This window comes from Salvelinus alpinus, chromosome 27 (assembly GCF_045679555.1).
Source record: "Salvelinus alpinus chromosome 27, SLU_Salpinus.1, whole genome shotgun sequence".
NCBI lineage: Eukaryota > Metazoa > Chordata > Actinopteri > Salmoniformes > Salmonidae > Salvelinus > Salvelinus alpinus.
In genome coordinates, this window is record NC_092112.1 from 27,013,173 (window position 1) to 27,301,530 (window position 288,358).

General features: G+C 44.1%; 2 protein-coding genes across 9 annotated transcripts in view; both read left to right on the plus strand.

Moving 5' to 3' along the window:
• The first annotated feature begins 32,176 nt into the window (after window positions 1–32,176).
• On the plus strand, window positions 32,177–212,310 carry LOC139556270 (mannosyl-oligosaccharide 1,2-alpha-mannosidase IA-like). The gene is made up of 12 exons (XM_071370004.1): window positions 32,177–33,118; window positions 71,158–71,254; window positions 98,723–98,838; window positions 113,062–113,142; window positions 162,935–163,029; window positions 187,088–187,211; window positions 187,521–187,614; window positions 195,014–195,129; window positions 197,652–197,871; window positions 199,412–199,584; window positions 203,770–203,885; window positions 209,237–212,310. The coding sequence occupies exons 1-12, from the start codon at window positions 32,615–32,617 to the stop codon at window positions 209,367–209,369; spliced, it is 1,869 nt and encodes a 622-aa protein (XP_071226105.1). The 5' UTR covers window positions 32,177–32,614; the 3' UTR covers window positions 209,370–212,310.
• A 20,088-nt stretch (window positions 212,311–232,398) lies between these two features.
• fam184ab (family with sequence similarity 184 member Ab) overlaps window positions 232,399–288,358 on the plus strand; it is a 204,527-nt gene continuing 148,567 nt past the window's right edge. For 7 of the 8 annotated variants that reach the window (XM_071370059.1, XM_071370066.1, XM_071370062.1 and 4 more), the window contains exons 1-4: window positions 232,828–233,108; window positions 280,111–280,965; window positions 284,549–284,684; window positions 288,010–288,191. In XM_071370059.1, coding sequence (XP_071226160.1) covers window positions 232,947–233,108; window positions 280,111–280,965; window positions 284,549–284,684; window positions 288,010–288,191 — 1,335 coding nt within the window. In that variant the 5' untranslated portion in view covers window positions 232,828–232,946. Of the gene's footprint in view, window positions 232,523–232,827; window positions 233,109–280,110; window positions 280,966–284,548; window positions 284,685–288,009; window positions 288,192–288,358 lie in introns of those variants that run through there. The other variant, XM_071370060.1, reaches the window with a different exon arrangement.

Sequence of the window (288,358 nt, forward strand, 5' to 3'; positions counted from 1 at the left end):
ATATCAGGCCAAACACATAGAAATAGACAAACTAGACATACAACATAGAATGCCCACTCAGATCACACCCTGACCAAACAAAACATATAAACATACAAAGCAAACTATGGTCAGGGCGTGACAACGATGACTGTTTGATTTACACCTGTGGAAACTGTAGCGCTGTTCAAAAAGTTTCAACACTTCCCTCTGATGGAATCCCGAGTGTTGTTGATGATGATGGATCTGACATTCTAGAAAGACTAAATCTGTCATGGTTCCATCTTATACAATATGTATCAGGTATCCCCATACAGCCAGCAGGCCTCCATTCCTCAACAACGCTATCCTCTACTTCGCCTCAGTTGGGTGAATAATAATCACCACATTTGTTCCATCATGCGCCAGAGATAAGGGCATGTGCTCCTTCAGACCTGATGTTCCTCCGGTGACAGTTCATGATGTTTGTGAATTATATATTTTTTATTTAGCAGACGCTCTTATCCAGAGCAACTTACAGTTAGTGCATTCATCTTAAGATAGCTTGGTGGGACAAAAACATATCACAGGCATAAAAAGTACATTTTTCCTCAATGTAGCTATCAGTAGAGTCAGAGCTAGAAGGGGGTTGGAGGGGGTCAACTGCAAGTGCTGGTTAAGTTACAAATAAAAAAAGTTGAAGTGAGGAGGAGGATTATTTAAGATACTGTTTCAGATATTTTTCAGAAGATGGGCAGGGACTCTGCTGTCCTAACTTCAGGGGGAAGCTAGTTCCACCATTGGAGTGCCAGGACAGAGAAGAACTTGGACTGGGCTGAGCAGGAGCTGCCATCCTGTAGGGGTGGGAGGGCCAAGAGAGTTGATGTGGCAGAACGGAGTGCCCGGGATGGGGTGTAGTGTTTTAGCATAGCCTGAAGGTAGGGAGGGGCAGTTCCTCTTGCTGCTCCGTAGGCAAGTACCATGATCTTGTAGTGGATGCAAGCTTCAACTGGAAGCAAGTGGAGTGTGTTGAGGAGCTGGGTGACATGAGAGAACTTGGGAAGGTCAAAACAAGACGGGCTGCAACGTTCTGGATAAGTTGCAGGGGTTTGATGTCACAAGCGGGGAGCCCAGCCAACAACAAGTTGCAATAGTCCAGACGGGAGAGGACAAGTGCCTGAATTGGGACCTGCACCACTTCCTGTGTGAGGTATTGTCGTACTCTATGGATGATGTAGAGCATGAACCTGCAGGAGCGGGTCACTGCTTTGATGTTTGCAGAGAACGACAGGGTGTTGTCCGGGGTCACACCAATGTTCTTTGCACTCTGGGGGGGAGACACTGGAGTTGTCAACCATGATGGAGAGGTATTTTAGCAGACAGGCCTTCCCCGGGAAGAAGAGCAGGTCCGTCTTGTCGAGGTTGAGCTTCAGGTGGTGGGCCGGCATCCAAGTTGAGATATCTGCCAGGCACGCAGAGATGCGTGTCACCACCTGGGTGTCAGAAGGGGGGTGGGGGGAAAGTAGTTAAATGTCATCCATGTAGCAATGATAGGAGAGACCATGTGAGGATATGACGGAGCCAAGTAACTTGGTGTATGGAGAGAAGAGGAGAGGGCCTAGAACCGAGCCCTGGGGGACAGCAGTAGTGCGAGTACATGGTGCAGACACAGATCCTCTCCACGTCACCTGGTAGGAGCGGCCTGCCAGGTAGGATACAATCCAAGTGTATGCAGTGCCTGAGACACCCAGCCATGAGAGGGTGGAGAGGAGGATCTGATGGTTCACAGTGTCGAAGGCAACGGATAGCTCTAGGAGGATGAGAACAGAGGAGAGAGGGTCAGCTTTGTCAGTGTGGAGAGCCTCCATGACACAGAAGAGCAGTCTCGGTTGAGTGACCCGTCTTGAAGCCTGACTGGTTATGGTCAAAAAGCTCGTTCTGAGAGAGATAACGAGAAAGTTGATCAAAGACAGCACGCTCAAGTGTTTTGGAGGGTTTGAGTGTTGGTTTCTTGAGGAGGTAGCAACTCGGGACATTAGGAAGTCAGAGGGGACGCAGCCAGTGGTCAGGGATGAGTTGATGAGGGAAGTGAGCAATGGAAGAAGGTCTCCAGAGATGGTCTGGAGAAGGGAGGAGGGGATGGGGTCGAGCGGGCAGGTTGTCGGGCAGCCAAGCCTCACAAATCAAAGGATGTCATCTGGAGAGAGAGGGGAGAAAGAGGTCAAGGTGTAGGGTAGTTCTGTGTTAGTGAGATCAGTGGACTCAATAAGCTGAGTGAATGAGTAGCGGATGTAGTCAACCTTTTTTCAAAGTGGTTGACAAAGTTGTCGCAGAGAGGGAGGAGGAGGGGGTGTAGGATTAAGGAGGCAGGAGAAGGTGGAAAAGAGTTTCCTACGGTTAGCTTGAAATTTAATGATAGAAAGTGGCTTTAGCAGCAGATAAAGAGGAAGAGAAGGTAGAGAGGAGGGAGTGAAAGGATGGTAGGTCCTCCGAAAGTTTAGTTTTCCTCCATTTTCACTGAGCTGCCCGCAGCCCTGTTCTGTAAGCTCGCAATGAGTCACTCAGCCACACACCATTAGGGGAGGGACGAGCCGGCTGGGAGGAACGGGGGCAGTGGGAGTCATAGGGAAGAGAGTAGGGTCGCAGAGGAAGAATCTGGAGACAGAAGGGAGAAGGATTTAGCAGAAGGGAGCGATGATAGGATAGAAGAGGAGAGAGTAGTAGGAGAAAGAAAGAGAAGATTACGACGGCGTATGACCATCTGGGTAGGGATTGAGTGGTTAGGGTTGGAGGAAAGGGAGACAGAAAAGGAAACAAAGTAGTGATCAGAGACCTGGAGGGGGGTTGCAGTGAGATTAGTAGGCATGGAATTCAAATGAGGACATGGACAGGTGAGAGAGGGAGAAAACCTCCACTTAGGAGAAATGAGTAGACCTGTGCCACCACCGCAACGACCAGTTGCTCTTAGACAATGAAAGAAAACAGTCAGAGGAAGAAAGAGTAGCAGTGTTCTCTGGGATGATCCATGTCTACGTCAGGGCCAAAAGGTCAAGGGACTGAAGGGCAGCATAGGCTGAGATGAACTCAGCGTTTTTGAGTCAGCAGTTCCAAACACTGCAGGGACCCGGAATTCCACATGGGTTGCGCACGCAGGGTACACTAAATTAGAAGGGTTGCAGCCAAGGAGTGGGGAGCAGATAGGTGTAGAAAACACACACATACAGTTGAAGTCAGAAGTTTACATACACTTAGGTGTAAACTCGTTTTTTCAACCACTCCACAAATTCCTTGTTAACAAACTATAGTTTTGGCAAGTCGGTTATGACATCTACTTTGTGCTTGACACAAGTAATTTTTCCAACAATTGTTTACAGACAGATTATTTCACTTAGAATTTACTGTATCACAAATCCAGTGGGTCAGAAGTTTACATACACAAAGTGGACTGTACTTTTAAACAGCTTGGAAATTTTCAGAAAATGATGTCATGGCTTCAGAAGCTTCTGATAGGATAATTGACATCATTTGAGTCAATTGGAGGTGTACCTGTGGATGTATTTCAAGGTCTACCTTCAAACTCAGTGCCTCTTTGCTTGACATCATGGGAAAATCAAAAGAAATCAGCCAAGACCTCAGAAAGAAAATTGTAGACCTCCACAAGTCTGGTTCATCCTTGGGAGCAATTTCCAAACGCCTGAAGGTACCACGTTCATCTGTACAAACAATAGTACGCAAGTATAAACACCATGGGACCACGCAGCCGTCATAACGCTCAGGAAGGAGACGCATTCTGTCTTCTAGAGATGAACGTACTTGACAATGCGAAAAGTGCAAATCAATCCCAGAACAACAGCAAAGGACCTTGCGAAGATGCTGGAGAAACCGGTACAAAAGTATCTATATCCACAGTAAAACGAATCCTATATCGACATAACCTGAAAGGCCACTCAGCAAGGAAGAAGCCACTGCTCCAAAACCCCCATAAAAAAGCCAGACTACGGTTTGCAACTGCACATGGGGACAAAGATCGTACTTTTTGGAGAAATGTCCTCTGGTCTGATGAAACAAAAATAGAACTGTTTGGCCATAATGACCATCGTTATGTTTGGAGGAAAAAGGGGGATGCTTGCAAGCCAAAGAACACCATCCCAACCGTGAAGCACGGGGGTGGTAGCATCATGTTGTGGGGCTGCTTTGCTGCCGGAGGGACTGGTCCACTTCACAAAATAGATGGCATCATCAGGTAGGAAAATTATGTGGATATATTGAAGCAACATCTCAAGACATCAGTCAGGAAGTTAAACCTTGGTCGCAAATGGGACTTCCAAATGGACAATGACCCCAAGCATACTTCCAAAGTTGTGGCAAAATGGCTTAAGGACAACAAAGTCAAGGTATTGGAGTGGCCATCACAAAGCCCTGACCTCAATCCTATAGAAAATTTGTGGGCAGAACTGAAAAAGCATGTGCAAGCAAGGATGCCTACAAACCTGATTCAGTTACACCAGCTCTGTCAGGAGGAATGGGCCAACATTCACCCAACTTATTGTGGGAAGCTTGTGGAAGGCTACCCAAAACATTTGACCCAAGTTAAGCAATTTAAAGGCAATGCTACCAAATACTAATTGAGTGTATGTAAACTTCAGAACCACTGGGAATATGATGAAAGAAATAAAAGCTGAAATAAATCACTCTACTATTATTCTGACATTTCACATTCTTAAAATAAAGTGGTGATCCTAACTGACCTAAGACAGGGCATTTGTACTAGATTAAATGTCAGGAATTGTGAAAAACTGAGTTTAAATGTATTTGGCTGAAGTATATGTAAACTTCAACTGTAGCTGACAAAGCTACAAAAGAGCAAAATGAGAATCTGTAAATAACTAGGTAAGATACTGTGAGAGAGGGGTGTGGAGCCTTCCTCTCTTTCCTTCCTCCAACAACTCGGCGGAACAGTCTTTTGTTTCGGCGACTGTCTTAGTTTTGTGACAAAACCGCCACTGACACGACCGCCGCGTACAGCTCCCGCTGATAACCCAGGGGACACTGAAGAACTAACACTAATTGGTAATTACCTAACAGAGGTGGAGAGCACACCTTCCGGTACTAATTGCTGATTGCCTAGGAGAGGTGAAACCACTCCCCATCCAACACAGCCACTGATAACCAAAACAAGTCACAAATTGACCTGCCCCTTGATCCTGGTTGATGTGTCAACAGCTATCTGCAAATTATGAGCAGTCACCAGTTCACACACCAAGAAGGCCACTGGGAAGACAGACGTCACTTAAAGTAGTACTAGACAGTACTAGACCACCAAAATTATACTTATCACTCCTGGAGATATCAGGAGTCCTCTAGCTATAGAACGAAGGCATGTGATTACCTGTGCTTGTCTGCGAGCTGTGTTTAACACAGCCTCATTAATAAAATATCAGGGCAGATGCATTACTGCACAGTGACAGCACCGTGTGTATCTATTGATCTATGTTTAGGTTGACTGACATTTCTCCAGGATTCCTGTCTCTACCTTCCTGCGACATGAAAAGCCTGGGCCACATTTGCTGCGTACCAGCTAACGCTCTCTCTCTCTGTCTCTATCCTCCTCTCTCTCACTATCTAGCGCTGCTCCGGCTCTCTCCTCCGCTTGATCAGCGCGCTGTAATTAGCCGCCAATGGAAGGGCAGGGGTGAACGGTGGAAAATAGATCCCTCTCTGAAGCACATGACTTTTTCTTGAGAAGAGAAAAACACTTTGAGTGGAGTTTTAATGAGGGCGTTGGTTTGCAGTGGAGGCTGCAGTATACTTATCATGGTGACTACACTGCCACGCTGCATCCTATAATACTGAATCCTGTCCCCTTGACAGAGTTACCCCTGGGAATTGACATGATATTCAGAAAATAAGTGTATGAAATCTGAATATTGTGAATATAATTAGAAATGTCACAAAATGTACAACAGTTTCAAGGTATCTCACTATATTGTTTCCTACGTTGTCTAACTATTGTGCGTGACCTATCATTTTTGTGTCACTTGTGTTTTATGACGAGCACAGGTGACCCGTGGGTGATAAAGTTATTTCCAGCAGAGGGCAATGTTGCCGGAGAACATGAGGATATCACTGTATGAAGAACTACTAGACACTAGAGGAGTGTCAAGGTGTATGATCTATCATGTCTATCTTGTCTATGTTCTCCCCAATGCTTTGCCTTTACACAAAACAAGTCAACTGAAAATGGTGAGAGAGAGATACAACTGCTTCTCGTCTGACTCAGTGTCTTCAGAAAATGTTACAAAATCAGCAGTATGTTACAGTCACAATAGGACAATGGAATTAAGCTTGCAGGTGGTTTTATTTGGCCCCTCAAGTTTAAAAAAAGCCTTTTGAGAAAATTATAAAACACAGAGGGAGGAAAGATAAATTATTTTGTGTTTTTTTTCTGGGGCAATGAAAGGAAGTTAGGCTAGTGAGCAAGCATTTTTAGCCAGGTAGCCTAGGACAACAAAAACTAAAATTGTGTACTCTATGACAGAGTCAAATACTGTTTAGGCAACATGAAAAAGGAGGATAGCATTGGCGTTTCCATCCAGGTTAGGGGAAGGTTTGGCCGGCTGGGATGTCCCATCACACTCTAGCGACTCCTTGTGGCGGCCTGGCGCATGCACACTGACTTCGGTAGCCAACTGTAAGGTGTTTCCTTCCAGGTTAAGCAGGCAGTGTGTCAACAAGCAGTGTGGGTTGGCTGTCGTGTTTCAGAGGACGCATGGCTCTCGACCTTTGCCTCTTCCGAGTCCGTTCGGGAGTTGCAGCGATTGGACAAGAATGTAACTACCAAATGAATATCACGAAAATGGGAAGAAAAGAATAGGGTGAGTCTACATGTTTTTTCTACTTGCACACACACCACACACACACAGGAATCAGTACCATGGACAGCCATATCATATTTAGTTAGTCCCTCTCCTTGTTCGGGCGGCGTTCGGCGGTCGACGTCACCGGCCTTCTAGCCATCGCCGCTCCACCTTTCATTTTTCCATTTGTTATGTCTTGTTTTTGTTATCTCCTACTAATTAACATGTGTATTTAGCCCTCTGTTCCCTCCATGTCTGTGTGGGGTATTGTTTATTGTCTAGGTTGGCACGCTTCCGGCTGGGTTGCGCCGGGTTTTATTTGTACCCGTGAGTTGTGGCAGCCGGTACTTTGTACTTGGTTGTTGTACTTTGTGCTGCCTCACTTGTTCTTTGGGCATTTATTTTTGTGACGCGGTTGCGCTCTTACAATTGCCTCAGTAAAGTGCCTCTTTGTTCACTCATCTTTGCTCTCCTGCGCCTGACTTCCATGCACGAGCTACACCCACCCTATGACAGAATACCCCACCTACGATGGAGTCAGCAGGAGCAGGTGCCCCTATTATAGGGGTAGAGGAGCGCGTCCAGGAGCACGCAGCGATGCTCCACCATCTCGGCGCCGCCATGGACGCGTCGTCCAAACAATGGACCGCTGGGAGAGACAGGGTGTCCCTCCAGCACCCCCACCAGCACAACAGGGGCCTCCACTACTGGCTCCCCCTGCACCCAGTTCCAGTGGGATACGCCTCGCCCTCCCCAGGGAGTACGATGGGACGGCTGCCCGCTGCCAGGGTTTCCTGCTGCAGTTGGAGTTATACCTGGCGACCGTCCACCCGGCTCCCTCGGGCCGTGAGAGGGTGTCCGCCCTCGTCTCGTGCCTCTCGGGGAAAGCCCTGGAGTGGGCCAACGCCGTGTGGGTGGAAGGAGATGCGGTGCTGGACCACTTCGAGGAGTTCACCTGTCGTTTCCGGGCAGTCTTCGACCACCCGCCCGAGGGTAGAGCGGCGGGTGAACGTCTCTTCCACCTGCGGCAGGGGACGAGGAGCGCCCAGGAGTTCGCTATGGACTTTCGGACCCTGACCCCCGGAGCGGGATGGAACGGCAGGGCCCTGATCGACCACTATTGCAGCTTGCGCGAGGATGTCCGTCGGGAGTTGGCCTGCAGGGACACCACCCTCACATTTGACCAGCTGGTGGACCTGTCCATCCGGCTGGATAACCTGCTGGCCACCTGCGGACGTCCAGATCGGGCTCTGTTGGTTCCATCCTCCAGCACCAACGCTCCGACACATATGGAGCTGGGAGGTGCTGCGCTTAGGGAGGCCGAAGGAGCGAACAGAGGGTGTGGAAAACAAGACAAAACAAATGGAAAAAGGAAAGGTGGAGCGGCGATGGCTAGAAGACCGGTGACGTCGACCGCCGAACGCCGCCCGAACAAGGAGAGGGACCAACTTCGGCGGAAGTCGTGACACTTTGTGAAGCTGTACCATCGTGATGATCAAAGTGAGCCGTCCATCGGTGGCTAAATGAATGCTCTCCATTTACAACCAACCAGAGAGAAAAAAAATGAAACAGTCTCTGAGTTATGATTCTCTGCTAAAAATTTGGTATGATGGCAGGCGGGTTAGACTTTGAGATGACATGCCGAGTCATTCTTCTCCTCCTGTTTGTTCTCTGTTTAATTCCTCTGTACTTTTCCTAATTATCCTGCTGAGAAAAATTCAAATGCCTTTCCCAGCTCAATTTAATAGCAGTCCACAATGTCCTAAATGAGAGTTTAATCAGAGCCATCGCGGGTTAAATCAGCATTGGTCATCACACATCCAATTTCTCCATTCCATTCCAATACATGGACAAATTGAATGTTTTTTTTTTGTTTGGAACTTGCCTGCCAACACAATCCGTCAGCTGCTGCCATCATCAAGGCAGTGAGCTGGCCAGAGATGGGCTACCTCAGTGCCCGGCTGGAGAGAGCAATCATGCTGAATAACGTGGCGTTTACCCAGGTCAGGACTGGACCACACACCCAGCTGGGGGAGAGGGGGAAGAGAGGGAGGAGAGAGGCCAGGAGGAGGAAGGTAGAGGAGGGTAGAGGAGAGTGGCTAGGAGGAGGAAGATAGAGGAGGAAGGTAAAGGAGGAAGGTAAAGGAGGAGGGTAGAGGACCAGATACTGAGTGACCAGACGGCCAACGTCAGTTCACCAGGCATGGAACAGACTGACTGCAGCCCTGACTGTGCAGCTGTGCAGATGGAATAGAACCCTCTGGACTGGACAGCAGTGTGATACAGCCAGCTCTCTGCTGGTCGCTAGTTGGCTACACCATCTGGTCCTGTGGTAATGTGGGACACCTTAACCCTGCTTCCAAACACATCAGCGACCTGGCTAGTTAGGGACAGGGGGTAGGGTAGGGTGGAGTGGGCAGTTGACTTGGTCCTCCCTGGCTCTGATCGCACCCATTTGGATCCCCCAGATCCAACCACAACCAAATAACCAACCCGGACAGAGGCTTCTGCCTCCTCCCTGGGCAGCCAAACCTTAGCTGTAGTGTTCTATCGAACCTGTCCTGCCAATTGATTTATGCTTCAATTCACTTAAGCCTTTCTCAGTTCATCAGCCAAGAACTCCTCCTGAGATCCAAACCACTGTCATTCAGCTGCCTCCCTCTCAGGATTGACGCCGTAATTTCAGTGAAAAGTACTCCCAAGTTTGGCCATGTTTCAGCACCTGTCTCAGTCCCAATACCCATTAGAGATATAAAAACCTCTCCACTCCTTGAAGTAACTAATGAATAAAGAAAAAAGCCCCCAAAAATCTATCAATCAATGAGGAGTTTTGCTGTAAAATGCCTATACTCTTCCTCACTGCATACTCCTTGTGTGTAACACAATACCATCAATCTACATGTTTGTTAACTCAAAGACAGTCTGTGACAAGGACAAACAACACAGTGAAGCCTGGTGTGTCTGGCTGGGTGACAGTGATGTATGACCTTGCTGTAGCCAGCTGTCCCCAGTCCAGCCTCATGATGAGGGGAGGACTGAGTTAATGATAACCTGGTTCTAGCCGGCTCTATGGGCCTTGAGACCTAGGGCTCATCTCCTGCTCCCCCAGGATGGGACAGATCACCCTGTGATGATCTGAGGAGGGGAGACCTCTCCATCAATCCCTGATAAATCAGCTGTGACTGACAGAGGGGGAGCAGACAGACTGCTCTTTCAGGCCCCAGTCTTCCCAGATACCAGCCAATCACCTGATTGCTGGGTGTGTATGTTCCCTCGGAGCTCTAGACTTCTGGGAGAGCTACACTTCCCTGTAAAATGTAGACCAAACACAGGGAATGGAGATTATGTGCACTGCATAAGAATACTGTTTATTCTTCGACTTCCTATTTCTCTGAATATTACTTTTTCATCAACCTTGAAAGTAAGAATAACCTGGGTCCTAATCTATGTCCACCAGCCATTTTAGACAGTGGTAACATTCACTATCCTGGAAATGGAGACTGCACGGTTTAGTATCAGACTTCATTTTCAAGCTATTATAAAGTTTTCCACATTGTTCTGTTTGTTACATGACGGAAATAAATATATCCAACTAGATAATGTATATGCAGTACATTGGGGGTCCAAATCCAGCATAGATGCTCCTACCTTTTTAATGAAAAAAAAACCCTGTTTGTACTGGAGAGAGGGATTGAGACTGTGATTACTCACCTTTTAAAACTCCATTACCAAAAACAGACGTGTGAAGCAATAATAAAATCAAATGAACGCTGGATAGAAGGGGCTTTTCTTCAGAGTAACCATAACCCTGTATGAAGAAAAACAGACTATGCTGGTCATCCAGAAAATCGAAACTGAAAGGTGTGTTAAAGAAGGACAAGATAAAAGGGGATCCTTTTATGAAACCCCCAGTGGCTCGCGGTGCTGAAATAGCAAGTTGAGTGGTGAGTTAGTAATATTAGAGCAACAGCACACAAAGCAGGCAATGTTGGACAAAGTCCACAGCAAAAAAATCCAATTTAATTCACTTTCAATGAAGCCTAACCGCTGTCTAAACTACCCATTCGGTCCCCTTTTTTCAGCGCTGCTGTCCGTGGTGCTGAATAAACTATTTGACATATCAGGGGGGAGTATTAACTATTCATCACTGCAGATGATCAGTATAAGAGGTAGTAGGTGCATGGTTCTCATTCATAAGCCCACAGATGTTTCCTCACCTCTCTAATTTGTATTACTGTATGATAGGACTCTGGGACATACAGAACACTGGCTCAGTCATTATACAAGGATTATATACCCTGTTGGTCACAGGAACCACTTTCTCCCCACTTCCAAAGGAGATCTTCAGTTAGATGCTGCATAATGTCATACTAAAATGTGATGTCTTACTAATGTGTAGGCTCTGCCCTAATTTATGCACCTGGAGCTGCATGGTAAATGGTCCAGGAACACAAGGAAAGCACAAAGGACAATGCCCAAGGACCACGTCAGCCCTTCCCCCTCTGGGTGGCCAAAATGTCTCTCTGTTACAGTATCCAGAGGACTGACTATAGAAGGTGTGATAGTATTAATACTATAGAATCCATGTTTGAAATCTATCTGAACCTTGTTCACTGAGGAGAACTCTGATGAAATACTCTGAATGATTAGCTATGAAAAGCCAACTGACATTTACTCCTGAGGTGCTGACCTGTTGCACGCTCGACATCCACTGTGATTATTATTATTTGACCCTGCTGGTCACCTATGAACATTTGAACATCTTGGCCATGTTCTGTTATAATTTCCACCTGGCACAGCCAGAAGAGGACTGGCCACCCCTCATAGCCTGGTTCCTCTCTAGATTTCTTCCTAGGGTCTGGCCTTTCTAGGGAGTTTTTCCTAGCCACCGTGCTTCTACACCTGCATTGCTTGCGGTTTGGGGGTTTTAGGCTGGGTTTCTGTACAGCACTTTGACATATCAGCTGATGTAAGAAGGGCTTTATAAATCAATTTGATTTGATTTGATGCTCTATACAGTTGAAGTCGGAAGTTTACATACACTTAGGTTGGAGTCATTAAAACTCGTTTTTGAACCACTCCACAAATTCCTTGTTAACAAGATATAGTTTTGGCAAGTCGGTTAGGACATCTACTTTGTGCATGACACAAGTAATTTTTCCAACAATTGTTGACAGACAGATTATTTCACTGTATCTCAATTCCAGTGGGTCAGAAGTTTACATACACTATGTTGACTGTGCCTTTAAACAGCTTGGAAAATTCCAGAAAATGATGTCATGGCTTCAGAAGCTTCTGATAGGCTAATTGACATAATTTGAGTCAATTGGAGGTGTACCTGTGGATGTATTTCAAGGCCTACCTTCAAACTCAGTGCCTCTTTGCTTGACATCATGGGAAAATCAAAAGAAGTCAGCCAAGACCTCAACAAAATTGTGGACCACCACAAGTCTGGTTCTTCCTTGGGAGCAATTTACAAACGCCTGAAGGTACCACGTTCATCTGTACAAACAATAGAACGCAAGTATAAACACCATGGGACCACGCAGCCGTCATACCGCTCAGGAAGGAGAAGCACTGGGGTGGCGGCATCATGTTGTGGGGTGCTTTGCTGCAGGAGGGACTGGTGCACTTCACAAAATAAATGGCATCATGAGGCAGGAAAATTATGTGGATATATTGAAGCAACATCTCAAGACATCAGTCAGCAAGTTAAAGCTTGGTCGCAAGTGGGTCTTCCAAATGGACAATGACCCCAAGCATACTTCCAAAGCTGTGGAAAAATGGCTTAAGGACACAAAAATGTGCATGTGTCAGCATATGGTCTCACAAGGGGTCTGAGGATCTCATCTCGGTACCTAATGGCAGTCAGGCTACCTCTGGCGAGCACATGGAGGGCTGTGCGGCCCCACAAAGAAATGCCACCCCACACCATGACTGACCCACCGCCAAACCGGTCATGCTGGAGGATGTTGCAGGCAGCAGAACGTTCTCCACGGCGTCTCCAGACTCTGTCACGTCTGTCACATGTGCTCATGTGCTCAGTGTGAACCTGCTTTCATCTGTGAAGAGCACAGGGCGCCAGTGGCGAATTTGCCCATCTTGGTGTTCTCTGGCAAATGCCAAACGTCCTGAACGGTGTTGGGCTGTAAGCACAACCCCGACCTGTGGACGTCGGGCCCTCATACCACCCTCATGGAGTCTGTTTCTGACCGTTTGAGCAGACACATGCACATTTGTGGCCTGCTGGAGGTCATTTTACAGGGCTCTGGCAGTGCTCCTCCTTGCACAAAGGCGGAGGTAGCGGTCCTGCTGCTGGGTTGTTGCCCTCCTACGGCCTCCTCCACGTCTCCTGATGTACTGGCCTGTCTCCTGGTAGCGCCTCCATGCTCTGGACACTACGCTGACAGACACAGCAAACCTTCTTGCCACAGCTCGCATTGATGTGCCATCCTGGATGAGCTGCACTACCTGAGCCACTTGTGTGGGTTGTAGACTCCGTCTCATGCTACCACTAGAGTGAAAGCACCGCCAGCATTCAAAACTGACCAAAACATCAGCCAGGAAGCATAGGAACTGAGAAGTGGTCTGTGGTCACCACCTGCAGAACCACTCCTTTATTGGGGGTGTCTTGCTAATTGCCTATAATTTCCACCTTTTGTCTATTCCATTTGCACAACAGCATGTGAAATTTATTGTCAATCAGTGTTGCTTCCTAAGTGGACAGTTTGATTTCACAGAAGTGTGATTGACTTGGAGTTACATTGTGTTGTTTAAGTGTTCCCTTTATTTTTTTGAGCAGTGTATATATATATATATATATATATAGTAATAATATACTGATATATAAAATATTACTCTCCTACAATGTCATACCACTATGTTCTCACTCGAGGTAACACAAAAGCAACACAGTACATTGGATAGGTGAGTGATTATGTGAAAACATTCTTTATATTATGTTCCTTTTGATTGTGATTGTGTTTGTTCTGTTCTGGTGGCATTAGATGGAGCTGACTGAGAAGATGTACATCAAGAGATTAAAAACAGACACCACACTGAGCAGATTGGAAAGTGATATAAACTATGGATTATAATATCTGTGATAACAAACCACAGGACCTTCAGAAGTACTTCCATCAAATCCTAATGATCTAGGTCATAAACATACAACCGTATAACACCCCTACAAAGTCAGGATTAGTCTACTAAGGATCCACACTATATAAGCAACACTATATAAGCAACACTATTCCTTTTGAGAAAAAACAAGTAAATCAGTTAGTTAAAATAACTTTTCATTCCAATCTGATTTGAATAAAACACGTCCAATTGTATTATTAAATAAGCCGGAACCTTTGGAAAGCAGCCACCGTGATTTGGGAAATTGAAAAGGAGCAAAAGTGTCTACAGAGGGATTGAAATAATAAAAGCATTATTTTGGTACTTGATGTCATTAAAATAAATGGATATCTGCTATGTTCGTGATGTAAGGGCATATTAGGTTGTGTTATTATGTGAATTCACATGGCTTACATTAGTGATTGCATATGGGTCTGTTGCAACTGTACAGAAGATATTTCATCAGAACAGAACGGCTATAAGCTCAGATTTAATGAATTATTAACAGAAATGTATATCCCTTGGAGATGAATAATCAACACAGGAACAGCTGTGGATTATAGCTGTAAGGATAAATGGATGCTTAATACTGTACAAATACACATTCACCTCTGAAGCACCCAGAGTTGCTATTCAAAAACATGTACAGTGCCTATATTATCCCCCTGGTGTGCTCATTTGACTACAAAGCACCGTAGAATGACAATGAGAAGGTTTCTAAACACCAGGGCTGCACATCTGCAAATGAATCCTGACGAAATCGAGATGTTCAGCAGCATTCATAATGATGGATCTTAAGCAGACTTCGCCTCATGTTTCCACACACCACTGGAGCTCATGTGGAAGCAATAACAGCTGGAAGATCACTTTCCTCTGATTGCAAACCAGAAAAGGTGTATTCACAGTCCCACCCCACTATACTACGGCTCACACACACAGAGTGTGTTTGAATAGGTGGATAAAGAGCACATAGAAGGGGCCAGAAAGAACAGATAGGCTCCACTGTAAACCCAGATACAAACACACTGCAATCTATTTAATGGACTTCCTATTATTCTAAACCCCAGTCAATCTAAGAGAGGGGGCTTTTACTTGGTCAATGGTAAACAAATACACAATGAGACAACATGAGGAAGGAGTCGATGCTGTACTTCATAACATGATGCTTCAGTATGACTTGTGAGGAGAGGGGATGATATGACAGTCTTATCTGTACAGCGTCAAGTGTCATCAGTTTCCAGTGTCTCCATGGCCACCCCCCACGCCTCCCCCTCTTCCACTGCACAGGAGAGCTGTTTTCAGCTGAAGACGTCCGGTTCTCCCCTTATCCTGATGTGACAGTCATGACAGAGAGTATTGCACCAGCCCAACACTGTAATCGAATTGAGCACAGGGAAGGGTGCTCTCTCCCGCCCTCTCATGTTAAATGCATTTGTATAAGATAGGCTATGTGTAGACTCAGCTGGATGTGTCTAGATCATGCAGAGCCCTATTTTTTTCTGGGATGACAACCACTGGCAGGGTACAAGACGAAGGGTTTATGGACTTGTCTGGTCACATACAGTACAGTAGATGGCTGCTGATCTGCCATGCTACAGAAGGCTATATGGTTGTGCATGTGTATAATACACCAAGAGACAAGTGCAGTATATCACCTGCCTTCCCTGCATAGCTTCACTGGGACCAAATGACACATTCACACAGCTTCACTAAAAGCCCAAACCATTCATCCATTTATTGTGCATCCTTCGTTAAAGGTTTATACACAGTATATATTGAGTTCTGTGATGAGCATGTACACCTTTGAAAATTCAAAAATGGTTTGTGATCGTGATGTAGCTCGTGATTTTTACAAGCAGACTGGTAATGAGTTGTAACCCACTGAGAGACAGGTTACAGGAGAGATGAGACAAATTATTATAATTATGATACAAATAGGTACAGGGAGTTCTCTCTCCTACATGGAAGTGTCAAGTTGGCTGAACATAACATTAGTGAGTACGGTTACATGCACACAATAATGCGGTTATTGTGGATAGGCAGATTAATATAAAAGTTCGATTAAAGCGTTTACATGCTTTGCAAGAATGATTTCCCTAATAATCCTGTTTACATGTACACATCAGAAATCAGACTACCTAATAGTAGCCAATCAGAATAAACGTTCTACCACAGCGACCATGTTAATTTTGGGAAGCATATTTGATTTTGAGTTCAGATATATAAAGTTTGTACCGGTATGTGAAAACTACTTATACATCCAGTTGTTCCGAACTCACTTCACATGCGCTAAAGAGGGAGGTCTGCTCCGCAGATCAAAATAACAGTGCTGGAAATGCAGATTAAGGTGTTTACATGTCCTAGTAATTCGAAAGATTACTCAGAAAACCAGTTGTTTTAAATCGGGGTATGCTTACTTAGATTTTGACCGTACGTCGATTAAGATAAGCATCGTACGGTGCTTACATGACTATTGCATAATCTGCCTACTGCCAAAATCTGTTTAATATCGAATTATTGGTGTGCATGTAAACGTACTCAGTGATTTAAGAGGGAAACGCAGGAATCATAACTCATAATCCCTATTTAATATCACACATGGTTGTTATGTAGGCCCTAAAACTAAGATTAAATTACCTCAGATGAGGCGCATCCAAAGCCCCATCTGCATGTTTCTTTCCAAATTAATCCTGAAAGCAGTGTCCTAACTGAATATGTCTGTTGGCATATCACTTCAGGCATTTATTAATCGAGGTGTCAAATTAGATTCATGATTTACTGAGATTCTGAAAGCAAGTAGATGCAGGGTATCAAACTGAAAATGCAGTCTATGCTAAAATACCCTCTTAAATTATTTAGTTTGATATCATATTTACTCAACATTCCTTTCAGGGGAGGCTGTGGCTTTCTAGAGTAAACACAGTTCTGAATACTCTAGATACCAAATGCAGCTCAGGAGTTTAGGCCTGCATCATGTTCCCTATCATTGAAATGGGATGTTCTGGTGCGGCTCGGGCCATTTAGGGTATTGATTGAAGACCTGGTAGCTGAGAGATGTAGATGTTATATTTGATTGTATTTTTGATTGTGTATTTTTGTGTATTTTAACTGTTGCTTGTATTCTATAAAGTATGTAAATTGTCAAATGCAGGGTCTCCCTGTTGAAATAAAGGTACAATCAAAATAGCAAGAATGGCATACAGAACCAATCCTACTATAGGGTTCCCAAAATAGTATATGAATTGACGTGGCCTAAAGACGTCTCACATCGAATCTTTCAAGAACACTTAATATCATATTCCATCAAAACCAAACGTTGGCAAGTCTCCAAGTCTTGGTGTAAATTATTCCTGGAGAATGAAAACAAAAATATAAATGTTTCTTAATCATATAACAAAAACTACTTCAAAAAGGGCAGTCACATTCCTTCTAAAGATGTACAACAGTGGAGGCTGGTGGGAGGAGGAATAGGAGGATGGGCTCATTGTAATGGCTAGAATGGAATGAATGGCATGGTAACAAACACAAAGTGGATGGAAACCACGTTTGACTCCGTTCCATTAATTCCATTCCAGCCCCTCCTCCAATAGCTCCTCCCACCAGCCTCCTCAGATGTACAACATATGGTCCTATAACCGATTCATGCTATTGAAATGGTCAGTGAGGGCTTGAAACTGATGTCCGTGAATAGGATCTCGGGCAATAAATCCAGATTGGTCTTGAGTCGAGGTTTCCTCTGCCAAGCCGTGGATGTGTGGCATATGTAAAAAGCCTGTCACTATGCTATCTATCAAGCTCTAGCTCACAGGTCAGAGGCTTGGTCACATGCCAAGTCCCCTCAGGCATCAGCTGGAGGAAGGGGAAAAGTCCCCTCAGGCATCAGCTGGAGGAAGGGGAACTAGGGGGATCTCAAGGGTACACTTAGTAGACACTACGCAAAATAAATATCTTGGTCCCAAGCCATCACATATCACTTTGTGTATAATTGAATGTTTTTTGTGTTCTGGGCAGTCCTTTCAACCCAAAGAATGCTTAGACAGAATGTTTTAACATAATTGACTCATTCATCAGTTATGGTAAGGCATGTCAGCAAATTGTGCTAAATAAAACCAAACTGAGTTCAATGTTGCAGTGTTTAAATTGATGTGTGGGTGGTATTCTATCATTATACACATGAGATAAATGTACCATTTATACTTCTGTTGTATTTTTTGGGCCTGGTTTAACCAGGAAACAACAAATGATTAACTCACGAATCCGTCTCACCGGCTGGCACATTCAGCAGTCTATGGCCATCAAAACACATTTTTGTCGTCTTTGTTTCCCCCGGACAACCATAACTGGTTTGGTCAAGTTCCATAGTCAACACAAACATACTCAGAAACAGTTTATCCCATGGCCTCTTCCTCATACTGTATACATATTTCACCCTCTGGTAGTATCTAAATTGTTGCTGTTGACAACCAATGTTAGCAGTCAAAACAGGCAAAACTCTTCCCGGAAACGACTCAGAGGCACAACACGTCACAGTTGCACTCGAGACATAATAAGAGCTGACTGTACATTTATGATCTTCCCAAGAATTGAATGCAGCAGTAAAATTATTGTGATTGCCACATTAACTTTGTTGAGCCGCAATGGAGGTCTTGTAATATTTCACTCAAAGAAAAACCAAAACGGCTGAACTTGACGTTAAGATGACAGGTAATTGATAGCTTAACACACATTGCCTTGTCTTACCTTGACGTCCTCTATAAACCCCCATTCATCACATTAATGCAGCCATCAAGATATGATGGTTTGATATGATGGGTGAGATATGGAGCAGGTTTTTACCGTTACAGTTTATTGGACACCCTCATAAAGAATGCATTGACATGTCATCTATCGCACAGCTAATGTAAATAGCTGCATACGCACATAGCTATACAACATTGCTGGTACAGGGAGAGCGGTACATTTGTGAGACAGAGCAGTGCAGAGTGTGTGTGATACAAACATATGGAGGATAAATGAACAATCCTTGATTAATACTGCACCAAAACACTGACCTGCTAATGAATGCTTAGAGACACTCCCACATAGGACTCTTTCAGTCACTTTCTAATCCAGTCCTGGGAAGGTACTGAGGCCCCATGTAATGAGCACTGCAGTTTTATTCACCAAGTATCCCAACACAGACAATTGTTAATCCCCCAAATTCATCAATGAGATTTGCTTTTCAGAGTACATCCGAGAGCTTAGAATGGGTCATTTCATAGCTAGATCCCAGCATGATGCAAAGGGCCTCAATTTGACCTTAAGAAAAGTGGGTTGAAAACCACCAAGTACACTGCTGGTCTGTATTGGCTGTTTAATTTGTCAGCATCTTGTCCATAGTCTGAAATATCAAACAGTCCTGTTGTCTTGTCCTTATCTGGGATCATGGTGTGGAATGTCAATGCACACTCTGCTAAACCCAACAAATGCTAATGAGCTGAATCTATTATGCTGGCTAATATGACTTAAAATGTCAGAGTCCATCTAAACCTGACTATACTATTTGGCTTTGGAAAGCACTGATAGGCCAATGTACTGTAAAGTGATTTGATTTGGATTAATATAGTCATCTAATAATCTCATTAGAATAATATAACAAAGGATGTCAGGATTGGTTAGAATTTCCAGTGGGAAAGTACACTGTTGTCATGTCTACTTTGATGCAATAGGAAATTGTTAAAAATGAACCCTCAATTCCTTTTTAAAGTTGTTTTATAAACTGGTATAATATTTGGTTCTATACAAAATACTACCAATGTCGCTCTGGCCAAAATTGGTGCACAATATGGGGAATGGGGTGTCATTTAAGAATTGTCCAGAAATCATAAATGTGAAAACATTAAACTTACATAGGCTGCCTGAAGGGTGTGATTTTGTCCTTGGAATTATAAATGAAACAATAATTTTCAGGGAAACTTTACCACAGCTGTTAAAAACATGCAAAGTTAACGTTCAAGGTGAAAGCCTGCCTAAGAAGAATCTCATTAAAGAAGGTAATGAAAATGTGATGGAAGCATTTTGTTTTCACCTGCAGCTTTTGGGTTGTGAACTGTCACAATATGGCCATATCATATTCATTAATTCTTCAGAAAAGTCCTATAAAACTGATGCACTGCATCAGCCTGACAATTACACCTCCTGGCTTTCTATTCATTCCCTCTCATATTGAATGTTTATTTTCTAGAAACTAGAGCGCAGTCGGAATAACGAAGTACCTATGACCTCAGATGAAGTGGAATCTCTCGCTCTGATTGAAGAGTATATTCATTTCAGATGTGACAGGGACTAAAAACTCCAGCTAAATCATTTGTATATTGACAGGTCACAGTTATCAGCCCACGTATGTGGTACAGCTGGTAGTGCAGCTTATTCATCATCACACAGTGCTGCTGAAAACATTTGACATGTCACATAAGTGAGAGAATCAAACGGTATGTGCAGCGGGAGAGAACATACTTATGGCAATCTTGTGCGAGCATAATTACACTTTCCTCTCTCAACTTCTGAACACTGGCTGCTGCTAAGTGCTGCTTGTGGTGATACTAATTACTATTAATTATCACTTCAGGCATGTTTCAATGCCAAAGTCCCTCAGGTGGCCTGACTCTGTCACCCCTCTGTCTGCACCATCCTAAGAGAGTTTCAGTGGAAGGGAGGGGAGAGGTCAGTGGTTTGTCCCACACCACGGAGCAGCGGAGTTGTGCATGGAATTCTCCAGGCTGCCTGGGTTGAGGGGCGTCCCGGTCATCTGTGGGGGAAGAGGGCAATGTAATCTCTGGGAGCCCCAGAGTGACTGCATCGGTTATTATTACATCATGTGACACAGTTTACTGACCCCGCTGTTCCAAGTAGAGATGTTTCTCTCATCCCCTTGACAACGCAGTAACTTCAAGAGAAGCAGCGTGCCTGAAAACCCCAGTGTTTCATTATGGATAATCAAAGTCTTTAAAAAATAAATATAGTGGTTTACTTGCAGTCAGTGAGACTGTTATAGTGGTACTAAGCAGGAATCCAGATGTAATAATAAAGCCAGACAGTTTCTTTGTGTTGTAGGCTGTCCTCTCCCCACAGAAATCGATGTTAAGGCCAATGGAGAAATAAGGAAGGGTTATGTTTTCATCTCCAAACTGCGCCAAATGGTGGTATTGATATTTTCCTCTTATCAGTTGCGAGGACAGAGATCTATTGAAGCCAAGCGTTTAGTTCAGGTTGTTTGGTTTTGTCTGCAACAGGGAGAGTAGAGGAGGAAGAGTGTGTTCAGTTTGTTTGGTTTTGTCTGCAACAGGGAGAGTAGAGGGGGAGGAAGAGTGTGTTCAGTTTGTTTGGTTTTGTCTGCAACAGGGAGAGTAGAGGGGGAGGAAGAGTGTGTTCAGTTTGTTTGGTTTTGTCTGCAACAGGGAGAGTAGAGGGGGAGGAAGAGTGTGGGATAAATGAATATTCAAGGGTGATGAGCAACACACTGGCAAAAAGGTGGAAAGGTACTTACAGCAAGGCAGTAGATGAGATCAATAACAAAATAAAACATAATACATTACTTTATAGGACATAGGCTTATTTTCAGAGGCAGCCTGAATATGTAGCCAGCCGTTAAGCATCGGCTTAGTTGATTGGTGATTACATAGTAGCATCCCTCACAGTGAGCAGAGGACCACGACCTCAAAATCTCATGGTGGCATAATCTCTGACTCCCTATTGTGCTGCAAAGTTATGTAATTCCTAAATTCATTCAAACTCCACATAAATACATTGTTACTGTCTCCAAACACTTCAAGGATTATGCTTACACTTTTTAGGGTTGTGGATGTGAACACTGGAATAGTAATCTTGGTTGCCCAAATAGCTTTTCACCGTTACATCCTTATATGAAACATTGTTTTTACTCCTGGATAGGCAGGATATACACTTTTATAGATTGTCATATTTGAGGTATTGCCTTTCTCTCTTGCTGGTTAAAAAAACGAAACAAATTCAATCTCCTCCCTGATCAATATTTTGCATATGGAAATACCTTCCCTTTGCGGAAACATCCGCACCAGTTCCAGTTCCCTTCTGACGAGAGCTTAAGAATGTTGGCTGTCTCACTATATGCATATGCCCTTCTGTTTACACCCGCCCTAATTTTTATTCATTCTGGCTCCCCTATCTATCGGAATAAAATGGCAGTGCGTTTAGTAACATTAAGTTATTTTTGTGGCATTATGATTAAAAAAAAATATATATATATTTTTTTAAATCATCCAATGTCTCAGGGTCCGCACAGAGACAAGGAGGGCTGGGGCTCCTGGATAAAACAGTGACACCTCCACAGAAGGGAGAGATGAAGACAAACACAAGCCACAACATCAGCCGCTGCACTGAGTCTCTCAGGAGGGTGGCAACATGCCACTATGGCGTCCCCGCTCCAACGAGTCTATAATGCAGTCCTCAAAGTCAAAGAGGGTGCAGGAAAGGACTTGGTTGTTTAGGTTGGCAAAGAATGACTGAGCAAAGTGTAGGGCTAGGATTCGGCTTAGTTTTAGGCAATGACTTGGGTTAACACCATGAACGTTGTGATACCTATGGCTATTTTCAATCATCAGGCAAACAAACAACCAGTGGTAAACCAAAAGCTCTTTGAGTGGCAACATTTCACTCCGCTCCCTGAAGGATTTCACTCTGTTCCCTGAAGGATTTCACTCTGCTCCCTGAGGTTTCTTGAAGGTTACAATAACAAACAAAACACTTCAGACCTGCGGAATTAGAACTCAAAACACTTGTCTGGGGCTTCATGACCTTTTGGTTACAAAGGCTGTTCCAGAGGGTCCCAACATGTTGCTCTACATGGGAATCAGCATACATTATGCTATTAATAGGGGACTGTCCTCTGAGGAGAAAATGCACTGATAGGATTTCAGATGATCTTCCCTGTAAAACCAGAATATGTTACATTGGAAATATCTGGTTCTCTCTAGCTAACATAAAAATAATAATTATTAAAAGAGCTTGCACAATTTCGGCTCCAGTCAACCTACATGGGTCAATGTAAGTCAATAGGTAGAAAGAAACAGAGACATTTGTGGTAAAGGTGCTGTCTAAGACGCTTTTGGGTATTTTTTACTGGGTGTATATTGAGTAAACCCCTGCACCTGAGTCTGCGTTATTGAGCAATATTGCAATGGAAGCACACACATGAAAATAGACCGCAATTCGAATAGCTTACATAAACCGATAGGATCAGCCAACAATCGTATCACCACAGCTTACACACAAACCGCGGTAGAGTAATGATTGATTCCATCACTGGAGCACATACACAGAGATGGAGAAATACTGCCATTGTGCGACTGGTTGCTATGGAAAAACACTTGCCTGCATGTTGATTTCTCAAACTTTGAAGTTCACACTTAAACACCAGAGTATAAAAGCAATGGGTAATTAATATTTAATGTACATCAGTTAGGAATTATACAGCGGCCTTCTCACAGAGCCTTTGATTCTGCCACATGAATGGTCAAGCCTGCAGCTAGAGGAGCTTGGATGCGTAATGCATGGGGCTAAAAGTGATGGAGCAAAAATCCACTTGAGTCAACATGGCCAATTCCTTGAGGCTGGTAGCTACGATAGCCTAATTCACAAAGGTAGTAAACATTTTATTTGGTAGGATTTGTTTTAGCTCACACAAAAATGGTCCTGTGTTCATATAATCAGGACAAAATAACAGTATGTACCATTTCTTTTGTATTCTAATTCATTCAGGTAACAACATTTGTCTTTCTTGGAACTTCCTGTCCAGTTATAGGAAGTCTAGATTACCGTAAAGGTTGTGTAAATTGATTGATCAGAGCCCTTTAATTTCATTGAGGGCCTGAGCCTGCCAGCCTTCTGAAATAATTATTACTGAATTATTCTTCCAATTACAGTAACATAGGAACAACTTACATTTAAATGTTTAAATTTTAGTCATTTAAAAGATGCTCTTCAACTCAACTGTGTTTTCTGGACTACACTCCCTACAAGCCCTCATAATGATGTGTGAAAGGAAAATGATCACAGTGTATTACCCATGATGAATTACCTGTAGCAGAGCTCTGAACTCGGCAGGTGGGTTGTTGCTGCAGGTGTTGAGTGGGTGGCATGCGGCGCATGTTTCCCTGCATGAAGCTCCCGACTGAAAGGCTGCCGCTGACAATCCAGCAGCGTGTGTAGAGAAGACACACGGATTCTTCTGGGACTGGTGCAGTACAGGATAGTAAACAAGGAAGAGATTGGAGACTGGGTCAACAAGTTCAGTCAAGTTGTGGAAAGTCTTTTGCTATGTCATTTCAAACACGTAGTCTAATCAAATATTGTTTTCAATAGTTTTTCACATCAAATCAAATTAATTTATCTAGCCCTTCGTACATCAGCTGATATCTCAAAGTGCTGTACAGAAACCCAGCCTAAAACCTCAAACAGCAAGCAATGCAGGTGTAGAAGCACGGTGGCTAGGAAAAACTCCCCAGAAAGGCCAAAACCTAGGAAGAAACCTAGAGAGGAACCAGGCTATGAGGGGTGGCCAGTCCTCTTCTGGCTGTGCCGGGTGGAGATTATAACAGAACATGGCCAAGATGTTCAAATGTTCATAAATGACCACATTTGAGGCATTGGTTAGGTATATACAGAGAATACTGAGTCAGAGTGTGCAACACAGCAATAAAGGGTATGCTGTATGAAAGATACCGTCATATTCAAACATTGCTTTATGATTGTGTAGATCTACAGTAGTCATAATTTATGGATGTAATCTTGTCAAACCTCATACATCATAGTCTGTACAATGTGTCCCATTCAACTCCATAGTATTCAGACCCCTTGACTTGTTCCACATTTTGTTAGGTTACAGCCTTATTGTAAAATTGATTAAATAATTTTTTTCCCCCTCATCAATTTACACACAATAGCCCATAATGACAAAGCAAAAATAGTTTTAGAAATTTTCGCAAATGTATTAAAAATAAAAACTGAAATATTAAATTAACACAAGTATTCAGACCCTTTACTCAGTACTTTCTGGAAGATCTCCCATCCCACAGAGGAACTAGAGCTCCGTCAGAGTGACCGTCGGGTTCTTGGTCACCTCCCTGACCAAGGCCCTTCTACCCTGATTGCTCAGTTTGGCCAGCTCTAAGACGAGTCTTGGTGGTTCCAAATTTCTTCCATTTAAGAATGATGAAGGCCACTGTGTTCTTGGGGATCTTCAATGCTGCAAAAATGTTTTGGTACCCTTCCCCAGGTCTGTGCCTTGACACAATCCTGTCTCGGCGCTGTAAGGACAATTCCTTCGACCTCATGGCTTGGTTTTTGCTCTGACATCCACTGTCAACTGTGGGACCTTATATAGACAGGTGTGTGCCTTTCCAACTCATGTCCAATCAATTTAATTTACCACAGGTGGACTTCAAACAAGTTGTAGAAACATCTCAAGGATGATCAAAGGAAACAGGATGCACCTGAGCTCAATTTCGAGTCTCATAGCAAAAGGTCTGTATACTTATGTAAATAAGGTATTTCTGTTTTTAATTTGTAAATAAAAAAAATAGCTAAAATGTTTAAATACCTGTTTTCACCTTGTCATTATGGGGTATTGTGTGTAGATTGATGAGGAATTGTATTTATTTAATCCATTTCAGAATAAGGCTGGAAAATGTGGAAAATGTCAAGCGGTCTGAATACTTTCCGAAGGCACTGTATAGACTTCACAGCCTCCATTTCTCCTCAACAGGAAGCCCCGTTAACTCCATTGAGGGGAAATAACAATGATAAGTTAATGCTTCCTAGTGCAGAGAAAAAGATGCATGGAAGCCTCTGATGTAGAATTAGATAATACAGACCTCACATGCCTTAGTGTGCTTTGATGTGATCATTTCTGCTCTGCTTTTTATTTTACGAATGCCCCCTTCCTTCAAAAACTAGGTTGGCACATTCTTTGTTTGAGCCTCACTGCATGCAAAGCAAACAGTCCAGTAGGCCTACAAATTAGAATATGTTCTAGTCTTATTAAAACATTTCAAAATAATTTGTTTGATTTCTGTCAGGGAGGAACAAAATGGAATGTGAGGGAGTTTAAACTCCCACTCCAATTAGTGACCCTTTTCACTGAATATATCCAGCCTCCTCTCTCTCTCTCTCTTCAGCTACACAAATGAGTCCATCTTGCCTGGGGGACAAGGTGGCGATGGTGGTTGAATCAGTGGTTATATTTGGACTATATAGCTAAAGAGGGAGCAAGGAGAAATTACACAGCTGGGTGACATGGCCTACTTAACATCTGATTGGATGCAAAGCTTAACTGGGTACACAACCAACACTAGTAACTGCTTCTGCCTCTCAGAACTCTCTGGAAGAGTCACGCAAACACAGGATCTTTCCTGAAAAGATTCAAATATTGACGTTAGATTGCATTGAAAGGAAATAGAAAATAATATCCAGGATGATTGGTTGTCAGCAGATTGCTGCAACAAGCATCTAACGTCAAAGCAACCATGTTTTGTCATTTCAATTTTCTTTTGAATTGCTCCATAGACAAATAGTATTGTGAATGTGTCAATGTCATCATAAGGCAGCAGTACTGTAAAGATGTAATGACTTGTAAGCAACCAATCTGGACAAAAGTACAAGTTAGGGCAGCGTTTCCCAAACTCTGTCCTTGGTATCCAAGGGGTGGATGTTTTGTTTTTTGCTTGATGATTAGGCGATTATATGAATCAGCTGTGTAAAACCAAAATGTGCACCACTTGGGGTCCCGAGAACTGAGTTGAGTAAATCCTGGCTTAGGGAAATCCCCTGAATGTGAGTGAAAAACATGTCAAAGCAGAGCTACTCTTTTCTAGGGAATGTTGCTTGTTCCAAAACAAATCATCACATAACAGAATCATGAGATGAAGGACTACTGTAAGTGATTGGCATGTGGTGGGATAAGGCGGGCCTCATTTTACATAAGGGTCGTTCTTGAGTTGCCGTGCCATTTGGGCATGGCATTTTTGGGGGGGGGGATTACTTCCTTTTTTCTAGATTATTTATTTTAATTATTTGGGTATTTTACCATTCTAAATCAAATAATATGACAGCTTAATTACTTAATGTACCATTGTGATAACATTGTGCCACCAGTAAGAGTAGTAACACCAATGACAGTAACAAAAATGACACATTTTAACCTCTCTAGGCTAGGTGGGACACTACCGTCCCACCTGACCAACATCCAGTGAAAGTGCAGGGCGCCAAATTCAAACAACAGAAATCTCTAACAAGATAAACTTCTTGTTAATCCAACCACAGTGTCCGATTTCAAAAAAGGCTTTACGGCTAAAGCATACATTGCGATTATCTGAGGACAGTGCCTAGTCACAGAAAACATACAGCCATTTTCCAGCCAAAGAGAGGAGTCACAAAAAGCAGAAATAGAGATAAAATGAATCACTAACCTTTGATGATCTTCATCAGATGGCACTCATAGGACTTCATGTTACACAATACATGTATGTTTTGTTCGATAAAGTTCATATTTATATCCAAAAATCTCAGTTTACATCGGCACGTTATGTTCAGTAATGTTTTGCCTCCAGAATATCCGGTGATTTTGCAGAGAGCCACATCAATTTACAGAAATACTCATCATAAACGTTGATGACCGATACAAGTGTTTTATATAGAATTAAAGATAAACTTCTCCTTAATGCAACCGCTGTGTCAGATTTCAAAAAAGCTTTACGGCAAAAGCACACCATGCGATTATCTGAGTACAGCGCTCAGCCACCAAAACAAGCCATACAGATACCCGCCATGTTGTGGAGTCAATAAAAGTCAGAAATAACGTTATTGTCACGCCCTGACCTTAGTTATCTATGTTTTCTTTATTATTTTGGTTAGGTCAGGGTGTGACGAGGGTGGGTATGCTTGTTTTGAATTGTCTAGGGTTTTTTGTATGTCTAGGGGTGTTGGTAAGTCTGGGCATATGTATGTCTATGGTGGCCTGAATTGGTTCCCAATCAGAGGCAGCTGTTTATCGTTGTCTCTGATTGGGGATCATATTTAGGTTGCCATTTTCCCTTTTGGTCTTGTGGGTTCTTATTCTATGTTTAGTTGCCTGTCTGCACTAGCCATATTAGCTTCACGGTTCATTTTGTTATTTTGTTCGTTTTGTTCAGTGTTCATTCTTTAAATAAAGAAGAATGTACGCTTATCACGCTGCGCCTTGGTCTCCTCCCTACGACGGCCGTGACAGTTATAAATATTCACTTACCTTTGATGATCTTCATCGGAATGCACTCCCAGGAATCCCAGTTCCACAATAAATGTTTGTTTTGTTCAATGAAGTCCATCTTTATGTCCAAATACCTCCTTTTTGTTCACTAATCCAAATGCACAAGGCGCGGGCACTAAATCCAGACGAAAAGTCAAAAGAGTTCCATTACAGTTCGTAGTAACATGTCAAACGATGTATATAATCAATCTTTAGGATGTTTTTATCATAAATCTTCAATAATGTTTCAACCGGACAATTCCTTTGTCATTAGAAAGGAAAGGGAACGGAGCTCGTGCTCACGGCTGTGCGCGATAAACAACTCATAGCTTTCAGCTGAGCCATCTACTGTGACTGGTCTTATTCTCTCCCCTTTCACAATAGAAGCCTGAAACAACTTTCTAAAGACTGTTGACATCTAGTGGAAGCCTTAGGAAGTGCAATCTGATCCCATTTACACTGTATATTGGATAGGCAATCACTTGAAAAACTACAAACCTCAGATTTTCCACTTCCTGGTTGAATTTTTCTTAGGTTTTCGCCTGCCATATGAGTTCTGTTATACTCACAGACATCATTCAAACAGTTTTAGAAACTTCAGAGTGTTTTCTATCCAAATCTACTTATGATATGCATATCCTAGCTTCTGGGCCTGAGTAGCAGGCAGTTTACTCTGGGCACGCTTTTCATCCGGACGTGATAAATACTGCCCCCTATCCCAAAGATTAAGTAATTGGGGAGTTTTCCTTTCAAAAAAGTGATATGATTAATCGTTTTGCACACAATGTAATTTCCCTTAATTGAAATTGAGTAACACCAATGACACTTTGAATTTATACACACCAAATGATCAACTGAATTCTAAAATGTATGACATACTTAAAGAGTCTGATTAGCTAATTATTACATTTTATAAACTGGGTGGTTTGACCCCTGAATGCTGATTGGCTGACAGCCGTGGTATCAGACCGTATACCACAGGTATGACAAAACATGTATTTTTACTGCTCTAATTACGTTAGTAATCAGTTTCTAACAGCAATAAGGCGTGTCGAGGGTTAGTGATATATGGTCAATATACCACGACTAAGGGTTGTTCCTAAGAACAGTCCTTAGCCGTGGTATATTGGCCATATATCACATCTCCTCGTGCCTTATTGCTTATGTAACGGATGTGAAATGGCTAGCTAGTTAGCGGTGGTGCGCTAGCAGCCTTTCAGTCGGTTACGTCACTTGCTCTGAAACCTAGAAGTAGTGGTTCCCCTTGCTCTGCAAGGGCCGCGGCCTTTGTGGAGCGATGGGTAACGATGCTTTGTGGGCGACCGTTGTTGATGTGTGCAGAGGGTCCCTGGTTCGCGCCCGAGTCGGGGCGAGGGGACGCCATAAAGTTATACTGTTACACTTAATTATATAGACCCTTCCCCCAATAACAGTTTGCCACTAGAGGGAATGTTTAAAGAGATTGCTAAACGCTAAATGGGATTTGTGCCACAAATGCATTTGGAAACAGTGCCAGGGGAATAAAACCAAAACATGGATTGCTGTCATACCTTGTCCATAGACTGCTTATAGGGTAAGGAACCAAATGTGTCATTTTGTAATTTGAATTATCCCTTTAAGGTCCTAGTATCTCTTCCAACATAACTAAGGGAAAACTATTATATTTGTAAAACAATATATATATATTTAAGAGCATTCTTTGGGTTTTATCTAGTGGTTAGAGCATTGGACTTGTAACCGAAAGGTTGCTAGATCGAATCCCTGGCTGACAAGGTAAAAAACTGTCGATCTGCCCATGAACAAGGCAGTTAACCCACTGTTCCTAGGCCGTCATTGAAAATAAGAATTTGTTCTTAACTGACTTGCCTAGTTAAATAAAGATCAAATTAAAATATATTAAATACCTTTGTTTACTTTCTAGCACTCAACATAATGAATAGATATAGCTAAATCCCCCAAATCTCACTACAACTCCATTGTATTGATTATTTTAATTTCATTATGCTGTATATACAGTGCATTCGGAAAGTATTCAGACCCCCCCCCCCCACATTTCGTTACATTACAGCCTAATTCTAAAATGGATGAAATCGTTTTTTCCCCCTCAATCTACACAAAAATAAAGGTAAAACAAATAAAAATACCCCATAATGACAAAGCAAAAACTTTTTTTGAAATATTTGCAAATGTATTCAATTACAAAAAAATGAAATATCACATTTACATAAGCATTCAGACCCTTTACTCAGTACTTTGTTGACGCACCTTTGGCAGCGATTACAGCCTCGAGTCTTCTTGGGTATGACGCTACAAGCTTGGCACATCTGTATTTGGGGAGTTACTCCCATTCTTCTCTGCAGACCCTCTCAAGCTCTGTCAGGTTGGATGGGGAGTGTCGCTGCACAGCTATTTTCAGGTCTCTCCAGAGATATTCGATCAGGTTCAAGTATGGGCTCTGGCTGGACCACTCAAGGATATTCAGAGACTTGTCCCTAAGCCAATCCTGCATTGTCTTGGCTGTGTGCTTAGTGTTGTTGTCCTGTTGGTCCTGAGCACTCTGGAGCAGGTTTTCATCAAGGATCTCTCTGTACTTTCGCTCCGTTCATCTTTCCCTCGATCCTGACTAGACTCCCAGTCCCTGCCTCTGAAAAACATCCCCACAGTTTCCTCCAGACGTGACGCTTGGCATCCAGGCCAAAGAGCTCGATCTTGGTTTCATCAGACCAGATAATTTTGTTTCTCATGGCCTGAGTCATTTAGGTGCCTTTTGGCAAACTCCAAGCGGGCTGTCATGTGCCTTTTACTGAGGAGTGGCTTCCGTCTGGCCACTCTACCAGAAAGGTCTGATTGATAGAGTGCTGCAGAGATGGTTGTCCTTCTGGAAGGTTCTCCCATCTCCACAGAGGAAGTCTAGAGCTCTGTCAGAGTAAACATCGGGTTCTTTGTCACCTCCCTGACCAAGGCCCTTCTCCCCGATTGCTCAGTTTGGTCGGGCGGCCAGCTCTAGGAAGGGTGTTGGTGGTTCCAAACTTCTTCCATTTAACAATGATGGAGGCCACTGTGTTCTTGGGGACCTTCAAACCTGCAGACATTTGTTGGTACCCTTCCCCAGATCTGTGCCTCGACACAATCCTGTCTGGGTGCTCTACGGACAATTCCTTTGACCTCATGGCTTGGTTTTTGCTCTGACATGCAATGTCAACTGCGGGACCTTATATCGACAGGTGTGTGCCTTTCCAAATCATATCCAATCATTTTAATTTACCACAAGTGGACTCCAATCAAGTTGTAGAAACATCTCAAGGATGATCAATGGAAACAGGATGTACCTGAGCTCAATTTCGAGTCTCATAGCAAAGGGTCTCTATACTTATGTAAATAAGGTATCTGTTTTTTATTTTTAATACATTTAAAATTTCTAAAAACCTGTTCTCGTTTTGTCATTATGGGGTATTGTGTGTAGAATGATGAGGAAAAACATTTATTTAATCAATTTTAGAATAAGGTTGTAACGTAACAAAATGTGGAAAAAGTCAAGGGGTTTGAATACTTTCTGAATGCACTGTAAGTCCAACCAATGCAAAACCTTGGCTTACTAAAGTAGGCTCGGGAGTGGACACAAGGTTTTTGCTTCGAATCAGACCCCCCCTTTCACAAATCACCCAGAATATGTCCTCTGACAATCCTCAGTCATTCGCAGCCACAAAATTGGCTATATTAAAAAAAAAAGATTTTTGGTCTTAATTTAAGGTTAGGCATAAGGTTAACACTGTGGTTAAGGTTAGGGTTAAGGTTAGGTTTAAAATCTGAATTTAGAGAAATTGTAGAAATAGGCGGGGTTTATTACTTTGTGGCTGTGGTATCTAGTGACGATTCCCGCAAAGGCACATAATACATGCAAGAGACAATGTGGAATGTCAAAGCTCTACTGACTGACGGAAGACATACATCTAGAACCGTTTTATATTACCACTTTCTTTTATCGTTCTGATCACTACATGTGTCTTTATTTGTGAGTGAACAATTCCGTTTGTACAAAACATTAAAACAAGTGTGTCACCTTTGGATCCGGAAAACACGCCCACGATTGCTAACTGTACGCGCAGAGCAAAGCCATTGGACAATAAGGGCTGTCAATAGCGCATAGCTGCCATTCTTTCCGTTCTGTTCTGAGCTTGGCGAAGAGTTTGCAGATGTGTTTCAGCATGGGCAGTTGAAACAGCAGGACACTGCTCAATAGTGTAACTTTTACAGAATACTAAAATATTAATTTCTGATATACATATGGGAAATTGATAACTAATATTGTTGTACGGAAGCTAAGACTGTGCCGATTTTAGAATTTCATTCATTTGTTTTGTCTTGAACGACAAGGAAAATGCCAGTAGCAACTCTATTGCCTTTTACAGCTACCCCGAGTAGGAAGTCTGCCAGCCCGACCTCCTTTAGATTGACAGAGAAATTCATTTTGCTATTAGTTTTTAGCGCTTTTATTACGCTTTGTTTCGGGGCAATTTTTTTCCTGCCGGATTCATCGAAGCTACTGAGCGGAGTTTTCTTCCACTCGTCTGCGGTAGAAACCAACACGCGAACAGGTACGGATAGTGATTCAAACGTTGCAGTTGGGACCGACGAAAAGATATTAACCAAGATTAGAAAGGACCACGAAAAGGCTTTGGTTGAAGCAAAAGACACTCTCCAGAAACGACCAGACGAGATAAAGCAAGATATACAAAACGAGAAGGACAAAGTTTTGAAGGAAGGTAAAGGTGGGCAAGATTACATAAACCTACCAGTCATTGAATATGTTCGGCCACCCGGAGCAACAGGGCACGAGCCCTCCGATCCGGAAACCAAAGAGAGACGAGCAAAAATTAAAGAGGTGAGTGATAAAAAAAATAATACTAATAAATAAAGACAACCAGAATGGCAACATTTGGTGTGTGTGGTTAGCTAGTTTCGCTTCCATTACTGCCTGCGTTTGCTATACTATGTAGCCTAATCGGCAAGTTCCTTGTACAGAACACACATTAATACAGTTATACGACTCTAGTCTGAACACAGCACAGGCATAATGTTGTCAGCTGAAACTTTGAACTAATGAATTTACTTTATCCAGATACACTGTAGAAATCCATCCTGTATTGATATGTTCTCAATATCATGATTTTCATTCTCACCAGATTGACCAGAGTACATCCTGTGTACTCCTTGTCCTGTAGACAAATACAACATAGTCCATTTTATATATTTTGGGTCAACACTTTTACAGTGTATTGTGTAGCTCAGGGCAATGTATTGTTTCAAAATATATGCTTAGCCATTTGATTATTTCTAAGTGGTGTACCCTAATTAAGTGGTACACTATTAGACTATACTCACAGCAGTGTCCCTAACCCTAAGGACAGTGTAACAATAAGCAGGATTTGCGCATTGCTTATTACACTTACGGTAATACACAATACCAGCACTATGAAGTAAAATGTTACCTAGCTCGGTGAGTCTAACAACTGAGATTTGTGGAAACGAACAGTCTATTGTATTGTACATAAGTTAGGCCTAATTTTTTGCCAATGGTTGTGCAATGTCAGGATACAGGCACTACAACTGTAGGCTATAGGGGACATAAATCACAATACCTTTATATCTGGTTAGATGGGGCAAGCAGGTCTAAGGGCTCAGACACACCAGTAATGTTTGCTGGCCGAGACTACTTAGCACCTCTGAATTTGCGAACAGTGTGCACTGATTTTTCTTGAAAAATCTACAGCGTGTGGTCCCTGAAACACAATCAGCAGACGAACGCTAGATCCACATTCAGTACAATGTGTGTGAACCTTTATCCTCCTGACAGACCTGTTTTTAAACAATGAATGAGCCAACCATTTCAGAGACACTCCCATTCGGACTGTGTTTTGCCAGGGACCTCACAATACGATATTATCATGATACTTAGGTGCCGATACGATATCTATTGCAATTCAATATGTACCACAGTTTATCATGTCTCTACAGTGCCTTCGGAAATTATTCATATCCCTTGACCTTTTCCACATTTTGTTACGTTACAGCCGTATTCTAAAATGTATTAAATTGTTATTTTTCCTCATCAATCTACACACAATACCCCATAATGACAAAGCAAAAAGAGGTTTTTAGAAATGTTAGCAAATTTATTACAAATAAAAAAACTTTAATATAAAATCTACATAAGTATTCAGACCCTTTACTCAGTACTTTCTGGAAGTTCTCCCATCTCCACAGAGGAACTCTAGAGCTCTGTCAGAGTGACCATTGGGCTCTTGGTCACCTCCCTGACCAAGGCCCTTCTCCTCCGATTGCTCAGTTTGTCCGGGCGACCAGCTCTAGGAAGAGTCTTGGTGGTTTCAAACTTCTTCCATTTAAGAATTATGGAGGCCACTGTGTTCTTGGGGACCTTCAATACTGCACACATTTGTTGGTACCCTTCTCAGAATCTGTGCCTCGACACAATCCTGTCTCGGGGCGCTATGGACAATTCTTTCGACCTCATGGCTTGGTTTTTGCTCTGTGGGACCTTTATATAGACAGGTGTGTGCCTTTTTCAAATCATGTCCAATCAATTGGATTTACCACAGGTGGAATCCAATAAAGTTGTAAAAACAGCTCAAAGAGGATCAATGGAAACAGGATGCACCTGAGCTCAATTTCGAGTCTCATAGCAAAGGGTCTGAATACTTTATGTAAATAAGATATTTCTGTTTATTTTTAATACATTTGCTAAAATAAAAAACAGTTTTCGCTTTGTCATTATGGAGTATTGTGTGTAGATTGCTGAGGATTTAAATAAAAAATTTGCCAATTTTAGAATAAGACTAACGTAAAAAATATATTGCTGTTTGTTGTTTCAAATATATTGCTCACTATATTATATGTCTGCAGTAGAGGGACAAGAGAGCCATAAGAATGCAAGTTTTAATCAGTTATGAAAGTGCTGAAAACATGTTGGCTCACCATTTAAGAGAAGATTGATGTCAAGCTATAGGAGGCGAAATACAAAAGTTTTGATGCAGGTACAGCCAACTAGTGCTAGCTAACGCAGAACAACTCACCACTTGTAAGAAACTTGGCTGATTTGTCACTCACACACATATACGTATACACACACACTCACACACACACAAACACACACACCCATATATATATATATATATATATATATATATATATATTACTGTTGAAGTCGAAAGTTTACATACACTTAGGTTGGAGTCATTAACTCGTTTTTCAACCACTCCACAAATTTCTTGTTAACAAACTATAGATTTGGCAAGTCGGTTAGGACATATACTTTGTGCATGACACAAGTAATTTTTCCAACAACTGTTTACAGACAGATATTATTTCACTTATAATTCACCGTATCACAATTCCAGTGGGTCAGAAGTTTACGTACACTAAGTTGACTGTGCCTGACTAAAAATTCCAGAAAATGATGTCATGGCTTTAGAAGCTTCTGATATGCTAATTGACATTTGCGTCAATTGGAGGTGTACATGTGGATGTATTTCAAGGCCTACCTTCAAATTCAGTGCTTCTTTGCTTGACATAATGGGAAAATCAAAAGAAATCAGCCAAGACCTCAGAAAAAAAATTGTAGACCTCCACAAGTCTGCTCATCCTTGGGAGCAATTTCCAAACGCCTGAAGGTACCACATTCATCTGTACAAACAATAGTACGCAAGTATAAACACCATGGGACCACGCAGCCGTCATAACGCTTAGGAAGGAGACGTGTTCTGTTTCCTAGAGATGAATGTACTTTTGGTGCGAAAAGTGCAAATCAATCCAAGAACAACAGCAAAGGACCTTGTGAAGATGCTGGAGGAAACGGGTACAAAAGTATCTATATCCATAGTAAAACGAGTCCTATATCGAAATAATCTGAAAGGCTGCTCAGCAAGGAAGAAGCCACTGCTCCAAAACCCCCATTAAAAAAGCCAGACTACGGTTTGCAACTGCACATGAGGACAAAGATTGTACTTTTTGGAGAAATGTCCTCTGGTCTGATGAAACAAAAAAAGAACTGTTTGGCCATAATGACCATCGTTATGTTTGGAGGAAAAAGGGGGAGGCTTGCAAGCCGAAGAACACCATCCCAACCGTGAAGCACGGGGGTGGCAGCATCATGTTGTGGGGGTGCTTTGCTGCAGGAGGGACTGGTGCATTTCACAAAATAAATGGCATCATGAGGGAGGAAAAGTATGTGGATATATTGAAGAAACGTCCTGACTGATGTCTTGATGTTAAAGCTTTGGTCTTCCAAATGGACAATGACCTCAAGCATACTTCCAAAGTTGTGGCAAAATGTCTTAAGGACAACAAAGTCAAGGTATTGGAGTGGCCATCACAAAGCCCTGACGTCAATCCTATAGAACATTTGTGGGCAGAACTGAAAAGGTGTGTGCGAGCAAGGAGGCCTACAAACCTGATTCAGTTACACCAGCTCTGTGAGGAGGAATGAGCCAAAATTCACCCAAAGCTACACGGAGAGATGACTCAAGTGGCGAAGTAAACTATAAAAATGAATGCTACACACGGCCGATCACATTTAACAAATCAAACATTTAAATACCGTTATAGAAGGTACAGATCAGGGCCTCCCGAGTGGCGCAGCGGTCTAAGATACTGCATGTTAGAGGCATCACTACAGACCCGGGTTCGATCCCGGGCTGTGTCACATTTTGCCCAGCGTCTTCCAGATTAGGGGAGGGTTTGGCCGGGGGGGCTTTACTTAGCTCATCGCTCTCTAGCGACTCCTTGTGGTGTGCCGGGTGCCTGCAGGCTGACATCAGTTGACAGTTGAATGGTGTTACCTCTGACACATTGGTGCGGCTGGCTTCCGGGTTTAAGCGGGCTGGTGTTAAGAAGCGCGGTTTGGTGGGTCATGTTTCGGAGGACGCATGACTCGACCTTCGCCTCCCGAGCCCATTGGGGAGTTAGAATTTAATTTGGGGAGGAAAAAGGTGGGTAAACCCCACTCCGCAAAAAAGAGAAGGTAAAGATAAACCCCAAAATGGTCCATGCATCACCACCGGTATATCGTAAAATACGGTACACCATCCAGCCCTACTTCAGCATGGCATTTTTCTGGCTTCTGTGCATTTGGTTTTGGCTTCTCCTCATGTCGACTATCAGCTTACTTTGATAGTTGATACAGCCCCTCTGCTGAGAAAATACACATCTCGAAGAGATCAAATTTATTCAGGAGGCATAAGGTGATTTAGAGGAAACTGCAGTGGTGGCAAATTCTTCAGCAGTCAATCAACATTTGCCATGTTTATGGGTGCAAAGCTGCCTGTGAGACTGCGTCCTCGGCTCAGGACCCAGCATCGGGCTTAGAATCGCATCATTTATCTCCTCGTTTGTTAGGGGTAGGGATATGCTGGTTTAGGCCTGCTATGGAAACATTGCTCAACCAAATAACCAGCAGTAATGTTTTGTGTGGTTTGTTTTAGACAAGCTGGGTTATTTGTAATTGTACAGAAATATTCCTATTCTTTTGAAAGTAGTTTTGTATTTGAGATGGGCCTAGTTCCCTTCTTGCACAACCACCTGCCTGTCCTGCTTTCAAGGTTCCACTGTAAATTATTGTACAAATTAGAAAAAGGAACCGCGTTGGCCATCTTTCTCTGTATGGGTATATCAGAGATGGTAGGTGAACCATAAAATGTAATGATTAGAACAGGCATCCCAATAGATGTGTTAAAGAGGTCAATGGAACTCGACCCAAACAATGGAAATGCATCGAAACGTGTGCGAGAAAGATGTCATGGGGTTAAGGTCCCGAATCTTCTCGTTGCCCCCCCAGTAAAATGTGCCTATATTTAGGCTATTGTTTATGTGTATTTCACACTATGTTGAGGCAAAAATCTGAGCATAATACTTGTATGGATGTCAACCCCAATATAAACTCAGCAAAAAAAGATACGTCCTCTCACTGTCAACTGCGTTTATTTTCAGCAAACTTAACGTGTAAATATTTGTATGAACATAAGATTCAACAACTGAGACAAACTGACCAAGTTCCACAGACATGTGACTAACAGAAATGGAATAATGTGTCCCTGAACAAAGGGGGGGTCAAAATCAAAATTAACAGTCAGTATCTGGTGTGGCCACCAGCTGCATTAAGTACAGCAGTGCATTTCCTCATGGACTGCACCAGATTTGCCAGTTCTTGCTGTGAGATGTTACCCCACTCTTCCACCAAGGCACCTGCCATTTCCCAGACATTTCTGGGGGGAATGGCTCTAGCCCTCATCCGCCGATCCAACAGGTCCCAGACGTGCTCAACGGGATTGAGATCCGGGCTCTTCGCTGGCCTTGGCAGAACACTGACATTCCTGTCTTGCAGAAAATCACGCACAGAACGAGCAGTATGGCTGGTGGCATTGTCATGCTGGAGGGTCATGTCAGGATGAGCCTGAAGGAAGGGTCCCACATGAGGGAGGAGGATGTCTTCCCTGTAACACAGCGTTGAGATTGCCTGCAATGACAACAAGCTCAGTCCGCTGTGACACACCGCCCCAGACCATGACAGACGATCAGCTGTCCGTCCTGTCTCCCTGTAGCGCTGTCTTAGGCGTCTCACAGTATCCAAATCGCTCCCGCTCCAGAGTACAGGCCTCGGTGTAACGCTCATTCCTTCGACGATTAACACGAATCCGATCATCACCCCTGGTGAGACAAAACCGCAACTCATCAGTGAAGAGCACTTTTTTCCAGTCCTGTCTGGTCCAGCGATGGTGGGTTTGTGCCCATAGGGGACACTGTTTCTGCCTTACAACAGGCCTACAAGCCCTCAGTCCAGCCTCTCTCCGCCTATTGCGGACAGTCTGAGCACTGATGGAGGGATTGTGCGTTCCTGGTGTAACTCGGGCAGTTGTTGTTGCCATCCTGTACCTGTCCCGAAGGTGTGATGTTTGGATGTACCGATCCTGTGCAGGTGTTGTTACACGTGGTCTGCCACTGCGAGGACGATCAGCTGTCCGTCCTGTCTCCCTGTAGCGCTGTCTTAGGCATCTCGCAGTATGGACACTGCAATTTATTGCCCTGGCCACATCTGCAGTCCTGCCTCCTTGCACCATGCCTAAGGCACGTTCACGCAGATGAGCAGGGGCCCTGGGCATCTTTCTTTTGGTGTTTTTCAGAGTCAGTAGAAAGGCCTCATTTTAGTGTCCTAAGTTTTCATTACTGTGACCTTAATTGCCTACCGTCTATAAGCTGTTAGTGTCTTAATGACTGTTCCTCAGGTTCATGTTCATTAATTGTTTATGGTTCATTGAACAAGAATGGGTAACAGTGTTTAAACCCTTTACAATGAAGATCTGTGAAGTTATTTTGATTTTTACGAATTATCATTGAAAGAGAGTCCTGAAAAAGGGACGTTTCTTTTTTTTGCTGAGTTTCTGTTCATGTCATCGTCATTTTAACTGCAGTTAAACTACATTGACTACCACCCCCAATAACTCTATGCTAGCTATGCTACCAGTTCATATGAACAGGAGTTAGCATTTAGCGGTCACTCCTAAACGTGAAAGGAAGAACTTATAAATGTTATGCAGTGAAAACTTCCAAATATATACTTTAGTAACCACATTGTGGGCCTTTTACAATACATCAATCATGACGGATTTGACGAATATCCAGATTTTTAGATCAGCTTTGAATGTGCACCAATCTGGCGTCCTTCTTCTATCCCCCATCATCTGTGTTCCATTGACCTCTTTACCGCATCTATTCAAGTCAATGATGGCATAATGGGTTCACTGGCGGCCATTGCGAGGAGCAAAGCAGGAAGTGTACCCATCAATATGTGCTCTGATTTGTTGATTGAACTCAACTGACATTACAAAAATTACATTCCATTGCATGAGCCACAACAGTTAAGATCATTTGAATGAACATTCTACATTACCATGGAAATTATTGCATCACAATACCAGGCAGCCATTGCAAGGTACCCATGATTTTACCAGTCAATTTGACAGGGTTAGAGGTTAACATTCTCTGTTTATATCCCCGGTCTTTACTGTAGTTCAGTAGAAGCCTACACACATCCCATCTAACAAACCTCCACAGGTACAGGGTAGAAACAAAACATTGCCATAGGAAAAAGCCTGTTTGACAAAGACCCTTACTGGGTAAATCGTTTAGGCTTATCTTTGCCGTTGCAACCATTGGCTAATTACAACACAGTACATAGGCACCACACGCAGCATACTGTTGTTGATGATTCATGTCCTCCTCGTTCTGTTTGTGCTGCCTGATGTTTCCGCAGGCTACCGGGCAGGTTTTAAATGTCACGTGCACAAGTACAGTGAAATGCCTTTCTTGCGAACTCAAAACCCAACATTGCAATAATCAATAGTATTACTAGAAAAAAAACGTCAGCTCTCTGGAAAAATAAGAATAGGAAATATCCAAGTAAGTAAGCATACTATATACAGGAAATATTTAAAAAGTCAGTAATACCATATTTACATATGCAGGGATCCTGGAGTGATGGAGGTAGATATGTATAGGGGTAAGGTGACTAGGCATCAGGATATAAGATAAACAGAGTAGCAGCTTGTATGCATGTGAGTGGGTGTGCGGGTGTGTAGAGTCAGTATAAATGTATGTGCATATTATGTGTTAGTGAGCAAATGAGTGTGTTTGTGTGTGTTGGAGTGACTGTGAGTGTGTAGGGCCCAGTGATGTAAAGCTAAATAAAGATAGTCCGTGTAGCTATTTTGTTAGATATTTATCAGTCGTATTTCTTGGGGATAGAAGCTGTTCAAGAGCCTGTTGGTGTCAGACTTGATGCACTGGTACCGCTTGCTGTGCGGCAGCAGAGAAAATAGTCTATGGCTTGGGTGGTTGGAGTCTGGCGATTTTCGGGCCTTCTTTTTATTCCGCCTGATATAAGAGGTCCTGGATGGCAGGGAGATCGGCCCCAGTGATGTAAAAGGCTGTCCGCACAACCCTCTGTAGCGCCATGCGATCGAGGGTGGTGCTCTTGCCATACCAAGCAGTGATGCAACCAGTTTATACGCTCTCAATGGTACAGCTGTAGAACCTTTTGAGGATTTGAGTGCCCATGACACTTTTTCAACCTCCTGAGGGGGACGAGGTGCTGTCGCGCATTTTACACAACTGTGCTTGTGTGTTTAGACCATTTTAAGTCTAGTGAGTTGGAAACCGAGGAACCCCCCCCCCGTTTCCTGTAGTACACGATTAGCTCCTTGGTCTTGCTGACTTTGGTGGGGACAATGGTGTTGATAGCTGAGCTGTAGTCAATGAACAGCATTCTCAACATGGGCTGGGGCTAGTCAGCGTTTGGAAATAAGATGCAAATGATTGCCTGGGCTGCAGCTCTGTAGGGTTGACCTGTTTTATCAGTATGCATTCTGTATCTTAAAGGACAAACGGTTAATACCCTGTCAGGCTTTCCGCCACTCTGCAGGCGGAGAGGACAGGGCCAGCCGGCTAAGCAGTCAAGGATTAGAAGCTGTGGGTTTGTTAAAGGTCTAGAGTCACCTTGGCTGTCTAGAAAGGAAGGAAGATGCGGTCCTCTCTCTCTTTCCACTTCACTGTCCCTTAAGATCCAGGTGAGTTATTTTTGCTCACTCAGACAATGGATTGTTTTTTGTAACAATGGACAACAGCCAAATGGCATTCCCCTTCCTGACCTACACATGGAACATTCTGATAAACCCACTAGTAGCCTCAATTCCTCACTTTTACTTTGATAACTTCCTCACTACGTTGTCTACTGCCTCAATAGCTTTTCAATCAGATAACTGCCTGGCCTACAGTACATTATGTCATTAACTAATTGTAAGTTATTGTTCGATACTGTGCTACTAGCCTGTCTTTTGTTAATTTACCTCTTTAAATGGATTCCAGGTGCTCAGTCTAAATATCTAATGGCATTAATAGCGGTCCCTTTCAGCCTGCCAAACCTGCTGCATCTCACAGAGGGGCACGGTGGTGTTTATGTCGGTGGATAAAGTCTATTGTACACTGATGAAGCCTGATGCCTCTTCACAGGAGCATACTATGTTAGTGGCCGTTACCCTTGAGTATCGCAGTTGTATGCTAGTGCTATGTTATGTAGTGTTGCCTTACTGAGGAAGAATGTAGGCTTGTCCTCTAACTAGTCAATAGTAATTGTAGTTAGGCCTCCCGAGTGGCGCAGTGGTCTAAGGCACTGCATCCAGTGCTTGAGGCGTCACTACAGACCCAGTTGCAGCTGGCCGCGACCGGGAGACCCATGAGGCAGTGCACAATTGGCCCAGTGTCGTCTGGGTTAGGGGATGGTTTGGCCGGCCGGGATGTCCTTGTCCCATTGCGCCCTAGCAACTCCTTGTGGCTGGCTGAGCACATGCATGCTGACTTCGGTCGCCAGCTGTACGGTGTTTCCTCCGACACATTGGTGCTGCTGGCTTCCGTTTTAAGCGAGCAGTGTGTTAAGAAGCATTGCGGCTTGGCAGGGTCGTGTTTCGGAGGACGCTTTGCTCTCGACCTTCGCCTCTCCCGAGTCTGTAGGACAAGACTGTAACTACAATTGGAGATCACAAAATTGGGGCAAAGGGGTAAAAAGTACAGAAAAAAAGTAGCTGTATTTATTTAGTTTCATAATAAGTGAGAGTTAGGCTACCTGATCATCATCTTGTCATCTTATATCTTAGCCCCAGGAACAGCCTTCCTAGAGCTAGGATGTAGGCCTATTTTTCTCTAAGAGGATATAGTTAAAGCGATCGAAAAGGTAGTATTGGCAGCCATTATGCTTTTTTAAATTTTTTATGGGGCCCTCATGCACTGCCTGTACTCTAGAACTATGTGCAGAGGACTGTGTCACTCAGGGTAATCATATACTGTGAACCCATCGCCCTCCGTCTGTGTGTGTGTGTACAATATGTTCCTATACTTCAGTGACCACGGGCCTTAGGAGCCCCGGGCGCTCCGTCCTCTCGCTGACCACCAGTCCAGTAGCCCAGTGATCCCATGCCTCTGAGTGATTGAAGGACTGATTGATAATGAGGCCAGGACTGGTGGGCCACTGTGGCACCACTACACACTACTACGCCTCAGAGTTCCAGGCAAACTCCAAGCCACCAGCCCCCTCCACCTGACTGACAAACATTAATAATCACTCGGACTCTGGTACGTAAAGCAGAACAGGCCTAATCCAATTGATCAGCGCCAAGGGAGAGACAAACAGTCCCAGTGGGGAAGTATTGGGAGCCACTTTCTGCGGGGCCCTTCCTTTTGAATGGGCTCTGTGTGAGGCATCCTGACCTTCAGTCTTAATTGCTTGTTAAAAGGGAAATTGATGTCTCCTAGCTGGCATACGTCTGGAGGTAAAGGTTTCTTTGTACAGTAGCTTTTATTTATTGAATGCCAATAAACACCTACTGCGACACTGACTCAGTGCCCTCTTGAAAATAATCTTGATTCACAGTATACAGGTGCAGTCTTGATATCAGACACAGGTTTTTCTTCTTCCCTGCTGTAGGTCTTATTGAGTGATACCATTGGATCCACTTGAGTGCTGTGATGTTTTTTTGTTTTTTTAAAAGCCAATATAGGCCTACACCTTCAATTCTAGGTAAGCTAATTTGTAGTCCGAAGTTCATAATGTTTGCTTTCTTGCCATTCCCTTTGTATACCCTGTGGCCAGGAGATAGATTTCCTCATATTGCTTCAGGTGAACCATAATTTATGGGTCCAATGACCAGTTAGTATGAATTACTTTTCTAATTTCCCCCTGTTCGGAGGGCCTCACTCTGTTTCCCTCACACCTAGAGAGGCAGGGCTAAGGATCAGTGATGAGATTCAGCTCCAATTAATCTTCTAGTGTCCTGTCTCCTTTCTTCAACATACAGCTGCCTGCCTTCCTGTGTGATTAGGATTCTGTGCGATTGTCTTTGCTTCACTGCAATTCATCAGCAGAATCACGGCTGTTTGTCTGCTTTAGATGACTCTAGACTAGACTACAATAAATTGCTTTATATTTCATTATTACGAGCTAGATATAATAGTGTGTTATAGGACAACAACCCTCTGAATTCAGCCCCTCTAGGGTTCAGTATCATAGCTGGCAGCCTGGTACTCAGATTCTCAATCACACAGATCATTTATTTTCTATCTGCACAAAGGTTTGGGATTTCACAAAAAGTTATTTAATTTTGCATTACTTCTGAAAAGATAGATGGAGTACTGACCCGCAGGTCATTCCAGGAGCATATCCTCTCATGCACTGCCTGTCAGTGGGATTAAAAATGGAATCGTTTTTGAGGCGGAGGATTGTTCACAGTCAGGATGGTCAACACTGTCAAGCCAGGGCAGAGATGGAAGATAGAGGAGAAAGTCATTTTCACAGTACAAATGTCACCTGATTGAATAGATCTCTCCAGCAGCCTTCATATATCTCACTTCCCATGCATGAGGGCAGACCAGTCTGACTGACTGCTGTATGTCTGCATGAAGAGGGGTGATTGCATTGGGCTGCCAGACAGACAAACTGGCTGAAAAAGTGCACCCCTCTGACTGTACCACTCATTCATTATAGATGGCTGAAGTTTTATTTTCAGACACCATCCCACTCACCATTCATTTTGCAGCACTAAATGAGGAAATGCATTTCAATAAGGACCTGTGGTTAACGGATTAGTCCTTCCAGCCCCAGCCTGGCAGTGTGGTAGACTCTCCACTACCCCATCCGCTGCTGCCCTGAATCCTATTATGATGACAAACTTTGCCCAATGTGAATGCGATCAATCGGCCCTGCTGGAGCAGGAGCCATCAATCCTCTGCTTTTGGCTATACTTCTGAATACAGACTAGAGCAGAGGCAGAGTACAAGGGGCTGGAGTACCCGGGCAGCTCTAACCCCTCTATCTGCCAGACTGCCACCATGTGATTACTACCATTAAACCCTGTTTATTGTTAGGCCTGTCCTTTTTTAACACCGTTATGGTAAAGGACAAGCTCACTGCGTTTTTCCTCTTCCAGACTGTTTATCTTTGGGGATTTAAGTAACCAGGCATATCTGAATTATGGCTGTTTCATTTTGAGAGGTCCCGTTTTGTGAAATTATGTCTTAAATCCAATGTGCCAAGCAACGTGCAGTTCTACCTCTGGGCCATTTCGTGTTGCTTTGGACGACACCGCTTACAGCTGAGAATGTTGTTAGGGGTTTGGATTGATGCTCTTTGTAAAGTCAAGTGGACAACAAATGTGTTATTGACAGAGCGGGCCCATGCTGTCCAACTGTTGGCTCTTTACAGAGTTGCTTTTATTTCGCAGTATCCACTCTTTTGTGTCTCAGATTTAATAGTGTTTTTTTGGTGTTTTTAAGGACCTTTGTGGACCCTGCCCAGGTTGGTTTTGGCAGTGTACGTGGCACACAACACCACATTTAATTTACTGGAAAAGGAAAGCAGAGGCTACACACTAAATAATTCAGCCAGCATCCTCTTATTTTTCTACTTGTAAATAAGGGAGGTAGGTAGCACAGAGGAGGAGAGAAGAGATAGAAGCGAGGGCAGGGCTGCGGTGAGGTTCTCTCTCTGCCAGGCCCTAACCCTCTAGGTGCCTGCTTTATCTATAAAAGCTCTTCCTTCGTTCCTGTCCCCCTGACCCCATACAATCTCACCTTTTCATGTCAGACCACAGCCCGGCCCAGAGTCAAGCCCTGGCCTCATTCAAACTCAGCTGGACTGGGCTGACCTGAGCCAGGCCTGTGCCAAAGGCCCCCTGTTGACCCGCAGCACCATAAAGGCAGTAATTGAAGCCCTCGAGCATCTGCAGGTACCTGCCTACTTTTATTTTTCATCACTGCCCTGCTACCTTTTTATGCTCAGAATGAACATTTAATTTTTATTCTTGCTATAAAAGAGCGGAGAGAGGTATACAGCAGGAGGCTGGCAGCACTCTCACGTGGACAGAGGAGAACCAAAGCCCTCGTGGATGGAATCTCAAAGACTGGCTGAGGAAACAAGCAGCCAAAAGGAGAGGAGAGCACTGTGTTCTGAAGTCTAGTAAAAAGGACTGAGCTACTGCACACTAATGGTTACAAATGGAAACTTTTAACTATTTAGGTGGTTAAGGAAGATCCATGGCACTGTGTCTCTTCTGTTAGACCAGGATGTTGGCTCGCTCTCTAATGTTCATAGATACCGCCAGTGCTAAGGTACAGTCCTAGATCCTCAACATCCATGCATTAACCCCTCTGTTTGGGAGTCATAATGTCGGCCTAGTGAGGTCATCAAGCAGGCAAATCAATGCTGACACCTACAGTATGTGCTGTAGAGCATGGACCCTATTGATTACTTGCCCCTTCCCTGTGTGAGGCACTGATTGGACACATCAATATTAAACAAACCCTAGCATCATATGATTAATGGTCCCTAGGAGCTGTTCCAGGTTGACCTCTGCACCTAATCCGTTACACTGGAGGGCTAAAGGTGGAATGGCAGAGCGGCCAGTCATAGTGTCCGAGAAATGTTATATCGCGCATGGAAGGAGTTGCCCATGTGAGCAAGACCTAGGCCAAATAGCTTATTCGAGGGTTCGCTGAAGCAAAACTCAAACACCACATTTGTGTTCTTTGAGGACCTTGCAGTAAGACTTTTGGATCGATCCCATCCGATCTGACAGTGCAGAATGGATCACCTTCGCAGACAGTGCTGTGCTGTGACTATTCCTTCAGCAAACCTCTCTTACGTGCCAACAGATTTGAATAGTTGGGCCTCTGCTCTTTAATTGTGATCTCCAGCCTGTTAAACAAATGATTGATGGCTTGGCTTAACTGCTTCCATATGGAGGGAAGAAAATCAATTTGCCTATCACAAGGTCTTCATTAGTTTGCCTTGAGCCTTTTTCCAATAATGAATAAAAAGGTCAAGCCAACAAATAAATGTGTCCGCTGAGTTTGAACAGAACACTCCCTCTTCAATTATAGTCCTTTCCGGGCCTCGTTTTAAAGATGCGTGTAAGTAACACCTTTCAATTCAAATTTCTCTGCCACATTACTAATGGTTTTTGCCAGCACACTCAGATAATAATTTTAGTTCAATAGCATGTTTATGTTGCCAATATCTATACTCCAGCGGCTGTTTTACCCAATTAAGAACAGGAGCTTACTGAAGTGCGAGTTTATGGATTTTCCTTTTCAATTTCATCTTTCCCTGTACACAATTAGTTTCTATTGATTGGTTTAATATGGTGTTCCTCTGTAGGGTTGTTTAACACAGTTAACTAGGCTATCTACCTATCACACTGTTGGTGGTCTAATGGATTTACCCCTGTGATTCTTTACCCTCGATTTTGTAGTGATCACAGGATGCGTGAGATAAGCAAGATAGATTTTCATCTTCATAGCAAATGCTTTAAGCCTACACACGACATTGTTGCTGCTCTGCTTTGAGGGTGACAAGACAACATATTGCAGTGATATCCACACCCTCAGGTAACTGGCTACAACTGCATGAGGTAATGAGTCAAACTATTAAGAGAAAGGAATTATTCGCTACAACAATGCAGTCTACTATGCTCTGCAGATGAGGAAAATGTCCATGACCTTCTGAAAGCTGTGTCCACAGTGGCTTTAATAGCTACTGAGGGCAGACAATCATCAGTGTGGTTTACCTGTTGTGGAATAATGGTCGGAGAAGGTGAATACTTGATCTGTCAGTCAATCATAGTGGCCCAATGATTCCTCTTCGCCTACCCGGTCTCAAGCAACTCTCAGGCCACACTTCACAGAGATAGATCACACTTAAAGGAACAATGGCTCATTGATTTCCTGACCAATTCGTCTCATGTAAAGCAGGTTGGGAGAAGCCTGAGATTTACTGAAAAGCCATTGAGATGCCAGGGAGGAGAAGCTCACCGATTTGCACCACGTTTGGTCACGCCAGCAAAGGTGTCACTTTACGGAAGTGGGACTTAATGGTGCATAAACAGAAGCAACAATAAATGCACATTGATGCCTTAAAAATAAGTTATTGTAATATCCTAGTTGCCTGAATATCGAAAGCTGTTTGGGTCTTTGCATGTCAAAAAAGATACATGTCTGCCTCCCGAGTGGCGCCACGGTCTAAGGCAGTGCTAGAGGCGTCACTACAGACACAGGGCTGTATCATAACCGGCCGTCATCGGGAGTCGCATAGGGCGTCACACAATTGGCCCAGTGTCGTCCGGATTAGGGGAGGGTTTGGCTGGGGTGTCTTTACTTGGCTTACTGCGCTCTAGCGACTCCTTGTGGCGGGCTGGGCGCCTGCAGGCTGGTCGTCAGGTGAACGGTGTTTCCTCCGACCCATTGGTGCGGCTGGCTTCCGGTTTAATAGGGTGGTTGCCACCACTATGCACTGTCAAAGCTGTAAAATAAAAGGTCTGCAAACAAGCGCACACACACCAGCCACAATGTGTTTACAATACCACATTGTTAATAAGCCATTATTTGTTAGACCGACTGGAAAAACGTCTGTGGGAGCATTTGAAATAAGATCAGGATCAAACAAGCAGGATCAAAAATGTTAGCTAGGTAGTCCAACATTCTCCTCGATATGCAACCATCCCAGAGGCAGGGAAGAAAGGATGGTGATCCTGCTGCTTCTGCCTGCCAGCAAGCCAGCCACATCCAAGAAGTTGCTCCTGATTCATCGTAGCTAGTCAAAATGATCAAGCATTTTGTCTACATTGATGGCAGTTTGGAAACTGGAAGAAGGCTGTCTCCCTACCACGTTGACTTCGGTTTGCGTCTTCGATACACATGTTATTAGAAACTTCTGGGGTAGCTAGCTTTAGCTTGGTACCTAGCTAGCACCATTGTAAACAGCCTGAAAAAAATAACAAGAAATTATTTTCAGTATTCTTTGCAATGATTTAGGAATCCATGTGACTATATTAGCTAGGCAGCCACTTGTTTTCCTCCTATTGAAATCGAACTTCAGTTCATGGAAATAACTAGCTAGATAGATAACAAGCTAGCCAGCTACCTAGCCCTGTTGCCCAAAGCTAACATTTATTAGCAGCTAGCTAGCTTCATCTGGGGCGGCAGGTAGCCTAATTGGTTAGAGCGTTGGGCTAGTAACCGAAAGGTTGATACATCGAATCCCTGAGCTGACAAGGTAAAAATCTGTCGTTCTGCCGCTGATCAAGGCCCCTGAACAACAATACTGTTCCCCTGTAGGCCGTCATTGTAAATAAGAATTTGACCTAGTTAAATAAAGGTTAAATTAAAGAAAATAAAAAATGTAATCTGGCTAGTGAGCTTGACCGGACTGGGTCCGACCAAATATGAAAACTGTTTTTATAAATTAGGGGTATTTTAGATGATGACACCTAGCTAGATAGTTAGCTAGCTAACTATAGCTAATGAAACAGATGATGTCGTTTTGCTTTGTTTTTGGGGGAGAACATTGTTTGCGTCCATCAGCTAGTCCCTGAGCTTGGGAAAGTGTGTGTCTGCCTCATGTGGCAGCGGCAGGTGCGTGAGACAACTCTACCAGCATCATTGCATACGTATCGGCGTTACATGCCTGGAGGCATCGCAGGTTTCAAACACCATTCATTTTTCATTATGTTACCTGGGTTAATGTGCACACTGTTTTGCTAATCTTCTTAGACTTTGGAGTAAAAACATATTTCCTCATAACAGGAAACCAGTGTTTTTGAAGTGTCTTGTTTTGCAGGGTCGATCATCGTATATGTTAACTGTATTATTTTTCTGTGATACTTTTGAGATACGAGAGCTACTGTAATTTGGAGTAGGGGAATCAGAGATATTAGTTGGCCCTTACATTTATGCAGATGCAGTTTTGTATCTTATTTGGGTGATTGCTCAATATCACAACATTGAAAATAATTGTTTGAGGAGTAAAGATACAATCCAAAATATTGGGTATTAGAATAAAGGCTTAGACAGGAGATGTATTACCACTGTTAAGTGCATTATGCAAATGGTGATATACGTTTATTTATGATGGTGAGAGAAAACAAAGTTATGGTGTTAGTGTGCAGATGGCATCTGACTAGGTGTGCACCTGAGTAACTCAATACAGCCCGTCCAGGACTTTTCCATGTGTGAAAGATGCCATCATCGACCACAGCCAATTTACCCCACTGGCATACAGCCACCCCTCTGCTTTCTTTCAGACCGCACGGCAAACATCCGTAACCCAACTCTGCCTCCCACTTTCAGCTGTGTGCCCATGATGTCCCAAGGGAGGTCACATTGGCAGCAGATGTGCAGTGTGTGTGTGTGTACGTGGATGCGTGTGCCGGTTGGCCGTCTTGTGCCAAAGACCCACTTTATCTCCAGTACCAAGTGTTCCACCCACCCTTCACCCATCAATACCCCCGCTGAGCTGCACCTGTTAGTTTCCCTGGAGACCCACCAGGGAGGATTTCATTTCAGCTTCTGTTTCACTACTGGATTTGTTGTCCTGTAATTTGCCAGTTCTCCCTGGGGACTTCAGCACTACATGCCTCCAGTTACAGATTACTCAATAGGACGCAAACAGGGTAATTAACTCACAGATCTTTGCACAGCAGTCAATGATTTGCCATCATCTGTATGTGGAAGGAAGGGGGACTCATTGCTTGCCTCTGCAGTGTCCACGTTGGCGTAATGACAAGCCGCCGTAACAGTGGCTACGTCCGTGGGGAATGCTGAAATGGATACAGTGGCTCATTGTGCTGCGTTGGGTCTACTCCACTGCCATTGATGTCAGCCATTGATAAGCTTGTATGCCACCATTTCACAATCTATTGAAGTGAAACCCTAGACAACTTTTCTTTAGCTTTGTGTCCATGTCTACCTTCGATTATGGCAAACAATAAAAATGTTTCACCCAGAAATCTAACTAAAACACAGACTCTGAGTACCAGAGTCTGGTTCCCCATTTCTTTGTCAGTCAGATGAGAGAGCCTATTTGATCAGTGCTGGGGATAATCTAGGACAGGTATTTGATCTGTGCTGGAAGATGATGTAGGTTACTGCCCCCCTCTGTTCTCATTGTAATGTAATGGAACATTTTATGGGTGGTAAAGGTAGTAATCATGTTAGATAAATGATATCATCCTCCCCCTGTCCTCTGCATTGATTTCTGATAGTGGGTTAGTGAGAGAGCTGTAATAATGACAAGACTGAGCTTGCTGTGATGTCACACCTCATTGTAAGGAGGAGGAAATCCAATAGGCCCTTACTGTACATATTGTGGAGGTTTTCTCAGTTTCTCAGTATTATGTATGACACACAGACAGACACCTGCGTAGACAAAGAGTGATGCATTTCTTCGTGTAGTGTGCAAAATGGGTGGACTAGCCTACATTCTTGTAAATACCTGGCTATGAATAGCCTCTGACTTCTTTGAACGGAGCTGCTACAGTAGCATTCCTCTGCAGACCTGGGATGGACTGTGTGTATGAGACAGTCTGTGCTCAGAGCTCAATGAGCGAGCTGAGCAGCACAACCACGGAGGAAGGCTGAGAGAGGGAGCTAATTAGAGCTCCTTACAGAGCCTCCTGCCAGCCAGTCCCTTTGGAAATCCCTCCGGTTTTCATTTGCACAAAATGAGGAGCTGATTAAGGAAAATATTTGTGTTCTAATTAGCTCTCTACCACTGTACAAACCTCTCATTTCGTCCCACATCGAAGATAAAAAAATAAAAAGTGGGATGAAACAATACGGAGCTTTTTAGTCTCTTTGTGTTGGACACTGAATTGTCCTGATGGGCTGATGCCAGATTGTGTCATTGGTTGGAGCTTATTTACAATGGTAATCTGGTTGACAGTGGAAAGCAGATCAAAGAGAGGTCTCTCCAGTGACTGCTGTTACCCTCGCATAATATTTTCTAATTGATTTGCTTAATGGTTAGGCCTCTAGCCCTTTTATGGACTTGATGCATAGTCTCTTATTTAAGATACTCTTTGAAGAGGTAGGGTTTCGGATGTTTTCGGAAGATGGGCAGGTCCTAGCTTCAGGGAGAAGCTGGTTCCACCATTGGGGTGCTAGGACAGAGAAGAGCTTTGACTGGACAGAGAAGAGCTTTGACTGGGCTGAGCGGGAGTTGCCCTCCCGTCGGGGTGGGAGGGCCAAGAGACCAGAGGTGGAAGAACGGAGTACTTGGGTTGGGGTATAGGGTTTGAGCCATAGCTTAATGGTAGGGAGGGGCACTTCCTGTTGCTGTACTCTGTAGGCAAGTACCATGGTCTTGTAGTGGATGCAAGCTTCGACTGGAAGCCAGAGGGAAGAGAAGTAGTTGAGGGTCATCTGCATAGCAATGATAGGAGAGGATGTAAGGGTATGACAGAGCCATGTGACTTGGTGTATAGAGAGATGAGGAGAGGGCCTAGAACCGAACCCTGGGGGACACCAGTAGTGATGTGGTGCAGACACAGATCCTCTCCACATCTTCTGGTATGAGCGACCTGTCAGGTAGGAGGCAACCCAAGAGTGTGTAGAGCCTGTGACGCCCAGCCCTGAGAGGGTGGAGAGGAGGATCTGATGGTGTCGAAGGCAGCGGATAGATCTAAGATGATGAGTGCACACACACAGTCACTGAAAACACACAGATATGCATACTCAACACTGAGCTGATGTACAGGTGGGTGAGGTGTGTTGGTTTTCTGCAGGTCAGGTGTGTCGATGTCCTACACCTGTATGGCTTTGTTCACTACCTCCTTAAATTAGAGTAGGCGTTACTGTTAGTTATAGTGGACAGGTTGTTTACCCATCTTTCAGTGTTCCACTCTCTCTGAACGTTCTTGAATTTACTGTAAACACAGCGGCGACTCTTTCAGCACAATGGGTCTTCCTCTAGTTTCTAGGTCACATCAAAAGCAGCAAGGCTCAATCTGTTACATAGAACACTGTAATTACCACCCCTGTTAGCATGTAGTCTAAAGAGGTTCCCTCCCTCCTCCTCTCCCCCTCACACCACAAATAATTATAGCCAGACCGATACGGGATATTTGGGTCCGATACCGATTTTAGAGAGGCAAAAGTCAGAGTACCTATATATCTTCCGATATATAGTTTTTTTTAGAGGTGGAATGAAAAACAGACCTTTTTCTACACACATTGTGCTCCAAAGGATTAACAAAACTTTCAATTGATTTCTTAACAAAATATTAACATTTACATTATTTAAGAAAAAATTATTTGTGGTTTTACAGGATATCCACCAAAAAGCAACCATATCCTCTATAAATACAAAACTTTACTTTACTTTCTTAGGTACAACTTAACGATGTATCTAAGTGTTTGTGCTAAACCATCAAATCAAACTTTATTTGTCACATGTGCCGAATACACCAAGTGTAGACCTTACCGTGAAATGCTTACTTACAAGCCCTTAACCAACAGTGCAAGAAGAAGTTAAGAAACTACTTACCAAATACACTAAAGTAAAAGATAAGAAAAAGTTACACAATAACATAACAATAATGAGGCAATATACAGGGGCTTACCGGTACCGAGTCAGTGTGCGGGGGTACATGTTAGAGGTAATTTGTACATGCAGGTAGGGGTGAAGTGACAATGCATAGATAATAAACAGCAAGTAGCATCAGTGTACAAAACAAATGCAAGGGGACTGACTGAATTAAACTTTGTCTCAAAGTAAATCTGAAACTGCACTGTTCACAATTTAGCATTGAAATGCAGTAACATGCCATTCGTAATGTCACCACTAGGTGTCAGCGTTAGCATTTGTCTTGAGTGGATTTACTAGTGTTTACAACAGTCAAAGGTCATGTATACAAATGCTTTATGGCAACCTATGACAAACACAATTTAGCTGTTCATTACGACAATGTTGTCTTACAGAAACCACATGTACATTACACTGTTATTCAATACAACATGTATTTGCTATACATTTCAACTGCAAACGGCATGCGCTGATCACTGAAAACCTTTTTGCAGGCAAATGCTTGCCGCAGTGGTTTTAGTCACGCGTTCTAATTTAGCTAGCTAACGTTAGCTACTTATCTCATGAATGCAAGCACATGGCCTGAATGATAGATCTGGGCCAACTGTCTTGCTCTTTGCAGATTTCGGAAAACTAACGGAATAAACCCACTAGATAACATTATAGGTCCTGACAGTAACAATTTTATTTTTGTATCAAGGAGTGTTCACTTTGGCGCCAGTCCAGTGTTAGCACATAAGTAACACAACTTCCTAGCTAACTACCTTACCGGCTAGAAAGCTAACTACCTTACTGTCTAGAAAGCTAAGCTAACTACCTTGCTGGCTGGCTAGCTAGCCAGCTAACGTTAACTAAGTGAGAATGTGATGAAGACCGGTCTGCTTGCTTGGCGAAGTCTACTTTAGATTATTTACTTATTCAAATACACTGGCTGTGGCACGCTACTCACCCTCAAACCACCATGCCTACTTCTCACATTGTGATTTAGGGCTAAATGATGTTCAATGAGCAGCTCGTAGAGTGCCCTCTTCAGGCAACCATTGAAAATGTAAAACAATGACTGCAAATGAGCGGACGTATTTGCTTACTCTATGTATATAATATCGGTGCTTTATCCGTGGAATAAAGACAGATACCAATATTTCTGTGAAAGGCTAATATCAGCTGATAATATCGGTCAACTGGCTCTATGAATAATTATGCATTCTGTTCAAGGAACACCCTATGTACAACACTACAAATGAGAGACTGGTACACGGCACTGTATAAACACAAATTAGATCCCAAATCTGTAATGCTTCCGGTTCTTATGTGTTATTAGTAGAGGTCAACCGATTATGATTTTTCAACGCCGATACCGATTATTGGAGGACCCAAAAAAAAGCCCCGATACCGATTGATCGGCCGATTAAAAATAATATTAAAAAATATATATATATATATATACTGCTCAAAAAAATAAAGGGAACACTTAAACAACACAATGTAACTCCAAGTCAATCACACTTCTGTGAAATCAAACTGTCCACTTAGGAAGCAACACTGATTGACAATAAATTTCACATGCTGTTGTGCAAATGGAATAGACAACAGGTGGAAATTATAGGCAATTAGCAAGACACCCCCAATAAAGGAGTGGTTCTGTAGGTGGTGACCACAGACCACTTCTCAGTTCCTATGCTTCCTGGCTGATGTTTTGGTCACTTTTGAATGCTGGTGGTGCTTTCACTCTAGTGGTAGCATGAGACGGAGTCTACAACCAGCGTAGTGTCCAGAGCATGGAGGCGCTACCAGGAGACAGGCCAGTACATCAGGAGATGTGGAGGAGGCCATAGGAGGGCAACAACACAGCAGCAGGACCGCTACCTCCGCCTTTGTGCAAGGAGGAGCAGGAGGAGCACTGCCAGAGCCCTGCAAAATGACCTCCAGCAGGCCACAAATGTGCATGTGTCTGCTCAAACGGTCAGAAACAGACTCCATGAGGGTGGTATGAGGGCCCGACATCCACAGGTGGGGGTTGTGCTTACAGCCCAACACCGTGCAGGACGTTTGGCATTTGCCAGAGAACACCAAGATTGGCAAATTTGCCACTGGCGCCCTGTGCTCTTCACAGGTTCACACTGAGCACATGTGACAGACGTGACAGAGTCTGGAGACGTCGTGGAGAACGTTCTGCTGCCTGCAACATCCTCCAGCATGACCGGTTTGGTGGTGGGTCAGTCATGGTGTGGGGTGGCATTTCTTTGTGGGGCCGCACAGCGGAGGTAGCCTGACTGCTCGCCAGAGGTATCCTGACTGCCATTAGGTACCGAGATGAGATCCTCAGACCCCTTGTGAGACCATATGCTGGTGCGGTTGGCCCTGGGTTCCTCCTAATGCAAGACAATGCTAGACCTCATGTGGCTGGAGTGTGTCAGCAGTTCCTGCAAGAGGAAGGCATTGATGCTATGGACCGCCCGTTCCCCAGACCTGAATTCAATTGAGCACATCTGGGACATCATGTCTCGCTCCATCCACCAACGCCACGTTGCACCACAGACTGTCCAGGAGTTGGCGGATGCTTTAGTCCAGGTCTGGGAGGAGATCCCTCAGGAGATCATCCGCCACCTCATCAGGAGCATGCCCAGGCATTGTAGGGAGGTCATACAGGCACGTGGAGGCCACACACACTACTGAGCCTCATTTTGACTTGTTTTAAGGACATTATATCAAAGTTGGATCAGCCTGTAGTGTGGTTTTCCACTTTAATTTTGAGTGTGACTCCAAATCCAGACCTCCATGGGTTGATAAATTTGATTTCCATTGATCATTTTTGTGTGATTTTGTTGTCAGCACATTCAACTATGTAAAGAAAAAAGTATTTAATAAGAATATTTCATTCATTCAGATCTAGGATGTGTTATTTTAGTGTTCCCTTTTTATTTTTTTGAGCAGTGTGTATATATACAGTGGGGAGAACAAGTATTTGATACACTGCCGATTTTGCAGGTTTTCCTACTTACAAAGCATGTAGAGGTCTGTAATTTTTATCATAGGTACACTTCAACTGTGAGAGACGGAATCTAAAACAAAAATCCAGAAAATCATATTGTATGATTTTTAAGTAATTCATTTCCATTTTATTGCATGACATAAGTATTTGATCACCTACCAACCAGTAAGAATTCCGGCTCTCACAGACCTGTTAGTTTTTCTTTAAGAAGCCCTCCTGTTCTCCACTCATTACCTGTATTAACTGCACCTGTTTGAACTCGTTACCTGTATAAAAGACACCTGTCCACACACTCAATCAAACATTTTACATTTACATTTACATTTAAGTCATTTAGCAGACGCTCTTATCCAGAGCGACTTACAAATTGGTGCATTCACCTTATGATATCCAGTGGAACAACCACTTTACAATAGTGCATCTAACTCTTTTAAGGGGGGGGGGTTAGAAGGATTACTTTATCCTATCCTAGGTATTCCTTAAAGAGGTGGGGTTTCAGGTGTCTCCGGAAGGTGGTGATTGACTCCGCTGACCTGGCGTCGTGAGGGAGTTTGTTCCACCATTGGGGTGCCAGAGCAGCGAACAGTTTTGACTGGGCTGAGCGGGAACTGTACTTCCTCAGAGGTAGGGAGGCGAGCAGGCCAGAGGTGGATGAACGCAGTGCCCTTGTTTGGGTGTAGGGCCTGATCAGAGCCTGAAGGTACGGAGGTGCCGTTCCCCTCACAGCTCCGTAGGCAAGCACCATGGTCTTGTAGCGGATGCGAGCTTCAACTGGAAGCCAGTGGAGAGAGCGGAGGAGCGGGGTGACGTGAGAGAACTTGGGAAAGTTGAACACCAGACGGGCTGCGGCGTTCTGGATGAGTTGTAGGGGTTTAATGGCACAGGCAGGGAGCCCAGCCAACAGCGAGTTGCAGTAATCCAGACGGGAGATGACAAGTGCCTGGATTAGGACCTGCGCCGCTTCCTGCGTGAGGCAGGGTCGTACTCTGCGAATGTTGTAGAGCATGAACCTACAGGAACGGGTCACCGCCTTGATGTTAGTTGAGAACGACAGGGTGTTGTCCAGGATCACGCCAAGGTTCTTAGCACTCTGGGAGGAGGACACAATGGAGTTGTCAACCGTGATGGCGAGATCATGGAACGGGCAGTCCTTCCCCGGGAGGAAGAGCAGCTCCGTCTTGCCGAGGTTCAGCTTGAGGTGGTGATCCGTCATCCACACTGATATGTCTGCCAGACATGCAGAGATGCGATTCACCACCTGGTTATCAGAGGGGGGAAAGGAGAAGATTAATTGTGTGTCGTCTGCATAGCAATGATAGGAGAGACCATGTCTCAGACTCCAAACAGACTCCAACCTCTCCACAATGGCCAAGACCAGAGAGCTGTGTAAGGACATCAGGGATAAAATTGTAGACCTGCACAAGGCTGGGATGGGCTACAGGACAATAGGCAAGCAGCTTGGTGAGAAGGCAACAACTGTTGGCGCAATTATTAGAAAATAGAAGAAAATAGAAGAAGTTCAAGATGATGGTCAATCACCCTCGGTCTGGGGCTCCATGCAAGATCTCACCTCGTGGGGCATCAATGATCATGAGAAAGGTGAGGGATCAGCCCAGAACTACACGGCAGGACCTGGTCAATGACCTGAAGAGAGCTGGGACCACAGTCTCAAAGAAAACCATTAGTAACACACTATGCCGTCATGGATTAAAATCCTGCAGCGCACACAAGGTCCCCCTGCTCAAGCAGGCGCATGTCCAGGCCCGTCTGAAGTTTGCCAATGACCATCTGGATGATCCAGAGGAGGAATGGGAGAAGGTCATGTGGTCTGATGATTCAAAAATAGAGCTTTTTGGTCTAAACTCCACTCGCCGTGTTTGGAGGAAGAAGAAGGATGAGTACAACCCCAAGAACACCATCCCAACCGTGAAGCATGGAGGTGGAAACATCATTCTTTGGGGATGCTTTTCTGCAAAGGGGACAGGACGACTGCACCGTATTGAGGGGAGGATGGATGGGGCCATGTATTGCGAGATCTTAGCCAACAACCTCCTTCCCTCAGTAAGAGCATTGATGATGGGTCGTGGCTGGGTCTTCCAGCATGACAACGACCCGAAACACACAGCCAGGGCAACTAAGGAGTGGCTCCGTAAGAAGTATCTCAAGGTCCTGGAGTGGCCTAGCCAGTCTCCAGACCTGAACCCAATAGAAAATCTTTGGAGGGAGCTGAAAGTCCGTATTGCCCAGCGACAGCCCCGAAACCTGAAGGATCTGGAGAAGGTCTGTATGGAGGAGTGGGCCAAAATCCCTGCTGCAGTGTGTGCAAACCTGGTCAAGAACTACAGGAAACGTATGATCTCTGTAATTGCAAACAAAGGATTCTGTACCAAATATTAAGTTCTGCTTTTCTGATGTATCAAATACTTATGTCATGCAATAAAATGCTAATTAATTACTTAAAAATCCTACAATGTGATTTTCGGGATTTTTGTTTTAGATTCCGTCTCTCACAGTTGAAGTGTACCTATGATAAAAATTACAGACCTCTACATGCTTTTTAAGTAGGAAAATCTGCAAAATCGGCAGTGTATCAAATACTTGTTCTCCCCACTGTATATACTCTGCGTATTACTTCAAGCCTATCAACTCCCGAGATTAGGCTGGTGTAACCGATGTAAAATGGCTAGCTAGTCTTTTCTATTTTTACCAATGACCTGTCACTGGCATTAAACAAAGCATGTGTGTCCATGTATGCTGATGATTCAACCATATACGCATCAGCAAACACAGCTAATGAAGTCACTAAAACCCTAACAAAGAGTTGCAGTCAGTTTTTGAATGGGTGGCCAGTAATAAACTGGTCCTGAACATATGTAAAACTAAGAGCATTGTATTTGGTACAAATCATTCCTTAAGTGCTAGACCTCAGCTGAATCTGGTAATGAATGGTGTGGCTGTTGAACAAGTTGAGGTGACTAAATGACTTGGCGTTACCTTAGATTGTAAACTGTCATGGTCAAAACATATAGATTCAATGGTTGTAAAGATGGGTAGAGGTCTGGCCGTAATGAAGAGATGCTCTTCTTTTTTTGGCACCACACTCCAAAAAGCAAGTTCTGCAGGCTCTAGTTTAGTCTAATCTTGATTATTGTAAAGTGGTTGTTCCACTGGATATCATAAGGTGAATGCACCAATTTGTAAGTCGCTCTGGATAAGAGCGTCTGCTAAATGACTTAAATGTAAATGTAAATGTCCAGTTGTGTGGTCCAGTGCTGCAAGGAAAGACCTAGTTAAGCTGCAGGTGTCCCAGAACAGAGCGGCACGTTTTGCGTGCGTATAGTATTATATAGAGCCCTTATTGCATGGAACTTCCTTCCATCTCATATGGCTCAAATAAACAGCAAACCTGGTTTCAAAAAACAGATAAAGCAACACCTCGCGGCACAACACCTCTCCCCTATTTGACCTAGATAGTTTGTGTGTATGCATTGATATGTAGGCTACGTGTGCCTTTTTAAAAATGTATATAGTTCTGTCCTTGAGCTGTTCTTGTCTAATGATGTTCTGTATTATGTCATTCTGTATTATGTTTCGTGTGGACCCCAGGAAGAATAGCTGCTGCTTTTGCAACAGCTAATGGGGATCATAATAAAATACCAAATTACGTTTTCCGAGCTGTGCTTTTCTTTCCCACCAACACTAGGCCTCAGTGTCTTATTTGCTTGTTGATGTGGGTGCATCAGGGAGTCGCCACCCAGACCAGTGTGACAGGCGATGCATGAGGGATAACTGTAATATGTTGTGTACACATCCCTCCACCTCTCTCTCTCTCTCGCATTTTGTTTTTCTCCAGTGGCCAGTAGAGAGAGAGTGTGCTACTCTGCAGAATAATAAACGGACGTGTGGAATATTTTTGTGCTGTATCTGTATTTATCATTTGTCATGTTCTACAAAGGGATTTTTTGTTGTTTTTCCAGTTTATTCCTTCAGTGCGTTCTGCTGTCTTGCTGTGGGTCAGTAGTGTTGGCGGGCTATAAAGAGATCATGGCAGAGAGATGATGGATGTAAAACAGAGAGAGAACAGGTCATTTCCGTGTAAAAGGACCAATGGGCACCAACGTGAAGTTCATAGGAGCATATCAAATTGGGTGTCAAATTTATATATTTGTTTAATTAAGGCATGTATACATTTTAACAATTTCCACTCAAAAAAATTTGAATAAACAAAGGCTTTGATTTCTAGTCAAACAGATGGAAAATGGGTCTTAGAAAACATCTACCAGAAAGTCTTAAGTTATTAAAAATACATCAAAACACAATGATGTTGAAGTAAAGCCCCCTGACAACTAATATCAATACTTCTATTTATAGTAGTTTTGGAGAGAGAAATTCTGCCTTTCGTAAGTTTAAGAAACATTGCCTTGTGCCTTAATTTCTCTCCCTCGTGAGGAGGGAGGATAATGAAAGTTCACAGAAGTAAAGGTAGACCTATCAATTAGTTATAAGGTTTTTACTGATATCAATTTTGTTTATGAATTATTTAGTGATTAAAATTCAATTCCGTTACCAAATCGTCTACAAAGAGAAATCATAGTAGTCTCCCACCACTGTTGGGTTCACAAGTTTGGACATCACTGCACAGTAAAGAAAGTAGAGTGTCGTTCAGTACTGACAGCAGCGTACAGTGACATTTTTGCCAAACAAGCTCTAGTTTGGTGGAATCTGGTAGATTCTAATGCTAGATTGTATTTTCAACAAGCAACTATCAGGAAATATCACTGATCAAATTTGTTCACACTTTCATCAGCTGTTGTACAATAGGATATAAAACACAGACAAAACTTAATTTGGATTGGACTGAGCCTTTAAAGAATACTGTGAGAGTCTTCTGACTTCCACGTGTTTCAAACGTCCTTTTAAGAGGCATTTTGTCAGCTATCTGCAATACACGTATGATTGAAGAATGAAGCAGGTGTTAAACATGGGCTTTGCTACACAAAAAGCAACAGTTAATTACTCCATTGTCTACACTTTGATTAAATCAGTAGACCTATAGGAAAATATTTGAAAATACCATATACTTATCATTAGCTTTTAAAACAATTCAATCTGTTTTCTTTTATCTTATTTTGGACAAGAGTGAGGCTCTCTCTCCACTAGTCAACCCGTTCCTTCAGTGAGGGGGATTCACCATCTTCGTTGAATGTTTATATCATTTATCTGCTGACACTCACTGAAAAGCCTACCATTGTGCAAGTAGGGAAGCCAAATGAACAACTCTCTTAATGATGCAATTCAGTAGGCTACTGACAAATCACTCACTTTTATCATCACTGTCTGGCAAGTCCTTATGGACTTCATATCGAGATTTTGTCCCGATGCGATACCATGGACATATAACTACATTGTATGATTTATGAATGGCAAGGATATATGAGATACTTTATTCAGTCAGTTGGACACCTTTTTTAAATAAGCTCAGCGAGTAGATTGATGGGTGATGCCAGCTTGCGTGTGCTGTGTGACGGCATCAGCTCATGTAATGCTCGAGAAGTGAGCGGTCAATCATATTGCTCAAATACAAATAGCATGAAATGTGCACGTTTAGTCTTCAATGGTTTTCAATGGTAGACTGCGACAGAGCAGGTACATCTTGAACTGGAATGCAAAAATGCGGTGAAAAGTACGAGATCCACAGGCCCGACTGACACGTTTTTACTGGCCCTTTAATGTCAGACCCTGCATGCCAAAGAAAACAAATGAATGTGCTAGACACAATAGGTGGATTTCAACTCATCATTACCAGATTATATGGGACATGCACATTCATTCTCTCTCCCTCAGCGCAAGTACATTTGACACAACACACCACACCCAGGCACCAAGAGACGGGACAGACAGCAGACTGTCAAACCAGCAGTGTTTCCCTGTCATCGCTCACTTTGTGACTGACAGGCAACTGTCCTATCAATAGATGCTAGAAAATGCATATCATTCATTCTAGCGGAAGAGGGCTCAGCAGACTCTTTTCTGACTGGCAAATTGAAAAGTAGCCTAGTTAATTTAAGTGGAAAACATACCCAGCTGAAAATTAGTTGTATAGCCGACAACCGGCGCTAGTGGAAAACACTGAAACAGTAAAGGATAGTAGAGTACAGTACACAGTAGAGCACACTAAAGTTGAGTACTCTATAATGTACTCTACTGTACCTAAATATACTGTATTGAACTCCATTGTACTGTACTGAGCTCTACTGTGCTGTACTTTGAGGTTCAAACTTGTGAAACATAGATGTCTATGATTGGTTCAGATTTGGTGCGGACCAACCAAATGTGGTCTTGTTTGAAGGCAGCGCTCATTTAAAATAATAGCCAGTGTGTAGAATAATACTCAAATATGCAAATGTATACCTTTTTGTGTACCTATTTAGGATACATCACCATGAAGAGAATGACATTCATATCCTTAATTATACATTTCTGTGTAGTACAGATCAGGGACCCATGATGAAATTCGGTTACCGCAATTCCTTTACAGGGTGTAAATCCACTTCACGTACTGTAGTTCAATAGCCAAAATAGATTCAAAGTCAGTGTGTGATGTCATAGCTGACACCCTATTCTTTCTGCAGACGTAGTTGAATCTTCATTGGGAGCAGATATTTTAGAGTTTTGTGAAAATGTGGACGCATAAAAACTGAGGGAAATTTTACCAAAATGGTGTTGCCAAACTTTGCATCTGCACAGTTCTTCCAGTGTTTTTGTAACATTTTCAGTGTAAATTGTTAAAAGTAGTCCTTGTGCATAGAGTTGTATGGTTTGTTAAACTTTGAAATCAATGTTTTTTGTTTGGCATACATTTTAAGTGAAAAATCTGAGTCTCAGCGCCATTCCTTTATCGTGGAATTGCCCAACACACACAGCAATGAAACATGGAATGCAATAAAATAGAGGGGAATAGCAGGTATAATTACATCAAAAGGATACCTGTACCATTCTGATCCACCACACTGGTGTGAATCCATCTCCATTGAGACACCATGCTTCTCTGAGACTCTCCAACAGTACCTACCTAGACTGTCCTGTGGGACACTTTCTGTTCTGTGTTTGATGAATTCTTCCACAATTAGATTATGTTTCCTTCAATTAGCCCGCATCTGTTGTTCCGTAACAGCCTTGAATCAGTGTGTGCTTGAATGTGTGTCAAGGGAAAAACATGTTCATGCAGGAACTCTCTCACATTACAGCTTGCATAATGTAGCATATACAACACACACACACACACACACACACAGAGAAAGTGCCTACTCTTCATGATGTAAACCGATTGTGTGGTCTGTGTGTGGAGCAGGTGGGAGGCAGCAGAAGCAGTGCCATGCTGGGAATTGATTGAGGAATGGGATGAAGAGCTTACTGCCTTCTAATCTGGTGAAGACTCTGGAAGGCTGTACAACCTGGCTAACTGGGATACATGATGATCCTAACAAGAGGCTGCAGTCTTGTTTACTAGACCCCAGAGTGAAAACAATGACACAGATATTATTATTGTCTGTTGCTGAAGACTTGTGCTCCTGCAGACTGGCTTTAACTGCACTAAGAGCATAGCTGACTATCAGGAGCTGTTGCTTCTTGTGCTTGTCTCTCTCACTCACTAGCCCAATGTTGCGGCCAAGATGGCTGTCTTTGTGACTGCTATTTGTTCACTTAGTCTTATTACGGATGATAAGGACATTGATGGAAATGTGGCATTTTGTTTTAAAGGTGTTTATCTACCTGTGCAAGGTGCACAAACAAAGAATGGATTTAATGGGGAGTGGTGCTAGGCTATGCTAATGCTATTCTCTACAACAATTCTGTTCCCAGCAGCTCCTAACATCATACACTGTGTAGTTGGGACTCCTTGTAGTTGTGGGCCACATACTGCATGGCTCCCTGTGGCTGTGGGCCACGTACGGCATGGCTCCCTGTGGTTGTGGGCCACGTACGGCATGGCTCCCTGTGGTTGTGGGCCACGTACGGCATGGCTCCCTGTGGTTGTGGGCCACGTACGGCATGGCTCCCTGTGGTTGTGGGCCACGTACGGCATGGCTCCCTGTGGTTGTGGGCCACATACTGCATGGCTCCCTGTGGTTGTGGGCCACGTACGGCATGGCTCCCTGTTGTTGTGGGCCACATACTGCATGGCTCCCTGTGGTTGTGGGCCACGTACGGCATGGCTCCCTGTGGTTGTGGGCCACGTACGGCATGGCTCCCTGTGGTTGTGGGCCACGTACGGCATGGCTCCCTGTGGTTGTGGGCCACGTACTGCATGGCTCCCTGTGGTTGTGGGCCACGTACGGCATGGCTCCCTGTTGTTGTGGGCCACATACTGCATGGCTCCCTGTGGTTGTGGGCCACGTACGGCATGGCTCCCTGTGGTTGTGGGCCACATACTGCATGGCTCCCTGTGGTTGTGGGCCACGTACGGCATGGCTCCCTGTGGTTGTGGGCCACATACTGCATGGCTCCCTGTGGTTGTGGGCCACGTACGGCATGGCTCCCTGTGGTTGTGGGCCACATACTGCATGACTCCCTGTGAAGTTGTCAGGGGCTGGTGGGAATATTATGAATTAGTGATGGTGAGCGTAGTTGGTCCTGTGAGGCTCCTTGTGGGAATAGGCGATTCGTGTCGGGCAGAGAGGATAAGGTACTGAATGTGCATGAGACGCTTGAGATGAGGAAAATAGATTTTAGGGTGTGCTGCAGAAGTGCAGATCCATCATGAAACAGCGGAGAGACTTTCCTCCCTTTTTAAAGTTTCACTAACCTGATCCTCCAGAGAAAATAGCCAGGTACAGTCATGGTGCCGATGATTTGGATTTTTATGCTTGGCTGCATTTACATAATGATGGCAGTGATTTCATCATATTCACTTTTAATGATCAAAGAATAGGCTACACGTCCAGTGCTCTCAAGCAAGCAGTTCTTTGTGCCGTACTCCCATTAGCTATATCGCCTATCAGCAGCACTCTCTGGACTGACTATATTGGCTTCCATGTTGTATTCAAGTAGTCAAAGAAACAAAGGTCTACATTTGTCACCTCCAATAGTTCATATTAGCTTCAGCCAGGCAAAAAGCTCTGCTAAGAGGATCTTCTCCAACTCGCCTGTCCTACAGCTGCTTGTCCTGAGCCCTGTGTTCTGTGCCTGCTGCAGAAGAGCACTGTCTGTCTCGGTCTATCTGGCTCTCGTCTCCTTCAGTCTCCTTCTCGTCTCCTCCAAGGCACAGAGCTCCTACACTATAGAAATAGAATGAATAGAGTGGCTGTAGATTATTTTCAAACCGTCTAAATGAATAGAATGACAGTAAAGCAGTTATGTTATGTGTTCGCTGAATAGTTATCTGAAATTCACTACAATTGTGTTTGATTTTTCACTTTGATGGCAAACTTTCTGTGCTGCTACCATTCACTCCCAGTCATTTCAAATGCGGAAGCTGGTCACTTGTTGAATATTAGATATTAGAATCCTCCTGTATATTTTTTACCTGAACTAATGCCAGGAAGTAAAAGCAGGACATGTACCCTTCAATTTGTGCTGTGATTTGTTGATTGAACTCAACTAACATTACAAAAAATACATTCCATTGCATGAGCCACATCATTTGAATGAAAGTTCTACATTACCATGGCAGTCCAGCATACCCCGAGTCGATATTCACGTAATAATAAGAAATTCCCCTCGACCACGCCCAGAAACTGGTGAAAAAACTCTTTCCTATTGACCCCCATTGTAAAAGCTAGCTAGCACTCGCTTACTCACATGGCTGCTTGCACCATCATGAAAAGGGGAATGAGGGGAAGCCCGACAATGTTAAGTTTTTCTAAGTAGTGAGATCACTCAGGAGCAGGCAATGTTGAAAAGTAATGTTTAGATGTTGTACCTTTAAAAATGTAGTTTTGTAATTTACTAAAGCAAGCAGACAACAAGAAAATTGTATTTGAAAAAGGCCAAGTATTTGCTGTGAGCCAATGGGGTAACCACAGGTTGTTTTCCCCACAGGCCTTGGCCACGACGTTCTATCTAATACCGACTGGGACTATCAGTTGATAGAACACTCCAGAATACAATGGAAATTATTGCATCACAATACCAGGCAGCCATTGCGAGTGTACCTGTGAGTTTACCAGTCAAATTGCCAGAGTTAGAGCTTCCAAGCCTGTTCTATTCATTCTATTTGTTCGTTCTCCACATCATAGTTCTGCTTTCCTTCACACACTGCTCTGAGAGGCCTCAATATGGGATGAGGGGGGGGGGGGTGGTCTGACAGCAGGGAATAAGGGAAATGGAAATTTGGCAAACAGATGATTATTTCCCAGGTTCCCCAAACTAGCTGAATGTTCCAGGCTGGTCAGCAGAGAGAATAGAGCAGGGAAACGATGAGAGGAGCATGGAGGACAGGCTGGTCAGCAGAGAGAATAGAGCTGGGAAACGATGAGAGGAGCATGGAGGACAGGCTGGTCAGCAGAGAGAATAGAGCAGGGAAACGATGAGAGGAGCATGGAGGACAGGCTGCTAGGGGATGGAAACGGACATGAGGGCAGGAATAGTTTTTAATGATTAGGCCTAGTCCTTTGATTCCTTTGCCTTTTGAATAGCCAGTTATGAGTCATGTGATTCACAGACTTTGTGGTACTGTTGGTAGTTTCACTCTGCCCCCATCCCTGTTTTGTCCTCACATGACCCCCTTGACTCTCCAACCAACCCTACAGTATGTAGGCCTATAGAAAATAAAGCACTCCCTTGGGGCTGTTTATGAATCAATAGGCATCTGCCCTTGATCTGCTCTGCCCCCTCCCTACCGTCTTAGAAGGACAACACACTGAGGGAGGTTAATCCTCTTAACAAACAGAAAAGCACACTATTCCCAGCTCCACTTTCAGGTCCCTTCTGACTGACTCTCCTGCATAGATCTAGCCTGGCTCAGCAGGTCAAAGAGTTGTCTCCGCTGCGTAAACACCCTCTGATCTGTGAGATCTAACACAGCCATCCAGGAGTCTCTCTGTCTCCTATCTCCTCAGAGCCCTGTCTTTGAGCACAAGTGTGTGTTACCTGACAACAAAGCTCTGCAATAGGGGTGGGCATTTGAAATTATTTCACTATTCATATAATGTCATGACATTTTTTGGGATATCCGGTTAGTCGAAATTCAAAAGAATCTAATGAATTGCTCTCGACTCTCTTGACCAATCAGATTGACGCAAATGCCGAGGGCAGTACAACACGGGCAGGCTGCTTTTCTCCGGTAGTTTTTGGCTAACGGCAACAGTGAAGCAGAATTTTGATTTTAAGTTACAAAAACTTTTTCTGGTCAGAGTTTGGCATTAATCTGTGTCAGGTCCTCCTCTTGGTATGTGCCTGTAATAGCTATTTGAAGGGGGGGAAATGGCATACTGTTTGTTGGCAGGGCTGACTGGAGCGCTAAATGCTCAGCAGTAGCTCAACACACCTTTCATGTAACTATGTCACAAGGATCATTTAATTGAATTAAGACAAATGCTTTTTCATTGATAAAATAGGTCTAAAGAAAATACACTCACACAAGTGTTTGAATACTAACGTCCGTTTGGATATTCAAATATTTTAATAACCGTGCCCATCCCCTACTCTGCACCCCCAGGGCACCTGTAGATGCCATATAGGAGAGCCCTAGTGATATCCCAGCATGATCTCTGCTGCACTGAGTTTGTTTGTTTCTCACAGCAGAAGATACATGTTCTCCCTCAACTCCAACACCCCCCCCCCCCCCCCCCTCTGAGCACCCGCTGTCGCTGCGGTAATCACATCTGGGCTGTCACCTCATTCCAGTGTTGCCGTGACGTCTTTGGACTAGACAATGCCGGCGGTAAACAATGGGAGGGCTTCTGCCACTGATCCGCCCGCCAACAAACAGCATGTAGAGAGCACGAGAGAGCCACGAATGACGAGATTACATTTTGACTCAAACGCTTGCATTAAACCCTGACTGGAAAAGCAATTACAGCCTTGTAAATCAGGGAGGCTGGCGCTCCTTCTGAGCAGGAGCAGAACTCTCTTGGCTGTGCTGGTTCCTGTGCCTCCAGTCATACCACGCTGCGGGAAGACGAGGCTTTGTGTAGGAGGCTGAATATAGAGCTGTCTGGATGGAGACAGGTAACCCACAGTGAACAAAACCTTTCCCATTAGGGAATAGTCCACCAGAACAGCCTGCTGCTTTCTATTGCAAACAAATCCTAGCACTACTGAATGAGAATCAATACAGCCCTGTGTTCAATGCCTCCCATCTCTCCACAGCTTCTAATTCAGTGGCTCTGACAAATGGCTCCGGCTCCCAGTCGCCTAGCTACTAGCTACACCAACCAACAGAACTGCTGGCTTGTAGCTGGCGTCCCCTCAGCAGGACCACTGTTGTCTAAGAGTAAGGTGTGAGCGCCGAGAGGCTACGAGGGAGTGGAGCCCAGAGTTTCGGGGTAAATTAAACCCCGGACTCATTGAGCCAAGATCTCTCTCTCTTCCTCTCTATGTGGGAGTCGATAAACTAATCTAATTTCCGAAGGAGACTGCTGGCTGGTATGGGGAGTCCACGCTGTGCTGTAAATGACTTCCTACCAGCGTTCTCTACAGGCGGGCCCAGGCATAGTGGAGCTGGGTACATTTTATCAAGGGGAAAAAGGGTGAGAGGTGCCTTTCCATAAACAACACTATGAGCCCCTCTGGAAGTTTCTCCCACAATCTTAAGCCTATACAGTGGACTTTCCATGATGGACTGAGCCAAACACAGACTCACACTTAGGCTGAACTATTGTGACTGTGAAGGGTAGGTCCTCCTAATCCATGTCTTCTATCTGGCACAAACAATTTACTTTTTAACACTCAATTTCATTCCAACCTTTCCATCTTGGAGACTATAGCTTGTGCATTATCATCTCATCATTAGAAATGCCGGAGGTAACCGAGAGAGAACGCAGTGGTTGCTATGGTGTTTACATTGCAGGAAGAGCAGACATCATTAATAAACACTTTTGCCGTTGTGTTTGGTGTTCTTGTTTTTCTTCGCTTGATTAAGTATCGCAGAAAGAAGTGTCGATCTCACAAAACTCTCCAGAAAATACTCATCTGTAAACCAATGAGTAATATCTCACGGCCCACTGCTCCGCTTAAGAGGGACTGTATTGTTTCTGTCCCTTGATTCTCTAAAGATTTGTCTCGTAGGATGTGGGGATAACAGGGATATAGTGGCTACCCTCATCCACTTAGATGGTTTTGCTAGTGATTTTCAATAGACAGCGTGAAGTTGATCCCATCTCCCTATGTGGATCTGAGCGGCTGAGATTCCTGGAGAAAACATTATTTTAATCTCTGTCTGGTCTCATCTTTTGCTCGAGGGGGATTTCAGCTTCAATCTGTCTCTCTGTATCAACTGGAGAGAATGGCAGCATATTTCTCTTTTTCTCCCTTACAGCCTAATCCTCCCAACAACAAATACTAGAGGACACACTGGTAGTCGCTACCCTGCAGAGGAGAACTGAGATATGACTTTGCAGAGAGAGAATTAGGCACTAGCACTGTGTTGGGATGCATTGTTAGTGCAGACGGAAAGCCCATTCCCTTCCAATTTATCACTTCAATAGCCCTAATTATTTCTGGCCTGTTATTTTCCCATATGCTATGTTAACTTCAAAAACTTAGTTGGACTGTGCTATAGCCAAATGCAGTAGTGTTGCGATTTAAAATGGTAAGCATAATCTCAGACACTCAACAGTCAACTTTTATAGATTACAGTTTTAAGTGAGTAATATACCTTTTCATTCAGATTTGAAAACTTTGAAAAGCTGTCCTTGTTTTTAACAGTTTATCTGACTCCATCTGGGTTGAGTCACCAGGGAGAGGGAAGAAAGGGATTTGTCCTGTAATCTCCATTTAGGGTTTCTCGGCTATGATTCCATTGATATTTAAGGAGGATTCGGCTTCTGTTATAGTGTCTGGGACCAAAATAGAAACTGTCAGAAGTCACTGATTTGAAGAACAACCTTGTGACGCATAAAGCTTGGCATCATTATTCTTTTTGGAAATGTCAGAATTAATGTCGGATGCACTGTATGTTTCACAAACCAGGGTCACTGAAGACATCAAACTGAGACGTCTTATAGATTTTTCCTGTTTAATGTCAAGGTCTATTAAATGATTGACAGACTTCCCTGCACAGTTAATATCTGTAGGCTAATCAACATGTTGTCCAACATAAAATAGCCTAAAGTCTCTTTAATGTCCTAAAATTGCCTACATTCTTTATTTAACAAAACTGTCAAATACTTTGCTGGAAACCTGCCCATAATGACCAAAACACCCATAGGAATTGAATCACCCTTCACAGATCTGCTTAGACCTAAACCTATTTCTCCCCCTTGTCCCCCTCCCCTTCCTCTCCCTCTGCCCACAGATGATGACATTTGCCTGGGACAGTTACAAGCGCTACGCCTGGGGATCTAATGAGCTGAGGCCTGTTTCCAAGCAAGGCCACTCCAGCAATCTGTTTGGTGAGTATCTGTCCCCAGGTCCCCTTCAATCCCCCAGAAGGCTGATTCATGCCCGCCCCCACTGCCATTGACCTTGCCCCACAGATTAGGACCAAATTGGCAATCAGTCAAAGCTTTCAATCAATAATCCTGTGGTGCCAGCCAGGCCGGGGAGAGGAGAGGGTACCTGGAGCTTCGCTGAGTCTGTCTGGAGTCTTTACCAGTAGGGCTGGGAGGCTCCGATAAATAGATGCTTTGTATTGTCTTCTCAAATTGTAATCTTGTTTTGTTAGTGGACGGTATCGCTGCTGCTGTAGACTTCTATTGAAGATGTATCGTTGATGGAAGAATTTCTCTATACTTTTTCTGGCTGGTACAGAGGATTTCATCCTAAACACTGAGTAATAAACCCTTTGCTTTTACACATGATAAACTTTTTGTAAACACCCCCCTCTGTACTGGAGAAAGCTCTTAATAATCCCTATGCTATGATATGTTTGCTAGAAGTATCTCTTGACTGATAGATCCAGATAGATGCACATTGTTCAGTAGTCTCTCTGTAGTCTCTGAGATTTGGTGTAGACAAGGTGTGTGTGTGTTAATAAGTGTTGCTGCTTCCTATCTCTCTGTCCCATGTGGGACATACTAGACTGTATCCCTCTGCATGACTCCTGGGGAAATGGAAGGACTGCAGTGTTCTTGTTTCTACACAAACATAAATAAACAACCCCCTCCTGTGTGGTTGGTATTACACTACTTGGCTTGGACTAGATAACGACCCCCCCATATTGGGTTTTGTTAAGATGCTATACTTGCTGAATGGAAGTTGAACAATGACAGGTATTTTTCCAAACCACTCAGCACAGCTGGTTCCTCTTACAGGTATTACAACCCCTTTGTTATAGCCATCACTATCGTTGACTTTCATTTGTGGAGTTAAATGAATACTCCATGTTCAAATGACCTCGCTTCCATTTTCAGATGAAGGATAAATGATGCTTATCGTTCCGCCACCCTGGTCTGTATGCAGTTGGTTGAGGTGGCCCATTCTGGATGGTATTTAACACAATTTCTGTTTAATTCACAAAGGTTAAACATAGTTAAACGTCGGCTTTAATATTTGACTTGAATTAAACGTGATCCATATCTAGTGTGTACATTATGACAATTTATTTTTCCAGAAGAATTCAAAATGTCAATAGGAAGGGAAAATGTACTTTAAGACCTCCACTATCGTTGCACTTTCTCTCCCCTCCCTCTCTTTGTGTGGTCTAATTCAACTTCAACAATGAGGATATTTGGTTGGGCTGTTGATAATATGTCTTTATGGCTGTAAATGAGCTCTGGTGTGTGATAGGCTGTATGTGGGTGAGCTGTGCTGTGACAGTTAGGAGTAGTGTGATGACAGGATTTCAGATGGGCCTGAAAACCAGACTGTCTCACAGAGGTGCTAAATAAGGTGTGGAGTCTGGTGTGGTGGAGAAGGAGAGCTCTCTGTCTCTCTCTTTCTGTCTCTGTGTTTGTGATGAACAGCTCTCCTCTTCCCCACCGATAACACCAGTCATTTCAGACACAGGCTACAATCTCACACAGAGTTTGCATTCTAATTAAAATGTCTCCCTAATATGCCATGAATGTTCTCCTTCCTCACTCATAACTTTCCATTAGGTACAGGAGTGTCATATAACCTTTTGCAAGCGCTCACTTCTGGAGGTATGGTACCTCATTTAAAGGCCTAATACAAATTCCTCCTACTTAATCTTTTACTCTCTTGAAATATCTTTCAAACACTTTCATATTTAACTTAGAATTTATACAAGGGTGATTGAAATTCTATTTCATTATCAGGGATTTAAGATATGCAAATGCCTGTACGAGCGAAAGGCCTCTGAATCCGTAATGGCAGATTACTTTCTCTGTTCTGGAGTATTTTTCAGGCCTTTCTCTTGCTAATCTGAAGCAAATATGTTAGACATAAACTGTCACGTTCTACAGGAATACTGTACATTGCTTGCCCTCAAGAACCTGTCATTGGTATATTTTGATGCTAATGTATGATTTACGCACATTCAACATAGCATACCACATGGAATTAAAAATGGAGTATGTCAGTAGGCTGTGTCACACACTGAGATTTGAAGGCGATGAAAAGTCATTGCAATGTCATAAGGCTTTTTCTGTACTGTATCATTGTATTTTGGGGCATCAGATCCGTTGCTCTCTGCTTTTCAGAAAAGTAAACTTATTTGCAAGATTTCAGCTGAGAATGCTAATTTGTTTAGAAGGAAGCCCCATTAGCTTACTTCCACAGAACTGGAGTAGACGAAGGCAATTAGGTTGTGTTTTCAACCTCGCTTGCCAAGCCTATTGGTTTTTTCTTGGATATAAAGGAGAAGGCTACAACCCCTTTAAGGTGCCATTGATTGCAGCACCTTGAGCCCCAAAGCTTGACAACAGTACTCTTCTTCAAGCTGTTTATCACTAGGAAGAAAAAAGGTTCCCAACTATGGTCAAAGGTGACTGGAGAACTAGTGCCTGATGAAACATTCATGGCTTTGCATCAATATACTCTTTAATAAAAGTTACAGCTTTCCCGCCATCACTTCTCTCCTTCCTGCTGCCAATACAAGGCTTCAGGACAGGCAGAGAATGTATGTACCACATTTGATTAACGCCCTTAATTTAGCCAGTGAAGCTGGAGTAATATATACTGACACTGGCATTTATTTCTGTCACCCGCTCTCATAACGGTACACAGACGCTAGCGAAGGGGCGTCCCATGGTTCATAGCACAACACAGCCCAGCGGTGTTCCTTCTCTCCCCTGTCTGCTGCACTGCAGTCCTCTCGGCATCTGCAGCAGTGTGAGAGATCACACACGACAATCGTCGACCCTGACAACCACCCAGCGCAAAGGCTATTATATCCAGGGGCCACGGTGAGAGGGAGCCATTTGTGACCCACCACCTTGGATTCGGTCCTATGTAGCAAAATGTGAAATGGTGTTTTTCACATTTGGATAAAAGTAGAGACTCGCTGGAAAATGGTATATCATACACTGCAGTTGAGGGACAATGGAAAGTAATTCTGCTTTGAAAGTTGATAAACTAACCCCACTTTTGAGAAAATGACCTGTGAATATTTAAAATGTGAAATGGTGTTTTTCACATTTGGATAAAAGTAGAGACTCGCTGGAAAATGGTATATCATACACTGCAGTTGAGGGACAATGGAAAGTAATTCTGCTTTGAAAGTTGATAAACTAACCCCACTTTTGAGAAAATGACCTGTGAATATTTTGGTACACCTACTGGTGAGCTCTTCTTTGTCCACACCCATTCAGTATCGTTCACACCCTCTTAAGCCTTAGCCTCAAATATAATATAATTTTTCACAAAAGCCAAATACAACAGGTGAATGTTGAACCTTACAGTGAAATGCTTACTTAAAAGCCCTAACCAACAATGCAGTTTAAAAAATAAAAAATAAAAAAAATACCACAAAATAAGAATAGGAAATAAAAGTAGCAAATAATTAAAGAGCAGCAGTAAAATAACAATAGCGACGCTATATACAGGGGGTACCGGTACAGAGTCAATGTGTGAGGGCACCGGTTAGTCGAGGTAATTGAGGTAATATGTACATGTAGGTAGAGTTATTAAAGTCACGATGCATAGATAATAACCGAGAGTAGCAGCAGTGTAAAAAGGGGGGGGGGGGGGGGCAATGCAAATAGTCTGGGTAGCCATTCGATTAGATGTTCAGGAGTCTTATGGCTTGGGGGTAGAAGTTGTTTCAAAGCCTCTTGGAGTTAGACTTGGCACTCCCGTACCACTTTCCATGCGGTAGCAGAGAGAACATGGCTAGGGTGGCTGGAGTCTTCGACAATGTTTAGGGCCTTCCTCTGACACCACCTGGTATAGAGGTCCTGGACGGCAGGAAGCTTGGCCCCAGTGATGTACTGAGCCGTACGCACTACCCTTTGTAGTGCCATGCGGTCGGAGGCCGAGCAGTTGCCATACCAGGCAGTGATGCAACCAGTCAGGATGTAATCGATGGTGCAGCCGTGGAACCTTTTGAAGATCTGAGGACCCATGCCAAATCTTTTTAGTCTCTTGAGGGGGAATAGGTTTTGTTGTGGCCGCTTCACAATTGTCTTGGTGTGCTCAAGAAGCAGTGCGACTTGGCAGGGTCGTGTTTCGGAGGATGCATGGCTCTCGACCTTTGCCTCTCCCGAGTCCGTAGGGGAGTTGCAGCGATGGGACAAGACTGTAACTACCAGTTTGGATATCACGAAAAAGTACAAAAAATATATCATATCGGAAAATATAGCTAGGCTCTTACCCATATACATGGATGAACGCTTCTCCCTCTGTCATGGGTGCCATGTTTCCTGAGTTTGAAGAGACAGGTGTTTTATACAACAGCCTTCTGTGTTCTCTTTTCAACTCTCCGCATTTGGCGATCATCTCTTTCCACCGGGCATTCCACTGATTTCAGAACTCGGTCAACTTCTTTCGTGACAACAACACTGTTGATCGCCGTTTCTTACCATCTCTGTCATCAGAAGACACTACAATGTCTGGTTCAATGAAAATATTTTTACCTAAATCAGGGATTTCTGCATCGTCTGATTCTTACCATTGCCTATATGCACTTGAATGGTGAATGGGAAGCACGCTTCAATTTTCCAGGCCATCAACACCTTTTAACACACAATTGCATTTAGAATTGTTATGCGATGATTGGGTTTCTAAAAGCACGTTTCACTCACAGGAGGTTAGTGGCACCTTAATTGGGATAACAGGCTCCTGGTAACGGTCTGAGTGGAATGGGTGGAATGCTATCAAATACATCAAACACATGGTTTGCATCTGTTTGATGCCATTCCATTTCCTCGGTTCCAGCCATTATTGTGAGCCGTCTTCCCCTCAGCAGCCTCCACTGATTTCACTCCAGCAGAAACGAAGGAGCAGTTTGAGAAGCTGTAGCAGCAGCTCTCGTGCTGCCTGACAGATTTCCTCTTATATTCTTTGTATCTGTATGCTGTGCACGTGTGATAAACATAACGACTAACGAAAATACACACGCGTCAATTTAATTCCACTAAATTACACAAATGGACCTATTGACCGATTAATCATCAGCAGTCAAATGTATGTCCATCAATGAATATTCTAAAAACCATTATTTTGCAATGGGATTTATTTTCTTCTCCCGGACAATTGGCCGCGGCAGTTTTATTTATCGGTTTAAAAAAAAATATCGGGCAAAAGTCAGTTATTTCCGGTTAACAGAAGCCCTGACACACAAAAATACATAAACACAGATACTACAAACGCCATCCCGAGCCAAGGATAAATTCAGTCGGCCTCTAATTAATCAAGAAATGACAGAGCTTTGCATTATTAATCTATGGGAGTGCTTGGTTAATGGAACCTGAGGATGTATAAGACATGGCCAGACATCTGCTCTGCGTCGTGCTCTGTTACTGGGGAAGATGGAGACAAGGCCGAGGCATGGCTTATGGCTGCTCCGCCAGCTGCAGACGCGGACAGAAACCAGGTGAGCAGACACACCCCCTGCTCCGCCCTGCAGGATGGTCACAGAGGAAGCCAACCCACTCTAGCTCAGCAAGTAGGCCTAGACTCTGGGCTGTGGGATGCCACTTATCTATTGAAGTATGTTTTGATATGAGATGCTGCTTGGAAAGCAACGCTTTTTAGAGACCCTTCCTAGCAATTAGAAGCTTCAGAATGTTCCAGACATTTGGCACACTTAGCTAATGTATTTCACTTGATTTTTTTTCTTCAGTTGAGTTTTCTGTCCAACCTTATAGTTCATCCTCGACTGTAATCATACCTGAGTCTGTGTTTTGACGTGTTTTTAGTCTAGGTCTCCTGTCTCCAGAGTTGGGAAATGAATATTAGAGTCAGGGAATGTTCTCCTAATATGATTGCCGTTATTCGGTCTGATCAATGAAGTCCGCATAGTCCTGCTGATGTCTCTGTTCCCTCATGGCTAGACTTATTAATACCTACCCTTCGCATGTCTGTTGATGAGCAATGTCAATCAAATGCGTTATTTATCTTGTGGAGTGAATAAAAGGATTCATCTACAGTTTAGAATTGATTTTATAAGTAATTTCTCCCTCACAACATCAGCATCAAGCCTCTACCTGCAGCCAGAAAAAAAGAGCTAAGGTTGATTGTTTAAACAAAATCTAATTATATCTAGAATTGACATGGATGAGAGAACCAATCATGGTTTTGTATCTCAGTTTTGTGTGGAAATGGGACTCCTGTTGATGTTCTATTGTAAACATTAGGAACACCATGACAGACTGTCCAGGTGAACCTAGGCGAAAGCCATGATCCCTTAGATCCCTTTTTAAGACAATTGAGACATGGATTGTGTATTTGTGCCATTCAGAGGGTGAATGGGCAAGACAAAATATTTAAGTGCATTTGAACGGGTTATGGTAGTAGGTGTCAGGTGCACCAGTTTGAGTGTGTTACGAACTGCAACGCTGCTGGATTTTTCACGCTCAACAGTTTCCTGTGTGTATCAAGAATGGTCTACCACCCAAAGGACACTTGACACAACTGTGCGACGCATTAGAGTCAACATGGGCCAGCATCCCTGTGGAACGCATTCGACATCTTGTAGAGTCCATGCCCCGGATGAATTGAGGCTGTTCTGAGGGCAAACGGGGGTGCAACTCAATATTAGGAAGGTGTGTCAGTGTATATGCACGTCTATGAAGTAGTTCAGTTATACATGTCAATGAGTGTTTTCATTAGTTGTTAGCTAAAATGTGATCCATAATATTGAGTAATTTGACTTGTCTGTGAGTAGTTTCAGTGCATGTAGTTTTGCAGGAAAATAAAAGGAGATTTAGCTATATTTCCTCAGGCTAGTCATAAACTATATTCGGTAGTCCCTTCTCTCCTACCCCTTCTATGTGAATGTCCAGATGTAATAAGGGACCTCCCTGTGTTTTTATGTTTTCCCATCACTCCCCCTACAGGGGTCGGTAGGTCCGTCAGTAGGCAAGTCGGTATGAGGCTGGCTCTGATAGTGTGTGATATCAATGCTGTGATGTCACAATGCAATTGGTATCTCAGTCATGAGGATGATAAGTCCGGGGCTTCAGCAGTGACAGACACACGTTTAGGATTAAAAGGTCTCATTGCCCTGAACCAGATACCAGATCCAATACACCTGTAGTCATAGGGGCTAAAAGCATCGCTGCCTCTGTGGTTTGATCAATAATTCATTATATGACTACTCACACGTGTGCTTGCCAAAGAAGGTGTAGCACTGGGGGTACTAGTTACTTTCTATGTGTGAGGTTTTTTTAAAAAGCATAGTGGTGGCACGCCCAGGAGGGACCAGAGAAGCCTCAAAAGTACCATGGCTAATACACCCACAGGGACACAGCATGTGTGGACAATGCTCCATCCATTAACATCAAGTGCAGTAGAAATACAATGGGGAAAACCAAATATTCTCATTATCTCTGTCTAGCAGTTTGATGGGGGAGTTCAAAGTTGTCAAACCCCTCTGGCTGATTATGATGTTACGCTTTCGTCCAGGTTCTGAGTTGCTGAAAGTTACAAATTCACCAGGCCTCTGAAGGAGAAGAACAGTGGAGCTGTGCAAGCCTTAGGAGAGTGCATTTCAGCTCTGTACCCCTGTGAGCTAATTTACCGCGATGACTACCGAAACGTGACGCGCCGTCCGGATCTGGGGCTGCGCTCGCATTAATTACCCAACAAAACAAGTGGAGCGCTGTGCTGTGAGTGTGTGAGCATTATCGTTTTGCAGGGCCTCCCGTGTGTGGCTTGGCTTGGTGGTGATTAAGTGTCTGCTCCCCACAGAGCTCTGGAAATTTCTATTCAAGAAATAGGCCTAAGTCTTTGCCAATGAGGGAAGAGGCAGCGATAGCAGCTCGATGCCAGTTTGTTTTCTTTCTGTTTGTCTTTGAGACTGTTTGTCTTTTGAGTTTCTGCAGAACAAGCCAGAGGCGTGTTTGATGAAGCGAGCCTGACCATTTGAAGTGATTGTTCATGAATGAGAGCTAACACCATCTCAATGTTTGTCAGTTTGATTTGTTTTCTCTGATCTGCTCATTTTTCTCTGAGCTGATGGATGAGTTGTTACAGCTTACAAACAGATCCATTAGGCGCTGCACAGAATAAGAAGCCATTGCTTCTCAGCCAGAATTGCTCATCAAGCTTGTTTTGACATGGCTATTGGTTAGCTTCGTGTTCTGCTTTTGGGGATGGCATGGTGAAAACACACACTCACAGTCCCTGGAGGATTGCCAGGTTGCCAGTGTGTCTGATGGGACTGGAGTGCTCTCTTGTCTCCCAGCAGAGGACCCTCGTCATCTCAGATCAGCCAGGCGGAGGGACGTCTTTACCAGCAGCTTCTCGCTGAGCAAGACAACGGTATCTGCTTCAGCTGTAATCAACAGTGTAATCTCCTCTGATGGAAGCTGCACTCGTGCCCTGAAGAAAAGGCCGCAGTGAGAGGACACCGCTAGTAGGAAGAAGGGAGAACAAGGTGAGGAAAAGAGGAACAAGTCTCTGCATTAATCGGGATGATAAGAGCTCCAGTGTGATTTATGACATGGAGCTACATTAAGAGGATGACATATCTTCTCCAATTCCTCTGGACAATGCTTGATTGTACTGCCAGGATTTATCCTTCCCCATTTACTGTCAGATGTAGATGTACAGTTAATGATGAAGACGATGATGAGTAGAATTTACAAGATAATGCCTTTCACCCAATTGCTCAAAGCACATCACTTTGCTTTGCATCGCTAGTGACAAACACTCCTGAGAGTATGTCAAGACTCCTGAGTGGCCAGGGTTTTCCTTTCAGATGACTGGTCCCGGATGGAAGCAGCCAGACGGACCCATAGCTCTGTGGTGTGAGCTGTAGTACGCTCCACCTTCTGGTTACACTACCTTTCTCTCTCTCTCTCTCTCTCTCTCTCTCTCTCTCTGTCTCTCTGTCTCTCTGTCTCTCTGTCTCTCTGTCTCTCTGTCTCTCTGTCTCTCTGTCTCTCTGTCTCTCTGTCTCTGTGTCTCTCTCTGTCTCTGTGTCTCTGTGTCTCTGTGTCTCTGTCTCTGTCTCTCTCTCTCTCTCTATCACATCCATCAACGCATCATTCCCAGTGGCTGGAGAAGAAGCTCTCCAGCTGCCATCACAAAGGAAGTGATAAGGCACTCTGTCTGTCAGTGGCTGTGAAGAGAACATAGCCGTGGGAAGTAAGGGTGCTGAAAAGAATATATATACATTTTTTCTTCACAAAAGTAGTGTGCTGGGGCCTTTATTAGCTGTTCGATATAGCCTTCTGTAGCGCGACCCCCCCCCCCCCCCGCCCCCAAAAAAATACAGCTCCACGTCCGTCCCCCCAGCAGGGGCATCATATGGGTAGGTAACAACAACAAAAAAGTAGACTAAAATCATTCCAATCCCAATTCAAATGCGATGGCTGTTTACCTCATGGCTGGCTTTAGGACCATGCAGCGCATTGCTCGGAGAGCAGCTGCCAGCCTGTTTGCCTTTTATGTCACTTCTAGAAAGCAGAGGGCAGAGACAGGGCCATTTGCTTTGCCGGGTCAGCTGTTTAGGCAGTGCGCCGATAGCTTTAATTTGATGTCGGCATTTGAACTTTGCATTGTAAGCCTTGTTGTAATCTAATAGCCAGGGGTTAATTTAATTGGGAGGTGGGGGGCCCTCCTTTTTGGTGATCATTCAAAACCAAAAGCTGTTTTATTGCTATTAAAATATAGGTTGTCATAGCTGTAAGACTAATTGTTATTTTCATTTATTCGCCCGCTAGTTTCAATTTTGGTTTCATGTACAGTGGTTCCTCCTTTAAAAGTTGCAGCGTACTGCGGCGCAGCTTGCCTGGTGCCGCAGAATTCTTTGGCACATTATTTAAGTGTGAACCATTTAATGCTAGTTAGTGCTAGTTTGACCACCAGAGGGCATCTTTGAGAAGCATTTGATAGCCTTCAATAGTGGCTGTACTAGAGAATTTAAAACCTATTTTTGTAAGAACATAGTATATGGGACTGATTTATTTAAAAAAATAAAAAAATTGCTTAATTAATTTGATATTATGGTGTTTCTATTCCAAGAAACTAAAAACCCTTTGTGGAAAATATGGCGCTGTACAACGTGACGGTCGGGAGTAGGCTATAGTACTGGGAGACCGGGGTTCAATTCTCCGACGGGGAGGAAGGAGTAGGCTGTCCTTGTAAATAAGAATTTGTTCTTAACTGACTTGCCTAGTTAAATAAAGGTTACACTAAGAGCATAACATTTCTACACCCTAATTGTAGTCTAACCAATACAAAAACGGAGATTCAGTGACAATAAAAAATCTCATTGATTTGTCAAGACCAGTCCCTATGCTTGTCTCAGCGCAGTGCAAAACAGTGCTAAAATAGTTGTAGGCTATTGCTTCAAGTCCTATTGTTTCTAACTTCAATATACTCTTTAAATAAATAAGACCTACACCACTTCTAACAGGATTCTAAATTAAAACCAAAAGCCGCCTCATGGGTCTCCCGGTGGTGGCCGGCACCGGTATCAAACCGGCATCTGTAGCAACGCATTTTGCACTGCGCCACTCAGGAGGCCCCATCCACAAAGTATCAAAATACAGAGACGTGTTGGTAAAGGTACATTGTCCTGCTAAAATAGTTATAGATAGATAGATATTATAGATATTGCTTCAAATCCTATTGCTTCTAACTTCAATATGCTTTTTAAATAAATAAGACCTACACCACTTTTAACAGCACATTACTCAACACTAGTGACTTCTTAACCTTTATTTAATTATCGATTTTATTACACAGTATGCCTACACATTGATGGGCTATATAAAATAAAAAAATGAAAGAAAATGCACAGAAACCAAAATACCTTTTTAGTTTTGGTGATCCTCTCAGCTCCTGCTCATTTTCAAGTCCTCTCGTGGTTACGGTCCTAACCCTGGAACGGGTAGCACCATAGAAAGAAGCTGGCTTGATGAAAACGATGTCCATTTCGTCTGTTCTCTTGTCATTTTTTGCAGGTAAGGGGGATGTTCACACCTACAGTAGCCAGACTATAAAGAGTCTATTGTCCTGCTAATCGGGCTACTAGTGTTTGAAAACAGGTTTTCAAAATGCCACCAGCTGTCTATCACAACTGTAAATAAAAACACAGCATCTTGTTTGCATCTTATTTACATCTTGTTTACATTCTTTATTGAAACCACAATGTCACAAATAATTTGTATCTACCTTTACAATTACTTTTAGAGTATGGGATTTACAAATGTGTGCTTTTCATGTCATTTTTCGTTAAATCCAGTTCGGATTTAAGTATAACTTTTGAGTAACGCCTTTAGTGAGAGGTCTAATGCTTTAATATTTAATAATATCTGCCCTCCAAATTCATAGCTAAGGGGCATTTTTCACGCCATCATTAATTACATTTGTTTAGGTTTGAACGTGCAGACTGGCACTAAGAACAGCAGGAACGTTTCCCTAGTCAGCGCCATTATTAGTGCAATGCCCCTTAAAGTGTTGCTCTGTGCTACCCAGTGTGGCGGGGTCCACCGCTGTTTCAGTGGATACAGCTGGAGAACTGCAAGGCAATCCCATTGTGCGCCACTCGGGAGCCATGAGCGATATATATTGTCCTGCTAATAACAGGCTTAATAATATATCTGTCAGAATATCCAAGGGGCTTTTATATAATTCTAAATTAATAATAATTATAATCCCTTTGTTTAAAAAATAACAATATTGTGGAGATTTCAGTTTCAAATAACGTAGAATGAGCGAGAAAAAGGCCATTCTTGAACATGGGGTGAGACATTGTTACTCATTTGTAAATAAAGTCAGTTTGTTATTTAGTGTATTTAGTGAGAAACCAAAAACCTACTGTCATCTCATGGGTCTCCCAGTCGAGGTCGGCACGGGTATTGAACCAGCATCTATAGCAACACAGCTTGCACTGCTATGCAGTGTCTTAGACCGTTGAGCCACTCAGGCACTGTACAACGAGATCCGTCGGGAGTGGCCTACAGTAAGAGCAAAATAATCCTAATAAAAAAATAATAACCTTAGTGTAACAACAGTTTTAGTAAGTAATACTGAAGTCGTGCACAATTATCAGTTTCTATTTAGGTTTATGTCGCCCATTCATTGTCAGTTAGAGACACAGTAGGACCCAAAAGCATAATCAGTGCTCTAACTCCCTCTTGTGCTGGTCTGGAGCAATGAAGTGGTGACGCAGGGTACCGTACTAAACCACAAGTTACCTCTAAGTCCCGTAGCATAATCGCAAAGCTTTTAGTGGAGCAACCACTGTAGGCCTATTGGTATGAAAAGAAACACCTGAACAACTTAGAGCATTTCCCAAAAATACATGTCTTGTTTTTAGCTTCAAAGACAATAACAAATGTCCATTGTTGTGCAGTGACAGATCATTTGAGATAATGCAAATAATGAATGATTACCTAGTTGGGCTAACGTTTTAAACTTCTTGCTTTAGGCCTACATCATCATCCTCTGCCTGCATCCCCAATCCCTACCTGTAGCCTACCTGTCTCCTGGTATAATGCCTATCCACCTTTCACTCTATCAGTCTTGCTTGTCCATCTTCATGAATTCAAATATTCTAACAGATTAATCTTGCTGGCAAAACGTCATTAAATATTGCTAGGTCATTTAGTTATAGTATGGATGTAGGGATGTTTCTTTTTAATATATATAATGAGCACCCAGATGCTGCTTTGGCAACAGAATAATATCAGACTGATATTTTCCCGGCGGGCCGCCTCAGCATTGGCTACTGTGTTGCAATATTAATATTCCCGGAGCAGTCTTGTTGATTAAAAAAAATGTTTTAATATTCTTCTGCCTCGTTCGTTGATACAATGCTTCAATATTCTCAGAAACACCTTGTTGATACAATGCTTCAATATTCACAGAATGTTTCCCTTCCCTGGCGAATAATGCAGACAGGCAAATACAAACAATTAGTTGGGCGCACACATTATAAGGAAGATCTCCTGAATTCAGAGCAACAATTTTGGTGGGAAGCGCATGAGACAATGACAGTGTCATAGTACACTGTATGCGCCATTCCACAAGGGTGACTTCATGTAGCCTATAGCAGGTGGTCTGCAACCTTTTTCATATGAGTGACAATTTACAATCTCTAAAGATCTGCCTGCCAGTTATGATTTTCATATAAGCATTGAAGGCTACTAAACTGCCCACAAACTGAATATCCTCATTCTAGCTGGCTACTAGACAGAGACATTATACAGCCACACCCCACGGTGCTCCACTATGTATACCGAGGCGCTGTCCACTCAGCAGTGCTGAATTACGGGTGTGGCCTTAATGTGTAGATGTTTCTTCATTCCTTCCTTGAGTTTTTGTCTTTATGCATCCTTGTCTTTGTAGGCCTAAGTAATTCCTTTTGATGTATTTATTTATTTTTATTGAACCTTTATTTAACTAGGCAAGTCAGTTAAGAACAAGTTCTTATTTACAATGACGGCCTACCAAAAGGCAAAAGGCCTCCTGCGGGGACTGGGGCCTGGGATTTAAAAAATTATTAAATACAATATAAATATAGGACAAAACACACATCACAACAAGAGAGACACAACACTGCATAAAGAGAGACCTAAGACAACAACATAACAAGGCAGCAACACATGATAACACAGAGTGGTAGCAACACAACATGACAACAACATGGTAGCAGCACAAAAACATGGTACAAACATTATTGGGCAAAGTCAACAGCACAAATGTCAAGAAGGTAGAGACAACAATACATCACACAAAGCAGCCACAACCGTCAGTAGGAGTGTCCATGATTGAGTCTTTGAATGATGAGATTGCGATAAAACTGTCCAGTTTGAGTGTTTGTTGCAGCTCGTTCCAGTCGCTAGCTGTAGCGAACTGAAAAGAGGAGCGACCCAGGAATGTGTGTGCTTTGGGGACCTTTAACAGAATGTGACTGGCAGAGCGGGTGTTGTATTTGGAGGATGAGGGCTGCAGTAGATATCTCAGATAGGGGTGAGTGAGGCCTAAGAGGGTTTTATAAATAAGCTTCAACCAGTGGGTCTTACGACGGGTATACAGAGATGACCAGTTTACAGAGGAGTATAGAGTGCAGTGATGTGTCCTATAAGGAGCATTGGTAGCAAATCTGATGGCCGAATGGTAAAGAACATCTAGCTGCTCGAGAGCACCCTTACCTGACGATCTAAATTATGTTTCTGTAATCTAGCATGGTTAAGATGGTCATCTGAATCAGGGTTAGTTTGGCAGCTGGGGTGAAAGAGGTGCGATTACGATAGAGGAAACCAAGTCTAGATTTAACTTTAGCCTGCAGCTTTGATATGTGCTGAGAGAAGGACAGTGCACTGTCTAGCCATACTCCCAAGTACTTGTATGCGGTGACTACCTCAAGCTCTAAACCCTCAGAGGTAGTAATCACACCTGTGGGAAGAGGGGCATTCTTCTTACCAAACCACATGACCTTTGTTTTGGAGTGTTCAGAACAAGGTTAAGGGTAGAGAAAGCTTGTTGGACACTAAGAAATCTTTGTAGTAGAGCATTTAACACAAAATCCGGGGAGGGACCAGCTGAGTATAAGACTGTATCATCTGCATATAAATGGTTGAGAGAGCTTCCTACTGCCTGAGCTATGTTGATGTAATTTGAGAAGAGCCTGGCTTTTGTGTGCCATTTTATTTTTGTAGGACTTATCTGGCATAGTCTGCATTCGCAGTCAACTGTTTTATGCTCCGGTTACTTTCACATTGATGTCGGTATTTGAAGTCGGCCTTGATAGAGTGTATTATGCATCTATACAACATTGTCAAAAGTATCTGGACACCTGCTCGTCAAACATCTCATTCCAAAATCATGGGCATTAATATAGAGTTGGTCCCCCCTTTTCTGCTATAACAGCCTCCACTCTTCTGAAAAGGCTTTCCACTAGATATTGTAACATTGCTGCTGGGACTTGCTTCCACTCAGCCATAAGAGCATTAATGAGGTTGGGCACTGGCGTTCCAATTCGTCCCAAAGGTGTTCGATGGGGTTGAGGCCAGGGCTCTGTGCACGGGGGCATTGTTCCTCCTCCACCAAACTTCACATTTGGCACTATGCATTCAGGCAGGTAGCGTTCTTCTGGCATCCGCCAAACTCGTCCGTTTGACTGCCAGATGGTGAAATGTGATTCATCACTCCAGAGAACATGTTTCCACTGCTCCAGAGTCCAATGGTGGTGAGCTTTACACCACTCCAGCCGACGCTTGGCATTGCGCATGGTGATCTTAGGCTTGTGTGCGACTGCTCGGCCATGGAAACCCATTTCATGAAGCTCTTGAACGAACAGCTTGTACTGATGTTGCTTCCAGAGGCAGTTTGGAACTCAGTAGTGAGTGTTGCAACCAAGGACAGACGATTTTTATGCGCTACACGCTACAGCACACGGCGGTCCCGTTCTGTGAGTTTGTGTGGCCTACCACTTCGCAGCTCAGCAGTTGTTGGTCCTAGATGTTTCCACTTCACAATAACAGCACTTACAGTTGACCGGGGCAGCTCTAGCAGGGCAGAAATTTGACAAACTGACTTGTTGGAAAGCTGGCATCCTGTGACGGTGCTGCATTTAAAGTCACTGAGCTCTTAAGTACTGGCCATTCTACTGCAATGTTTGTGTATGGAGATTGCATGGCTGTGTGCTCGATTTTTATACAACTGTCAGCAAGGGGTGTGGCTGAAATAGCCGAATTCACTAATTTGAAGGGGTGTCCACATACTTTTTGTGTATTTCATGTTGCACTGTTCCACATGTAGGCTAAATGAGTCAATGTTGCCTATGTATGATGATGTTGAGTAGTACATTGTACACACCATTCCACAGACCAGATGATAATGTCTGGGGGACATCATTATCATCATTATTATTATTATTATGTTATTTATTATTTAAAACATTTTTTAACCCTTTTTCTCCCAAATTTTGTGATATCCAAACCCTCCCCTAACCCGAACGACGTTGGGCCAATTGTGCGCCGCCTCATGGGTGTCCCGGTCATGGCCGAATGTGACACAGCCTTACTGCAGCACATCGCTATGTGAATTATGGATAAGGCCACTCTTGTATTGCCAGCCATAACCTCATGGGTATCTATAATTCCTCACCTTTCTCTCTCTGAAGGCCCACTTCAACACAATCACAGAATGTGACATGGTGTTAAAATGAAAATGACACAAGAGCTTGACAGGACGACATTGCTTTCACTGGGGGGTGAATGTGAGGACTTGTAGGCACATTGACCCGGAAAATCCTTGCAGGCGTAAGCCAGCCTGCATCTGACGAAAAATAAACACACTGAACTGGGCCACTACGGTGACATTGCCAATGACATTTTCTTGCCAAATGGGTTTGAAGGTTGACTTGCTTATTGAGTGTTGTGAATTCCAGAAGGTTCTCTGTTCGTGGCAGCTAGCCCTCCGAGCTGAAATCGTCTACCATCTGTCACATTGGCCTAGCTGTCCCCGTGGAGAAGGGCTCCATATTACACAGAGGCCACCTTCAAACACCACCTTGTCCATTCAGACAACTTTTTCTTAACCAAGATTTTTTTAAAGAGAAAATGCACCAGTGTTAAGCATTAAAGTTTCATCCAAGCTCAACCTGACCTGTGGCTGTCTGGCTGGCCCAGGCATCACCGCACGCGAAGACCTGGCTCAAAGACTTACCACCTTTTTATCTGTTTTTCTGGGATCAAATTTAAAACGTTAAGGTCGACCCTTTTCATTCTGTTGATCAATAATCTTGAACATCCTCTCCCAGGGCACTTCAATTTGATCCACTACTTTATTGCTGCATCTTTACAAGAACAGCACATTCTCCTCATTTGATCAACTCAATGTTCCTTCAGTGTTACCAATGTAAGGTTTGTCACCTCTCACGGAACGAGGTTGTCCTTTTTGTATTCCTTTTGTTGTGACATACTCATAGGATTACAAGCATATTACTGATGTACACGGGTTTGCACACTATTTGTCCAAGGTACACTATGTTGGGGAGACTCCATTATGCCTTAATTCCAAAGCCATTCCTTGTGCGCATCAGGTATTCCATCTCCGTAATTGGAATGGATGGTGTAATTCAGCCTGGGCCTTCCCTGGGCTTCACCTGGGCCTTCCCTGGGCTTCACCGTGTGTGTGTGTGTGTGTGTGTGTGTGTGTGTGTGTGTGTGTGTGTGTGTGTGTGTGTGTGTGTGTGTGTGTGTGTGTGTGTGTGTGTGTGTGTGTGTGTGTGTGTGTGTGTGTGTGTGTGTGTGTGTGTGTGTGTGTGTGTGTGTGTGTGTGTGTGTGTGTGTGTGTGTGTGTGTGTGTGTGCGCGCCGATGCAGATTATGCTGGGACTGGGAGGGGTGAACGGGCTGCAACAGAGCGGGGGAATTCATCACCCACAGAGGTGGGATCTGGGGACCTGCATGTCCCTGCGTCAGACCCCCTGTCACAACCAGGCCTTCGTAAGAGCACTATGGAGGACTGTGTATCCTAACATGCTGATTTATGATCTGCTCTGTCCTCACCTGGGCTTTCAGCCACAGACCCAGGAAAAAACACTTTAATAATAGGTAGGTTACGTAGCCTCAGTTTGCCATTAGTTTTCTCAGACACACCCACCCACAGTCTGATTTCTTGCAATTCCACCCTCCCATGCCCAAGTTAACAAAACAATCAAATATGTGTTATATCTTGCCTCTTGTTTTCGCTGCTTGTATTTTTGGACATAGTATTGTCTTAATATGGAAACACAATAACACTAGAGCTTACATTAACATAAAACACTGGTTGCAGTGCTGGTCTCATTGGAACAGCACCATTTGTTTTCTAAAATGGGCCTCAATGAAGTGATAAGATAATGTCCTCCCTCAGTACACTGAGTAGTGTCACTGTCTGTATGGGTTTGATATTCTGTGCACACCTTTGTTTTGAGAGGCGATGTGCTGCGCTTCTCTGTTTCTCAGAGAAATTACAGCGTGACTTTGTCACCTTTTACGTGAAGGTTGTTTTCGTCCAAACGATGCATAATTCTCTGTCAAGCCTCAAAGGCTCTCAGCCCAGTGAAATTCAGTTTCCCACCATTTTCCACCGGTAACGATGTGAGAACTCTATTGGCAAGTGTCATCTGTCAATAAAATGCGCAGGAGTCTCTGCTCCTCTAAAGTATGAGATATGAAGGGAGAGAGCAGGTGATGAATGAAGGCTCTGACACACAAGAGCTGCCGTCCCGTGAATGCTGCTCGCACATCCATCACCAGGCTCTTTTGAACTGGGGAAATATATTTTGCCTGTTCATGGGACGGCCATCGGACTTAATTGATTTCCCCCAGAGAAATTAAAAGTGATGTCCTCCTTCAGAAGTCAATTCAAGATGTCTTAATGGGAACTTGATAAAGTTCTGCTCCATTGTTCTTATCATTAAGACTGGGATTCTATATAAGAACTAATCCAGGTCATATTCTTAATTTTAAACATCCTTCATGTTTTTAATTTCCTCAAATCTGTCATCTTACATTCACAATTGACCAAGCTCTCAAGATCTCTTTGTCATAACAATAAAGGCTGGTACACGCCGTGCCATAGAAATGCATTTTAATTGGAATCTTAGAGATCAGAGAAATGTGGCTTTGTATTCAAGTCACTCCATGGCTTGTGTACATTTATACACAGGCAATCGCATGCAAATACAAACGCACACATGAGCACTCACGCAAACATACACCTTTTCACACAGCGTGCTCTCTGCTGTGCGGTTCAGGAGGCTTGTCCCAGTAATGGGATGAGGATGACCCCACTCCACTCACTGCAGGAGCAAAGCCTGCCGGGCTGGTAGACAATAGGTGGAAGGCACGAAATGTCCCCCCTCATCTCTCACAGAGCACAGGCTGCCTATTGTTAAGCATCGGGGGTGTTCAATCTACTGTAAATAAAATAAATAATAAATCAAAACAACTTCAGTACCACAGTATTGTATTTTATCTATTGAAGAAAGCTGTATAGGTGTAAGTGAATGGGAAAGTGCCATAGACACATTATTGAGTTTATTTTAGATAACTCTGTGGACTATAAGCTTTGCTGAGCATTAGTCTCTTCGTCTGCCTGCCTGACTGGTGCCTGTCCTTTCATCCTCCTCTCCGTGTGGCGTAAAAGAGAAGAAATATCAGCCAGCCAAACGAGTGTAGAGAGTTGGCAGTAGGGCTGGGCGATATGGCCAAAATATCATATCATATGGTGTTTAAAAAATAAAATTTGTCGGTATGACTGTATTTGACAGTATTTTGTTTTTGAATAATAAAAGTTCAAAATTTGCTTTTTGAGTAGTGCATGACCCTAGGGTGGCAACACATACAGTTGAAGTCGGAAGTTTACATACACCTTAGCCAAATACATTTAAACTCAGTTTTTCACAAAAAATTCCCTGTTTTAGGTCAGTTAGGATCACCACTTTATTTTAATAATGTGAAATGTCAGAATAATAGTAGAGAGAATGATTTATTTCAGCTTTTATTTATTTCATCACATTCCCAGTGGGTCAGAAGTTTACATACATTCAATTAGTATTTGGTAGCATTGCCTTTACATTGTTTTACTTGGGTCAAACGTTTCAGGTAGCCTTCCACAAGCTTCCCACAATAAATTGGGTGAATTTTGGGCCATTCCTCCTGACAGAGCTGGTGTAACTGAGTCAGGTTTGTAGGCCTCCTTGCTCGCACACGCCTTTTCAGTTCTGCCCACACATTTTCTATAGGATTGAGGTCAGGGCTTTGTGATGGCCACTCCAATACCTTGACTTTGTTGTCCTTAAGCCATTTTGCCACAGCTTTGGAAGTATGCTTGGGGTCATTGTCCATTTGGAAGACTCATTAGCGACCAAGCTTTAACTTGCTGACTGATGTCTTGAGATGTTGCTTCAATATATCCACATAATTTTCCTGCCTCATGATGCCATCTATTTTGTGAAGTGCACCAGTCCCTCCTGCAGCAAAGCACCCCCACAACATGATGCTGCCACCCCCGTACTTCACGGTTGGGATGGTGTTCTTCGGCTTGCAAGCATCCCCCTTTTTCCTCCAAACATAACGATGGTCATTATGGCCAAACGGTTCTATTTTTGTTTCATCAGACCAGAGGACATTTCTCCAAAAAGTACGATCTTTGTACTCATGTGCAGTTGCAAACCGTAGTCTGGCTTTTTTATGGAAGTTTTTGAGCAGTGGCTTCTTCCTTGCTGAGCGGCCTTTCAGATTATGTCGATATAGGACTCGTTTTACTGTGGATATACATACTTTTGTACCTGTTTCCTCCAGCATCTTCACAAGGTCCTGCTGTTGTTCTGGGATTGATTTCCACTTTTCGCACCAAAGTACGTTCATCTCTAAGAGACAGATTGCATATCCTTCCTGATCAGTATGACGGCTGCATGGTCCTGTGGTGTTTATACTTTCGTACTATTGTTTTGTACAGATGAACTTGGTACCTTCAGGCGTTTGGAAATTGCTCCCAAGGATGAACCGGACCTGTGGAGGTCTACAATTTTTTTTCTAAGGTCTTGGATGATTTCTTTAGATTTTTCACATGATGTCAAGCAAAGAGGCACTGAGTTTGAAGATAGTCCTTGAAATACATCCACAGGTACACCTCCGATTGACTCAAATGATGTCAATTAGTCTATCAGTTTCTATCAGTTTCTGGAATTTTACAAGCTGTTTAAAGGCACAGTCAACTTAGTGTATGTAATCTTCTGACCCACTGGAATTGTGATACAGTGAATTATATGTGAAATAATCTTTCTGTAAACAATTGTTGGAAAAATTACTTGTGTCATGCACAAAGTAGATGTCCTAAATGACTTGCCAAATCTATAGTTTGTTAAAAAGAAATTTGTGGAGTGGTTGAAAAATGAGTTTTAATGACTCCAACCTAAGTGTATATTAACTTCCAACTTCAACTGAATGTGATTTCAATGGGTCTTTCTCCATTGTGATTGTTTTATACTGTTCAATTCAACTTCAACCAAAAATTATTTTCTGCAATTTCATTATTTTCTGCACTACCTGCACTCATTTGAGATCATTTCCACACTGTCACGTAGGGCTGCACGATATGGACAAACAATCTAGGCCTTATTTCTACCCACATTTTGCAATTGTGATTTGACTTGCAATTTAGAGCAAAACACTTGGGTGAACTGTTGGAATCATGGAAATAGAACGAGTATTCTAATTCTATAGTAAGAATATAATAGTGGGCACTTTTATAGTGTTTGACATGAAATTTCCAGGGAGGAGTTATTGTGACACGGTAGGAACCAAGGTGTTGATAAGTGTTTCCTAGGGGAACTTATTATCTTTGGCTATATTTATTGTATCTACCAACTTCATGTAGCTAACATAGTCTTACTTCGCATATTCCTTTTTGATTTAAAAGATATTGTTGCACAAAAAATTAGTCTGTATAGCTAATTAAGTTTGCTCTGACTCGGTACATTTATTAACTAGCTAGTGATTAGCATTAGCGACTAACCAGATTTAGGCCCAACTTGCTAAGGAAAGACTAACCTGCTGTTTGCAGATGTAAGAAGCACAAACTAATAGTGTAATTATAAAACGCTAGTGGATTTATATTAAGCAAAGTAAAAACAGCATTGTTGCCATCAACATTGTTGCATGTGCTGTATTTACCATGCAGAGACTGAACGCAGTCCTTGAGTGACGGGGCGGGGCTAGGTCTGTGTGGAAAGCAGCATTGAGAGAGAGAGCGGAGAGAGATGACTCAAGTAGCGAAGTAATCTATAAAAATGGACATTACAAACGGCATATCACATTTAACAAAACCCAAACCAGTCTGTGTATCAGTACTGGAACATCGTAAAATACGGTATACCGCCCAGCCCTAGATGGCAGGGGCTGGGTTCTATGCTAAGCGCTTGGCAAGCCGAGCAGTGTTTGATAATTAAAGCCAATCAGGATTTGATCATTAAAGCATAAAAAGGACCCAAGCCCTCCTGCTGTCAGTCCTCACTGTACTCCTCTCTTTTTAATGTGGCTAATAAATGTTTCCTCTGTCACCATCTGTTGAATGAAAGGTTTACCCCCGAACACAGCACACAACATCTGCACTTCCATTAGCTGCTCTTGTGTTACTAGAAGTGATTCTGACACCTGTTATTGTGCGTATTGGATCTTGTTTAGCTGAGATCCAACAGTGGGAGGTTGTATGGGTCTGATTAGCCAAGTAAAACTTAACTCCAAGATGTACTACTTCACATCAACGGAGTTGAGCGGAGATGAGAGTGGGCGGACTGGAGCCCTGACGTCACATATACAGTGGGGAGAACAAGTATTTGATACACTGCCGATTTTGCAGGTTTTCCTACTTACAAAGCATGTAGAGGTCTGTAATTTTTATCATAGGTACACTTCAACTGTGAGAGGCGGAATCTAAAACAAAAATCCAGAAAATCACATTGTATGATTTTTAAGTAATTAATTTGCATTTTATTGCATGACATAAGTATTTGATCACCTACCAACCAGTAAGAATTCCGGCTCTCACAGACCTGTTAGTTTTACTTTAAGAAGCCCTCCTGTTCTCCACTCATTACCTGTATTAACTGCACCTGTTTGAACTCATTACCTGTATAAAAGACACCTGTCCACACACTCAATCAAACAGACTCCAACCTCTCCACAATGGCCAAGACCAGAAAGCTGTGTAAGGACATCAGGGATAAAATTGTAGACCTGCACAAGGCTGGGATGGGCTACAGGACAATAGGCAAGCAGCTTGGTGAGAAGGTAACAACTGTTGGCGCAATTATTAGAAAATGGAAGAAGTTCAAGATGACGGTCAATCACCCTCGGTCTGGGGCTCCATGCAAGATCTCACCTCGTGGGGCATCAATGATCATGAGGAAGGTGAGGGATCAGCCCAGAACTACACGGCAGGACCTGGTCAATGACCTGAAGAGAGCTGGGACCACAGTCTCAAAGAAAACCATTAGTAACACATTACGCCGTCATGGATTAAAATACTGCAGCGCACGCAAGGTCCCCCTGCTCAAGCCAGCGCATGTCCAGGCCCGTCTGAAGTTTGCCAATGACCATCTGGATGATCCAGAGGAGGAATGGGTGAAGGTCATGTGGTCTGATGAGACAAAAATAGAGCTTTTTGGTCTAAACTCCACTCGCCGTGTTTGGAGGAAGAAGAAGGATGAGTACAGCCCCAAGAACACCATCCCAATCGTGAAGCATGGAGGTGGAAACATCATTCTTTGGGGATGCTTTTCTGCAAAGGGGACAGGACGACTGCACCGTATTGAGGGGAGGATGGATGGGGCCATGTATCGCGAGATCTTGGCCAACAACCTCCTTCCCTCAGTAAGAGCATTGAAGATGGGTCGTGGCTGGGTCTTCCAGCATGACAACGACCCGCAACACACAGCCAGGGCAACTAAGGAGTGGCTCCGTAAGAAGCATCTCAAGGTCCCGGAGTGGCCTAGCCAGTCTCCAGACCTGAACCCAATAGAAAATCTTTGGAGGGAGCTGAAAGTCCGTATTGCCCAGCGACAGCCCCGAAACCTGAAGGATCTGGAGAAGGTCTGTATGGAGGAGTGGGCCAAAATCCCTGCTGCAGTGTGTGCAAACCTGGTCAAGAACTACAGGAAACGTATGATCTCTGTAATTGCAAACAAAGGTTTCTGTACTAAATATTAAGTTCTGCTTTTCTGATGTATCAAATACTTATGTCATGCAATAAAATGCTAATTAATTACTTAAAAATCATACAATGTGATTTTCTGGATTTTTGTTTTAGATTCCGTCTCTCACAGTTGAAGTGTACCTATGATAAAAATGACAGACCTCTACATGCTTTGTAAGTAGGAAAACCTGCAAAATCGGCAGTGTATCAAATACTTGTTCTCCCCACTGTATTGTGGAGTTGAGTTTTAGTTGGCTAGGGTCAGACTTAACCAGACAGCGTCAGTATAGGCTTAGTGTCTTAGGTCACTGCCATAAAGCTGAATACAAGGCTTTAACCCTCCAGAGATTTGTTTTGATGTATGAATTGGTTTATGGATCTAACAAACACAGCAACAATATAACTTGTCATGCAATACGTGATCATCGTCACATGTTTGGGTGGAATAACCATCTGTACCCTACCACCACTTAGCCCAATAAAGTGAGGTGGAAAACAGAACCTTCACTGGAGAATAAATTGCATACAGGCTACATGTATTTACAGCACAGTCATTTCATTTAGCTTGTTGCTCTTATCTTAATGAAGCAGAAGCAGTTTTTAGCTGCACAATACCAGATGAATGACCACGGTGCTCTGTCAGGATGGTATAATGTCATCTCCTAGGTAGTGAAGTAAGGTCTGGTGGCCAAGAGCCTTCCCAAAGCATCAGCCCACTGTGAAAAGACTTAGAAACCCTCGCTAATGTTCTCTCTCGCTCTGTTTCCACTCTCTTTGCCACAGACATCCTCCTCGACCAGGTAAAAACCTGACAGAATAGCCAAAGGTGCTCTGTGAGACTTGCATTTGTTCATATGCCTGACATCTTGCACAGAGATAAATAGAGGTTGCCTGAAGCAATATTCCAGCACAGCAGGAGATATGCTCTGCTCTTTGAATAAAACAGCACACTTCCAGTTCCAACACCCGGCTGCCCTGGACCTTTCAAATAACATTTTATTTGTCACATGTTTCGTAAACAACAGATGAAATGCTTACTTACGGCCCTTTCCATCTATACAGAGCGAAAGAAAAAAAGAAATAATAGAAAAGTAAAACGCGTAATAAGATACACGATGAGTAACGATAACTTGGCTATACACAAGGGTTACCAGTACCGACTCCATGTGCAGGGGAACGAGGTAATTGAGGTACAGTGGGGAGAACAAGTATTTGATACATTGCCGATTTTGCAGGGTTTCCTACTTACAAAGCATGTAGAGGTCTGTAATTTTTATCATAGCTACACTTCAACTGTGAGAGACGGAATCTAAAAAAAATCCAGAAAATCACATTGTATGATTTTTAAGTAATTAATTTGCATTTTATTGCATGACATAAGTATTTGATCACCTACCAACCAGTAAGAATTCCAGCTCTCACAGACCTGTTAGTTTTTCTTTAAGAAGCCCTCCTGTTCTCCACTCATTACCTGTATTAACTGCACCTGTTTGAACTCGTTACTTGTATAAAAGACACCTGTCCACACACTCAATCAAACAGACTCCAACCTCTCCACAATGGCCAAGACCAGAGAGCTGTGTAAGGACATCAGGGATAAAATTGTAGACCTGCACAAGGCTGGGATGGGCTACAGGACAATAGGCAAGCAGCTTGGTGAGAAGGCAACAACTGCTGGCGCAATTATTAGAAAATGGAAGAAGTTCAAGAAGACGGTCAATCACCCTCGGTCTGGGGCTCCATGCAAGATCTCACCTCGTGGGGCATCAATGATCATGAGAAAGGTGAGGGACCAGCCCAGAACTACACGGCAGGACCTGGTCAATGACCTGAAGAGAGCTGGGACCACAGTCTCAAAGAAAACCATTAGTAACACACTACGCCGTCATCGATTAAAATCCTGCAGCGCACGCAAGGTCCCCCTGCTCAAGCCAGCGCATGTCCAGGCCCGTCTGAAGTTTGCCAATGACCATCTGGATGATCCAGAGGAGGAATGGGAGAAGGTCATGTGGTCTGATGAGACAAAAATAGAGCTTTTTGCTCTAAACTCCACTCGCCATGTTTGGAGGAAGAAGAAGGATGAGTACAACCCCAAGAACACCATCCCAACCGTGACGCATGGAGGTGGAAACATCATTCTTTGGGGATGCTTTTCTGCAAAGGGGACAGGACGACTGCACCGTATTGAGGTGAGGATGGATGGGGCCATGTATCGCAAAATCTTGGCCAACAACCTCCTTCCCTCAGTAAGAGCATTGAAGATGGGTCGTGGCTGGGTCTTCCAGCATAACAATGACCCGAAACACACAGCCAGGGCAACTAAGGAGTGGCTCCGTAAGAAGCATCTCAAGGTCCTGGAGTGGCCTAGCCAGTCTCCAGACCTGAACCCAATAGAACATCTTTGGAGGGAGCTGAAAGTCCGTATTGCCCAGCGACAGCCCCGAAACCTGAAGATCTGGAGAAGGTCTGTATGGAGGAGTGGGCCAAAATCCCTGCTGCAGTGTGTGCAAACCTAGTCAAGAACTACAGGAAACGTATGATCTCTGTAATTGCAAACAAAGGTTTCTGTACCAAATATTAAGTTCTGCTTTTCTGATGTATCAAATACTTATGTCATGCAATAAAATGCAAATTAATTACTTAAAAATCATACAATGTGATTTTCTGGATTTTTGTTTTAGATTCCATCTCTCACAGTTGAAGTGTACCTATGATAAAAAATTACAGACCTCTACATGCTTTGTAAGTAGGAAAACCTGCAAAATCGGCAGTGTATCAAATACTTGTTCTCCCCACTGTAGATGTGTACATTTAACTAGGAATAAGGTGACGGATAGTAAACAGTAGCAGCAGCATATGTGATGAGTCAAAAAAGTTAGTGCAAAAAGGGTCAATGCAGATAGTCGGGAAGCTATTTGGTTAACTATTTAACTAACTATTGATCAGTCTTATGGCTTGGGGATAGAAGCTGTTCAGGGTCCTGTTGGTTCCAGACTTGATGCATCGGTACCGCTTGCCTTGTGGTTAGCAGAGAGAACAGTCTATGACTAGGGTGGCTGGGGTCTTGGATATTTTTTGGGCCTTCCTCTGACACCGCCTGGTATAGAGGTCCTGGATGACAGGGAGCTCGGCCCCGGTAATGTACTCGGCCGTACGCGCCACCCTCTGTAGCGCCTTGTGGTCGGATGCCAAGCAGTTGCCATACCAAGAGGTGATGCAGCAAGTCAAGATGCTCTCAATGGTGCAGCTGTAGAACTTTTTGAGGATCAGAGGACCCGTGCCAAATCTGTTCAGCCTCCTGAGGGGGAAGAGGCGTTCTAGTGCCCTCTTCACAAATGTGTTTGGACCATGATAGATCCTTAGTGATGTGGACACCGAGGAACTTGAATCTCTCGACCCATTCCACTTCAGTGAATGGGGGCGCCTAGACCCTCTGTTTCCTGTAATCCACGACCAGCTCCTTTGTCTTGCTGACGTTGAGGGAGAGGTTGTTGTCCTGGCACCACACTGCCAGATCTGACCTCCTCCCTATAGGCTTTTCCTCTGGTCTTAATCACAGAACCATGACTCTGACTGTGCTGTTGTTCTACCACTACAATATGTTGCTATGAGAGGAAAGTCCTAAAGGCTTTGTTTTGTTTGCCTTCTCAGGGAGCATAAAAGGAGCCACCATCGTGGATGCTCTGGATACCCTGTACATCATGGAGATGTTTGAGGACTTTGACATGGCCACAGAGTGGGTGGAGAAGAACCTGGACTTCAACGTGGTGAGTAGAACCATTATACATAAAACACCCATTGTCTGCTAGCTAGTAGGACCATAGAACACCCATTGTCTGCTAGCTAGTAGGACCATAGAACACCCTTGTCTGCTAGCTAGTAGGACCATAGAACACCCTTGTCTGCTAGCTAGTAGGACCATAGAACACCCTTGTCTGCTAGCTAGTAGGACCATAGAACACCCTTGTCTGCTAGCTAGTATGACCATAGAACACTCATTGTCTGCTAGCTAGTATGACCATAGAACACCCTTGTCTGCTAGCTAGTAGGACCATAGAACACCCTTGTCTGCTAGCTAGTAGGACCATAGAACACCCTTGTCTGCTAGCTAGTATGACCATAGAACACCCATTGTCTGCTAGCTAGTAGGACCATAGAACACCCTTGTCTGCTAGCTAGTAGGACCATAGAACACCCATTGTCTGCTAGCTAGTAGGACCATAGAACACCCATTGTCTGCTAGCTAGTAGGACCATAGAACACCCTTGTCTGCTAGCTAGTAGGACCATAGAACACCCATTGTCTGCTAGCTAGTAGGACCATAGAACACCATTGTCTGCTAGCTAGTAGGACCATAGAACACTCATTGTCTGCTAGCTAGTAGGACCATAGAACACCCATTGTCTGCTAGCTAGTAGGACCATAGAACACCCATTGTCTGCTAGCTAGTAGGACCATAGAACACCCATTGTCTGCTAGCTAGTAGGACCATAGAACACCCATTGTCTGCTAGCTAGTAGGACCATAGAACACCCTTGTCTGCTAGCTAGTAGGACCATAGAACACCCTTGTCTGCTAGCTAGTAGGACCATAGAACACCCTTGTCTTTTTACTTTGATTTATTTATCCTTTATTTAACCAAGTGAGTCCTGGCCAAGCAGCATTCATACAGTTCCATATGAGACAGAACACAACATAAAACACAACAATGAATGGTAGTTAAAATAAAGAGCTTAAAAGAGCAGGATTATAAACGTGCAATTTGTGATCAGCAGCCCTCCGATCTGTAATTTAAAATGTATCAATCGGAATAAAATAATAAAGTTCCAGGTCCTTCTGCAAAATGTCCAAGATGATGGGCCAGCAAAACTGAAAGCACTCTTACCAAACTCTGCTAGTAAGTCACCCACTGACATTCACAAGGACAGGAGATCTACAATCTGATTGGTTAGGCGGACCCCACTGTAATCAGCATGGAGAGAATACAGGGACACTCAAGGTGACTCCAGATAATTGGGCCTTGATGAAGTGCTCTGTTTCAGACAGAACAGTTAAAGTACTCACCTGGAAGAAACCACTGTTTAGAGTGGCATTGTCTGTAGAAGTGGACTGAATGAAGTAACCTTGATTCCACTGTGTGGGGTAGGGAGAAGGAGAGAGCACTTAACTCTGATACCTTCTAATCAGTCAATATAGACCTGACTCATCAGTTTGAAGGTAATGTGCTTTAGGAGCTAAGACTTTGTGGGTCTGTCAGGTAGAACACATTGCCTTTCTCAAGCCATTCGCTGTCTCTTACTGTCTCTAATATTCAATAATACTGTTTTCCCTTCAGACAACTCCCACACACGGAAATGAAAGAGATGTCTAAAACTATTTGAAAAGTCTGTCTCTGACATTGTCACACTATTTAGAAAAACTTTGCAATCCACCATTATTTATATACCTATGAAATGATGATATTGACAATGGTGCTCACTTGTGCTTCTGGACCAAAAGTTATCAATAATGCCCAAATAACCCTGTAAATCAACTCCCCAGTCTATTGGAATGCAATCATTTGCATTATGTCTTGCACCACTCTCAATTGCATTTGATCAACTCTAATGCAACTCTAATCTAGTGTAAACTCAGCATGTTCCAACCCATTGGTCATGCCTCAACAATTTGTGATTTCTTAGCAAGTTATTTTCTTTCTTAAATGTTTTTTTCAAGCTATGGTTTATTTTATGGCAATAAAAGGAATGCCCCACTTGAGAAATGTCAAACTGCAATTTGTGCAATTTTAGTATGTGAACAACTGAACATTCCCATATCCCTATAATGCAATTTTGTGATAAATTGAATACCAGAGGTTATAGGGAAGGTTATAGCACAGGGAAATGTGATGACTCATCAAATTAAAAGTTGTTGACAAACTTTTCCACTTTTACCATTATTAAGCCTAGTCGCTGTGTGAAATGAATGTTCAATACTAGCATGGATTAAGGAGGGGTGGTGATGGCGCTGCAGAATTTGAGGTAAAAAAACCCACCTTCAGTCCTTTTACTTTGATGTCTCCTCTGCCTTCTTAGATCTTGCCCATGTTGGGGAACCAGATTCATTATTTATTCCCCTTGGAGAACCCTCTCGTTAAGAAGCACTAAATTCTTGTCCACCCTTATGGTTTTCTAACGGAGGGAGAGAGAGAAAATAGCATAAGTGATCAGAAGCTTTCATAAAGAGTGTTAACAAACTTTTAATTGAAAGGCTTTGGCTTCACTGCCCTCCAGCAATTCCAACAATAAAGGAGCCTACAAAAGCCCTGGTGGACCGGGCATTAATATTCACTTTGTCTCCTGAATACAGAATAATCTAAATCAAAGATTGATACAACCCCTCCTCTCCAGCTCCTCCCCTTGCAATATTGTCTTAACATGGATGGAGTGGTCTGGTTTTCCATTTGGCCTCCATCCCGCCTGACTGTGGTATTAGTGAGGAGCCATGACTGGAATACTGAAAGACAGGAGCTAACCACTGCATCTCCTGATGCCTCTGTTCAATACAGATTCACTGGAACAGGGGAGATGTCTCAGAGTTTAATGTTCAGGTTTCAAGACAAGGTCGTGGGGATCCCTGAATGACACTTGTCTTGATTATCTAGCCAATTGACATTGACAAGCAAGGCATTGGTAATTCAATTATTGCTGAGCTCCCCCAGTCTTTGATTCATGTCATGCCCTGTAAATTGATTTTTAAAAGTATTTTATTAAACGAAAAGCCCATCCGTTGTAGGCTAGCCACTGCCTTGCCCTCTGAACCAGAGTCCCTCCCCTGCCATCACTCCTCTTTGTGTGTTACACTTTAATAGGCTCTGCCCCAGCGCACCCACTCACTCTGACAGACAAGCACGACGGATAGACAGACACACAAGGTCAGAATATAAAGCGGGTCTGGTCAAACACAACACGCTAACCAGCTCGGACTATAATGGCCAGGGACGACTTTTCTTTTACTCTCCCATTAGTCCTGCTGGGAAGAGATGAAGAGCGAGAAAGCAAGCAAGCCCCTGGTTTCCATCTTTATTTGCCTCTGCCTTGTGCCTAGATGCTTTGTGTTATGGGCTGCTGTGAAAGGCAAGGCCAGTGCAGGAACAAAGGCAGAGGTTATGTATTATGGAAGGGCCCTGGCTCGACTTTCAGCCTGAAGGCAGGAGCTGTGTAAGGACTGCACAGCCTTGCTGGACATCGGCCTGCATGTTAACAAAAGGGAGACATTTTCTAGCCAGAGGTTTGAGGTAGATGCAGCGCAGGTAGATACTGTCGCTCTCACACACACGCACACAGGCACAGCATCAGAGGATGAGTATTACTAAGAGTCTTCTGACAGCTGATCCACAGACATGGCAGCATGTTATTTGTGTAGCAGTGTAGGCCAGGCTTAGTAAGTGCATTTGTGCATCATCTCCAGTAGTCGGTTTTCACTGCTGCTCTTTGTGACCTCGCATGGGCTTCCTTGAGGGTATTTTACTGTCAGAGTATTACTGTTGTTGTCATTCACTGCCGTTGCTCTCAGCATTGTGATGAGATGGAGCTCAGCTATACAGTACCTCAGTTCTAGAACCTCTACACTAGGTTCTATCAGAGAGTAAGATGTTGCCTACAGACATGTCAGCTCTGCTTCTAGCTCCTAAGCAACTTTGCAGTATTTTGATTTTGTGTGTTATTTCTTACATTATTAGTCCAGAATTGTTTATGTGTTATTACATACTGTAATACAGCAGGATATCAGAGTGGTGGTAACTCACCAGCATTACAACTAGGAATACGACTTTCCAGAATTGGATCCTCGTTCGTACCCCCCAGGGCAATTTTACTTAATCCAGAAGCTGCTCCAAAACACTACCGGCGGAGAAGAAGTATTCAGAGTGAACTTCTAGTCCGACTCAGGAGAAGTGCACACCATCCACAGCTTCTGAGCATATTTCTCGCTAATGTTCATTCTCTGGATAATAAAGTAGACGAGCTCAGGCTGAGGATCTCCTTCCCGAGAGACATCAGGGATTGTAACATACTCTTGTTTCACAGAAACATGGCTCTCTCTGGATATACTGTCCCCGTCCATACAGCCAGCTGGGTTCTCAGTACATCGCGCAGACAGGAATAAAGAACTCTCCTGGAAGAGGAAAGGCGGGGGTGTATGTTTCATGATTAACTACTCATGGTGTGATTGTGATAACATACAGAAACTCAAGTCCTTTTGTTCACCCAACCTAGAATACCTCACAATCAAATGCTGACCGTATTACCTCCCAAGAGAATTCTCTTTGGTTATTGTCACAGCCGTGTATACCATGACAGCCCTCAAAGAACTACACTGGACTTTATGCGAACTGGAAACCACATATCCTGAGGCCGCATTTATTGTAGCTGGAGATTTTAACAAAGCAAATTTGAGGAAAACGCTACCGAAGTTCTACCAACACATTGACTGTAGTACTCGCGCTGGTAAAACATTGGACCACTGCTACTCAACTTTTCAAAATAACTACAAGGCCCTCCCCCGCCCACCCTTTGGCAAATCTGATCACGACTCCATTTTGCTCCTCCCTTCCTATAGTCAAAAACTCAAACAGGAAATACATGCGCTAAGGTCTATTCAACGCTGGTCTGACCTATCGGAATCCATGCTTCAAGATTGTTTTGATCACGCAGACTGGGATATGTTCCAGGTAGCTTCTGAGAATAACACTGACAAATACACGGATACAGTGACTGAGTTCATCAGGAAGTGTATAGGAGATGTTGTACCCACTGTGACTATTAAAACCTACCAAAACCAGAAACCGTAGATAGAGGGCAGCATTCGCGCAAAACTGAAAGCACGAACCACTACATTTAACCATGGCAAAGTGACTGGGAATATGGCTGAATACAAACAGTGTAGTTATTCCTTCCGTAAGGCAATCAAACAGGCAAACGTCTGTACAGAGACAAAGTGGAGTCGCAATTCTACGGCTCAGACACGATACGTACACTACCGTTCAAAAGTTTGGGGTCACTTAGAAACGTCCATGTTTTTGAAAGAAAAGCAAAAATGTTTGTCCATTTTAAAATAACATCAAATTGATCAGAAATACAGTGTAGACATTGTTAGTGTTGTAAATGGCTATTGTAGCTGGAAACTGATGATTTTTATCAGTTTATTATCAGCAACAATCACTCCTGTGTTCCAATGGCATGTTGTGTTAGCTGATCCAAGTTTATTATTGATCATTAGAAAACCCTTTTGCATTTATGTTAGCACAGCTGAAAACTGTTCTGATTAAGGAAGCAATAAAACTGGCCTGCTTTAGACTAGTTGAGTATCTGGAGCATCAGCATTTGTGGGTTCGATTAAAGGCTCAAAATGGCCAGAAACAAAGGACTTTCTTCTGAAACTCGTCAGTCTATTCTTGTTCTGAGAAATGAAGGCTATAACATGCGAGAAATTGCCAAGAAACTGAAGATCTGGTACAACGCTGTGTATTACTCCCTTCACAGAACAGCTCAAACTGGCTCTAACCAGAATAGCAAGAGGAGTGGGAGGCCCCGGTGCACACCGGCGGTCATGAGTCATGAAGGCAGTCAAATTCCACATGGTCGTACCACATGACCGCTCTGATGCTGTTGTTGGTCATTACTAGCCTACCAAACTTAATCAAACACTTCATGAGAGCCCATGAGCTCATGTTGCGCAACATGTCTTTAGGCTCATTTTGTAACGCCGTGCCATACCCTGTGAACAGCGCTTAATTGGAGCCAATTTCCTCCTACAACAGAACAATGACTCAAAGCACAGCTCAAAACTACGCAATAACTATTTAGGGAAGAAGCAGTCAGCTGGTATTCTGTCTATAATGAAGTTGACAGCACAGTCACCGGATCTCAACCCTATTGAGCTGTTGTGGGAGCAGCTTGACCGTATGGTACGTACAAAGTGCCCATCAAGCCAATCCAACTTGTGGGAGGGGATTCAGGAAGCATGGGGTGAAATCTCTTCAGATCACCTCAACAAATTGACAACTAGAATGCCAAAGGTCTGCAAGGCTGTAATTGTTGCAAATTGAGGATTCTTTTACGAAAGCAAAGTTTGAAGGACACAATTATTATTTCAATTAAAAACCATTATTTATAACCTTGTCAATGTCTTGACTATATTTCCTATTCATTTTGCAACTAATTTCATGTATGCTTTCATGAAAAACAAGGACATTTCTAAGTGACCCCAAACTTTTGAACGGTAGTGTATGTGGCAAGGTCTACCGACAATCACGGACTACGAAGGGAAAACCATCCACGTCACGGACACTGATGTCTTGCTTCCGGACAAGCTAAATGCCTTCTATGCTCGCTTTGAGGATACGCAGCCCGCTACCAAGGACTGTGGGCTCTCCTTCTCCGTCGCCGGAGAAGACGTGAGTAAGATATTTAAGTGTGTTTACGGACATATTCAATCTCTCCCTATCCCAGTCTGCTGTCCCCACTTGCTTCAAGGTGTTCACCATTGTTCCTGTACCCAAGAAAGCAAAGGTAACTGAACTAAATGACTTAATGCACCATAGCACTCACTTCTGTCATCATGAAATGCTTTTAGAGGCTAGTTAATATCACCTCTAGCTTACACCCTAGACCCACTTCAATTTGCTTTACGCCACTGCCCTATCCCATCTGGACAAGAGGAATACCTATGTAAGAATGCTGTTCATTGACTATAGCTCAGCATTCAACAGCATAGTACCCTCCAAGCTCATCATTAAGCTCAGGGCCCTGGGTCTGAACCCCGCCCTGTGCAACTGGGTCCTGGACTTCCTGACCACAGGGACCCCACAAGGGTGCGTGTTCAGTCCCCTCCTGTACTCCCTCTTCACCCATGACTGCGTGGCCACGCACGCCTCCAACTCAATCATCAAGTTTGCAGACAACGCGACAGTAGTAGGCCTGATTACCAACAATGACGAGACAGCCTACAGGGAGGAGATGAGGGCCCTGGGAGAGTGGTGCCAGGAAAATAACCTCTCACTCAACGTCAACAAAACACAGGAGCTGATCGTGGACTTCAGGAAACAGCAGGGGGAGCATGCCCCTGTCCACATCGACGGGACCGCAGTGGAGAAAGTGGAAAGCTTCAAGTTCCTCAGCGTACTGACGGTCCACCCACACAGACAGTGTAGTGAAGACACCTAAAACCCTCACAAACTTTTACAGATGCACAATTGAGAGCATCCTGTCAGGCTGTATCACCGTCTGGTACGGCAACTGCACCACCCGCAATAGCAGGGCTCTCCAGAGGGTGGTGCGGTCAGCCCAACGCATCACCTGGGGCAAACTACCTGCCCTCCAGGACACCTACAGCCCCCAATGTCATCAAGGACATCAACCACCCGAGCCATGGCCTGTTCACCCCACTACCATCCAGAAGGCGAGGTCAGTACAGGTGCATCAAAGCTGGGACCGAGAGACTGAAAAACAGCTTCTATCTCAAGGCCATTAGACTGTACAGGCTGCTGCCCTATATACATAAACTTGGAATCCCTGGCCACAATAATAATGGAACACTAGTCAGTTTAAGAATGTTTAAATAATGTTTACATACTGCTTTAATCATCTCATATGTATATACTGTATTCTATTCTAATGTATTTTAGTCAATGCCACTCAACATTGCTCAATCTAATATTTATCTATTTCTTAATTCCATTATTTTACATTTACATTACATTTAAGTCATTTAGCAGACGCTCTTATCCAGAGCGACTTACAAATTGGTGCATTCACCTTATGATATCCAGTGGAACAACCACTTTACAATAGTGCATCTAACTCTTTTAAGGGGGGGGGGGTTAGAAGGATTACTTTATCCTATCCTAGGTATTCCTTAAAGAGGTGGGGTTTCAGGTGTCTCCGGAAGGTGGTGATTGACTCCGCTGACCTGGCGTCGTGAGGGAGTTTGTTCCACCATTGGGGTGCCAGAGCAGCGAACAGTTTTGACTGGGCTGAGCGGGAACTGTACTTCCTCAGAGGTAGGGAGGCAAGCAGGCCAGAGGTGGATGAACGCAGTGCCCTTGTTTGGGTGTAGGGCCTGATCAGAGCCTGAAGGTACGGAGGTGCCGTTCCCCTCACAGCTCCGTAGGCAAGCACCATGGTCTTGTAGCGGATGCGAGCTTCAACTGGAAGCCAGTGGAGAGAGCGGAGGAGCGGGGTGACGTGAGAGAACTTGGGAAAGTTGAACACCAGACGGGCTGCGGCGTTCTGGATGAGTTGTAGGGGTTTAATGGCACAGGCAGGGAGCCCAGCCAACAGCGAGTTGCAGTAATCCAGACGGGAGATGACAAGTGCCTGGATTAGGACCTGCGCCGCTTCCTGCGTGAGGCAGGGTCGTACTCTGCGAATGTTGTAGAGCATGAACCTACAGGAACGGGTCACCGCCTTGATGTTAGTTGAGAATGACAGGGTGTTGTCCAGGATCACGCCAAGGTTCTTAGCACTCTGGGAGGAGGACACAATGGAGTTGTCAACCGTGATGGCGAGATCATGGAACGGGCAGTCCTTCCCCGGGAGGAAGAGCAGCTCCGTCTTGCCGAGGTTCAGCTTGAGGTGGTGATCCGTCATCCACACTGATATGTCTGCCAGACATGCAGAGATGCGATTCACCACCTGGTTATCAGAGGGGGGAAAGGAGAAGATTAATTGTGTGTCGTCTGCATAGCAATGATAGGAGAGACCATGTGAGGATATGACAGAGCCAAGTGACTTGGTGTATAGCGAGAATAGGAGAGGGCCTAGAACAGAGCCCTGGGGGACACCAGTGGTGAGAGCACGTGGTGCGGAGACAGATTCTCGCCACGCCACCTGGTAGGAGCGACCTGTCAGGTAGGACGCAATCCAAGCGTGGGCCGCGCCGGAGATGCCCAGCTCGGAGAGGGTGGAGAGGAGGATCTGATGGTTCACAGTATCAAAGGCAGCCGATAGGTCTAGAAGGATGAGAGCAGAGGAGAGAGAGTTAGCTTTAGCAGTGCGGAGCGCCTCCGTGACACAGAGAAGAGCAGTCTCAGTTGAATGACTAGTCTTGAAACCTGACTGATTTGGATCAAGAAGGTCATTCTGAGAGAGATAGCAGGAGAGCTGGCCAAGGACGGCACGTTCAAGAGTTTTGGAGAGAAAAGAAAGAAGGGATACTGGTCTGTAGTTGTTGACATCGGAGGGATCGAGTGTAGGTTTTTTCAGAAGGGGTGCAACTCTCGCTCTCTTGAAGACGGAAGGGACGTAGCCAGCGGTCAAGGATGAGTTGATGAGCGAGGTGAGGTAAGGGAGAAGGTCTCCGGAAATGGTCTGGAGAAGAGAGGAGGGGATAGGGTCAAGCGGGCAGGTTGTTGGGCGGCCGGCCGTCACAAGACGCGAGATTTCATCTGGAGAGAGAGGGGAGAAAGAGGTCAAAGCACAGGGTAGGGCAGTGTGAGCAGAACCAGCGGTGTCGTTTGACTTAGCAAACGAGGATCGGATGTCGTCGACCTTCTTTTCAAAATGGTTGACGAAGTCATCAGCAGAGAGGGAGGAGGGGGGAGGAGGGGGAGGAGGATTCAGGAGGGAGGAGAAGGTGGCAAAGAGCTTCCTAGGGTTAGAGGCAGATGCTTGGAATTTAGAGTGGTAGAAATTGGCTTTAGCAGCAGAGACAGAAGAGGAGAATGTAGAGAGGAGGGAGTGAAAGGATGCCAGGTCCGCAGGGAGGCGAGTTTTCCTCCATTTCCGCTCGGCTGCCCGGAGCCCTGTTCTGTGAGCTCGCAATGAGTCGTCGAGCCACGGAGCAGGAGGGGAGGACCGAGCCGGCCTGGAGGATAGGGGACATAGAGAGTCAAAGGATGCAGAAAGGGAGGAGAGGAGGGTTGAGGAGGCAGAATCAGGAGATAGGTTGGAGAAGGTTTGAGCAGAGGGAAGAGATGATAGGATGGAAGAGGAGAGAGTAGCGGGGGAGAGAGAGCGAAGGTTGGGACGGCGCGATACCATCCGAGTAGGGGCAGTGTGGGAAGTGTTGGATGAGAGCGAGAGGGAAAAGGATACAAGGTAGTGGTCGGAGACTTGGAGGGGAGTTGCAATGAGATTAGTGGAAGAACAGCATCTAGTAAAGATGAGGTCAAGCGTATTGCCTGCCTTGTGAGTAGGGGGGGAAGGTGAGAGGGTGAGGTCAAAAGAGGAGAGGAGTGGAAAGAAGGAGGCAGAGAGGAATGAGTCAAAGGTAGACGTGGGGAGGTTAAAGTCACCCAGAACTGTGAGAGGTGAGCCATCCTCAGGAAAGGAACTTATCAGGGCGTCAAGCTCATTGATGAACTCTCCAAGGGAACCTGGAGGGCGATAAATGATAAGGATGTTAAGCTTGAAAGGGCTGGTAACTGTGACAGCATGGAATTCAAAGGAGGCGATAGACAGATGGGTCAGGGGAGAAAGAGAGAATGTCCACTTGGGAGAGATGAGGATCCCAGTGCCACCACCCCGCTGACCAGAAGCTCTCGGGGTGTGCGAGAACACGTGGGCAGACGAGGAGAGAGCAGTAGGAGTAGCAGTGTTATCAGTGGTAATCCATGTTTCCGTCAGTGCCAAGAAGTCGAGGGACTGGAGGGAAGCATAGGCTGAGATGAACTCTGCCTTGTTGGCCGCAGATCGGCAGTTCCAGAGGCTGCCTGAGACCTGGAACTCCACGTGGGTCGTGCGCGCTGGGACCACCAGGTTAGAGTAGCAGCGGCCACGCGGTGTGAAGCGTTTGTATGGTCTGTGCAGAGAGGAGAGAACAGGGATAGACAGACACATAGTTGACAGGCTACAGAAGAGGCTACGCTAATGCAAAGGAGATTGGAATGACAAGTGGACTACACGTCTCGAATGTTCAGAAAGTTAAGCTTACGTTGCAAAAAATCTTATTGACTAAAATGATATAGTACTGCTGGCTGGTGAAATAGGCTAGCTAGCAGTGGCTGCGTTGTTGACTTTGTTTGAAAGTGTAGCTGGCTAGGTAACCTCTAACTGGCTAGGTAACCTCGACAATTACTCTAGACTACACAATTATCTTGGATACAAAGTGTATCCAATTATCTTTGTATCCAAGATAATTGTGTAGTCTAGAGTAATTGTCGAGGTTACCTAGCTATGTAGCCAGCTAAGATCAAACAAATCAAACTGTTGTACTGTAATGAAATGAAATGTAATACTACCTGTGGAGCAAAGCGGAATGCAACTACTCGCTCCAACCCGGAAGTGCGTATTGTAGAGGGAGAGGCAATAGAAGTATTTTACTTTTAGATTTGTTGTGAATTGTTTTTAGATACTTCTGCACTGTTAGATACTACTGCACTGTTGGAGCAAGGAACACAAGCATTTCGCTACACCTGCGATAACATCTGCTAAATATGTGTATGTGACCAATACAATTGAATTGATTTCATCATTCCTTCCTGCCATTCCCTCAGCCCATCTCAGTTATTTTCCCTAGTGTCTTTTGTAATTTTTCAGTGGAAGAGGAGCTCATTCATTTAACATAGACAGGGAGTATAATTGATACGATTATAACATCACATCTGATTCAGGTTGAAGTTAGGCCTGACTAGAGTTTTCAGTGGATGGTCATGATACGGAGGGCTGTGGGTTGTCACATGGCTGAAGAATGAATGGTGTTCAGTCAGACACTCACCCTACTTTACCACCCTATTAACAGTGAGGTTTTAATGAACCACGGTTCAGTACAGCCAAGTTTGGCCCCAGTGTTTATGAAGTCTTCCATGAAGACATTGCATATTTACACAAACAGCAGCAGGACCTCTTCAGACATTGGAGAATTCAACAATGACTCGTGCCAAGATACCGTGTGTGAGACTGCTTTGGTTTCACTGTAATATTGATGTAAATTCAAATTGTGCAACCCGTAACATCTGGTCTGAATACGTTGAGGTTGTCAGTTTAAGTTATTTTGGTGGTGTAGATTTGATCCCTTTTTACAGAGTTCACACCTTTGTACAATACAGTACAATCACATTTTGATGTTCTTCATGTTTTTTTTTTTCTACCTCATCAGTATCCTTAACTTTCCATTTTGTGGAATTTAACCCTGGGTGCAGTGCAGCAGACTGTCATGAAATCCTTTTGATTCTTTGGCCTCACTGCAGTCCTTGACTGAGGGCCAGAATAGCTCTCTAAGGTCTCTTAGAGTGAAAAGCACCCTAGCTACACAGAGCAGTGTCCTCAGGAGAGTTCAACCCCTCAACAGTTATTATTTCCACTGAGGTGTGCCAAGTCATTCGGTCCATAGTCAGGGGAAAAACACTTAATTCCAGCAATGAAAAATGGCTTCCCCATTTAAACAACTGCCATCTGTCAAAATTTTAAGTCATTAACACACCATTGATAATGAGAACAGAAATATGACGAATTTGGGTTTCACAGTCCACAGGTTTGGACTAAATACATTAGATTTAATTATAAGGTTGTCTGCTGGCCTGCTGTTAAATGAAATTGCCTGCCTGTCACACGTTCTCTACTATTAAAGAATATAAGTTCCAGAATCTCTCCGGACCAGATTAGTTTACTCATGTAAAAACTGTCATTGAAATACAGAGTCATGCTACGCAGAAGCCTTTGTATGGGAAAATCTAAGAGATAAAGCTTTACAATTCAACATTTAAAAAAAATAAAACATGTTAACAAATGTTCTGTTGTTTGTCCCAAAACAAATAGTCTGCAGGAAACAAATAACCCATGGTAAAATGAGGACAAAGTCTTAGCTACTGATATTTAGTTGTTATTTGGTATAATTACCATGCATGGTCACTGAGCCTCTCTCCCCCCATTAGGAATGCAAGTTTCTCATATTGTGGAAAGATAAAGTTTAGTCCAATGTAAAAAGCACAATTTTTATTTAAAAATGTTTTATGTGGTACACTCAAAGTAGAGACAATAACATGAACATTTCCTCTCAGTAAAACCTCAAGGAATAAGCACATAATAATATGATTAACTTAAATATTTGAAGGCCACTCTACATGATCTATCATATAAAGCAAAGGGCTGGAAGTTAGAATGAGGTTATGAAAGCCATCATTTCTCAGTATTAAAAGAATAGCAATTTATCCTGGATAGACAGGCTCCACATGCTTCTTTTCAGAGTAATGACAATCTACATGAGGAATGGGTAATAAGCCTGCCTATTCCAATGGAGAAAACCAAGCCTGGGGCCCTTCGGAGGGAAATGGGCTGAGTGCAGGTCTGTGTTTGGGCATGATGGGGTTCCATACCAGGAAGGCATCTCATCACCTCTTCATATTGCTTAAATTTGTTGGTGGCAACTCATGCTTCCCAGCTTGACCTTAAGATGAAATAACACATGTAAATTGAACCCAGTGTGGGTAGTTTCTGAATTCTAGATAACTTTTCCCAGTGTTGTTTGGCCCCAGCGCTGTGTGAGCTCTGTGGAAGTCGGTTCTCTGACAGACCCTCCTCTTTGTGTTCTATTTTAACTATGGGGATAGTGGACCACACTATTGTATCGATACAGTTGGTCAAATGTTTGTTGTTGTAACATTAGGTAGTTTACTCTAAAATGACACTATTTGATCACTTCTCTGATGTATTGTACAGAGTCCTCTGTAAAGGCATGGGATAAGGATGTTGATACCTCAGTGTCCTCAGCTATAGCCCACATCTATATACATTTTTTTATTTAATTTTTCTTTGGTGGGACCCAATCATTCTGCTGGTGCCACCAACTGAAAGAGTTAGTGTAGAACCCTGTGCATGTCTGCAGTGTTTACATTCAGTGTGTGATGCGAGGATATTCCTACCCGGTACGCCTGCCAGCTGCTGCCTGGTGACTCAGCAGGTTGAATACTCCTAATCATGTAACCTTTGTCTCTCTCCTCCCCCTCTGTCTCTCTCTCCATTCCTCCGTATCTCTATCTCTCCATGTCTCTCCTTTGTTTGTTCTCTCTGCAGAATGCTGAGGTCTCTGTCTTTGAAGTGAACATCCGGTTTGTCGGAGGCCTGCTCTCCGCCTATTACCTTTCTGGCAAAGAGGTATGTACCTAACTGAAAACTCTGCTGGTGCTGCCCACAACTACTGCTATAACTCAATGACATCTGATACATGTCATAAGGAAAAGAGGACATCATTTATTCCATCTGCCACAGTTTGATAGACACCATGTTAGTGGAGACAATTACATAGAGATACTCGCCAATAGTTGAACAACCATTGACCCTAGATAGGAGTGACGTGAGGCTTCAGAGAATTGTATTGCAGCAATGTTGGAACAGTGTTATTCCAAAGTTTCTGGACGTTGTACCGTCAAAGAGAGGTGAGAGCTTTGCTGCCTGCCAATCTCTTGAGTGCAGGGCAGTCCTTCAAGGAGATGTAAAGCTGTGAAATATATCAGGGGTTTAGCCAATCTCGTCTGAGAGGAGGGCTTCTAGTGTCTGCGAACTCTGGGATTTGTGTGGGACTGCAGTTCTCTCACATGGTCAGGAAACAATCTCTTAGGAACCAAACCCCTTTTCCCGTTCAGCTGTTGTGACTCATGACTCATATCAGATCTCTATTTGTCTTCATGCAGTCAGAGTTTTTAAATTACCTGCTCTAATGCATGGTTGGAAAATAAGGTCAAGTCATAGATCCCACCAAATAGATTCCTCCAGTTGAATTTCAGCAGACATGAGGACTTTTCCAACCAGAAAATCTATGCTTTTTCTCTTCCCATTTCAAAAGGTTTTTAGGGAGCTACTGAACCTTGGTTCCAAGCTAAGTGGCTCTCATAAACAGAATAGCAGTAGCAACACCAACGTGGGAGAAAGACACTTAGAAGTTCAGTGAGCTCAGCAAATAAAGTATACGAAGAGGCCCAATCTAAAGAGAAGCATAAAAAGAAGCTGATCTTTGTATCCCTGTGGATGCTCACTGTGGATGCTCACTGTGGATGCTCACTGTGGATGCTCACTGTGGATGCTCACTGTGGATGACTTATCAAATATTTATAGAATTACCAAGTCTGGAAACTCTGTTGGAGTTCTGAACGGAAATCATTTCTGCCTCTTACACATTTTTGTCTGCAAGAGGTTTTTAATAAAATGGAGAGCATTCTGCAATTATTTTCCCTCCCACACGTCGCAGAACTGCGTTTTAGGTTATGAAGCCATGCATCATTCTGAAGGATGCTATTTATCAAATATTGCCAATTATTTCAGAGCAATTATCTAATTTAATATAATTTCCCTCCAATTAAGGTAAAATGGTATGAAATAGGTCCCTCTTGAGGGTTTATGCAAGTCATACTACTGGTAAGTAGTAATTCTTTACCTTTTAACACCAGGCTTCTCCAAATAGCCCTCTGTTGACAGACACCAGAAGCAGCCAGGGTTTTGAGTGTATGATTTCCCTACAGGAATTCTCAAGAGTTCATTGTGCTTCCCATCATTTTGTTCTGACTGAGAGACACTGGGGGAATGTTTAATCAGCTTACAGCATGCACTGTAAAAAAGCTTGCATATTGGCTTGCTATTGAAATTCCCTGTACTAATGAATATACAAAGAACATGGCAATGTGTTATGTCCAGGACTTGCACACAAAGCTGGAAAGGCATTGCACTGCATGTTTTGTGTGGAAACCTCATTGTAATTCATTGTAATGAGACCTCGTATTTTCGCTTCCATTCATATTAATGTGATTTCTGAACTGTAAAATCTAGATGAGAGGAGCTTGAGGAGAGGCAAGTCACACCGTTAAGCACAAGCAGCAAATGCAGTAACAAGGGAGCGTGCTTCACAGAAGCAGCTACAATGAACCACCTTTGCTGGTTATTTTTTTACAGTTTGGAGAGTGTGTCATTCTGCACCTGGTGTATTTATTATGTTAAAGTCCTCTCTGTAAGAGCGACTATATCCTGAGACATAAATCCACAGGACTAAAAGGGCTTACACATTAGGTAGATGTACTGTAAGTCGCTCTGGATAAGAGCGTCTGCTAAATGTCTAAAATGTAAATGTAAATGTACCAGCTAGTTCATTGCATATTGTTTTCAGATGAGTGAGCGCCAGGGGAATGCTAGTACGGTAGTGACGCATCATGCGGTAAGACTATAGGTTCTAGAGGTGTGTTGTTAAAAGCAACCCTTTTTTTGTTCTTCTTGGATTGGCAAGCCTGTCCCATGCAGTTTTTCATCACAACAACGTGATACGTGTGTCATAATGCTGCTTTCTAGTGCTCTGCAGCTTAACCTGGGCAGAACCTAGTCCTGATTTACACAGGGAATAGGGTGTTTGACTTACCACCATAGAAAATATTGTCCTGGTATGCAGAGCTTGGAAATAGTGTTATTGACAGACATAACAAGTGTACCAGGTGTGTTTATAGTATTCTCCTTTGTTGTATTCCAACACCTGTACAGTGAGGCTGTGCCACCTCCCAGCAGATTGGATCCATTTCCTCCTCTCTGAAACTGAGTGTACTGAGCTCTGCTCACCCTTTCATCCTCTGAGAGAGGCGGACCCATTGATGTGAGACTTAGAACCTGAGTCCAGGGAGCTCCTCCGTGTCCTACAGGAGAAAGTAGAGGGAGTCGGTTCTGTACGCCCAACCTGCTTTAAGCTGCTTTGAGCAAGACAATGGAGGCCGAGACACGTGCAGGGAGCCGGGGGGCGGGTGGTAGGGGAGATGGGGCCTGGTAGGCAGCCTCTGAGATCTCTCCCTGGCTTCAGTGACGGCCCCTGCCCCTTTCGCTTGGGTGGAAGTCAAAGTGGGCCGGACCCTTTGATAAAGAATGTATCAGTGAAACTAAACAGATGCATGGCAGTACAGCCACAGCCCTGCATACTGGTCAGGCCCGTCCCTGTCGGTCAGCCAGCCCTGAGACAACGGATTGGAGAGCTGAACAGACACGTGTTCATCATCATGACGAAGGAATGAGGGAGGAGCCATAAAGAGCCTCTCCTCCTGATGTGCTCATTGCGGCCGTTGTCCGCACCGCATACCGCTTAATGTACTGCGAGATCAATTATACCAGGACCTTCTGAAAAAAAGCTATTGATGCAGTGGAGTTGTTAACCATTCATAAGTTGTACTGAAGTGAAGGCCACCTGGCCCCCAGTCACCTCTGATTTAGACCATGGCTGTTTTTCTTCCTATGAGTAATGGATGGGGATTAATACAGGGCTGACTTAGACCTGCTGTTATTTACGGCTGGACAGTTTTCCATCACCTGATGCGTTCCTAAATGGGATAGGCCGACCTGTCAGAACAAAGCACTTAACTCCTCAATGGATCAGATATTGATTTCCGGAGCCATAGGTAATTTTACATAACCGACCGAAGCTATTTGGGAATCAGAAATGAATGGGCTAGTTGGACCCCAGAGGTTTTAAAATCCATTCAGAGATTAGGGACAGCACAAACACTCATACACGCTCATACCTGATTACTGTGACAATCTTACGCTGGGGAGATTTTTATTATCTGGGATCTTACGTCAATCAGAGTCAGGAGAAGGTTATTGGGGTATAATCCTCTTCTCTCCCTCCCTCTTACTAGTGAAGCTTACATATACCTCTATACACCATGGGTATTCAGGCTCTACTGGCTGAAGTGAGCACTGAGTACCCCACAATGTGAACATTTTACCATGTCAGTGGGAGGAAGACATATCATGTAAGACTAAATAATTCAGAGATCTGGGGGAACCAAGTTAAATACCTCTGCGAAACCCGCCTACATTTTTGGGCCTGTCATTAATGGCGGGCGGTGCGTTTGGCTGTGCTCTGAGGCGTTAGAATGATCTTGTTTGGAGATGTGTTGTAGCGCCAGCAGTGCTATTTAAACAGTGTGGTTCTCAGTGGGGTGAGAGAGTGGAGGAGCTGCTGTTGAAATAGGCTCATGTCTGTCTGTCTGCCGGTCACTGATACGATCAGAGCCTGGTCTGCAGGGAGTCTGGCTGGGCTTGGCTGGAACACTGACAGCCTTGGCCGTGGAGTCTCTCCCAGACACATGGAAGCTGCTTGTTGGATCTCTCCCTCTCCATTATCGATGCATTTTAGCCTGGATCTAATATGCTGCCTACCTTTACGATTAATAAACCTGGAACCAGTTAACAAACCTGCCTCTTTTCTCGCCTTAGCCAAGGATTTAGCTAGTAAGCCGGGCTTCTGCAGTCTTTTTGATCTGTTCTCTGTTCAGTCACGTCAAGGTTTGAGCAATGTCAATGTATTTATCTTCTCCTTTTCTCATGTTTTGTTATTAGTTTATTATAGAGTTTAGGGTATGGTCCAGCTGAAGATAACAGCCTCAGGTTTTGGTTCTACATGTTGCTGTGTGTGGAGATGATTCATATACAGTGAGGGAAAAAAGTATTTGATCCCCTGCTGATTTTGTACGTTTGCCCACTGACAAAGAAATGATCAGTCTATAATTTTAATGGTAGGTTTATTTGAACAGTGAGAGACAGAATAACAACAAAAATATCCAGAAAAACGCATGTCAAAAATGTTATAAATTGATTTGCATTTTAATGAGGGAAATAAGTATTTGACCCCCTCTCAATCAGAAAGATTTCTGGCTCCCAGGTGTCTTTCATACAGGTAACGAGCTGAGATTAGGAGCACACTCTTAAAGGGAGTGCTCCTAATCTCAGTTTCTTACCTGTATAAAAGACACCTGTCCACAGAAGCAATCAATCAATCAGATTCCAAACTCTCCACCATGGCCAAGACCAAAGAGCTCTCCAAGGATGTCAGGGACAAGATTGTAGATCTACACAAGGCTGGAATGGGCTACAAGACCATTGCCAAGCAGCTTGGTGAGAAGGTGACAACAGTTGGTGCGATTATTCGCAAATGGAAGAAACACAAAACAACTGTCAAACTCCCTTGGCCTAGGGCTCCATGCAAGATCTCACCTCGTGGAGTTGCAATGATCATGAGAATGGTGAGGAATCTGCCCAGAACTAAACAGGAGGATCTTGTCAATGATCTCAAGGCAGCTGGGACCATAGTCACCAAGAAAACAATTGGTAACACACTACGCCGTGAAGGACTGAAATCCTGCAGCGCCCGCAAGGTCCCCCTGCTCAAGAAAGCTCATATACATACCCGTCTGAAGTTTGCCAATGAACATCTGAATGATTCAGAGGACAACTGGGTGAACGTGTTGTGGTCAGATGAGACCAAAATGGAGTTCTTTGGCATCAACTCAACTTGCCGTGTTTGGAGGAGGAGGAATGCTGCCTATGACCCCAAGAAACCATCCCCACCGTCAAACATGGAGGTGGAAACATTATGCTTTGGGGGTGTTTTTCTGCTAAGGGGACAGGACAACTTCACCGCATCAAAGGGACGATGGACGGGGCCATGTACCGTCAAATCTTGGGTGAAAACCTCCTTCCCTCAGCCAGGGCATTGAAAATGGGTCGTGGATGGGTATTCCAGCATGACAATGACCCAAAACACACGGCCAAGGCAACAAAGGAGTGGCTCAAGAAAAAGCACATTAAGGTCCTGGAGTGGCCTAGCCAGTCTCCAGACCTTAATCCTATAGAAAATCTGTGGAGGGAGCTGAAGGTTCGAGTTGCCAAACGTCAGCCTCGAAATCTTAATGACTTGAAGAAGATCTGCAAAGAGGAGTGGGACAAAATCCCTCCTGAGATGTGTGCAAACCTGGTGGCCAACTACAAGAAACATCTGACCTCTGTGATTGCCAACAAGGGTTTTGCCACCAAGTACTAAGTCATGTTTTGAAGAGGGGTCAAATACTTATTTCCCTCATTAAAATGCAAATCAATTTATAACATTTTTGACATGTGTTTTTCTGGATTTTTTTGTTGATATTCTGTTTCTCACTGTTCAAATAAACATACCATTAAAATTACAGACTGATCATTTCATTGTCAGTGGGCAAACAAACAAAATCAGCAGGGGATCAAATACTTTTTTCCCTCACTGTAAATGGTGGAGGGGGGGGGTACTTCAAAGTGTATAGCCTAGTCTTCAGAGAGTGTTCCATTGTCAAAGGGATAAGCACACACAAACTGACTCGGTTAGTCACTCCAACTCAGCCACTGAGTTTTAAAATGTACTCAGCATAGAATTCTGCCGCTGCTGCCCACTCTCATTCCAGACAGACAGGCTTTTATTTTTGAAATAAGAGGGAAAATATAATCCATTGATTTAATTTCTTTCCAGCTCTTGGTTATACTCTTGTCTGTGTGTCTTCTTGGTTAGTTTGAGTGACATCAGTCCGGAGGAACAAAGCTTCCCAGCAGCTCGAACCCAAGGTCACCTTTGGAGTTTGCCTTTTCCCTCCGTCTGAACACAAGGTCTTAGGTTTTCCGCGGGTGACGAGGCCCGCTCCTATTTTTAGCCTCCTCCAATGGGCTGTAGGCAAACGCAAGCAAGCGTGGCCAGGAACACAGCTAGCTACCATATAGGGCTGGCATGAAACCGCACCGCACGCCTGTAGGCTCCACAGCCGCTCTCTTCTTAAGCCTGTTTCCTCTGTCATCAAGTAGCTAATCCTGTTTATGGTTGTGAGACAAGAAACATGTTTTCACTGCACCTGCCACATCCTGTATTCTCTCTTCTCTCTCAGTGTTGGGGTTAGTCAAGCTGAAAACACAGTCAGTCATTGTGATTTTGTTATACAACTGTGATACAACTGTGATCTTTACTTCATTTGGACACACTGTACATAGATTTTTCTATTGTGTTATTGACTGTACGTTTGTTTGTGTAACTCTGTGTTGTTGTTTTTGTCGCACTGCTTTGCTTTATCTTGGCCAGGTCGCAGTTGTAAATGAGAACTTGTTCTCAACTGGACTACCTGGTGAAATAAAGGTGAAATTTAAAAAACGATAGGATCGAAACATTGTTTCCAACTCTTTGAGCACAGTCAGGGAAACTAGTTGAGTAGTCAAAGGCCATCTTTTGGCTAGGACGGACAAAGTCATGAGAACATTTCAGTCGAGGCAATATCTTTCCCTCTGTATGTTGTTATGCCTACTTCTCTCCCCACTGAAATGCTAATGCAGTCTGAATGCAATCTCTGTTTCTCAGAATGCTCTGAAAGTTTTAGTAACAGACAGACAGTTTGTGCGTCTACATTTTTTTTCTGGAGCCTATCTGACGAGATGAGAGAAGCCCTCTTATTACGAGCGAACAAATCAGTGAATCATTTCACACTAGCAATTTTCAAGTGACTGACTATCACAAGACCACAAGATCACAAGAATTGTTTGCTCTGTCTACATTCCTGTATTTACAGGTAAATCACGACTCATTAGCAAACAGTGGGCTGAAGGTTTGTTACCACTGTTTATTGCTGTTTTGGCTGGTATGATTATAAAGTGCATCTTCCCTGTTTACGGCAGGCGGAGGGTCACGACACGGCGGATATTAATCATAGCCCAGGGTCCACAGCCATTTGTATCTGTTACAAGACACCCGCTTTTACAGTAAACAACCTGAGAGAGCGTGTTAATAATGACCTGGTTAGTGATGGATGGGCCAGGATGGGCCAGGGTTTTAGAGTGCCATCTTTGATAGGATATGTTTAGCCTTTTGGCGTTGGTGACTGACTAAAAGTTTTGGACAGAAGTAAAGTCGTAGCTTGGAGGGTAAGCACTGCGCTGTCACTCAGTCCTCTCCTCTGGCTTCTTGCCTCAGAGAAGTGTGTCTGTTTGCCTTTGTTTTCCACTGCTTTACTTTCTGTTCTCTTATCCGGAGCTCCTCTTTACTCTGAAGTGAGAGTTGATTTCTAGTATTGTATATAGATCTTCTCTCTGACCTGAAGGACTTTGTTACTGTAGAACACGCTGCACACTACTCTTTGGAGATACAACACAAGCCTACATGGGGAATATGTTGTGTAATATGCTTTTAATATGCCAAGCTGAACATGAACAGCTGTATATAAAATAGTATGATTAAACAGTATTAAAAGACATGAGTAATGGATCATGTGTTTTTTGATACTTGTTTGCACTAATGAAAATAGCTCTGTTGCAGCTTGTCCTGTGGGGTGCAATGCCCCTTTCTACCCCTACGAACATGACATTCAAACTTACATTTGCCATATGTGACTATGCATCTCAGTGAACGTACATCCCCTGCTGGGATGCCTGGAGGTTCCTTGCAATCTGTTGGAACGGCACTCACGGTGGCACTAATGAATATCTTCATTGGAACCACAAAAGTTACTGTGTTTCCACTGGGAAGGTTTTTACCGTGAGGCATCACACAACAGAACAACCGCCATATGGATATGACATCATTTAGAACCCACCACATTATGAAGGTGGGATTCGCGTTATGTTCTGTGCTTACCAGACAATAACTCCCGGAGTGGTGTGTCCCATTTGTGTAGTAATCTCACACCTGGTAGATCTCGGCAGACTTAGTTGAACACTCAGGGATTGTAAGTTGTGCTGTATCGGAGTGAGAGAGTAGAAATACAAAGCACTACATTTGTGTACCGTTGATAACCATAACCCCCCGTATGTTCCTGTCCATTGGAGTGTGAGCATACCTGTCATGCTTAACATGACATAAAATATGCTATGGGGTATGATGACCCAGCAAGAAATGGCTGCATCATTGCCGTTTGAATAGGACAGTTTTGCCCTCGGCGTGTGGAGTCATTTGGCCTTGCTGCCTGCTGTGCTGGCAGTGACACTGCCTGGCCTTAAATCTGGCCTTAAGCTCTGGCCTTTCTCTCCTCTGCTCTATTCCTCCTGTCTGCCTGCTCTGGCTCCCTCTTCTCTCCCTAGGAGATGTGCTGCCTGCCTGGTGCCCACCTGCGTGGTCTGCCAGTCAGGGAGATTGGATTGGAGATGGGATGTAGGCTGCGGTCGCAGTATTCATCTTTCCACTAGAAAGAGTTTTACACGAGCCTCATAGATGAGATCTTTTTAGTTTACAGTCTCTCTGGGTCCTGTGGTTCAACGCCCATCCCCTACACCTACGTGTCTCTCAAACTGACCTCTCTACACACACACACACACACACACACACACACACACACACACACACACACACACACACACACACACACACACACACACACACACACACATGGAATGCCCAACTGCTCTCCTCCTGAATGTCAAAAACAATCTAAGTGAATCTTGCTGTAACCAAATTCCTTCAGCGTGACACGGAGGGTGTGCAGTGAGCTCGCTGTAGCCAAACATTGTGTTCCTGCCTACACCACCTCAGTTGTATGAAATGGTACAATGACATCCCCCCCCTGTTTACACATTCTGTTATGCATTCAGAGCCATAGACTGTCCCTGGCCCCTGAGACTTCCCTGTGTCTTACTGGGTTTTATGAAATATGCCATCAGGATAACAGTCGAGAGGCTGAGACAGATAAGGGAGGGCCTCTCTAGAAGCCAGTCTCTCCCTCTCATGTTCTCTAAAGAGACTCATCCATCTAAGCACGTACCTTGCACCCCCCTTTCTTTAAGTACTGTCAGTTCTGTCCTGTCTGGACAGGGCACAGAGCCCAGGAGAACAGCAGAGCAGTGAGGCTGTGTCTGAACTGTGAAGTGATGGACTTAACCAGTAACCTTGTCCAGGACAGGGGATGTAGGAGCTCTGAGTTTCAACCAGAACTCGATAGCAGGTCCATGTGTTAACTCGGCCTGTCAGCTGTGGCAGTCTCTAATGAGGCGATTTGGAGCATCGTGGCTTCCTCCTGGAGAAAGTCGAAATAGAGAGGCTTAGAGTGTCAGAGCCTTTACTCAAATCCATAGACTAGTCAAACGTATTATCTCATTGTTAGAAGTGAGAGGGAACCCAATGGAGTGGAGTTTTTCATCCAAAATGTTCTTGACATTACTTTTATCTGCCTTTATAGCCCCGGCCGTTTCACAAGTTCAATTCACCACAAGTCCCATAAACACTCTAAATTTGGATGAGTCCTGTATGCTGATGTGCTGTGTTCAAGCACATAGCGTTAAGTCGCCTTGCTGTGCATTTAATCACAGATAACTTTTACTGCCTGCAGTTCACTGAGCTCAGATCATATCCGGTTTCCACTGAACATTTTACAAAAACACATTTCCTTGAAGAACTTTGCATCTGCACTGGTCTTGAAGTAAATGTGTTTTTGTAAAATGTTCAGTGGAAACTGGTTATGGTCTGAGCTGAGAGACTACAGGTTGTCCTTGTGGATAGAGTTGTATGGTTTGCTTAACTTTGCGATCATTGGTTTTTGTTTGGCATACATTTTAAATTGAACATGTTTCAGCATCATTCTGTTCACGTGGAATTGCCCTTAACAGTTTGACCTCGTGAAAGCAATTGTCGTACTGACAGTTTCTCTTTAATACCTCAGATACAGGAAGATTTCTCTATAATTAAAGACTTGGTTCCAGATCATATGATGGGATGAATTAATAGGAATGGCCCATATTCAAAGTGGCTTCCTGCGAGCTGTTGTTGAAGGTTAAGTGACAGTGAAGAGGTTCGACGTGGAGAGCACAGGGCAGATGAAGAGGTTTGACGTGGAGAGCACAGGGCAGATGAAGGGGTTTGACGTGGAGAGCACAGGGCAGATGAAGAGGTTTGACGTGGAGAGCACAGGGCAGATGAAGAGGTTTGACGTGGAGAGCACAGGGCAGATGAAGAGGTTTGACGTGGAGAGCACAGGGCAGATGAAGAGGTTTGACGTGGAGAGCACAGGGCAGATGAAGGGGTTTGACGTGGAGAGCACAGGGCAGATGAAGAGGTTTGACGTGGAGAGCACAGGGCAGATGAAGAGGTTTGACGTGGAGAGCACAGGGCATATGGGCAGATTGTAGATCATGTTTGATGAGACGAGCTCGCCACAGCCTCTTGTTACAGCCAGGGAGAGGATGAAAAAACAGACTGTCAGGACGGAGTTTAGCGCTCGATAATGGCTTTCCATTGAAGTCGAGCAGGTAATAATGAACACGGTTGCGACATGTGGAAGGCAGCTTGACTCCAACCCCAAATATTGATCTCACCATCGCCTCTCCTGAGCTGATTAGGCTGTGTCTGTCTGAGTGGCTCCAACTGAAACCTCCCTCTTTAGGAGATGAAACAGGTGCTTATGAAGTGTTCATTACTCCACACTACCAAGTAATTAGAGAAATGGAAAGAGATGGCTCCGCTTCACTGAGCATCGGATATTATTACATGAGCTGCTGTTAGTCAGGAGACGTCATCTGTTATTATGACCAATGATATGCCAAAGTTCTCTGAGGATAAATTATAATGGCTATAATCATTATTGTGGGATAACACTTTCTATGAGCCGCTGGTGATTAAAGCATTATTCATTTATTTCCTCTTATCACCACATGATGCATGGGATGATATGATAACTATTCATAACAGCTCATGGCTCCTTAAACCAGCCTTTCTTAATGTATCAAGGCTAGAAATCCTTCATCAAGCTTTGCACACAGGTCATATTGACTAAAGGATTACTACTTGCCATAAGCATTCATAACAGCTCAAAGTTCCTTGGAATAGGCCTAGCCTATACCTAGATGCATGCATTAATCAAGGATTATGCCCAAGTGGTAGATATTAAGGAAGTATTGTCGCTGGTTCTCATTCCAAGTTGTTTTATTAAACACCTCTAAGAGGTCTCTCCCCTTCTCTCCCTGGAGGACCGTCCATCAAGCCCATTGACCTCTGTAGAGCATTAATGAGTTCTCATCATGATAAGGGCAACATTTACATTAGCAGATTATACTGTACATTTACATGTGGCTTCTATTTGACTGTAATGAGACATTTTGGGACACAGCCAAATTCTACAAGCCATACGAATGACCCAGTTACTGTATGTGGGTCTGCTACCATGGACCCCTCATATTCTAGAGTGTAATATGTTTTCTGACACCGGTGCTGTATTCCGTCTTCATTGTGCTGTGCCACACTGTATTGTTATGGTGCTCCAGCAGTGTCAACGGTAATGCCAGGCAACAGGATCAGGTCCTGGAGCCAGGGAGGAGATGAGGGAGGACAGAAACTCATTTCAGGCTGTCGCCTCACGCCTCGATGGGGTTCAGGACACCCAGGCTCCACTTCACATATCACAGGCACCAGCAACACTTTCCACTGAGCCGATTAGTTTGGGGAAAGGGGATTAAGAAGGATATCTTCAAGTTTAGCAGTTTGTTTAGTAATATGCTTTATTGGTAGGAAAAAAGAGAGGGATAAAAGTTAGTTTTCTTGCTCCCCCTGCAAACCCAATTTTCTCCCTTAACAAAATGTTATTTACCTCACATGCTGGAATAAGCCTCTCCAGAGTGTTATTCCCTAGCTATAACCTGTAAGCCAGTGACATCGTTTCTCCTCACCCGTGTATGTACATATGTCTGCCACAGCTGTTTCTGGTCAGTGTAAATGTTATGATGACCTTTGCTTTGAGGAGTCACGGTGGGATTACTCTGCTGTTTGTTCAGATGTTATTGTAGGTTTCTCCAGTGCATTCGTCAATTCCCATGGAGGCTTTGCACCATGTTATCTCCTAAGTGTCAGAAATACTATTATTATTACATTTACCGCAGATGGGTTAAGGGTTTAAACATGTTCCACGGTCGGGGTGCATCCTCCACCCTCCTGTCTCTGGTTTTGTTTGCTGTGGTTGGATGGGTGAAGTCTACAGCCTACACACACTCAGAACACAAGCCCTCCATGGTGTTGATGGCTAAAGGAACATTTGAGTGAGGCTGAGCTCCCTGACCAGAGGCTGCACACTGAAGTGGAAGTGGAGTTAAACAAGGATGGGGGTGTGAGGCCCGACACGCTCAGCGGGTGTCTGATTAGATATCTGCGTCGGCGGATGCAGCCAGCCACAGATTCACATCACTCCCAGCTGGGGGCATTTCATCCAGACTGCAGGCGACCATTTTCAATTCACACAGGTGATCCCGGGTCGCTATTTGTTTATCCCCCTTCTGAGTAAATTCGTCTAGCATTGGGCATTTTTTAAGATTGTCTCGCCACACTTCACATCGCTGTGTCAGGAATGGAATTAAAGTGTTTGTTTTGTTGTGAAGTGTTTTGCTCGGGCCCATTTCCATAGCAACTTGTTCAGCTTCAGAGGTAAGTGCGCACTAGACCACCCATTCTAAACCAGTGTGGGAGGGTAAGTGCGCACTAGACCACCCGTTCTAAACCAGTGTGGGAGGGTAAGTGCATGCCTCGTGAAAATACCTTTCATTAGGTATATTAATGTGAAACTCCACACTGGTCTCTGTATTCTGCTTTTCCGGACTGTTTCAGAGCAATTTGTCTCCTCTATTTCGCTCTCCTCTACAGTATGGTATATAGTTATAACAATATTGTCGATGTTGCTTCCAGAGGTCAGCCGACCTCTTCAGAGGGACCTTGGTGTTTGAGGGGATGTTGAATCTGTCTAATGTGATGTGGTGGTGACTGGCTGGTGGAAGATTTCTAGTGGCTCAGACTAGGCCTGTGGCGGTCACGAAATCTTGTCAGCCGGTGATTGTCAAGCAAATAACTGTCAGACTCACGGTAATTGACCGTTAATGAACATAAACACATTTAGCATCTCCTGGCTTCCACACATAGCCTACAAGCCATTTTAAAAAGTATAATAAATCCATGTAATATAGCCTACACCTTCACAATAAATCTATTAATGATTTTAGACAGGTCTAAAGAAGCATGATATGAAGAAAATGTAGTCTATTTCAGAAGAAAAGAATAGCATACCCTGAGTTGTCCTTATGTTAGGCCCTGATCTGGCTATACCAAATGGCTGTGGTCTACACTAGTTCATTTAACAGACAAGATTTGTTTATAATTCCGTGGCATTATTTTATATTATTTTATAGTATGAAAAATACAATTGAAAAAAGCTGAATAAAATATAAATATTTTCTCCAAACGATTTAAGGGAGTGCACATACGCAGCTATTCTGTGTTGAACGGTTAACCAAGAAATGGGTACTCCTAAATGCTTAATTTAGAGTTATTTATGTAACTTTAGTTGTTTGACAAACATGGGCTATATGTTTAGATTTTTAATACATTGTAAGGCTGCATGATGAGACTAATGATGATTTGGAAAAAGTCTCTTGAAAGGCATGAGGTCTGCTTTTTTTTTTGTGCAGGCTGTACACACTCCAATAGTCTCTCATTCACAATTTGACAAGCACTTGGTAATGCCTCAAATTTCAAGGCGGGATCCCCTTTGTGGCCGTAATGCACCCTAAAAAAATACATGCTTTTTGTTGCCTGGAGTGCAGAGTTGTACCCTTCTCCTTGAGTGTGCTGCAAAATCCGAAGTGTCTCTCACTCACACGGCTCTCCGTCACGTGATCGGATCTTTCTCACAGGCTACAAGTGAGGACAGACACATCAGGGACACAACTGCGTGCGTCATCCAATTCCAAGGTGCGTATTGAAGATACTGGAAGAACATTCCACATTTACTTTTCGTCAGCCAACAAGATGAGTAAGCTTAACGAACAGCAAAAGCACTAGCCTATGTCAATCTACTATCCCCCATAGTACAAAAGTTTAATTATTCTATGCAAGAAATAAATACTCCAAACAGTCTGAAGTGATAGATCCAAAATGAATACAATCACTAGCATGAAAAAAACTTTTTTATGCAATGTGGCTGACGCAACAGGTCTGAACGTTTAGATTAAAATGTTGATAAACTATTAGGCTATTTCTTCATATTATAAGTGCAGAAATGCACTAATTTAAGTAGGCTATAATCGCACATATTCCATTAGCAGAAAACACCATTATCAAAAGTGACCGCAAATGCAATTATGATTGTAATGCTTTTATTATAAATTATAATTATAAACTCAGCAAAAAAAAAGAAACGTCCTTTCACTGTCAACTGCATTTATTTTCAGCAAACTTAACATGTGTAAATATTTGTATGAACATAGCAAGATTCAACAACTGAGACATAAACTGAACAAGTTCCACAGACATGTGACTAACAGAAATTGAATAATGTGTCCCTGAAAAAGTGGGGGTCAAAATCAAAAGTAACAGTCAATATCTGGTGTGGCCACCAGCTGCATTAAGTACTGCAGTGCATCTCCTCCTCATGGACTGCACCACATTTGCCAGTTCTTGCTGTGAGATGTTACCCCACTCTTCCACCAAGGCACCTGCAAGTTCCCGGACATTTCTGGGGGGAATGGCCCTAACCCTCACCCTCCGATCCAACAGGTCCCAGATGTGCTCAATTTGATTGAGATCCGGGTTCTTCGCTGGCCATGGCAGAACACTGACATTCCTGTCTTGCAGGAAATCACGCACAGAACGAGCAGTATGGCTGGTGGCATTGTCATGCTGGAGGGTCATGTCAGGATGAGACTGCAGGAAGGGTACCACATGAGAGAGGAGGATGTCTTCCCTGTAACGCACAGCGTTGAGATTGTCTGCAATGACAACAAGCTCAGTCCGATGATTCTGTGGCACACCGCCCCAGACCATGATGGGCCCTCCACCTCCAAATCGATCCCGCTCCAGAGTACAGGCCTCGGTGTAACGCTCATTCCTTCGACGATAAACGCGAATCCGACCATCACCCCTGGTGAGACAAAACCGTGACTCATCAGTGAAGAGCACTTTTTGCCAGTCCTGTCTGGTCCAGCGACAGTGAGTTTGTCCCCATAGGCAATGTTGTTTCCGGTGATGTCTGGTGAGGACCTGCCTTACAACAGGCCTACAAGCCCTCAGTCCAGCCTCTCTCCGCCTATTGCGGACAGTCTGAGCACTGATGGAGGGATTGTGCGTTCCTGGTGTAACTTGGGCAGTTGTTGTTGCTATCCTGTACCTGTCCCGCAGGTGTGATGTTCGGATGTACCGATCCTGTGCAGGTGTTGTTACACGTGGTCTGCCACTGCGAGGACGATCAACTGTCCGTCCTGTCTCCCTATAGCGCTGTCTTAGGCGTCTCACAGTACGGACATTGCAATTTATTGCCTTGGCCACATCTGCAGTCTTCATGCCTCCTTGCAGCATGCCTAAGGCACGTTCACGCAGATGAGCAGGGACCCTGGGCATCTTTCTTTTGGTGTTTTTCAGAGTCAGTAGAAAGGCCTCTTTAGTGTCCTAAGTTTTCATAACTGTGACCTTAATTGCCTACCGTCTGTAAGCTGTTAGTGTCTTAATGACCGTTCCACAGGTGCATGCTCATTAATTGTTTATGGTTCATTGAACAAGCATGGGAAACAGTGTTTAAACCCTTTACAATGAAGATCTGTGAAGTTATTTGGATTTTTATTAATTATCATTGAAAGACACGGTCCTAAAAAAGGGACTTTTTTTGTTGTTGCTGAGTTTATATGCCAGTTAGGCTCAAACCCCTTGTAAAGCAGATTAATGTGCTTCATTTTAAAAAGTAATTTGGCCACTTTAGTTGTGATACAAACCTTATTAAAACAATATTATTATTAATGTTCTAAATGACTATTGTATTTTATGGAATATCTACAGTTGAAGTCGGAAGTTTACATACACTTAGGTTGGAGTCATTAAACTCTATTTTCAACCACTCCACAAATTTCTTGTTAACAAACTATAGTTTTGGCAAGTTGGTTAGGACATCTACTTTATGCATGACACAAGTACTTTTTCCAACAATTGTTTACAGACAGATTATTTCACTTATAATTCACTGTATCTATAATTCCAGTGGGTCAGAAGTTTACATACGCTAAGTTGGCTGTGCCTTTAACCTCTCTGGGATATGTGGGACGGTAGCGTCCCACCTGGCCAACAGCCAGTGAAAATGCAGAGTGCCAAATTCAAATAAATGACTATAAAAATGTAACTTTCATGAAATCCCACATTCAAAATACCAAATTAAAGCTACACTTGTTGTGAATCCAGCCAATGTGTCAGATTTAAAAAATGCTTTATGTAGAAAGCAAACAATGCTATTATCTGAGGATAGCACCCCAGCTAACAATCACAGACCATCATATTTCAACCCTCCTGGCGCGACACAAAACGCAGAAATAAAGATATAATTCATGCCTTACCTTTGACGAGCTTCTTCTGTTGGCACTCCAATATGTCCCATAAACATCACAAATGGTCCTTTTGTTCGATTAATTCCGTCGATATACAGTGGGGAGAACAAGTATTTGATACACTGACAATTTTGCAGGTTTTCCTACTTACAAAGCATGTAGAGGTCTGTAATTTGTATCATAGGTACACTTCAACTGTGAGAGAAGGAATCTAAAACAAAAATCCAGAAAATCACATTGTATGATTTTTAAGTAATTAATTTGCATTTTATTGCATGACATAAGTATTTGATACATCAGAAAAGCAGAACTGAATATTTGGTACAGAAACCTTAGTTTGCAATTACAGAGATCATACGTTTCCTGTAGTTCTTGACCAGGTTTGCACACACTGCAGCAGGGATTTTGGCCCACTCCTCCATACAGACCTTCTCCAGATCCTTCAGGTTTCGGGGCTGTCGCTGGGCAATACGGACTTTCAGCTCCCTCCAAAGATTTTCTATTGGGTTCAGGTCTGGAGACTGGCTAGGCCACTCCAGGACCTTGAGATGCTTCTTACGGAGCCACTCCTTAGTTGCCCTGGCTGTGTGTTTCGGGTCGTTGTCATGCTGGAAGACCCAGCCACGACCCATCTTCAATGCTCTTACTGAGGGAAGGAGGTTGTTGGTCAAGATCTCGCGATACATGGCCCCATCCATCCTCCCCTCAATACGGTGCAGTCGTCCTGTCCCCTTTGCAGAAAAGCATCCCCAAAGAATGATGTTTCCACCTCCATGCTTCACGGTTGGGATGGTGTTCTTGGGGTTGTACTCATCCTTCTATTCCTCCAAACACGGCGAGTGGAGTTTAGAGCAAAAAGCTCTTTTTTTGTCTCATCAGACCACATGACCTTCTCCCATTCCTCCTCTGGATCATCCAGATGGTCATTGGCAAACTTCAGACGGGCCTGGACATGCGCTGGCTTGAGCAGGGGGACCTTGCGTGCGCTGCAGGATTTTAATCCATGACGGCGTAGTGTGTTACTAATGGTTTTCTTTGAGACTGTGGTCCCAGCTCTCTTCAGGTCATTGACCAGGTCCTTCCGTGTAGTTCTGGGCTGATCCCTCACATTCCTCATGATCATTGATGCCCCACGAGGTGAGATCTTGCATGGAGCCCCAGACCGAGGGTGATTGACCATCATCTTGAACTTCTTCCATTTTCTAATAATTGTGCCAACAGTTGTTGCCTTCTCACCAAGCTGCTTGGCTATTGTCCTGTAGCCCATCCCAGCCTTGTACAGGTCTACAATTTATCCCTGATGTCCTTACACAGCTCTCTGGTCTTGGCCATTGTGGAGAGGTTGGAGTCTGTTTGATTGAGTGTGTGGACAGGTGTCTTTTATACAGGTAACGAGTTCAAACAGGTGCAGTTAATACAGGTAATGAGTGGAGAACAGGAGGGCTTCTTAAAGAAAAACTAACAGGTCTGTGAGAGCCGGAATTCTTACTGGTTGGTAGGTGATCAAATACTTATGTCATGCAATAAAATGCAAATTAATTACTTAAAAATCATACAATGTGATTTTCTGGATTTTTGTTTTAGATTCCGTCTCTCACAGTTGAAGTGTACCTATGATAAAAATTACAGACCTCTACATGCTTTGTAAGTAGGAAAACCTGCAAAATCGGCAGTGTATCAAATACTTGTTCTCCCCACTGTATATCCAAAATGTCAATTTATTTGGCGCGTTTGATCCAGAAAAACACCGGTTCCAACTTGCACAACGTGACTACAAAATATCTCAAAAGTTACCTGTAAGCTTTGTCCAAACATTTCAAACTACTTTTGTAATACAACTTTAGGTATTTTTTAACGTAAATAATCAATAAAATTGAAGACGGGATGATCTGTGTTCAATACCGGAGGAAAACGATGTGTAGCATGCTTTCTGGTCACATGCCTCTAACAAACAGTACACTTCACTGGAGTCTCATTCTGAACATGGCTACTTCTTCATTTCTCAAAGGAAAAACCTCAACCAATTTCTAAAGACTGTTGACATCCAGTGGAAGCGATAGGAACTGCAGCAAGGTCCCTTAGAAATCTGGATTCCCAATGAAACCCATTGAAAAGATAGTGACCTCAAAAAAAAAAAAATCTGAATGGTTTGTCCTCGGGGTTTTGCCTGACAAATAAGTTCTGTTATAGTCACAGACATGATTCAAACAGTTTTAGAAACTTCAGAGTGTTTTCTATCTAATAATAATATGCATATATTCGCATCCGGGACTGAGTAGGAGGCAGTTTACTCTGGGCACGCTTTTCATCCAAACGTGAAAATGCTGCCCCCTATCCTAGAGAAGTTAAACAGCTTGAAAAATTCCACAAAATGATGTCATGGCTTTAGAAGCTTCTGATTGACTAATTTACATCATTTGAGTCAATTGGAGGTGTACCTGTGGATGTATTTCAAGGCCTCCCTTCAAACTCAGTGCCTCTTTGCTTGACATCATGGGAAAATCAAAAGAAATCAGCCAAGACCTCAGAAAAAAAATTGTAGACCTCCACAGGTCCGGTTCATCCTTGGGAGCAATTTCCAAATACCTGAAGGTACCAGGTTCATCTGTACAAACAATAGCACGCAAGTATAAACACCATGGGACCACACAGCCGTCATACCGCTCAGGAAGGAGACACGTTCTGTCTCCTAGAGGTGAACATACTTTGGTGCGAAAAGTGCAAATCAATCCCAGATCAACAGCAAAAGACCTTGTGAAGATGCTGGAGGAAACAGGTACAAAAGTATCTAGAATCCTATAGAGTCCTATATCGACATAACCTGAAAGGCCGCTCAGCAAGGAAGAAGCCACTTCTCCATAAAAAAGCCAGACTACAGTTTGCAACTGCACATGGGGGCAAAGATCGTACTTTTTGGAGAACTATCCTCTGGTCTGATGAAACAAAAATAGAACTGTTTGGCCATAATGACCATTGTTACAGTGGGGGGAAAAAGTATTTGATCCCCTGCTGATTTTGTATGTTTGCCCACTGACAAAGAAATGATCAGTCTATAATTTTAATGGTAGGTTTATTTGAACAGTGAGAGACAGAATAACAACAAAAATATCCAGAAAAACGCATGTCAAAAATGTTATAAATTGATTTGCATTTTAATGAGGGAAATAAGTATTTGACCCCTTCTCAATCAAAAAGATTTCTGGCTCCCAGGTGTCTTTCATACAGGTAACGAACGGAGATTAGGAGCACACTCTTAAAGGGAGTGCTCCTAATCTCAGTTTCTTACCTGTATAAAAGATACCTGTCCACAGAAGCAATCAATCAATCAGATTCCAAACTCTCCACCACGGCCAAGACCAAAGAGCTCTCCAAGGATGTCAGGGACAAGATTGTAGACCTACACAAGGCTGGAATGGGCTACAAGACCATCGCCAAGCAGCTTGGTGAGAAGGTGACAACAGTTTCTGTGATTATTCGCAAATGGAAGAAACACAAAAGAACTGTCAATCTCCCTCAGCCTGGGGCTCCATGCAAGATCTCACCTCGTGGAGTTGCAATGATCATGAGAACGGTGAGGAATCAGCCCAGAACTACACAGGAGGATCTTGTCAATGATCTCAAGGCAGCTGGGACCATAGTCATCAAGAAAACAATTGGTAACACACTACGCCGTGAAGGACTGAAATCCTGCAGCGCCCGCAAGGTCCCCCTGCTCAAGAAAGCACATATACATGCCCGTCTGAAGTTTGCCAATGAACATCTGAATGATTCAGAGGACAACTGGGTGAATGTGTTGTGGTCAGATGAGACCAAAATGGAGTTCTTTGGCATCAACTCAACTTGCCGTGTTTGGAGGAGGAGGAATGCTGCCTATGACCCCAAGAAACCATCCCCACCGTCAAACATGGAGGTGGAAACATTATGCTTTGGGAGTGTTTTTCTGCTAAGGGGACAGGACAACTTCACCGCGTCAAAGGGACGATGGACGGGGCCATGTACCGTCAAATCTTGGGTGAAAACCTCCTTCCCTCAGCCAGGGTATTGAAAATGGGTCGTGGATGGGTATTCCAGCATGACAATGACCCAAAACACACGGCCAAGGCAACAAAGGAGTGGCTCAAGAAGAAGCACATTAAGGTCCTGGAGTGGCCTAGCCAGTCTCCAGACCTTAATCCCATAGAAAATCTGTGGAGGGAGCTGAAGGTTCGAGTTGCCAAACGTCAGCCTCGAAACCTTAATGACTTGAAGAAGATCTGCAAAGAGGAGTGGGACAAAATCCCTCCTGAGATGTGTGCAAACCTGGTGGCCAACTACAAGAAACGTCTGACCTCTGTGATTGCCAACAAGGGTTTTGCCACCAAGTACTAAGTCATGTTTTGCAGAGGGGTCAAATACTTATTTCCCTCATTAAAATGCAAATCAATTCATAACATTTTTGACATGCGTTTTTCTGGATTTTGTTGTTGTTATTCTGTCTCTCACTGTTCAAATAAACCTACCATTAAAATTATAGACTGATCATTTCTTTGTCAGTGGGCAAACGTACAAAATCAGCAGGGGATCAAATACTTTTTTCCCTCACTGTATGTTTGGAGGAAGAAGGGGGAGGCTTGCAAGCCAATGTACACCATCCCAACCGTGAAGCACGGGGGTGGCAGCATCATGTTGTGGGGTGCTTTGCTGCAGGAGGGACTGGTGCACTTCACAAAATAGATGGGATCATGAGGGAGGAAAATTATGTGGATATATCGAAGCAACATCTCAAGACATCAGTCAGCAAGTTAAAACTTGGTCGCAAATGGCTCTTCCAAATGGACAATGACCCCAAGCATACTTCCAAAGTTGTGGCAAAATGGCTTAAGGACAACAAAGTCAAGGTATTGGAGTGGCCATCACAAAGCCCTGACCTCAATCCTATAGAAAATTTGTGGGCAGAACTGAAAAAGCATGTGCGAGCAAGGAAGCCTACAAACCTGACTCAGTTACACCAGCTCTGTCAGGAGAAATGGGCCAATATTCACCCAACTTATTATGGGAAGCTTGGGGAAGGCTACCCGAAACGTTTGACCCAAGTTAAACAATTTAAAGGCAATGCTACCAAATACTAATTATGTAAACTTCTGACCCACTGGAAATGTGATGAAAGAAATAAAAGCTGAAATAAGTCATTCTCTCTACTATTATTCTTACTTTTCACGTTCTTAAAATGAGGTGGTGATCCTAACTGACCTAAGACAGGGAATTCTTCCCTCGGATTAAATGTCAGGAATTGTGAAAAACTGAGTTTAAATGTATTTGGATAAGGTGTATGTAAACTTCCGGCATACAGAGGCCCATTATCAGCAAACATCACTTCTGTGTTCCAATGGCAGGTTGTTACCTAATGCAAATGTATCATTTGACAAGGCTAATTGATCATTAGAAAACCTTTTGCAAGTATGGTAGCACAGCTGAAAACTGTTGTGCTGATTTAAAGAAGCAACAAAACTGGCCTATTTGAGTATCTGGAGCATCAGAATTTGTGGGTTCGATTACAGGCTCAAAATGGCCAGAAACAACGGACTTTCTTCTGAAACTCGTCAGTCTTTTGTTGTTCTGAGAAATGAAGGCTATTCCATGCGAGAAATTGCAAAGAAACTGAAGATCTTGTATAACGATGTGTACTTCTCCCTTCACAGAACAGCACAAACTGGCTCTAACCAGAATAGAAAGAAGAGTGGGAGGCCCCGGTGCACAACTGAGCAATATAACAAGTACATTAGTGTCTAGTTTGAGAAACGGACGCCTCACAAGTCCTCAACTGGCAGCTTCATTAAATAGTACCCGCAAAACACCAGTCTCAATGTCAACAGTGAAGAGGCGACTCCGGGATGCTGGCCTTAAGTCTCCCACTTTATCACCACCAAAGCACCCCCAGACCATCACATTGCCTTCACCGTGCTTGACAGATGGCATCAAGCTATCCTCCAGCAGCTTACATTTTTTTCTGTGTCTCACGAATGTTCTTCTTTGTGATTCGAACACCTCAGATTTGTCTGTCCATAACACTTTTTTCCAATCTTCCTCTGTCGAGTGTCTATTTTCTTTTGCCCATATTAATATTTAATTTTTATTGGCCGGTCTGAGATATGGCTTTTTCTTTGCAACTCTGCCTAGAAGGCCAGCATCCCGGAGTCGCCTCTTCACTGTTGAGGTTGAGACTGGTGTTTTGCGGGTACTATTTATTTTCATTCACAATTGATAATATATCATTCACAAGTGAGAGGCTAATGTTGTCACCCATCAGACTATTCTTGATTTAGTCTTGTCTTTACATATACTAAATAATATGTGTGACATTTGTTTCGATTTAGAATGGACCATTTTCATGCAACTGTATCGAAACAGGGGCAGCGGGAAGAAATTACATCTATGCTCTTAAATAGCGAATAGAGGAGGCTTTTCCCCGTGGTTTATTTTCATGCCAGCTAGGTAGGCTATACTCTTGTTGTAAATATAACTAATGTGCTTAATATTAGGGAATTTAATAAATATAGTAGGCTTAGCCTATGGGATCCTCCTCTTTTTATTAGCAGCCATCACTCCGTTTTCTCCCGCATAGCCTAAAGACATGTTGCGCAGCATGAGCTCATGGGCTCTCATGAAGTATTTGATTAGATTTTTGATCACTTTTGCATTGATGTCAGTGTGATTAGATGGACAATGGAGTGCTGAGTACCAGGCAGTTAGCAAGTTTGGTAGGCTAGTAATGACCAACAGCAGCATCAGAGCGGTCATGTGGAACGATCATGTGGAATTTGACTGCCTTCATGACTCATGACCGCCGATGTGGTCACTGCAACAGCCCAAGCTGAGACTGACTCAGGCATTTTCTCCCTAAAAAAACTCTCTAAATGCAGTCCCCAGAAACAGGAGCCTTGATCTCCTCCAGCTCAGGGATTTGTGCTGAGTTTTGTCTAGCGCAGAATCCCTCCATTTTTAAAGAATAATAATTTCTGTGAGAGACTATCTCACACTCTTTCTTTGAGAAACTACTCTCTCTGTTCCCCCACAATAACATCATCAAGTCTATGAGGCCTTCTACAGTATATTAAGTGTGAACTGTTCAGCCTCCTTCCGTCTGGATCATCTCTGTCTCTGAACAAACTGTCCTAATTGGATTACTATGGCAGAGCAATGACAAGCCACACCCATAAACGCCAGGGCTATCAGGCTCTCTCTCTAGTCCTGAGCAGCAGTGGCACTCCCCCTCCCTCTACAGTATTTAGGTTAAGCACAATTAGCAATCTGTTTAATCCAAACCCCAGAGAGCCAGTGACGGAAAGAAAGCGTCTCTTATCTACTAGCTGTCGGCTGTATTCTCATCGTTCTCATCATTCTACTTCTCCCAAACTTGATATAATGACCCCCACTGCCATAAGAAGAGGATGAACCAACCACCTGCGTTCTAGCCTACATTTCAGCATATGTTACTGAACACACACACACCACCACAGTGGTTTGACAAGGTGGAAATTGGTTTTGGCGACGAGGTCACACATTGGATTACGACGGCTTAATTAACTAAGAAACTGAGATGCTTTTTAGTGTGTTGACAAGCCCTTGGCTACTGTCACGGCTGTGTGGAGAGACGGACCAAGGCGCAGCGTGCTCTGAGTTCCACATCTTTATTTGTGTGAAACTTACAAAACAAAAGGAAACAAACAACAAACCGTCCTTGTCTCAGTATGTAAAAATGTAATAAAATGTATGCACTCTACTGTAAGTCGCTCTGGATAAGAGCGTCTGCTAAATGACTAAAATGTAAATGTCAATGTAACATCAGAGGTGCTACATGCACTAACTCAAAACAAGATCCCACAAAACACAGTGGGGAAATGGCTGCCTAAATATGATCCCCAATCAGAGACAACGATAAACAGCTGCCTCTGATTGATAACCATACCATGCCCCCCCTAGTCACACCCCGACCTAACCAAAATAGAGAATAAAAAGGGTCTCTATGGTCAGGGCGTGACAGCTACACTGGTTTTGTTTACTACCCCTCCACCCAGTGTAAAAGGAAAACAAGCGTTACTTCTTGCCCATAGTGTTCCTGACAGAGGATATAATTGCTACACACTCGCTGCGGTTTATTTTTCTCCACCCCATCTCCTCTGTGCTCTATACTGTATATACCTACTATATTCCTCTACAGCTCATTCATGCTGTGCAACAAATCAATCGCGTCTCGTACAAAACTGTGCACAGCATTTATTTGAAGACGTGCTGACCCCCCGCCTATCATTTCTAACCCTCGGTCTCTCCCGTTTGTCTTCTCAGTTTGAAGAGCCTATTCCCATTCTCCTCCCTCTCAGCCATCCATAGCACATGGATATAAGCTATCTGGCAGACAGCCAAAGGGCCTGCCGGTTTCAGGACCCCCTACAGTGCTCCTCCAGTCAGTACTGTAGCCTAACTGGTCTGTACAGTTCATTGTAAGTTAAACATCACTCCACTGCCAGACAGTTTCAGTGGGGTCTCTGACACACAGATGCTGCTGTGCCTTTCGGAAGGTTAGGCGTGTTGTCAATGTCTCTTATCTCTCCATTTGGGGAGGCTGATAAGGCTAATAAGCCATCTGCAATGTTAATATGTATCGCTCCACACAGGAAGCTACAGCGGGAGGAATTTAACAATTAAGGGTTCCCTCGATGTCGTCACCATATTGTGAGAGATGCTATCTTATCTGGCCTGAAAGGGATCCTATTACACTGCTCCGTTGTTCTCCACTCTATTATACGCTCAAGTGTATGAGTGTTGCCTTGTATTAAACTGTATCAACTGATGACAGCAGGCAAATTAGCCCAGGGGAGTTTACACAGTTAGAGCCAGGATCCCTAGGGAAGTTGAAAGTCTCACTGTTTCACCACTCCCTGCGTGCTTAGTAGAGCCCTACCGATATGTGATTTTTGGATACAATTCCGATTTTAGAGTGGAAATATTCACCCATAACCGATATATGTATATGCTAATAATTGTATTATTATAGCTGGAATAAAATAAAATAAATTGTGTGGATTGTGCTGAAAACAGCCCTACATAGATACTCAGAAAGCTGAGTCCCCCTGTTTAGCAGGAGAAAAAAACAATATATATAAAATAAAATAAAATGTGTATGTTATTTTGGCATTAATATGTGTCACATATCAGTTTCCAATTTATTTTTATTTTTATTTAAATCCTTGAGTTAATTAATCCACATACAAACATGGTCTCTTTTTTGTTTTCTTGAGTAAGGTAGCTCCAAAATGCAGGTGACACTATGTCACCGCAAAATGTAAGGGTATAGCTCAGAAATTCAAGCCCCCTGTGTGCTGCCATAGAGTTACATTAGAAGTGCCCATCCAAGAATGCTCAAGGTCATTGGCCACAGATAAAATTATGTTAAATCACGGTATATCTACCTTAGCTTTGATTGGACTGATGTCAACATCATACTTTCAAAATCTTAGCTAGCAAGCTAGACAAGCAGTCATCATCATGCATCAAGTCGGCAATATACTTGCAAATCCTTTTCAATCCTTGTCATATGAAGAGAAAGTATAGATAAAAACGTATCGGTGCTCATCGGCCATTGGACATAAACATTACACAACAAGTGGGAAATCGCAAATTCAACCATGAGTGCTAAGGTGCCACTGCAGCCCCGGGTTCGATCCCAGGCTGTTTCACAGCCGGCTGTGACCGGGAGACCCATGGCACAGCGCACAATTGTTCCAGCATCGTCCGGGTTAGGGGACAGTTTGGCCAGCTGGGATGTCCTTATTTCATCGTGCTCTAGCGACTCCTTGTGGCGTGCCGGTCGGTCAACCAGTGTTTCCTCCGACACATTGGTGAGGCTGGCTTCCAGGTTAAGCAAGCAGTGTTTCAAGAAGCAGTGCAACTTGGCTCTCGACCTTCGCCAAGTCCGTAGGGGATTTGCAGCGATGAGACAAGATCGTAACTACCAATTGGATATGTTGTGTAGTAAGCTGTTTATTAGCCCATGTGCCTCACCCTAATAATTTGGTCTATTTCCCCCTCATAACTTAGCCTACTCCTCTGACTTGGTGGTGGACATGTAGCCTGTTTTAGAGAAATATCATTATTGAATATTGTAAGAGCTTTCATTGTCTGCTTATATGCCCCCTGTATTTATCCTACGATTCTGAGTTGGTGTACAGGAAGAATACTGTAAGAATGGCCCATGTTCTGATTTCTGTAGCCGTACATTTCAAAAGTGATGAACAAATAGTTATTGACTACGTCCATCCTAGCTCGCTCATTAATGTTTTAATCTAAATTACGGATTGCCTCTTATCCGCTCGCTGTCCCCTTATGCCATAGTTTGTACATTTCAGTTGTCAGTAGAAACCACATTTGTTTAAGCAAGTCAGCCATATCAGCTATGTTTTTTTTAAAGGCAGTAAATGAGGCTGAATGAACTGTTTCACTGCCAGACAAGGCTCCACTGATAGCCAGGTGTAGTAGTGGTAAAGTGTCGGGACAGCTGTTGGGACAGCTTTATGTAGGCCCTAACAGTTTGTCGGCGCCGCTTGTCACCATTATAGTGCAATTAATGTATTGTTTAGTGCTGTGTAGTGGCTTTTCTGAGTTTGCCCCACCAAGATTTACATGCTAAAATCGCCACTGCAACCCATACATCAAAACGTAGCTACGAAGCGCTGTTTTGTAACCTACTATGTTGTTTTGTTTGTGTGCATCTGAAAACATTTGAATGAAAGAGCTTGAGGAATAATACCCTTCGCAAAGAGCAAATATAACACACCAGATTTCAAAGGCTTCACTAAAGGGCTGTAAAGTTAACGTTACCACAGAGTTGAACATTCTTAGCAGGGCACTTGCTTTACATTTTGGCATAGCATCCATTGTTTTTCACGACACCCAACACTATACCATGACACTCTTTGCAACAGTATATGGCCAGTGCGCGTAATTGAGCTGGGCAAACTTCTATCTACTCTGCACTCACCATAGAACCATAAGCAGTTAGTTCAAAGTAGTTCACTCTCCTCTCCGACTGATGTAGGTGATAGTGTCCAGTCTTGCTGTAGCGCGCCAAGGCAAGATAGGCTTATAGCTATGTAAAGAGCGCCCTCTTTTCGCACTATAAAACACTGATACAAATACATCCATAAAAGGCTAATATCGGATTATTAATATTGTTCAACCAATAAATTGGTCAGGCTCTAGTGCTTAGAGTGCACATGGACAGGTCTGTGGGGCTGCGAAGCTTAGCTCTCTCCTCACTGCAGCAGGCATGCAAGCACCTTACAGGAGAGCGAGAAACCACGTCCAAACCACACAGCCCATTCCCCTGAGGGGCCAGGCTGCTCAACAATTTGGCCTGCCTCCAAACTATTTTCAAACACTATTCAAAAGAAAGGACTTACGTTCCAATTACATCAGCTTTTTCTTCTATATTTAACTATGCCTGGTTGAGTACCACCAGTACAGTGCATTCGGAAAGTATTCAGACCCCTTGACTTGATCCACATTTTGTTATGGATGAAACATTTTAAAAATCATCAATCTACACACAATACCCCATAATGACAAAGCGAAACCAGGTTTTTAGACATTTTTGCAAATGGCAGGATTGCGTCGAGGCACAGATCTGCGGAAGGGTACCAAAGAAATGTCGGCAGCGTTGAAGGTCCCCGAGAACACAGTGGCCTCCATCATTCTTAAATGGAAGAAGTTTTGAACCACCAAGACTCCCCCTAGAGCTGGCCGCCCGGCCAAACTGAGCAATCGGGGGAAAAGGGCCTTGGTCAGGGAGGTGACCAAGAACCTGATGGTCACTCTGACAGAGTTCCACTGTGGAGATGGGAGAACCTTCTATAAGTTTAACCATTTCTGCAGCACTCCACCAATCAAGCCACTCCTCAGTAAAAGGCACATGACAGCCTGCTTGGAGTTTGCCAAAAGGCACCTAAAGGACTCTCAGACCATGAGAAACAAGATTCTCTGGCCTGATGAAACCAAGATTGAACACTTTGGCCTGAATTCCAAGCGCCACATCTGGAGGAAACCTGGCACCATCCCTATGGTGAAGCATGGTGGTGGCAGCATCATAATGTGGGGGATGTTTTTCAGTGGCAGGAACTGGGATACTAGTCAGGATCGAGGGAAAGATGAACGGAGCAGGGTACAGAGAGATCTTTTGAAACCTGTTCCAGAGCGTTCAGGACCTCAGACTGGGGCGAAGGTTCACCTTCCAACAGGACAACGACCCTAACCACACAGCCAAGACAACGCGGGAGTGGCCAGCCAGATTCCACGCTTGAACCCAATCAAACATCTTTGGAGAAACCTGAAAATAGCTGTGCAGCGACGCTCCCCATTCAACCTGATAGAGCTTGAGAGAATCTGCAGAGAAGAATGGGAGAAACTCCCCAAATACAAGTGTGCCAAGCTTGTAGCGTCATACCCAAGAAGACTCGAGACTGTAAGCGCTGCCGAAGGTGCTTCAACAAAGTACTGAGTAAAGGGTCTGAATACTTTTGTAAATGGGATATTTCAGCAAACATTTATAAACCCGATTTTGCTTTGCCATTATGGGGTATTGTGTGTAGATTGATGAGGGGGGAAAACAACTTAAACCATTTTAGAATAAGGCTGTAACATAACAAAATGTGGATTTAGTCAAGGGGTCTGAATATTTTCCGAATGCATTGTATCAAAACATCAGCTCAAATCCCCAGTTGTCCTTTGGATGTGATGAGATTTTTATTTTGAAAGGTTATACCATCTCTTTGAGGATCTTGAAAAGAAAAGTTTGGGCCATGGAGATCTGAGGGCTGGCGGGCTGGCTGCGTTGTTTTGCACTGTGCTCGTTTATGGGCCCTGCCTGAAGAAGAAATCCATCAGCCTTTGTTCTGTGTCAGCCTGTTGCAAAGATCACACTGGATAATCATCAAAGCTAAAAACAGCTAAAAACACTACTCACCGCTCTATTGTCTCTGGTCTGACCCATCATTGCATGCTAATGTCGGCTAAGGGGCAAGCACACAACGAAACCATGTAACCAGCCTTGTTTTTCTGCATGCCGCAAAGGGATTTAGTCACTCCCTGAAGCTGGTGTGGTGACTGGTCTTTGTTTGCAAACAACTTTAAAAACACTAGCATTTTTTTGTAATGAACCCACCTTGTTGCTATGGATACCTCTGATTATGGGGATGCCCAGAGGGAACTTTTAGAATGAATGTCCTTAGGCTATTCATCACATGTAATTCACTTGACTTGTGCCTTCAGTTGTGTTGTTCTAGTATGCAACGTGTTTGCCTCTGGTGGATAGTTTAGGTATTTCTACATTGTGTGTTTGAATGGACCTCTGCTACTGACTGAGCATGTGAAAAGTCATACTTGTGTTACTATTGTAATGAAGAATATGAATTATCTACCTCGCTATATTGTTTAAAATTGGCTTGTGTGTGTTTCAACTATGCAAATTATATATGCCATTTTTGTCTACGCAAATGATCCTCCTTTCATTTTCCCAGTCAAAAGAGCTGACTGTAACATGTACTGCTCTGTCAGCCCCACCAGAGCCATGAGAAGGGAAATATTATGTTCAGTCTGACGAGGTGAGAATTTTCTATTCAGATGGGACCATGCCATTTCCACATCATTAAGGTGGTGGTGTTTGTTTCTTAATTTCCTGACCAGTATTTCAGTATTAATTTACAATCTCCCTACATACTACGTAACCTACATTCCAAACAGTGATGATGCACGAGGAAGGGTTCTCTCTTGAGGGGTTGAGAGGAGTACTATTGAGTCCAGGAACCACATACTACATCAGACTTCTATTGTGGTCGTCCACTCTAATGCGCTGAATTTATGAACATGGTAATCAATCTCAACCGACATTTCCCTCAATTGAGTTTATTTCATTGGAAATACATGGACTATAAAACTATTTCAAGGGCATGTACTGTACAGTATGATCCTAGTGTTGACTTTAAATTATGGTACATCTGTGCTTGTGTTGAGCCTGACTAGCCAATATTGTGCTCTACTATGCTGTGCATGTGTGCTCCCCTCTCCCCACTGACAGCAGGTAATGAATGTGTGCACTCTCAGAGCAGGGAGCTGTGCTGTGTTCATTAGATGTTTCATCTGTTTGAGGGTGGGTGAGGCAGGGGAAGTGAGTGCCCTGTAAATTAAGTGTAAGAGCTGACAGTTGTCCACCCACTGCCATGTCTCTCTGGGGGTGTTTCTCTAAATGCATACTACTGTGCTCCGAGCACGGGAGGGTTGGAGTAGGAGTCCAAATCAAAATATGCGAAACGGAGGAAGGAGGGCCTTTCTCGAATGCGTACTCCGTTTGTACATATTTTGAAGCATGCATCGATGCAAGCTTCAACAGCAAATATGCAAAGAAATATGATGCAACCACAAAAAATACGACGCAACATTTCTTGAAATCAATGGCGGCCATTATTTGAGCGAAAGCGAAAGAAAATACACTCCGACTTCGGAATGAAATGTTGCCTATTCATATGTAATATGTTGCCTGACTACAAAATTTGATCTTGATACATTAATAAATACATGCTGTGTTAATTTTGGCATGTTTACCTGATCACAAGCCCATAATAAGTCAATAGGGCTAACTGGATAGCCACGAATAATTGCTATCTACCTTGCATAATATTCGTTTTAGGTCATTTTTGACTGTTTAAACTATCTGGTTAGCTACATTATTATCATTCACATATAGCTAGCTGATAGCTATGAAGTAAAATGTTTGCTTTGTATATCTTGTTTGGCATATTGTTGCCATTGTCCTGGCGGAAAGACAGTTCAGTGAATGGGTAGCTAAGTCCATAGTAAGTCAATAAGGCTAGCTTGCTAGCTAGCCAAGAAAAATGTGTAGCTACCCAAGAATAATTGACATCTACCTTGCATAACATTAGTTTTAGGTCATTTTTGCCTGTTAAACTAGCTGGCTAACTAGATTATTAAGATTCACATCTATCTGATAATTCTAAAGTAAAATGTTTGCTTTGTTTGTCTTGTTTTGTCTATTGTTGTCATTGTCCTGGCTGGAAGAAGGTTCAGTGAATGGGGAGGTGCAGTGTGAGGTAATAGAGTAGGGGGAGTGCTTCTCAAATGTAATGTTTTATGCGTTCTCTACACTATTGTCCCCACAAGAACATACTCAGGAGAACATCGTTGGAGAATGTGGAGCACGGTAGTATGCATATTGAGAAACACCCTGGGTGTCTGAGCGCCAGCGAGCGGCGGTGTGGTGACCTCCCAGACTAGCGTCTCTGCTGTAACCTAGCACAGTTTGCAGCAACGCAATCCCCCAGCCTGCCATTTGTGCTCGCTCCGTAAGCTGCTGCGTTAACACCCATCTTCTCTTCTCCACTAAGGGTATTGGAGGAAGGTTTTATCCCGCCCGTTTTGTCGTGGTGGTGGTGTTGTAAGTCTCTTTGTATGAGGTCCTGTATGTTGTGAGGATGGTGCAAGTGGAGTCTTACAGGAGGAAAGGATTGAAGGCTATTTGTTCTGTTTTCTCTCCTAGAGCCTATCTGGCTGAGAGAGAGGCTGGCTGGCTGGCTGACATATCCTCTGGGAGTGTAGTGATCAGCGAGGGAGAGTACCAGGGCCAGAGCCCTCGTGTCCATGTGGTAGAGAGGGCTTTCAGCAGCACATGTGCGTCTGTTCCCCAACACAATGCCATAATCAAGGTTCCAGTGAGAGGGGTGGTAGTGAGAGGGGCCAACAGGGCCTGGCAGACAGGAGATGTCCCACTGGCTCCTCTGCCTGCCTGCCTGACGCCCACATGCTGGTTTGGTGGAGCCCCGCCAAGACGGCCAAACAACAGCCAGCCATGATGCTGCCCCTCCCCCTCTTCTCTTCATCTTTCTCCCCCATCTAGCTCTCTTACTCTTTCTTGCTATCTCTCTCCCCTCTTCCTCTCCTCCTCCTCCTCTCCCTCTCCTCTCCTCCCATCTGCAGGAACTGTCTGTCTGTCTGTCTGCCCAGTTCCCCTGATCCAACCTGCTTTATCGCTCCTGACAGGAGGTCCCTGGTGGGACACAGAACATTCACTCCACAAGAGCTTAGAGGTCTATCTCTTGCTCTCTATCTGGCTCTCTAGCTCCCTCTCTCTCTCGCTCTCTTTCTGTCTCTGTATCTCCCTCCATCAGGCAGTGTGCCCTCTCTCAGCCACTCATTTCCATCTGAATAGCAGCACACCCAGACATGACCCGGCTCATGTTGAGCTACTCCCTACATACAGACACGCACAATATACTCATTTTCATTTGGGCTGGGAATTGCCAGGGACCTCGCGATATGATATTATCACGAAACTTAGGTGCCGATACAATGTTTTGCGATTCTCGTGATTCTATATGTTGCGATTTGATACTGTGATTTTATTGTGATTCGGTGTTCCAAACATATTGCTCACAATATGTCGACTGCAGAGGGACAAGAGAGAGCCATGAGAAAAGTTTTTAGTGTTTAGATCAGTCAAGGAAATAAAGGTTCTGAAAACAAATTGTCTCCCTAGTTAAAAATAAGATGGAGAACAAGCTATGTTCTTATATATTGTCAAAATGATAGGATACTATATATTGTCAAAAATAATATTGATCCCCCCCCCCATCACTTATTTTCATTTCATTTTCAATAACGTTTAGTGTGGTCAATGGTGCAGTGAAAGCCATGACGGACAACTAGATCAGTTTTTATAGCTTACCCTACAATCTCTTCCTCTCATTTTCTATTTCTCCCCTCGGTTTATCATGTGTGTGCCTTTGTACTGTATCTGTCAGGTGTGTGTGTGGATGCCTGAGTTAATGCCTGAGTTACTTCCGGCGCCGAAAAGAGATGGCCGCCTCGCTTCGCGTTCCTTGGAAAATATGCAGTTTTTTGTTTTTTTATGTGTTATTTCTTACATCGGTACCCCAGGTAATCTTAGGTTTCATTACATACAGTCGGGAGGAACTACTGAATATACGATTAACGTCAACTCATCATCGTTCCTACCAGGAATATGACTTTCCCGAAACGGATCCAGTGTTTTGCCTTCCACCCAATACAATGGATCTGATCCCAGCCGGCGACCCTGTGCGACGCCGAAAAAGGGGCAAACGAGGCGGTCTCGTGGTCAGGCTTCGGAGACGGGCACATCGCGCTCCACTCCCTAGCATACTACTCGCCAATGTCCAGTCTCTTGACAATAAGGTTGATGAAATCCGAGCACGGGTAGCATTCCAGAGAGACATCAGGGATTGCAACGTGCTCTGCTTCACGGAAACATGGCTAACTCAAGGGACGCTAACGGAGTCGGTGCAGCCAGCTGGTTTCTTCATGCATCGCGCCGACAGAAACAAACATCTTTCCGGTAAGAAGAGGGGCGGGGGGGTATGCCTTATGATTAACGAGAAGTGGTGTGATCATCATAACAACACACAGGAACTCAAGTCATTCTGTTCACCTGATCTAGAACTCCTCACAATCAAATGTCGACCGCATTATCTACCAAGGGAATTCTCTTCAATCATAATCACAGCCGTATATATTCCCCCCCAAGCAGACACATCGATGGCCCTGAACGAACTTTATCTGACTCTTTGTAAACTGGAAACCACACACCCTGAGGCTGCATTCATCGTAGCTGGGGATTTTAACAAGGCTAATCTAAAAACAAAACTCCCTAAATTCTATCAGCATATCGATTGTGCTACCAGGGCTGGAAAAACCCTAGATCATTGTTATACTAATTTCCGCGACGCATATAAGGCCCTCCCCCGCCCCCCTTTCGGAAAAGCTGACCACGACTCCATTTTGTTGATTCCAGCCTACAAACAGAAACTCAAACAACAAGCTCCCGCGCTCAGGTCTGTTCAACGCTGGTCCGACCAATCTGAATCCACGCTTCAAGACTGCTTCGATCACGCGGATTGGAATATGTTCCGCATCGCGTCCAACAACAATATTGACGAATATGCTGATTCGGTGAGCGAGTTCATTAGGAAGTGCATTGACGATGTCGTACCCACAGCAACGATAAAAACATTCCCAAACCAGAAACCGTGGATTGACGGCAGCATTCGCGTGAAACTGAAAGCGCGAACCACTGCTTTTAACCAGGGCAAGGTGACCGGAAGCATGACCGAATACAAACAGTGTAGCTATTCTCTCCGCAAGGCAATCAAACAGGCTAAGTCCCAGTACAGAGACAAAATCGAGTCGCAATTCAACAGCTCAGACACAAGAGGTATGTGGCAGGGTCTACAGTCAATCACAGATTACAAAAAGAAAACCAGCCCCGTCGCGGACCAGGATGTCTTGCTCCCAGACAGGCTAAACAACTTTTTTGCCCGCTTTGAGGACAATACAGTGCCACTGACACGGCCCCCTACCAAAACCTGCGGGCTCTCCTTCACTGCAGCCGAGGTGAGTAAAACATTTAAACGTGTTAACCCTCGCAAGGCTGCAGGCCCAGACGGCATTCCCAGCCGCGTCCTCAGAGCATGCGCAGACCAGCTGGCTGGTGTGTTTACGGACATATTCAATCAATCCTTATCCCAGTCTGCTGTTCCCACATGCTTCAAGAGGGCCACCATTGTTCCTGTTCCCAAGAAAGCTAAGGTAACTGAGCTAAACGACTACCGCCCCGTAGCACTCACTTCCGTCATCATGAAGTGCTTTGAGAGACTAGTCAAGGACCATATCACCTCCACCCTACCGGACACCCTAGACCCACTCCAATTTGCTTACCGACCCAATAGGTCCACAGACGACGCAATCGCAACCACACTGCACACTGCCCTAACCCATCTGGACAAGAGGAATACCCATGTGAGGATGCTGTTCATCGATTACAGCTCAGCATTTAACACCATAGTACCCTCCAAACTCGTCATCAAGCTCGAGACCCTGGGTCTCGACCCCGCCCTGTGCAACTGGGTCCTGGACTTCCTGACGGGCCGCCCCCAGGTGGTGAGGGTAGGTAACAACATCTCCACCCCGCTGATCCTCAACACTGGGGCCCCACAAGGGTGCGTTCTGAGCCCTCTCCTGTACTCCCTGTTCACCCACGACTGCGTGGCCATGCACGCCTCCAACTCAATCATCAAGTTTGCGGATGACACTACAGTGGTAGGCTTGATTACCAACAACGACGAGACGGCCTACAGGGAGGAGGTGAGGGCCCTCGGAGTGTGGTGTCAGGAAAATAACCTCACACTCAACGTCAACAAAACAAAGGAGATGATTGTGGACTTCAGGAAACAGCAGAGGGAGCACCCCCCTATCCACATCGACGGGTCAGTAGTGGAGAAGGTGGAAAGTTTTAAGTTCCTCGGTGTACACATCACGGACAAACTGAATTGGTCCACCCACACAGACAGCGTTGTGAAGAAGGCGCAGCAGCGCCTCTTCAACCTCAGGAGGCTGAAGAAATTCGGCTTGTCACCAAAAGCACTCACAAACTTCTACAGATGCACAATCGAGAGCATCCTGTCGGGCTGTATCACCGCCTGGTACGGCAACTGCTCCGCCCACAACCGTAAGGCTCTCCAGAGGGTAGTGAGGTCTGCAGAACGCATCACCAGGGGCAAACTACCTGCCCTCCAGGACACCTACACCACCCGATGTCACAGGAAGGCCATAAAGATCATCAAGGACAACAACCACCCAAGCCACTGCCTGTTCACCCCGCTATCATCCAGAAGGCGAGGTCAGTACAGGTGCATCAAAGCAGGGACCGAGAGACTGAAAAACAGCTTCTATCTCAAGGCCATCAGACTGTTAAACAGCCACCACTAACATTTAGCGGCCGCTGCCAACATACTGACTCAACTCCAGCCACTTTAAAAATGGGAATTGATGGAAATTATGTAAAAATGTACCACTAGCCACTTTAAACAATGCCACTTAATATAATGTTTACATACCCTACATTACCCATCTCATATGTATATACTGTACTCTATATCATCTACTGCATCTTGCCATCTTTATGTAATACATGTACCACTAGCCACTTTAAACTATGCCACTTTATGTTTACATACCCTACAGTACTCATCTCATATGTATATACCGTACTCTATACCATCTACTGCATCTGCCATGCCGTTCTGTACCACCACTCATTCATATATCTTTATGTACATATTCTTTATCCCTTTACACTTGTGTGTGTGTGTAAGGTAGTAGTTGTGGAATTGTTAGGTTAGATTACTTGTTGGTTATTACTGCATTGTCGGAACTAGAAGCACAAGCATTTCGCTACACTCGCATTAACATCTGCTAACCATGTGTATGTGACTAATAAAATTTGATTTGATTTGAGTTAATGCAGCAGATCTCGTGCCCCAGCAAGAGTTGTTCAATGGGATCATGCACAGATAAAACCCCTCTATCACCTAGCATCTGCTCATTCATCTCACATCACCACCGCCGCCGTAGCCAACACAATGGAGCCAGCCTATCTGGGACATAACAAAGACATCCGCTAGCTCGGCTCCTGAATAAATCTCTTATTTCCGGGCTGCATGCCATGTTACATTGCGTGCCTCTCAGAGTCACCCCGCCATTAACAGAGATAATTAATGAATTAAAGAAAACACACTGACGACTGAAACATAATTATCTTGGAAAGTCACGGCAGCACTTTGCCAGGCACAAACTCCAATCAATACAAGCTAGCAATTCACGGACGGTAATGAGCTTGGTGTTTTCTCCCCCGTTCTATTGCCTATTTTGTGACTGAGGTGTAATTGATAAGGAACACACAGGGAAGTGATATGTGTCGTGACTGGTGTAACAGACCCTGTGTCGGACTCTCTCCAGGGCAGATCTCCCCAGCACATGCCTTTCATTAGCTAGAGAGCCAGGGCCGGGGAATATCAGTGTACTCTCCTCCATGGATCGGTTTCAATCCAGGCTTTTAGAGGATCTCTCCTCACTGCTGTCTTCAATTTATGGACTATGTTCTTGTGTGCGAGTGGTGCCTCGCATTGAGCAGATTTGAGCCAGTTCCACCCCTGAAGGATTAGGCTCCAGAAAACACCAGAGCTTTTTTCTCCTCTTCTGTTTGGTTGTTTACCATCATCTACCCCCTCAGGGAGAACCTTCTGTTTGATTTTTACAAGAGAGAAGATCTTAGTACTGTGGCTAGTTTGTTCAGGCATATGGCCAGGTCGCAGTTGCAAATGAGAACTTGTTCTCAACTAGCCTACCTGGTTAAATAAAGGTGAAATAAAAAAATAAAAAAATAAAAATATAGACACAACTATTCCTCTCCTCCCTCTCAGACATGAGGAAGATCCCAGCTCATCCCTGCCTTACGTAGGCCTAAATTACTTTGGGAATGGGGCTGCTGGGAGCAGCTTATCACTCTGTAGTCGGCCACAGCCCTCCTCCTCCTCTTCCACCACCTCCTCCTCCCAGCTCAGTGGGTTCAGCTCTGAGGCTCTCAGGCACATTAAGCCGTATTGAAGAGGACTGCTGAGGAGCTGCTGAGAAACCGTTGTTTAAAGCAGTCCAGGGTCCTCAAGTGTGAGCTGAAATGTGAGCTGAAAGAGGCAGCCAGGCAGGGCCCGTCAGCTCAGCCTTTCCCTCCTGTCTGTCCGGTCCTGATTGCTCTCAGCACTAAGCCCTCCTGCTCCTGTGTGAATGGACGTCCTTGTCTGCCTCTACGCGCCTTTCGTCCATTCTCAGCGGAGGTCCCTCTTCATCTAAGGACTCTTTCAACACATACCACATCCCTCCCTCCTTCCCTCCATCTCTCTCGCTCTCTCTCTCAAACTGCTTGAAGTGTGCTTATAGACCAGAGTGTGAAAACCTAGTCGGGTGGCACTGAGCTTAAGCCACACATCTGGGCCCTGGTCAGTTGACAGGCTGTGTCAGAGCTTGATGTGCCCTTTTGGTCTTTAGAGTAGATTGGGAAAATGGTTGCTCCTCGGCTAAGTAGGCCATGGCTATCCGCTCCAGTACCAGATAGTCCCATTCCACTGCCTATATGTTAGCGCTGCCAAAGGATCTTGCTTGTGGCAGAGAAGTAAGTTTTCCTGCACCTGGTCTGGCCTCTGAGGCTATTCTCATTGACAAACGTTTGAGAGGCAGCACGAAGAGGTTTTGAATTAGCTTAATATGTACATAAACATTTCAATTTACATGCCATCCTTGCCTTACCTTTCTTTGTGGCTGGCAACGTGGCATTCTTGCTCTGCAGCTAAAAATGTACCTTAAATATCAGTATTAAAGTAGCCACTGACTAGCCAGTAGGATTGCAAGCTATTCAACAATGTAAGCAACTTTTCCTCTAAAACATATTAGCTAGCTACACTCTTGAATAATGCAACAATTCACAAGCATGTGCAGACAATTAAAGGGTTTATTTTGTTGTTCGTACACACATTAGCTAAATGTAGCTTGCAAGACAATATTGATAGCTGGTAACGTTAGCATATCAAACATACTGTAACGTTTACCCATCTCATTTGAATATAAAAGTACAGTTTCAGCATATTAAAGCTACCTTTGAACAAACCAGGCTTCATTTTATCAATGTCATGGAAGTCATTATTTGAGTTAAATGCAAAAAATGTTGACTGAAAAGAATAAGTTGAATGTGACCAGTCTCTCCTGGTTTTGAGTAGACTGACAGAAGGACACAATATCTGGGTCACCTCATTTGGGTTTACTGATGCCCCTCAGATTCTCTCTCTACTTTTCTAATGTCGTCTCTCCCTCTCACTCACTCCCTCTCCCTAGGGCATTTTCTCTTTCTCAAACTTTCCCTCCCACAAAATACCCTTCTCTCACTAACCCACTCTCCCTCTTTCCCTCAGCCTCTCTCTCTGCTGTGGATTCTTAGTTGTAATGAGTAGCTAGGGGGGAGGTAAAGGAGGGGCCTTACAGCCGCTCATATAGCAGGCACACAGTGCTAACTTAAGATAAATCCCTACAAATGAGTGTGGTAATTGCCTTGAAGTGTCCTTTCAAAAATGTCTCCCCCTGCACCCGGGGCGGGATCTGCTGTGTTTAGCCTCATTAATGGTGGCATAACAGAGAGGCACAAACTACAAATGGCACCTAGTAATCTTAAAGCATAGGAACGCCATTCCTCAAAAAAATACTTCTTGGGGTGAAATAGGGAATGGGGTTCTATCGAGCTACTTAATCGTTCACTGAGTAGAGGAGAAAGGACTGAGTCGTCATTTAAGATGTGAGGTGAGTGATGCCCAGCGGGCAGTTTGAAGCCCCTGCCGAGAGGCCAGAGGAGCCCCTCAACTCACACCTCAGGCTCTTTGCTGAATTAAAAAGCTGCACCTCAGCAGTACAGTAAAGCAGGGAGGCCCAACCCCTGATCTTAAAGACTTCAGTGTTGTTACTTTTCAATCAGGTGAGTGATTCATGTCAGGGGACACCAGGTGAGTTCTTTCACTGACACTGCCCAATCGATAGCTTAATCAATCTTTTCAGTGCTTAGGCACAGCAAAAAGTGCCAGAGGACCCCTTTTTGACTTTCTGAATTTGACAATTTCTGAAAGTCCCAGTTCTGTCCAGAGGCCTGTTTTGAATGTTGTTCCCCTCAGTCCTTAGGGAGGACAGCACTGCTATGAGTCACTTCGTCAGGGGGAAGTTAACTGGCAGTGCACTCTGGTTAACAGCCTGCTGGGTTTAATTTCGTAATGCAATTTGACCTCCTCTTTCCTGTGTGTGCAGCTTACCACAATTAGATCGGACAAATCTGCTCTTTCCCAGCAATTTGTTTTTCAGGCCCTGTTTGAGGCTTTAGCCTGCTGAGCACAGGATGGCATCTTAAGAGGGACAGACCACTCTGTCTGATAAAAGATCCAGGCTGGAAACATTGCTATTGTCTAGGCATCGTCATCCTTAGATCTGATATCATGGGCAGAAAACTCATTCCTCTCCATCGTTCATTGAAGTTGATGGGTCATTTATAACAAAACCTTTCGATATTGGTAATCATTTCAATATTTCACAAGTAAAGTGGAAAAACTCAAGTGAAATGACAGCATTGAACCATCATATTTTTGTATAAAATATCTAATAATGAAAGAGAAGTATTGCTGTTTTGAATTTGGTCAAATTATTGTGGAATAGGTGGAAAAACTCTCGAGTGTCTGGTCTGGTTTCCCTGTCCTGATAATGTTGAGGGAGCGTGTGTGCCTGACATGTACCTGGCCTGCTGCGTGAACATTTAGGAAAGTGTTTTTTAACATCCTTTGCGAATTATAAAATATTGAAGCTATAGTTGCTTACAGTAAGCTATTTAAAAAATCTTTCCAACAATGTCGATAATACCTAATCCTCGATGTGAAAGAGCAGGGCCTTCTGCTGCATTGGCCTTCTGCTGCATTGGCCTATAGGCTATGAGCTTCCCCAAACTGGAAACTCACGCGCCACTTATGAAGTCTTTATAAAATAATTGCCTCTACGTTTCCATAGTCGGATTTTTCCTATTAAGTATGTTTTCAAAATGCATTCTATGTCCAGCTCACATTGTAATGTGGTGGATGACACGCTGATAACCTGTTGTCTGCACTTGAATGGTGAATGGGAGGCGCGCTTTCAATTACCAGTTGAGAAATACAAATCTTATCTCTTTTTAATCGTGCACCAAAACTGTTTTACACACGACTGCATTTAGAATTGTTGCACAATGAATGGGATAATAAAGGCACGTGTTTTATTCCAGCAGCAACCAGCTGAGGAGCTGCAGAAAAAAGTCCTTCTCAAAATAGGAAAGTATGCTGGGCGTGTGATAGTTGTGTTGGATAAATATGATACATGACTAACGACACACAAAAGGCCAATTTAATTTCACTAAATCATGCAAATTAACCAATAGACAAATAAGCATCGACTGATATTATATCGACTGATATTACATCGACTGATATTACATCGACTGATATTACATCGACTGATATTACATCGACTGATATTACATCGACTGATATTACATCGACTGATATTACATCGACTGATATTACATCGACTGATATTACATCGACTGATATTACATCGACTGATATTATATCGACTGATATTTCCATCAATGAATGAAAACCATTATTTTGCAATGGGATTTTTTTCACCCGGTCATTTTTCTGCAACAATTTTATTTATCTGCTTTTTAAAATTATTTTGTGGCCAAAAGCCAGCAGTTACCAGCTAACGGAAACCTTGAGCCGGATGATTCCACACTCTACTTGTCAGAACCCAAAGCCAGTGAGCTTCCAGTCTGTATCAGAATGAATGCTTAATAATAAACTGGTCTTAAATACATATTTTTATTTATTTGATTCACCTTTATTTAACCAGGTAGGCAAGTTGAGAACAAGTTCTCATTTACAATTGCGACCTGGCCAAGATAAAGCAAAGCAGTTCGACACATACAACAACACAGTAGTATGTACATGTAGTAAAACAAACAAACAATCAATAATACAGTAGAAAAATAAGTCTATATACAATGTGAGCAAATGAGGTGAGATAAGGGAGGTAAAGGCAAAAAAAAGGCCATGGTGGCGAAGTAAATACAATATAGCAAGTAAAACACTGGAATGGTAGATTTGCAGTGGAAGAATGTGCGAAGTAGAAATATAAATAATGGGGTGCAAAGGAGCAAAATAAATAAAATCTAAATCTAAAACTGAAAGCATTGTGTTTGGTTCAAAACATTCTCTAAGACCTAAACCTTGACTTGAGTTGTACATAAAGGTTGTAAGCAAGTTGAGGAAGCTAAACTCTTAGATATAACATTGATGATCAATTATCATGGTCATGTCATGTTGTAAAAGTTATGAAGATGGGGAGGGGTATGTCTATTATAAAAAATATTTTCTGCATTTTTGACACATCAACTTTACTAGTTTTTCAGGTTGTGGTCTTGTCCCATCTTGATTACTGTCCAGTAATATAGTCAAGTGCAGCAAAAAAGACAGCAGCTGGCTCAAAACAGAGCAGCACACCTTGCCCTTAACTGCACATACAGAACTAACATCAACAACATGCCAGTCCTTCCTGGTTGAGGGTTGACGAGAGATCAACTGTTCTCTTCTAGTTTTTATGAGAAGTATTGCTGTGAAAATTCCAGATTGTCTGTATAATCAAATACCATTCAGCTCAGACACCCATGCATACCCCACAAGACATGGCACCAGCGGTCTCTTCAGTCCCTAAGTCCAAAACTAATTCACTGCAACGCAGAATTTTATAGCTCGCCATGAACGCATGGAACTGCCTTCCATCTTCAATTACACAGAGGGTGTTCTTTAATGGAAGCCCCTCCAACAAAATCTTTACTAAGGACATGCCACTGGCTTTCAGTAACCTGGACTACTGTTCAGTTGTGTGGTCAGGTGGCACAAAGAGGGACTTAGAAACATTGCAATCGGCTCAGAACAGGGCAGCACGGCTGGCCCATGGATGTCCACAGAGAGCTAAAATTAATCATATGCATGTCAATCTCTCATGGCTCAAAGTGGAGGAGAGATTGACTTCATCACTACTTGTATTTGTGAGTTATTGACATGCTGAAAGCACCGAGCTGCCTGTTTAAACTATTAGCACACAGCTCAGACACCCATGCATACCCCACAAGACATGCCACCAGAGGTCTCTTCATAGTCCCCAAGTCCAGAACAGACTATGGGAGGCACACAGTACTACATACAGTAAGGCCATGTCTACATGGAACTATATTCCACATCAGGCAACTAATGCAAGCAGTAGAATTATTTTTTTATTTTTTTTAAACAGATATAAAAAAATACACCTTATGGAGCAGTGGGGACTGTGAAAAAACACAAACATAGACACAGACACACACATGATAACATACTCACTATACACACACGTACACATGGATTTTGTGTTGTAGATATGTGGTAGTGGAGTAGGGGACTGAGGGCACACACTTAGTGTGTTGTGAAATCTGTTATGAATGTATTGTAACGTTAGAAAAATGTCATAACTGCCTTAATTTTGCCAGACCCCAGGAAGAGTAGCAAGAGCCTTGGCAGCAGCTAATGGAGATCCATAATAAATACAAATACTCAAACAGCCTAAATGATCTTTAAAAAGGGATTAAACAACAACTCATGGAACGGTGGGGACTGTGAGGGGACGCGTGCGCACACACCTTTTTGTTGTTGTATTGTTTGTATATATTTTCATTTTTGTTTGTAAATCGTTGCTTCCTGCCATCCAGTACCACTACACCAGGCGGTGTCAGATGAAGGCCCTAAAATTTGTCAAAGACTCCAGCCACCCTAGTCATAGACTGTTCTCTCTGCTACCGCACGGCAAGCGGTACCGGAGCGCCAAGTCTAAGTCCAAAAGGCTTCTTTTAACAGCTTCTACCATGAAGCCATATGACTCCTGAACAGCTAATTAAATGGCTACCAGGACTATTTGCATTGTCGTAGACGTCGCCCCCCCCCTCTTTTACGCTGCTGCTACTCTCTGTTTATTATCTATGCATAGTCACTACCTCTACCTACATGTACATATTACCTCAATTATCTCAACTAACCTGTGCCCCCGCACATTGACTCTGTACCGGTACCCCCTGTATATAGCCTCGTTACTGTTATTGTACTGCTTCTTTTTTTACTTATCTATTTTTTTAGTTAACACTTATTTTTCTTAACTGCATTGTTGGTTAAGGGCTTGTAAGTAAGCATTTCACTAAAGTCTACACCTGTTGTATTCAGTGCATGTGACAAATAACATTTGATTTGTATTTAACATTTGTGTGACTGTACTCTATCAGTGTTTTGTTACTTGTCATGTTTTTGGTGGACCCCAGAAAAAGTACCTACTTCTTCTGCAGAAGCTAATGGGTTCCACATAAACAAACAGCTAAATCCTTTGCTTACATCATCAGGACTGAGCTCATACCAATGGAGATTGGAGATCTCATGGGGGTTTAAAAGCCATCATAATATCACCACATCCCCCTGAATATCTATCTGTATTCCATATTGTATTATACTGTGCATTCGGAAGGTATTCAGACCCCTTGACTTTTTCCACATTTTGTTACGTTGCAGCCTTAGCCTAAAATTGATTACATATATATTTTTATCAATCTACACACAATACCCCATAATGACAAAGCGTAAACAGTTTTTTTTTTTTACATAAGTATTGAGACCCTTTCCTATGAGACTCGAAATTGAGCTCCGGTGCATCCTGTTTCCATTGATCATCCTTGATGTTTCTACAACTTGAATGGAGTCCACCTGTGGTAAATTCAATTGATTGGACATGATTTGGAAAGGTACACACCTGTCTATATAAGGTGCCACAGTTGCCAATGCATGATAGAGCAAAAACCAAGCCATGAGGTCAAAGGAATTGTCCGTAGAGCTCCGAGACAGGATTGTGTCGAGGCACAGATCTGAGGAAGAGTACCAAAAAATGTGTGCAGCATTGAAGGTCCCCAAGAACACAGTGGCCTCCATCATTCTTAAATGGAAGCAGTTTGGAACCACCAAGACCCTAGAGCTGGCAGCCCGGCCAAACTGAGCATTCGGGGGAGAAAGGCCTTGGTCAGAGAGGTGACCAAGATCCCAATGGTCACTCTGACAGAGCTCTAGAATTCCTCTGTGGAGATGGAATTACCTTCCAGAAGGACAACCATCTCTTTAGCACTCCACCATTCAGGCCTTTCTGGAAGAGTGGCCAGACAGAAAGTTAAAGGTACATGACAGCCTGCTTGGAGTTTGCCAAAAGGCACCTAAAGGACTCAAAGACCATGAGAAACAAGATTCTCTGGTCTGATGAAACCAAGATTGAGCTCTTTGGCCTGAATGCCAAGCGTCACGTCTGGAGGGCACCTGGCCAATACCATCCCTACGGTGAAGCATGGTGGTGGCAGCATCATGCTGTGGGGATGTTTTTCAGAGGCAGGGACTGAGAGACTAGTCAGGATCATGGGAAAGATGAAAGGAGATCTCGGGACCTCAGACTGGGGCGAAGGTTCACCTTCCAACAGGACAACGACCCTAAGCACACATCCAAGACAATGACAGTGGCTTCTGGACAAGTCTCTGAATGTCCTTGATTGGCCGAGCCAATCAAGCTACTGAAAATAGCTGTGCAGCGACACTCCCCATCCAACATGACAGAGCTTGAAAGGATTTTCAGAGAAGAATGGGATTAACTCCCCAAGTACAGGTGTGCCAAGCTTGTAGCGTCATACCCAAGAAGACTCGAGACTGTAATCGCTGCCAAAGGTGCTTCAACAAAGTACTGAGGAAATGGTCTGAATACTTATGTGATATTTCAGTTTTCTATATACATTTGGAGAGAAAAAAATCTAAAAAACTGTTTTTTGTCAGTCATTATGGGATATTGTGTGTATATTGATGGGGGGTGACAATTTAATCAATTTTAGAATAAGGCTGTAACGTGGAAAAAGTGAAGGGGTCTGAATATTTTCCAAATACAATGTATATGAATCCACAATGGCTACAGTAGAAAGCAAGTACAGTCAGTTCTCAGATTTAACCTAAATATTATGGTATGGTAGCCATGGTGAAGTGAATTTTCATAGTGCCATTTTCAGTCCTGTTGGTGACCTGTGATGTGTGTTCCCTGGAGCTTCATGTCAAGGGATTAGAGTTCCAACTACTGGGCCTATATCCCCCCAGTCCCTCCCTGCCAGGCTTCATCCAGGGACAGCTAGGCCATGGGGGAAAGCTGGGTGTGGGTTGATCTATTGGAGGAGCCAGAGCCCTGTCTGGTTCTTCCCCACAGACGCATGGAGTAATTTGGGCTGTGTCCCGCAAGGCGGCCCAGTCACCCCCGGCCCAGCCCGGTAATTCATCTTCTTTAGTGGCATGTCCAGCCCTCTTCCCCACAGCCCCAAAGCACAGGAGCCGTTAGCCTGGCTCCCAGTGACGGGCACGTAGTCCTGTTGTACAAACTACACCCTCTCTGTCTTTGTGTCACTGTCTCTGTCTTGCTTTGTCCTTATGGCCTAAATTACTTTGTAGAGTACAAATATGGCCCCTATTGCACTAATAGGGTGAGTGCAAGTTGTATTTTTACTACTTTCATCTCCTCATCTTCAGAACTGCATCCTTCTTTGTTTCCTTTGACCTGAATCATCCAAATGAGTGTTTACCTTATTCCTATTCAGTGTCAGGAAACCTGCAAAAAAACTGTTGCTGTATTTGTATTCTGTATAACATCTGTTCTACTTCAAAGCTGATTCTCTCATATCAGTGATAAGTCATTCTTCAAACTCACTGGAGTGAGGAATATCATTATCAATATTTACTAATATTATCTGCCATCCAGCCTGGCCCGGTTGTTTGGGGTTGCAGATCATTTGATTGCTTATTAAACCTTGTTGACAGTTTGCTTGATGACTCTAGGTGGGGCTCTGGTTTATTTATTCTCCAGCGTCCTGGCATCATTAAAAGCATTAATCACACAAATTGGATGAGATGTAGGTACACAGGATATCTCCAGTCTCGACCTGTCTGTATGTGCTAACCCTGGTGGGATGGGATGATTTGTGGATGTCCTCTACTTACGGTACGGGAGCTCCAGATTACTTTCATAACCTCCTCAGAATTGAGCCATAAAAGTCCAATGTAATAAATGACAGAGTGGCGAGAGAGAGGTAGACAGACAACCCACACCTCATCACAGAGCAGAGGGGGGAGTGGCGGGCAGAAGGAACAGCGCTGTGGATTTAGTAGAACAGGTTAACAGGTGACCTTGTCCAGAGACTCCAAGGACACAGCGGGAGACATAGTGATTATTAGTAGAACAGGTTACCAGGTGACCTTGTCCAGAGACTCCAAGGACACAGCGGGAGACATAGTGATTATTAGTAGAACAGGTTACCAGGTGACCTTGTCCAGAGACTCCAAGGACACAGCGGGAGACATAGTGATTATTAGTAGAACAGGTTACCAGGTGACCTTGTCCAGAGACTCCAAGGACACAGCGGGAGACATAGTGATTATTAGTAGAACAGGTTACCAGGTGACCTTGTCCAGAGACTCCAAGGACACAGCGGGAGACATAGTGATTATTAGTAGAACAGGTTACCAGGTGACCTTGTCCAGAGACTCCAAGGACACAGCGGGAGACATAGTGATTATTAGTAGAACAGGTTACCAGGTGACCTTGTCCAGAGACTCCAAGGACACAGCGGGAGACATAGTGATTATTAGTAGAACAGGTTACCAGGTGACCTTGTCCAGAGACTCCAAGGACACAGCAGGAGATTATTTGGTGGCTGACGCACACTGCCCTAGCCGGGTTTTTTTTAGTAGGGCACTAGTATCAGCGGGTGTCCAGTGAATGAAACGATCGGTGATGGCACCGCCCTGTACCGACGCAGCTCCTGAATGCCTCTTTTGAAAGGCCACCAGCTCCTGCCTTTGAGATTGTACTCTTTATACATCATCTACATCTGCTTTTTGAAAAGACCCAATTTAATGACTTTCAACAGACCGACTCTGTTGCTGTTTTACCTTATTCATTCGTGCCCTCTCGTCTTTGTGCAGGCGTTTGGTACTTGTGAGACATTCCCCACTATTGAGTGGCTGGACATATGCCATTTTAATACTTCATAGAGGAGAGAATATCTTTTCACAACAATTGGATTAGCATGAAGCCATGTGGCACAGGTCCCTCGGCAGGCAGTGACACACCGGATTGTTGCTGCTTAGAGACGTCTCCGCGCATATCCAAGACCAACACTCCCTGTTCTTCACAGCGTCTTACGACCTCCTCTGACAGCTCCATGTCACTTCAGAACTAGTACAGGAACATGTGATGATGGAACACACAGATATGATCATGTGTACAGCTTTGTTATCTCGGTTAGTTACAGTAGATCCCAATAATCAGAATTTCATTCAGACACTCATACGCTACATTTAGCTTCACACAGAGCACTTTTCCTGAGAGCCAAAATGTCTGAATGAAATTCCGATTATTGACTGGGGCATCTCCCAGAGAGTGAGTGCATTCACAGAAACTTCTGGAGACTTCATAGGGAATGTATTTATTCTACATTAGTATTCCTATTTCCTACAGTACAGAATCCTCTCAGGACTCAACATAGACGGGAAGATGCACATGTGCCTTTGATGCCTGTCATTGTATATTGGTGTCATTGTATATGATTTAATGTAAAGCGCTCGTGACATGGTGACATTTTCCTGTCCCTGATCTGAAGGGGTTGATAGATAGATATCCAGGGCTGTGATGGTGGGAAGAAGGGAGGCATAGAGAGGGAGGTGGTGTGAGGCAGCGTTGAAGAGCAGAGTGCAGTGCAGGATGGGAAGGAAGGCCTCAGAGCCTCCACGCTCTGCTCTTATCTGATTAGTTCTTATCAGCCTGGTGCAGGAAGCGGGCCTAAACACTCTCTCTGTTTCCCTCTTCCGGTTTCTCTGTCTCTTTCCCTGTCTTTCTTTTCCTCTCGCTCTCTCTGTTCCTCTCTCCTTCTCTGCCTTGCGCTCTCGCTCTCTCCGTCTCTCTCTCTCACCCACTCACATACACACACACACACACACACACATACATACACACACCAGGAAACAGCCTTTATTTTCCCTACTCTCTAACAGGAAACAGGACCACGCTGCATGTGACATAAAAGGCCCATGTGACAGGAAGAGCTTGATGGCCATTGTCTATGGATCCCTGTCACCACCTCTTAGACATTGACGGAATGACATGAAGAGATTGTTTTTGCTGATGAGTCTTTCTGTTTTTTTGGTAGGTGTTCAGGAGGAAGGCCATAGAACTGGGAGAGAAGCTGTTGCCTGCATTCAAAACCCCCACAGGCATCCCCTGGGCCCTCCTAAACCTGAAGAGGTGAGTCCTGCACTCATACAGCACCTGTCTGTCTGTTTATATACACACTGTACAGTCTGCCCACTCTACTACAAGTAGATCACTATTCCCAATAGTGGAACATCACTCATTATACATTTAGAAGAGGACAATACCTAGACCCTGCACCTCTACAGACATGACACACACCCACTGAGCAGCTTGAAACAGCTCACTCTTCCCTTGCGTGACTCGTGCTTGTAGTCCATTCACAGGAGTAAAGACCAAAAGCCTTCAATTAGGGCTGGGCGATCATATCTAGTTCATTTTTTTCAAAATTATGGCCACTTTCACAACATATCTCTAAATAAGCATTGTTGCACAATTAAAGGTCAATACACTGCATTTCAAACAGTCAGGATTCAGGGATTTGTGAAGTTATACCTAGGCTAAATATAAGCCTTCCACAACCATAAGACGCACTAATAATTTCAATATTTGATCAAAATAGTTTAACCTGCTTTTTTTGTTGTTGCAATAATCAATGATCTGGCTTTCAAGTCTGTCTATGAAAATGCCCTTTTTGTTACAAATTTAACTAGAACCATGCAAATCCACTAATAATGAACAACTTCTTCTTGTAGCAGGCATTATAGATAATGAACACAGGTCTCATAAACAATCTCTCAAGCACAAACCCACGTGCTAGTGAGTAGCAAGCTAAAGTCTAGTCAACTTGGATCTATTTGCTTGCTAACAAGGTAGAACAGTTGAACTGTTATGAATACACCCTCCTGTCCGTCTCTAACTGTTATGAATACACCCTCCAGTCTGTCTCTAACTGTTATGAACACACCCTCCTGTCTGTCTCCAACTGTTATGAATACACCCTCCTGTCTGTCTCTAACTGTTATGAATACACCCTCCTGTCTGTCTCTAACTGTTATGAACACACCCTCCTGTCTGTCTCCAACTGTTATGAATACACCCTCCTGTCTGTCTCTAACTGTTATGAATACACCCTCCAGTCTGTCTCTAACTGTTATGAATACACCCTCCTGTCTGTCTCCAACTGTTATGAATACACCCTCCTGTCTGTCTCTAACTGTTATGAATACACCCTCCTGTCTGTCTCTAACTGTTATGAATACACCCTCCAGTCTGTCTCTAACTGTTATGAACACACCCTCCTATCTGTCTCCAACTGTTATGAATACACCCTCCTGTCTGTCTCTAACTGTTATGAATACACCCTCCTGTCTGTCTCCAACTGTTATGAATACACCCTCCTGTCTGTCTCTAACTGTTATGAATACACCCTCCTGTCTGTCTCCAACTGTTATGAATACACCCTCCTGTCTGTCTCCAACTGTTATGAATACACCCTCCTGTCTGTCTCCAACTGTTATGAATACACCCTCCAGTCTGTCTCTAACTGTTATGAATACACCCTCCAGTCTGTCTCTAACTGTTATGAATACACCCTCCTGTCTGTCTCTAACTGTTATGAACACACCCTCCTGTCTGTCTCTAACTGTTATGAATACACCCTCCTGTCTGTCTCTAACTGTTATGAATACACCCTCCTGTCTGTCTCCAACTGTTATGAATACACCCTCCTGTCTGTCTCTAACTGTTATGAATACACCCTCCTGTCTGTCTCTAACTGTTATGAACACACCCTCCTGTCTGTCTCTAACTGTTATGAACACACTCTCCTGTCTGTCTCTAACTGTTATGAACACTCCCTCCTGTCTGTCTCTAACTGTTATGAATACACCCTCCTGTCTGTTTCTAACTGTTATGAACACACCATCCTGTCTGTCTCTAACTGTTATGAATACACCCTCCTGTCTGTCTCTAACTGTTATGAATACTCCCTCCTGTCTGTCTCTAACTGTTATGAATACACCCTCCTGTCTGTCTCTAACTGTTATGAATACACCCTCCTGTCTGTCTCTAACTGTTATGAATACACCCTCCTGTCTGTCTCTAACTGTTATGAACACACCATCCTGTCTGTCTCTAACTGTTATGAACACACCCTCCTGTCTGTCTCTAACTGTTATGAACACACCCTCCTGTCTGTCTCTAACTGTTATGAATACACCATCCTGTCTGTCTCTAACTGTTATGAATACACCCTCCAGTCTGTCTCTAACTGTTATGAATACACCCTCCTGTCTGTCTCTAACTGTTATGAATACACCCTCCTGTCTGTCTCTAACTGTTATGAATACACCCTCCTGTCTGTCTCCAACTGTTATGAATACACCCTCCTGTCTGTCTCTAACTGTTATGAATACACCCTCCTGTCTGTCTCTAACTGTTATGAACACACCCTCCTGTCTGTCTCTAACTGTTATGAACACACCCTCCTGTCTGTCTCTAACTGTTATGAACACTCCCTCCTGTCTGTCTCTAACTGTTATGAATACACCCTCCTGTCTGTTTCTAACTGTTATGAACACACCATCCTGTCTGTCTCTAACTGTTATGAATACACCCTCCTGTCTGTCTCTAACTGTTATGAATACACCCTCCTGTCTGTCTCTAACTGTTATGAATACACCCTCCTGTCTGTCTCTAACTGTTATGAATACACCCTCCTGTCTGTCTCTAACTGTTATGAATACACCCTCCTGTCTGTCTCTAACTGTTATGAACACACCATCCTGTCTGTCTCTAACTGTTATGAACACACCATCCTGTCTGTCTCTAACTGTTATGAACACACCCTCCTGTCTGTCTCTAACTGTTATGAACACACCCTCCTGTCTGTCTCTAACTGTTATGAATACACCATCCTGTCTGTCTCTAACTGTTATGAACACACCCTCCTGTCTGTCTCTAACTGTTATGAATACACCATCCTGTCTGTCTCTAACTGTTATGAACACACCATCCTGTCTGTCTCTAACTGTTATGAACACACCATCCTGTCTGTCTCTAACTGTTATGAACACACCATCCTGTCTGTCTCTAACTGTTATGAACACACCCTCCTGTCTGTCTCTAACTGTTATGAACACACCCTCCTGTCTGTCTCTAACTGTTATGAATACACCCTCCTGTCTGTCTCTAACTGTTATGAACACACCATCCTGTCTGTCTCTAACTGTTATGAACACACCATCCTGTCTGTCTCCAACTGTTTGAACAACACAGCCTGTTCACTTTGTTTAGATAATAAAATCTACTGGCCTATCTGGATAAGAAGATGCTTATTTCTCAGAATGAGAACGAGTTGCCAGTTCTTTATTTAAATGCGTCTTTTTATGCTCATTGCACATTTATAAAACTCAGACTAGACAGCTAGCACAAAACAGTCTGTGGCTAAAATGCTTCTAGCAGTGCGTGGTACTGCAATGCCGCGCATTACAGTAACTGAGCATGAATTTTCCACAATCATTAATACTCTCGTTTTAGTAGGGTCTGCTCTGTTTATATTTTGGTAGTTGAGACATAAAGGGTATGGTTGGAAAGGTTAAGTTGTCGTCTGTTACAGTAAAATAATGTCTCTCAGCGTTTTGGTGTCCATATGACCCATTCTGTAGCGTGTTTAAACTGCTTGTTGTCAGAGAGGAAGAAGTTATCTTTCTCCTTCTGTTGTTGTGAGTGGCAGTGGGAGGGGCTTGGTGTCTGTGTGCAGGTGGGAAGGTGCACACTCTACACAGCACAGAAGCAGCGAAGAAGACTAGACCAAAAAGACAGAAGGTTAATTCATTCCACAGGCATGTGAAACATTCATTTGATATATCACCCTACCTTCAATAGTTTCACTCTTCCTCTCTTACATTAACTGCACAGATTATTGCAAATACTTGTCTTTCTCCCCAGCTTTAAAGTATTCTCCGCTCTGGTTTGATAGCATAGTGGTTGGCACATAAAAGCACAGTTGTTTTGCGAAGTGCGGTCTCTGCTTCCTTTATTCCATCCTCCAAACCATAGAAGTGAGGAATGTTGTCTGTGTATCGATGTTCTGGGCTCTGCCATTAATAAGTCAGTGTTTTGACTACACCTTGTCTGGACCAAGTTTTTTGTTATGATGCTCTCTCGCAAATCAAGCCTGCCTCTAGATTGTTATCCTGCCTGCACCTTACTCTGAATGGCCCCTGCTCAGCGTCTCGACTACAGCGTCCATAGCTGCCATGGCTCCCTTTCTCCTGCTCTACACAGAAACCGCTTCAAAACAATACAGCACTGTCAAGGTCATGTGTTGTCCCGGCTAACAAATCCAAAGTGACAGTTTTTCTTGGACTGCCCTCCCTGGACCTCCTTGTTCCCCTCCCTCCATCTCTACCCTCGCGCTTACCGTATCCCCCCTGAAGGGATGAACCTAGCCGCCCACGTCCCTCAGAAAAGAGAGAGGGAGACGGGATGGAGTCTGGAGGATAGAGGGTCAGCTGCTACTCTCCAGGGGCAAACCTGTTGGAGGATTTTTATTGGGTTTAGAAATTGTTTTTCCAGAGACGCTAAACAAGTTGCTGCCTGGTGGGTAAAAGGGTGAAGGAAAAGGGGGATGAAGCAGGGAGGGAAAGGAAGAACAGGGGGGCGTGTGACGCCAGCGGCTAGTCTCAGCCATGAGAATAAACATCCTCTCTGTTATGTCCCATCTGTCCTGTCTGCTCCAGTCCTGCAGCTAGTGTAGCGTGCTCAACCCCGGCAGTCCAATGGCTGAGAAAGGCCTTATTTGCATACCATACTCACTCTTAACAATTCCTGCTTACTACACAACCCTCAGCACAGCAAAGAATAGGGAGAGGGATTTTATCAATATCACAGAAACTGAACATGTGTGTGGCTTGTCACTGCTACTGCACTGAATGAAATAAATGTCTTTAGCTTCATATGTTGTATGTTATATTTTCTCAGATACCTACACACTGTATAATGGCTGTTTTTATTAGCCAGGAGGGAGAAAAAAATCTGTCTCAAAGCTCAAATTGTGCACTCTCCCCCTCTAATCGCAGGATTCATGTGAAGGCATTCTTTTCCTTTTTCTCGCCAGTGAGCGCGCGGCCCAGTTCGTCAGATATGAATTAAAACCCAGGTTGTCTTGGAGATGGCCGTGCGGGTCGGTGTAACAAATTAATTTCCCCCGCTTATGGCGAATGAAGGGCTTTCTTCACGCATCATCACATGGTGGTTGAAGCTACTAATCTCCTGGAGTTAGATCTGAGGCCCCAGAGGACTGCCGCCCGCCCAGGCATGGTCCTCACCCCACCACAGGCCCCCAGGGGCCCCAACAGATAGGTGGAAATTATGAATTTACCCACGTCACTGAACCATAACTGGGTTAGCTTATATAGAGCCCACCAGACCTCAACCACAGATGTAATTTCTGATATGGAGATGCTAAGGCATATGAGCGGATAAACTGGTTATGGGAAAAGGGAATAGGTTTCACAAAGTATACACACGTTAATGCAGAGCTGGCATATGTCTATTTGCTGTCTAGAAACAGATGTGTATCAGTAGGCAGCACCTCCATTCACTTATAGTGAGCTGTGTTATGTTCGTTAGGAAACACAGCAGCCCTCATACTCATTCTCTCTCGTTAACTTGAGGACTAATGAGACAAACTCTGTGGCTGTCAAAAGCCTCTTTGTATGCAACTAAATGTCTTGTTGGAGGTTATGTCTGGCCAGCCCTCTTACCTGTGTTTTTCATTTTGTGGATGCTTGTTGCTAAAAAAATCTCAGTGGTCCCTTTGGGGAATTCTGAATCTAAACTCACTGTTGTATCGCTGCAGATAGAGAGGATTGAAATGTATCAACAACTTTTTTTGTTGCATCTTTGTGTGTGTGTGTGTGTGTGTGTGTGTGTGTGTGTGTGTGTGTGTGTGTGTGTGTGTGTGTGTGTGTGTGTGTGTGTGTGTGTGTGTGTGTGTGTGTGTGTGTGTGTGTGTGTGTGTGTGTGTGGATGGTTCTGTATATTAGGGGTTGTGTTTTTACAGATGATGGTTCTTCACATTTTTAAAGTACAAGGGCTCCTAACCTGGCTACTGACGTAACCTGGTAAATAATGTATTTGACCCGCTAAATGTTGACAGCAACAACGTAACCCAATTTAATAGATGACACTTACCCTGTAATAGAAGAAGGAACGTTTGGGCTATTTTGGCGTCTGTACTTTGTCCCACTTTAAATGGAGGGACACGTTCTCAGATGTGTTAGAACCAGTAACCCAATTGCAGACAGCCTCGGGCAGTTTTCCCTCTCCTTTTCCACACTCCTCAGAAAACAGTTAAGTGAAGCCAAGTGATTTTTAATGTTGTAGAAGACCATTCCCAACATTTTCAACACTGAAATTAGAGTTATAGCAGATAATATGTAATCAACATGTAGACAGTTTTGTAGAGTATCTGTAGAGGGATATTCCTACACCTACAGTATAAACCTGTCCAGCTCTCCAGACCTTTCTAACGAGGATGCCAGCTACAGTACCTTCAGAAAGTATTCTTACCCCTTGACTTATTCCCCATTTTTTGTTGTGTTACAGCCTGAATTCAACATTTATTAAATGTTTTTTTCTCACCCATCTACCCACAATGCCCCATAATGACAAAGTAAACACGTTTTTAGATATTTTTGCAAATGTATTGAAAATGAATTATCTAATTTACACATGTATTCACACCCCTACGTCAAACCTTTCTAGAAGCACCTTTGGCGCTGATTACAGTTGTGAGTCTTTTGGGTAAGCTTTGCACACCTGGATTGTACAATATTTGCCCATTATTCTTTTTAAAATTCTTCAACCATCATCAGTTTTCTCATATCAAAACCATGAAACTCTGTAACTGTTTTAAAATCACCATTGGCCTCATGGTGAAATCCCTTAGCGATTTTCTTCCTCTCCGGCAACTGAGTTAGGAAGGACACCTGTATCTTTGTAGTGACTGGATGTATTGATACACCATCCAAAGCCTAATTAATAACTTCACCAAAGGGATAATTGTTTTTTTTACACATCTACCAATCGGTGACCTTTGCGAGTCATTGAAAAACCTCCCTGGTCTTTGTGCTTAAATCTGTGCTTGAAATTCACTGCTCAGCTGAGGGACCTTACAGATAATTGTATGTGTGGGGTACAGAGATGAGGTAGTCATTCAAAATCACGTTAACCACTATTATTGAACAAGGAATGAGTCCATGCAACTTATTATGTGATTTGTTAAGCACATTTTTACTCCATAACTCCATAACAAAGGGATTGAATACTTATTGACTCGAGACATTTCAGCTTAATTTTTATTTTATTTTTTACTTCCTACAAACAACACTCCACTTTGACATTATGGGGTAGTGTAGTTCAGTCACACATCTCAATTGAATGCGTTTTAAATTCAGGTTGTAACACAACAAAATGTGTAAAAAATAAAGGGGTGTGAATACTTTCTGAAGGCGCTGTGTACACTGAGTGTACAAGACATTAAGGAGTTGCACCCCCCACTTTTGCCCTCAAAACAGCCTCAATTCATCGGGGCATGGACTCTACAAGGTGTCAAGTGCTGGACCAGGTTGACTCCAATGCCACCCACAGTTGTGTAAAATTGTCTGGATGTCCTCAAAGGCACTTAAATCTTTTGTCTTGCCCATTCACCCTCTGAATGGCACACAATCACAATCCATGTCTCAATTGTCTCAAGGCTTAAAAATACTTCTTTAACCTGTCTTTTTAACAAGTGAAATCAATAAGGGATCATAGCTTTCACCTGGATTCACCTGGTCAGTCTGTCATGGAAAGAGCAGGTGTCCTTAATGTTTTGTACACTCTACACTATCAGCCCTTAGTTATTAAAGTTGGTGCCTCTAGGGTAGATTTACCCAATTGGCGGCCCGCACGCCGAATTTGGCCCGTGGGTGAGTTTATTTGGGCACCCACGTTTTCTGAGCAATAACATGATTTTATATATCTATTTATTTATTTTATTTTATTGTTGGACATAAAGACTGTAAAAACACCAGCAAATCAGTTAAGAGTGATTTTAATTTTGGAAATCTGTTCCAAGGTATTCACACGCATAATAAAGAGATACTGTATACACTACATGGAACTATGGGAGCTAGCCCGAACCATGAAAAACAGCCCCAGACCATTATTCCTCCTCCACCAAACTTTACAGTTGACACTATGCATTTGGGCAGGTAGTGTTCTCCTGGCATCTGCCTGATTCATCACTCCAGAGAACGCGTTTCCACTGCTCCGGAGTCCAATGGTGGCAAGCTTTACACCACTCCAGCCGACACTTGGCATTGCGCATGGTGATATTAGGCAGTTTGGAAGTCGGTAGTGAGTGTTGCAACCGAGGACAGACTTGTTGGATAGGTGGCATCCCGAGACGGTGCCACGTTGAAAGTCACTGAGTTCTTCAGTACGTGCCATTCTACTGCTAGTGTTTGTCAATGGACATTGCATGGCTATGTGCTCAATTTTATACACCTGTCAGCAATGGCTGTGTCTGAAATAGCCAAATCCACTAATTTGAAGTAAAGGGGTCTCCACATACTTTTGGCCATGTACTGTATATGATTGTGTACACATTTTTTGAAAGGATTGTTTTAGTTAAATGTTGTATCTGTTTGGGCTTCTTGCAGTCAATTTGCAGTCTACAAATTATTTGTATACTGAACAAAAATAGAAACACAACAATCCCGCATGTGAAGAAGCCGGATATGGAGGTCCTGGGCTGGCATAGTTACACGTGGTCTGCGGTTGTGAGGCCGGTTGGACATACTGCCAAATTCTCTAAAATGACGTTAGAGGTGGCTTATAGTAGAGACATTTTAGAGCGTCCTTTTATTGTCCCCAGCACAAGGTGCAACTGTATAATGATATTGCTGTTTAATCAGCTTCTTGATGTGTCTGGATTATCATGGTGAAGGAGAAATGCTCACTAACAAGGATGTAAACAAATTTGTGCACAGAATTTGAGAGAAATACGTTTTTTTGTGCACATGGAACATTCAGGGATCTTTTATTTCAACTCATTAAACATGGGACCAACATGTTGCGTTTATATTTTTGTTCAGTATAATTATGTTCCGGCCTCCTGACAAACCGTTCAAGAAAAAATTGGCCCGGGGCTGAATCCCTACTCTAGGGAAATTCAGGCAGATGTTAGAGGGCATTTTTACTGACGAATGGGTTTGTTTCATATGATGGTGTTTTGCTTTTGGTGTTTTGTGTTTGCTTTTCATGTGTTGTGTAATTGATGTGTGTGTATAGATATGTACAGGGCATTCAGACCCCTTCCCTTTTTCCACATTTTGTTATGTTACAGCCTTATTCTATAATCGATTAATAAAAAAATCCTCGTAATGACAAAGCAAAAACTGTTTTTTATAAATGTATTAAAAATAAAAAACAGAAATACCTTATTTACATAAGTATCCGACCCTTTGCTATGAGAATCAAAATTGAGCTCAGGTGCATCCTGTTTCCATTGATCATCCTTGAGATGTTTCTACAACTTGATTGGAGTCCACCTGTGGTAAAATCAATTGATTGGACATGATTTGGAAAGGCACACACCTGTCCTATATAAGGTCCTACAGTTGATAGTGCATGTCAGAGCAAAAACCAAGCCATGAGGTCGAAGGAATTGTCCATTGAGCTTTGAGACAGAATTGTGTCGAGGCACAGATCTGAGGAAGAGTACCAAAAAATGTGTGCAGCATTGAAGGTCCCCAAGAACACAGTGGCCTTCATCATTCTTAAATGGAAGAAGTTTCAAACCACCAGAACTCGTCCTCGAGCTGGCGCCAAACTGAGCAATCGGGGGAAAAGGGCCTTGGTCAGGGAGGTGACCAAGAACCCAATGGACACTCTGACAGAGCTCCAGAGTTCCACTGTGGAGATGGGAGAACCTTCTAGAAGGTTAACCATTTCTGCAGCACTCCATATCCTTGATGAAAACCTGCTCCAGAGCCCTCAGGATCTCAGACTGGGATGGTTCACCTTCCAACAGGACAACGACACTAAGCACACAGCCAAGAGAACACAGGAGTGGCTTCGGGACAAGTCTCTGAATGTCCTTGAGTGGTCCAGCCAGAGCCCGGACTTTAACCCGATCAAACATCTCTGGAGAGACCTGAAAATAGCTGTGCAGTGACACTCCCTGTCAAACCTGATAGAGCTTGAGAGGATCTGCAGAGAATGGGAGAAACTCACCAAATACAAGTGTGCCAAGCATGTAGCGTCATACCCAAGAAGACTCACTGTTGTAATCGCTGCAAAAGGTGCTTAAACAAAGTACTGAGTAAAGGGCCTGAATAATTATGTAAATGTCATATTTCCAGTTTTTTTTTGTACATTTGAAAAGATGACAACCTGTTTTTGCTTTGTCATTATGGAGTATTGTGTGTAGCTTGATGAGGGGGGGGGACTATTTAATACATTTTAGAATAAGGCTGTTATGTACCAAAATGTTGAAAAAGTCAAGGGATCTGAGTGTTTTCCGAATGCACTGTATATAGTGTAATGGTTGTTTATTGATGTGTTCATGCAGGGCTCATCTGGGAAATAGACCTGGGTCTCAGCATGACTCCCTGCTTAAATAAAGGTGAAATAAATCAAAAATAAACATAAGAGAGAGAACTTCACCTCCACTAACAGTCATTAACTGCTGGAGGCTGCTAGCAGAGTGACACATGAGGAGGTGGGTTGCATACAGAGGCTTTTAAAGGCTACTTCTTCCAATCCATGCACATCCAGCATATGAAGGAAGGATGGAAAGAACCAGGGCTGATGGGTGAACAAGAAAACTATTGATTTTACTCTTAGCGCCGTGCCACAACCTTGACCCAGATTGAGCTAGAATGGGCCTGTGGCACTGGGTGTACCCGAAGGGAGCGTGGTCAAATCACGCCCCCTCTTTCGCTCTTACTCTCTCTCTGGGTCCATAGCCCCTTACCTATATCCTTTCCTCCTCATCCTCCCTTCTATGGACTTCCAGAAGATCCTAGCCATGCAAATCACTGTGAGCATAGACTGGGCCAGAGCGCATTCATTGAGGCCATTGGTGGTTGGTAATTGAGCAGAAAATGCAGTGGGATTCTGCTTCATCCTAGTGTGTCTTCATCGCTATCCCAGTGAGAGAGGTCCTCTCAGGTCACAGATGGATGGTTCTCCTATGAACACCGAGGTAGAGAGTTCCTGGCATACAGGCTTGCTACCTCATTCGCAGCTAATTGTTGTTCCTGGGTCACGTAATCAATCTGACTGGCTTCATCTCTTCTGTTCTCTGCTTGTTTGTTTGTCCCCCTTTTCATCCTCCCATGGAGTGGAGGTGATGTCTTTGTTCTTGAACAAAATATTTTTGTCTCGTGGTTTACATTAAACGACAAGAATCATACCGCTAGAATAATCAAACAAATCTACACCAGAGGGATTGGATTATTTAATTAGCTGTTTGAGGGATTGTGTTTTTACGTAAATATTAATTCAATCTTTCATCAAAGAGGCAATGGTAAAATATTTGTGCTAGCTACATGACTAGATTCCTTTATGTGAAATCAAACACTATCAAAATTCTTCCCTTAACTTTTGCGTCTGCTATTTTCTCCTTTCTGAAAGTCAAATGGAACAGACATTACTTTCATGATACAGTTTCAAAACCACTGAAATTACAAAGCAATTATAAATGTACTCAAGCCGCAGTAATAATTACCTATATTTAGGTGTGTGGGTTTGTTCTAGGGGAAAAAATACTGTACTCTGTGACAGCCAGCTAATGTTTAGGGAGATGAGGATGAGTAATGGAGCGAAAGGACATTTCCAGTCTTATTGAGGAGTTGACAGTTATGTGAGTGTCTGCTGCAGGTGTACCAGACAGACAGACAGACACCCTCTCAGCTTGTCTGAAGAGGATCAGAAGAAGTCTTTCGATGTACTGGGACAGTAGCAGCCCCTCACAGTAGCCCCCTCTCACCCTCAGCAGCTCTCCAATAGACTCTAAGCTTCATCCCTCCAAATTCCGAAACCCATTGGACTGTCCATTTCTTTAATCTCACATAAAAGTGTCATAGTGTGACTTACAGTTTTCCCTATCAAGAGTCTCTGAAGTGAGCCACAAGTTCAAAAGCGTTCTACGGACGACTTTCTTCAGAGGTTATAGAAAGTATCTTTAGTCAAAAGTTCTACAGAAGAGATGCTGTTCATTAACAAACATCCAACTATTTCATTGTTAATGCTAGCCCTCAGGTGGGACGGAAGTGTGTGCTCTTAAAGGGATAGTTTGGGATTTTGGCAATGAGGCCCTTTATCTACTTTCCCAGAGTCAGATGAACTTGTGGATATCATTTTTATGTCTCTGTCTAGTAGGAAGGAAGTTAGAGGTAACATTGGGTCACGAAACTAACTACCATTGCATGCTAGCTGGTCCTATAGACGTCCAGTCATTACGCTAATGCTAGTTAGAAATTGTGGAAACGGTAGTTGGAAACTTCCTCCTGGACTGTCAAAGTGTGCTGGCCAATGAACCCTGGCACTGAAGCAGTGCCTCCCCCTCTGTTCAACACACAGAAATATATTCTTTGACCCCATTTCCTTGGGCTTATCTATGTTCCACACCCCCTCCCATTTACCTTTATTAGGACCATAAGCAAGATAAAGGATTCTCAAATCAAATTTCCCTGCCGCCAAAGCCTGACATCAGTTTAACTTGACTTAACCTGCCTAAATTCCATTAAATGGGAAATTGTTAGAGGAGGGTGCTTGGTCAGGGGCACACGGCGATGCGCGTGCGTGTGTGTATGTGTGTGAGTGCGTGCGTGGGTCCAGCATTCTCACACATGGCACAGTGTAAATTATATGATTTTCTTGTTTTTTTATCTTTAATAATATATGTAATTTAAACACCCACAAAAAACAAGGACACTGTACAGCAAATAATATAAAAAAAATAAGAGTTATATTTTAGCGCCTGGCTATGCAGACGCTCGCGAGCAGTGTGGTCAGCATGTAAGAGTGAGCTAAGCTGAGAGGAATGCCAGACTGAACAGGTGTTTTTAATTGTATTGTTTTTGAAGGTGGTGAGTCAGTTGCGGGTGGCTGGGGAGAGAGAGTTCCAGAGTTGCGGGTGGCTGGGGAGAGAGAGTTCCAGAGTTGCGGGTGGCTGGGGAGAGAGAGTTCCAGAGTTGCGGGTGGCTGGGGAGAGAGAGTTCCAGAGTTGCGGGTGGCTGGGGAGAGAGAGTTCCAGAGTTGCGGGTGGCTGGGGAGAGAGAGTTCCAGAGTTGCGGGTGGCTGGGGAGAGAGAGTTCCAGAGTTGCGGGTGGCTGGGGAGAGAGAGTTCCAGAGTTGCGGGTGGCTGGGGAGAGAGAGTTCCAGAGTTGCGGGTGGCTGGGGAGAGAGAGTTGCGGGTGGCTGGGGAGAGAGAGTTCCAGAGTTACGGGTGGCTGGGGAGAGAGAGTTCCAGAGTTGCGGGTGGCTGGGGAGAGAGAGTTCCAGAGTTGCGGGTGGCTGGGGAGAGAGAGAGTTCCAGAGTTGCGGGTGGCTGGGGAGAGAGAGTTCCAGAGTTGCGGGTGGCTGGGGAGAGAGAGTTCCAGAGTTGCGGGTGGCTGGGGAGAGAGAGTTCCAGAGTTGCGGGTGGCTGGGGAGAGAGAGTTGCGGGTGGCTGGGGAGAGAGAGTTCCAGAGTTACGGGTGGCTGGGGAGAGAGAGTTCCAGAGTTTTGGGGGCAGCTGTGCTGATCTTTCCTTTGGCCAGAGTCAAACTAGGCTTATATTGTATTCTAGATAAGCCATTGCAAAATCACATGTATATATAGCATGTATAAGAAGCTAGTGGAACAATACCAAGAAAACCATAGCAATGTCACACAAAAATGTAGTAATTATTATTTTGATTGACAAATTATAGTATGGTGACATAACAACAAGCACTAAGACTCCAGTGACAGATCTCCACGTTATTCTTTCCCCGGTTAGGAATATAGTCAAACATCATTTAAGGCCACTGCTGTGAGTAATCTTTTTATCCATTCAAGCCAGTGGGGGTGGTGAAAACCAGCACAGCAAGGGTAATAGTCTACCACCTCCTTACCCCACTGCTTATGAAGCAAATTGCTGCAATGTTCTTTTTGTATATTGACTGTACCTTGCTGTGCAGTGTGGAATTTAAGCATACACTAACATACAGAACAGGTTGCTTTTGTTTTACTAAAAGGCTAATCATGATTGAATATCTGGCTTTAAATTGCAGTCATTATTTAATGTGGTCAAATAACCTCATGGGTAATATTTCTGTCTTTGGCAATGGTGTAAAATACTTAAGTAAAAAATACATTAAAGTATTACTTAAATCGTTTTTTGGGTTATCTGTATTTTACTTTACTATTTATATTTTGGACAACTTTGACTTTTACGCCACTACATTCCTAAAGAAAATTATGTACCTTTTACTCCCATACATGTTCCCTGACACCCAAAAGTACTCATTACATTTTGAATGCTGAACAGGACAGGAAAATGGTTGAGTTCACACACTTACCAAGAGAACATCCCTGGTCATCCCTACTGCCTCTGATCTGGCGGACTCACTAAACACACATGCTTCATCTGTCTGAGTGTTGGAGTGTGCCCCTGGCTATAAATAAATTAAAATATGAAAATCATGCCGTCTGCTTTGCATAATATAAGGAATTTGAGATTATTTATACTTTTACTTTTGATACTTAGGTATATTTTTGCAATTACATTTACTTTTGATACTTAAGTATATTTAAAACCAAATACTTTTTGACTTCTACTTAACTAGTATTTCACTGGGTGACTGACTTTTACTTGAGTCATTTTTTATCAGGTATCTTTACGTTTACTCAAGTATGACAATTAGGTACTTTTTCCACCACTGGTCTTTGGAGCCTAGGTAATTGTTCATTATAAACTGTGTCATGCCTAAGAACAGCCCTTAGCCGTTGTATATTGGCCATATACCACACCTCCGTGGGCCTTATTGCTTAAATACGCTCCAGGAGCATAGCGATCTGATCTGGTGGTGTTCACATTTGAAATTAATATAAGCTGATTTTACATGTCCAAGAAAAATGTTGTTGTTTTAAACAGAAGTACTCTTTGTACCATATCCTATTTATTTTTTTAACTGGCTCATCACTAGTTCCATTTACCCCATCAAGCCCTCCCATTCCACAGGGCCTGAGCAGAGAGCAGCGGAGGGCGTGGTAAAATCACCCAGCAATGAAGGGCTTTGCCCCTGGTACTTACTGATGCTAGCAACAACCCGACAAATGGCACTCTTAGAAAGAGGGGGGAAAAAAAGAATAATAATAGAGAGCAACAAAAAACATTCACCGACGCCATAACAACAGTGCTGTCAGCAGCATTCATGCTTATGCTTGGCAAATTGTATATTTATTTCACCAAATGACGTGTTGGACAGGCGAAGATAAGTTATCATGCAAAGTATGAAATCAAGTATCAGTAATTGCAAGTGGAGAAAATAAAATCCATGAGTAGGTTTAACGTATTGAAGGCTTCTTGAATTCTAACAAATGCGAGGAGACGTTGATTTCTGTTGAACCGGTTCAACTCAAGTGTCTGCCTCCCGTAAATGTAATTTACTGTCAACAGTTCACAATGCCTTGGTGTAGATTTGCTCTCCTCAGTAGGTGGTGATTCAATAAGACAGGTTCTATATTGGTACCTCGGTGTAGACGCAATGTCGTTAGCCACACTGCGCCGTTTTTCAATGGAGCGTTTGTTCTGGGGACAGAGAGCAGGTCCAGGAAGGCCAGACTCCAGGCCTGATGTATTAGCGCTCATAATTAAACATTAGTCTCCCTCCTCCGGGAATAATGGCTCCATTTGATGTATGTCTTTTTGAATTCCCCTTTTTCCCCCTGATAAAATGTCAAGCAGGAAATTACTCTCCAATCTAATTGACTTTAAAGTGGATGTCATCACACACAAAGTTAAAGCTAACTCTCTTTTTTTTCTCCTCCGTATTGGCATGAAATACGCCAGCATCACACAAAGTTAACGCTAACTGTCATTTTTCCCCTCCGTATTGGCATGAAATACGCCAGCATCACACAAAGTTAACGCTAACTGTCATTTTTCCCCTCCGTATTGGCATGAAATACGCCAGCATCACACAAAGTTAACGCTAACTGTCATTTTTCTCCTCCGTATTGGCATGAAATACGCCAGCATCACACAAAGTTAACGCTAACTGTCATTTTTCTCCTCCGTATTGGCATGAAATACGCCAGCATCACACAAAGTTAACGCTAACTGTCATTTTTCTCCTCCGTATTGGCATGAAATACGCCAGCATCACACAAAGTTAACGCTAACTGTCATTTTTCCCCTCCGTATTGGCATGAAATACACCAGCTTTAGCAGATTTCCTCATTGCGGTTCACTCTCAGGCTGTGCAATCAATCCCGGGAATCTGGGGAAAGTGGTTTGATTAATAAGCCTGGATTCCGAGTGGCTCAATTAGAAAAGCCCTTGAGGTTTTCCACACGGTGACACAGGGGCACCGCTTCATCTGCTGTAATTTCAAATATGAATTACATCAGCCGTTTTTAGCTCTGGCCTGATAAAACCAGGTTAGCCTGAAGTTGATAGTTGATGGTGAGAGGATTGGTGCCACTGGGCCAAAGGGAAGAGTTGATAATTACTGGAATCTTCTGTAATTTTGGTAATTAAGAGGTCGTCAATGGCAATCTATGTTAACTTTCGTAATTTATAATTGAATAACTTTAAAAAAAAATGATTCATATAAATAGTATAAATGTTTTAATATCTGTGTCATGTTGTCTGTGTTTCTAGTAGATAGACCTTATTGTTCAAGAGAAAATAGCCTAATTGATGAAAAAAAACATTAATCAACAATGGCATTATTTTCAATTAACTCTGCAACTCTTCCAACTATTGACTTTTCACAACTGATACCAGTTTGGCGACTAAACATTTACAACAAAGACATATTGACATATTAAATAAATTAAAGTGTGTAAAAAAACAAGTTTTTGATACACTGCCGATTTTGCAGGTTTTCCTACTTACAAAGCATGTAGAGGTCTGTAATTTTTATCATAGGTACACTTCAACTGTGAGAGACGGAATCTAAAAATCCAGAAAATCACATTGTATGATTTTTAAGTAATTAATTTGCATTTTATTGCATGTAAGTAGGAAAACCTGCAAATCGGCAGTGTATCAAATACTTGTTCACCCCACTGTATATAAAGGATATTTCATGCTGAAACCCTCATATTAAACACCAATGGTATTCACTAAGTTGATGGTTTATATTTAGGATAATGTTTTACAGCAATGTCATATTTTATTTATATTTTTAAATATTATTTGATATTTTAAATGAGATAAGGCCACACAGAGGGCCAGAGATGATTACAGACACCTGTGATTTTCTGACGTATACAAAAAGGCCAATACGGTTACAGCTGCTGGAGGTAGTCTCCCACAAGGATCCCCAAATACCCCACCCAGCCTCCTTAGCACCCCTGGACAAGCAAGGCTGGCGTGGTTTAAAGAATGAAGCCCTTAATTAAGCCCTTAACTCTGGATCTATAGCTCCCCTTTCGCCCGGAGGGAGGAAGAGATATGGAGGAGAGATCCAGTTTGGAACTAAGAGCTAACAACAGGAAGCAGTGAGCCAAAGCTTCGGTATCCATTCTGTATGGACGCTACCCAGACATAAAAACATTGGCACCTGACTGGAGTGAAGTGGACTTTATCACAGTGCCACTGTTAGTTCATTGTCCAGCAGGCTGTTTGTGTTCTCTCACAGTCCTGTCAGCCACTGCATTATGTCCTCAGAGCTGCAGATTTGTCAGTGCCAGCCTGCATCTCTTTTTCTTTCCCTTAAGAGGAACGGCTAAATACCACCGAACTTGGACTGTAGCCTACCCAGTGCCCACACACTTCAGACCTTAGGCAATCATTAGCATTCTGTATTAAACAGAGAGAGGAAGGAGAGGAAGAGAGATAGTTTCAAGTTGATTCAAGTTTCAACTTGGAGAGTGAGCAGTAAGGTGAGGTAGAGGGAGAGAGGACATCCAGCTGGAACGGTATGTTTCAGTAGGGGTCCCTCCCTGTACTACACTGTACTGTAAATGTGCCATTTCAACCCCACTCCTCCCCCTCCCTCAGCCTGTCCCTTTAGGTTTAGCCCTCTGCTTGTTTTAGGCTCCCTCTTGATATTCTTCCTGGGGATTTAGCTCTCATCAGAGGGCTTAAGAAGGGATTTGACACAGACCACAGATGGATGGATGGTGATATGTCCAGGTGTCTTCCGCGAGGGGAAGGAGGGAGACAGTCGGAGAGATAGTGAGGGAGGGAGACCTGCAGAGTGAGGGAGGGAAACAGACAGAGATACAGCGATATAGAGGGAGGGAGAAAGACTCCGAGAAGGAGATATAGAGAGGGAGAGAGCGAAAGGGAGGGAGGCTCCATTTCAGGGACTCTGGGAGAGGACAGAGCAGTCCACATGATTGTTCAGGTTTAATGCAGCTCTTCGAGTCTGGAGAGAGAGGACATGGCAGTGCTGTGCCACAATACAGGCAAGAGCCCCACTGTATTGTAATGGAGCATTATGGAGATGAAGGAGAGATGGCAGGTTTACCTGCATCCAGCTCCCTCAACCTCTTGGCCGGCTGCTACACCAGGTGCACTGCTGACACTATTGTCGTCTGATCCTCCTCGGAGCACATACACTCTTGACAAATAAACACACATGCACGACTCACCGTCATTAACATGCGTATCAACTCCATCCCAGGCTGTGGCAATCTGATTAAGTCTCAATCATGGTCCCGTGTGGTCCCGTGTGGCTCAGTTGGTAGAGCATGGCGCTTGCAACGCCAGGGTTGTGGGTTCATTCCCCACGGGGGGACCAGGATGAATATGTATGAACTTTCCAATTTGTAAGTCGCTCTGGATAAGAGCGTCAGCTAAATGACTTAAATGTAAATGTAAATGTAATCATAAACACCAATTAGGTTTTCTGACCCAAGAACAGGCGCTTTCTCACCGTTTTCTTTCCTCTCCGATACAGTATTTGTGTGATTTTCCAGAATTTGTGTAACATTATTTAATCAGCTGTGTAATGAAAAACAAATAGTTTTGGCACAGCATGTGGGTGAGGGAGTAATTCCTATGCACAGCCACGCTCCCGTCCTTAACACTAGAACTGCTGGGCCTCGACGGGCCCCCTTCAAGCTAATGAGCAGTCATTCTGACTGCAGCATTCTAACTGTGGAATTAATACATTTCATATATGCTATCATGATTTGGTTGTGTTTATGAAGGCCTTGGGTAACATTAGAATATATATACAGTGGGGAGAACAAGTATTTGATACACTGCCGATTTTGCAGGTTTTCCTACTTACAAAGCATGTAGAGGTCTGTAATTTCTATCATGGGTACACTTCAACTATGAGAGACGGAATCTAAAACAAAAATCCAGAAAATCACATTGTATGATTTTTAAGTAATTAATTTGCATTTTATTGCATGACATAAGTATTTGATACATCAGAAAAGCAGATCTTAATATTTGGTACAGAAACCTTTGTTTGCAATTACAGAGATCATACGTTTCCTGTAGTTCTTGACCAGGTTTGCACACACTGCAGCAGGGATTTTGGCCCACTCCTCCATACAGATCTTCTCCAGATCCTTCAGGTTTCGGGGCTGTCGCTGGGCAATACGGACTTTCAGCTCCCTCCAAAGATTTTCTATTGGGTTCAGGTCTGGAGACTGGCTAGGCCACTCCAGGACCTTGAGATGCTTCTTACGGCGCCACTCCTTAGTTGCCCTGGCTGTGTGTTTCGGGTCGTTGTCATGCTGGAAGACCCAGCCACGACCCATCTTCAATGCTCTTACTGAGGGAAGGAGGTTGTTGGCCAAGATCTCGCGATACATGGCCCCATCCATCCTCCCCTCAATACGGTGCAGTCATCCTGTACCCTTTGCAGAAAAGCATCCCCAAAGAATGATGTTTCCACCTCCATGCTTCACGGTTGGGATGGTGTTCTTGGGGTTGTACTCATCCTTCTTCTTCCTCCAAACACGGCGAGTGGAGTTTAGACCAAAAAGCTCAATTTTTGTCTCATCAGATCACATGACCTTCTCCCATTCCTCCTCTGGATCATCCAGATGGTCATTGGCAAACTTCAGACGGGCCTGGACATGCGCTGGCTTGAGCAGGTGGACCTTGCGTGCGCTGCAGGATTTTAATCCATGACGGTGTAGTGTGTTACTAATGGTTTTCTTTGAGACTGTGGTCCCAGCTCTCTTCAGGTCATTGACCAGGTCCTGCCGTGTAGTTCTGGGCTGATCCCTCACATTCCTCATGATCATTGATGCCCCACGAGGTGAGATCTTGCATGGAGCCCCAGACCGAGGGTGATTGACCGTCATCTTGAACTTCTTCCATTTTCTAATAATTGTGCCAACAGTTGTTTCCTTCTCACCAAGCTGCTTGGCTATTGTCCTGTAGCCCATCCCAGCCTTGTACAGGTCTACAATTTATCCCTGATGTCCTTACACAGCTCTCTGGTCTTGGCCATTGTGGAGATGTTGGAGTCTGTTTGATTGAGTGTGTGGACAGGTGTCTTTTATACAGGTAACGAGTTCAAACAGGTGCAGTTAATACAGGTAATGAGTGGAGAACAGGAGGGCTTCTTAAAGAAAAACTAACAGGTCTGTGAGAGCCGGAATTCTTACTGGTTGGTAGGTGATCAAATACTTATGTCATGCAATAAAATGCAAATTAATTACTTAAAAATCATACAATGTGATTTTCTGGATTTTTGTTTTAGATTCCGTCTCTCACAGTTGAAGTGTACCTATGATAAAAATGACAGACCTCTACATGCTTTGTAAGTAGGATAACCTGCAAAATCGGCAGTGTATCAAATACTTGTTCTCCCCACTGTATATAGAGATAGATTGATCATATATAAAAAAAAATATATATAAAAAAAATATATATATAACACAATAGCATTTTCATTAGTTTATGTGTAGGCCTTTGTTAAAACCTATGAAACAGAATGCATATGTGTTAGAACATGGTAACAGATTGTACACAGCCTAAACACCATTAGAAGCGCCAAGTGGCCTTATGCGTTATGGAGTAAACAGCTGTGCAGGTGCGTTATTTTGTGCAGAGGGAGGGAGCTCCCGTCTCACTTTGTTCATGGTGCTGGCCAGACTTGTTTTCTTTGCAAACAACTTGACAGTGAAGTGAAGAAATTGTCTTTGGCTCCACAAGCCTCATCACCACATTCGCTCACCTGCTGGCCGATGTGGATATTTATTTTACTGAAAGTTGTTCAGCATACATTTTGTACTGGTACTCCGTGGGAATCAAACCTACAACCCTGGCGTTGCAAGCACCATGCTGTACCAACTGAGCTACACGGGACTCATACAGTTACGCACGCGCTCACTGTGTAGGCTACTCCAAGTAGGTCAGAGTGGACTGAAGACTGCTTTGATTCAGTGGACTGATATAGGGTACATACCATTTTAAGATTAGAATTAGAATAGATCAATACAATAGGATGGCCTGCCCTGTTCTTCATTCACAATTGGTGATGACATAATTCTGCATTGTTTGCTTCTCCTTGCTCATCAACTCACCCATTCTCCCCCTTTCTCTCCATCATACGTTACTTCATTTTTAAAACCTTTTATATGTGTGAAATGAGTTTCGATATAGGTTCGGTTTCGAGACAGTTACCAGCTGGGCACTGCACTTTCAACTGTTGTAAGAAGGAGCGAGCAGGTTGTCCTGTCGGGAGGAGGAGGGGCAACGGGGGAAACTCAATTTCTGTTTGGGATATTAAGATTCTAAGACCAGTGTGTGTTTTATATTTATATATACATATATACTTATTTATATTTATATTTATATATATATATATATATATACATATTTATATATATATACTTATTTAGGAAAAGTCAAGGACAGAGGGGGATGACAAAAAAAAAATGGCAGAGTACATTTAAAAAATAAAAATAAACATCGGCAGTCTAAATGACTGCTTTAAGGGTTGTAGTGTTAGAGGCTGAGCAGCATGCTCCTGGCTGCTTTAAGGGTTGTAGTGTTAGAGGCTGAGCAGCATGCTCCTGGCTGCTTTAAGGGTTGTAGTGTTAGAGGCTGAGCAGCATGCTCCTGGCTGCTTTAAGGGTTGTAGTGTTAGAGGCTGAGCAGCATGCTCCTGGCTGCTTTAAGGGTTGTAGTGTTAGAGGCTGAGCAGCATGCTCCTGGCTGCTTTAAGGTTTGTAGTGTTAGAGCGTGAGCAGCATGCTCCTGGCTGCTTTAAGGGTTGTAGTGTTAGAGGCTGAGCAGCATACTCCTGGCTGCTTTAAGGGTTGTAGTGTTAGAGGCTGAGCAGCATGCTCCTGGCTGCTTTAAGGGTTGTAGTGTTAGAGGCTGAGCAGCATGCTCCTGGCTGCTTTAAGGGTTGTAGTGTTAGAGGCTGAGCAGCATGCTCCTGGCTGCTTTAAGGGTTGTAGTGTTAGAGGCTGAGCAGCATGCTCCTGGCTGCTTTAAGGGTTGTAGTGTTAGAGGCTGAGCAGCATGCTCCTGGCTGCTTTAAGGGTTGTAGTGTTAGAGGCTGAGCAGCATGCTCCTGGCTGCTTTAAGGGTTGTAGTGTTAGAGGCTGAGCAGCATGCTCCTGGCTGCTTCTCCTTCTCTCCCCCTCTCCCCTTCCCTATGGCCCATACCATGATGAAAGCTCACGTTCCAAAGCCCTGTGTGTGTGTGTGTGTGTGTGTGTGTGTGTGTGTGTGTGTGTGTGTGTGTGTGTGTGTGTGTGTGTGTGTGTGTGTGTGTGTGTGTGTGTGTGTGTGTGTGTGTGTGTGTGTGTGTGTGTGTGTGTGTGCTTGAGGGTACCTGTGTGTGTGTGTGAGCCAAGCGCAAGATCATTAGCAATAGTGGCAGATCATTTCAGCGTTAGGAATGATGACATTGTGGCAATACTAAGACCTTATTAATACACATTGCCAATGACTGGAGGCTTCTACATTGCCTGCCTGTCTGTTTCTCAAATTAATTCAGAGCTGTAAGCTGTTGGGATTTATCAGCCCTTTTATAAAATACAGAAAACAGCTTCAGCTCAATTCTTGGCACGGAGGAAGGTCAAATTAGTTATACTAATGTTTACAAACAAGTTTGCTTTCGTAATGAAGTCATTGGGATGCCAGTTCAATTTGGGTGTTTGAGTAAAGTACATTTCCGTAGCACACACACACACACACACACACACACACACACACACACACTCAGGGGATGTGTTTTTGGCTCTTACCCTCTGATCCCTCCAGCCCCCTGTAATAGCCAGACTGACTCATGTGGTGTTAATGACAGAAATCTGCCTGTGCTCTAATAACAATAGTGACACTAGCCATTATTTGTGGAGTCAATGATTATGCACCATTAGCAAGCTGACACGTAGCTATTAGTCCTGTTAGTGGGCACTGACACGCAGGTCCGATCAGGGCGACTCAGGAGAGTTATAGAAATAAGTCAGAGCAGCTCTGACCAGGACCTGCTGTTTAGAAAGTCATCAGACACCTACAGACACACACTGTGGACAGATAGTACAGGACACTGTAAAGACACACACACACACACACACACACTGTCAATTTGGTATGATGTTAAACAGATGTATTGTATGTGACATTCATAAGAGGAGAGGAAGGTTTAACCCCATGAATCAGTGGTTGACTTGTGGAGGAGGGAGCTCTCTAGGGAATGTTTGTGTGGGGGGGGGTTGACTGAGTAAATTTGCGATGTTCTGTTCCTCTGCAGTGATGTTTGGAGTACCTGGGATATTGTTTTGTTTTCTATATTTTACATTTAAGTAATTTATCAGATGCTCTTATCCAGAGCGACTTACAGAAGAAATTAGAGTTGGGTGCCTTGCTCAAGGGCACATCATTCTTCACCTGTCGATGTCGGCTCTGGGATTCGACCCAGCAACCGTTTTGCTCTAAACCGCTAGGCTACCTGCCTCCCCTATGCTGCATTGGGGTTGTTTGGAGTACCTGAGTTAACTGTGTTGTCTTCTGTGTCTACAGTGGCATCGGGAGGAACTGGCCATGGGCGTCTGGAGGCAGCAGCATCCTGGCGGAGTACGGCACCCTGCACCTGGAGTTCATGCAGCTCTCCAAGCTGTCAGGGAACCCAGCCTTCGCAGAGAAGGTGAAAGCTAGGGAGCCACAGCACCGCCGTTTCCATTCCAGTGCATTAACACCAGTCTAAACTGAGCACTCAGCCAGCCTGACAATGTTATTCATAGCCGCAACCTTCATTACTATTCTTGTTAACTCCTGTTCCACAGATAAATCTTTCCGCCTTCTTTCCGCTATGATTCAGAGGCGTCTCTCTTATACCTCCCTTAACTGCCGTCCCTGCAGCAAGGCCATGTAAAGTGCACTACTGTGCCATGCTGCTGGAAGATGAGGTTGCAGGAAGAAAGTCGAAACTCATTTCTCTGGTTCCGCCTCCTAGGTCATGAACATCCGGAAGGTTCTGAATCGCCTTGATAAGCCCCAGGGACTGTACCCCAACTACCTGAACCCTAACAGCGGACAGTGGGGACAACGTAAGTCCCCCTATCTCTCATCTGACCCTTCTCTCTCTCATCTCACCCCTCTCCTGTCTCATTCCTATCTCGCTCTCACCACCTCTCACCCCTCTCCTGTCTCATTCCTATCTCCCTCTCACCATCTCTCACCCCTCTCCTGTCTCATTCCTATCTCGCTCTCACCACCTCTCACCCCTCTCCTGTCTCATTCCTATCTCCCTCTCACCATCTCTCACCCCTCTCCTGTCTCATTCCTATCTCCCTCTCACCATCTCTCACCCCTCTCCTGTCTCATTCCTATCTCGCTTTCACCATCTCTCACCCCTCTCCTGTCTCATTCCTATCTCGCTCTCACCTCTCTCACCCCTCTCCTGTCTCATTCATTTCTCCCTCTCACATCTCTCACCCCTCTCCTGTCTCATTCCTATCTCCCTCTCACCATCTCTCACCCCTCTCCTGTCTCATTCCTTTCTCCCTCTCACCATCTCTCACCCTCTCCTGTCTCATTCCTATCTCCCTCTCACCATCTCTCACCCCTCTCCTGTCTCATTCCTTTCTCCCTCTCACCATCTCTCACCCCTCTCCTGTCTCATTTCTATCTCCCTCTCACCATCTCTCACCCCTCTCCTGTCTCATTCCTATCTCCCTCTCACCATCTCTCACCCCTCCTGTCTCATTCCTATCTCCCTCTCACCATCTCTCACCCCTCTCCTGTCTCATTCCTATCTCCATCTCACCTCTCTCACCCCTATCATGTCTCATTCCTATCTCCCTCTCACCATCTCTCACCCCTCTCCTGTCTCATTCCTATCTCCCTCTCACCATCTCTCACCCCTCTCCTGTCTCATTCCTATCTCCCTCTCACCATCTCTCACCCCTCTCCTGTCTCATTCCTATCTCCCTCTCACCATCTCTCACCCCTCTCCTGTCTCATTCCTATCTCCCTCTCACCATCTCTCACCCCTCTCCTGTCTCATTCCTATCTCCCTCTCACCATCTCTCACCCCTCTCCTGTCTCATTCCTATCTCCCTCTCACCATCTCTCACCCCTCTCCTGTCTCATTCCTATCTCCCTCTCACCATCTCTCACCCCTCTCCTGTCTCATTCCTATCTCCATCTCACCTCTCTCACCCCTATCATGTCTCATTCCTATCTCCCTCTCACCATCTCTCACCCCTCTCCTGTCTCATTCCTATCTCCCTCTCACCGTCTCTCACCCCTCTCCTGTCTCATTCCTATCTCCCTCTCACCATCTCTCACCCCTCTCCTGTCTCATTCCTTTCTCCCTCTCACCTCTCTCACCCCTCTCCTGTCTCATTCCTTTCTCCCTCTCACCTCTCTCACCCCTCTCCTGTCTCATTCCTATCTCCCTCTCACCATCTCTCACCCCTCTCCTGTCTCATTCCTTTCTCCCTCTCACCATCTCTCACCCCTCTCCTGTCTCATTCCTATCTCCCTCTCACCATCTCTCACCCCTCTCCTGTCTCATTCCTATCTCCCTCTCACCTCTCTCACCCCTCTCCTGTCTCATTCCTATCTCCCTCTCACCACCTCTCACCCCTCTCCTGTCTCATTCCTATCTCCCTCTCACCATCTCTCACCCCTCTCCTGTCTCATTCCTATCTCCCTCTCTCCTCCCTCTACATCACTCTTTAACCATCTCACCTCTATCTTCCATATGGCCCGTTCTCCTCTCTTTTCACCACTATCGTCCCTCTCTCCCATCTCACCTCATTCCATTTGCATTAGTGGTACACCAGTGGCTGTCAACTGCGGTTCCGCAGCCTGTAATTATCAAGCCATTTACAGGCAGGAAAGCCACGTCAGTCCAGTGGTACACATGACCTCTGATGGCGTGGGCTGTGCGTTAGAATATTATGTAACTTAATGCCACACAGTGACATCAGGGAGAAAGAAGTGCCTGTGGCTAATGACAGTACTTAAAAATGACTGTGTCTAAATGCTGCCAGTAAACTAGTTAGTCTTCCAAGGCTACAGTTCATTCCTGATACCTCCACACAACACTACACTCTCACTCTAACTCAAACACCTGCTCCTTTCACTTGGTAAATGAGTGTCATGCCACTCAGGCACCACAACAGTTCAGTACCCCTATCCCTGACTGGTATGGAGCCACTGCCACTGTGGTATTACCCAGCTCCAGCCAGGCCAACTCTTGACAAAACGAGCTCCAGCCCCAAGGATTGCCTGATCTAGGCCACAGTGAGGTGGCTGGGGAGAGGCAGAGGTGGTGGTGGTGGGGGTGACAATGGAGGAACCCTGAAGTGTGTCCGTGCTCAGACAGCCCTGTGCCCAGCAGTTGCCGTGGATCCCCTCATTAATGAGTGTGTTTGTCTCTGAGCCCCACAAAAGGTCAATGAGATGCAAAGTCCAGATCAGCCCAGACCAGTCGCTAACTCAGACATACACTTCTGGCTGTAGCATAATGATGGACCCACTGCACCTCTCTCTCACACACACACCACACACACTCATTTGAATGCATATCTTAGCCATGTTGTTTGTTTTGCTATTCTATGTGGTACTACCTCCACTCCCCAGCCCCGTAGACAGACAGACAGACAGGCACACACATACGCTCACACAGTCATTGTTCCTGCCCCCGATCAGTTTGGCCAGTCTCTCCCCAGTCCCCATGAACCAGCAGTCTAAACAGTCTGTTATTTTTGTGTGTCTTATAACTCTGTCATGCTAATGATCTATGATCATCCCAGTGTGAGGTTTGTGTCGTGTGTGTGACTCCTATGATTGAATACCCCCTCTACTCCCTTGCTGAAATGTCACGTCTGATGAATACGCGTACTAACCGTCTTTGTGTTTGTCTCTGCTGTCGTCCCGGGTGGGCAGGCACAGAGGGGCCGTGTTCACCCCTAATGACTGACTGCTGTGTGTCCAGCCTATCTCCTACTGGGTGGATCTGTAGAAGGGGAGGAAGAGGAGGGCAGCCGTCCTGCTTGTCTCTCATTCTCTCTGACATCTTCATTCATCCCATCTACTGCACTGCTCCCAGAGGGATTTTCTTTCTTTCTTTATATATTTTTCTCCCCATTTTCGTGGTATCCAATTGGTAGTTAGTCTTGTTCCATCGCTGTAACTCTCGTACGGACTCGGGAGAGGCGACGGTTGAGAGCCATGCGTCCTCCGAAACACAACCCAACCAAGCCACGCTGCTTCTTGAAACAATGCCCATCCAACCTGGAAGCCAGCCGCACCAATGTGTCGGAGGAAACGCCGTATACCTGGCAATCGTGTCAGCGTGCATTGCGTCCGGCCCGCCACAGGAATCGCTAGTGTGTGATGGGACAAGAACATCCCTGCCGGCTAAACCCTCCCCTAACCCGGACGACGTTGTGCCAATTGTGCGCCGCCCCATGGGTCTCTCGGTCCTGGTCGGCTGCGACAGAGCTTGGACTTGAACCAGGATCTCTAGTGGCACAGCTAGCAGTGTCTTAACACTTAACACTGCACAACTGGAGAGGCACTCGGAGGGATTTTCTGCATGGATTCATCTGGGTGGTGTTTGCAACTCCGTAATACAGTGGACAACTGAGTTTCTCTGGATGACTCCACATATTTGGGTCTTTGAAATGTAGTATTACTATTGTAATTACATGTAGCTATTCTGATGGGAGCCAGCCAGGTTAGGAGGAAAGTGGCTCTGTGATTTGCTGACTGCCTAGGGGAAGGTAGATGGACCACGCCAGTAATGCGGCAGGTAGCCTAGTGGTTAGAGTGTTGGACTAGTAAAGGTTGCAAGATCAAATACCCGAGCTGACAAGGTAAAAATCTGTCATTCTGCCCTTGAACAAGGCAGTTAACCCACTGTTCCTAGGCGGTCATTGAAAATAAGAATTTGTTCTAAACTGACTTGCCTAGTTAAATAAAGGTCAAATAAAAAACAATAATGCCAAACCAAGCTTTTCTCAAACATAGAGAAAGTTCCAAGACTAACATCGCTAAAAGCACCTCTAAAGGTTTGTATTTTTCAATGTATTAATGTGGTCTATATGGTCAGTGTTAGCTGGAAGAAGAATTTCCATGTAAAGAAAAACAACTCAAGTGACAAATATCTAGAGGGTATAGGAATGGTAATGTTGGATGTGATTTCCTAAAATAGAAAGGTTCACAGCGGACCATTTACCACCTGAGGATATTTTACATATAGGTCACTTGTGATCGGTGTTTACTTGTACATTAGACAGGAACCACCTGAGGGTGATCTCATAGAAATGGTCTTGCCGTTCTCAGTGTCTCTGTGTTTCTCAGTCACTGTACAGTTTAGACAGCCTATCAAAGCTCTGGTGATGCTGTTGTTGTTATTGATGGGATGTTTGAATTTAGTCAGTGCAGTACAGTTTCCCTCTGAGCCAAGTAGCTGCTTGACTTTCACATCTTCCTATGTGGAGCTGCCAATAACATAGCCCACAGTCATGACGGACGGCTTATCACACCAATGACATGGCCCATAGACATGAGAGACATCCTATCACACCAATGACATGGCCCATAGACATGAGAGACATCCTATCACACCAATGACATGGCCCATAGACATGAGAGACATCCTATCACACCAATGACATGGCCCACAGTCATGACGGACGTCTTATCACACCAATGACATGGCCCATAGACATGGGACATCCTATCACACCAATGACATGGCCCACAGACATCCTATCACACCAATGACATGGCCCACAGACATCCTATCACACCAATGACATGGCCCACAGTCATGACGGACATTCTATCACAACAATGACATGGCCCACAGACATGACGGACATCCTATCACACCAATCACATGGCCCACAGACATGACGGACATCCTATCACACCAATGACATGGCCCACAGTCATGATGGAGACAGTACAGGTGCATGAAAGACTGGGAGACTAAAAAATAGCTTATATTACAAGGCCATCAGACTGTTGAACAGCTTCTATCACCAGACCATCAGACTGTTGAACAGCTTATATTACCAGACCATCAGACTGTTGAACAGCTTCTATTACCATCAGACTGTTGAACAGCTTCTATCACCAGACCATCAGACTGTTGAACAGCTTCTATTACCAGACCATCAGACTGTTGAACAGCTTCTATTACCATCAGACTGTTGAACAGCTTCTATTACCAGACCATCAGACTGTTGAACAGCTTCTATTACCATCAGACTGTTGAACAGCTTCTATTACCAGACCATCAGACTGTTGAACAGCTTCTATTACCAGACCATCAGACTGTTGAACAGCTTCTATTACCAGACCATCAGACTGTTGAACAGCTTCTATTACCAGACCATCAGACTGTTGAACAGCTTCTATTACCACCAGACTGTTGAACAGCTTCTATTACCAGACCATCAGACTGTTGAACAGCTTCTATTACCATCAGACTGTTGAACAGCTTCTATCACCAGACCATCAGACTGTTGAACAGCTTCTATTACCAGGCCATCAGACTGTTGAATAGCTTCTATTACCATCAGACTGTTGAACAGCTTCTATTACCAGGTGTTTGGACTGTTATACAGCTTCTCATACCAGACCATCAAACTGTTGAACAGCCATCACTAGACGTCTACCAGGTGATGCACACTTACTCACACAACACACACACACAAGCTATCACACACACCTCCACACACCTCATACTCAGGATGTGATAACGTCCCCAACTCACCTACACAGAGGTGTCAGTCAGCAGCCTGGAGAGGACCTGCCACCGCCATGTCTCTCCCAGCAACCTCAGTCAGACACACACAATCAACCTGTTATCCAGGTCCACAGCCTCTCCCGCTCATATTTTTTATGTTAATGTGTGTTGTCAATCAGATAGAGCCATGATCAGATCCTTGACCTTGTGTTCCCTCTCTGACCTGTTTACCCTTATGGCATTGAGTCAGACAGGCCCAAAACGACCCCAGTTAGCCAGAAACGACAGCCCCTATAAGGGCTAAGGCAACATTCTAAACCCCTACCTCTGGCGCTCTGTCCTGTCGCCTTTATTCCTGCTGGAGTCTCATCTCCATCTCCCAAACAACTCTGTGGCTGTTAATGACATATGCATATGTATGAGGGGCATGACAATCAATATGACAAACATAGTGGCTTGGCTGGGGCTCTCTCCCAGACCCTGGAGACTCATTCCTCAGATGGTGAAGTGGTGAAGTGGACAGGAGAGTACAACCCCATCACCGGCACAGCCCCTCACCACACTGAATGTCTCTGTGTGCACAGCCCCTCACCGCACTGAATGTCTCTGTGTGCACAGCCCCTCACCACACTGAATGTCTCTGTGTGCACAGCCCCTCACCGCACTGAATGTCTCTGTGTGCACAGCCCCTCACCACACTGAATGTCTCTGTGTGCACAGCCCCTCACCGCACTGAATGTCTCTGTGTGCACAGCCCCTCACCACACTGAATGTCTCTGTGTGCACAGCCCCTCACCGCACTGAATGTCTCTGTGTGCACAGCCCCTCACCGCACTGAATGTCTCTGGGTGCACAGCCCCTCACCACACTGAATGTCTCTGTGTGCACAGCCCCTCACCGCACTGAATGTCTCTGTGTGCACAGCCCCTCACCGCACTGAATGTCTCTGTGTGCACAGCCCCTCACCGCACTGAATGTCTCTGTGTGTACAGCCCCTCACCGCACTGAATGTCTCTGTGTGCACAGCCCCTCACCGCACTGAATGTCTCTGTGTGTACAGCCCCTCACCGCACTGAATGTCTCTGTGTGCACAGCCCCTCACCGCACTGAATGTCTCTGTGTGTACAGACCCTCGGTCTTTTTATCACATTGTGGTATTGCTCGATACACACACACACACACACACACACACACACATTCTCTGTCATGTAAATGCACAGACTACATCAGTCACAGACAGATGTGCACACATTCACATTCTCCCTCTTTTACACACGCTTACAGGTGTACACAAACACACACACACGCACAGTGACAGCGACATGCCTGGGGGAGCTGATAAACTCATCAGAAGGACAATCTCTCCTCTGCATACATCTTCAATACATCAGCCATCAAAGGAGTCTAATCACATTACTGTTGTAGCTTTGTTGGGTTTTGTCCCCATTCCCGTCCCTGTCCCCTCGACCTGGCCTATGCCAGACACGTCCCTTTATCGCTGAGGCTGAGCAGGCATTTAGGGGTCACCTTCCTGTGTAATCAGCCTCGAGGGTGGTGAGATTATGGCCAGCATCATTGGGCCATACATCATCCTAAGGTGAAGCAGGCCACGGAGGAAGAAGGAAGGAGGGAGGGAATGGGAGGAAGGAGGTGGGGGGGTGCTAACGGGATGAGAGTAGGTCTATTAGCCAGACCCCAGCATGATCCTCTAATCTGTTGTGTCTGTCCTGTAGATCATGTGTCAGTGGGCGGCCTGGGAGACAGCTTCTATGAGTACCTCCTCAAGGCCTGGCTGATGTCGGACAAGACAGACGAGGAGGGCAAGAAGCTCTACTACGAAGCTCTGCAGGTAAACCCCTCCAGAAACCTAGCCGACACTCTTCTTTCCTCTCCTTTCTACTCCCCCTCCTCTCCTCTCCCCTCTCCTCTCTCCCCTCTCCTTTCTACTCCCCCTCCACTCCTCTCTCCCCTCTCCTTTCTACTCCCCCTCCACTCCTCTCCTTTCTACTCCCCCTCCACTCCTCTCCCCTCTCCTTTCTACTCCCCCTCCACTCCTCTCCCCTCTCCTCTCTCCCCCTCCACTCCTCTCCCCTCTCCCCCTCCACTCCTCTCCCCTCCCCCTCCACTCCTCTCTCCTCTCCTTTCTACTCCCCCTCCACTCCTCTCCCCTCTCCTCTCTCCCCCTCCACTCCTCTCCCCTCTCCTTTCTACTCCCCCTCCGCTCCTCTCCCCCTCCACTCCTCTCCCCTCTCCTTTCTACTCCCCCTCCACTCCTCTCTCCTCTCCTTTCTACTCCCCCTCCACTCCTCTCCCCTCTCCTCTCTCCCCCTCTACTCCTCTCCCCTCTCCTTTCTACTCCCCCTCCACTCATCTCCCCTCTCCTCTCTCCCCCTCCACTCCTCTCCCCTCTCCTTTCTACTCCCCCTCCACTCCTCTCCCCTCTCCTCCTCCACTCCTCTCCCCTCTCCTTTCTACTCCCCCTCCCCTCTCCCTCTCCCCCTCTACTCCTCTCCCCTCTCCTTTCTACTCCCCCTCCGCTCCTCTCCTCTTGTCTTCTCTCCTCAGCTTTTCTCCTGTCTTACTGAGATTAATGGCTACAGTACCAGCACTATCTGAAGCACTGACTATACCTTGTCAAGATGCTATTTCGACCTCAATTGAAAGCTTTTGTCTGTGTGTCAACAACAGTTACATTTCTTCCATTACTGTGAACAGTCAGAGTCAGAAATCAATAAAAGTATGGGTTGGAGTCTGAATTTGAAGCATGCTACGCCAGGTAGGAGTTGTCTATTTCTGAGTGTAGTACAAACTGCACTCCACAGGAGATAGTTCAAGTAGGAGGCTGTCAGTGGATGGGGGGGCAGCCAGACTCAGAGCTCTGTCTGGTGGAATGGGCTCTGACTGCTGCTAGCTCAATTCTCTGTTTCATTAGAGCCAAGCAGCCTGTCCTGTGGGAGATAAAGATGTTTCTCTCTGTGCAGAGGTCCACAAGGACCCAGACTACTCCAGGATATTACCCTCCCTCCTCAAGTCCCCTCCCAGACAGCCTCGTTTCCCCACCACACCTGCCTATCTACCCGCCCGCCCGTCCGTCCGCCTGCCATCACCACAAGCAGGTCACCCACAGCGAGAGGGTCCCCATGGCCACGCCATGCCATCCTCTATTTGGGTCAGGCAGACTGTGAGGCAGGCGGTTAGGACAGACGCTGTTCTCTTATTAATGGCTCCTTGGCATCCTCGCCTCAGTGCCGGCCTGGCCTACATTCTCTCTCTCTCTGTCTCTCTGTCTCTTTGTCCCCCCCCCCCAATGAGAAGAGAAGCTGAACAAGATGTGCTGCTGTCTGCCTCTGTCTATCTGCTCCTGTACTGACCCAGCCCAGGTCTATTTGTCTGTCAGGCGTGCTGTTGCTAAACAGAATATAGGCTGCCTTTAAAGAGACCAAAGGAAATGAAATAGCCAGCTTAGGGGAATATTAATCAGCTGGTTTTCTGAGGCGGATCGTGGCGTATAAAGCCCAGCCACCTATACACGGCCCATTTACATGATGTCACTGCAAAAGCACAGATCTGAATCATCTTTTAAAAATGTCATTACTCTCAGGAGAGTTGCCATATTTCGTTTTCTTAGGTCTTCCCCCAGCAGGAGAAAAGCAAACCCAATGAATATGAAAAGAAATATTCCAAATGAAGCGATGATCAATTAGGCGTATCAGAGAATGCACCTGTAATAGTGTCGCGTTTCAGCATGCCGTCGACTCGTCTTAGCTGCGGTTATTTATTCCCTGTTGAAAGGTAGTTTTACAGTGGGGAGAACAAGTATTTGATACACTGCCGATTTTGCAGGTTTTCCTACTTACCTGCAAAATCGGCAGTGTATCAAATACTTGTTCTCCCCACTGTATATCTCTCTCTACATCAATAATGGCCCATTATTTCTGTAATAACTTTGTTTTGTCTGTCAGTCATGGGATGGTACCGTATTGGACACCTGCTGTGTGGCTAGTGGGAGAGAGGGGCCACCCGTTGTTCTGAATGACACCTCAAGGTGTCATGTCTCGCTGTGGGTGGGACACGCCTGCCATTTGAGGATATCTCTGGGTAAAGTGGCCCTTGTGTGTATGTGTAAATGTCAAGGACAAATAGGAACTTTGAGTCCACGCCGCCCCAGAAAATAAATAACAGTGGCTGGTGACCAGCTCGGACCCCTAGTTTTCCTGCAACAGCAGCTTCATCAAGCTTAACAATGCTATTTGGGCAGTAGTTATTCATGTTCCGGAAGGGTCTACTCCATTTGCAGGGGAATGGCTCTTGTCTGGGACTGGGAGTGGATAGAGTGCTCATCTGTCTTCCGTTCTTGTCATTGTCTTCCAGGCCATTGAGACCAGTTTGATAAGAAAGTCCAGCGGTGGCCTGATGTACATCGCTGAGTGGAAGGGCGGGCTGCTGGAGCACAAGATGGGTCACCTGACGTGCTTCGCCGGGGGCATGATCGCCCTGGGGGCGGACGGAGCGCCCGAGGACAAGACGGGTCACCAGATGGAGCAGGCCTCAGAGATTGCCCGCACCTGCCACGAGTCCTACGCCCGCACCAGTGAGTCTTACTGACTGACCCCGTCGTCTGGGGAACATCAGTCTCCGTGTCTCCTTCTACACAGCACTGGTAGGCAACGGGGGCCAAGTGTGTACAGGCTTTTGTTTGTATTCTGCTTGAAGACACCTGATTCAACTAGTCCAGCTAATCTTCAGATTAGGCTGTGATTAGTTGAATCAGGTGAGTTAATGCTTGGCTGGAACAAAATCCTGTACACACTGCAGCCCTTCAGAACCAGAGTTGCTTACCCCTTCTCTGTAAAGTGTCTCTCTGTTTCATATACCTCCTTTAGATATGGTTTCAGTCATAGAAACCTAATACTGTAGCTCCGCTCTGCAAGATCATAGTACCTGGCATTACTCTCTAAAGGCCTTACCTTTTTTTAGTTTAAAACTCTCTCCCTCCCAGGTGAGACCGTATTAGTTCTGAATCCTAGACAAAAGGAGGTGATTGAGTCAACAACCGGACACTCACTGTCTCTCTCTCTCACTCACTCACTCACTCACGCACGCACGCACACACGCACCACGCACACACACAGACACAGACACACTCCTCTTCAGGAGCCGTTGAGCCTGGTTTCTCTCTGAGGCCAGAAGGGCTGCTGGGTAGACAGAGCATAGTGTCAGCCAGGTTAGTCTGAGTCAGAGGGTCTCTCCTCTCTCACTTCCTCTGGTCCGGATTGACCATCAGGAAATCTATTAGGGCTGGGATTGCCAGGGACCTCACAATACAATATTATCACGATACTTACGTACAAATACTATATGTATTGTGATTCGATGTTCCAAATATATTGCTCACCATGTGTTTGGTGCAGAAGGACAAGAGAGAGCTATGATAAAATGAATTTTGATCAGTCATATAAATTGAAGTTCTGAAAATGAATTGGCTCCTTATTTCAAAAGAAGATGGAGAACAAGCTATGAAGGGAAAATACTGGGGGTTTTGGTGCAGGTACAGCAAACTAGTGCAAAAATAATATTGCAATATTGTCAAAACGATACGCTATATCGTAAAAGATTATATGCCGATATGCAACTATCAATTTTTTTCTTCCATCACTATCTATCAATTTACTATCAACAGAACTGGCTGAGGACATCGCTAGATTAGATTAAAATACGGTTCTATGAAGCAGCGTAATCCCCTGGCCCTGCCTAACTCCACAGCACCCCTGTTCCCCCATTCGACCTCCAACCCACCTCCATCCTCTCCCCCTACCCCCCGCTGAGTCACTGCCTGCTGTGTGTATAGGTGCTAGTTCTCATCAAACAGGGATTACAGGAAATAACAATAGGCCTAAACCCTGTTAATTGTCACATAATCACGTGGCAAACTCCCTTTACCTTTGAACTTTGCTTTTCTCATAATCTGGTCTCTGGTCTCTTGGCTGTGAAATGATGTCATGGGTTCATGCTCCATCCAGGAACTGAGGTTGAGTTTTTTTGGTTCTCTTGACATTCTGTGTCCTTTACTTTCCCCTAGAGCTGGGTTTTATGTTGACATGTTGTCTTCTTCCTTTGTTCCCGTGTCATAGCCCTGAAGCTGGGCCCGGAGGCGTTCAGGTTTGACGGAGGCGTGGAGGCCATCGCCACGCGGCAGAACGAGAAGTACTTCATCCTGAGGCCAGAGGTCATCGAGACCTACATGTACATGTGGAGGTTCACCCACGACCCTAAGTACAGGGAGTGGGGCTGGGAGGCCGTGCAGGTGAGAACTACAGTAGGGTTGGGCAGTATCCAGATTTTCATATCGTCATACCGTCCTTCTCTCACCTCGGGATTTACTGTATTACCGACTTAGTACACAAGTGGTCGCCAAAAAAAGCCTGTTGGCCGTCTATTACCAAAATGCTAACAAAATTTGCACAGGTAATAGTGAATTTGCATAGCGGCTTCTAGCTAAATATGCAAACGAAAATAAACGAATTGCAAAGATAGTCAATCCAGATCATAAAGTTATACACTACCGTTTAAAAGCCTGGGGTCACTTAGAAATGTCCTTGTTTTTGAAAGAAAAGCACATTTTCTTGTCCATTAAAATAACATCAAATTGATCAGAAATACAGTGTAGACATTGTTAATGTTGTAAATGACTATTGTACCTGGAAACGGCAGCTTTTTTTAATGGAATATCTACATAGGTGTACGTAGGCCCATTATCAGCAATCGTCACTCCTGTGTTCCAATGGCACGTTGTGTTAGCTAATCCAAGTTTATCATTTTAAAAGGCTAATTGATAATTAGAAAACCCTTTTGCAATTATGTTAGCACAGCTGAAAACTGTTGTTCTGATTACAGAAGCAATAAAACTGGCCTTCTTTAGACTAGTTGAGTATCTGGAGCATCAGCATTTGTGGGTTCGATTACGGGCTCAAAATGTCCAGAAACAAAGGACTTTCTTCTAAAACTCGTCAGTCTATTCTTGATCTGAGAAATGAAGGCTATTCCATGCGAGAAATTGCCAAGGACTGAATATCTCGTACAACGCTGTGTACTACTCCCTTCAGAGAACAGCGCAAAATGGCTCTAACCAGAATAGAAAGAGGAGTGGGAGGCCCCGGTGCACAACTGAGCAAGAGGACAAGTACATTAGAGTGTCTAGTTTGAGAAGCAGACGCCTCACAAGTCCTCAACTGGCAGCTTTATTAAATAGTAACCGCAAAACACCAGTCTCAATGTCAACAGTGAAGAGGCGACTCCGGGATGCTGGCCTTCTAGGCAGAGTTGCAAAGAAAAAGCCATATCTCAGACTGGCCAATAAAAATAAAATATCAAGATGGGCAAAAGAACAGACACTGGACAGAGGAACTCATCCAAAAGGCTTTGACTTCTCAAACACGTCAGAAAGCTAAGACAATATGACGCCCCATCGTCTTATTAATTGAGGCACTTACTTAGATACCAAGTTAAACTAGGCTTTGTGTTTACACACAAAACAATATAAAACGTATAAGAAATATCTTGCTGCGTTTTGTAAACACAGATCTAAAAGGCTTCTTGTCATTTCTGCTCAGTTTCAGACTCATTTTGTGCTTCAGTTGCACTTCTGAACTCGGATAAGAATTCACTAACGGGCATTTTATCAGCAGACAGCGCTCCCACTGATGTGTAGTATATCAGCAGACAGCGCTCCCACTGATGTGTAGTATATCAGCAGACAGCGCTCCCACTGATGTGTAGTATATCAGCAGACAGCGCTCCCACTGATGTGTAGTATATCAGCAGACAGCGCTCCCACTGATGTGTAGTATATCAGCAGACAGCGCTCCCACTGATGTGTAGTATATCAGCAGACAGCGCTCCCACTGATGTGTAGTATATCAACAGACAGCGCTCCCACTGATGTGTAGTATATCAGCAGACAGCGCTCCCACTGATGTGTAGTATATCAGCAGACAGCGCTCCCACTGATGTGTAGTATATCAGCAGACAGCGCTCCCACTGATGTGTAGTATATCAGCAGACAGCGCTCCCACTGATGTGTAGTATATCAACAGACAGCGCTCCCACTGATGTGTAGTATATCAGCAGACAGCGCTCCCACTGATGTGTAGTATATCAGCAGACAGCGCTCCCACTGATGTGTAGTATATCAGCAGACAGCGCTCCCACTGATGTGTAGTATATCAGCAGACAGCGCTCCCACTGATGTGTAGTATATCAACAGACAGCGCTCCCACTGATGTGTAGTATATCAGCAGACAGCGCTCTCACTGATGTGTAGTATATCAGCAGACAGCGCTCCCACTGATGTGTAGTATATCAACAGACAGCGCTCCCACTGATGTGTAGTATATCAACAGACAGCGCTCCCACTGATGTGTAGTATATCAACAGACAGCGCTCCCACTGATGTGTAGTATATCAGCAGACAGCGCTCCCACTGATGTGTAGTATATCAGCAGACAGCGCTCCCACTGATGTGTAGTATATCAGCAGACAGCGCTCCCACTGATGTGTAGTATATCAGCAGACAGCGCTCCCACTGATGTGTAGTATATCAGCAGACAGCGCTCCCACTGATGTGTAGTATATCAGCAGACAGCGCTCCCACTGATGTGTAGTATTACAACAGACAGCGCTCCCACTGATGTGTAGTATATCAGCAGACAGCGCTCCCACTGATGTGTAGTATATCAACAGACAGCGCTCCCACTGATGTGTAGTATATCAGCAGACAGCGCTCCCACTGATGTGTAGTATATCAACAGACAGCGCTCCCACTGATGTGTAGTATATCAGCAGACAGCGCTCCCACTGATGTGTAGTATATCAACAGACAGCGCTCCCACTGATGTGTAGTATATCAGCAGACAGCGCTCCCACTGATGTGTAGTATATCAGCAGACAGCGCTCCCACTGATGTGTAGTATATCAGCAGACAGCGCTCCCACTGATGTGTAGTATATCAGCAGACAGCGCTCCCACTGATGTGTAGTATATCAACAGACAGCGCTCCCACTGATGTGTAGTATATCAGCAGACAGCGCTCCCACTGATGTGTAGTATATCAGCAGACAGCGCTACCACTGATGTGTAGCTACTTTTCTCCACTACTTTTCTCATTGTAGCCAGCCTATTTTTCTTTGTTAAAATACAAGATTAACTTAAGCAAAACATTAGGAAATGTAGCTGGCTACATTCTTTCTGGCCTGAACAGTTGAACTACGATGTCCATGCATCATTTTTTCTAAAATGACCTTGCTTTTTCATTGTAAGCTTATTTTCTTGTGTGGCTGCCAGCCAAATAGTGTGGCGCTTCTATTGTCATCTGATGAAAATGAAGTTATTTTATATCGAATGTGTTGCTCTAATGTATTTCCTGTGAAGGAAAACTATAGTTGCACGTCCTTGATCACTCTATTGAAGAAAAAAAACACTGTGGACTTTCAATTTAAAACAATACACAGCTGGACTCACCTGCCCCCGCTTTCTCCTGTTGTGCTATTTACAAACAAACACGTGACTGACTCAACTGTGTTGGGGAACTAAGTAATAACGCGATCTGCTTTATCTCCTAACGCATTGCACGAGTTGACTGCAGTTATTTAAAATGTATTGAAAATTGTCCGGTATTAAAAAATCTTCCCGTGGCTATTTACAAATACCCCGATACACAGTATACCACCCAAGCCTAAACTACAGTACCCATCATCCATCATAACTATCCCACCACAGTCCTTCCTGTCATGTTTGTGTCACTCTGTCCCTTCTTAACCTCCACTGACAAGAGACTTCCCCTGAAATCACAGTGAAAAGGCCTCTGCATTCCAATAGACCCCTCTTCACTGTGATCTGTAGACTCATTCAGGTCTACGTATGGCTAGTTCTGAGTGCAGGAGTCTCCAAAACCTCTGAGACTCTTCCTTTCTCTCTCTCTATCTCTCGTGCTCTCTTTTGCTCTCCCTCTCTCTCTCTCGCTCTCTCCCGTCTGCTGTATCATTGCCATGCTGCAACAGAACAGAACAGTGGCAATGTTGATTGCCCAGATCCCAGAGCTGTGTAATTGTATCCACTAATGACATGAGATTACTTATGATGGGCCTTGTGTTAGCCATAAATCAGCCTGCCTCTCTACCTGCCTGCAGATATTGTACCTCCACCTTGTTCAGCCAGACTGGATGTGTGAACGCTGCAGCCCCAGCCCCTTCCTCATCAGCCTTGTTTTCTCCCTGAGTCATTGTGCCTAAGGCAGCCTCCCCTCCTCTCCTCTTCCCCCCCACCCCCAGGCAGAGCAGCCACACTGAATTGAAATGTGCCTACTCAGCAACTAGCTAGCACCGTGCATACATCTCCAACACACTGACATAAGAACAGAGTCAGCTCAACACTTCTCCCTCCGCTCTCACGTTCTTGTCCCCCGTCTACTGTCTGTTCTCTCTGTGTCTCTCAGGCTCTGGAGAAGCACTGTCGTGTGGAGGGGGGCTACAGTGGAGTGCGGGACGTCTACGCCTCCAGCCCCAACCATGATGACGTCCAGCAGAGCTTCTACCTGGCCGAGACACTCAAGTAAGACCCTCTAGTCACACACTGTCATTCTGCATAGAGGCATCTGGATATCGAGCATTACAACTTTCACCTTGCCTTTACATTTGAGTCATTTAGCAGATTCTCTTATCCAGAGTGACTTACAGTTAGTGCATTCATCTTAAGATGGCTGGGTGGAACAACCACATATCACAGCGGTACTGGAGTGCCAAGTCTAGGTCCAAGAGGCTTCTTAACAGCTTCTATCCCCAAGCCATAAGACTCCTGAACAGCTAATCAAATGGCTACCCAGACTATTTGCAGCGTCTCCCCCCCAACCCACATGTTTTAGCTGCTGCTACTCTCTGTTTATTATCTATGCATAGTCACTACCTCTACCTACATGTACATATTACCTCAATTATCTCAACTAACCTGTGCCCCCGTACATTGACTCTGTACCGGTACCCCCTGTATATAGCCTCCACATTGACTCTGTACCGGTGCCCCCTGTATATAGCCTCCACATTGACTCTGTACCGGTACCCCCTGTATATAGCCTCCACATTGACTCTGTACCGGTACCCCCTGTATATAGCCTCCACATTGACTCTGTACCGGTACCCCCTGTATATAGCCTCCACATTGACTCTGTACCGGTCCCCCCTGTATATAGCCTCCACATTGACTCTGTACCGGTACCCCCTGTATATAGCCTCCACATTGACTCTGTACCGGTACCCCCTGTATATAGCCTCCACATTGACTCTGTACCGGTACCCCCTGTATATAGCCTCCACATTGACTCTGTACCGGTCCCCCCTGTATATCACCTCCACATTGACTCTGTACCGGTACCCCCTGTATATAGCCTCCACATTGACTCTGTACCGGTACCCCCTGTATATAGCATCCACATTGACTCTGTACCGGTACCCCCTGTATATAGCCTCCACATTGACTCTGTACCGGTACCCCCTGTATATAGCCTCCACATTGACTCTGTACCGGTCCCCCCTGTATATCACCTCCACATTGACTCTGTACCGGTACCCCCTGTATATAGCCTCCACATTGACTCTGTACCGGTACCCCCTGTATATAGCCTCCACATTGACTCTGTACCGGTACCCCCTGTATATAGCCTCCACATTGACTCTGTACCGGTACCCCCTGTATATAGCCTCCACATTGACTCTGTACCGGTACCCCCTGTATATAGCCTCCACATTGACTCTGTACCGGTACCCCCTGTATATAGCCTCCACATTGACTCTGTACCGGTACCCCCTGTATATAGCCTCCACATTGACTCTGTACCGGTACCCCCTGTATATAGCCTCCACATTGACTCTGTACCGGTACCCCCTGTATATAGCCTCCACATTGACTCTGTACCGGTACCCCCTGTATTTAGCCTCGTTACTGTTATTGTACTGCAGCTCTTTAATTATTTGTTATTTTTCTATTTTCTTTTTTCTTTCTTTTCTACTTCAGTTTATTTTAGTAAATACTTTCATGACGTATTTTTCTAAAACTGCATTGTTGGTTAAGGGCTTGTAAGTAAGAATTTCACTGTAAGGTCTACACCTGTTGTATTTGGCACATGTGACAAATAAACTTTGATTTGATTTGAAGTAAGTACAGTTTTCCTCAATAAAGTAGTTATCAGCATAGTCCGAGCTAGTAAGAGTGGGAAAAAAGTCAAGTGCGATTGTTAGTCCATTAGATAAAAATATAAATGTGATAAAAATACATCAGGTTTGTTGGCATGATTTTGTTATCCTACATCCTCCCCCAGAACCTACCCTTGAATAACTACAGTATTCGATTTTCTTAAATATAATGGGACAGGTGGGGTCAAGAATATTCCTCCCCCTCAACTAGACAGTTATCTTCATCTTATCGTGTGTGGATGAGTTTGACACCCACACCGTTTCATGACATCTAAGATCTGCCCTAGAATTTCATCACAGACGTCTCTTTATGTTCTATTCCCGACATTCAGTTTGTTTGAACACTTCAAAACAGATCAGAAGTAGAATAATGTCCTTCCCCCACTGAGTACTCACCTCTGTCTGTGCTGTGCCTGCGGGCCTCTGAGGAGAAACTACTGACGTCCTGGGTGTATTGTATTGTCACGGCCGGCTCAGACAGACACACAGACAGACAGGCAGGCAGTGTGCTGTGGACTACAGGGACCTCAGCAGTCTTCTCAGAGATAGCAGCAGTCACACACAGAGATAGATAAGAGGAGGCGGCAGGCAGGCAGACAGAGCGCTTTTACTGAGCCCTTTATACCACCCCCCCCCCCTCTCTCTCTCTCTCTTTCAATTCAATTTCTCTCTGTCTGTCTCTCTCTCTCTCTCTCTCTTTCAATTCAATTTATCTCTGTCTGTCTCTCTCTCTCTCTCTTTCAATTCAATTTCTCTCTGTCTGTCTCTCTCTCTCTCTCTTTCAATTCAATTCAATTTCTCTCTGTCTCTCTGAAACTGTCTCCTCTCCACTTTCACCATTGATAAGAGCACAATGCCTGAGGAGTAGATGGACTATAGAATGGTGTATAGATGGCTCTCTGTCTTTTTTACAGTCTAATCCTGGTCTGAGAGAGCATCAACCCCCCACTCTATGGTTTCTGTTTCATTGGTGTTGTTTTGTTTCTATTGAGGATCAGTGGTGTTTTGTTTCTATTGAGGGTCAGTGGTGGTGTTTTGCTCCCCTCTTGTTGGAGCCTTGTCACAGCACTCTGGTGTGACCTTATAGAGAGGTCATGGGTTCTGTGTCCCCGCTCTGCTCTGTGTCCCTCCCCTGCTTGGCTCTGCTCTGTGTCCCCGCTCTTCTCTGTGTCCCTCCCCTGCTTGGCTCTGCTCTGTGTCCCCGCTCTGCTCTGTGTCCCTCCCCTGCTTGGCTCTGCTCTGTGTCCCTCCCCTGCTTGGCTCTGCTCTGTGTCCCTCCCCTGCTTGGCTCTGCTCTGTGTCCCTCCCCTGCTTGGCTCTGCTCTGTGTCCCTCCCCTGCTTGGCTCTGCTCTGTGTCCCTCCCCTGCTTGGCTCTGCTCTGTGTCCCTCCCCTGCTTGGCTCTGCTCTGTGTCCCTCCCCTGCTTGGCTCTGCTCTGTGTCCCTCCCCTGCTTGGCTCTGCTCTGTGTCCCTCCCCTGCTTGGCTCTGCTCTGTGTCCCTCCCCTGCTTGGCTCTGCTCTGTGTCCCTCCCCTGCTTGGCTCTGCTCTGCCCCGAGGCTAGGTACGGTAGCCACAGCCACGTCACCATGACTCAGTGAGATAACAACAAGCTGCATGCAGGAGAGAGGAAGAGAAAGAAAGGGAAAGAGAGGTAGGAAGATGAAGAGAGAGATGGAAAGGGGGACCCGGGGAGAGAGGAAAAGACGATAGGTTCAAGGTTGCGCTAGAGTAAGAGTAAGAGGCTAAGTGAGGGAGGGAGACTTGCTGAACAGAAAAGTTAAATATGTTTTCACCCTCCTGTGCATTTAATAACTGTGCAGCACTTTGATGTTGGTGTTTATTTTCCTTTTGTGGTCAAACCCCTGGGCTAATCTGCCTCTCTGACTGATGCTGCTATGAAACGCTGTGTGAGTCCCACCTCTTAATAGAACCGTTCAAACGTCTGTAGTATTTAATGGTGGTGGAAAGTGATGCAATTTGGCGAATAGGGTCTCCAGATCCCAGGCCTCCTCAAATGCCTTGTTTACTGATGCAAAATCCATCTATTAGGCACCGGCTCTCCCTCACTCCCTACTTTCTTCCACTCCCTTTTTTCTGCCTCTCTTTCCCTCTCTCACCCTCTCTCTTCCTGTCTCCCCTCTCCTTTCTCCTCTCTCTCCTTCTCTCCATTTCTTTCTGCCTCATAGCCAGGCTCCTCCTCCTTCCTCTCAGAGTGAGGTCACATTAGCAATGATGACTCTGAAAACAGTGTATGTCTGTTTGCTTTGCTGTCTCCTCCCGTTCCTCCCAGGGTGGTGGACTGCGCTGTGGGCTTGTTGTTGCCGTGGTCTACTGCATTAACAAGTTCCCCCAGATCAAAAGCTAAGCACTTGTCAACATGAAGGGGCCCAAAAGCCCTCCCGATGTTCATTTTGTTCCCAGTATTAGGACACGGGATACTGTTAAAGAGGGATGCTATGCTATGACTTAATGAGTTATTTTTGTTTTATTCATCATTCCTAGTGTAGTGCAATGGGGCTTTGCGTTTTGAGTAATCACTTGAGTTCTGAGAACACTGGGGGCTCACTGACTGTGATGGACTCAATGTTCCTCCCCCTAGCTGTTTCTTGATCTGGTAGGTCGGGTCTGGTTTAACTGTTGGGAGGAGTGCCTGGACTTTCTCCCACCCACGGCCTTTAATCATCCCCCTCTGTAACATCTGGAGCCACCACCTCTCCTTTCTCTCTCGCTCTGTCTCATTCTCCATCTTTATTTATTTTTATTTATCCTTTATTTAACTAGGCAAGTCAGTTAAGAACAAATTCTTATTTAGAATGACGGTCTACCAAAAGGCAAAAGGCCTCCTGCCGGGACGGGGGCTGGGATGAAAAAAATAAATATAGGACAAAACACACATCACGACAAGAGAGACACCACAACACTACATAAAGAGAGACCTAAAACAACAACATAGCATGGCAGCAACGCATGACAACACAGCATGGTAGCAACACCACATGGCAGCAGCACAAAACATGGTACAAACATCATTGGGCACAGACAACAGCACGAAGGCAAGAAGGTAGACACAACAATACATCACGTGAAGCAGCCACAACTGTCATGAGTGTCCATGATTGACTCTTTGAATCTCTCTGAACATGGAGTGGTGTCCGCAAGGTCACCGTGGGGACTCTGGGTGGGCATGGCGTAATCCGGTTCCAACGAGTGTCACCTCTGTACCTGATTAAGGACGTGTAGGGTATAGATCCACCTCCACTCGTCCCCCAACCGTTGGTTCTGGAATCAACTTTTGATTTGCGACCGGTTCACTCGCAAAAACTTAATGCCGAGCGCAATATCTTTTGGCATGCGGTGACCAAGCTGCTGTTTTCTGCCAAAGGAAACAGAAATTGTTTAGTCTTTTGTCATTTTTATTTATTCATTGATTTGCATTGTTGGCTTGGCTCTCCCCAAGCTTGGCAGGGAAATATTGGCATGGGAGACCTCCTAAACTGGTTGTTCCCTGAGTTGGTTTTGGGACGTGTCTTAGTGAGACCACCCTCGGCCCACCGCCGTCTCTGACACTCTCAGACATCTAGTAGATGTTGTTAATGATTGCATCAGTCAGAACTCAACTAGGACTTGAGGTTGTTGTTTTAAATAAGTGGTGTTTTGTTGATCACATATTAGTGTTTGAGCTAAGTTGTGTCTCTCCCTCTCTCTCTGTCTCTCAGATACCTGTACCTGCTCTTCTCTGATGATGACCATCTTTCCTTGGAGCACTGGGTGTTCAACACCGAGGCCCACCCCCTCCCTGTCATTAAGAAGGAGATGACAGACACAGACAAGCCCAGCCAGCAGGAGTAGAGTGGTCCTCCTGGATCACCCCCTGACCTGACCCCTCCCACCACCAAACTCCTCTGCCCCCTCCCTTTCTGAGCAGTGGACGGAACTGTCTCTTACTCCTCCCCCACCATGGGTGGAGCTCACCCAGGCAGGCCGCTTCCCTGGCAGACTGGACTCTCCTGTTTTGGAGTCCCTGACCAGACCAGATGGAACCGGACCGGCTGCCTGCCTCTCTAGAGGCAGACTGCCCCCTACTGGGGACTGGGAGGAACCACCTCATCCAAGAGTTCTCCTCTTGTCATCTTGTAAAGCTAGTCTGCATGCTCCCCTCCCTCCCAGTGCTGTAAATCTACACTCCTCTGTGAGGAGAACAGGACACTCTGCGCTGTAACATTTGCCGTCACTCCAAAAAAAAGCCATACTGATTTGAAGACAGCTTTGTCATTTATTTTCTTTCGTTCTTTCCACCATATGGGGTATGTGTTTGTGGGTGTGACTGACAATAGATCAATGTCAATCAACATATCACATTTGTGTCGTTCTTATCGTAAGTATGATTTTAGTCACACTTTAACAATGGACCATTTAGGTGGATTTCTGTTAAAGACCCAGAGCTTGGTTCTCAACTGCTTGAGAGTCAAATCTTAACTAGTGCCTTTCAGTCTAATATGGTCTATCAAATAAGCAGTTCAGGCAAATGGCAAGGTTTTTAATTTAAACCGGTAGGTAGGTACCACATTGTTCAGATGGCATTGTTGATTGAGTGCTTAGTCACCTCCTCTACCACACTGACATCTAGTGTTGAACACCAGTAATACACCAGTCCAGTCAGATGAGTGTAGCAGGTCCACATACAGTATTAAAGGAGATGAAGTACCTTGATGGGAAAAGACCTGCACTGAGAACAACCTCTGTTTAAAGAAGTAGAAATGTTGACCATCTATCTGTTCCCTTCCTCCTGAAGTATGGAACGTGTGGACAGTAGAGTTCATTCCTTCTACCAACATGTCATCAATTCATTCAGCCTAGTCTGTTTGTCAGAGCTTTGTTTCCCACCCCCACCCCCATCATCATGTTCCTTTTGTTTTTTAATTGACAAAGTTGACATGTGCTTTGTTTGTTTCTTTGTTTGTTTGTTCCTTTATTACAGGTGGTAGAGACATTAATCCATGTGATGTAAAATAGTTCCTTTGCTGTTAATTTATTCCATAGTACATAGGAAGGAAGGTTTGGATCAGGCACCTAGGTGGTACTGTGGAGAGAATGGGCCCTGTGTTGTTGTTTAGGTGGATTATTTGGGAGATGGGAGGGAGACAGTGTGGGGGAGACAAGGGCAGAATCAGACCAAGAATTTGGTAGTCAATCATATGTAACGAATGCATCGTATGAATGTACCATCAAATGTGAACTGAAGATTATTTGACCTTTTGTTGTTCTCAATTTGTTTGTTGAGAATTTTTTTTTGTTCCTTTCTTCTGGACTGCACAAAATGCTGAAACAATGTGTTGTGGTACCCAGAGCAATCTATTTAAAGAGGTGGAACATTGAGGTTCCTGCATTATGAGGCATTTACATGACACCTCAACATTCTATGGCAGCCATGTTAGTTCCCCATTAATGTTACATAGGGAATATTTAAATAATGATATGTAACGGAATGTCTAGAATAAGAAATATTCCAAATTCGTACAGTTTGCCCAACTCTCTAAAATATATGGCTCTGGTGGTACCGATCAGAGGAAGCTGTTACTCACATATGAACATACATATATACATGCTGAATACTGTATAAAGACAAGATGATAAATACATCGAAGTGGTCACACTGTACATGCATATCGTATTCAGAAGTACACACTCCAACACACTTATGAACATGGAAGTTTATGGACACTCAGAAATGGATGTTCAGGTGACCACAGGACCCATCAAACCGCTCTGTTGTCTCATCATAAAGGCAAAGTTAAAGAGGAGCGGATTTGTATGAAACAATGTCTCGTGGTCCTGTTCTTCTGTAGTGTACATCTTTCACAGTCAGGGGGCACTGATGTCCACATACAGTACATCTTATTTGGAAATAAACGGGGTAGGATCAAGAGGTCTTGAAGAAGGGCCTTCATCATGGTTGAAGTCATTTTCTTACATTATAGGATTGACCAGACAAGAGGTTTGAGATGCTGATATCTGCCCACTACTGGAGCCAAACTCTGCTTTCTATAGCATTCTTTAAGACATAATAATAATACCTGTTTATCTTACTAGAGGAAGCAATGTTAATGAGGGAAACTGTGATATCCATGTAGGCTTACATCCCTACCACCTAGTTCAGTTCGGTAGCCATTCCGGCTCCAGGGAAGAGCGTCACTATACACTGTGATACACTGTAGATATGAAATTGCTGCATTCACCATCTCTGCACTGTCTGAGAGCCTAAGTGTTTCTCCTGACTGTTGCAGCTTTAGGGAGCAGCAGAGATTACTCGTAGTGATACTGAGAAACTTCAAGTCGCTGTAAAATGCTAACACATGACATATGAACCATTTCCTTTCATCTTTGTTTCAGATATGCAGACTAGAAGATGTGCTGTTCATTTCAAAGTGACTTTGTGGTTGAATATTGTGTTGATGATCTCTCACATTACAATGCCTTTTATTTGTGAATCTATTGTTCATGGTTTTGTGAAACAACCTCAAAAATGTAAACGGTACAATAATGCTGATAATCATTCCATTGCACATAGTTTATTTTGGTTTATATGCAAGTTTAATTTTGTGAGGAATTGTTCTGTTCTGTTTTTTTGTGTGTGGTTTGTTATTGAAATGTAAATATTCCATTCTGGCAAATATGCCATTCTACATTTATATAAATCTTATGAGCTTAAATGATATTAATGAGCAGCAAAATGTTTCATAAACTATATTTGTTACACTTCTATTGTGAATAAAACAATCTTTAATATCAAGCATTTTTGGTGTTTTCATTCTGAAATGACCTCTTGACATCAATTATATTAGTGCTCCATGACCAGGTCAAATGTGTCTGATGATCAATATGTGATTACCAGAGGCTGTTCAGGACTGTCTCACTCTCACACACTCAGAATTCCTTGAAAACCTTAGATTTGACTGCCGACCTGGCTTCATTTTCTATCTGTCATTTTGTAATGATTGGGATCCAAACCACTTCCAAGTGAAACTGTGTGTATAGCTATTATCCACTAGGTGGCAGAAGAGTATCAAAACCCTTTCAGTGTTAGTTTTTTTGTGCCAACAAAAGCTATCTGCTTGGATAGTTCCATCTGTGCCACTGACTTAGTCTGGCTTTAATTGCAGTTTGTCTACAAATTAATAATTGCTATGTTGGCTTCAGGTCTCCATCTCAATCAAAAATATAAGTTAAAGAATAGGACTAAATCAAATCAAACTTTAAATGCCCTTTAAATGACGTTTGATTTGATTTTTGATTGAGATGGAGATGTGAATACATATACATTATTAATTTGAAATCAATCAGAGCTTGAAACCCTAGAACTAGATATTGTCTATTTTAGTTTAAATAAAACGATAGCTTTTAGTTTTTAGTTTATTTTTATTTTTACAGGGACAGTGCACATTAATCAACGTTTCAGTAAAAGTGCCGGTTTTAGCCAGCCGGCTAATTTTCAACAGCAGTCCCTGGGCAGGTTATTAAAAACAATTACATCAAATCCTATATAGGCCTAAATAGCATCATTGGCGATATATGGGTGATCTGTATGATCACATTTCACTTGCTCTGTTAAACCTACCTTTTGGAATAGAGCCCCGCAGTGGAGGTGTCATAACACCCATAAAACCTAGCGGTCAAAAAGAGAAATGGTTCCAGTAGTTTTACTAGGCTTACCGTGGCGTGAGGTTTTAATAACCATGAAAATCTCTCTCGGACAAGGTGACTTTTATCAAAATAGTCAGAATGTAAGCTTGTAAGCGTTGTTCTTAGGAGCCAATGGAATATTAATTGTTCAGGGAAATGTAGTCCAATAATATAAATGTTCGCTATTTCTCTAATAATCACTTAATAAATTGAATTGAGGTCCATCTAAAGCTAGGTAATGTACTGTATACAGTTGTGAACTAAGGACACAGGATGGCAGCACAACCAGGAAATACACAGTAATAGCTATGAGGGACTTTGTCTATCGCTACACTGAACAAAAATATTAAACGTGCCATATAAAGTGTTGGTCCCATGTTTCATGAGCTGAAATAAAACATCCCAGAAATGTTCCATACGCACAAAAAGCTTATTTCTCTCAAATTAGTTTACATCCGTGTAAGTGAGCATTTTTCTTTTGCCAAGATAATCCATCCACCTGACAGGTGTGGCATTTCAAGAAGCTGATTAAACAGCATGGTCATTACACAGGTGCACTTTGTGCTGGGGACAATAAAAGACCACTCTAAAATGTGCAGTTTTGTCACACAACACAATGTCACAGATGTCTCAAGTTTTGAGGGAGCGTGAAATTGACATGCTGACTGCAGGAATGTCCACGAGAGCTAGACTATTGAATGTTAATTTCTCTACCATAAGCCGCATCCAACGTCATTTTAGATCATTTGGCAGTACGTCCAACTGCCCACACAACCACAGACCACGTGAAATGCTGTCGTGTGTTTGAGCAGTTTGCTGATGTCAACGTTGTGAAAAGAGTGCCCCATGGTGGCGGTGGGGTTATGGTATAAGCTACAGACAACGAACATAATTTCATTTTATCAATGGCAACTTGAATGCACAGAGACACCATGACAAGTTCCTGAGGCCCATTGTCGTGCCATTCATCCACCGCCATCATCTCATGTTTCAGAATGACAATGCACAGCCCCATGTTGCAAGGATCTGTACACAAATACTGGAAGCTGAAAATGTCCCAGTTCTTCCATGGCCTGCATACTCACCAGACATGTGAGTCATTGAGCATGTTTGGGATGCTCTGGATCAACGTGTACAACATCGTGTTCCAGTTCCCGTCAATATCCAGCAACTTCGCACAGCCATTGAAGAGGAGGGGGACAACATTCCACAGACCACAATCTGATCAACTCTATGCGAAGGAGATGTCTCACACCAGATACTGAATGGTTTTCTGATCCACTTTTTTTAAGGTATCTGTATTCCCAGTCATGTGAAATCCATAGATTAAAGCCTAATTTATTTATTTCTAGTGACTGATTTCCTTATATGAACTGTAACTCAGTAAAACCTTTGAAATTGTTGCATGTTGCATTTATATTTTTGTTCAGTAAAGTGAACTATTTCCAACCTAGACCAACTAAATTTCTCTTTGGCCATAATACTTGATATTTATAGCTGACGATGTGTCTACCTCAATGTCTGTTGTTCTACACATTTTCTATTATTTGTTGTTTGTTTTTGTGTGTTTTCTGGAGAGGTGAACCTCTGAATTGAAACACTCATTAAACATTCGCCCAGGAGGGAAAAATATGTTTATGCAGTATCACTGACACCGCGGGGCTGAAATGAACTGTGCTCCAGCAGGGGCTGCTATGCATCAGTGTGATGCCGCTCCATGGGTAGTGCTCTAATCTGGGAGCCACAGTCACACAGCTGTTGGAGCTACGGGGATTGACCGGGATTGCAGGCATTAGAGGGGATTAACCGGCATCCTACTACTGATACAGTATATTGGAAATGCATTATTTTAGGCCTGATGTGAGCAATCAAATGGTTCTGAAAAGAGACACAACAAACATTTTATGCTAGGCTGGTGGTTGGATTCACCCCTGTGCTTGACTAGCCAATTCATTTGTATTGTTTATTTTTACTAGTTGATGTTAAGTGAATACAAGTGAATTTTGAGACTTTCTTCAGTTTATTGATGATGTCCAGTTCTCCTTTTTCAGATACCCATTCTCCTTTCTCTACTCTGCAGTCTAAATGTTGATTTGATTTATAACTGTATAACTGTTCTACAGATCAGAGCCACCAGGGAAGCCACTCTCTTTAATTTTCTCCATGTTCTGAATATTGGTTAAATAAAAAATACCCAGAGAGACATTCAATATATCATCTGCTGAATGTGTATTTTATTTTATTTGCAAATCGCTTTTTGAAGAAGTCAAAAATGTAATGTCTTTTTCCTTTATGCAAATCAGCATAGAGCTTATTCTGTGTTTGTTGTCAGGTTACCGCCCGTGTCCCACTGAGTCTGGGATGAAGCCGAGGATGCTTTCCTGTGGCGTTCCCATTGGATGAGGCTCCGAGAAGGAGTGGGGAGGAACAGGGAGGGAGGTTGTTTTTTGAGGGAGGAGTGTGTACTGTGTGGTATCTAGACCAGAGTGACATGCTCTCTCTCTCTCTCTCTCTCTCTGAGGTGCTCTAAGGCTCAGTTCACACCATGACACAGCAGTGATCTGAGAGAGCTAATAGAGTTCAGCAGATTATTGGGACGACGTGGGGGAAATAAAAAGATTATGCACATTGAGATGACTCATGCTGCCTGGCAGGCAGCTCTCATGTAGGTAGGGGATTTGTGTGTTGGGACTTGGGGATACGTGTGAAGTAACTGTCAGTGTTTTATTAGAGGTCTGTGCTTTACTGTCTCTGTTGTTGTCTATGAATATTACAGTTTTCATCTTCTTCCTGTGTTCTGAGCGCCTAATATAATCCGTCACAGCCTTCCAGTCTCTGCAGGACACATACACACATGCATACACACACACACACTCCCTCCAGGGCACACGATCCATCCTAAACAGCATCCTGGGTACTAAAACACCCCAGGGCTCTCTCCATCTGTGTTAGCTTCCGTGCCTTTTTGAACCTCTGCCCTGTGCTCTAGAGGACAGCATACTAAGATTACCGAAGGGACCCGAAAGAGAAAAGAGGAATCAACAGGGAACAGAGACAGTTGATGAGACCTTGGTGCCTGACAGATAAATTAAATGCCTTTTCATGTCTTAATATTTGATGACTGTTCTGCTATAATGTGCTGAGAAATGAGAGACAGGGAGACCTTATGTTTTATTAGGACCAAAGCAGAACATTCTGCTGGAAGATGTTCTGAGCACAACTTTCATTTGGCCATGTCCGCCCATGTGCTGTTTCAGCCCAATCAATTATTGGAGTGATGTGTTAATTGGATGAGTTGAGTCTGCAGCTCTATCATGGCATCAATTAGCAATGACCTCATCTATGTCGACAAGGGCCATAGACAGGGTGCGTGGCAATGTACATTCAAAATGAGTGGAGTCACGAGCTCAGATCACAACTCACAATCAGTCCTCCTCTGACTGCAAATGAGAACAGGGTACTGAGAGACAGACAGAAGTATGTTTCCTTACAATACCACTTTAACCAATATTAAAAGTTCCACTCTAACACAGTTCTCCAGTTAGCGAGATAGATGGTGGTGCCAGTAGTAATGATCACCAGATTCACCAGACTTCAGCTAATTGTCCCCTCTGAATGTGATGAGTGGGGAGAGAGCTGTGTGTCAGGGCACAGTGTGAGCTGTTCCATCCATGGAAGAGATGGAGGAATGAGACAGTCACACTTGTCTTGCTGACAGACCCCAGATAGTGTGCCAGCTATAAGGGTGGGCTACGCCTGTGGTTGTGTGTCCTAGATACTGAAGCAGCATTGTGGCATTCTGCTCTGACCATAGTGTTGGAATGGCATGCATCATGGGCCAACGGCACTGCTGTCTTTCTCTCTGTCTCTCTCTCTCTCTATCTATATAAGCTCAGCAAAAAAAGAAACATCCCTTTTTCAGGGCCATGTCTTTCAATGATAATTCGTAAAATTTCAAATAACTTCACAGATCTTCATTGTAAAGGGTTTAAAAACTGTTTCCCATGCTTGTTCAATGAACCATAAACAATTAATGAACATGCACCTGTGGAACGGTCGTTAAGACACGAACAGCTTACAGACGGTAGTCAATTAAGGTCACAGTTATGAAAACTTAGGACACTAAAGAGGCCTTTCTACTGACTCTGAAAAACACCAAAAGAAAGATGCCCAGGGTCCCTGCTCATCTTCGTGAACGTGCCTTGCTGCAAGGAGGCATGAGGACTGCAGATGTGGCCAGGGCAATAAATTGCAATGTCCGTACTGTGAGACGCCTAAGACAGTGCTACAGGAAGACAGGACGGACAACTGATCGTCCTTGCAGTGGCAGACCACGTGTAACAACACCTGCACAGGATCAGTACATTCGAACATCACACCCTGCGGAACAGGTACAGGATGGCAACATCTGCCCGAGTTACATCAGGAACGCACAATCCCTCCATCAGTGCTCAGACTGTTCGCAATAGGCTGAGAGAGGCTTGTAGGAGGGCTGAGGGCTTGTAGGCCTGTTGTAAGGCAGAACCTCACCAAACATCACCGGCAACAATGTCGCCTATGGGTACAAACACACCATCGCTGGACCAGACAGGACTGGCAAAAAGTGATATTCACTGACGAGTCGCGGTTTTGTCTCACCAGGAGGGATGGTCGGATTCGCCTTTATCATCAAAGGAATGAGCGTTACACTGAGGCTCTTACTCTGGAGCGGGATCCGATTTGGAGGTGGAGGGTCCGTCTTGGTCTGGGGCGGTGTGTCACAGCATCATCGGACTGAGCTTGTTCTCATTGCAGGCAATCTCAATGCTGTGTGTTACAGGGAAGACATCTTCCTCCCTCACGTGGTACCCTTCCTGCAGGCTCACCCTGACATGACCCTCCAGCATGACAATGCAACCAGCCATACTGCTCGTTCTGTGCGTGATTTCCTACAAGACCGGAATGTCAGTGTTCTGCCATGGCCAGCAAAGAGCCCGGATCTCAATCCCATTGAGCACGTCTGGGACCTGTTGGATCGGAGGGCGAGGGCTAGGGCAATTCCCCCCAGAAATGGCCGGGAACTTGCAGGTGCCTTGGTGGAGGAGTGGGGTAACATCTTACAGCAAGAACTGGCAGATCTGGTGCAGTCCATGAGGAGGAGATGCACTGCAGTACTTAATGCAGCTGGTGGCCACACCAGTTACTTTTGATTTTGACCGCCCCTTTGTTCAGGGACACATTATTCAATTTCTGTTAGTCACATGTCTGTGGAACTTGTTCAGTTTATGTCTCAGTTTTTGAATCTTGTTATGGTCATACAAATATTTACACATGTTAAGTTTGCTGAAAATAAACGCAGTTGACAGTGAGAGGATGTTTCTTTTTTGCTGAGTTTATATGTGAGTTTAGCCATCCTTTAATTTTTCCCTCTCTCTCTCTCTCTGCATGTTTCATGTCATCCCCTAAGGAGACCCAGTGACAGACCCTCAGAGAACATAGAGTGCAAGAGGAGAATTAATATGCATGCCGTCACTTGTTCATAGACGGTGTGTGTTTGTTTGCAGTGGTTAAATTGAGCAGGAGCTACCTGGAAGCGGGTTCCTGCACCATGGGTCAAATATTTCTCCAATATTCCCTTATATAATCCTAGCCCTACTTTCATGTCCACGTCCATGCTCAACCCTCACCCTAACCCTAGCCATGACCTAACTCTGCGTGTTTGTGTGTGTTAGTGTCACGCCCTGACCATAGTTTGCTTTGTATGTTTTATGTTTTGTTTGGTCAGGGTGTGATCTGAGTGGGCATTCTATGTTGTATGTCTGGTTTGTCTATGTCTATGTGTAGTGTTTAGTGTCAGCACTATTTGTTATTTAGCTTCACGGTCGTCGTTTATTGTTTTTTGTATTAGTTTCGCAAAGTGTTCTCTTTCTATTAAACAAGATGAACACATACCACGCTGCATATTGGTCCTCCGATCCTTCAAACTTTTCCTCCTCAGACGAGGAGGAAGAAGACAGCCGTGACAGTTAGTGTGTGAGTGAGCGTATGTGCGTCCATCTGCTTCATAATGTAGCAGATTTGGTGAAAGCTAAGAGTGGCAATGTCTTACACCAGAGACCTGGCACTGGAACAGAGCATCCTGACCTGTTGGCAGTGTCACACAGTGCTGAGTAATGCTACATGGTCCCATCATCTTGACATTTGCCCAAAGTGCAGAGAGCTGTACACATGTATTATTCATCGCTGTGTAAGTGTCCCTTGTAGCACAGGAGGCTGGTGAGGGGAGGACGGCTCATAATAATGGCTGTAATGGAGTATTATTTGATGTGTTTGATACCATTCAATTAATTTAGTTTCAGCCATTACTATTAAGGTGCCACCTGTGCCTTGTGGTAACATGACATACAACCAAATATTTTAAATGCATTTTAAATGAAAAATGTGGTAGTCATACCGAGGGTGTCTCCTCATCCCCGTCAGGAGACTATGCTAGGGGGAGTTGGACCCTGTGACGGTTGCTTTGAAGTTTGACGTCGTCCCCTGGTGTGTCACAGGACAGCCTCCTCTGCTCACACAGACCTACAACAGCTTTGGTGCTGAGAGGGCTGGGGCTGTGTAAGAAAGTACCACATACAACAGTTTGGGACTGCTCTAGCTACTATTTTGATTATATTTATTCTGTAATTAGGTGGGGGAATCCCCCATGTTCCACTCCCAGCAACATAGATATTGTTAACCTGTATGTACACATGTAGGAATGCATTGACTGTGTTATGGTGAATCTTCATTAGAGGAGTAGTGTGTTTCATTGCAAGTACATTTTCCACCAAATAATTGTATCTCCCAAGATGATTTTCATGACTAGACAATCTATTGTTATTATGGGGACATGTGTCATATTTTACGTTAGGCCAGAAGAAACGCTTAAATCCATTTATGGCCAAAAATTCTGCGTTCATAAAAACTATTTTGTCAATGCACTGTATGCCCTCTCTATCATTCCATAGATAAAAGCAATCAAACTGCAGCTATATAAATCTCTAACAGTTCCCAAGAGCCTTGTAATCGGCGAGGGTGTGCATTATATTGAGTATGCCCTTCTCTTCAGAAAGCCCCAACTCGGTCTTCCATAGAATTTCTTTTTTCAGCAATCCTCTAATTAACCGTACAATACCCTCTCCAGGCAGGCACCATTAGTAATGGTATAGGAGATTCCATCTCTCTGGTACTGGCCATGGACAATGCTTGCCCTTTGGATAGTATAATCAATCCGACATAGTTTGCTGTTGCATTGTAGTTTTGTACCACCCTTGAATAAATTCACTGCAGATCACAATCCTGATGTGATGGGATGTTTATTAACTGAGTGATGTTAGGAAACACATTTTCTTCATGCTTTCCTGCTATTACATAACGGTTAGGGCTATCCGGGATGTTTGGGGCTTCCCTACCCTTAACCCTATCCCTAACCGTAACCCCTACCTTTAATCATAACCCTTACCTAACCCTTACCTTAACCTTTTACATTTCAACTTCAATGACGTGACGTCAGAGTAAGGACGTCCCAAGGATGCCATTTAGACTGTTCCATCACATAACCTCACCCTTGCAAATGAATGTCACAGAGCCATGTGGAGAAAAATCAAAAGCAACCTGCCCAGACACGACCAGTGGAATCCTGATTACCTCTGTGTTCAGGCCTGGTCCGAGAGAAATGAGCTCTTTCCATCACTGGAGTGGCTGTGCTGCTGAAAAAGGTGAGGTGAGATGATTGCACAGTTCGATGAGTATCACTGGTTCTAGCAGGCAGATGAGGAAGGTGGATAAGTAGTGTTGATGCCACTCTCTAAAGGCTCTTAGCAGCAGCTGTACAGCAGCAGTATATCAGCATTCAGTACAGGGCCTTTTCAGTCAGGCACTGGGAGAGCAGCCATCGTCTTGGCAATCCTTCCACACCCTCCGTGTGCTGCCTCACCAAAGAGGTTGATCACTTGCATTTAACCAGAGGGCAGTGGGGTCAGTTGTTGGAGTATGCTGGGGTTAGTCTGTGGGTGCTGTAAATGTCAGCACCAGGACAATGATGACAGATGTCACACCTGTCTGGTGCAAACCAGTAGAACACACATCCGGAAGGAACTATCACAGCACACAGCACAGACTGACTGATGAGTCCACAAGGTTGAAGCAGGGACCCCAGGACTCGTCCAGAGGTCCTGGAGAAAATGTACAGTGTACAAGACTGGAAAGGCTGGAGAAATGTCTCCCACTTACTTTTTATGTTAACACCGTGACCTTTCAGGGCCAGCTGTCGCATGAGTTGAAGCTGGAGAGACGAAGCAGGTACGGGGAGTCAAACATTTAATATAGAACGGACATGGAACGAGACAGGAACAGCGTCAGCTGGGGGGGGGGGGGGGGGGGCAGGAGCAGACGTAACAGTACCCCCCCCCCCCTCTAGGGGCGACATCCGGCTAACCGGCCGAGACATGGGCACTGGGCAAACCGGTTGGGGCGCCAGGCTCTCAAGGCGCTTGAGAGGCTGGCGAGCCGGCCGAGGCATGGAAACCTGACAATCTGGCTGAGACAAGACGCCTGTCGATCCCGCTGCAGAGAGGGAGTCAGATGATCCGGTGGAGTGTGACGTGGGATTGGAAGCCGCCGAGCCAACCGAGGCAAGGAAACCTCTCGAGCCAGCCAGGGCGTGGAAGCCGGACGGGCTGGCTTAGGCACCCCCGGTTCCATCCACCCCGACGTCACCAACAAAACAAAAAACTCCTGGACCGGCTGGGCGAACAAGAACTGACGATCCGGCTGAGGCCCGACGTGGGATGGGTGCCAAGCAGGCAAGGAAACCTCTCGAACCAGCTAGGGCGTGGAAGCCCGACGAGCCAGCTAGGGCGTGGAAGCCCGACGAGCCAGCTAGGGCGTGGAAGCCCGACGAGCCAGCTAGGGCGTGGAAGCCCGACGAGCCAGCTAGGGCGTGGAAGCCCGACGAGCCAGCTAGGGCGTGGAAGCCCGACGAGCCAGCTAGGGCGTGGAAGCCCGACGAGCCAGCTAGGGTGTGGAAGCCCGACGAGCCAGCTAGGGTGTGGAAGCCCGACGAGCCAGCTAGGACGTGGAAGCCCGACGATCCGGCTAGGGCGTGGAAGCCCGACGAGCCAGCTAGGGTGTGGAAGCCCGACGAGCCAGCTAGGGTGTGGAAGCCCAACGAGCCAGCTAGGGTGTGGAAGCCCGACGAGCCAGCTAGGGTGTGGAAGCCCGACGAGCCAGCTAGGGTGTGGAAGCCCGACGAGCCAGCTAGGGTGTGGAAGCCCGACGAGCCAGCTAGGGTGTGGAAGCCCGACGAGCCAGCTAGGGCGTGGAAGCCCGACGAGCCAGCTAGGGCGTGGAAGCCCGACGAGCCAGCTAGGGCTTGGAAGCCCGACGATCTGGCTAGGCATCCCCGGGTTCATTCGTGAAACGCCAGTACTCCCCGATGCTTCGTATGATGGCTGATGCATTCTGTCACATGAGTTGACGCTGGAGAGACGAAGCAGGTACGGGGAGTCAAACATTTAATATAGAACAAACATGGAATGAGACAGGAACAGCGTCAGCAAACTAATAATACAAACAAAAAACAATGAATGCAGAAACGGGGAACAGAGCTGGGGAACTGACAAATATAGTGAAGGTAATAACAGGTGATGAGTGAGTCCAGGTGAGTCCAATATCGCTGATGCGCGTGACAAGGGAAGGCAGGTGTGCGTAATCGATGATAGGAGTGCGTGATGCAAGGCAGTCTGGCACCCTCAAGCGCCCGTGGGGGGAAAGAGCGGGAGCAGACATGACACCAGCTGCAGCACGTTCACAAGCTTTTGGCTACCAACGGATCAGTGCAGTACCAATCAGACGGTCCTATCATCCAAGGACAGAGCCAGGTTCCTCCTATAGAGAAAAATATTGTAGTAATGGTGTCTTTTTGTAGGCACTAACTTCACCATGGCTCATCGGTCAAAGCCTATTTGTTTTTGGAGGGTTTTTGGATATATGCAGAAAATAAGGTCTATGGTAAACACAGGCTTAGGAGATCTTATACGTTATGTTCTATGAGATTATCAGCTAACGTCACTTTTTGTGAATATTGAAGCATTTACGTTATCACATTAAGAAAATAAAGGCTTCATAATTCATAAAGGCCATGTTAACTGACTGATATTATCTCATAAGCTTGTAGCCTATTAACCTCAGACCTTATTTTCGGTGTTTATCCCAAATACCATTCTTTCCCCATTCATTTCCCCCACAGGAATAGCTGAACGAACCAGAAGTAACTAATTTCCTTTTTAAGGACTACAAGCTGGTGAGCTCTATGGGGAAATAAATGCAGAAAATAAGGCCTGTGGTAAACACAGGCTTAAGAGATCTTATACGTTATGTTCTGTGAGATAATCTTTATCAGCTAAGATCACTTTTTGTGAATTTTGAAGAATTTATGTAATCAAAATAAGCACATAAAGGCTTCATATTTCATTAAAGTCATGTTAAATGACTGATATTATCTCAGTGAACAAATGTATAAGCTCTCCTAAGCCTGTGTTAACCTCAGACCTTATTTCAGCATTTATCATAGAACATCATATCACATTTCTGTTTTTTAGGACTACAAGCTAGCAAACTCTAACAGAGCAATTGTCCCATTGTAACAACAACATTTACTAAGGTGCATGACTGTTTCTGCAATTGGGAACGCTAACATGACAGAAGGCAATGAATCATTATGTCTGAATAGTTGCATTATTCCCTATTTCTGGCAAATCATACTGCTAGTGCAGACTCCCTGATGTTCCTGCTCTAATATTGATGAATAGGAATGAATCATTGTGACTACTGAATGTGCAGTGAGTGATGTCTGACATGCACGGGATGCATGTCCCAGAGGCAACGCGTTCTCTATGGAAACCATCACTACACTTCCATCATTTGATTGAAGCCTCTTATCTCCCACAGTTTTCGTATAGATATACTGTAGATTAAAGTGGTTGGCCATAATGCAGTATTTTCAGGCCAATATCATGTATACTGTACTGTGTATGTTGACACGGGAGGTTGTTACTTGAGCCAACCATTCAAATGGAACTTCATGCTTTGCATAGTAAGTAGTTTACAAGGTATGCTCAGTGGAGTGCTGTGATGATTGATTACACGTCCTCACAAACAAAGGTGAACTTTATCATCATAACATTGCCTAATTTAGGGAACAAGTTGTTGCTGTATCAAAACTTACGTAGCAGGCTTAGTGTTTCGGGGTTATGGCCTTCATTATGTTTGATTGCCTATCCACACATTAAATTAATATGAAAGGAAGAGTCTTTGAAAGTAATCTAGTTCATCACGAGGAAGCAGCAAGTTAACCCACGACTAGCTTTAAATCCATCTACATCATAGGGCGACATGGATAGAGCACTGTACTGACTATCTCTCTCTCTGTGTGTGTGTGTGTGTGTGTGTGTGTGTGTGTGTGTGTGTGTGTGTGTGTGTGTGTGTGTGTGTGTGTGTGTGTGTGTGTGTGTGTGTGTGTGTGTGTGCGTGCGTGCGTGCGTGCGTGCGTGCGTGCGTGCGTGCGTGCGTGCGTGCGTGCGTGCGTGCGTGCGTGCGTGCGTGCGTGCGTGCGTGCGTGCGTGCGTGCGTGCGTGCGTGCGTGCGTGCGTGCGTGCGTGCAAGTACTTGCGCACTTGCGTGCATAGAATAAAAACCCTCTCCCTTGTTGGAACCCTCCTTTTAGAGAATAACAATGAAGTGCAGTTCATCATTCCCTTTTCTGCTCTAGACAGAATCCATACTCCCCGGTGCATCTCTCTACTGCACCAGAATCCATACTCCCCGGTACGTCTCTCTACTGCGCCAAAATCCATACTCCCCGGTGCGTCTCCCTACTGCACCAGAATCCATACTCCCCGGTGCGTCTCTCTACTGCACCAGAATCCATACTCCCCGGTGCATCTCTCTACTGCACCAGAATCCATACTCCCCGGTGCGTCTCTCTACTGCACCAGAATCCATACTCCCCGGTGCATCTCTCTACTGCACCAGAATCCATACTCCCCGGTGCATCTCTCTACTGCACCAGAATCCATAAAAACTATTATGTCAATGCACTGTATGCCCTCTCTATCATTCCTTAGATAAAAGCATTACAAAAAGAAAACCAGCCCCGTCACGGACATCGACATCTTGCTCCCAGACAAATTAAACAACTTCTTTGCGTGCTTTGAGGACAAAACAGTGCCACTGACACAGCCCGCTACCAAAGCCTGTGGGCTCTCCTTCTCCGTGGCCAACGTGAGTAAAACATTTAAACGTGTTAATCCTCGCAAGGCTGCCGGCCCAGAAGGCATCCCTAGCCGCGTCCTCAGAGCATGAGCAGACCAACTGGCTGGTGTGTTTACAGACATATTCAACCAATCCCTATCCCAGTCCGTTGTCCCCACATTGTTCCTGTTCCCAAGGAAGCTAAGGTAACTGAACTAAATGACTATTGCCCAATTGCACTCACTTCCGTTATCATGAAGTGCTATAAGAGACTAGTCAAGGATCATATCACCTCCACCCTACCTGAAACCCTAGACCCACTCCAATTTGCTTACCGCACCAATAGGTCCACTGACGATGCAATCGCCATCACACTGCACACTGCCCTATCCCATCTGGAGAAGAGGAATACCTATGTAAGAATGCTGTTCATTGACTACAGCTCAACATTTAACACCATAGTACCATCCAAACTCGTCATTAAGCACGAGACCCTGGGTCTCAACCCAGCCCTGTGCAACTGGGTCCTGGACTTTCTGACGGGCCGCCCCCAGGTGGTGAAGGTAGGAAACAACATCTCCACCCCGCTGATCCTCAACACTGGGGCCCCACAACGGTGTGTTCTCAGCCCTCTCCTGTAGTCCCTGTTCAGCCATGACTCCGTGGCCATGCACGCCTCCATGAACAAGCATTTGATACACTGCCGATTTTGCAGGTTTTCCTACTTACAAAGCATGTAGAGGTCTGTAAGAGACGGAATCTAAAACAAAAATCCAGAAAATCACATTGTATGATTTTTAAGTAATTAATTTGCATTTTATTGCATGACATAAGTATTTGATACATCAGAAAAGCAGAACTTAATATTTGGTACAGAAACCTTTGTTTGCAATTACAGAGATCATACGTTTCCTGTAGTTCTTGACCAGGTTTGCACACACTGCAGCAGGGATTTTGGCCCACTCCTCCATACAGACCTTCTCCAGATCCTTCAGGTTTCGGGGCTGTCACTCTGCAATACGGAATTTCAGCTCCCTCCAAAGATTTTCTATTGGGTTCAGGTCTGGAGACTGGCTAGGCCACTCCAGCCACGACCCATCTTCAATGCTCTTACTGAGGGAAGGAAGTTGTTGGCCAAGATCTCGCGATACATGGCCCCGTCCATCCTCCCCTCAATACGGTGCAGTCGTCCTGTCCCCTTTGCAGAAAAGCATCCCCAAAGAATGATGTTTCCACCTCCATGCTTCATGGTTGGGATAGTGTTCTTGGGGTTGTACTCATCCTTCTTCTTCCTCCAAACACGGCGAGTGGAGTTTAGACCAAAAAGCTATATTTTTGTCTCATCAGACCACATGACCTTCTCCCATTCCTCCTCTGGTCATTGGCAAACTTCAGACGGGCCTGGACATGCGCCTGCTTGAGCAGGGGGACCTTGTGTGCGCTGCAGGATTTTAATCCATGACGGCGTAGTGTGTTACTAATGGTTTTCTTTGAGACTGTGGTCCCAGCTCTCTTCAGGTCATTGACCAGGTCCTGCCGTGTAGTTCTGGGCTGATCCCTCACCTTCCTCATGATCATTGATGCCCCACGAGGTGAGATCTTGCATGGAGCCCCAGACCGAGGTTGATTGACCGTCATCTTGAACTTCTTCCATTTTCTAATAATTGCGCCAACAGTTCTTGCCTTCTCACCAAGCTGCTTGCCTATTGTCCTGTAGCCCATCCCAGCCTTGTGCAGGTCTACAATTTAACCCTGATATCCTTACACAGCTCTCTGGTCTTGGCCATTCTGGAGAGGTTGGAGTCTGTTTGATTGAGTGTGTGGACAGGTGTATTTTATACAGGTAACGAGTTCAAACAGGTGCAGTTAATACAGGTAATGAGTGGAGAACAGGATGGCTTCTTAAAGAAAAACTAACAGGTCTGTGAGAGCCGCAATTCTTACTGGTTGGTAGGTGATCAAATACTTATGTCATGCAATAAAATGCAAATTAATTACTTAAAAATCATACAATGTGATTTTCTGGAATTTTGTTTTAGATTCTGCCTCTCACAGTTGAAGTGTACCTATGATAAAAATTACAGACCTCTACATGCTTTGTAAGTAGGAAAACCTGCAAAATCGGCAGTGTATCAAATACTTGTTCTCCCCACTGTATATATTGTATTTTACACCAGCTACTGCATCTTGCCTATGCCGCATGCCATCGCTCATCCATATATTTATATGTACATATTCTATTCATCCCTTTACATTTGTGTGTATAGGGTAGTTGTTGTGAATTTGTTAGATTACTTGTTAGATATTACTGCATAGTCGGAACTAGAAGCACAAGCATTTCGCTACACTCGCATTAACATCTGCTAACCATGTGTATGTGACCAAAATAATTTGATTTGATTTGAGCAATAAAACTGCAGCTATATAAATCTCTAACAGCATCTCTCTCCTGCACCAGAATCCATAATCCCTGGTGCAGCTCTCTCCTGCACCAGAATCCATAATCCCTGGTGCATCTCTCTCCTGCACCAGAATCAATAATCCCTGGTGCAGCTCTCTCCTGCACCAGAATCCATAATCCCTGGTGCAGCTCTCTCCTGCACCAGAATCCATAATCCCTGGTGCATCTCTCTCCTGCACCAGAATCAATCATCCCTGGTGCAGCTCTCTCCTGCACCAGAATCCATAATCCCTGGTGCAGCTCTCTCCTGCACCAGAATCAATCATCCCTGGTGCAGCTCTCTCCTGCACCAGAATCCATAATCCCTGGTGCAGCTCTCTCCTGCACCAGAATCCATAATCCCTGGTGCATCTCTCTCCTGCACCAGAATCAATAATCCCTGGTGCAGCTCTCTCCTGCACCAGAATCAATAATCCCTGGTGCAGCTCTCTCCTGCACCAGAATCCATAATCCCTGGTGCAGCTCTCTCCTGCACCAGAATCCATAATCCCTGGTGCAGCTCTCTCCTGCACCAGAATCCATAATCCCTGGTGCATCTCTCTCCTGCACCAGAATCAATCATCCCTGGTGCAGCTCTCTCCTGCACCAGAATCCATAATCCCTGGTGCAGCTCTCTCCTGCACCAGAATCAATCATCCCTGGTGCAGCTCTCTCCTGCACCAGAATCCATAATCCCTGGTACAGCTCTCTCCTGCACCAGAATCAATAATCCCTGGTGCATCTCTCTCCTGCACCAGAATCCATAATCCCTGGTGCATCTCTCTCCTGCACCAGAATCCATACTCCCCAGTGCATCTCTCTACTGCACCAGATTTCTCATCTGTCTTCACAGTGCCAGTGATTTTGGTCGGCCCACATTTTTAGCAGTCCCCATCCCTCTCCTAATGTGCCAACTAAACAGCACAACTCTGGATAAAATTCGACAAGAGATCCCTCAGTCAGAGCAGGCTGTTAAATTATTAATCAACAGAAAGTTAAATGAGAATGTGGCCTATTTACAAATCACCACAATCAACACAGCTCCAAGTGGCTGCTCGGGGCTCCAAACCACAAGGCCTACAGTATGTCTGATTCCTATTCCAAGATCACAAAGTAACAAGCCATCCAAACCCTGGATCAAATGCTGTCACCTCACATTGTACTCTCAAAGACCGTTTCATTCTCTACAACTAGAGTATTGATGTTTTTCCATGTCATGGTTTTTGTGCCAGCCATGTCTCTATGCCTCTTAATTAAGGACAATCTACCCGATTCCCCCATGATGTTTCTCCCAGTCCTTTTAGCTGTTTCACTTCACAGACAGGAGGCACAGAGACAGTGGATAAAGAGCCAGGGAGAATTCCGCTGTGAGCTTTTAGGCTGTATTGATTTGAAGGAACCTACCCAGGTGTCTCAAATATCCTAGGGCTGTGCTGTTAACCTTTATGACATAACATGATGATGTTGTAGTAAAGCAGCAAAGTGAGTTTTAAAACGTCTTCGATGTAAAGTACCCTCTTTTGGAGACCTGCGTGGTCTTGATACCGGTTTCTCCTATAAATCGATATGTGGACACCATAGATCGAAATGGATTGCTGAGGGCCACCTTGGCCAATGTTCTCTGCTGGTGCCAATTAAGTTAATAATGTTGATGACTAAAAGTATTTTCATTGTCATCTCTTTACAGCAATAGCCATTTGCTTTCCAAACTGTTTTTCCATGATTGTATTTAAAAAAAAATGCAATATGCCTGTCTGGGTCTCTCTGATTTTCACTGACAGTTGCAATTTAACAATCATATTTGGTATGATTGCCCTTCTGACTGTAGGCTATGTGACTGTAGGTTATGTGATTTAAAACAATGAACTTCTTTTTTTAAAGAAGCTAATGAACCTCTCTGGCCAAATCATGCTTTCTGGCATAGTAGACCAATGATCTATAGACAGGAGAAAGCTAATTTGGATTTATAATTTTGGCAATTTAATAAAATGTACTTTATGGAAAGCTTAGCTTCCCCTATCTTTATGGACATGCCGTCTAAGGCTTTTAATGTGGCATAAACACAACCAGTCATGATTTTTTAATGTTATTGTCAAACAATCACTTAACAAAGGCGCTCCTGTAGGCTACCCGCGAACATTCGTTCACTCACAAAATAATTTCAGCATCCAAACCCCAATAATGAACTCTGCACCCGCAATTTGATGAATGGAAAGAGACATCAGTTACAAAACAGTTATGGGTAGTGTAATGAAGTTCTGCGATTGTCATTAGGTCTACACTTGTAGCATGAATTGATGCCTCCGCTGTTTTCCACGCGCGCCTCGGTCTCGGCCACTCGTCTCCACCTTGACAAAATGTAAGTGTTCTCCTCAAACCACAACGCAATTTGGAGCGTATACCACCTGGTTTCAAGTAAATTCGCAAATGTTTAATGCGGCTGACATGCAGTAATGGTGTAATAGCCTATAGTTTTTGGGCATGTTGTATTAACTGTGATAGGCTAAATCTTATAGTTAGTCGTTTTATAAGTGTATTGTACTATATATATATATATATAAGCATTTCAAGCCTTATTCATGCAGTTTTGTTGAATAGGAAATTGATAAGGGAATTTATATGCTTAAAGGTAATGACTAAACAATTCCACCCTGAAACGTAATTATGACATTATGTAACAGATATAATGAATAATTAGACAAACGTAACTATTAGTAATCATTCGATTTTGTAACATGTATAATGAATTAGAACGGTAAACTTCAGTGTGACTAAGAAGAGACCGAGAACAATTAAACTGTGTATGACCTGACCTGGCTAGAACTCTGAGAAACTTAAGATAGGACAGGGGGTCCTTTCAAGGTTCCTCTAATCTCGGGGGAATGGAACTGCCGGCTTGGTAGTGATAAACAGTGGATACAACTCACCTACAGTTCGTGTGTATGTATGTGCGTAGGATATCTACTGTTTGTGTGGAGGTATGTGCGTTTTTCATAACCAACAATATTTCACAAAATCTGCAGAAATCCGGTGTTTATGTCAAACGGTTTTGTTATATTTCAATCTTCTGTGATGTATATAAAGTCCAATATTGGGATGCAAACTCAACATTTTACATTTCAACTCTATATCTGACATGGTACAGGTGTCTTGTTTTTTTAAAGCCCATAACCATGGGTGTGAGGTGTATACTTTTATTTCAAAGTAGATTTGTTTAAGACTACCAAGACACACTCTGTGTGACCCACTGCAGTAAAAGGTCAAATGACACTTTAGGGAATGCTAACATGTGTCTTCTCCCTGTTTTCATCCCAAGCATAAGTGAAATGGGAAACTAAAACTGTGTGCCTGATAGGCAGCCACTGTGAGAGGGAATGAAATCAGACAGAATAATCAGAATAAAAGGAAGGACTATGAATTGGACTATGGTTTGAGTGGGATATTCTGCTTTAGGATTCTCTTCCTATATGAGGTTACTAGCCTACTATATTCAGCAGGGATTTAAGACTAGCTCAGTGGAAATGTTCCTATGTATAGGTGCTCCAGGCATGCAGGCAGCAAGCTTGATCAATGAACAGCTTTGTCCTCCTCACACACCTCCTAAAATGTGTGATCTGGCCACACACACGCTCGCGCGCGCGCACACACACACACACACACACACACCATGAACCATATCCCAAAAATATACAGCTTTGTCCTCCTCACACACCTCCTAAAATGTGTGATCTGGCTACACAGACACTCTCTCTCTCTCTCTCTCTCTCTCTCTCTCTCTCTCTCTCTCTCTCTCTCTCTCTCTCTCTCTCTCTCTCTCTCTCTCTCTCTCTCTCTCTCTCAATTCAATTCAATTCAAGGGGCTTTATTGGCATGGGAAACATGTGTTAACATTGCCAAAGCAAGTGAGGTAGATATTATACAAAAGTGAAATAAACAATACAAATTAACAGTAAACATTACACATACAGAAGTTTCAAAACAATAAAGACATTACAAATGTTATATTATATATATACAGTGTTGTAACAATGTACAAATGGTTAAAGCACACAAGTTAAAATAAATAAGCATAAATATGGGTTGTATTTACAATGGTGTTTGTTCTTCACTGGTTGCCCTTTTCTTGTGGCAACAGGTCACAAATCTTGCTGCTGTGATGGCACACTGTGGAATTTCTCCCAGTAGATATGGGAGTTTATCAAAATTGGATTTGTTTTCAAATTCTTTGTGGATCTGTGTAATCTGAGGGAAATATGTCTCTCTAATATGGTCATACATCATACATCTCTCTCTCTCTCTCTCTCTCCTTGAACCATATCACCAAAATATGCAAAAATTACAATGTTTTTATTAACACTATTGAAATGTTGTGAAGGTTTCCGCTGACTGATCCCCATCGTAGCAGTACCAATAATATTTCATCGCATCAATGAAACTGAGTGGATAGCGTGAAAACGAGCGGAACTGACGTCAGTCATGTAAACTGTTGAAGTGATCCATGGTAACCGAGTCCTTAGCAGTGCAGCAACCACTCAGCCTGTCAGAGCTAGTTATGCATTGAAGAACCCACTCTTCGGACCGGCTCTCTCCGGTGCAAAATATCGGGTTCAACGTGAGTAACATCAATTCACCAAGCTCTTTCATTCGTGCAAATACAAATCGACGAATTTCCGGAATTTGAGTGTGGTCAAACGAATGCTGTTGCTACACCTAACGATAGCTATCTAACGTTAGCTAATGCTGAGGACCTCTTCATGAAACTGCAACATTTCTGTGATGAAGATGGTAGGCAGTGTTAATTGGTTCAGGAAATAAGGGCAAATATTACAAGGTTATGCTAGCAGATATTGCATTAGTTTTTTTCCTGTGCAAAATGAGAGATTGATATCCAGCAGTTGAAAGATTGATGTCTTGATGTTGTTTTATTTTACGGCTTCGAGGAGAAAGATTCCGTTGCAGGAGAACCTGCTTTGACCATTGTGCCATTGATCGCTACATCACATTCTTATAGTAACAACATTTGAAGGATCGTGAAGATGGCGACTGGAGCGGGTTGGCAGCAGTACTACAGCCCTGCTGTTGGCAATCCATCGACCGGAGCAGGGAAATATAATTCTGGCTCATCATCAACAATCACCATGGAATATACCCAAGATCTACACCTCAAAATGAGCAAGAAAATAGCACAGCTGACAAAGGTAAGGATTGTAACTGTTATAGTTAGATATTCGGGTATCAAGGGTCCTTGTATCAGGTGCTGTGACCCTGCTACTGCACCTGTCAAGGCTCGGTGCTGAGGAGGTAACTGACCCGGATCCTAGCGTCCATCAGCGAATCGATGCTCTGACTGTACAGAACGCAAATGTAACAATTATGTTGCTAGCTAACGTAGTCATTAAGTTTGTAGAAAATGAAATGCCTAGTTTGGTCATGGGTATTATTCAATCATACAATTGAACTCGGGACGCCATTACTGTATTACTCAGTGTCTTGTACTGCTCAATAATAATAACTTTTAACCCGAGGTGCTAACAGCTGTTTATGCCACCAGCTGGAATGAATTGATAGTGTGTGTGTGCTGATCACATCCTAAAGCATTTTAAAATTGAGAACATTTAATTGTTACCCCTTTTTAATAAAGCCTATGTTTTGCTACAAGGTAATTTAGGGGGCCAGTATCCACACTAGGAGCAAGATCCATTGAAGTAAAGAAGAGATAGTGTTTCCACATTATCCTAGAACCTGACCTTGTATGGGCTATTAACCCTTTAAAGTGGGCACAGCTTTTGCTCGTGGCAGGGTTTCACATTTCAGTACATTTATATGTGAGTTGGCTAAAGTACAAGACAGACTAGGCCACCAGACTAGTATTTTACCTACTCTAGCCTTGCGGTTTTCCATTTGATAACCAATCCAAAAGGATGGTCCTACGAACTAACCCAAAGTGTGTGTGACCAAGTTGTTTGTACACATCATCAGCCCCTCTCCTCTGTCTGTGCTTCATCTGTTAAGACATTTATTCTTCTTGTTCTGCCCTGTCAAACAGACACAGACAGACTTCAACTGATTTAAAGACTAGTGGCAAGTGTCCTCTTGTCCAGGTCATAACTCAGTCAAAACATTGCAGTAGTGGACATGGGTCTGAAAGGGGATACATCTAACCTGCCCTACAGAAGCATTAGAAGGCAGCTCCATTGTCTGTTTCTGAAGCTGTAGTTTGGTCAAACCACTGTCTCCTACTCACTGCAGTAAGGTCCTGATTCATAACGTTTGCAGTGTCATTCTGAGTAGGTTGACACTACAGTATTTTGAAGCTCATTGGGATGCAAGACTTTCATATTTCTCAGCTTTACAGCACAGCATTAGATGTTTGTTTCAATCTCATAGTCACCTGAATGAGTGAGGCATTTCAAACTGATGGGCCATATTTTAGCCTACTGTAATCATCTTTTTGAACGGAAGCCTAATATCCATGTGATTTATATTTCCTTTATTGGTCTTTTTAATCAGATCTTGTATCACACCGTTTGCACAAAATCCTTTCTGTAAAATGTTTATTTTTCTTGTACCGCTGCCTGTGCGAGAGCGGTATTTTATTATCCGTTGAGTTTTATATAGGATGGCTGTCAAGACTGTAAGTTGGCCATAGCAACCAGCTCCATATAGTTCAAGGCAATATCATGCAGGTATTAAGATGCATGTTTTTCTGAAGCAACTGGCCTTGACCAGTCTTTTGTCCTTTGCTTCGGCTATGAGTCAGGTTATGGGTTTCTAGATAAAAGCACCTGAAAACAGAATATTATACAGATATATTATGCACCCTTAATATTGTTCCAAGGACAAACAGGGTACTATGTGCAAGGCAGTCTAATTTTATAGCCTATTTTAAGTACAGAGCTGGATCTAGCTGTAGGGTATTATACACAACAGGGCTACAGACTTCGACCATTTAGTCACATTTTTGCGACCATTTGATATGGCTGTGCGAGTTATATTTTAATTGGTAGCATCGGTGCGAATTGCACATTCTACCCTGACACTGCAATCAAAACGGCCTATTTCTTGTGTGGATAAGACCATGATTTGGTCAAACAGTAAAGTGCATTATCCTCATTATTCCTGAAATGATTGTGTCTGCCCTGCGGCTGTGCCTGTTTCGTTAGGGTCGGCTGCTGTGATGAGCGAGCTCACTCCCTTTCCCCTTACGTGGGCACTGAAAAATGCATTCTCTATGTATAACATTTAAAAATGCAATTTACTTGTTGAAAAGCTCATCTCCACTTGCTGTACTGTAGGTATACTTTTTATTTTTCAACTCTCAATATTGAGCTAGAAGCCCACTTTTATAATACTTAATTTCATAAAACAACAAACCTTTGAAGGTAGTTTTTATAACCGTGTGTTGAGGTACTTCTGCACATTTAGCCCTCCAGTCAGCCCTGACATCAGTATACTATTTTCCCCACTTCATTGGCAATTACAGGCTCCCATTGAACAGTTTCCACAAGACCCAAAAGAGATCAATGCAAAATACTCAGTTCTATCATGGTGAAAATCCTGTGTTCCAACGGCACGTTGTTTTAGCTAATCAAAGTTTATCATTTTAAAAGGCTAACCGTTTTGCAATTATGTTAGCACAGCTGAAAACTGTTGTTCTGATTTAAAGACACAATAAAACTGGCATTCTTTAGATTAGTTGAGTATCTGGAGCATCAGCATGTGTGGGTTTGATTACAGGCTCAAAATGGCCAGAAACAAAGATCTTTCTTCTGACACTCGTCAGTCTATTCTTGTTCTGAGAAATGAAGGTTATTCCATGCTAGAAATTGCCAAGAAACTGAAGATCTCGTACAACGCTGTGTACTACTCCCTTCACAGAACAGTGCAAACTGGCCCTAACCAGAATAGAAAGAGGAGCGGGAGGCCCCGGTGCACAACTAAGCAAGAGGACATGTACATTAGAGTGTCTAGTTTGAGAAACAGACGTCTCACAAGTCCTCAACTGGCAACGTCATTAAATAGTACCTGCAAAACACCAGTCTCAACGTCAACAGTGAAGAGGTGACTCCAGGATGCTGGTCTTCTAGGCAGAGTTGCAAAGAAAAAGCCATATCTCAGACCGGCCAATAAAAGATTAAGATGGGCAAAAGAACACAAACACTGGACAGAGGAAGTTTGGAAAAAAGTGTTATGGACAGACAAATCTAAGTTTGAAGTGTTCGGATCACAAAGAAGAACATTCGTGAGACTCAGAAAAAAATTTAAAGATGCTGGAGGAGTGCTTGACACCATCTGTCAAGCATGGTGGAGGCAATGTGATGGTCTGGGGGTGCTTTGGTGGTGGTGGGAATACATTTACATGTCTTGGACTGGCCTAGTCAAAGCCCAGACTTCAATCCAATTGAGAATCTGTGGTATGACTTAAAGATTGCTGTACACCAACGGAACCCATCCAACTTGAAGGAGCTGGAGGAGTTTTGCCATGAAGAATGGGCAAAACTCCCAGTGGCTAGATGTGCCAAGCTTATAGAGACATACCCCCAAGAGACTTGCAGCTGTAATTGCTGCAAAAGGTGGCTCTACAAAGTATTGACTTTGGGGGGTGAATGGTTATGCACGCTCAAGTTTTCTGTTTTTTTGTCTAATTTCTTGGTTGTTTCACAATAGAAAATATTTTGCATCTTCAAAGTGGTAGGCATGTTGTGTAAATCAAATGATACAATCACCCCAAAAAATTTAATTTAATTCTAGGTTGCAAGGCAACAAAATAGGAAAAATGCTAAGGGGGGGGTGAAGACTTTTACAAGCCACTGTGTGTGTGTATGTGTGTGTACAGTTGAAGTTTACATACACTTTGGGGTCATTAAAACTCATTTTTCAACCACTCCACAAGTTTCTTATTAACAAACTATAGTTTTGGCAAGTCGGTTAGCACATCTACTTTGTGCATGACACAAGTCATTTTTCCAACCATTGTTTACAGACACATTTCACTTATAATTTACTGTATCACAATTCCAGTGGGTCAGAAGTTTACATACACTAAGTTGACTGTGCCTTTAAACAGCTTGGAAAATTCCAGAAAATGATGTAATGGCTTTAGAAGCTTCTGATAGGCTAATTGAAATCATTTGAGTCAATTGGAGGTGTACCTGTGGATGTATTTCAAGGCCTACCGTCAAACTCAGTGCCTCTTTGCTTGACATCATGGGAAAATCAAAAGAAATCAGCCAAGACCTCAGAAAAAAAATTGTAGACCTCCACAAGTCTGGTTCATCCTTGGGAGGAATTTCCAAATGCCTGAAGGTAACACGTTCATCTGTACAAACAATATTACGCAAGTATAAACACCATGGGACCACGCAGCCGTCATACCGCTCAGGAAGGAGACACATTCTGTCTCCTAGAGATGAACGTACTTTGGTGCGAAAAGTGGAAATCAATCCCAGAACAACAGCAACGGACCTTGTGAAGATGCTGGAGGAAACGGGTACAAAAGTATCTATATCCACAGTAAAACGAGTCCTATATCGGCATAACCTGAAAGGCCGCTCAGCAAGGAAGAAGCCACTGCTCCAAAACCGCCATTAAAAAAAAACAGACTACGGTTTGCAACTGCACGTGGGGACAAAGATTGTACTTTTTGGAGAAATGTCCTCTGGTCTGATGAAACAAAAATAGCACTGTTTGGCCATAATGACCATCGTTATGTTCGGAGTAAAAAGGGGGAGACTTGCAAGCTGAAAAACACCATCCCAACTGTGAAGCACGGGGGTGGCAGCATCATGTTGTGGGGGTGCTTTGCTGCAGCAGGGACTGGTACACTTCACAAAATAGATGGCATGATGAGGGAGGAAAATGTTGCTTCGATATATCCACATCATCTCAAGACATCAGTCAGGAAGTTAAAGCTTGGTTGCAAATGGCTCTTCCAGACCCCAAGCATACTTCCAAAGTTGTGGCAAAATGGCTTAAGGACAACAAAGTCAAGGTATTGGAGTGGCCATCACAAAGCCCTGACCTCAATCCTATAGAAAATTTGTGGGCAGAACTGAAAAAACATGTGGGAGCAAGGAGGCCTACAAACCTGACTCAGTTACACCAGCTCTGTCAGGAGGAATGGGCCAAAATTCACCCAACTTATTGTGGGAAGTTTATGGAGGGCTACCCAAAACATTTGTCCCAAGTTAAACAATTCAAAGGCAATGCTATCAAATACTAATTGAGTGTATGTAAACTTCTGACCCACTGGGAATGTGATGAAAGAAATAAAAGCTGAAATAAATATATCATTCTCTCTACTATTATTCTGACATTCACATTCTTAAAATAAAGTGGTGATCCTAACTGACCTAAGACAGGGAATTTCTCCTAGGATTAAATGTCAGGAATTGTGAAACTGAGTTTAAATGTATTTGGCTGAGGTGCATGTAAACTTCCAACTTCAACTGTGTGTGTGTGTGTGTGTGTGTGTGTGTGTGTGTGTGTGTGTAATAACATACATTTGATCAGAAATACAGTGTAGACATTGTTAATGTTGTAAATGACTATTGTAGCTGGAAACGGCTGATTTTTAATGGAATATGTACGTAGGCGTACAGAGGCCCATTATCAGCAACCATCACTTTCAAGTATTTGATACACTGCCGATTTTGCAGGTTTTCCTACTTACAAAGCATGTAGAGGTCTGTAATTTTTTATCATAGGTACACTTCAACTGTGAGAGACGGAATCTAAAACAAAATTCCAGAAAATCACATTGTATGATTTTTAAGTAATTAATTTGCATTTTATTGCATGACATAAGTATTTGATCACCTACCAACCAGTAAGAATTGCAGCTCTCACAGACTCATAGTTTTTCTTTAAGAAGCCCTCCTGTTCTCCACTCATTACCTGTATTAACTGCACCTGTTTGAACTCGTTACCTGTATAATAGACACCTGTCCACACACTCAATCAAACAGACTCCAACCTCTCCACAATGGCCAAGACCAGAGAGCTGTGTAAGGACATCAGGGATAAAATTGTAGACCTGCACAAGGCTGGGATGGGCTACAGGACAATAGGCAAGCAGCTTGGTGAGAAGGCAACAACTGTTGGCGCAATTATTAGAAAATGGAAGTTCAAGATGACGGTCAATCACCCTCGGTCTGGAGCTCCATTTTTTTATTTATTTTTATTTAACCTTTATTTAACCAGGTAGGCAAATTGAGAACACGTTCTCATTTACAATTGCGACCTGGCCAAGATAAAGCAAAGCAGTTCGACACATACAACAACACATAGTTACACATGGAGTAAAACAAACATATAGTCAATGATACAGTGAAAAAAAATAAGTCTATATACAATGTGAGCAAGTGAGGTGAGATAAGGGAGGTGAAGGCAAACAAATATATGTATAAATAAATAAAAATATAAAAAGGCCATGGTGGCGAAGTAAATACAACACAGCAAGTAAAATAAAAACTAAAAACACTGGAATGGTTGGTTTGCAGTGGAAGAAAGCGCAAAGTAGAGACAGAAATAATGGGGTGCAAAGGAGCAAAATAAATAAATAAATACAGTAGGTAAAGAGGTAGTTGTTTGGGCTAAATTATAGATGGGCTATGTACAGGTGCAGTAATCTATGAGCTGCTCTGACAGCTGGTGCTTAAAGCTAGTGAGGGAGATAAGTGTTTCCAGTTTCAGAGATTTTTGTAGTTCGTTCCAGTCATTGGCAGCAGAGAACTGGAAGGAGAGGCGGCCAAAGGAAGAATTGGTTTTGGGGGTGACCAGAGAGATAAACCTGCTGGAGCGCGTGCTACAGGTAGGTGTTGCTATGGTGACCAGCGAGCTGAGATAAGGGGGGACTTTACCTAGCAGGGTCTTGTAGATGACCTGGAACCAGTGGGTTTGGCGACGAGTATGAAGCGAGGGCCAGCCAACGAGAGTGTACAGGTCGCAGTGGTGGGTAGTATATGGGGCTTTGGTGACAAAACGGATGGCACTGTGATAGACTGCATCCAACTTATTGAGTAGGGTTTTGGAGGCTATTTTGTAAATTACATCACCGAAGTCGAGGATTGGTAGGATGGTCAGTTTTACAAGGGTATGTTTGGCAGCATGAGTGAAGGATGCTTTGTTGCGGAATAGGAAGCCAATTCTAGATTTAACTTTGGATTGGAGATGTTTGATGTGAGTCTGGAAGGAGAGTTTACAGTCTAACCAGACACCTAGGTATTTGTAGTTGTCCACATATTCTAAGTCAGAGCCGTCCAGAGTAGTGATGTTGGACAGGCGGGCAGGTGCAGGCAGCGATCGGTTGAAGAGCATGCATTTAGTTTTACTTATATTTAAGAGCAATTGGAGGCCACGGAAGGAGAGTTGTATGGCATTGAAGCTCGCCTGGAGGGTTGTTAACACGGTGTCAAAAGAAGGGCCAGAAGTATACAGAATAGTGTCGTCTGCGTAGAGGTGGATCAGAGAATCACCAGCAGCAAGAGCGACATCATTGATGTATACAGAGAAGAGAGTCGGTCCAAGAATTGAACCCTGTGGCACCCCCATGGAGACTGCCAGAGGCCCGGACAACAGACCCTCCGATTTGACACACTGAACTCGATCAGAGAAGTAGTTGGTGAACCAGGCGAGGCAATCATTAGAGAAACCAAGGCTGTCCATGCAAGATCTCACCTCGTGGGGCATCAATGATGATGAGGAAGGTGATGGGCCTCATTGGTGAAGTGTTTTTTAGGACATTCCATGAATAATACATGGCCTCTAGAGTGGGTTTTATATTTAGAGTTAGCAATCAGGCTCATGTGTTAGGCCTGATTCATGAGGAAGTGGAAACTCCTATGTGATATTAGTGCACATAAAGATGTAGGCAAATTCATCTCTATTGAACAATTCTGGAACCCTATTTTGACAGTAAAATATAACAACAATAGCTTAATGTCATGATTTTTGGTTTGACAAATCACTGGATTAGGTTGCACATCAAATTATCTTGTATCATGCATTCCTGCTTGGACATGTTAGATGAAACAACTTACAGTATTTATTGAATTCCATCTCAGTAGTCTATGACACTTCTAAATAAAGAACTGTGAATGACTTTAATGACTGTATAAGACGATTACAAAAAAATGTATTGCGTGGCGCTGCAGAATGTTTTTTGTGCGACCAAATCATTGGCCGGTGTCACCAACTGCAAAAGTTACAGTAGTGGAAACATTAGTCGCAAGTCTTGCAGCACAGTTAAAACATGTTTCCTCGTTTACATAGAATAAACCCGTTAGTTACATAGTTATATTATCTTAATGATGCAGATTCCCATTGGTAATGGAATATTGCCTTTACAGAGTGAGTTGGAGCCAGAGAGTCAGCCTTCTCAGCCCTCCTGTTCTCCAAGCACTGCCCTGTTAACCTTTCTTCTGGAGAATGTTTCACTTTGGTTTCATTCTATCTCTGATTTAGCTCCAGCTAGCTCCCAGAACCCTGTATTTACTTCTGAAATGGAGAGGATTGCTCTCTGTAAAGTGATGACAACCACACTTGAAGGAATGTGTTTCTCCCCTTTAGCCCAGCCGTGCCAAGTGGTCCCGTCCATCCCTTCTCCCCAGTGGATGTGTCTCTGTAGTGAGATCACTCAAGAGGATGGGCTCAGGCTGCTGTGCTGCGTTAATACCCCTGCCAGAGAGGGGAATGTAGTGCACTGCACTGTCTGCATGTGTCGTGCCATAATCCCAGGGGTTAAAAGTGATTTGATTTCTTTGTCTTATCAGGTGGCAGGATTGCCTGGGCTGTGCTACAGAGCAGATGGCTGTGGCCCAGGGCTTAGTTCCAATAGGTATTGCTGGGAGGAACTGTAACAATATGTTATTTTAGGAAACAGCTTCAGCGTTATCCGGTTGACCTCAGACTGAAATGGCACTGCAGGCTTAACAGAAAACGCTTATTCTACGTAAGCATGTTAACGCTACAGTACCTGAGTGGGTAGGAAATGTACTGCAAGATTGCAACCAAAGATGTGCTCCAGAGGGATTGCAAGAAAGAAAGTCTGACAACTCAATCTTTCTCAGGAAATATGCCATTTATGGAGAGAGAAAAAAATGGCACATTTTATAGTCAATAGTATTTTGTGGTGAAGAAAAAAGCTTGTTATTTGAGAACACATTGACCATGACTTTACCTGCAGGCACTGGGGATATTGAACATTATTTCAATTACTCTCCCAGAAGGATTCAGAGAGGGGTCAAAATCAAATGAGAAAACTGTCAAGATCAAACCCTGCTGTAGATAAAGGCAGGGTTGTTATTAACCTTGGCGGGATGCTTTTGGATGAATCCCATGTCAGATTTCATTAAGATACGCTCTCATACCCCATGGCTACCTTGTCACAGGATACATGAGGAAACTTATCTCCGATTCACCACCGACTGTCAAATCAAACTTTATTTGTCACATGCAACGAATACAACAGGTGTAGACCTTACCGTGAAATGCTTACTTACAAGCCCTTAACCAACAGTGCAGTTCAAGAAGAGTTAAGAAAATATTTACCAAATAAACTAAAGTAAAAAATACTAAACATTAACACAATAACGCGGTTATATACAGGGGGTACAGGTTAGAGGTAATTTGTACATGTTGGTAGGGTGAAGTGACTATGGATAGATAATGAACAGTGAGTAGCAGCAGTGTACAAAACAAATGGAGAGGGGGGGTGTCAATGCAATGGTCCAGTGACCATTTGATTAATTGTTCAGCAGTCTTATGGCTTGGGGGAGAAGCTGTTAAGGAGCCTATTATATAGGTCCTGGATTGCAGGAAGCTTGGCCCCAGTGATGTACTGGGCCGTACGCACTACCCTCTGTAGCGCCTTACGGTCAGATGCCGAGCAGATGCCATACCAGGCGGTGACGCAACCGGGTCAGGATGCTCTCGATGGTGCAGCTGTAGAACTTTTTGAGGATCTGGGGACCCATGCCAAATCTTTTCAGTCTCCTGAAGGGGAAAAAGTTTTGTCTTGCCCTTTTCACGACTGTCTTGATGTGTTTGGACCATGATAGATCGTTGGTGATGTGGACACCAAGGGACTTGAAACTCTTGACCCGCTCCACTACAGCCCCGTTGATGTTAACAGGGGCCTGTTCGGCCCGCCCTTTCCTGTAGTCCACGATCAGCTCCTTTGTCTTGCTCACATTGAGGGAGAGGTTGTTGTCCTGGCACCACACTGCCAGTTCTCTGACCTCCCTATAGGCTGTCTCATCGTTGTCGGTGATCAGGCCTACCACTTGTGTCGTCAGCAAACTTAATGATGGTGTTGGAGTCGTGTTTGGCCACGCAGTCGTGGGTGAACAGGGAGTACAGAAGTGGACTAAGTACACACCCCTGAGGATCAGCGTGGCAGACGTGTTGTTGCCTACCCTTACCACCTGGGGGAAGTTGCAGATGGAGGTGTTTAGTCCCAGGGTCCTTCGCTTAGTGATGAGCTTTGAGGGCACTATGATGTTGAATGCTGAGCTGTCGTCAATGAACAGCATTCTCACATAGGTGTTCCTTTTGTCCAAGTGGGAAAGGGCAGTGTGGAGTGCGATTGAGATTGCGTCATCAGTGGATCTGTTGGGGTGGTATGCGAATTGGAGTGGGTCTATGGTATCCGGGAGGATGCTGTTGATGTGAGCAATGACCAGCCTTTCAAAGCTACTGACGTGAGTGCTACTGGGCAGTAATCATTTAGGCAAGTTACCTTTGCTTCCTTGGGAACAGGGACTATGGTGGTCTGCTTGAAACCTTTAGGTATTACAGACTCCGTCAGGGAGAGGTTGAATATGTCAGTGAAGACACTTGCCAGTTGGTCTGCGCATGCTTTGAGTACACGTCTTGGTAATCCATCTTGCCCCGCGGCTTTGTGAATGTTGACCTGTTTAAAGGTCTTGTTCACATCGGCTACCGAGAGCGTTATCACACAGTCATCCAGAACAGCTGGTGCTCTCGTGCATGCTTCAGTGTTGCTTGCCTCGAAGCGAGCATAAAAGGCATTTAGCTCGTCTGGTAGGCACGCGTCACTGGGCAGCTCGCGTCTGGGTTTCCCTTTGTAGTCCGTAATAGTTTTCAAGCCCTGCCACATCTGTCGAGCATCAGAGCCGGTGTAGTAGGATTCAGTAAGTGGACACCTGCTTGTCAAACATCTAATTCCAAAAGCATGGGCATTAATATGGAGTTGGTCCCCCCTTTGCTGCTATAACAGCCTCCACTCTTCTGGGTAGGCGTTCCACTAGATGTTGGAACATTGCTGAGGGTCCTCGCTTCCATTCAGCCACGAGCTGTGTGATGCAACCCGTGGTAAACAGTCATTGCCATACATACTGCTCATCTGTCATCTGCCAGAACACAGCTCTGGTGACATTAATGCAGGATTTAGCCTGTAAAGTTTTGGAAAGTGGCTTTGAAGGTGAATTTCTAGCTCTAATTATTTCACCTCAAGTGTCTATGACAGACTCCCAGGCAGCAATGAATCCTGGGAAACAGTACTCTTCTGACCAATGAGTGTGAAAGTAACCCATGCATTTCTAATGTGATAGGCCCAAGCATTTACCAAGGCTATTTGAGTCGGCTGGCTGTTTGTTGTTAGGGGGACCATATTGTACTGCAGTGGTTCCCAATCAGGATTACTAGGACCCCTGGGGGTACTTGGCCTATCCACAGGGGTACTTGAGAAGACTCGTGACCATACGCTTACTGGTAAAATGCAAATTGGGGGGTACTTCAGGCGTACTCTGGGCAGAGAAATTCAGTTGGTGGTACAGTAATTAAAGAAAGTTGGGAACCACTGCTGTCTTGTACAGAGTTTCAAAAGGGATGTGAGGAATTGAGGAACCCCAGAACAAAAACAGGTGAAGAAGATTAGAGAGGGCAGGTTGGAGGTGTCAGGTGGGGAGCTGATGACAACACAGGAAGGACACGATCCTGAATGACAGCACAGGTCAGAACACGAACACACAGACTGGCTGTTGGACTAAATAATAATTGTTATTTACATCTGTTTGGAATCCTATCTTGCGTCATTCTTATAATATTTTGAAATTGAAATCACTCCACTGTCATAATCATAATCAATGTCAACCCTTGTCATTTACACTATATGACCAAAAGTATGTGGACACCTGCTTGTCAAACATCTCATTCCAAAATCATGGGCATTAATATGGAGTTGGTCCCCCCTTTGCTGCTATAATAGCCTCCACTCTTCTGGGAAGGCTTTCCACTAGATGTTGGAACATTGCTCCATTCAGCAACAAGAGCATTAGTGAGGTCAGGAGCTGATGTTGGGCGATTAGGCCTTGTTCGCAGTCGGCGTTCAAATTCATCGCAATGGTGTTCGATGTGGTTGAGGTCAGGGCTCTGTTCAGGCCAGTCAAGTTCTTCCACACCGATCTCAACAAATAATTTCTGTATGGACCTCGCTTTGTGCACGGGGGCATTGTGAAGCTGAAACAGGAAAGGGCCTTCCCGAAACTGTTGCCACCAAGTTGGAAGCACAGAATTGTCTAGAATGTCATCGTATGCTGTAGCGCTACGATTTTCCTTCAATGGAACTAAGGGGCCTAGCCCAAACCATGAAAAACAGCCCCAGACCATTTTCCTCCACCAAACATTACAGTTGGAACTATGCATTCGGGCAGGTAGCGTTCTCCTGGCATCCATCAAACTCGGATTCGTCCGTTGGACTGCCAGGTGGTGAAGCGTGATTCATCACTCCAGAGAACATGTTTTTACTGCTCTAGAGTCCAATGGCGGCGAGCTTCACACCACTCTAGCTGACACTTGGTATTGCGCATGGTGATCTTAGGCTTGTGTGCGGCTGCTCGGAAATTGAAACATGTTTCATGAAGCTCCCGATGAACAGTTCTTGTGCAGATGTTGCTTCCAGAGGGAGTTTAGAACTAGGGAGTGAGTGTTGCAACTCGACGGTTCCGTTCTTTGAGCTTGTGTGGCCTACCACTTCGCGGCTGAGCAGCTGTTGCTCCTAGTAGTTTACACTTCACAATAACAGCATTTACAGTTGACCGGGGCAGCTCTAGCCAGGCAGAAATTTGATGAACTGACTTGTTGGAAAGGTGTCATCATATGACAGTGCTACGTTGAAAGTCAATGAGCTCTTCAGTAAGGCCATTCTACTGCCAATGTTTGTCTATGGAGATTGCATGGCTGTGTGCTCGATTTTATACACCTGTCAGCAACTAGTGTGGCTGAAATAGCCGAATCCACGAATATAAAGGGGTGTACACGTATTTTTGTATATACAGTGTATGAAACATAGCTAGCTAGTAAAAATATTTACAGTTGCCGATGTTACACGTTTTCTAACAAGTTACGAACACGAGGCGTGGTGCATAGCAAATTAGGAAGCACCAGGCTAACTAGCTAGCCAACTCAAGTCATGTGCTAACGTTTGCTAGTAGGTGGCTGTTGGTGTCTGATTGTTACGTTAATGCTTGCGTTTTAATAACCATATCTATATACAATATATCCCTGATTTGTAAAACTATCTTTTTAGTCATAGATATGGCTACAGGTAGTTTTCCAGCTAACTTAGCCCGAAACATATTTTCCCCCCACTGTATGTTTGCCAGCAATACCAAGAGTTTATATAATAAAACCCAAGCTAGCCACCGTATTTGCCACCTGCCCTCTTGGTTCTGTCATCGGCAATAGCTGAGCTTCTGTTCCAGCTAAATCCAACTCTTTGTTTCAAAATCTGTTCGCTATATTCAGGTTGAAACATGTATGGTTGAATGTCACCATGTACTGTAGCTAATAGAAAATCAAAAAATGCTCCATAGTCGTGCTAGTGAGAGGAATCACTTGAAGCCATTGCATTCTGGTCAGTGCTTTCAGTTGTGCCCAAACAGTGTTTCCAATAATTTTTCAGTGAGATCCCTATTGGCTCCTTGATTTGCCGAAAGAAGTTGCTAGATAACTTTTTGCCGTTGCTACGATGACGTCACAGCACCAATTTGCCTTGCTGCGGCACACCACACCTCCCCTCCCTCCATACACCACCTCCCTCCGTACACCACCTCCCCTTGTGCTTCTCTGCCTGTGTTGCACAGACATTTTCACCAACTCTCGTTTATGGCAGAATTTAGTGGGAAAAGTCACTAAATGCTATCAAAACCATAGAAACAGTGTCAAAACTCCCCAAAGGCAACCTGAAAAGTAGCTTAATTTGGCGCTAGAGCTTTTTTACCAATAAAAGTCACAGGAGGGGTCTGAAAAACTCATTAAATATAGCAACAAAGTCGCTAATTGGGCAACCTTGTGTGCAAAGGATTTTGTGTGTGTCCGCCTCCCTTTAAAAAATGCCTACCATGGAGGAGGGACGAGGTCAGAGCACAAGACACCGCCCCACATGAGTTGTAGTCTTTCAGAGACTCTAAAAAATGTGTCAACTTGTATATTTAGCAATGAATCCACCGATAGGAACATTACTGAAAGATGTCCAATGGCTCTACCAAACAAGGACAACCATATCTACACACAGAAAAGCATACGATGCGATTGGTATAACATAGAGGCTTCGCGAAATGCCACAAAACAGGAATACATTTATTTTCGGATCTAGCACACCCCTTTAATACACCGGAAGTCATCATAGGGTGTATCGTTTGGCGCAAAGCCCAGTCCCACCCTCTTCGTTCCCAATTATGTGTAAAACAAATCTCAATGACCAAGAAATCCCTTGGACATGCTCAAAACAAACCCAGATGTCCCCCGGGGTGAAATGCCTCTGGGGTGAAATGCCTCCGCCCAGGTCAGAACATGAACACGCAGACTGACTGTTGAACTGGCGGCCGTGTCACAAAGCCATGCTCAGCCATGTGTCAAACCCTTCGCTTCCACCCGACAAGCTCGGGCTCACACAGAGTTAAGACTCATCATCGATAATCTGCGTAAAACATGTTCCTGTTAACCCTTGTGTGTGCTGCTCACTGACTGCCCATCCATGCATAATGTTGCCATGGCCATGTTCAGTGATGTCATGCAGGCATTTAATGACAAGGATAAGATGTCATACTAGAGTTCTGATCTTCTCCCCCCCACCTCGAAATACTTACAGTGCATTCGGAAAGTTCTCAGACACCTTGACTCTTTCCACATTTTGTTATGTTACAGCCTTATTCCAAAATGGTCCTCTCATGCAGCGTCGCTGCAGAGCTATTTTCAGGTCTCTCCAGAGATGTTTGATCGGGCTCTGGCTGGGCCACTCAAGGAAATTCAGAGACTTGTCCCGAAGCCACTCCTGCGTTGTCTTGGCTGTGTGCTTAGGGTCATGTCCTGTTGGAAGGTGAACCTTTGTCCCAGTCTGAGGTCCTGAGTGCTCTGGAGCAGGTTTTCATCAAGGATCTCTCTTTACTTTGCTCTGTTCATCTTTCCCTCAATTCTGACTAGTCTCCCAGTCCCTGCCGCTGAAAAACATCCCCACAGCATGATGCTGCCACCACCACGCTTCACCATAAGGATGGTTTCAGGTTTCCTCCAGACTTAGCATTCAGACCAAAAAGGTCACACTTGGTTTCATCAGACCAGAGAATCTTGTTTCTCATGGTCTGAGTGTCCTTTAGGTGCCTTTTGGCAAATTCCAAGCGGGCTGTCGTGCCTTTTACTGAGGAGTGGCTTCCGTCCGGCCACTCTACCATAAAGGCCTAATTGGTGGAGTGCTGCAGAGATGGTTGTCCTTTTGGAAGATTATCCCATCTCCACAGAGAAACTCTGGAGCACTGTCAGTGTGACCATCGGGTTCTTGGTCACCTCCCTGACCAAGGCCCTTCCCTCCCGATTGCTCAGTTTGGCCGGGCGGCCAGCTCTAGGAAGAGTCTTGGTGGTTCCAAACTGCTTCCATTTAAGAATGATGGAGGCCATTGGGTTTTTGAGGATCTTCAATGCTAGACATTTTTTGGTACCCTTCCCCAGATCTTTGCCCCAACACAATCCTGTCTCGGAGCTCTACGAACAATTCCTTCAACAATTCCTTCAAATGGCTTGGTTTTTGCTCTGACCTGCACTGTCAACTGTGGGACCTTATATAGACCGGTGTGTGCTTTTCCAAATCATGTTCAATCAATTGAATTTACCACAGGTGGACTTCAAACAAATTGTATAAATAACTCAAGGATGATCAATGGAAATAGGATGCACTTGAGCTCAATTTCGAGCCTCATAGCAAAGGGTCTTATGTAGCATGTAGTGTTTTTTACATTGGATACAAGTAGAGACTCACAGCTAGACAATGGTATATCATACATTGCAGTTGAGGAGCAATGGGAAACTCATTCTGCTTTGAAAGTTGATAAACTTGTAACCCCACTTTTGAGAAAATGGCCCTTGAATGTTTTGGTACCTACTGGAGAGCTGTTCTTTCAGCATCGTTCACACCCTCTTAAGACTTAATCCCACCCATCTCTAAGGATTCACATGTGAGGCCATGTGGTAAACACACGCTATATCAAATAAAATGTAAGTTTATTTGTCACATGCACAGGATACAGTGACTAGAGTGATAGTACTTGCATACTTGCATAGTAGCAATATTAGATTATGTTTACCCAACAGACTTGTCTAAACGGATGGGTCATGTGAAGGAAATGCTATAACCCCCCCTCAGCCACATCTAGCTAAGTGGACCGGTCACTATGGTCTAGACATGAACACATGTTCATGAAATACTATCGATGGCCGTAATCGCCCCCAGACACACCTGCTAATTTCATGGGTCATGTAATAATCTGCCTGAAGTGGTGTTTTTTTATTAGACATGTAGCTAGCTAGGTAGCTAGCTAGCTTAACAATGAACCGGCATAACCCCAACTCATACTACTACCAATACAAACATTGTCATAGCTGTAGTATGAATCTACAGGTAGCTCAAACTAACAAACTAGGTCCAATGTTAGCTAGCTAACATTAGGCTATAACTAGCAATGCAAATTGATTTCTGATTAGAATAATATTACTACACAGATCATACACATAATGTTAGCTAGCAAGCCAGCAAGCTAATGTTTGCTAGATAACTAACAGTATGCTTTAACTTGCAATAAAAACTACTTTATGACAAAATTTGAAACTTTTATATCAGAAAATTTAGCTAGACTCTTACCTGTATATGTGGATGAATGCTTCACGGCAGACTAGAACCATTTAACTACGTTTTGCTTGTTTGGCCAGCTTTGTGTCAAGTCACTCCGGTTCACACTGACGGTGGCGTGTGCAAAAAGTAGCACATCACTTTTTCCTACTCATCTGTCAATAGCGGCTGCTAAATTCAGGGCATCAATGTTGAGAAAGTAGCAAAACGTTTGTAGTTCTCGATGGCTAACGTTATCTTTAAAAACGGTGCGGTAAAAAGGACTGTCAACACATACTGAACAGCTCACGTTATAGACACAAGCGTGCTACATGGCAGACCAATCCAAACTCATCTCCCTGCATGTCCAGCCCATACATTATCTCAGCCAATCATGGCTAGTGGGAAGGTTCGAGGGATTTTTTTTATTTAATCAATTTTAGAATAAGGCTGTAACCTAACAAAATGTGGAAAAAGTCACGGTCTGAATACTTTACGAATGCACTGTACATTGTGAGATCAGACTGATGGCCTCTCCAACACTTAAGTGCCAGTTTCCTCTATTGTAAGATACATTTTGTGGTCATTTGCACCCTTGCAGCATGTTGTGAATTCTCAATGTGGCCTAGTTCATATTTAATTCTGCACTTCATGCCTGTCTGTCCTGCTGGGTTGGGAGGGACTTAGAGAAACACCCCATCCTCTCACAAAACAATGCTTTGTTTTTCTATCGGCCTCACACATTGTCCCATATGATGGAGTCATTTGGTTTATTGTCTCTCGCACATTGTCTCCCCACGGTATTGTCAGCTATTACACTGCACGTTGGCTTCTCCAGCTCTCGGTTTTTGTATCCTCTCTTCTCTCTGACACACACATTGGTGTCAAGCTTCTCGGACTGTTTCGACACATTGGTCTCTGGCTCATGCACACACACACACACATTATAACACCACACGCAGCCAGAAACATCCTGCTCCTACAGGGAGGGTAGGGAGAGCACTAGCGTGTGAAACAAGATAACAGAAACAAATCAATATTCTAACTGGTTGAGGGGCTACAGGTGAGAGTGTACAGCTCCTGCTGTGTCATGGTTACAGAGGGATGATGGAAGGGGACAGGGGCTTTCCCCAGGGGCCTCCGGAAGGGCCTCTGCTATTACAGCCCAGTCGCCCCCTCTCTCTGCTGCCTCACCCCCCTCCATCAACTCCCCAACATAAACATCAAGGGGGCAAGAGAAAGGAAAGATTTTCCTTTGCCCTGTTCTTCTTCGTCGTTGTCAAAGGGAGTACAGTCTGTCTAGCCTAGCCTACTCTGGTGCATCTCAGCCTGTAGCTGGCTGTGAAGTGCAGGAGCTAGTACCCAAGGATGGGTTGCTTTTGCGTTTGTCAGAGGAGCCTTGCCTTAGTGCTTACAGGATGCCTCCCTGAGACCAAGAGTATCCCAATTAAGATTAGAGGGAGCCGATATGACTTGGCCTTTCTCATCAGACGGCGGGAAGTTAATAGATGTTGACTCGAACCCCTCCACCTGCGGCCTGTAAGCGGGAGGCGTGGGGTGAGGAAAGAGGCTAAGTAAGTCGAGGACTGCTCGCTCTGGCTGGCTTTGAGGCAGCCATTTACTGCCTGGTAAATGGCTGCCACATCAACATGCCGAGTCGTTGCCGTCTGGGGGACAGGGCTGCCGAGGTGGCTGCCGAGGTGGCCGGCTCAGTCATCCAGGCGCTGTAAAGCGACTCATATCAGTGAAAACGGACTGGCTTGGGTCAGGAGCTGTCCTACCATGCGTACTGGAAGACACTGCTGCAGGCGCTGCGTCTGAGTGTAGCTGTCTCATACTCTGTCTCCGACTTGTCAGTTTCTCTGTTCTGCAAGCTTAGCTCTCCCCCTCCTGCTCTTTTTCTCTCTGCTTCTTACTATCACACATCATCCCAGCCTCCAAGGTAAATACACAATGAATGGTAAAATGCTTTCACCTCAACCACCCCTCCATTCCTCGCTCACGGAGCCGCGGAGGGATGTATAGCGCTGCCCGTCAGCGCTATGTTTAACACTGTGAAGTAAAGTCAGTGGTATTAAACTAGCTTTGAGTTGCGGACCTCCCCAAGATCTTTGGAGTTGAATGGTTATAAATCTCTTGGCTTGGTGTTGGGCTTGTTTGTGTGCCTGACAACAGGTGTGATTGTGAGTGTATATTGTGTGTAGAGTGCTACTCTCTCCTCCCCCCCTATAATCACAGTTCTCCCGAGCTCCGCCACAAATCTGTTTTACTGGCCTCGTTGACATTGTACTTGGTTTTAACTCCCAACGTGGTCCTGACAACTCTACATAAACGCTCATCATACTACAGACGATAGATCAGGTTGGAATTAGCTCACAGTGAAACCCTCAATGGGAAGAACTTAGCAGAGGAGTCAAACCCCAGAAAGTTGATTTAAATACGTAGCCTAATTGATGTAGTGTTTCGTTGTCTTACTGTATTACTGTTCCAGTGTCTAATCTCAGGATTTTATGGTGCATGTCTATAATGCTAGTTGTGGTCACTTGGCTTTTAGGGCCTATCTCTGTGTGAGACATTAACCAGGTGAGCTGTGTCAGCTCACTGCCTCTCCTCCTTTACTCCACTATAAAGCCAGTTTTAGAGAAGTCTGATCTAGAATTCTCCCCCAGGGCTGACTGACTGGCCTCTCCCACAGCCTTCATCACCCTTTCATGATGCTCCTCTCTCCTCATGATGTGCCTCTCAGACAGGCCTAATGAGGGAGAGTGGTGGCACAGGCTCTGTCTCTCTCACACAGACGCCAGACTAATGTGCAACACGTCGGCAGTGGCGCTTTTAAATAAAGATCCATTGTTTCTTGAAGTAGAGATGAGAGGGATATACATGTTTTTGAAATGCTGGGGGCCAGCTGTGCAGATCCTAATGCTGCTTTGATCTATCGCCATGCTAATAGGTGTGTGTGTGTTCGGGGGGGGGTGGGGCCACAGGGACCCACAGGGACCCACTGCGCAGCTATTATCAGGCTTTTATTTCCTGTAAAGATTTTCCACCTCACACAGACAGCAATAGGATACACCTGCACTCTGTGTGATGTGTGTTGTTTATGTTAAGTCTACATCTGACACTTTGCTGTGGTAAATGGCAACCCTTGGCTTGGGGATGATTTTTATTGCCCGGAGTCTGATGGAGAACGTATTGTTACGTGACCTTGCAGTGAGGGAACCAAGGTCATGGCTGTCATTTTCTGTAAATATTAAAGGGCTCCAATTTGATCAGCTCTGTATATTCACCTCATTGTGAGTCATGAGTTACGTATGCTCACTAGTAGGATTGTGCTTCAGCTATAGCTGGGCAATTCCAATGTTAGAGTGATGCTGAGACACTAAAGATGCAAAATTTCATAACAGAATGGCAAACTTTGCATCTGCACTGGTCTTTAAGTAAACGTGTTTTTGTCAAATGTTCAGGGGAAATTGTTCAAAGTCGTCCTTGTGCATAGAGTTGCATGGTTTGTTTAACTCTGCAGTCATTTGTTTTTTGTTTGACATGCATTTTAAAGTCTCTGCATCACAGCTTCACTGTTACCGTGAAATCTCTTTACTTATGCCGTTTTTTAAAAGGCGGTGATTTGGCGAGGCCTTTCTTACCTGAAGAATGCCCCTGAATACAGGAAACTGATCAGTCTGCTCAATCCAGCCTATCCTTCTCTCTGGTAAATAGCCACACCGCTCTGGGCTCTACAATAGAAGATAAAAGCCAATGAAGCCAATCTGTCCACATGTCTTTGTGTCTGTGCCTATAGCAGCTCTATTGATTAGACTCTTTTGTAAGACAGAAGTGAATGGGGAAAGCTATATAGTTCCACCACAGAGGTGATGGCGTGTGTGAGCGAGCCAAAGCATTGGACGTGCATGGACTCGAGCACTGAGCACTGTGTGTCTGGACAGGAGAGGAGGGCAGAGTTAAAAGGCCTAGCACACTGGTGTTTCTGGGGGCAGTTTCTGTTCTGTGCCTCTGCCCATGAGAGGCTGTCAGTATGCTCTGCTCTCTTCTGTTTTGACCAGGCTCAAAGAGGAGACTCAGCAGTAATCTCCAAAGCTTTGATTCTCTGGCTTCAAGCATCACTCCACAGGATACAATTCTACTAGAATGAATGTGGTCTGTCGATGCTGTCGATGCTGGTGCCCAGTACTGGTATGGGATGCAAGGGAGAGAGGGAGTTATTGGGTCTCAGCTGAGCTGGGTCTTGTTCTCTCTCTCTCACCCTCTCTTTCGCTGTCTTATTATATTGGTTTCCTCTCCTGCCAACTGACTCAACGAATCGCTCAGGTGTCCATGAATACACAGGTTCATTGGAATGTTCTTTGTCATAGACTGAAGTACCCACAGTGATGGAAACCTATGTTCCAAAGCATGAAAAGAAACGACTTCACAAGAAATATGTTTAGTGTTTTTGGTTTTGCTTCCGGGCTAGAGAAAAGAGAAGGTATTCGCCACACCTTAGTGGGGGACTTTGAAACATTACTTCTGATGTGCTCGAGCACACTTTTATTGCAGAGACAAAGCACCCTGAAGGGGTAGGAAACAACCAGCTTCGTATTCATGCACTAGCGCTTTTGAGATAGCGAGGGAGGCTGAGGGGGGATGCTGTGCGTTAGGCATTCTAGCCACAGAACACTGGCAGGACGTGGGCTTTTAGTGTGTGTGTACCCATCCATCTTCCTCTGTCAGAAAGCAGCTCCCAAATCCTCCTCTTCCCCCATCCTTCTCCTCATCTTCCTCCTCCGACGTGTCCACTGGAGGTTTCATTATGTCCTCCTGTGTGTAATCTTACGGCGTATTCTCTCTCTCTCTTCTCTGTCTGTCTGTCCCTTAGAATGCATCCCCTGTGTGAAGACTTCTCTCTGTGTGTGTGTGTGTGTGTGTATGACCCTGTAGGGTGTGCATCCTGTTATGGGCAGGAGGTCTGTCTCTGCATCCAACCTGGACCATAGCTGATACACCATTTCACAGCTGGCCTATCCATCAGCCACGCAGGGCCACCGCAGTCAGGTGACAGGGCACAGGGCCGTCTCAGGACGTGACCTCACCTAGTGGGCAGGCTCTGGGGTGGGCAGACAGACTCCCTGGGCTCAGTCGTGTGTGTCTACCAGACAAGACCGGGTCGGGTCTGTTTAGGTGGCGTATGGTGAAGGGGACAGCTAGAAGAAAGGGATGGTTAAATGGACAAGTATCTAGACCGTACAGATGAATATGAAGTCAGAAAGGACCCAACATTTATTCATGGACTTAAGTTGAATTGCTGTTGCATAAGCATGTTGGCACTTTTCTCTCCCTCTATGTGTCTGCCTCTGTCATGATTAAAGCTGAATTTCACATTTGGATGGCAGTACATTCCCTGGTTGGACAAGTGCAGAGATAATTCCTAATGTGCATACTCTGGCTACAGGTGAGTGTGGCTGTGTGTTTGTGACAGTGTAGACAGACAGGCTGGATGGAAATGGTGAGGAGGTATGAAAACAGCAGCTGTGGAAGACGACCAGCAAGTCAACAGAAACAAGTAAGACTGCGTGGTAAACAACTAATCAAAATGATAGCACAGATTGTAGTCAAGTAGAGGGTTTACAAGTTAAAGACCTGCCTTAAAAGCATACAGGCAATTGATTTTGCGTTTTCTTTCTGGCGTGCAGTGGGTGTACATTTAGTGTGCTGTTATGATGGATGCTAAGGTGAAACAGAATCTTAATGATTTATAATTGAAGGTTGGTGCTACTGAAGTGCTGGTAGCGAGAGAGCCGGACTAGATGCTCCTCTCCTCTCGAACATCAAGGCACTGCTATGGACTGGTGACTCATCCAGCTTGATTCTCTCTGCTGCAGAACATCAGCAGCCAGCTAGCTACCTTTATCTCTCTGGCACTGGCTCTGTAGAATCTATAACACACGTTGTGTGTGATACACACACGTATCAAAGTAAAAGTATAAATAATTTCAAATGTCTTATTAAGCAAACCAGAGCATGCTCCAACACTCCAACATAATTTACAAACAAAGCATTTGTGTTTTGTGAGTCCGCCAGATAAGAGGCAGTAGGGATAACCAGGGATGTTCTCTTGATTAGTGTGCGAATTGGGCCATTTTCCTGTCCTGCTAAGCATTCAAAATGTAACAAGTACTTTTGGGTGTCAGGGAAAATGTATGGAGTAAAAAGTACATCATTTTCTTTAGGAATGTAGTGAAGTAAAAGTTGTCAAATATAAATAGTAAAGTACATACACCAAAAAACAACTTAAGTAGTACTTACACCACTGTGTACAGTATATGGTTATATTACATAAGAACAATGGTGCAACACTAATAGAAATAATACTATTTTATAACAAATGCGCTTTTTCCCGCTTTGGATAGTGGTCGCGGTTCATGTTGCTATGTGCGTAATAGCAAAGTTAATCAGCATATTGGTGTTGAGAGCAATGCGGTGGAGGCAGCAGCAGAATGAGGAGACGAGAAAACAGCCCTTGCCTTATTGTCTAAGAAAAGTGAGGAGAGAGGAAACCCCAACTAAATTAGTTCTATAATCAATAACCTAACTGTTAATTGTGCCTGGCTTTATAAATCATCCATATATCTAGAGAAATAAGACAGATCCTGCTTTTGTTGCCTGTTTGAGTGTTTAACAGTTTACTGATTCCGTGAGCACCAAGCCTGTCAAGTAAAGAATTTCACAAATGTGTCTGTTTTTAATCTTTGCTTTGCTGTGATAAAGAGCTTTACACTATACCAAAGATGGTTTGGTACGGTTTACAAACTTGGGAACCAAACTCGAGTTATCAGTGGACATCACCTGGACATGTTGAAATACTGTATCTTCACACCTAGAATAAAAACCTCCAGGCTTCCATCATAATTGTCCATTTCTAAAAATAAAAAACGAATCCCGTCCGAATTGTCCTCTTGAATAAAGGACATTCTGGAGTAATAGTTACATAACCAACATTCTCTAGTAATACTAGTCCCGTGCGACTAGGTCTTTCATGAATACGTGTCACGTAAAGAGAGCAAGGGTTGAGGAATAGGGAATGTTTTTCCTAAAGAAATTAGGGATTTTGGTAACAACTTTTCAGTGGCTGTAATTCTGTTGCAGCTTTAGCAACATGGACAGAGCGCTTAAACACATTGATGTTCTGTGGTGGTCGCTACTGCAGGGAAGAGGGAGAGACAACGGGTGCTAGTCACACAGTCACTTGCTGTCTTTTATTTTTTTAACACAGCGCAGCAAGTCTGGTCGGACTCCCTCTAATCATTTGTGTGTCTTAATTATTTAATCAAACCGTGTGCTTAAAGCATCAGACAAGCTCAGTAAATATAGTTTATTAATGTCCAGAAGGGGCCAGTCTAAATTGATAAAAGGTTCGGATCTGTCTCACGGGCCTACTGTTGAATGGCCCTGATGTAGCTAGACATGGCATTTATAAATGAACACATGTGCAAAATGTTGATGGTAATGATTCCACTGTAGCCTATGGCCTGTTTGACTTTGCTGGTCTGACCAACAAACTCGTTTTTTTTGTCCTTGATACACTTTTCACATAGGATTCAAGGTATGTTGCCTGTAAAAAATAATTGGGCAATGTTTATATGATCCCCTTTCAAACAGACCCATTTTTACCTCTTTCTTGTCAGCGTTCACCTTTTTATATAGCCATTGCTTAGCCGGCAAGGAGCAAGAGACATTCAACTTTGACCCTGTTGTTGTGACCGTTGTCTTGGCAACCTGATGTGACAACAGCAAGTTCTAAATTCCTCCTACATAATGCACTGCATTCATTTCTTTGCATTCACAACAGTTTGTTAGCAGCTCCTCGTGCTTGTAAATAATTACCTTGTAATGTGTTAATTTTCCTGTTATGGTGAATAAAAAGTTGTCTAACTCCAAAAGTTGTCAGATATGTTCTGGTAATTATATGAGCTGGCTAGATAGATAGCTAACATCGAACCAAAACATTGTCTAGAAAGTTGATTTTAGTTGCCTGGCTTGTAAGATTCACATATCATCATACATTTTTAAACGTATAGGTTTTTTTGGTGCAAAAAAATAGTACAGGTAACGTTGCTATTTGGACAAGGCTGCTGGGATGTCATGCCGTTTGTGTTTATACTTTTTCATAATGACAAGGACAAGTTTGATGTCGGACAACAATAGAATGTTCATGATTTAATGGCGTCAAAGACGCTAAGATGAAAGAGGACGTTTATACTAAGGGGTTGGCAGGACTTTTTAAACATATTACTGAATCATAACTACCACGGTTGGCGGCATAAAAGTATAAGCTTTTTTACAGGCATTACCTTTCAGATATAAGGAAAAGGCGGAAAAGGGTTGGCAGCTTTTCGTCTTGGTTTGAAGGGGGTTTTAGAGACAGAAGCATGCTATTCCGTCTTTTTTTTTATCAGCCTGGAACTTAATGGCCTTGATAACAGCAGTTAGTCCAATCAACTGATTTCTGCATAATGTCTAATTATTGCATGTATGTATGAATATCTTAACTCAATCACATCTTTATGTTTAGTGCGTCAACAGCTAAAGTAAATTACAGCGAGGAAAATGACCCGACGGCTCGGCTCTCGCCACCACCTTTCTCTGCGGAGGCAGCTGTTGCCACGGCAACTCTCTTTCTTTGTTAGATTTGCCGTGTCAATCAGGAAGGCAACAATGTGCCTCAATTCCCTGATTCTCTGCCGTGGTGTGCAATTATAGTCCTCCCACACAATGCTAACTATAGCACACCACCATACAAGGCTTAATATTAACTTTCTTTATGAAACTGCTCTTTGGTCTGCTCTCAATACCATTAAAAATACTGTAGTCACTTTGGCAGTCACTTTTTTTTACGCATACTGTTACATTGTGGATTTATGAGTCTTTAAAACATTTTAAAAAATCAACGTAAAGTAGCGCAGCATGGGATATGAGGCAAAAGTAAAACTCATGACTGATACAAGCTTTTCATTGTGCCTCAATCCCATTGCCTTTACTATGCTAATTAAAACTGGGCTGATTTATTTTTTCCTTTGGTCTCTCTGGGTTCCATTTAGGGCCTTTGTTAAACACAGTGAACTGTAACAAGTGTTGTAATTAGGAGAGGACCCTCTCATTATAGATCTGGGGATGGTCAACCTGCCGCAGGGTACAGATAACACAGGCACCAGTTCAGAGGTGACATGTTACGATAGTTCCCCACTGTGTGGTCTTGAACCTGACTGCCATGACCCTTAACCTTCACTGTGAGTTATCGACGAGCCTACTTCCACTCATAATCATCTTGTTCTCTGGGAGTCTTTAGCCAGGGACACATTTGTTTGTGCAGGTCACCTCTGCTATAACAAAGATAGACATTCTGGAACAATACCAACTGACAAAGCAGTGATTTTGTGAAGTTCCTTATACAAATTGTCCCTCTGAATGGCTGCTGGCCAACTCTCCTGTTCAGATCTCTAACCCTCATATCAGAGAGAAAGCTGAGTGACTCTCCCCCCATAGGTTTTACCTGGGCTTTCAAATGGCACCTGCAATCTGTCTCATAGTGAGGATTTAATTTGACACTCCCAGCCAGTAAGGTCTTTCTAAAATGCTATCTGCTTCATCTCTATTTTCCGTATCTAGGCTACATCATTAATATGGTAGCATGTGTGTCTTTGCTTGATCTGATTGAAAATAATAATTAGTAATTGATTGGTGAAGTCAAATAGCTTTCAATCCTTGAAGGAAAGATGCCTGGCCTGAAGGAATAGAGCTGTCTCTTCCCAATCCTCTGGCCTAAAGCCTGAAACGTGTGTAGTCATTACCAGATGTTGATATCAGTCAGAGATCATTTTGAAACAATTATTTAGTTGGACTTCATCCACACAGGAAAAACTATTTGAAGAGTGAAACAGAAAGGTTGTCTTTTTACAGGTTTTCGTTATACAGTGCATTTGGAAAGTATTCAAACACCTTGACTTTTTACAGCCTTATTCTAAAATGGATTAAACCATTTTTTTTTTTTTTATCAATCTGCACACAATAGCCCATAATGATAAAGCAAAAATCTTTGCTAATTTTTTTATTTTCTTTACTCAGTACTTTGTTAAAGCACCTTTGGCAGTGATTACAGCCTCAAGTCTTCTTGGGTATGATGCTACAAGCTTGGCACACCTGTATTTGGGGAGTTTGTTCCATTCTTCTCTGCAGCTCCTCTCAAGCCCTGTCAGGTTGGATGGGGAGCATTGCTGCACAGCCATTTTCAGGTCTCGCCATGTGTGATTAGGGTTGTTGTCCTGTTGGAAGGTGAACCTTCGTCCCAGTCTGAGGTCCTGAGCGCTCTGGAACAGGTTTTCATCAAGGTTCTCTCTGTACTTTGCTCCATTTATCTTTGCCTTGATACTGACTAGTCTCCCAGTCCCTGCCGCTGATAAACATCCCCACATCATGATGCTGCCACCACCATTCTTCACCGTAGGGATGGTGCCAGGTTTCCTCCAGACGTGACGTTGGCATTCAGGCTAAAGAGTTCAATCTTGGTTTCATCAGACCAGAGAATCTTGTTTCTCATAGTCTTTAGCCTGAATGAGTCTTTAGGTGCCTTTTGACAAACTCCAAGTGGGCTGTCGTGCCTTTTACTGAGGAGTGGCTTCCGTGTGGCCACTCTACCATAAAGGCCTGATTGGTGGAGCGCTGCAGAGATGAGGATGAGGAACTCTAGAGATCTGTCAGAGTGACCATTGGGTTCTTAGTCACCTCCCTGACCAAGGCCCTTCTCTCCCGATTGCTCAGTTTGGCCAGGCGGCCAGCTCTAGGAGAGTCTTGGTGGTTCCAAACTTCTTCCATTTAAGATTGATGGCGGCCTCTGTGTTTTTGGGGACCTTCAATGCTGCAGAAATGTTTTGGTACCCTTCCCCAGATCTGTGCCTCGACACAATCCCGTCTCTGAGCTCTACGGATAATTCCTTCGACCTCATGCATTGATTTTTGCTCTCACATGCACTGTCATCTGTGGGACTTTTTGTATAGACAGGTGTGTGCCTTTCCAAATCATGTCCAATCATGTCGTAGAAACATCTCAAGGATAATCAATTGAAACAGCGCAATTTCGAGTCTCATAGCAAAGGGTCTGTTTTCACTTTGTCATTATGGGGTATTGTGTGTAGATTGCTGAGGATTAATCCATTTTAGAATACGGCTGTAATGTAACAAAATGTGGAAAAGGTCAAGGGGTCTGAATACTTTCCGAAGGCACTGTATGGATTCAAAGACACCCCTTCCAGACAGCATACAAGCTTCGTGGACTGAAGGTTGTTCATCATAGAGATCCAGTGCCCACGTCTGATGTAGGAAGAGTAGAATGGGACTGTGTGGGATAGATGCTGCTGATGTGGGGTGGTTAGGTGCTGCTGGTATCTAGAGTCTTTAGTGATAATTGTAAGTCCAAGCGTCATTCCTGCGTCACTGCAGTGGGTTGGAGGAGAGATGAAATAGACAAAAGAGGGATGCATTGGAGGGATGAGCCTGTGTGTGTGTGTGTGTGTGTGTGTGTGTGTGTGTGTGTCTCCACATGGACTCTCAAGCTACCTGTGTCAACAGATAGGTGGGAGACCAGGTTGTGGTTTTTATTAAACTACATAGATGGTCTTTCTAGTGTTGAGTCAACAACACCAATGTCAGCATCTGATGGTTGACACTGCGGGAGGGATCATAGTCTCAGATAAAACATTTAGCACAGTGACTTGACAGTGGCATTACTGCTGAATGTTGGGTGTCATAGATTTTACAATGATGTTGCCTGTTCGCAAAGTGAAAGGAGGTAATCAATTTTCCAGCTGGGCATGTTTTCCGTCACATCGTCTTTAAACAGTGCAGACAGATGAGCGAATAAACTGTCAAGCGAAGCAACGTGGTGTCATAATGACATCGTTGAATCCACTCAAACCATTTTGCACTCCGAAGCATGTCAGAGAATCCTGTGAAGTATGGGAGACTGTTTTAGCCTCAGATTAGCCAGGACAAACATATTTTCCCGATGTCACTAATATAATCAAATCAATAAAATCATATCATGTTATTGGGCTCATTCAGTAGTTTTTACCATATAATTGTGTTAAAATAGAATTTATATTCCTAAAACATGCATTACATGATACTGTTGCTGCTTCCTGTTGTCATCGCTTTTAGATTCATGGCAGAGTGTTAAAACACTGGTTTTAGATGTCCAAATTCATAATCAATATGCTGAAATAAGTTGTGATATTTTGAAGACCAATACACAAAAGTGACTCCCTACACACACGTGTGTGTGCCACACTTGTCTTCAGATTAATTGTATTTTGCTAAACTAGAACCTGATAAACTGCACACGGAAACAATATTGACCAAGCGGTCACTCTAGACTGGAATTGATTAGCTTGTTCTACTGTAATCAATAGTGTGTACAAATTAATCACTTGCATCAATATTGTATTGAAATGAATGGAACTGGGACAATAACCATGGCGATGTACCTTCTGCGCTCTTCTAACAGACAAACCTCAGTGAACTTGGATATGCTGCATATATCTGTTGATAGATGAAACCTGTCATAGCAATTTATCAATGTATTTTTCTGAGAATCTGATTACGGTAGATGGCCAATGCGAAAAGGAAACGCAACACTTTTTTGATTGGATTTCTTCAACGAATCACCACCTCACATTGGTTTCTAAATAGCAACAGGAGTTGGCTTTCATTTGAATGATAGATTAACCCTCAAATCCATGAATTGTGAGGCCAGAAACGTTGATGGGAGGAGCGCCCAATTTCTTTCTGGCCATCGTGGTCTGAAAATGACAGTTACAGTTGAAGTCGGAAGTTTACATACACCTTAGCCAAATACATGTTAACTCATTTTGTCACGCCCTGACCTTAGAGAGCCTTTTTCATGTCTCTATTTGGTTTGGTCAGGGTGTGATTTGGGTGGGCATTCTATGTTCTTTATTTCTATGATTTGTGTTTCTATGTTTTGGCCGGGTATGGTTCTCAATCAGGGACAGCTTTCTATCATTGTTTCTGATTGGGAATCATACTTAGGCAGCATGTTTTGCCACCTTAGGTTGTGGGATGTTTTTTGTTAGCTCTGTGTAGCCTTCAAGACGTGACGTTTGTTGTTCTTTTGTTGTTTTGTTTGGTGTTCGGTTTTAATAAAGAAGCATGAACACGTACCACGCTGCACCTTGGTCTCATCCTTCCGACGAGCGTTACAGTTTTTCACAATTCCTGACATTTAATCCTAGTAAAAATTCCTTGTTTTAGGTCAGTTAGGATCACCACTTTATTTTAATAATGTGAAATGTCAGAATAATAGTAGAGAGAATGATTTATTTATTTCAGATTTTATTTCTTTCATCATATTCCCAGTGGGTCAGAGGTTTACATACATACACTCAATTAGTATTTCTTAGCATTGCCTTTAAATTGTTTAACTTAGGTCAAACGTTTCGGGTAGCCTTCCACAAGCTTCCCACAATAAGTTGGGTGAATGTTGGCCCATTCCTCCTGACAGAGCTGGTGTAACTGAGTCAGGTTTGTAGGCCTCCTTGCTCGCACATACTTTTTCAGTTCTGCCCACAAATTTTCTATAGGATTGAGGTCAGGGCTTTGTGATGGACACTCCAATACCTTAACTTTGTTGTCCTTAAGCCATTTTGCCACAACTTTGGAAGTATGCTTGGGGTCATTGTCCATTTGGAAGAGCCATTTGCAATCAAGCTTTAACTTCCTGACTGACTTCCTGACTGAGGTCTTGAGATGTTGCTTCAATATATCCACATAATTTTCCTCCCTCATGATGCCATCTATTTTGTGAAGTGCACCAGTCCCTCCTGCAGCAAAGCACCCCCACAACATGATGCTGCCACCCCCGTGCTTCACGGTTGGGTTGGTGTTCTTCGGCTTGCAAGCCTCCCCCTTTTTCCTCCAAACATAACGATGGTTTTGGAGCAGTGGCTTCTTCCTTGCTGAGCGGCCTTTCAGGTTATGTCGATTTAGGACTCGTTTTACTGTGGATATAGATACTTTTGTACCTGTTTCCTCCAGCATCTTCACAAGGTCCTTTGCTGTTGTTCTGGGATTGATTTGCACTTTTCTCTAGGAGACAGAATGTGTCTCCTTCCTGAGCGGTATGACGGCTGCGTGGTCCCATGGTGTTTATATTTGTGTACAATTGTTTGTACAGATGAATGTGGTACCTTCAGGCGTTTGGAAATTGCTCCCAAGGATGAACCAGACTTGTGGAGGTCTACAATTTTTTTTCTGACGTCTTGGCTGATTTCTTTTGATTTTCCCATAATGTCAAGCAAAGAGGCACTAAGTTTGAAGGTAGGCCTTGAAATACATCCACAGGTACACCTCCAATTGACTCAAATGATGTCAATTAGCCTATCAGAAGCTTCTAAAGCCATGACATCATTTTCTGGAGTTTTCCAAGCTGTTTAAAGGCACAGTCTACTTAGTGTATGTAAACTTCTGACCCACTGAAATTGTTATACAGTGAATTATAAGTGTAAAAATCTGTCTGTCAACAATTGTTGGAAAAAGAACTTGTCATGCACAAAGTAGATGTCCTAACCGACTAGTCACGGGTTCTGTCCAATATAGGGAAATACGCGTATAATACAGTAATTTATAGTGTCAAAATAATTCATAGTAAATGAAAGACACTCACAGATTTTTACAATTTCATCTTTCTCACTACTTTTACCCTGGAGAATAAAAATGGCTCTTAAACACAATTTAGCCAGGCGTTTTAGACCTAGAGCTTACTTACTGACTGCAGCAGCCTGAACATTTTGACGTCCCTACTCAGATTCCTTGGAAGTCTAGCCAGGCGTAGGTAAACAGTAGACAGTGGAGCTCTGAAAGGTCTGGAGTCACACCTGTAGCTCCTCAGTGGAGCTGACCTTTACGCTCCCCACATCCCATATTGGTTTGGGCCACAGACGGCACCAGAGCAAATGTTTTCCAACATTTTGTCTCATCTGTATGCAAAGTTCAGAGTATAAAGTACTGTACAAAGTTATCACGGACACTGTGTTGAATAAGAGGCTATGATTTGGACCTCAGATATTGTATTGTTCATCTTCTGCTTGCTATATTCGTGCATTTCTCATTAGTCAATAATATGTCTCGCTCACTGCCGTTTCCCTGTTAAGTATTTCACTGCCGAAAGGCACAGTAAAGTCTTCTTTAATCAATACTGGAGCTAACGTGGTCAGCTATACAAAAGGCAAAAGTGTGGTCCCAGTAAATCTAGATATGTCTATTGATCAGACCCAGTTATAACATCCAGTTAAAGGCTCTATTCAGTACAGTTTCATTTTATAGGCTCATCCAAGCCAAGCATTGGTCAGCTTCTTATAAAGTGCAATTTGCCAGGTTCACATTCATGACCCCCCCCCCCTGACTGAAGCATAGAAACATGTGGATTCATAAAACATGTCTGTAAAGTGGTTATTGCTGTGTGGTAAACAAATGTGGCTTGTAACAGACTCCGTATTTGAGTTGATAGACCAGGTGGTGCTTAGCCAGTTTAGTGAGGTAATAGGAATCCCTCCGAGAAATCTTTAAGGGATTTTTTATGACACGGATGTAGTGAGTGGGTTTATGAATGGGAATGGAGCGGTGAGTAGTATGTGAGGGCTTTGATGTAATCAAGATGGAATTGAATAAATGAGAAGTGGGAAGACTGTGCAGCTTTGTGATACAGGTAGGTTTGAGACCAGCGGTCTCTAATGAGTAGGAAGCATTCCCTCATCCCCACGTCTTTCCAGCCAAATAACCTTCTGTAGAAGCCCATAATGAATATCTAAGAGTTTGAATAGTAGGGATTTCTCCTAATTTCTCATCAAATCGTAGTGTTCTTTGGATTTTCCATGCTGCTCAAGGGTAGAGCTGATATTTAATTAACTTGGCCCACATCCTGAAACTTGGAGCCTGTCTGCGACTACCTTCCCAAAGGCTGCTTTGAGTTACCATCAGTTAGTAGCTGGGTGTTGAGCTGAAATTACAGCACACTCTCTTAAATACACATCACTTTGTCCAATTTCTTCCCAATCGCCACAGGTAAAGGTGAGAGTGGATGGATTCAGCTGATTTAGGTTTAATTTTAGGAAAAGGAAAATAAGTGATAAAGAACAATACAGATAAAATAAAAATAAATGGTGTGTAGGTGTGGTTGGTAGCCCATGGGCTTATATAAAAACCACACCATAAAAAAACAATATATAGGTACAAAAATAAATAAGGTTTGTAAAAGCCTGGTGCTATTGGCTGCTGACCTACTTAATGTAACTTTGTTCTTTGTGCAAAATCGCCTAGCCTGAACTTAAAATCACTCTCCTATACCTTTTATGGTCAGAAAGCTACAGATTGCTGTTAAGTGTCTTTTGCCCAGAGGAGAAAAGTAAAGCCCAGAGAGTCTAGAAAGGGGACAATGGTGCAGTGGATCAAAATACCCCCCAAATAATAAAAAACACCTCACTGAACCAGCTGACAGAAACGGCAGTCGTGCTGTTAAGTCCGTTTATGCGGTAAACATGGACTCTTAACAACATGATGAAACTTTGTTGCACCTTGCTGAAAAAGCAAGGGGTTGGAGCAAATGAGTCTTCGGTTGCCAAGGCGATGCCCCCCTCCCTGCAAAAGCAGCACACATAGAATGAATGAACATGCTTAGAACCTCTAACCCTGGCAATTTAATTTTAAGTTTTTTACAATATATTTATTGCCAACCCTGGCAATTTGACTGGTACTCTTGCAGTAACTGCCTGCAATTGTGATGCAATAATTTCCATGGTAATGAAATGATCTTAACTGATGTGGCTCATGCAATGGAATGTTTTTTTTAATATATATAATTTCAGTTGAGTTGACTCAACAAATCACAGCACATATTGATGGGTGCAGTACACTTCCTGTGTTGCTCCTATTGGTACACTTGCAATGGCCGCCAGTCCACCCATTATGTCATGACTTGAATGGGGACGCCCGTTCTATTCATTCTATTTCTATGGCAGCACATGCGGTCAGGAGGAGAGGAGAAAATGTGCGTCTTTGCTATTCGAACGGTTATTACGGTGACTGTGGTCATTTGGCTGGCCAATTACCGTCATCTAAAATGCACTGCCCTATCTGTAAGTGCACTGAAGAATGTGCATAGTGTAAGATCAGAAGAACCAGTTATTGTAGGGAACAGCCCCTACCCAACTTCCTCTCTTCGATCACTAGAACTCCAACTCAACAACGGCACTGTGAGCTTTCAAAGACTGAGCTTTCTCCTGGCTTACACTTCTCCAGTGGAGTTATGCATTCACGATGTGACGAGCCCTGTTGACAGGTCTGAGATCAAGGTGGTGATTTGGGAGGGGCCCATGGGCCATGGTTGCGACGATAATGGGCTGCGGGATGGAGGCTGACAGGGATTGAACCCCCTGCCCCCTGCACTCCCCGTGCTTACTCTCACATGGGTTTTTCTCCAGGCAGCAGAAGGCCTGTAAAGACTCTTGATGAGCCCATGCATGGGCAGGGCAGGCCTGCCCTGTGTGGGTAGAGCTGATGTCTCTCTCTGCCCATACTCTCGGTTAACCTGGAACTAAAGTCTTGCGTCAGATGTTCGATTAAGTTCTGGGTCCATACAGTGCTAAGAGAAGAGAGAGAACAAAGATCGGAACCGGAAACAAAAAGCTCCACCCTCTCTCTTTGCAAGTTATGGGCAAGTCTATGGCTAAATGTCCCCTCCCATTCCGAAATTCGAAAGATGCTAACACCTGCAAAATTGTGATTTGCCCAAATAATCAGCGAGGAAAAACCCAAGCACCGGAAGTAATGGTGCTTTATCTCACTCATCCCATTGTGTCATGACAGCTCTACGAAACCATTTTATGTTTACGTAGTCTGTCCATGAGAGATTATGCTGCCCACCACTACCCAGTCCTGTTGGGCTCTGGAGATGGTGAGGAGAGACAGCCAAGAGACAAACAGACCGACCGACCAAGTGGCCATTCACTGGCCCAAGGAGATTTCCCCCCCCTCGCCACTGAGCTGTCACAGTGTGTCCAGACAGACTGTCAAAACAGGGTCACTGACACCGTGGAATCACGTAGTCTGACCCACATCCCTCCCTGTTTCAGTCCCCCAACAGAGAGGCCCACTGAACCCAAGTAACTGAGGAGTGGAAGAACACTTACCTCCTTGGCAGACAATCTGATTCCATATTGCCTCGAGCAAGGAGCATCATGTAACCTGGACAGCTCTTTTGAAGTAAACACAAAACACTGTTGAGATGATGGCGTGACTATTGGAATTGGGATTGAGCATGTCAGACTTGGCAGCATGTGGAATGTATATCTGTAATACCTCCCTCAACTCCACAACCGTCCAGGGCCTGGTTTCCAAGGCGATGCTTTAGAAAGTTTTTAGTCGCTGTGCTGATGGAGCGCTATGTACAAGGCCAGTCAAAGTCCTCTAGTACTCCACTCCCTCTGCCAGTCATTTAAACTACATAGATGGTCTTTCTAGTGTTGAGTCAACAACACCAATGTCAGCATCTGATGGTTGACACTGCGGGAGGGATCATAGTCTCAGATAAAACATTTAGCACAGTGACTTGACAGTGGCATTACTGCTGAATGTTGGGTGTCATAGATTTTACAATGATGTTGCCTGTTCGCAAAGTGAAAGGAGGTAATCAATTTTCCAGCTGGGCATGTTTTCCGTCACATCGTCTTTAAACAGTGCAGACAGATGAGCGAATAAACTGTCAAGCGAAGCAACGTGGTGTCATAATGACATCGTTGAATCCACTCAAACCATTTTGCACTCCGAAGCATGTCAGAGAATCCTGTGAAGTATGGGAGACTGTTTTAGCCTCAGATTAGCCAGGACAAACATATTTTCCCGATGTCACTAATATAATCAAATCAATAAAATCATATCATGTTATTGGGCTCATTCAGTAGTTTTTACCATATAATTGTGTTAAAATAGAATTTATATTCCTAAAACATGCATTACATGATACTGTTGCTGCTTCCTGTTGTCATCGCTTTTAGATTCATGGCAGAGTGTTAAAACACTGGTTTTAGATGTCCAAATTCATAATCAATATGCTGAAATAAGTTGTGATATTTTGAAGACCAATACACAAAAGTGACTCCCTACACACACGTGTGTGCCACACTTGTCTTCAGATTAATTGTATTTTGCTAAACTAGAACCTGATAAACTGCACACGGAAACAATATTGACCAAGCGGTCACTCTAGACTGGAATTGATTAGCTTGTTCTACTGTAATCAATAGTGTGTACAAATTAATCACTTGCATCAATATTGTATTGAAATGAATGGAACTGGGACAATAACCATGGCGATGTACCTTCTGCGCTCTTCTAACAGACAAACCTCAGTGAACTTGGATATGCTGCATATATCTGTTGATAGATGAAACCTGTCATAGCAATTTATCAATGTATTTTTCTGAGAATCTGATTACGGTAGATGGCCAATGCGAAAAGGAAACGCAACACTTTTTTGATTGGATTTCTTCAACGAATCACCACCTCACATTGGTTTCTAAATAGCAACAGGAGTTGGCTTTCATTTGAATGATAGATTAACCCTCAAATCCATGAATTGTGAGGCCAGAAACGTTGATGGGAGGAGCGCCCAATTTCTTTCTGGCCATCGTGGTCTGAAAATGACAGTTACAGTTGAAGTCGGAAGTTTACATACACCTTAGCCAAATACATGTTAACTCATTTTGTCACGCCCTGACCTTAGAGAGCCTTTTTCATGTCTCTATTTGGTTTGGTCAGGGTGTGATTTGGGTGGGCATTCTATGTTCTTTATTTCTATGATTTGTGTTTCTATGTTTTGGCCGGGTATGGTTCTCAATCAGGGACAGCTTTCTATCATTGTTTCTGATTGGGAATCATACTTAGGCAGCATGTTTTGCCACCTTAGGTTGTGGGATGTTTTTTGTTAGCTCTGTGTAGCCTTCAAGACGTGACGTTTGTTGTTCTTTTGTTGTTTTGTTTGGTGTTCGGTTTTAATAAAGAAGCATGAACACGTACCACGCTGCACCTTGGTCTCATCCTTCCGACGAGCGTTACAGTTTTTCACAATTCCTGACATTTAATCCTAGTAAAAATTCCTTGTTTTAGGTCAGTTAGGATCACCACTTTATTTTAATAATGTGAAATGTCAGAATAATAGTAGAGAGAATGATTTATTTATTTCAGATTTTATTTCTTTCATCATATTCCCAGTGGGTCAGAGGTTTACATACATACACTCAATTAGTATTTCTTAGCATTGCCTTTAAATTGTTTAACTTAGGTCAAACGTTTCGGGTAGCCTTCCACAAGCTTCCCACAATAAGTTGGGTGAATGTTGGCCCATTCCTCCTGACAGAGCTGGTGTAACTGAGTCAGGTTTGTAGGCCTCCTTGCTCGCACATACTTTTTCAGTTCTGCCCACAAATTTTCTATAGGATTGAGGTCAGGGCTTTGTGATGGACACTCCAATACCTTAACTTTGTTGTCCTTAAGCCATTTTGCCACAACTTTGGAAGTATGCTTGGGGTCATTGTCCATTTGGAAGAGCCATTTGCAATCAAGCTTTAACTTCCTGACTGACTTCCTGACTGAGGTCTTGAGATGTTGCTTCAATATATCCACATAATTTTCCTCCCTCATGATGCCATCTATTTTGTGAAGTGCACCAGTCCCTCCTGCAGCAAAGCACCCCCACAACATGATGCTGCCACCCCCGTGCTTCACGGTTGGGTTGGTGTTCTTCGGCTTGCAAGCCTCCCCCTTTTTCCTCCAAACATAACGATGGTTTTGGAGCAGTGGCTTCTTCCTTGCTGAGCGGCCTTTCAGGTTATGTCGATTTAGGACTCGTTTTACTGTGGATATAGATACTTTTGTACCTGTTTCCTCCAGCATCTTCACAAGGTCCTTTGCTGTTGTTCTGGGATTGATTTGCACTTTTCTCTAGGAGACAGAATGTGTCTCCTTCCTGAGCGGTATGACGGCTGCGTGGTCCCATGGTGTTTATATTTGTGTACAATTGTTTGTACAGATGAATGTGGTACCTTCAGGCGTTTGGAAATTGCTCCCAAGGATGAACCAGACTTGTGGAGGTCTACAATTTTTTTCTGACGTCTTGGCTGATTTCTTTTGATTTTCCCATAATGTCAAGCAAAGAGGCACTAAGTTTGAAGGTAGGCCTTGAAATACATCCACAGGTACACCTCCAATTGACTCAAATGATGTCAATTAGCCTATCAGAAGCTTCTAAAGCCATGACATCATTTTCTGGAGTTTTCCAAGCTGTTTAAAGGCACAGTCTACTTAGTGTATGTAAACTTCTGACCCACTGAAATTGTTATACAGTGAATTATAAGTGTAAAAATCTGTCTGTCAACAATTGTTGGAAAAAGAACTTGTCATGCACAAAGTAGATGTCCTAACCGACTAGTCACGGGTTCTGTCCAATATAGGGAAATACGCGTATAATACAGTAATTTATAGTGTCAAAATAATTCATAGTAAATGAAAGACACTCACAGATTTTTACAATTTCATCTTTCTCACTACTTTTACCCTGGAGAATAAAAATGGCTCTTAAACACAATTTAGCCAGGCGTTTTAGACCTAGAGCTTACTTACTGACTGCAGCAGCCTGAACATTTTGACGTCCCTACTCAGATTCCTTGGAAGTCTAGCCAGGCGTAGGTAAACAGTAGACAGTGGAGCTCTGAAAGGTCTGGAGTCACACCTGTAGCTCCTCAGTGGAGCTGACCTTTACGCTCCCCACATCCCATATTGGTTTGGGCCACAGACGGCACCAGAGCAAATGTTTTCCAACATTTTGTCTCATCTGTATGCAAAGTTCAGAGTATAAAGTACTGTACAAAGTTATCACGGACACTGTGTTGAATAAGAGGCTATGATTTGGACCTCAGATATTGTATTGTTCATCTTCTGCTTGCTATATTCGTGCATTTCTCATTAGTCAATAATATGTCTCGCTCACTGCCGTTTCCCTGTTAAGTATTTCACTGCCGAAAGGCACAGTAAAGTCTTCTTTAATCAATACTGGAGCTAACGTGGTCAGCTATACAAAAGGCAAAAGTGTGGTCCCAGTAAATCTAGATATGTCTATTGATCAGACCCAGTTATAACATCCAGTTAAAGGCTCTATTCAGTACAGTTTCATTTTATAGGCTCATCCAAGCCAAGCATTGGTCAGCTTCTTATAAAGTGCAATTTGCCAGGTTCACATTCATGACCCCCCCCCCCTGACTGAAGCATAGAAACATGTGGATTCATAAAACATGTCTGTAAAGTGGTTATTGCTGTGTGGTAAACAAATGTGGCTTGTAACAGACTCCGTATTTGAGTTGATAGACCAGGTGGTGCTTAGCCAGTTTAGTGAGGTAATAGGAATCCCTCCGAGAAATCTTTAAGGGATTTTTTATGACACGGATGTAGTGAGTGGGTTTATGAATGGGAATGGAGCGGTGAGTAGTATGTGAGGGCTTTGATGTAATCAAGATGGAATTGAATAAATGAGAAGTGGGAAGACTGTGCAGCTTTGTGATACAGGTAGGTTTGAGACCAGCGGTCTCTAATGAGTAGGAAGCATTCCCTCATCCCCACGTCTTTCCAGCCAAATAACCTTCTGTAGAAGCCCATAATGAATATCTAAGAGTTTGAATAGTAGGGATTTCTCCTAATTTCTCATCAAATCGTAGTGTTCTTTGGATTTTCCATGCTGCTCAAGGGTAGAGCTGATATTTAATTAACTTGGCCCACATCCTGAAACTTGGAGCCTGTCTGCGACTACCTTCCCAAAGGCTGCTTTGAGTTACCATCAGTTAGTAGCTGGGTGTTGAGCTGAAATTACAGCACACTCTCTTAAATACACATCACTTTGTCCAATTTCTTCCCAATCGCCACAGGTAAAGGTGAGAGTGGATGGATTCAGCTGATTTAGGTTTAATTTTAGGAAAAGGAAAATAAGTGATAAAGAACAATACAGATAAAATAAAAATAAATGGTGTGTAGGTGTGGTTGGTAGCCCATGGGCTTATATAAAAACCACACCATAAAAAAACAATATATAGGTACAAAAATAAATAAGGTTTGTAAAAGCCTGGTGCTATTGGCTGCTGACCTACTTAATGTAACTTTGTTCTTTGTGCAAAATCGCCTAGCCTGAACTTAAAATCACTCTCCTATACCTTTTATGGTCAGAAAGCTACAGATTGCTGTTAAGTGTCTTTTGCCCAGAGGAGAAAAGTAAAGCCCAGAGAGTCTAGAAAGGGGACAATGGTGCAGTGGATCAAAATACCCCCCAAATAATAAAAAACACCTCACTGAACCAGCTGACAGAAACGGCAGTCGTGCTGTTAAGTCCGTTTATGCGGTAAACATGGACTCTTAACAACATGATGAAACTTTGTTGCACCTTGCTGAAAAAGCAAGGGGTTGGAGCAAATGAGTCTTCGGTTGCCAAGGCGATGCCCCCCTCCCTGCAAAAGCAGCACACATAGAATGAATGAACATGCTTAGAACCTCTAACCCTGGCAATTTAATTTTAAGTTTTTTACAATATATTTATTGCCAACCCTGGCAATTTGACTGGTACTCTTGCAGTAACTGCCTGCAATTGTGATGCAATAATTTCCATGGTAATGAAATGATCTTAACTGATGTGGCTCATGCAATGGAATGTTTTTTTTAATATATATAATTTCAGTTGAGTTGACTCAACAAATCACAGCACATATTGATGGGTGCAGTACACTTCCTGTGTTGCTCCTATTGGTACACTTGCAATGGCCGCCAGTCCACCCATTATGTCATGACTTGAATGGGGACGCCCGTTCTATTCATTCTATTTCTATGGCAGCACATGCGGTCAGGAGGAGAGGAGAAAATGTGCGTCTTTGCTATTCGAACGGTTATTACGGTGACTGTGGTCATTTGGCTGGCCAATTACCGTCATCTAAAATGCACTGCCCTATCTGTAAGTGCACTGAAGAATGTGCATAGTGTAAGATCAGAAGAACCAGTTATTGTAGGGAACAGCCCCTACCCAACTTCCTCTCTTCGATCACTAGAACTCCAACTCAACAACGGCACTGTGAGCTTTCAAAGACTGAGCTTTCTCCTGGCTTACACTTCTCCAGTGGAGTTATGCATTCACGATGTGACGAGCCCTGTTGACAGGTCTGAGATCAAGGTGGTGATTTGGGAGGGGCCCATGGGCCATGGTTGCGACGATAATGGGCTGCGGGATGGAGGCTGACAGGGATTGAACCCCCTGCCCCCTGCACTCCCCGTGCTTACTCTCACATGGGTTTTTCTCCAGGCAGCAGAAGGCCTGTAAAGACTCTTGATGAGCCCATGCATGGGCAGGGCAGGCCTGCCCTGTGTGGGTAGAGCTGATGTCTCTCTCTGCCCATACTCTCGGTTAACCTGGAACTAAAGTCTTGCGTCAGATGTTCGATTAAGTTCTGGGTCCATACAGTGCTAAGAGAAGAGAGAGAACAAAGATCGGAACCGGAAACAAAAAGCTCCACCCTCTCTCTTTGCAAGTTATGGGCAAGTCTATGGCTAAATGTCCCCTCCCATTCCGAAATTCGAAAGATGCTAACACCTGCAAAATTGTGATTTGCCCAAATAATCAGCGAGGAAAAACCCAAGCACCGGAAGTAATGGTGCTTTATCTCACTCATCCCATTGTGTCATGACAGCTCTACGAAACCATTTTATGTTTACGTAGTCTGTCCATGAGAGATTATGCTGCCCACCACTACCCAGTCCTGTTGGGCTCTGGAGATGGTGAGGAGAGACAGCCAAGAGACAAACAGACCGACCGACCAAGTGGCCATTCACTGGCCCAAGGAGATTTCCCCCCCCCTCGCCACTGAGCTGTCACAGTGTGTCCAGACAGACTGTCAAAACAGGGTCACTGACACCGTGGAATCACGTAGTCTGACCCACATCCCTCCCTGTTTCAGTCCCCCAACAGAGAGGCCCACTGAACCCAAGTAACTGAGGAGTGGAAGAACACTTACCTCCTTGGCAGACAATCTGATTCCATATTGCCTCGAGCAAGGAGCATCATGTAACCTGGACAGCTCTTTTGAAGTAAACACAAAACACTGTTGAGATGATGGCGTGACTATTGGAATTGGGATTGAGCATGTCAGACTTGGCAGCATGTGGAATGTATATCTGTAATACCTCCCTCAACTCCACAACCGTCCAGGGCCTGGTTTCCAAGGCGATGCTTTAGAAAGTTTTTAGTCGCTGTGCTGATGGAGCGCTATGTACAAGGCCAGTCAAAGTCCTCTAGTACTCCACTCCCTCTGCCTTGACTCATTTGTTTCGCCCTAGGGCGATGGATCACATAACAAATGCTCCACAGCACGCTCCCTGCGATGCGCTCTGAAAAGGATGCTCCGAACCCCACTAGGAGATGCCTTGTCTGTCGCCTCACTCAAAAAATAGGCTCCAAAATACTGTTGTTATTTTGATGTGAAGATATTGATCTATAAAGAGCCTTTCTGTCATTTCCAGATCTTTATACCATTTTGTCCTCTTGCATTGTTCGAGGTGTCATCCAGTCATGTGTGGAGACATGATCACATGCACATTTATACAGGCAGCTTCTCCAGCAATGCCACAGTCTATGTTCTATGGCAAATAGCTACAGAACAAAGCAAGTCATACATACTGATATTTTGACCAATAATGTCTGTCTCTCTACTCAAAGTTATCTGAATTGAAATGCTATAAAATGACCTCAAAGTAAGAAATGTATTTGAGTGGCTGGTAAGACGTAGTAGGTCCAGCCCTGGACACATTCTCAGACAGATGTTTACACTGTTCCGCCTCCTAGAGAGGGTGCTGCCCAAGTTGGATGACATCAGGGGCATGGCAACCGTGCCTTCCAGCAGCAGGCACTAAATCCCCCTGGTAAACAGACTAAACCTGTCAACCTAAGGAAATGGGAACCACTGTAATCAAGGCTTTTCTCACCACCCAGTGCTGCAGCCTAGTACACAGTATTAGAGATTGATCAGGCAGTATCCCAAAAGTTGGCATGAGTCCTCTGCATTAGTATCTGAGTCCTCTGGTTTCATCTGCTTTAGTATCTGAGGAAGATCAGGGACCATAGACGCTGCTGTTGGAAGGAAGCATATTTACAATATTAAAATGAGAGGCATGTGATTTAATTATCTTAATCAACCATTACATTTCTGAAGGAGGAGATTGCAGTGCTTTAGAATTAGATCTCATTCAGTTAGGCTTTCAGGGTAGTTAGATGAATCAGAGACAAATTGGGGCATGACTCATTTGTTTTGCACCCACACACTAAAGGGAACCACTCCACCATCCATTAACACAGGCACTTCCTGTCTGAAGGCAAGTGGAGCACATCACTTTCTGTGACCTTCGCCATGTGTCTCGGTTGTAATTAAAATGTGTTATGTAATAAGGCTAAATCTCAATGGAAGGCCGATAGGGAAGTCAACGTTTCTAATCTCAGCCTACAGTACAGTGCATCATGATTAGACCAAGAGTTGTAAATGAATATTGCAGATTATATAGAGCCGTGTGAAATATTCATCACTGTAATGAAGCTGTGGAAAAAACATCTATCCCAATAACTAAGAACGCACCAATACAGTTACGCAACAGAACAGAGAGAGGAACACCAACACAACATCATCAGTGAGTGTCTGTAGTTTCTCTATGAAGAAACACCATATAGTGCATTCAGAGCAATGACTCCCAGAGCAATGACACTGCAATCAATCAAACCCGCCTTAGATAAGATGACGCAATGACTTGTGTAAAGACTATTTACACAACTACTGCCTATGTACGCAAACCATAATCTTCTGTCTGAGAGAGGCTTAAAAATGAGAGCGGGAAAAATAATACAGTAATATGTGGACTACTGCTAAGTTAGGCTTTTAAAACAAACATATTCACAATCAGGCCATGTAAATGCTGCAGTGGGGGAAGTTTTGGTGTCAAACTGCTGGAGAAGCTCATCATAGTGTTCCCTCTGTATGAAACCAAGTACCGTTTACAGAGCCGGCCCAGTCCTACTCCCTCATCTGCCTTAATTACCTTCTGGATTAAGGTGCACCTTGCAGTTTAGTGGAAAATGTGCATGTAATTACTGTAATTAGCACTAGGCTATCTTTCGACTTCATTCAATCCTTTTCCACAATTAATGCATATTCAGTAGCTTAGCGAATCAGCATCTCACTTCTTTAAGGGGCCTCGAAGGTGGTTGATGCGCTACAGTATATTTGTACGTTACTTAGTCCAACTAATACTGAATACGAGTCAGGAATTAGGTTTACAAAACTGGAAACATGACTGGGGAAAAAAAGTCACATAAGCAAGATTGCCTTTATGTTGGCTTCAACTGAATACTGATGCAGACAGTCAATGGCAAAGCAGCTGAACATTGATGACCGCCCGGGCATTGAGATGGCAGTCAGTCATTCTGCAGGGCTGTCCGTTAAGACCGAAAATACATAACATTTTAATCTCCAGCACAGAGCAGAATGTGATTGCAGCCTCACCAAGGCAGTTACCACCGCTCAAAGCTAATTTAGCCCCGTTTACCGAGTGCCCCATTGTACTGAACAATATGTTACCCTTCCAGAATGCTCTGCAAATGGCGGTAATAATCTCTATCATCAAGGTCCCATTTGCAGATGTAAAGACATTAGTAATGACCCCTGCACTTGGCAGTAGGAGTGATTTTAAAGCCCCAGTGCCAGGAGAAGTAGTGGATTTGTCAGACCTGAGCCCTCCCCTGTTGAGGCAGATGATGCCTCTATGTGCCAAACATGCCGACTTCAGCCTAGATATGAACACCCACAACCAGAGAGCTTTGTGTTGACCACACCGGTTCATTTATATGTCTCAATCTTGTCACCTGGAATCCTTGATCATCATTCATATAGGGCAATAAGTCAGATGTCATACTTGTTTGTGTATCAGTATTCTGTATGACAGAGTCTGATGGGGAATATTGAGTAGTTACTCTGAAACCTTAGCCCAGAACCATCTCCAGTGTAGCCCTGAGGTGTCTTTGCCTTTTGTGATCTAATGGATCACTCTTTCTTCTCTCTCTTCAGCATCTTCAAACCATTCTGGGAACATGAATGAGGCTTAACTCTCTGCAGGTATTGTAGCTTAGTGTTATGACTGAGACCACACATTCCTAGCTTCAGTAGCGCTAAGTAGGTCTAGGTCTACTCTTGGGGCTTTTGGCTCATGTTTCAGATTGACTACATCCCATCAGTGATGAATGCTTCCATCTAGAATCACTGATTTCAGCTTTCACATTTTTGGGCATAAAGCGCATAAGGCTGGGATTTCAACCACTCAAAGTTTGCCTTAGTGGGATTGACCATATAATTCTATTGGAGTCAGCCAGCAGTTCCACACATTGATCTGTGGAGGTGGGAACGGCTGATGTTAATAACACATGGAGACTTTTTCCTCTCACTTATCCAGGCAGCAGCAATAATTTACTATGTTGAGTTAGGAGTTTGCAATCAATACATAACTATGACATCGATATTTTTGAGAGAGAGAGAGGAAGGCAGGCAGCAGGCCAACAGGGTTCCTCTCAGGTCAAATGGAGGAGAGAATCATTATGGGATGATGACATCGCTGCACGCTTCTCTGCCAAAGCCATTGTCTCTCAGTCCACTGCTTTCACCCGCTGAGCCTATGGGACTGCAGACCGCACTCTCTCTATCATCTCTCTCTCTCTTTATCTCACTCTTTATCACTCCCTCTCTATCTCTCTCTTCATATGTGGCTGGCTAGATTGCCACGCTAACACCAGATAGGCCCAGAACTTTTAGCTCTTTCCCCTAGTCATTTGTCAAAACAATTATGGAAATGAATTCTGACTCAGCCCTCATCGCTCGTGAGAAACTTCACAAGCTGGGGCCCTTTCATTCCCATAGAATGCTTTTCATTGAGGGTATTAAAAGATTAATATTATGTTTATAATGGGAATTGAGCTGGGATCCTGGTGCATAGGCCTTTTATCTCCTTTGAGAGCTTGCCATGCGATTGAGAGATGGCACAGCAGTAGAGGTCACAATAGCAAACAAGAAATGCCTGTTGGTTTAGTATTTTCTTAAATAAACCTTTGATTAAAATGTTGTCCTACCTGGCTGGGAACAATGTGTTGCATCTGCTCTTATTTGATGGAGAGCTGTAACGGACAGTCGTACGAGTGATGCCAATAGGAGTCGGTTTAAAAATGAAAATGTTCTGAACATTTTAACATATTAAAAACACAGGCAAGTTGGCAACACGTTTAAGAGATGCACAGTTCTCCCCCGGTTATTCACCCTGGCATATAAAATATGGATACAATTCTCTGAAAAGGGCATTTTATTTTCCATTTCTACTCTATCTTCTTATGACAGACGTTTTCAAAAGTATTAAAGTGATGAATTATTGACTAGGTTTATCTGGTGACAAAACAAATAGCCTTATTCCGTAGGCCAGCACCCTGGATCAGTAGAGGGGAGGGAGGATTAAGATTAGGGGGAATTTCTCATGGCTTTTGAACTGTAAATGTAAAACGTATTTCCCCCTTAAATTCTGTGTGACCAGAAAATCACTTTATAGTCAGATTATCCAGGCTTTCAGTTGGAAGTCATTTTTGGGATTTAATGGTCAGCCACTCACTTAACTGTCAATCATCTGTCTCCATAAGTGTTTTTTTGATTGTTGCAGGAAGTCAAAGTAATGATAAACCTTTCAAGGTATCCCTTTTAGTTTGAGGACAATGCTAACACATCCCCACACAGTTTTAACTTTCTTACTGATGAACATTTACTTTGATCTCCAGCACCCGCTCAAACAATCCATTGGATGTGTGTTTGTTCTATGCTGTCCTTTCTCAACCATCATACTGATGCTCTCTCTGCCTCCCCAAGGTGATCTACGCTCTGAACACCAAGAATGACGAGCACGAGGCGGCCATCCAGACGCTGAAGGAGGCTCACGAGGAGGAGGTGCAGCAGATCCTGTCGGAGACACGGGATAAGATCATGCAGTACAAGAGTAAGATCAGCGATGAGATGGACCTTAAGCAGCGCATCCAGTCGCTCGAGGAGTCCATGGAGCTGCACGAGCGCATGAAGCGCCAGGCCCTCGCCGAGTTCGAGACCTACCGGCAGCGTGTGGAGGACATGCAGCTCTGCACCGAGGCCCAGCACACACAGCGTGTTGTCACCATGTCCCGCGAGGTGGAGGAGATGCGGCACTCGTTCGAGGAGAAGCTGCGCTCTTTCGGCACGGCGCAGGCCCAGTTTGAGCAGGAGAAGAAGCTGGCCCTGGAAGAGCTAAAGGCCAACCATCGGCAGGAGGTGTCGGAGCTGCTCCGCAGCCACCAGAGCCAGAACCAGAACTACAGCAAGGACCAGGAGAAACTGGGCCAGCTGCACAAGGCGGAGGTGGAGTCCCTGTCGGAGCGTGTGGAGGAGATTAAGGGGGACAAGAAGAGGCTGGTGGAGGAGTACGAGGCCAAGCTCAACAAGGCCCAAGCCTTCTACGAGCGCGAGCTGGAGGCCATGAAGCGCACGCAGCAGCTCACCGCAGATAACCTGCAGGCCTGGAAGAAGACTGAGGCGGAGCTGCGGAGGGAGTTCCACATGCAGGAGGCAGCGTTGCAGAAGACCCTGGGGAAGCTGCGTTCCGAGCTGCAGAGGGTGCAGGAGGAGACCCGGGAACATAAGGAGAAGTCCCACAAACTGCAGGTCTCGCTCACTGCAGCCGAGAGCAATATCAAGGTAAGAGAGCCTGTGGAGATACCCAACTGTGGCTTAAACATCCTAATGAAAGCCCCCAAAGCTATTAGTCTTAAAGAGATACATGAGTGAACATCATAGTAGAGGATATGTAGCATTGATGTTAAATTATCACTGTAATCTTTAAACCCTGTAATCCTTAAACCCAGAAAGCAGTTAATATCTTAATCCTGAAAATCCCATTGTGGTTTAATAGTCATTTAATGAAATGATTAGAAGTTAAAATCAAACTTTGAAGTGCGCAGGATTAAAAATGTGTAATCCACAGTTTGATCTAAATTTAAGGGTCCATTTAAATTGCCGTAATTAGACCTCTTCATCATTCACACTCTCCTAATGTTTAATCATGGTGATTTTACCAAAAATGCTCCTACCTAGAATGCTCCTACCTAGGGTTACACGATATGGGAAATGTTTTTATCAAATATTGCTGTTGCGATTTGATGTGCGATATAGATTAAAACAGTTGGAATCATATAATTAAACAATAAGGCATGAGAACCCGGGGATTATTGCGTGATAACTCCCAACTAAGGGCTGTTTTTAGGAGGAGGTTATCACATGATAATCCTGGGTTCGAGGGCCGTATTTCTTCTATAAAATGGTTGGCAATATATTTAAAATATTAACATGTTTTCATTTAAAACGTTTTTTAATGAGTACATTTGTTTTATTTCATCCTTCCAGCAGACGATTTAGTCCGGGCAAAAAAACTGTTCTTAGTTCTGAAGTTGCTAACCAAACAGACTGGTCGTTAATTCTATTCTCACGTTTTGATCATGTCGTTCATTCTATTCATTCCATGTTGCTATGCTAAACAAATCATTGGCATGTAGCTAACTAGCAGAGGTTCAATGATGATGAGAGACAATGATGACGAGATAAATAATTTATAAATAGGCAACAACCAGCTGATTGTTCAATAAAATATTGCTAGGCTAACATTACTTCTCCTTTGCTAGCTAGCTAGCCAACTAAAGCGAATACACAATCACATCAAGCAGCTGAAATAGCAGCAAACTATGTGCACTTTAGTTTGTTTTACCTTAGTTTCTATTGCAAGTCCTTTGGATATATCCATTATCATTATTCTGATGAATGAATTCGCCTGGCTCAGAGAAGCTGTCAGTCTCGTCACGTTCATATGTATAGCACGTTGGAGATTGCAAAAATAACTTTGCTTTGACTCAGGGAGGAATGTACCCTATAACACTGGTTATTACAGATATTCCCCTTCAGTCAGCCAAAGGCCTAGTCACTGTAACATGTATTGGTGGATCTTTGTTAGCTACTTTCTCTGAATGTATTTTAATGGATAGCTCCCAGGAGCTCTTCCAGTGAGTTTAGTATGGGACGGGTGCTCAGGTGTGACACGATGATATCAGCCATGCCGTCACAATTACATTTTTCATTAAGGGAAACAAAACAAACTGTGAGGGTGATTAAAGCGTGTCCTCTCCACCTAAACAGCTCATCACACACACACCAGCAACTGCTCACCAGGGAAATCATACCACACGGACCAATCAGAATGCATCCCCTCTCTTACTCCTGACAAGATGTTTATTTTACTTTAGCTAGCATTGTTTGTCTCTCTACAAAACATGCAGATGTAATTTAAAATCAAATCAAATACAACAGGTGTAGTAGACCTTACCGTGAAATGCTTACTTACAAGCCCTTAACCAACAATGCAGTTCAAGAAATAGAGAGTAAAAAATAAACGAAAGTAAAAAAAATATTAAAAAGTAACACAATAAAATTACATAATAATAACAAGGCTATATACAGGGGGTACCGATACCGAGTCAATGTCCGTGGGTACAGGTTAGTCGAGGTAATTTGTACATGTAGGTAGGGGTAAAGTGACTGGATAGATATTAAACAGCGAGTAGTAGCAGTGTGTGTGGGGGGGGGGGCTCAATATAAGTAGTCCTGGTGGCGATTAGATTAATTGTTCAGCAGTCTTATTGCTCGGGGGTAGAAGCTGTTAAGGAGCCTTTTGGACCTAGACTTGGCGCTCCGGTACCAGTCTATGACTTGCGTGACTGGAGTCTTTGATAATTTTTGGGGTCTTCCTCTGACACCACCTAGTATATAGGTCCTGGATGGCAGGAAGCTTGGCCCCAGTGATTGGGCCGTACGCACTACCCTCTGTATCGCCTTACGGTCGGATGCTGAGCAGTTACCATACCAGGCGGTGATGCAACCGGTCATGATCAGTCCACGATCAGCTCCTTTGTCTTGCTCATGTTCAGGGAGAGGTTGTTGTCCAGGCACCATACTGCCAGGTCTCATCGTTGTCGGTGATCATGCCTACCACTGTTGTGTCGTCAGCAAACTTAATGATTGTGTTGGAGTCGTGCTTGGCCACTCAGTCGTGGTTGAACAGGGAGTACAGGAGGGGACTAAGCACGCACCCCTGAGGGGCCCCGGTATCTATAAGGATATATATAAACGTGGCCTTATGAGGGAATGTGGCACTTAAGGCCTAAGATACTTTACAACTCCATCTTATCTTCAAATTGATATTTGGCAAGATTTCTGTGATTTCCACCGAGGCATTCTTAAATTGAATATCATATTTTGGCTTGAGGACATATAGTCCCAAAATCAAAAACAAGTACTCCCTACACCGATCCTTCAGAAAAAGGTTTACATTTTATATTGACATCTTAGTTATTTAGCAGATGCTCTTATCCAGAGCGACTTACGGGAGCAATTAGGGTTAAGTGCCTTGTTTAAAGGGATACTATGGGATTTTGGCAATGAGGCCCTTTATTTACTTTCCCAAAGTCAGATGAACTCGTGGATACCATTTTTATGTGTCTTTCTCCAGTATGAAGTAAGTTAGAAGTAGTTTCGCGAGCCAAAGCTAACTAGCGTTAGCGCAATGAATGGAGGTTTATGGGTATCTGCTAGCATGCTACGTTAGTCTACTACCTCTTAGCTTCCTTCATACTGAACACAGAGACAAATAAAATGGGGAATTACATAAAAGGCCTCAATGCCAAAATATTCCTTTAAGGGCACATCAACAGATTGTTTTTCATCTAGTCGGCTTAAGGATTCGAACCAGCGACCTTTCGGTTACTGGCCAAATGCTCTTAACCTCTAGGCTACATGCCTCCCTGCTTCCTACTGCCCCACCAGACAAGTCAATATATTTACATATGCATGAGAACTCCACTTCCATATGGACTATATTCCCATGGGAAATGTAAATCTAAGTGACTATTTCATGGTCAGTCCTTGAGAGCAGTAGAGAACATGCACCGTACTGTAAAAGCTGTCCAATTAAGAATGAAAAGTGGCTAGTTTCTCGAGCTCTACATCTCTACAGAGAGAGTGCAAATGCAGGAAAGAAAAAAAGAGAGTGATGGAGAGAGAGAAAGTTAAGTGATTATTAGAGCATATGAGTGAGTGAGTCGTGTGTATATATACTGTTTCATTGTTCTGGCAGAGAGAATGAACACGGGTCAGGAAGTTGACCCTGTGCTATGCGTGTCTGTGCCTCAGGAGGGTAGGCTAACCTGTGCTCTGTGTGTCTCTGTCTATGCTCCAGGAGTTGAGCAAACAGCTGGACGAGGTGACGCAGGATGCCGAGATCGTGGAGATTCGACAGAAGGAGGCGGAGTGTGAGCTGGAGGCCACCAGAGATCGTGTGCAGCAGCAGGCCACAGAGATCCTCCTCAAAGCCAGTGAGTTAGCATGTCTCCCTCCTCCCCAGCCTTCTTATCCTACACTCTACGCTATCCTTCTCTTCCCCCCTCCTTTCTCTGTTACAACCCACAGTACCGCACTACCTGAACAACACTAATTAACCACAATTTGAATAATAACCCACACCACTCTTAGTCCAAACTTGATTTCCCCCAACGTTTAAGTCTATGTACAGTTGAGTCTAAAGTTTACGTACACCTTAGCCAAATACATTTAAACTCAGTTTTTCACAATTCCTGAAATGTATTCCTAGTAAATATTCCCTGTCTTAGGTCAGTTAGGATCACCACTTAATTTTAAGAATGTGAAATGTCAAAATAATAGTAGAGAGAATGATTTATTTCAGCTTTAATTTCTTTCATCACATTCCCAGTGGGTCAGAAGTTTACATACACTCAATTGGTATTTGGTAGCATTACCTTTAAATTGTTTAACTTGGGTCAAACGTTTCGGGTAGCCTTCCACAAGCTTCCCACAATAGGGTGAATTTTGGTCCATTCTTCCTGACAAAGCTGGTGTAACTGAGTCAGGTTTGTCGGCCTCTTTGCTCGCACATGCTTTTTCAGTTCTGCCCACACATTTTCTATAGGATTGAGGTCAGGGCTTCGTGATGGCCACTCCAATACCATGACTTTGTGCTCCTTAAGCCATTTTGCCACAACTTTGGAAGTATGCTTGGGGTCATTGTCCATTTGGAAGACCCATTTGCGACCAAGTTTTAACTTCCTGACTGATGTCTTGAGATATTTCTTCAATGTATCCACATAATTTTCCTCCCTCATGATGCCATCCATTTTGTGAAGTGCACCAGTCCCTCCTGCAGCAAAGCAGCCCCACAACATGATGCTGCCACCCCCATGCTTCAGGGTTGGGATGGTGTTCTTCGGCTTGCAAGCATTCCCCTTTTTCCTCCAAATGTAACGATGGTCATTATGGCCAGAGGACATTTCTCCAAAAAGTACGATCTTTGTCCCCATGTGCAGTTGCAAACCGTAGTCTGTTTTTTTGTTGGTTTTTTTACCCCCTTTTTTCTCCCCAATTTCGTTGTATCCAATTGGTAGTAGTTACATTCTTGTCTCATCGCTGCAACTCCCGTATGGACTCGGGAGAGGCGAAGGTAGAGAGCCATGCGTCCTCCGAAACACAACCCAACCAAACCGCACTGCTTCTTGAGACAATGCACATCCAACCCGGAAGCCAGCCGCACCAATGTGTCGGAGGAAACACCGTACACCTGGCGACCTGGTCAGCGTGCACTGCGCCCGGCCCGCCACAGGAGTCGCTAGTGCGCGATGAGACAACGATATCCCTGCCGGCCAAACCCTCCCTAACCCGGACGACGCTGGGCCAATTGTGCGCCACCCCATGGGCCTCCTGGTCGCGGCCGGCTGCGACAGAGCCTGGGCTCGAACCCAGAATCTCTGGTGGCACAGCTAACACTGCGATGCAGTGCCTTATACCACTGCGCCACCCGGGAGGCCCAGTCTTGCTATTTTATGGTGGTTTTGGAGCAGTGGCTTCTTCCTTGCTTAGCGGCTTTCAGGTTATGTCGATATAGGACTCGTTTTACTGTGGATATAGATACTTTTGTACCGGTTTCCTCCAGCATCTTCACAAGGTCCTTTGCTGTTGTTATGGATTTGATTTGCACTTTTCGCACCAAAGTACATTCATCTCTATGAGACAGAACGCTTCTCCTTCCTGCGTGGTCCCATGGTGTTTATACTTGCGTACTATTGTTTGTACAGATGAACGTGGTACCTTCAGGTGTTTGGAAATTGCTCCAAAGGATGAACCAGACTTGTGGAGGTCTACGATTTCTTTTCTGAGGTCCTGGCTGATTCCTTTTGATTTTCCCGTGATGTCAAGCAAACAGGCATTGAGTTTGAAGGTAGGCCTTGAAATACATCCACTGGTACACCTCCAATTGACTCAAATGATGTCAATTAGCCTATCAGAAGCTTCTAAAGCCATGACATCATTTTCTGGACTTTTCCAAGCTGTTTAAAGGCACAGTAAACTTCTGACCCACTGAAATTGTGATACAGTAAATTATAAGTGAAATAATCTCTGTCAACAGTTGTTGGAAAAATGACTTGTAGATGTCCTAACCGACTTGATAGTTTGTTAACAAGAAATTTGTGGAGTGGTTGAAAAACGAGTTTTAATGACTCCAACCTAAGTGTATGTAAACTTCCGACTTCAAATGTATATATCAACGACTTCAAGTCATGAAATATTAAAATAATGTTGGTTAAAATTTATGAAGTCTTTGCACCAGTTTGCATCAGATATTTTCACAGGTACCTACTGTATATAGGCTTCCAGCTATTCTCAATTATGTGTCACGCGACTCTTTCCTTATCACTGGTCTGATACATTCCCAGTGGATGGCAGAATGAACCAGAACCCAGAGATGTTTTTAATTCATTCTGGAGGTAGGTAGCTCCAGCTTCAGCTAGTGTACCTGTTGACAGGAGATTGTGCTGTGACAAATCACTTCCTGGTATCCCGGCAACAGAGGCCGAGACCTCTTCACCCCCTCCTGGCTCTGGAATGTACCCCGATGGGGAGAGGGCTTACATAGACCCCCTCACCTAGCTCTTACCTAGCCCTGCAACATCTGTTGTGGTTTAAATGCCTGTCATACCATGGTCAAGGTATACAACAAGGACAGAGAGAAAAATAACGTGTTTGCCTTTGTGTCTGGAATTTTCCGTGGTGCCTATTGTGTAGCTGTGTAATACTGTATATATCTGCAGCCCCATGTTTGGCATCAGACACAGAGAGGCTGCTGCTGCTGCTGAAAACACTCACCTCTTAGCTGTTGGAGAAACACTTAGAATATTAGCATCACGGCTACTTGGGCTTATCTGAACTGCTGTAACATAACTGTTTAATGGTGAAATGGTGTATCCCTGCATTAATGGTAGTCATGAGCCCAAGGAGGTGAAAGCCGTGTTCAAATTAATTATGCCCAGTTTAAGGCGAGCTGCGCTTTGTACGGTCTATACTGCAGCGAGCCCTGCTGTATACTCACAGCCATGCCTGTGTGATCTCATTTGATTATTAGTGATGCCTTGCTGCATCAATATTTCATCTGGCAATGAAATACTGGCTCACCGAAACGTCAATGTTTAAACAGTACATGGACCCAGGTCAACTCTCTGTGGATATACTGCTGTTACAGGTAATGTCATTCTAATAGCCCTGTCTGGCTGGACTGTTTGCCACTGTGTTCTCTCTCTTCATCTCTCTCTTCATCTCTCTCTCTATCTCTCTCTCTCTTCCTCTCCTCTGCAGGTCACATTGGCAGCCTGCAAGCCACTCAGATGAACCACGAGGCAGCCATCCGGGACCTGGAGTCTGAGAAGTCTCGTCTGAAGGACAAAGTGGTACGTCTAGAGGAGGAACGCGGGGCCCTGCAGAACAAGTCCCAGGCACTGGACGACAGGCAGAGGCAACAGATCCTCTCCCTGGAGAAGGTGAGCCTTCAGGGGTGTGGAGGGAACTGTATTTCTGCCACTGGAGCCTGGAGTTGTCTGAGGACACACTCTTATTCTGCACCAGCTCCTCTAAGGAGAAAATATTAGGTTTGAACGTGTTTACAACAGATCTCCCCAGTTAAACACTCCTCACTGCTTTACTGGCC

Excerpts from the sequence above, each read along its gene's own strand:
- LOC139556270 (XM_071370004.1), top strand. The coding sequence starts at position 32,615 with ATGCCAGTAGCAACTCTATTGCCTTTTACAGCTACCCCGAGTAGGAAG. Across the intron at positions 187,615-195,013 it reads CAGCGGACAGTGGGGACAAC|ATCATGTGTCAGTGGGCGGC; the intron begins GTAAGTCCCCCT and ends TCTGTCCTGTAG. Across the intron at positions 203,886-209,236 it reads TACCTGGCCGAGACACTCAA|ATACCTGTACCTGCTCTTCT; the intron begins GTAAGACCCTCT and ends TCTGTCTCTCAG.